At 40.1% G+C, this 271,825-nt stretch overlaps 9 protein-coding genes and 1 non-coding gene across 13 annotated transcripts; 4 read left to right on the top strand and 6 right to left on the bottom strand.

Annotated features, from left to right (window-relative positions):
* Positions 1-4,271: 4,271 nt before the first annotated feature.
* GLCCI1 (glucocorticoid induced 1) lies at positions 4,272-55,677 on the bottom strand. Of its 2 annotated transcripts, none has more exons than XM_072327237.1 (8): positions 54,974-55,677; positions 38,050-38,201; positions 28,428-28,514; positions 22,661-22,777; positions 19,167-19,319; positions 11,927-12,137; positions 6,068-6,188; positions 4,272-4,974 (listed from the first exon to the last, which is right to left on the bottom strand). In XM_072327237.1, the coding sequence occupies exons 1-8, from the start codon at positions 55,407-55,409 to the stop codon at positions 4,623-4,625; spliced, it is 1,629 nt and encodes a 542-aa protein (XP_072183338.1). In that variant the 5' UTR covers positions 55,410-55,677; the 3' UTR covers positions 4,272-4,622. The 2 variants fall into 2 exon arrangements, with proteins under 2 accessions (XP_072183338.1, XP_072183336.1); XM_072327235.1 differs by having other exon boundaries at positions 22,661-22,774; positions 54,974-55,555.
* A 27,634-nt stretch (positions 55,678-83,311) lies between these two features.
* Positions 83,312-154,021, bottom strand: UMAD1 (UBAP1-MVB12-associated (UMA) domain containing 1). The gene is made up of 4 exons (XM_072327233.1): positions 153,747-154,021; positions 147,496-147,608; positions 102,048-102,133; positions 83,312-85,474 (listed from the first exon to the last, which is right to left on the bottom strand). Exons 2-4 carry the CDS (start codon positions 147,575-147,577, stop codon positions 85,217-85,219), a joined length of 426 nt encoding a protein of 141 aa, XP_072183334.1. The 5' UTR covers positions 147,578-147,608; positions 153,747-154,021; the 3' UTR covers positions 83,312-85,216.
* On the top strand, positions 153,876-156,935 carry RPA3 (replication protein A3). The gene is made up of 4 exons (XM_072327234.1): positions 153,876-154,053; positions 154,227-154,301; positions 155,324-155,432; positions 155,921-156,935. The coding sequence occupies exons 1-4, from the start codon at positions 153,955-153,957 to the stop codon at positions 156,001-156,003; spliced, it is 366 nt and encodes a 121-aa protein (XP_072183335.1). The 5' UTR covers positions 153,876-153,954; the 3' UTR covers positions 156,004-156,935.
* Positions 156,936-158,454: 1,519 nt separating this feature from the next.
* On the bottom strand, positions 158,455-171,603 carry MIOS (meiosis regulator for oocyte development). 2 transcript variants are annotated; one of them, XM_072330172.1, is made up of 11 exons: positions 171,459-171,603; positions 169,152-170,518; positions 168,847-168,945; positions 167,660-167,917; positions 166,654-166,823; positions 164,945-165,010; positions 164,230-164,388; positions 163,349-163,501; positions 161,889-162,093; positions 160,723-160,852; positions 158,455-160,476 (listed from the first exon to the last, which is right to left on the bottom strand). In XM_072330172.1, the coding sequence occupies exons 2-11, from the start codon at positions 170,446-170,448 to the stop codon at positions 160,380-160,382; spliced, it is 2,634 nt and encodes an 877-aa protein (XP_072186273.1). In that variant the 5' UTR covers positions 170,449-170,518; positions 171,459-171,603; the 3' UTR covers positions 158,455-160,379. The 2 variants fall into 2 exon arrangements, with proteins under 2 accessions (XP_072186273.1, XP_072186274.1); XM_072330173.1 differs by lacking the exon at positions 171,459-171,603 and adding an exon at positions 170,982-171,106.
* Positions 171,604-176,388: 4,785 nt separating this feature from the next.
* COL28A1 (collagen type XXVIII alpha 1 chain) lies at positions 176,389-180,766 on the top strand. Its single transcript, XM_072328118.1, is given in 3 exon segments — positions 176,389-176,509; positions 177,036-177,622; positions 180,629-180,766. Coding segments are annotated over 3 exon segments (846 nt in total).
* A 481-nt stretch (positions 180,767-181,247) lies between these two features.
* CCR4 (C-C motif chemokine receptor 4) lies at positions 181,248-186,364 on the top strand. Of its 2 annotated transcripts, XM_072329305.1 has the most exons (3): positions 181,248-181,376; positions 183,122-183,356; positions 184,528-186,364. In XM_072329305.1, the coding sequence occupies exon 3, from the start codon at positions 184,545-184,547 to the stop codon at positions 185,619-185,621; it is 1,077 nt and encodes a 358-aa protein (XP_072185406.1). In that variant the 5' UTR covers positions 181,248-181,376; positions 183,122-183,356; positions 184,528-184,544; the 3' UTR covers positions 185,622-186,364. The 2 variants fall into 2 exon arrangements, with proteins under 2 accessions (XP_072185406.1, XP_072185405.1); XM_072329304.1 differs by lacking the exon at positions 181,248-181,376 and having other exon boundaries at positions 182,814-183,356; positions 184,283-186,259.
* A 12,762-nt stretch (positions 186,365-199,126) lies between these two features.
* GLB1 (galactosidase beta 1) lies at positions 199,127-241,549 on the bottom strand. Its single transcript, XM_072329007.1, has 16 exons — positions 241,421-241,549; positions 230,199-230,368; positions 225,035-225,185; positions 224,722-224,782; positions 223,943-224,037; positions 222,994-223,174; positions 222,105-222,163; positions 221,103-221,224; positions 220,946-220,986; positions 219,585-219,697; positions 216,239-216,313; positions 211,749-211,838; positions 209,999-210,112; positions 209,019-209,150; positions 205,356-205,595; positions 199,127-201,514 (listed from the first exon to the last, which is right to left on the bottom strand). Exons 1-16 carry the CDS (start codon positions 241,472-241,474, stop codon positions 201,254-201,256), a joined length of 1,959 nt encoding a protein of 652 aa, XP_072185108.1. The 5' UTR covers positions 241,475-241,549; the 3' UTR covers positions 199,127-201,253.
* On the bottom strand, positions 234,707-241,543 carry TMPPE (transmembrane protein with metallophosphoesterase domain). Its single transcript, XM_072329008.1, has 2 exons — positions 241,421-241,543; positions 234,707-238,808 (listed from the first exon to the last, which is right to left on the bottom strand). Exon 2 carries the CDS (start codon positions 238,722-238,724, stop codon positions 237,405-237,407), a length of 1,320 nt encoding a protein of 439 aa, XP_072185109.1. The 5' UTR covers positions 238,725-238,808; positions 241,421-241,543; the 3' UTR covers positions 234,707-237,404.
* A 219-nt stretch (positions 241,550-241,768) lies between the features above and the next one.
* LOC140249259 (5S ribosomal RNA) lies at positions 241,769-241,887 on the bottom strand. The gene has a single exon (XR_011902978.1). It is a non-coding gene; the product is annotated as a 5S ribosomal RNA (ribosomal RNA).
* A 1,439-nt stretch (positions 241,888-243,326) lies between these two features.
* CRTAP (cartilage associated protein) lies at positions 243,327-264,606 on the top strand. The gene is made up of 7 exons (XM_072329063.1): positions 243,327-243,847; positions 247,272-247,421; positions 248,012-248,183; positions 249,962-250,090; positions 251,695-251,840; positions 253,699-253,782; positions 263,878-264,606. Exons 1-7 carry the CDS (start codon positions 243,407-243,409, stop codon positions 263,935-263,937), a joined length of 1,182 nt encoding a protein of 393 aa, XP_072185164.1. The 5' UTR covers positions 243,327-243,406; the 3' UTR covers positions 263,938-264,606.
* Positions 264,607-271,825: the final 7,219 nt, after the last annotated feature.

Below are 271,825 nucleotides of genomic sequence, written 5' to 3'. Positions count from 1 at the left end.
TACAGTCTCTTGAACTGCTTTCCCTGGAGCGGTTACACTAATGCAAACAGAGAGAAGATATACATAGTTTAACTGCATGACGATCTTTGATCGCACAGCTTCCTTTAGCCAAGCACCGCATTAGGCTGTACGTGTGCAGCCCATTAACGAACATACTTTCCCAGCTTCAATCACTTTTTCCTTCTGTTTAGGTTCTGGAAGCACATGGCCGGAACTACGGTTATTTCCTCCCAATTGTGTAGCTTCAAATTTCTGTTTGCAGTGCTGTGTTTTGCAAAGTAAGCCAGACTGTTTTACAGCAGCCATCAATTTATTCTTCTACAGGCCTCCCTTCCTCTTCAGGTTGTTGGATTTTACCTCAAGTAACCGATCCGCATACCTACCCACTACCACAGTGATACTGGGAGCTCATCTGCAAACCCTCGGTGGTCTTTGCAACTGCAGCAGTGTCAGCCAGCATCTCTAATTCATTCCATTCTTATGTTTATTTTATAATATCTGAAGCCCATGGTTAAATACTGTGAAGATATTCAGGCTCTCGAGGGCAGCTATCTGGCCCTCCCCAAGAGCTCATTCATCAGGAAGCCATTAATCATTTCACTGACAACACCCAGCTTCCTAAAACATGCAGGTCGCTATCTGCTGCCCCTACCCAGCATATGTAGGCCTCCCAATCCTCCACAGCCTCTGAACGTTCTGTTTCCAGAGCTACTGGAAGAACATTGACATCAAATGAATGTGGACATGAGGCAAAATTACCTCATTACCACTCTGTTCTCAGCACTTCTTTTGACTGCTTGTCATCGTGGCTTTGAGGAGGACATGCAGTTAATTACAAAGCTGCACCGGAACCTACGGAGGTGAGGAAATGCAGTTGTTGGGATGGTGAAGATGTTACCCGTGGTTCAAGTTGTTCCACATCTCTCTAGGGTGAGCTGTGTGCTTTTGTCAAAGGTGTTCTCAAGGAGAGGATGTCCTCTCCCACCAGGACAAGCTGAAGGCACTGCAGCCAAACCACCCAGAGGGCAGAAAGGCCAGAGCTTTTCCTAGTCAGTCATGTGAGCCTACAATGAAACAACAGAAACCAAGTGTTTTTGGATTGATGCACAGCAACCACTGCCACAGCAGGGCAAGACATGACTGGATGTTGTGTTGAGCGACATGGTTCAGCAGGAGCTATTAGTGATAGGTGAACGGTTGGACTGGATGATCTTTTAGGTCTTTTCCAACCTTGGTGATTCTATGATTCTATGACACTGCAGTCTTGAAAGCTCTGGACTTTCATTGCTAAAGTTTCAAGCTAACAATTTTCACACAGTCACATGGAAACCTTGTAATCTTTGGGATGCCAAAAACCCAGATTTCTACTTCATGACAATAAGCGCTGAACCATTCTTATGGGTTACTGCCATAGTTCTCAGTAAACACCGACTGCAGAGGATTTACATGTATCTAAATATTATTCTTCCTTCCTCCCCCCTCCCCATCTGGAAAGAATTATTTTGCAAGGCAAATGACAACCATTTGACTCACACAAAACAACACGAAACCAAGACTGTCAGTAGATTTATACCACATCCTTTAGGGTTTTCGTTTAGTTTCACATAGTGAAACTTCTCATGGCTTTCATAATACTCAACAGATAACTTGAAATTGGCCGTTCCACAAACACGGCAGTGGATTCTGAGTTTCCAATAATGCTTAACTGATTTTTCTTTTCTATGCTCTGAAGAAATAAAGACCTTATTACATGCAACAATGAAATATGCTCTTTTTCACATATTTGTCTATTTTTTAAGATATTTTTCCTCCCCAGAACAGTGTGTTATGCAAAAATCAGCAGGTAAGGTGATGTAGCACAGTAATCACAAAGAGATGTGGTTGACACGAGCCGAGATGTATATCTGGATCAATATGAATCTTTAATCTCATTCTATGAGGTCACAGCTTCCCAAACAAACAAACGGACCACTGCTTTTGTGTGTCCTCACCACCTTTTTTTTTTTTAAACTATAATTTTTATTTAAATAAGACACAGGAACTTCTATACCGAAAAAAATACAAAACAAAAGCCACACATTTCCTTGTGTAAAGCAATATTGTGTGATAACTTGAATACTGTTCAGCACAGTGGCTAGAAATAACAGTACAACTATGTACAAAACTTTAAACAATATTTGACAAGTTTCTACAGCTGGATGTAGAATACAATAGAGATAAACAACTGCTGGGAAATTTACATGGCAAAGCATTTTGCTTTAACGCATTTGGTTCAAAACCTTCAAATCTGCTGAGAACAAATGTGCAATTCAATTAATATTTAGTTTCTCATGGAAAAAAAAAAAAAAAAAAAAAAGTACACAACGGTGTTGCAATTCTTGTACAGAGTTCACTGCTGATCTAAAAACAACTCATCGTATCCCCCGGTAATCCAACACCAACAACCGAGACTACGATTTCTTATCTGGACATAACCAGAGCATAAAAAGGTTATCATACTGCAATGTTCATCCAGAAGGAAAAATATCAAAAGGAACCGATACTTACATCGTGAGTATTTTCTCCCCTTTATCTTCAGTCTATAAAATATATAGTGTTTTCACCTAGGCCTGAGATTAGTAGGGTTAAAGATGGCTGTTGTGTTTGTAGCAGGTTTTTCACGTGAAAATGGTTAGAGGCGGATCTCTCTCCTCATGTTTTCTGCAGGGGAGCCAAAAACCAGTTACTGTTTTATAGGCTGCAAATTCCACCTTGTAAGGTGGTATTAACAAAACCTCGGTAATAAAAAGAAACCATGCTTTATCTCCAAAGAAAGCATGGATTTAGTGAGCAGTTATTGGCTGTTCACTCTCACTCCCCTCCATTCTCATCTCCAAAAGTAGGAAAGAAATAAAAGAATAATGGAGCAAATTTAAATGCTCAGTAGCTGCAGGCTACTAATCTCTTCAATTCCTGGAAAAAGGTGAGCTTTATTCTCTTAGGAGCAGACAGCATAAATGTAATTCCACTGAGCTGAAAGCAATGGAGCAAGAACATCAAGTTTATTTTGCCTTTGGGGTCCTCTTTGTATCACAGGAAATTACCCCTGAAAGCAATGCTCTTCATGTTCCGGTACAATAGAAGAGCACCGCTAACCCGTTCTTGCCATGCGCTATTTCGAGAAAGCATCCAGCCTGCAAAACCAGGATTATTGGTTTCTTTTTTATTACAGTTCATACTTAAGGAGGGGGGAGAACACACTTTTATACGTACAGCTTAAAGTAAGCAAAAGTTACGGGGGAAGCTTTGATTAAGGAACATGAACTTAAAAACTATTGTTTTCCCCATCCCTCTTAAAACACCCAACTTGCTACTTGCGGACTTCAATCCAAACACAATTAACTCACTACGTAAATAAAATGCTGCTCATCTAACACTGCTCGACAAAATCTGAAAACCTATTTCCAACCAGCAAATGAAAGAGCATTTCCAAAAGAGAAACTAAACATTAATTTGACTTTTAGACAGTAACAGTAGCATTTCACATCCTTAACTGCCAACAAAAACATGAGAGGAAATCCCCGTCACCCCGCCGTGAAACCTGAAAGAATTTCTGTCCTCGAACAAAAACATTCTTGTCTTTCAAAATCCTCTCACACACAACATGGAATGTTTCTCATGTACAGCCTAGTACTGAACACTTTATTTGCAACAGTTTAACAGTCATTAACCGAGCAACACCTGAAACCTTTAAATGCCACATTTTACGTATATTGAAATGACAGTAAATGCAACAGTTGTTTTTGCTTGTAAGCACATGACAAAGTGATATACATCACAGATTTGCTGGTTCTCCTCACGTTCACCCACGTCCAGGGTCACCATTCACCTGGAGCTGAATGCACTTATTCCAAGAAAGTGGAATGTAATGAGGAAATATTAATGCATAAAACAAGGAAAGGCAAAAGAGTGATGTTCCCTCTTTAGCTTTGTAGCTGTAAAGTATTTAATATCCCAATATGATATACATTCCAAGTTACCTGAGTTTACACTTCGAGAGAAGTACCTGAAGCTAGGCCATAGGGTGGGCACTGTGCAACTGTTGTGGCCATTTTTATTTTCTTTTTTTCTTTTTTTTTTTCTTTTTTTTTTTTTTCTTTTTTTTTTTTGCATTGTGTGTATTACAGAAGTTAGAAACATAAACACCTGGATCAATTGTAAACATAATCCTGAAGTACAGTATTTTCCATAGGACACAACACAGCAAGACATTTTCTATTCAGACAGGCAACTTTTTTTTCTTCTTTTTTTTTTTTTTTTTAATATATATATAGAGCTTATTTATACTGTAGAATTTGAAACAGAACACAGGACACGGTACTAATCTGGTCAAACATACTATGAAATGCATAGTCTCCACTTAAAACGCTTAATGATATATGGATTCTGCAGGCATTACTGCTTCCTCACAAAAGATGCTGAATAATGGATTCTGTCCCTGCCAAGAACAGCGTTGAGATATTTTTCAGAATGCTGCTAAGTACTCCATTTTGTTCTGAAAGGTCGCCACCTCATGCAGATGTATCTGAACCGTTACCTCCTCAATCCTTGCTTTGGGGCAGAGGCCTGCTCCACACCTTGGTCTAGATGAGCGCGTAGCTCTGAGGAGAGGAACGCTCTTCAGTCTGAATTTCTTGCAGAAGAGGCTGCTGCTGCTGCTGGGATGGTTGCTGTACCGAGACCTCTGTAGAGTCCATTGTGCTGGTGTCATCCGACAGAGATGAGAAAGAGACCCGAGACGAAAGCTGCTCAACAGTCAGGCTGCTCAAAGCTGTGCTTTGACCGGAGTTTGGAGAGTTCTTCAGTGTCAGGTCTGAAGCGGGAAGTAAGGGGCCCAGAAGTTTTACAGGACAGAAAGCTGATCCGGTTGGGATGAAATTAACCTTGTTTTTGTCAGGACATGAAAAGAGAGGGGTTGAGACAGGCTGACGAGACCTACAAGAAGAAAAAAGATTATACACTTGTCCAACTGAGATGTTCGTATGTTGTGAACTTTGTGGTTCTACGGGTTGCTAAAATGTGAATGACAAGGAATGGGATTAATTGGACAGAGGGGCAAACATCTTCCATATTGGTAGTCAGCTAACTGATCCACAGCATTAAAAACAGTGCCATCACAAAAATGACTTATCGTTACTGGATAAACATGCACCTTTCCAGCGAGAAAAATCTGCAATACATATGCACATGAAAAAATGTCATGGTAATTTAGAACGACACAAATTCTTCTTTAACGATAGCACTGCAGAAACAACACATGTAGTCACATCAAATCTTTGAGAAACTCCATGAAATTGACCTCTCCTTTCCCATATTCTGTAATCTGCTTAGAGGCTTCCTCCACAACCCAGCATTGCTCCTTCACCATACATTGGGCAATGAATGCTATTAGAGCAAGAACCATCCCCCTCCTTCATTCTTTTAATCCACAGGAGCTAAGCATGCAACCTTGACAGCACATGTTCTAATACTGCCGAGTGTATGGAAAAGACATGATGTCCAAGAGTTTAATTTCTGATTTCCTGCTCAACAGCAAAACTATTGAGCAAAGTCTATGTCATTAAGTATACTACCATCTAAAAACTCTTTATATTATATAGATTTCAAGTCATTTTATGTGTTTTAAACACGATTGTAACCATAGGTTATACGAATGCAACCTACGCTCAAAACTGATAAAAGAATTCTGGCAAGGAGAATTTTTGTGTCAAACAAGGAACACTTACAAAAGTTAATACAAGCATATGAAGTGAGGTTTATAAACGCTTAGGAAATTAAATGTACCTTATCTTTTCCACTTGGATTTTTGTTGCCTTTTATAAATGCACAAAAAGAGTTCAAGCATAAAAGACTCCATTTCCTCTTCAAACCAACATGAACACTTCAACTTCTCTTCTGTACAAACTAAGGATAGTTTGCTCCTGAAAAACTCATCAGCTGGAATAGTTTATTCATCTGCAGTCGAATGGGCTCAGTAAACAGGTTTACTGCTTTGCAGATACCAGCTGATATAAAAGGCATTACTTACGACATTTCCTCAAAGACCTTCACTCGCTCACATCCCTCTGGGGGCTCTCGTTTGAACATGTAGCTGTTGTTTGGTTTGGGAGATGAGGCATACTTGGGCAACGGTGAGCTACTCCCACTGTCTGAAAATTTAAAGCAGTTATATTACTAGAGATTGAGAGTGTTGTTTTTTTAATTAAGTTTGATTTCCAACAAGATGCCTTTTTCACAGTTCAGCCGCTATGCTGGTTTGCTTCTACCACAATGATTCCTTTATCGCAGGCAATTTCTAACACCCTTGCATAGCACATTTCTTCCGAATAAAAGCTTCAGTGCAGCAGTAATCACATAACAACACATAACAGGAGGATATTTTTATCCAGAACACCACAACTGGCATAAAGAGCTGTGATCCTGGAATCAAATTGGCTCTTAATTATGTTATTTCAAAAAATATAAATGAACACAGTAATATGCATTACACATGAGGAGAGTTATGAGTGGTAATGATAATACCTTCTCACTGTACAAGCAGTTACTGAAAACCTGTGCATACAGCATCTATCTTACTTTAAAACAATTCTTGGCAGGTATGCTGACTGCATTAGTTTCACTAATGGCTCAGAATTTGCAAAGAAACAAAGTACATTTTTAATACAGGTACTGGTATGTAGTCATTACAATGTCCCACCTCATTTGCTTTACAGTTTAGTTCTCTTAGTATCCAAAATTAAACCTCCATAACTCCACTCTCTCATCATCACTAACTATACGATCCAGGTATTCTTTATGACTGCAGCCGCTTTTGTGTTTTGCAGATCATTACTAGGCACACTTGGAACTAAAGGCACGCACATCGACAACACAGGACAGACTTCACAGCAGGCAGATTTTTGCACTTCCTGCCAAATCTCTGAGAGATAAGACTCAACTCTGGTGAAGTCACAAGAACAGAAGTTTGAAATGTTAAGACTACGACAGGGTTCGCCTTAAGCAGAAAGTGGTGAACCACCTTTTCCTTCATCTTGACAACGTCAACACTGAATGCACTAAGAAAATAAAGTAGGTAAGTAGGTACAAAAATGATTACTCACAGAAATTGACCCTTCTGCAGAGGATTCTACTTTTTCAAAGAGCCAACACAAGTGGCTCCTGTTCTATGTTTGGGCTTACAATTAAAAAAGAAACAAAAAGACAAGCTTAAGGAGAATTCACCAACTTGCAAGCAAAATCAGTGAAGAGAAATTATAGCTCCTACTTTGGCTCCTTTCAAGTGTTTCCACCAGTTTGGGTACCTTATTCTTTTTAACTCTGATACCTTTGTTTATTCTGCTGCTGCTCAGATGTGCCTTTTCAGCACCCCTGGAAAACCAACCAAAGCTTCAGGCATTACAATTTAGATTCACTGAAACATATAAGGTTTTCTTAAAGAATCTGCAAATGGTAACCACATAAACATTTGTATAAGCGTGACTCAAATACAGAGGCTAATCGTTAGAGGTTTTGAACCATCAGCACTTCCTTTACGAGACACAAATCAGCTCAAATGTCACATATCCGATTTTACTGTGAAAGGTACGAGAAAATGGTCAAAGTGGACCTCAGCAGCACAGTGATTATTCTGTTCCTTCCTGCTGCACAGTGAACACAACTTCTATTTACAGAATTTTTGCTGTTAACCGTATGAAGACAAGAAGTCTAGAGACAAGACAGATATTTGTCAAGCTGAGCACATGATGGTCTTCTGGAATCTTTCCACCGTTGGCCCTCATAGCTCATTCCGAGCACAGAAATCATTAGCAGGACCCAGACAGTTTGTTTCCCCCTTCTAATACTTAAAACTGAAGATCCAAGTTGCTATTTAAAAACTCTGGGACATGAAATGAGCTACTGTACATTCTAGCAAATACTGGAAAAGTGTGGAAGTGCATCCAAGGAAAGAATTAAACTGAATTCAAAGTTAAGTCAGCTCTTGGAAGATTCAGAGTGTTGTCTAGCCAGTGCAGTTCTCAATACATTTCGGTTTGTTTAGTCCTGTTTGGCTGAGACTTTCTACATAGGACAGCTGTTGAAGATGCAAAATAAAAATAAGAAAAAGAAGTCATGTAATTTAACCAATCTGTTTCTCCCTTTGCCTCCTTGAGCTTTTAAAGCTTATTAAATGATTAGCTTTTCATCTCGACCAAACACATACCACACTAACATTTGAAAAACACAGGAGGCTGACACACATAAACTCACTGTTAGTTCTTCACTTTCAGTGTAAGAATGGAAGGGTATTGGTAATAAACACCACCGGCTGCAGTGGTAAGAGGAAGTGTGAAGCTTAAGCCAGTCTCCAGTCATGCAGCCTATCAGCAATCAACCGTAACATCGTTACTCATCTGCAGTGTCATTTAAGGGATGGTCTCAAACAATGCTATTTATTATTCACTTGTTTATATGTTTTCTCAGAGGCTGCAATGCATGATCTGGCATCTCCACCTTCCAGACTCCCACCGGTAGGGTGTGCTCTGGCATATTTTGACAATCTAATCATATTCATTACCATTAGGATTGAATATTAACAGCTGTAACCTTTAAAGTGAGCTTTGTTACCATAACCACACTGAAGACAACAGGGAGCCCTATGACAAGGAATTTCTGAACATAAATATTTCAAACTGACATATTCTATAATCTAGAAAATGTTTAAGTTCATAATTACACACTAAACAATAATATTTTAACAAAAACATTCAACACCGCTAACTTCAGCTTGCATATATTGCAACAAAAACGGGCAGACTGAAGACAGCTTGTAAAGGACTATTTCTTTTCAGTGACATAACTTGGCCAGTGAGCCTTGGGATTTAGTTCGATACATTCAAAAGGATTTTCCAGCTCAAAAACGCCTTTGTTTTTTAAGACTACCCAAAGACTTCTCATACAATTTTCATTTTAAAAACTATGAATCAGACGCCCAGAAGTTAGAAAATGAGATCCAGACCAAAAGATAGCATCTGCACGAACACACTGCTTGTTACAGCCTGCTAGCAGCAGCAGGAATACACAGTCATACACAAAAGTACCTGAATAAAATCCCTGAAAAACAGGTTACACTGTTTTCACGTGGAAAAAAAATCATGGAATCCTTATACCTTAGGATGCCTTTGAATTTCACCTTTGTCACAGTTACTAAAGATGTTGGCCATGACAGTCTTCATGGAGAAGGATACCAAAAAACAGACCTAATGAAACCAGTAGCTTTAATGGAGCAAGGCAGCCATTTAGCTTGCAGTGATGGTATTTCAAAACTAAATCACATAAAGCCAGGTGCCATGAAAATACAGTCTCTCCCACCCTTTTCTTTCTGCTCCAATCCATACCATTCGGTATCACAGCACCATTTGGAGATGTACTGTGATCCTTTTCTGAAATTTATCTTTCACTTTCTTTTGAAAAATTCAATAGATTTAGCAGCTCCTTGCAGAAACGTCAACCAAAGTGCTGATGCAGTCCAAAGAGCAGCTGTGAAGGCCTCAGGCCAAGGCACAGCTTTGCAGAAGAAATAAAAGATGCTTTGGAAATGTAAAGCAGCGCTGTCTGTACAGAGTGCTGGCTCCTCTCACTGCTCCCGTGTCTCAGTCAAACTGCTAACCTTCATTCCCCATCCAAAAACACACTCAGGAGCATTTATAAAGCTGATAATCGTATTTTTAATGGAAAATCAAGTTAATTTACTAGAGAGAAAAATCAAATTCCAGCTTGAGACAAGTAACAGAAAAATAAAACAATCTTAAGTTTAAAATGCCTAAATTCTGGTTATACGTAGAATAGCATTTTTCAAAACTTAGCTGGTCTTGCAGCAAAGTTACATAAGTTACTGTCCAGCACAACAGAATCCTTTAAAATGAGCACACAAAAAACTTTGTTCTATAATGCAGTTAACATCAATAACAGATGTTAATAAAATCGCTCTCAAAGTCCTTTTCTTTCCTTACACTTTCTACCTGTATCACTCGCTTAGCTATAATTTAACTCTTCTAAAGCTGACATTCAGACCAACCAGCAATAACAATGATCTGAGAGAGAAAGGCACGCTTCCTAACAATCGATGCTACTTTTACAACCTCTGGACAAATTATTTGCTCCTGGAAAACCGCTGTGCATTCTTCTGGTTTCTTGCCCTTAAAGAACAAAGTGGTGATGAGGAATTCAGACTTTTGTTTTTCATAAGGAGGATATTACAAAACTTAAGCTACTTTAAAAGTATAATTATGTTGCACTCTGGAAAGCTTCCTGTTCATCACTATCACCTATATACAAACACAGACTTTCGATACAAACCTAAAGCCGGTCTTAAGATTGAAACCAGAAATACGTATTTATCTACTCATTGTGAAGTTCAGCAATGGATTTTACTCCAATGAGCAGCTCAGATTGACCCAAACGGAGGATAAAGACCTTGAAAACCACTGAGAAGGTTAGGTGCAATATTTCAAATTATCTTCACTTGCTAGTGCCAGTAAAGACCACTAAAGAACTCCAGTTACTGTCATAATCGAGTACCAATTGCAAAAGGAATTATTCATTCTTTTCTATCACCTTTTAAGATATGTATGTTTTAAGGACAAACAGGACAAATTTATTTGTCAAGGCATTTCCCTGTCTCCTTGTACTTTAGTGGATGTCTACATAGTGATGTCTACACACCCACACTGTAAGAAAGGAAAGTAGTAGAGAGGAAAATAATATCTATGGTTGGATACATGACCACCTACCATGCTAGGGTAAGACTTCAGCGGTTAACTTACAAGCACCTTCAGCGTAGGATCTAGGTGGCTGGATTTGCTTCCTACTATTTGCATTTAAATTTAATATGGGAAAGTAACGGTTCAGAACTAAAGGAAGATACAATTTCTCCTGCCCTAATCTTATTCTCTTCAGCTCATCACTTAGAATTAAGATTACTTTAAGGATGATTAAACAGCAAATAATTACAGGAAATGCTTAAATCTCAACTCGTAACCTCAAAATGTTGTTGCTTTTAGCTCATTAGTAAATCTATCCCAAATCAAAATCTTAGCTTTCATTTCATGTGAACGTACTTCTATTAGCTTGCACATCTCTCCCAAATGCACTTCTCCAAAATAAAGCTCATATTTACACTGATGAAAAGCTCAAATTTAGACAAGAAACCCAGGAATCATTTCTTTAGTAAAAAGAATTGTCCAAAATCAATCTTTCTATGCTGGTGCCTCATTTGCACACTATGTGTCTTGTCTGTAAATTAACTCTTAATTTCTGAAACACCAATTTACTCCCTCCATAAAACTGAACTACTTTTTACAAACTCAGACAAAACACTGAATACTGACATATAAACACACAAATTCACAGATTTTTTCTTTTGATAAGCAACATATGCAGACAGGTAATTATTCTCCATTAGATTTTTCCAAACTCAGATATAAATTCCTCGACAAACAGCTTCAGACGGGACTTCAGAAGCAGAGTACTTATGAAACAGTCCAAAAACTCACTGTTTTGATCAGCAAGTAACTCACCCATGATGAATACAGAGTCTATCACAAATCTTCTTGAAACCCTTTTGGAACAAACAAGTTACAGTCTGAATTCTTTGCATTAGAATCTTCATAAATGGTTAAAACTGTTTGCTGTGCTCCTCTGACGTATTTATGGAAGATGTTTGTGAAGTTTCACAAACAAGAGGGAAAAAGATATGTAAACAAACAAAACCAATTTTAAGATAAATCCTCAATCCCTCCACAACAATCAAACAAAAACAAAAACTGATGTAATGAGTAAAATGAAGGTAACTGTAAAAGCAGGACATCACATGCCTCCCATAGGTAAATGAGGGCCATTCTACTCTCACCTTTATCACGGTCATAGAGTAAGTCTTCTGTTGAGCAAGGACTCCCATCCTGAGATTCAGGAGGGCAAAAGGGAGACACACATGGTGAATGGCTGCTGCAGCTGCTGCTGCGCTCCTGGACAGACGGAGTCTGAGTGTCAATGCTTCGTGTACTACTACTACGATAGTGAGCGGGTAATGGGGCTCTTCGACCATCAGGGATATCCAAAGGCTGCAAGAGAAACAAGCAATTCAGATTACTGAGAAAAGATCCAGCTCCCAAAGTAGTACTCATAACTGAACTAAACAGGTAAAGACTAAATAGCTCATTTTTGAAACAGCTTTCGTGGAAGAAAACAATGCAATACAACATGCACAATGTACATTACTTATGCTCAACGCTGGGACAATGTGCAGATTTCCCAAGCCAACTATATGCTCTTATGCAATGGAGTTAAGTTAATAGTGGATTGCACTTCGTTGCTGATCTACACATGCCAGTATTTATTTATTTATTTATTAGCATTTTTCTGATATTTTAGAAAGCAATCTCCTCCTCAAAGGAATAGATCTAATTATACTAAAGAGAATAACTTTCAGTGCCAGTCAGTTATTACAAAGCATAAACAAGCACTCTGACAGAAGTCATATCTGGACAAAAGGAAAAGTAGTAAATGTCTAACACAGTAGCATATTATTGCCCTAACAATGAACTGAAGTACAATTACAAATGAAACCATCCAAGTTTGTCTAGTAGTTTGTAATTCTCCTGTACTTTCCAATCTGTAGCAGACCTCTGACCAGTTCAGACCTAAAGGAAAACATGTATAGGCTTATGTACGGCCCACAAGCTTTGTCTTAAACTGAAGATAATAAAAACTGCCTTCTCAGATCACTTTAGCTGGCACCATCCACAGTGATCTTGCACCCTATTCTGCAATATATGGCATAGACATGTTTCTAGCTTTGCTTCAGTAAGGACTGTATTCAAGCCACAGAGGAACAATTAAATATTTGAGATACAAAATTTCAGGCCTTCTTCCTCCTTCTTTCACGTGTAATGAAGAATTTTGTTTCGTTTTCCTCTTTTCCATATATACCAAAATTAGAGGAGCCAATTCCAGAGCTTAACATTCAACACAACATGCTTTTGCTAATGGAGAGGATACGAAACAGTGTTCCCTTCTCAGCAATAACCTATGTAGAAACCCACAAAATTATACAAAGAGGCAGAACTAGTAGAGTTGGAAAATCCTTTCCTTCTTATAAGCCTTCCAGTTAATACCATTTCACATTTCATTTCAAAGTCAAGTAACACACTATAAAGAGAACATTACAGTTGCTACATCAAATGCTCAAAAGTTTGGATAGAGCTGTTTCAACAGTTGAGTTCATGTTGCATATTAAGACAGGACCACGTGTTGCTATTCCCATTGCCCCCAACAGGCCATGACTCATCCAATGCACAAGATAGACCTGAAGCATTATATTGCTACACAGATAGAAGTAGAAAATGAGCCTGAAGCTGTAGAAAGAAAATTAGTCTCATAATTAATATAACCCCCCAAAAAACGAACTGCCATGCAGAACAGCATTTTTATCTGCTTCCGACACTAAGATTCTATGAAAGGCCAAGGTCATCTGATCCAGCTCTTTTATTATATCTTTTTGAGAAGTCCAGTCTGTATAGGACTGATTTGCAAAAGGCTTCATCATTCAGAGATGGAGAAGGAAACTATGAGAGCTGCACTCTGAAGTCCTAAAATACACGCAGTATCCTGAGTTAACTGAAGAAGCACACTATAAAAGCCCGATGGATTTGTGTTTCTCCATCCATAAAGAGCAAATAATATCATCTTTCTTCTCACACAGGTATGATAAAAATAAAACAACATTTCAGAGACACACTTGCTATATAGAAGGAAAAATCTATGAAGGAATTTCTGGTTTCAAAGCAAGGTTTAGTAGTGAACATTATGACACACGTCTAATGAGGAGAAAACAAAAACACCAAACGGCTGCTCATTAAGTGCACATAATATAATCTACATAGTAGGCAAAGCAAGAATTCCAGGGAGAGAATAAAATCAGTAAGTAATTACATAATTAAAGACTTCAGGATAGCACAGATGTTTTTCCACACCTGAAGAAACACCATATTCTTACGTAGTCAAGAAGTATATCCCAAATCACTTATTTCAGCCTCTTCTACATCAAAGTTGAAGGTGTAGAAAGTCACCTGCATTTTTAAATATGCCTCCAGAAATAAATGCAAGTATAAAAAGCTACATATTTATCACTCTTTACAAGTAAAATAACAGAAAATGCCCGAAAATACTTTAAATTACTGTGCTTCTGTATTTCTTTCCCTTAATACTGAACCCAACTTTTTGACAAGACCATAAGCCTTTGTGAAAATATCAATTTGAAATACTCAATTTTCAAACATGGTCAACATGAAAAAAGACTTCAGAACTTACTTTCCATGAGTCATGCCTAAACTGTTTTAAAAACCAAAGTCCTCATAATCTTAAAGCACAAGAAATAGGGTAACTATAATTGAATACAGCTGCTACTAGTCGTCTTAATTCTCAATGCATGGAAAATGGCTGGAAATTACAGAATTCTGTATACTGTGTTTTTTGCAGTCATGTACTAATTTTATTCCAAAGGCATTCCAACAAGACACCAATCAACCACTATGGGACAGTATGTTCTTGGACATAGTTATAAACTGCCCTCACACCTCCCTGCAAAAGTATGGAAATATTCTATTTGACAACAACATTCACTTCTTTACGCAATTAAAACTTTAATACAGATTTTTTTCAGTATCAGTCTATTTGCATGAAAAATTATAACTGCCCTTCAGAGTAGCATCAGGAATTCCACTATGACATAATATACCAATAGCAACCTAACAAATAATCTGTTTTTCACACACCTTACATCTGTTTGAGAGGAATCTTCTTCAGAATGAAGCATTCAATGCTTTTGATTTAGAACCTATTCTCTAGACTAGAGCACAAAGGCATAAACAGGAAATTGCTTCTGCCTTCTAGCATAAATGCAGTCATTAACGCATTAGACAACAAGGGATTGCAAAAATCCATCACGGATCCTGAGAGACTGATCCTTACAAGGAGCACTCAGAGGAAAAAAAAAAACACAAAACTTTTCAGATGAAGGATATGGAGATGAAGGTAAAGACCCTTAGAAAAACAATCAAAAACAATCATTACGGGACTGAATTTTCTGATAGGTACATAAAAACATTTTACTACCTATTTCCAGAAGCAAAAGAAATTAAACAAGATACGAATCACCTTCACTTTCACAGCGTGATGGTTGAAATTGTTTCATTTCTAAGTACCTCTGTACATTTGAAAGAGAGATCAGGTAGTATTTTTCTATTTCTCCTTATGTGGGACCTATAAACACATGTCCACTATTGCAGGGCATTTCTCATTGGTTTCACACAATGTTCTCTAACAGGGAGCTTCTTATTGTAGAGAGTTGGGTGTAAGTTCATCATCTTCTTGTTCAAAGTCTCCAACATTTGTGTTGCAGAAATGCAATAGGACAAAGAATAAAGGCCAGACAACTTCACAGAAAGCTGATTCTCCCATAGAATCTATAGTGGGCACAGAGACAACTACAATTTCCTGAAAGCCAGTCACCAAATTATAAATAAGGAAGGAAAATATATCCAGAATCTTTGAATAAAGGGATTTGAAGACAAAATGATATTTTTTTTAGCAAACCTAAGGACAAAGATGCTATTAAAAAGGGACTCCAGAACTAAATGCCAACTTATCCCCTGTTTTTATGAAATGGGAATGCCTTCAGCTAGCTGAGCAAGAGAGATGATCTGAAAAAATATACACACATGTGGCCAAAGCAAAAAGGAAGAAATGCTTTGACCACATATCACTAAACTTCATAGTCGATTAGGTTATTAAAAAAGAGACCTAATGACATTACTGTATCATCCATTATCTTTAAGAAGCACATAAAAATAACAAGGCTAATCTCTCCACAATTACCCTCCTATGAAGTAAAATTCCTATTATCAAAATACTGTATGTGGGGAAAAAAGAAAAGAAGGGAAGGGGAAGGGGAAGGGGAAGGGGAAGGGGAAGGGGAAGGGGAAGGGGAAGGGGAAGGGGAAGGGGAAGGGGAAGGGGAAGGGGAAGGGGAAGGGGAAGGGGAAGGGGAAGGGGAAGGGGAAGGGGAAGGGGAAGGGGAAGGGGAAGGGGAAGGGGAAGGGGAAGGGGAAGGGGAAGGGGAAGGGGAAGGGGAAGGGGAAGGGGAAGGGGAAGGGGAAGGGGAAAGGAAAGGAAAGGAAAGGAAAGGAAAGGAAAGGAAAGGAAAGGAAAGGAAAGGAAAGGAAAGGAAAGGAAAGGAAAGGAAAGGAAAGGAAAGGAAAGGAAAGGAAAGGAAAGGAAAGGAAAGGAAAGGAAAGGAAAGGAAAGGAAAGGAAAGGAAAGGAAAGGAAAGGAAAGGAAAGGAAAGGAAAGGAAAGGAAAGGAAAGGAAAGGAAAGGAAAGGAAGTTTCCAAAGAATTCATTTAGCAAAATCAGCAAAAGATAGAAAATATATTCCAAATCAATTTATACATGTTTAAGAAGTTGGGCAGCTAAAATCCAAGTCAGCAAAAGAGAAAACAAAGTATGTAGTATCCTACCTCTCAAATCAAAAAGGTATAAAAATAAATGAAATCAGTTTGTGTGTCTGAAAACTAAGGAAGAAAGCGTGAACGTGAAAGTTCCACTAGTTTCCAGTTTCAACTGGCAGCTAAATTTAAAAGGTAATTCAAACATCCATAAAACCAGAACTACTTTAACTATAAGGTTACTTCTGTCCCATGCATCGTCTATGTCAAGGTGATAAACCTAGAAACAGTTTGTTCAAAAATTCACAGGTTTATACTGAAGACGTGAAATAGTGACAAGGGAAAAGAAAAGAAAAGGTCAAGAAAACTAAACAGTAATTTTTAAGAGCTGACCAAACTAAAATGCATTTTGTTTTACTTAAGACATTCCAGATGTGCTTATTAAAAGGAAACTAGTGAAACTGGAGTGCTATTAATGTACTGCCTTAATTTGAACAAAACTTGAGATAGTAAACAACAACTCAAAAAATGAAAAAATATTCTTTTCTATGACAGATTTTATGTTTTTCCCAATATTTCCTAGCACGTCGATTCAGATTCACAATAGGCCACAAGTGCTTTCAGCAGCTGCACTGACTGATTAACATGATGTTTTAAACATGCACTTGCTGAACCTAGGAAACAAACTTGTAAACAGGTGAAAAGAAACCAGCTGAGAATTTAGATGCCCACCAATCCCAAAAGCAAGCTTGCAAAGAAATTTGTTTTTCATGTATCACCGAAGGCAACCACTGACTTTTGACTGTTACATTATTATTATTATTATTTAATATAGAATGTTACAACCAGAAAGAAAGGCAGAAAACTGAAAGAAAAACAAATTGTTTCACTAGCAGTGAAAATAATGAAGTTTGGTTTCCTATGGTTTATCTTTTGTTCAGTAATTCCTAACCTTTAACCCAGCCACCGACTCCCCCTGGCTAAAGAGAAGCTAAATTGTTGCAGTTGGAGAAAGTTCACCAGCAATAAGATTTAGTAAATCACTTTTATTATGATCTTCTATAAGTAAACCGTGAGATGTAATAAGCCTTAAGACAGTGCTAGGAGTCCCATTTTAGGTCCCACCAGAAGAGATCTGACAGAAATTAGCAGTTATATAACAGGAAACAACCCTCTGCCCACAACGATAGACCTGACTTCAAGGGCGATGTCTAATTTATGACTTTCTTTTGTGTCTGAAGGTTCTACCCAGCTAGATGTTTAGATGACGGGTTCACTATTGCCTTGGTTGTGTAAACTGCTGAGCACATCTGGCCTCAGTCCAACAATGCACTTAAGAATGTGCCTAACTGTTTGGCTGGATCAGAGCCAGTACATTCAGTAACTTATAAGACTGAGCTCTGCATCTGAAGTAATAAGCTGTTAAAGCCTAAGGATAACATTTACAAAGATGATTTGTCTGATAAATAAATTAAACTTCCTCTAACCACAAGAGACTACAACTCTGGCCATATGTACATCAATAGTGTCAATACAATACGTACCTTTTTATACTCTTCGGAGTTAGCACAACAGAGTTTATTGATTTGGACTTTTGGGGTTATTTGTTTGTTTTTCTCTTTACTCCCTTTATTACAACACAGATCCTTATATAGGGATGAGACAGCTTTGGAAAAGCCAATCTAGCATGAAACATTTACTACGGAGGTATTTCATTCAAATCAGAGCAATTTCTCTGGAGAACCCAAGAATATTCCAAAGCTTTATTATTATTATTATTATTATTATTAAAGTTTACTGTCATAATGAAGAAACGCGTAAGATTTTGAATCATATACTTCTGATTAAAGTTTTATAGCTTGATTTGTGCATTGAAGTGCTATTGCAAGACCATTCACAAGTAGAAATCCTACAGTTCAGAACAGAAAAAAACAGCAGAGTAAAGTTGTTCCCACAGCACAGAATTTTCTTTGGCTGTTTAGGAAAAGGTGGCTGCAAAGAAAGCATTTCGCATTTTATGTGTTATTTAAGCACTCCAGTACTCTTCAATGAGAATTCCAACACTCCAGATCACTCATATAACTAGGCTTCTCAGCTTGTACATACTACCCATATGGAGATCCCCGATTATAGATCAGTGATTTAAGGAAGTAAAAAAGTTCACATTCAGTTTATGGAAGAAAAGCATTAAAACCAAGAAGCTCAGCAGAGCGCAGGAAACTCAAGTCTTACCTAAGAAAAACCATGTCAAATAAAGCAAATAAAGTAAACCCTTAATTTTCTACTTACTACAGTAGGCTGAATATTTAAATATGTACATTTCTCATAAAAACATACAAGTTCTCTACAAAAAGGCCATTCTAAAAACAAAGCCCTTTAAAAACAAACAGAAACATTTTCTTTTTTATCAGCCTGAGGAAAATTATTAGTAATTTCTGCTGTGAGGGACACTCTCTATGAAGTACATGGTTTGGAGTCAGATGAGGTGGTATGACTACAGTAAGACAGCATCTTAAAACTTCAGGGACTGTGTCTGTTAGCAAAGATTATTTTGAACATCATTTTTTCTCATGTGTTTGTAAGTTTTCTCATGTGTGTGTAAGTTACAGAGAAAAAGCAACTATAGACACGTTAATATAACCTTACCTTGGATATCTCTTCTTTTCCACTATTTTCCTTAATGAACACTTTTTCCAGTTCAGGGCTTATCCCTTCTACATTACACGGCACACGTGAAACAGTTGATTTTGGCACTGAAATGTTTGACAGTGGCATAGGGACTGATCTGGAAATAGAAGCCTAGAAGGTAGAAAGCCACATGATTTGAAGTTGGAAAACAGAATTAAGCACAAGTATGAGATCAGCACTAAAGAACCTGAAGACAGTGAATTAAGAAACTCTGTATTAATTTTACCATCTAGAAGACCATCTTTACTTGGCAAATTTAACTAAAAAGAAGTGTTTGCATAAACCAAAGGCCACTAACATCACACCTCTTCTTGGCTCAAAAGAGTTCTATAATGAAAAACATTCTATCACCCCATTTATCAGTAGGTAGGCAGGTATATGCACTTTCCAGATGTACTGACTACAGAATACACACTAGAGGATGCAGTGCATGCGATGTGCTGATGTAGATGGTTTAACTGCGATCCAAAAGGCATTTCACAACATTCCTGAAGCTTAACCACTCAAACAAAATATCTACTTAATGCACTTCTAACCTCTTTTGGTTGGCTTAAGCAAAAGAAAAATAAGGCATCCATTCTAAACCTCTAATTTCATTAGCTTCTAACATTTCAGAACTTTGTCTCAAAAATCTTAAGAGAAAATATTTGGAGTTTAAGAATCAAGCACGTAAAAAATACAAATATGGTTTTCAGAAGAAAAAATGAGTGGAGCTCTGTTACTAGAAGAAACCTTCCACAAGAGTACATGTGTCTTGCACAGTCAACTCTGAATGTTTTAGCTTGGCATCAGCTGCACCTACACTGACAGTCATGAACAGCATTCACTTCCTAGTATATATTTTCCCACTCTTCAGAGAATCACAGAATAAGATAAAATGTAAAACACACCTATGGACTTCTCTGAGAGATTACTGAATGAAACTGGCTCTGAGTAACCTGATGTAGCTGTAGGTGTCCCTGTTCACTTCAGGGGAGCTGGACTAGATGACCTATAATGGTTCCACCCAACTTAAATGATTCTATCATTTCATGATTCTGTGAATTATCTTCTTGGTGGGAGAGGGCATTGTGTTTTCTGCGTTGTTGCTTTGTTTTGTTTTCTATTTTGTTTGTTGTTCTTTGTTGGTTTTGTTTTTTGTTTGGTTAGGTGTTTTTTTGACCTCATGCCAAATGAATGTTACGAAGCACTGCCTGCAGGAAATCCCAGGAAAACTGAAAACTTACTGGCCTTGCTAAACACATTCTTGAGAATCCACAACTTTGCATGAGTGAGTTCCAAGTGCTAAAGAACGTTACACCAAAGCATACATCTTAGGTGGATTGTAGTTTGTGACAGATCGCTTATAGTATAAGTACTGGCATAGATACACGCAACAGCTTACACTGAGATTGAAAGTAAAATCCTTTTCCATAATAAAAAAAAAAAAAAAATGCAGAAAAGCTTTTGTTATAGAGACAAATGTTTCAGGAAGAACATCAATTTCTTACACACCTTCATCACAACACCAGGTTTTAACCACTAGATTTTATCCAAACAGAAGAAGGAACATAGAGGGATCAGGCAACATGAACAAACAACCATCGCAGCACAACTCCTTTAAAAAACACTGTTTTTAAAAGCTGTCAATGAATACAACTACAGTGCAAACATTTCAGGAGACCAAATAGTTGCCTTTTAGCAGTATGGAGTCCAAGTTAAGGATCCACTGTAGGTGAAATTTGGTCAGGACTCAAACATCTATGCTGTCAAATGAGAAAAGATAGCTGCTTTTTACAAGTATCTTAAGAGTTCAAAAGTCACTAACAGAATTGCGCCTGAGCTTTAGAACCAGTTTCAGTTTCAGTTCCACTGGCAGTTTGTGACACAGAACAGACTCTGCGTGGCATCTTCCATTGCACCCTGCTAAGAATCAGGCTCACACTTCGGTAATTTGCCCAGGCAACAGGTCAAAGCTACTCATAGCATCAGCATCTTTCTTAATAAGAGAAAGACACTCTCAGAATACAGGCAAGTTTTTGTAACTGATGCATGGAAAGATCTGAAAATCAAAGCTGTCTTAGTCAGGCTAATGCTAAAACGATCAGCTCTATTAAGATTTGCACAAATTTTCAAATCACTTTAGATAAGTAATAACGTAACAGAAAACAGAAGATGACAGACAAGGAGTCTGAGCTTTACTTTCCAGAGAACTTAAGGGATTACAGTGTCCTGTTTCTGATTCACCGAAAGGTGTTTCCTCAGGTATACGCTGCCTGAGAGAGATCGGAGGATACATTAAAAAGAAAGAAAAAGAATAAAAAGGAAGAAAAAGGAGAGCTGGTGTAATAAACTCACTGCTGGAGAAAAATTCATCATACTGCCCACTGACTGTCATTGTATTGCTCATTGATATAAAATATGAGAATGTTCATCAACATAATCTGGACATGATGTAACATAGCAGCGTTTTTCTACCTCAAGTAAGGCACTGCTACTACAAAGTATTATCCTCATCCTAGAACACAGAATCTTTTATTGACAATAATTCTAGTCTACCATAACAACCAAAAGTTATGTCCTAGGCAAAGTCAAGGAGATGATTCATATCCTGTACTGTGAAAGACAAACAGCCCTCTCTTTTCAGAGATGGGATAACTGGTAAGCATCACCTTGATTTCAACCAGAACTAAATTTGAGGTGAATTATCATCACCTTTTTAGAAAGCAGACAGAACGGTATTATTTTTAACTTGGCAATCACAGGGAAACTGCTTCTCTGGCCACAAATTAACCAATAAGCAAATTATCAGAAAAACTTCTAAAATGGACAAGGAAATGAGATCTTACTTCAAACATTGGATGAAGCAACGCTCCATTCTCCTTCTGATGAATACATGACAAAGTAAATTATAAGCCTGTTTGCAACAAATCAGTTCATTTCAGAGAAGCAGAAAATTGGATTCTTTAATTTCAATGCAAATGCCTTCTAAGAGGTCCCATTTAAAGTTCTGTCTGCTGCTCAAAGACTTACCAACTGTTGAGTTGCCAATCCAGACTGCTTATTTTTGGTATATTGTATTTATTTACCTATAAAATGAGCTCAGACAAAATTGGATTGTGTAACCGATCAGCAAAAGCCCTCCAAAGGAGCAGAGACCTTTGAAAGTGTACCACAAAAATTAGTCTTAGAAACATGCATGTATTCCTGGAAAGACAGTCTTATCTGGCTGGAAAAATTATGTGCGTGGCATCTTAATATATTTTAGTTGATATCCTGCTACAACCCCTCTTTCTTTTATTATATGATGGTCACCAGATAAAATTCAGTGTAGATGCAATGGTATCAGGTTGCTAAGCATTCCAGTGTACCAAATAAGGAGGCAAACAGAAGAAAGATGGGAAGAGCAAGCTATCCACACAATATCAATAAAACAGGAGGCCGTTAATATAAGCAGCTATGTGTCTACTTACCTGAGTCTGACTGATTGCTATATGGTTGCCATGGAGAGGTGATTGACGTTCTTTCTCTTTACTGTGACGACTACTCTGCTTACTGCGCTGAAGCTGCTGTCTCAGTTTGGCAATCTGCTGGAAAGAAGTTCAGGTGAAGTGATTAATGAGTTATCAAAAGAATATCTGTTTATATCTTCTTTTGTGAAGCGAATCACAGACATTTTTACTGTCCTCTTCAGATAATTTTATAGAATAAGCATATTGGATTGTCTGCCTTTGGGGTATGAAAATTAAACTTTCTAACTGCCTGCTAGACGCTTTCTCCAAAGTAACTGCCCTATTCACCAACTTGCATATGCAAGCAGGCTTATTTACTAATAAAATTCCTCATTTACAACAAAGTACTGTAGTAACTGATGAAAGTACACCTAGGAACAATTTATAGCAATTTCTGGCCTATCACTAGCTTAAACGGAGGGATTGTGAAGTCTACAGTCAAACTTATTTGACCTTAAGCCAAAGCAAAGTTTTCCAATAATTCATAATTAAAATAAAAGAACCTCTACAAACGACTGTCAATCAGTATGTATTGCTTCATCTTGGAGAGCTTCATACATTTAATACTATTTCCCTGCAGGCTACATTATCACAGATTTCTTCAAGCAGACAGAGTTATCTTTTCTGCTGTCCGTAGCAAAGCTGTGTAAGCAAACAATATATATTATAAAGGTCAAATGCAACTACAACCATTACTCACTAGACCTGCTCCTTAATAGAAATCAAATCATTTAATCCGGGAATTCTTTTGCTTATTCCTCTGAACAGTTTCTACATGAAAGAGCATCTAACTCTCTAAGTATTGTCTGAGAAGCTTAGATGAAATGCAAATTCAGTCAACAGGTACAGACATTTCCTTAAACCAGAGTAATTATATTGTTTTTTCCTTCATGCTCTAATCTTACTCTCTTTCACAATCAGCATGCTGGCATAAAAGGCAATGCATGTAAGTCCCCACTTCGTTTTAAACACAGCTAGAGATACAATTTAAAAATCTAAAGGGCAAGTAAGGAGATCTGAATGCATACGGAATTCATATTTCAAAGAACTTCATCAGCTGGAAAGTATTCTCCCGCTCTGAATTGAGACTGCTTCAAGTACATTCACTCCGTGGTCAAGTCCAAGTAGTTAGATACATCTGTAATGTCCTTGCAAAAAAGCAGCACTGTGGTAGAGAAATGCTTCACTTTCCAGCATCAAGAGTTGACAGTGCTCAGTGAAGGTTTTGATGGAACTTTGCTACAAGCTTTGGAATTTTCTTGGTTTTGTTTCTAATATCACTCACACAACAGATCCACCCTAAATGTTTCACATCAAGTCTTGCCACACTTCATAATCCATATTCAAAGAACTGCTATTCAGAAATGCTTGACTACTCCTAATCTTCAATGACAGAAACAGTTCAAATTCCCAAATGGGTCTGTGTCAAATACATCAAGATAAAGCCCCAACACAACCAAGGTTTTAATGAAAACATGCTAAAGAACAATATTTACCTCTTAAAGAAAGGTGCCACTCAGGCACCATAAAACTTTGAATAAATTTGAAGAGATAACCCAACTCCACCCCCCAAAAAATAAAATAAAATAAAATGCCCCGAACTACTTGATTCTCCATGTAAAAGTTAAACAAGAAACCCAGCTCAACAGAGAGATGAAGAAACAAGAAAGCAACCAGTTTGATAAGGGAACATTAAAGTACATCTACAACAACATAGATAAGATGCTGGAGAAGTGGGTGTATAGGGAAATGATCTTCATCTCCTTTAAAAATCAGAACAAGAAGAAAAAAAATGAAGCCCAGACTAGAAAACAGACATGGATTGAAATGGGTGGCTACAAGAATACCCAAAAAGCAAGGACACTAGGCAGGGAGAATGTTGTTTTAATTTCTGTTGCCTCTTCCTGATGCTCTGGGCTTCTTCCTATTTACCCCATTTTTTTTTATTATTTAAAATTATTTAAATGAAATCTAGCTTTCTGAGTTGTCCTCAGAGAGCGTGCTACAAAAAAAGATTTAATTTCACCTCAGAGGTCTGACTCAGATTCTAGTTGCAAACTGCTTGCAAGTCTATAAGAAAACATAGCCACACTGTAAGAATTGGACAGTGAGAGCACTCCAGTGGGCTGAGACATCTTCATGCTCTCTTAAAATGTGAAGCTATGATCTTCTGAAAGGAATTATGGACACCTGGATGGGAAGTTTTCTCAGCCACTTCCAGAGTATGTGCATTTTGGCAATCGATAGGTTCCCAACAGCAACAAACAAAATGCTTCTTGGGTCATTGGGGGAAAAGAGAAAGATGAAAATTTGTTGAAGAACATGACCTTTCAGTCTGGAATCGTAATATGGACATTTAAGGCAAATACAAAATGCAGTGAAGAAACAGACATGCTTTCTCAGATCATATCCTTAGCCATGAATCTGAAGAGCCCTAATTTCCCAGGAACCCTGCCTTTCTCTGATGCAGTAGCTAATATCAGACTAAAGAATGAAGAAGTAAGAGTGAGCACATAAAAAGCAACCTGCCATTTCTTATTCATCCCCTAGACACAGGAGACAGGCTTGCCAGCACAGGCTACCTGGCTTCATAACAGCCATAGTAAGCAGTCAGCAGTGCCAAATACGTAGGCAGAAGAATCCTCCAAACCAAATGGCACTCCATCTCTTCACTGAGAGTACACAGTGAATCTACCACTTGCCAAACCTAATCTTGAAATCTGAATTGCTTTTTTTCTTCTACAAGATCATCTTTTTATTGCTAAGTATCTTCCTTCTTTACCAAACTTGAAGAAAACCACTGCTTTTAAGAGGAAGAGGTAGCTGTGCTAACTACCAAGAATCTTGATTAGCTAGAAAGCTGGAAGTTAATCTTTCTAAGCAGCAGAAAAGCATCATTAGATCATCAAACATCAATCAAAATAAACTCCAGATATGTAAGAGATACACTTATCCAAGAAAAGCAGATAAATAAATAAATAAAACCAGATATATATATGTGGTTTTTAACTCTTCAATGCTTTGGAAGAAAAAGCAAAACATTTGCCTGGGAGCCTTATCCTGAGAAAGCACCTACTTTTTGAAAAAGCCTTTTTTTGGTGAAGCTTGGGTAAATTTTGCTAATGTTTGAGATAGATGTTTGGAACTGGCAGTTTGTTGTGGTTTAACCCAGTAGGTGTCTAAGCACCACACAGTCCTTTGCTCACTTCTCCCCCTTCCCAGTGGAAGTCAGCTGTCCTAATTTGGTTCCCTGGCAGCTCCTTGGGCCCTTCACAACACTGCTTAGCAGCAATTACAAACACCAGTGTATTATCAGCATTGCTTTTCTCCGAGAACCAAATGATAACACCATTCCAGACACCCTGAAGAAAACAATTCAATTCCAGGTGAAACTAAGACACAGCTACATTTGCTAGTATCAGTATCTTACTTCAGTAGGGTACGTTGTGGTAGAACAAGAAGAAATGGTTTCAAATTAAAAGAGGGAAGATTTAGATTGCATATAAAGAAAAAGTTCTTTACAATAAGAGTAGTGAGGCACTGGAACACATTGCCCAGAGATGGACGCCCCATTCCTAGAGACATTCAAGGTCAACTAGACCAGGCTCTGAGCAACCTGATCCAGCTGTAGGTGCCCCTGCTCCCCTGCAGAAGAGTTGGACTACACGATCTTTAAAGGTCCTTACAAATCAAACAGTTCTATGATTCTCTATTGAACTTTAGATCTGAATAGAACTGTTTCAGAATTTCTGCTTCCACAAAATGCAGATTGACAAGTCACAAAGAAACTGGTATTGAACCAAAACTCTTAACACTCAGCATTCAGGCATCGAGTAGTTTGGTGTAGGGAGGTGAGACTCGAGTGTCCTTGCAAGTATCTCACACAGATAGGGAATGTCTGGACAGATAGGCTAGTATCAGGACTTATAGGTGAGGGGAAAGAAAATACAACAGGAAATGAGGAAGTACAAAAGTAAGAGAAGATAAACTAGAATTGGCTGAAAAATGTATGCAGATTGACACCGAGTCTACGAATGAACCTGTAGAAAAGGCAACAAAACAGTGTTGAAAAGCTAGAGCCAGAGAAAGGAAAGCAGAGGAAGAGAAAGAACCAGAAGCTGGAAGAGATGAGGGCAAGTTTTAGTGTGAACAATTCTTAGGAGCAGTTTATTTCCACACACCTTCTCTCCTGCCCTCCCTCCCCCCTCCCCCCCTTTTTTTTTTAACGTGTTCTATCAGAAAGGAATCATGAAACTCACCAGCTACATTTCTTGTCTTTCTCTTGTAATCAGCTCAGAGAGGATGGCAACTTTGCAAAATGGATCACTGTGATCAAATGGCAGAGACTTGCTTACACACATAAGGTTTCCCTATTACTGACAGAGCCATGTGGTAGTGAAAAGCTGCTAGCTGCAAAACTTGATACAAAAGCACCAGATGATGAAGAATGGTCTCTCAGTAGAAGTGAGAGTGTTATCCTGGAAACACAGATGTTATTCTTGCCTCTGGTTCAATTCCTTTGTGCTGGTAGCTAATGTTTAAGCCAAAACTTCTCAGACACAAGACTTCTTCTTTACTAATTCCTGGGCACTTAATTTGTGGTTCTGAATATTTGCTCATAGCTGCAAATGAAGTCACCCAAGCTTTTAGAAGGCCCATGTATTAGTGAGTCAGTTAAGATGGGTTTCATAACAGGTGCTCAGTGTGGCAGAAATAGGCAACCCTCACCTTTTTTTGGTGCTTTTGTTTAAAAACAAGGATAACGTTACTACTGAAATGCAAAATTATTCTTTATTTATTTGAGGAATCAAACCTCACTGCTTTTGACAACTATTCTTCCAAACAATAGCTGTGAGAAAAAGAACTACTGCCAGTAATAGCATCTCCTTAAACGGCCAATACCTTTTGTCCTCATTTTTGGATGTCCAATTCAAAACAAGGAACCAGAGAGAAGACTCAAAAAAACACGGAGAATTGAGAAAAAGCCACCATATGACAATATGCTGCAAAATTTATTTCTTAGAGAGAAAGATGTAGCTCTAGAAGAGAGGCTGAACCCTTCCTGATACAGACAGAAGGCTGACTGCAGACTAAGTATTTGATGCTTGCCGATGCTAGAATTGCATGAACTTGAGATAGACTGCAGTTCATTGGCACATAAGACTGAAATGGCAAACATTCAGCTGAGCTGAAAACCATTTTCCTGTACCTAATTTCTCATTATGCAAATCCAAATCTGATGGGTTCTGCCTTGTTTCTATTGCAGTTTACAATGGAATACATGTGACTGAAGAGCATTTCAGCTACTACTGTGTTAACGCTTACCCTACTGTTTCATCTGTGAAACTGACATCCTCACCTTTAAGCCTGACCAAAATTTCTAAACAAGCATATGGCAGCACAGAGACTTAAGCTTCGTGTCCTTCAGTGTCAGAGAGCATAAAACTCAATAAGGTAACGCTGAACAGAAACAACAGCAACAAGCTGGTTTCTCAGCACTCACTCTGGCCACTCTGCAGCCAACACCATGTAGTAGAAAGGGTGGAAATCCAACATGCATAAAACAACAAACAGTCATAAAACACTTCTAAGTCAGGAGGTAAAAACCTGTTTCAAGAGCAACAGAGGGGAGGGAAAGGGTGCAGTTTCCTGAACTTCAGATAGGGATTAAAAAGTATGTCTTGGCCGTATCAAGACTGCAAAGTCTGCACTGTGTAAAAATCCTCACCTCTTTTAGTTGATCAGCACTTCCCCACGATGCTGAGCGCTGATGTGATCGCTTTTCTGCTCCTTCTTCAGCCCAACAGCTAGGTGTCTGGAGGAGAAAAAAAAAATACATATATCTATAGTGAATTCCCCGCGTTACAAAAAAAAAATTGTCACAAATTATTAGTTTAATCTTTCTGTAAAGTTGGAGTCCAGGCATTATACATAAAGAATAAATCTGAGAATCTAATATGCAGCAGTAATACTATCAATGAATAAAAAATGGCATTAATAATTCAGTTTAAGGCTTCGTAAATTTATGCTTGCAAAAGGATGAGGACAATGAAGACTACTGAAGAAGAAAAAAACTGCCTGACAACTACTAAACACCCAACCTGACTATTCCTATCTTTGCTTCAGCATACATTTCTCTTTTTTAACACAATGAACAGTTAGAAAATCACAATACAAAAGATATACATTAAGAACTTGGAGACCAAAAGCCAGTATTCAGTTCTCCCACCTGTGTTCCTTAGTCACTGGGCCATATAACCAATTTCTTCCTTTTAACTCTGACTCAATAAGTCTTCCATTATTTTTGACCATGACCTAACAAGAAGAAGCTTTGTCTGCAAGCTCAGAAAGCTGCTAACATAGCCCTTGAATTTTGGAGATATAAACTTAGATCCCAACAACTGAGAAGGTGCTAGAAGCCAGTTCTGCATCTCCCAGGTCTGTTGACCACAGGAGTATTACAAAACTGTGATATCCATCACCATTTCCAAACAAAAAGAGTCACTGACAGAGGGGAAACAATGACATTTAAAATACAGAGGTCCGGGGGTAGAAGTAATGTAAAAGTCAGGGCTACACACAAAAGCAAAAAAATCACAAGAACGAGACTTCTTCAACAATTTCCACTGACATTAACTGAATTCTTGGTACCAACTGCAAGAAATAAAACCATACCACAGGAAAATACGAAAACTCAGTAAAGGTGGTTTTCAGGGCCTCAAGATCAATCAGGGTGACTTCAGGGGACCACTGCTTACACTTGCATGGAGGAGCCAGGACTCCATGCAAGCAGGTCAGACAACTTCATAGATGCATCTCTCTACAAGCCTTTCCTTTAGTCTTGCCCTATCTATGCATGGAAGCCTATATTTTCCACAGCTTTTCTCAGCTTCTTCACCAGGACCTTCTGTAGTACTCTTAAACAGAGGTTGCACTGATCTGCTCATACAGGAGACCTGACATAGCCTTGAAGAATACCAAAGTAAGCAGTGCTTAGAGCCCCTCACTCTTGCTGCTCTGGGAAGTGGCAAAAGCAACTCCCTGGTGCTCAGAAAATGGAACCACACGAGTTACAGGCTGACAGTATTAAATACTGAATTTTAGTTTCAGGTTGTAGGCTACACCGCTAGAACCAGAGAGTTGCTACAGTAATATATGGCCTACAGCCTGGCACCAGCGCCAATATTTAATATGACGACAGGCACATTGTGCACATAAGCCCACATATCCCATTTCAGTTTTCTGCCAGCCCTGATTTTTTGCTGCATGTTCTCAGGAAAGAAAACAAGTCTTCATAAGAGTCAGACTTCCGTGTATTTATTACAACTCTGCGTGGGGGTCTGAGAAAGAAGCCTTTAATGTGATTATGAAAAAACAATCAACAAGCGAAGAGATAAATCATCTATTTAAAGCTATCATGAAAATATGAATCACTCAGGCAAATCCACAGCTCAGACCACCTGATGAGACTCAATGTACACACCTATACAGGGCCAGAAAACATGTGTCCCAAGATAATGTGGGAGCTGGCTGATGTGGTCACCAGGCCACTCTCCACCATACTTGAAAAGTCACAGATGTGAGGTGGAGACCCAAGAGACTGGAAAAAGGGAAACATCACTCCCATTTTATGAAAAGGGAGAAAAGACAATTACAGTGAGCCTTACGTCTGTGTCTTGGAAGGTCACGGCACACATCCTCCTAAAAGCTACTTTAAAGCACACGTGAGAGGTGAACGTGAAGCAGCCAGCATGGATTCACTGAAGCATGACTCACTGTTCCAGTGGCCTTCTATGACAGAGTGATGGCATCAGTGGACAATGGAATGGCAACCTGATGCCATCTTCCTGGATTTGTGCAAGGCATTTGACATGGTCCCACACCACATCCTTATTTCTGAATTGGAAAGATATGGATTTGAAAGGTAGACTATTAAATGGATAAAGAATTGAAAGATCACAGCTGTTGCACTCAACAGCCCTACATCCATGTGGAGGCTGGTCAAGAGAAGTGTGCCTCAGGGGGTCCACTGTGTTATTGGTTCAACATCTTTCACAATCACACAGGCAGAAAGAATTGAGCATAAGCCCAGCAACAACATCAGATCTAAGCAGTGCAGTTGATACAGCAGAAGAAAGGGATGTTATCCACTGGGACCTGGACAAGTCTGAGAAGGAGGCACTCCCCTACTCAACGACATTCAATAAGGTCATACATGAGGTGTTGCTCTTGGGTCACAGCAATCCCAAATATGTGTACAGACTGGGAAAACTTCCTGAGAGGAGCTCTGTGGAGGACTTGAAGTTCTGATGGATGAAAAGCTTGACATGAGCCAACAGTATGCACTTACAATGCAGAAGACCAACTGTATCCTAGGCAGCACCAAAACAGGACCAGCTAGCAGAGCAAGAGAAGAAATTTTACTCTTCACCCTGAGCTCACAAGGCCACACATAGAGTACTGCATACAGATATAGCCTGATAATGACGGGATAAAAGAGAATGGCTTTAAACTAAGACAAGAGAGATATATATCAGATTTTAGGGGAAAAACTTTCACTTGGAAGGAGGTGAGGCACTAGAACAGGTTGTTCAGAGAAGCTGTGACTGCCCCATCCCTGGAGGCATTCAAAGCCAGGTTGGTTGGGGCTTTGGGAAGGTTAATCTAGCAGACAGCAACCCTACCTATGGCAGGTGAGTCCAGCTTCAAAGCTATTCTATGATGCTATAAACTTTTTCCTAGAAGTGCCCAGTTCCATGCAAATATTACTTACGTTTACCTGTTCTGCATTTTCATGGAGCCACGCTCTAACTGTGGGCTTTCAAAACGAATGTATTCAGTTTTTCAGTTTTGGGCCTCTCACTACAAGACACACATCAAAGCTCTGGAGCATACCCAAAGGGCAACAAAGCTGGCAAGAGGTTTGGAACATAAGTCTTCAGAGAAGAGGATAAGAAAACTGGAATAGTTTAGTCTGGAGAGAACTTGTTACTCTCAACTACCTGAAAGGATGTCATAGCAGGCGGGTGTGTCAGACTCTTCTCCCAGGTAACCCAGTGATAGGAGATGTATTAGCCTTTAGTTGTGCCAGGGGAGGTTCAGTTTGGGTATTAAGAAAAACTGCTTCTCAGGAAGAGTTGATGAGGCATTGGAATAGGCTGCACAGGGAGGTGGAAGAATCACCATCCCTGAAGGTTTTCAAGAAACATGTAGATGTGTCACTGACAGACATGGATTTAGTGGGCATGGTGGTGAGGGGTTGATGGTTTGACTAAATGATCTTAGAGCTCTCTTCCAGCCTTAATGATTCAAGGAAATTTACATTCCAGTGATGTTTTACGAACATCACATTACTCTGCAGTTCAACGAACAGCTCCAAGACAAAGTGGGAACAGGTGCTTAAATATTTTCCTGTAGGCCAGGGGGACGTGGGAGGCATCACTATAAGCTCATAGCCTTTCATTCAACTACAGCACCATTAAAAAGAAAAGACAATGAGTATCTAAAAAGTCTGAGTTGCTCAAACAAATAGGCAAAACATAACAACCAAGGAACATAGTGAGAACTCGATGACTTTTTTTGTTTGTTTTTTAAAGCATAGACATTGATCCAAATAGGAAAAGCAAGAACTAATTGCAGTATTGTGAAGAATTTCATCAACAGTACTGGTACTGCTAGAAGAGACAGGGATGAGTACCTGCACTACAGTTGATCTAACAAATGAAATCTGAATAACAAATATGTAGAATTCATTCACTTAACACTAGGTTTTATACCTCCTCAAACTATGCTTTGACACTCTTCCAGTTTAATAGTATCCCTGGAGTCAAGGATCACATGTATTTGCTTTCAATCTCTGGTAAATTGAGCCAAGTCACCGCCTTTCAAAATATACCTATGAGTACCATGATAGAGACAGATCGTGTCCATCACTTTTCTTTGCAGTATTACAAATACTGCATGATACTCCCTAGCACATAGTAAACTCAGGCAATATTGTACTAATGTGCTGTTTATTATCAGCTGGAAAAAAAAACAGTTAAAAATAACATAGGCTGTTGCTAGAATATCATAGCAAGCTGGATTCTTCTTTAAATGCTATACATTTCTGCTTCTAATATAAACCACACTAAATGAAGAAAAAATATGGGTTTTGTAACCCCAAATCTTTATATTCAAGCAAAACTTCTCAAAAAAAAAAAAAATCACATTCTAATACATAAAAAATAAGAACAAGTCGTACTGCACCCCTGACAATGTGACAATGCCATGTTTTGTGAAAGTTGATTTCCCATCTTAATTTACAGCTTCTATAAAACAATCTTATTCACAGAAAGTGAAATCAAAGTTAACTGCTTTACCTCAAGTCGGAAACAAAGTAACAGAGGTCACCAGTATGACCAGTGAAGCTGGCAATGCCATTTCAAAGCTGAAACAAATCTATAGTAGTAAGCATGAGACAACTAGGATTATTCCTACAATTTTATGAGCTGTAACTAAGGTTCAAAACATTTTAGGATGAGAACCTGGAAAAGGTTAAATAATGGATGTTTCAACTTCAGGAGGAGGATGGCTGATATCTTGAAATGCGAAGGTCCTGGTTTGAGCTGACACAAAGCTTAAAGCATGTGCACAGGATGGGGTGAGCTGCAAACACCACATCTGGTTGCTCTTCTCAGCTTTAACGTAAATCACAATTCCCATTGTTCTAACTCATCCAACCTTGCAGAGATTAGCATTTCTTCCAAAGCATGTGGTAATTCCGCCTTGCTTTTCCATCCATATCAGGGATATATATCTACATTCATTGTATTTCATTTAAATCAGAACAACTACATAGAGTACCAACCTACCTAAATATAAAATAAGACTGAATTGCTATAAGCATCTCAAATTTTATAGCCAGCCCTCCATTCTAATTAGTATATCAGCTTGTATCCCAGAAGGACTAGTTTTGTGGGATGGGTGTAAAGATTAAGAACAAGAGTCTGTTTTACTACGGAGCTGGTAATGTTTCTGAAGAACTTTCTCATTGGGAAAAAAATAAAATAAAATAAAATAAAATAAAATAAAATAAAATAAAATAAAATAAAATAAAATAAAATAAAATAAAATAAAAAAATGCAACAACAGCACTAGACAGTGTAATCAGCCTTTAATTGTTTCTAGAGCATTCAAATTATCTTTAGAAATTTGACAAAAATAAATGCCCTAAGGAGTTACAAATTGACTGGATTGTAGGTGACTCCTCTTAACCATGTGAGAGGTTAAGAAAAGTCAGAACGATACACCTGTAGTTGTACAGCATGTGCCTCTTCATTCTTGGTACCTTCCTCAAAAGTTTTAGAAAACATACTCCTTTTAACTAATATCCCATTAAAAAAGCTTCAGTCTCCTGGTTTACGGTGTCAGTTTTAAGCAACAGAATCTCTACCCAAAAGAGAACAAAACATCATGCAGGTGACTAAGGAGAGATAAGCCTTGATCTACATAGAAGTAGAAAACGCACTTTATCCAAGCATTCCAGCTTAATAACTCTGCATTATTCTTTAGAGAAAAGTTCAGCAGAAATTCTGAAATGCATTTTGCAAATTCTGTTCTTTGGTATTTGTGTAATACATAATTGCCATATGCAATGAAAAAAGGCATATCCAAGAATCTTGCAATCCAGTTAAAATGGAGAAAGAATCAGTGAATCCTATACCACTTGGACATTTGTTTTTGGTTTTGTTTTGTTTTTTTTTTAATATTCTCATCAAGAAAGATTAGATAGATTCATTTAAACTGGCAATATATGATGCTGATGTCATAAAATATTTTTATCCCAAATCTCTCTTTTTCATTTCATATAAAATGCTTCCAACAATTTAGCTACTGCCAAGTAATTACATTAATAAACTATGATGATTATCCAACTGTTTCTGACAATTCTGAGGTTAGGCATAACCATTTCAACATAGAATTATTGCTCAAAGCAGGCAGAAATTGTTACGTGTATAGCACAAAGAAGAAGTACACAAAATTGCTCACCCAGTGCTTCCGTCCAGACAGAAGAAGCACAGAAGGAAGCGTAGTTCAATTTTAAATGGTCTTATTTAAAAATTCAAATTTTACTGGAAAGGAGAAGGAGGTGGGAAAACAGAGGAATTTGGGAAGGGTACACAAGGATATACAAGGTATGTCAGCATGTGCAACAACATGCATAGCAGTAAGTTTATCTCCATTTCTGAAATATCTAAAACTGTACTAAAAATATTTATCTTTCATTACCCAAAATATGCAGTTCCTTGAAGATCAGCTAGCTGCTTACAAATGCACAAACACCTACAGAAATGCATGAACTGAGATGTAGAATTCGATATCACCATAGGTGAAGTCGTAGGATAATTTTCCAAAAGCAAATGAAACAGCTTCATTCCTCTTCAGTGCTTTCACTCAAAACACTTAAGGAGGTAGCAGTGTGAACTGTAGTTCTCCAAAAAGCAACAGAAATAGAAAAAGAAAGCTCTATTTCTGTTCAAATAATAAGATGTTACTGAGAACTTTTTAAAATACTCGTTTAATTTTAAAGAAAGGAGAGACGTTTTATTCATTAGCACTACGCAGGTTCAAAGAACTTATCATAAGACTCATTACAAGTTCATCTAACCAACAATGACCAGAATATCACCTTTTTATTATTACAGTTTTTAACTACAGGAACTCTAAGGAATAATCACCATCTTCACAGAACTGCACAAGATCTAGATCTAAAATTAATGTTTGATTAGGGAAAATAAGTACCCTTGAATGAGAAATCATTATTCCACCTACAACCTAAGTTGTACTGAAAGTATTCTTCCCGAGATTAGTAAAAGTAAAATGAGGTAATTTATTTTCCAATGAAAAACACATACAAAACAATTGATTTTATTGATTTTCATTATTCTTCTATTGTTTGTCATCATCCTGCACTCTGATAAACTATCAAGTGTAATTATTTTCAGCTACTGAAAACTATATGGACTCCCTTGCTCTGAACTGTTTCTTAGCCAAGAAACACAATGTGGTAAAAGTACCTGTGCTGGTACTCATGCAAAGAGCAAGGTATTAATTTGTCATGCATGCATTCTATCAAGAACTAGGAACACATCCTTGGTTCTTGAAACTAGATAGGCTTCAAACCACAATAGGGTTCAATCAAAAACAAAATCAAAACATAACTCAGTAATCTCCTTTAAAAACCTTCCTATTGAACATTTTACTTACAAAAGCTTGGAAACTGCTGTGCCAATCACACCGTGCTTATTCCATTTTGTGTGTCTGTGCAGTCCTCAGTAGTTATATAGACATTTTCCCAACCCAGATTAAAAACTGCTAATTATTTTGGTTTTATATATGCATAATTTGAATAAGACAGCTAACATTCCCTAATAGAAGACACCCATACAAATCCAAACCAAGTAAACTTTCCCATGTTAACTCCTTTGAAGTAATCCTTCACCTTGTAGAAACCATAGTACAGCCTTTCCTCTGTTACATTTAATTATGCTGAAAAGGCAAAATATTTTTGTCCCTCACTAAGCTTTGCTTCTCTGAAGGAGACCAAAGGTAGCACCCAGTAGGTCAAATAACCTCAATACTTACTTTCAGCTTGCTAGGAAAGTAATTTTACTGCCAAATGCACATAGTTCAAGTATTTTTAGAACAAGTTTATTTCTATTTTCTGTAACTAGTGAAAGGTTTGTTTGGAAATGCTTAAACATGCCAAATATTTCATTCATAAGAGTATTTGTAAAGTTTGATCTGGGTATACTAGTATGAAAGGAGATAAGAAATATACCGACTAGAAAGCATGCTATAGAATTTCTCCTGGACAAAAATTATGGTTAAAAAAAAAAAACCCTTCAAGATATAGCATAGTGAAAGTACCTTATAAGCAAACCCAGAATTAACAACTTTTTATTTAGATCCTTCATGACTGCAAACATGGCTGCTTATTCTTCTGTTAAAAATGTCTGCTTGTTTTCAAAAGGAATGAGCGGAACTTGAACAAATCATTTTCTTGAAGAGTCACACAGCACCCCCCTGTAAATACTGAACAAATTTTACTCATTTGAATCCCAAATTCATTAGACAGGACTCCTGGATCATATTAAAGCTAAGGCTAATAACTTTCCACAACCAATACAGGTAACATAACATTTAGATAATTCACACACTTTTTTCCCCCCGCCATTTTCTACTCTTATCCTTTCCCCATTGGAGGACTTCTTGCATTGCATAACAGCACATTAAAAATATGTAAAAAAACATACATTCTATCTGGTATTACATGGAAGACTAAGACCTAGAATAATTTCAAAGACATGTTGCATTTGCAACAATGAAATGTTGCAATGCGAGCAATGGAGACAGAATGAGCAACAAATGTGTTGCAAATCACTGGAAATAGAAGATAAATGAAAAACTGTATGCCTACAGGTGAAGTTATGATCTAAACAAACCTTGATACTTTGATTTTTTTATATGCATTGTTACAACATACACTTCCATGAATAAAAGTCTTAGTGGTTTAATAAGAGTTATATACTGAAGTTAAGATGATAGAAAAATATATTGATACTTCTATGCAGGACACTGCTGGTAACAATGAACCGGAATCACAGCACAGACAACTGACATAACTGTCAGTACACGGCCCCTACATTAGAAATACAATCAAAGACATAGTACCTTCTATTTTTCAACAGTTTAATTTAGAATACTGAAATTGAGAAGACTTGCTTCATACCCCAGCAATGCTATGGGAAAAAAAAAAACACATGACTTCTTCATTAGGGATTTGAGTTTTCAAAATTATTTTTAACTTGCTTGACGGTGATGAACGTTGTGGGCAACAAGCCCAATGTGACCAGAAGTTGGGCAAACAAGAATATTTAACTTATAGCCAAAGAGTGATGGAACATTATAAATGCCACAGCAGCCCAACTGCTAGCAAACCCTAGCAATGACAGAGCCCTTAGAAGGATCCAGAACTACTGGGACATACGTAGCCTCAGTTTTGCCTTCATAGTTTGTGTAAAGCTCATTCTGATGTCTGGCTTCAAGAGGTAACTTTTCCCAAGAGCACAGTCCACTAAATGCATAACAATATTAACTATCAGTTGCACAGCACGTTACTGAACTGTCATTGATCAGGACAACACTACAACCCTATTTATAGGGCTTCATAATAAAATGAAGTGAATCCACACTCCTTTGGAATTAAGTTGTACTAAGATTACAGATTAAGTGAAAAAAAAAAAAAGCATTACCAGAAAGATATCAATTACATGAAACATCTTTGCTGTGTTGCTTTATGTTTTTACCTGAGTAGATTTATCTTTCATACATGAAGGGTAGTGTACATGCGGATCACGTGGCCACTGTCCTGTGAGGTAAGGTCCTGTAATTGTGTCCAAAGAAGAAGTTCGCCTTATGGTACCAGAAGTTCTGATTTGCTGGGATTTTGGCCTGTCCACTGTGGAAAACCAGAACAAAATTAACAAAAAAAGTCAAGCCACGTTTGACATGAAATGTTAAAAGCTAGCTATGACAGACAGTGGCAAGAACATATCAGAAGCATTTGTCTAAATGCTAAGCCAAGAAGAATGGCATTACATCAGTGCAGATAACATCAGACAAAGGAGGAAAAAAAAAATACAGAAGGTAAAACTTAGTCACAAAAAACACCAAGATGTGTTTGTATTAACAAAGAATAAGGCTACCTGTGTGATACATTTTCATCAAATAAAATAAACAAACATGGTGATAATGCAACTCAGGAAAGTCAGATGTCTTGAACAAGTATAACATAGTATCAGTTCGGACCTTTATTTATTCAAGTCAGCTTGCTTAGCTGTACTAACAATAAAATACAAATCCTGACAAGAAGGATGATTCTCAGAAAACACACACCAGATTTCTTGTTTTCACATATTGCATCCCATATTGTTTACAATATCTCAAACAGGCCTAAGCAAGCTAGAAGCCTGTGTTTGTGTTTTGCCCTAACATTGCCCAGGTCAAGGCAACTAGTATCTTTGCCTTCACTCATCACAGTGCCTACGGTCTTGTATTCCTCTCCCTGTACACTTAGATCATGGAACACTTTTACATTTCATTTGTAAAGCAAAAAGTACAGTGATTCATGAGATTGTTCCTTCCCACGTCAGAATTTTATGGCAAGCTGTCTGGATCATCTTGTTTTGTCCTTTAGGCAAAATTACTTCATATACTCATTTTCTAGACTTTACATAAGCCAGTCTAAGCCATGCATTACAGCTACTGTCTATCTTGCTCGCCCCTACTGAAGGAGGTTTGCAAGTGAAATTACTTGCAACGCAGTCATGTGCCATGCAATGATCTGACCCATCAAAATCCTGCTCAAAACTTGACAGCAACACGTAGTACACTTTTTTGAGGCCAAACAAGGTCAAGGATCTCCAAATGCATTTTCTCCTGTTAAATCACCTGGGTGTCAAAAAGCAGACTCCATCACCAATGCTTTCCATAGCATTAACACAATGATTAGGCTTGCACTAATGCACTAAGTATAAGCCCCAAAACACACAGAAAACACAAAGCATTAAATAAGGTCTTGTCATGGTTTTGCAATTTTGTAATTTTGCTATCAGTATTCCACATCATAACATCATGATAAAGCATGGATAATTTTGATGAATCTGCTGCTCACAGAAGAAGACTGAATGTCCCAGAGAACATCACGGTCAGTCATATGACAAGGACTATATAGAATCTCACTTTGGTGCTGGACTCGCTCTCTTGGATCCTGCCAGCCATGGGGGAGTGTGTGGGAGCGTTCCAGCCGTTTTGCCTAGAGTTACAGTAGGCCTCTCGGTTTCGGGACTCACTCTCTCTTATTTTACTTGATTCGTTAGCCTTAATTCCAATTATATTGTATTATATTGTGTTATTCTGTATTCTGATATAGTATTTAGTAAATAAGTGTGCCTCCTTAGATCGCTGCTGCTGTATTTATTTTCCTTTTCCCTTTCTCCCTTTTTCTTTTGGGATAGACGGCCTGCAGGGGTGTCATGGGTGCAGGTAGATTTTAAGTCAACCTATGACAGGTCTGTGCCTTGTTCTACAGCCTTTCTACAGAAAGGCAACAGCAAGCCTTGCACTGGGAGCTCACAGAAATCCATTACAAAAGGAAAAGAAAGTAGCAGCACCAAAAGCTACCATATTTTTTCTCCATGGCAATCTTGGAAGTGAACTGCAAGACACTTGGTAAAGCCCTAAGGCTAAGCAAATGAAAGACCAAGTCTTTTAAGTACCTACCACTCTTCAGTATTTACTGAATCACAGGAAATATAATCGTGAGGACACAATTTCTCAGCAGCTACCGCTAATGTAATGACAACTCAACTACTGTCTGTCTGCTCCTTCCATCTACACCTTGGGATGGCACAAGCAGATGTATGAACCCATAAGACAGTGATAAACTGGGTTAAACACTAAGAAAATTAAAACCCATGCAAAAAAAAGAAGTCAGAAATACATAGTTTTCACCATTAGAGGAAGAGTTGACAGAACATATGGGGCAGAAACAACCACAGGGGAGCCAGGAGGAACAAACAAGGCTGCAGCAGTGCTGTGTTCTATTAACTGGCTTGAGCACTGAGGAAAGCTTGAGCAATATTGACAAATTTCAAAAATTACTCAAGTTTCAGACCGTACCACATCTGACAGCACACAGCGTACAAACGGATTTCACTAGAGTAGTAGAAAGTCAGAACAACTTTGTTTTCTTCTACAGTGATGTGAGATGCTTCATCACACAACGGAGCTCCACACTACCTCCAGAACAAATAATCTTAGGAACACAGTTCTTAAGTATACTATGCAAGGCATATGCTTATAGGAAGGCAAAATACCTCATGCATTATGTAAAATACGCCACAAGTTTTAATGATATGTATTTAGGGGTTTTTGCTAGACCTTTCTTGCAGTAAATGATTTCACATAAAATGACACAAGGGCTCACTTGAATACTACAGCTGGTAAAATTCCGAGTGATCATACCTCCCAGCAGGAATCAGCTAACACAAGCTGTGTGAAATTATGGTTCTGCATGCTGCATCGACAGCCAAAAGAATTCTAACTACATCACCTAGAATGACTGAAAAAAGGTTTCCACTTCTCTGCCAGCAAAATGTAATTCAGTACAAGTAATACATGACAGTTCTTTTGAAGAGGTCATAGAGTTCAAATAAAACCATCTGCTACTGCTCTAAAATGAAGAGACTGCCTCCCTACCCAACACAGAGGCAGCTAACCTGTACATAGTCTCAAGCCATGATCACAAACTGTTTTGGCTTAAATAACGTGCTCTGCCATGCATGCAATAAAGCAAATTAACTGCAGAAAAGAAGCAAGATTGAAAGCCATTATCGGTGCCATCCCAAAAACTGCTTCAGCTAAGTCCAGAACTCACTTATCAGCATCTTTTCTTCCCATGTCTCTTTCAGTATCTAGCAGACGCAGCTCAAATTTGGCCAAAGCTCTTCCACTCACATCTTGGCATGGATATATCCAGCTCCAAAATACTAAAATTATCTTCACCAACTTCTCAGATGACAGATTCCTCTCAAGTTGAGCGAAAAACATGAATTAAAAATAAAACTCATTCATCCCTAAAACCAGAAGTATTGTCATTCCATTACCAATGTCATCTGAATGCAAAAGTCTTCTACCAAAGGGCTACATAACATGGTCATTCTAATCCCCTAATCTTTTCTTCAGAGCTCATCTGCAACTTCAATGACCAGCCCAGTTATGATACCAAGAAATAACACTAAAGATTTCCAAAGTACAGGGGTTTAGTTACTGATGTTCTGCAGAACCTGCTGGTTTACCTTCAGGGCTACTAATGAAATAAGTTCCAAGCTTGAGTCTCATTGGCAAAATTTTACCTAGGAAATCAATACTAACTTCCACAGAATTTTGTCCAAATACACACAACACACGAGGCCTGCAAGATTCTTGACTCACTTAGAGTGATGTGATGCATTCCTTTCAAAAGCCCCAAAGTTCTATTACTGTGGCTAGGAGATGTTTACTCCAGAAACCATAACATGAAGAAGAAATGAGCCACATCTGGGACATTCCTACTGGAGACAAGTTTACAGCAATTTGCAATACCAGTAATTCAGAAGTGCCTGTGTAAATCCTTTTTAAATAATGAAGTATGCAGGAACACAGCTCGGGAATAGAAACTGTAACCTAGAAACAGAATAGGAATGGTGACCCACACTAACTACTGAGAATGGCAGCCTAACACTCAGGTCATGGTGATGATTGTAGCCGCTATTACTCATGACTACCCAAAACATTTCCACTCAAAATCCCCCTCTTCTGCTACACCTCTTCCAAGCGCAACGCATTTCCACACATTAGTTCTTTCTTTATTTCAAACTGATCTACTGGGTACTATTAGAAGTAGACTTTCAGATAGAAGAGGACCAATGGCCTTCAAAGAAGCTGGTTAGGTTCTTTTCAGCTTGTTTGGTTGTTTAAAGAGTGTATATACTGAAATTGTACTGACTCCTAACTCATATTCAATGGCATTTCTCATTCTGATTATGCAGGTAATGGATAAAACAATATGTATTTATTTTCAGAATTTGTATCTATGGCATTGTGAGGAGAAAAGATTGAATAACAGATTTAGAAGTTCCAAAAAATAAAAAAAATACAGCAACAAAAAACTACCACCATTCTATCTTCCTTCTCAGGAAGGCTTTTCTCCTATAACTGGAGCCAAAAATCTCTTAAGAAGAGGATTAGTGGGAGATTTGGGGTACCCAGAAATTTTACTCTACAGGACAGATCTGTAAGCTCAAAAGACATTTCCTAGTTGCCAGTGACTGACAGACTTGTCCCTGAACAAATCTGCAGACTTGCTGACCTACTGTATTAGCAGCTCAGAGAGGTACAGCACGACAATGAGCGCACTGTTTGCCGCACATGGTTCATTCAAAATAACCAAAAATAGGATTTCATATAGCAACTCAAAAAGCACCCTAGTATGCAGCTGCACACATAAAATACGTTTTTTACATTATTGTAGTATTCCTCCCATAATTTAAAATTAAACAGCTTGGTCACTTTAACAGCTTAAAACAAAGCAAATTAGTTTTTTTTCAAACATTCAAAGCACACCATAGTGTTTTGCTTCTAAGGGAATATGACAAGAGTCATTTCAAGTTATTCTGATCCATTAGAAACAATACCATAATTTCAGCTCTCTATCTGTATTACAGATGCATTGTTGGTTGTTTTTTTTTGATTTGACTGTTCTGAAGTTTCCATTTTTAGAAACTGAGCCTAGATGACTAAAAACGAGTGGAGATGACATTATGAAATCACTGCTCTAAATAGATACAATTAACTCCAATTTCTTCTCATCGCTCATAACACTATATTGACAAAAAAAAAAAAAAGAGGTACAGAACAGCATCATGACCTACCCCAGTCTCCAACAACCAAGCTGAATGCAGTGCATGGGTCTCCAACCCCATACCTGTCATTTAAAGTAGTCATTTAAAGTAATCCAGCAGCTCAAGGGCCAAGCTGACAAAGGAAGCTGTGCACATACAGAGTGCGAGTAAGCATGGCTATGCCAGACAGGAGTGTTACAGAGATTCAGGTCCATGAGCAATGTGCTTTCTACATCATGGATTTTCCAGGAAATGTAGAAATTATGGAGCCCTTCTTCCACATATAACTACTAAGCTGTGAAGTGCTAAGTCATTGTCTTTTATGTATCATGAGGCTTAGGAGAATTCAAACTGAACTGCATGAAACAGCAAGTATATCAATAGAAGAGTTAGCTTATAATGAAGAAGCAAACAAGCATGGCTTGCCCTTTCAAAGGAAGACTGTAGACAAACACCCACAGCAAGGATATTTGGAATCAACGATTTGAGCTATCTTCTACAACCATGACTAAGGAGCCTAGAAAGGCAATACATGTTCTGATCACTCACTGAATCCAACAAGTAGATCAAAGCATCTTCCCATTACAAAGGCTTTATACATGACTCCTCAAGGCCATACAGCTTCTTCTATATATTTGCACAGGAAGGCACAGCGCTCACATGTAGTCTCTACCTCATGTCCCTACTGCACTCAACTACAGATCAAACAAAACATGACTTACATGTATCTTTCCTAAGTCAGATTCTGTTCAGAGCAAAATGCCTACTTAAAAAAAAAATAAATTAATTAAAAAAAAAAAAAAATCAACATTATCCCTATAGATCAAACATAGAAAGAAAGCTCTAATCCGAGTAAGAAGAGTAAGCAAACTATAAGGAAGAAAGTTTTAGCCCTCTAAAGCCAAGTTATTCTTCTCACAAAGATTAAAGCTGGAATGTATAGGACCTGTATAAAATGACTACGCATTTAAGATCACAAGCGCCTGCTTTGTTCAACAGATGTAACCTATGCATTTGCATTCTAATAGGACACTGAAAGGTAAATTAAACCCCTCATTTTTATACGTTCTAGAATTTTTAAGGTTATAATTTCAGATGTAAATACTATGCAAAGACCTAATCCTGGTTTTATTAAATGACGCTATTTCGAACATATTCCTACTTTTAGAAGTGAAAGCAAAATTGAGTGGAGCTCAGTAGCTAAACACCAAGGAAGCATAAACCCAACCATTAGCCACTGGTCACTTCCACAGGTAAAGGGAGAATATTTTCTTCATTTTTAGTACTAAAAAATAAAGTACTGAATGAAATTATGAATATATAGCATTAATTTAGAAACTAAAGACAATACTACGTTTTTTGGATAAACAGGATTGAGGGATTTTATATGTACGTGTGTGTGTGTATATATATATATATGTATGTATACACACACACACTTTATTAATGAAAAGTTTTGGGAAGGTGAGGGTTCTGTACATGTTTAATTCCACTTTCTTTGAAAATGCAGTCAAACAACATCCTGAGTTGAAAAAAAAACAAGCACTTTAAAAAGTCAAAAGGCATGATTCACCACTGTCACAATGAAAATGCACAGAACTTATCACTGTTATCATTCTCACCACCACTGACCACAGGCAGAAAGCACTTTTCCTAGCTCAAGCTATTTATATTAAGCAAGAATAGTACTTTCTTCTGAAAAAATACTGAATATCAAAAAAGGAAAACCAGATTAATGCACGGAGCTCCAAAACATGAGCAGCATCTCAGGCAGTGTCTCAGCAGGTTGCTCACTCCACAAGACTCAACCTGTGCCCAAGTACTTCTTCAGTTGCTTCATGCTGGCAGCCAGAGATCCCACCATCATCCAACTCCACCCTCCAGCATTTTCAACCACCACAGAGGGGAATCAAATGCTACCTCACATACATAAACACATGTTTTAGACTTTCAAATATCATATTGTTTCTGTTATTTTGATTCCCAAGGTTCTTCAACTTCTGCTGCATAACCCGTGTGCTAATTAAATCTCTCAAAATTCATCTACAGTTTCATCACCCTAGCTCTGAAATTTGCCTAAACAGATTAAGATCTACTTCCTGTGCAGAATATAATTTCTCCTACAAAAAATACAGGGTGAGCACAACGCAGTTTAGAAAGCTCATTTTGTGCTTCCATGTTTCTCGCTGCTTTCCACTACGCCTTAGATTTTGCTCTGATGTTGGACATAGAGCAGAACTGGACCAGCACATCTCAATAATTTAGAGCTGGACTTCCTATTTCCCACATTTTAAAAACACAACTACCATATCTGCTCTTCTTGCACCTATACAAACAATATCACCTCCTATTCACATAAACTGCTTTAGGAAGTCACAGGTAAACGTGAAAGCCTCTAAGCAGGCTTTTCCAGAATGTTCCAAAAGAAATCACTTGATTATAGATTTTCATCAAGTCAACCTGCATCAAAACTGAGGTAATTTCTAATTCCAAATAACCCTTCCCTCTTAGCTCCAATAAGCCAACTATGGATCACCATTCCTCTTTTTTTCTTGCTACAGAATAGTTTCAACTAGTTTCCAGTGTTGGTCCTTAAGTCTGCATAGACTAACTCTGTTTGGGTTTTAACTATCATTTAAGATTTTGATCAGCAATGTGATGTGCTATCTTGAGTTCCTTGCACTGTTTCTTTCAGATTCTCCACAAACTCCTATCAGAATTTTTGAGATGAATGTCCATACAATGAGATCAGCTCCTCCAGTTTTACTGATGTTCTGAAGATTCCAATATGCTTAATATTTTTTATTAAATCAAACTCTGTCCATGTTCAGAGCAACCATGCTCAGTGAAATTTATCAAACTATTTCCTTTGGAAGCCTGAAGCTTCATTCCAGCCTTACACATCATTTACCTTTTTAGGATTTTGTTTTGCTGTACATGCATGTAAATTTGAACAACTAATGAAGGTCTAGCTGCGAAAAACATCTAACATCTACATTACATACCACACCAGCGTATCCGTTGCTTCTGTTCACCCATGTTCTGAGTTGTCAGACTCCATAATTACTATCTTAGAGGCTTTTGCTTTAATCATTTTTGCTAGAGATCTCTCCACTTCCTCCAACTCTACATAGAATATAACGTGCACAACTAAACAAAAACCACAAGACCCCACCGAATAATTGTAATAGGCTAACACCTTCCCTAGAAGTAATTGCAGTAGATGCATACAACCATGTTAAAATCAGTATTACAAACAATGCAAGGACTGCATACTTCAACACACAACTTTGTTTGAAAATACAGATTTTTCTGTTTCTATAGTAATGTCCAAATCCACTTCTTCCATGACCTGGCAGCTTCCCAGCTTCTGTGTAAACCAACGTTTTATTCTGCATTCTTAAGCAGTTAGCTGATATTTTTAGTCTCTGTTCAAAGTCTGCTACAGGACACTTAGCTTAAGTCTAGATTTCATTTTTCGTGAACAAGCCAAGCTCCCCACTGCTTGAAAAACAAAGTTATGATATCCTATATAACAGAAAGACTTCAGATGATATATGACATGCTGGATACAAAGATATACACTCAACACTGCAAAATCCAAAAGGCTACATAACATACTTCTCAGCACTTCAGTCTCCGAAAAAAGCCATCAGCTGAGCTCTGCCATGATGCCTGGAAGCAGTGAGGCTGAAACTACAGCACATACCTGCAGCTTTCGCAGAGCCACTCAGTGGCACTTCTTGTCTTGGTGTCTGAATTCTAGCAACAAAGTACAAAATGTTAAGGCAATATCCAGCAACATTTCTGAACCAGTATGGGTTATAAAATGGAAAGCAATAGTATCACTGCCCCTGGAGCCTGTATGTTCACAGACTCAGGCATTTTTATCTGCACTTACGCTACTCACAAACAGCCAATGGTATACATGTCATATTTGGAAGAAGCGAGGTTTGCAATTATGGGCAAGTTTCTGCAGATCAGCACTGAATTAACTGAGTTGACTAGCGACCACCTGCTGAGCCAAAACCACCAAGCAAGAGCACAGTGTACTCTTGTTATCCCAAGCCTCACAGGAGGAATAAAGTCCAAACTGTACTTTCTCATATCAAGTGCCATTATCATATTACCAGGAAGACTCTGTTTATCTGCACAAGAGCTACGCAACCACACACAACCTGATATACTAAAAATACCCTGTTGGTGTTACCCTGAAAATGCCTTGGTTCACGGACTAAGGTAAAAATAATTTAATCATAACCCAACCAAGTGATTACTGTGACCAAAAACAATAATAAAATAATAATAATAATAATAAAAGTTTTATACTTAAAATGTGAAATGGTTAAATGATTTTCAAGTTCATAGTATGAATGCCAGCAACTTTACAGTGATCAGTCAAGCAAGGAGTATTACTACACTCAGCAATATGCCTACAACTAGCCTCCTTGCTGAACACCTGGTGTGAGAATGTGGGAAAGAAGGATGAAGCTACCCTTGTTTAAACAGGTGACTTACATAGTTCAAGGAATGGGATGCCTGAAGCGCAGTCTAAACTGGAACCATAGCGGAAGACAGGAAGACAGTGAGAAGAGGATAATCCTATGGTAGGCTTTAGATAAGTAGAAAACCATGACAGAACTGCTAGCGTAATGTTCTTAGTCACCACTTTACTGAGCAAAATATAAAACATTCTTCCTAAAGGAGAAATAAGATGTGTAGTTTGGGTAAAACTAGTTTCAGGCTGTACAAAACAAACTGCGCATAAAAAGCAGCGCTGCAATTTATCTATTTATATTTGATTCAGAGAATAAAATCCACTTCAAATAGTTAGTCCTCAATTTAACAGTAACAGTAGTGAAAGCTAAACCCATTTAAACAATTCTGTCACTGTTTATTTTTAGGGCACATGCAACACTAAATAAGATCTAACCAACACAATATTTAGATAAAATCTGCCATTAAAGTTTCAAAACTCAAACTTGTAACCTTTTATGACCTACTAGGAAGCATTCATTGCCTCCAAAGCTACAGTATCTAATACAGAAGCCACTTCAGAGATCTACTAAACTTTTAACCATAACCATCCATCAAACCAAGACTAATAGGTTAATCCCTATTTACAAATTATTGGTGTGGAGAACAGCTTGTGCTGGAGTAAAAACACCCACGTCTAGTTTGTTTGTTTGTTTCCAGCCCAGTAAAGTTAATCTGCTTTTAAGAGGGACAATCAGTATTTTGGTAAGACTCAGTCATGGCTAATAAGAAGCGGTGTGGATACCAATTGAGTAGGGAAGGTGAAGGTGGCACACTGAGGATCCAATTTGAGAACAGGTTTCAAGATTGCCAAAAAAAAAAAAAAAGATCAACGCTTTCATATATTTCCAACTCCATTTTCACTGGACAAATACATTATCTGTGAATTTTCAAACTGGATGTATAGATTTGCAGTAAGACATTTAACTAAAAGAAAAAAAATGATTTCTTTGTTAGACTTTTATAAGACCTATATTAACAGAGAAAAAACACTCCCCACTTCATAATCACATCTTATTAATGTCATTACTAGATGTGAACAACTACTTTCAAGTATGAAGCACGGGAAGAGTACTGTTAGATCAAGAATCCCTGGTAATCACCTTGAGAACTCACTAAGAAACGCAACCACTTCCACCAAACCAGACTGTTGCATAAGCTTCACAAAAATACCAAATATCCCACTGGTTCTATGGGTCTCTTATCTTTTTATTTAATGTCGTAAAGATATTTTTAAAAGTATTCTTACTTATATACATTAGCTATGTATTTTATATACAAACCAGGACAACAACTCCTCACTCAGTCCAGCCAAAAGATTGGACTCCCACGACATAAGAGAAGAGTTCTGATCTCAAAATCGTACTTGTATAGCTGGGAGAGAAGGAACAGACTTCCAAGAGAGCACGTATTTCAGTTTCAACCATGAGTAATTCATGGATGGGATCCCAGCTTCAGAGAAGAATTGGAGACTGACTTGCTTATTCAGAAGGATTAACATTACATACTATCATGATACTTCATGTGATACCTCCCAGTACCTGTCAGCCATTTTCAAGCTTCAAAAATTAATTCCTTGATTCAAAAATAACACAATTGGTAAAATAAACCAAGCAAATGGAGAACTTCATATCAGTACACATCAGTAAGGAAAAAATAAAGCACAATTGAAGAACAGACTAATTTTTAGGGAGAAGCATATGCATATAAATTATTAAGTACATTCACGTTCCTTCACTGTAATCCCTTGTGAAAATGCTGAGAAAAAGAAGCAAAGAATAATCTTTGGTTCATGAGTTGCTGTGGATGTAGCCCTCCCAGTGATGAGATACAAACATCATTTTACTTGCCTAAAATTGCCTTGGGTCACTGCTAAGGCACTACAGGATTACACCAGAGACTGTGTTGAAAGAAAGTAAACTTGAAGCATTTAAATATGAACATTAAAACAAAAACTATCATCATTGACACAATTAACTATCTCAAGTCTAGAGGCCAAATTTCCAGTTACATATCTTCACAACAGGGCCTGTTTTTCACCAATGAAAGATTACTCAACACATTAAACTCCAGTACATTAACTTTTGTTGAATGTATGCTAAGTCCAGGGAAAACCAGCTACGGTGTCAAGAGCTGGCAATGCTTTTCTCTACATAGGATGTGGCCAACTGACTTAAACAGGATCTTTCATTTTTCACTATGAAGAAAAACTATAACCTTCTTCAGATGAAAATGATTACTCAATTGATAGAATACCACAAAAAAATGTAATAACTGACTGAAGCATCAAGAAGCATATATTTAATTTCCAATAAGTTTCACATCGTTACCACTATTTCTTTCAAGATCGAGTTGAACAAAGATTTCAATTACTGCATCAGTTAGTTTTCTCTCCCATGATTATACCTAGAGTAGCTGTATAAAACGCACTTCAGAGTAACTACCTCTTCATTATCAATTTTAGCAGTACAGCAAAGCTCAACAACTCAACTGCAAGCCCATACTTGGCAAACACCAGTGATATTTTCATGGCTCTACCATAGATTTTTTTTGATCCACACTACCCAAACTTTAAGACAGTCTCCATTTACCCCACTACCTTACTGAGGAAGAAAAGGACAAAAAAAAATGGGAACAGTGATTTTCAGAAACCAAATTGTCCTACTAGCCACAGGTTTACTATGCAATGGTAATTTCAGTTATGGGCACTAATATTTGCTTAATCCCAAAGGATAAGAATTAAGAGTCATATATACACAGGTGTGTGTATATATATTTGTGTGTGTGTGTCTCTTAAATGTTCATTTGTCTGGAGGGAGAGAAGCTTTCTTAATAACTAATGCCTTGCCTACAGTAGCATGGAAGTTCAATGAAGAAAAAGCTGCTCCATTGTCTCTTTCCTATAGTTAACTTAACCTGAAACACAAATTGCTACTCTGTCTGACGCTTAAGGACATCTAATAACTATAGTTATTTGAAGTGGTGATATTAGAACACTAAAAATAATAATAATAATAATAATAAAAAAGACTTCAACTTCAAAACAACTGGTTTGAATTTAACCGGTGTCTTCTATATCACCATCTAATATTCCAGTAAAAACTATTCTGGGAAGAGAGAGGGCCAAATCTGGAGCAAAACTGATTTGGCCATTCCATTATAGGAACAATGCTATTATTCAGGCATCAGGAAATAGGAAGCGTCACAAAAATTACTTCCTTACCTACATTTGTTAGAAATAAAAGAAAGATCATCTTGATCTCTGGTATAAATGCTTACGATGCCAAAATATTGGATGGCTTTAATCCAGGATATCAAAATAGTTCTGCCGTTTGAAGTCTGAATTGTTTTTATTTTTAAACACTGATATCCCTCACAAGTCTACAGATCAGCAATATTGCCTGCCCTTCTCCTCACTCCAACAGTCTTACCTACAAGCATAACAACAGATGCACGTATTTATTACTCAAACCTGTGTTATGCAGTTGCTCTGCATGTATTTTAGTTTTCTGAGTAATGTTGGCAACTGTTCAGGAGCTATTTTTGGTAAGTAAAAGATATTAGGAACCCATAACAGCCAAACTAATTAAAATATTTTTCACACATCCTTAAAGCTAACCTCTGCTTTAAGAATCTTCTAGGGAAAAAGAGTTAGATATAAGCTGAGTACATTAAAGTATTCTGTGTCAGTATTTTTCTCATGTATCACCATAGTTACCACTAAATAAAACAAAGCATTTGATGAAAACAATACTGAGATCAAACCATACAGAAATCGCTTATACATTCCTTGTGCGCAAAACATCACATGCCATGTAAAAGACAAACTACACAGGAAATGCACTCCCTTAGATTAACACAGACTGCTTTACATAACATCAGAATCTACAGGTTTTATCCAGGTAACACAAGACAGAATACAACTTGCAACTAGGAATACGTGTTTACAAGTAATACATTTTGTTTGATCATCTCAAAAGGGGTGGGATGTTTGTTTTTTTGCCTTGCTATTATTGAATTATCCTTTGTCATAAAACACTGCCTCACATTCTGTTGCTGTTACATTTATGCCATCAGATAAGTACATAGATTCCTTCTAAGAAAACCATATGTTGTCACACTCAACCACTTTTTAAGTTGCCAGCTCTAAAATATGAATGTAGGCTGTGTGTGTCTATAAGTAAGGAATAACAAGGTGTTGTGTTTTTCTTAAAGGGAAGGAAAAGACTCACACATTGCAGGTTTATCCTACAGTACTGTACGTTTTTTTGCCCCCTTCTTCCTGTTTCTTTAGCATCTTGAAATTAGCATACAGCATTCATAACTTCTCATCCATTCATGAGCAACACTAACCAAATAATGGCAGTGACAGCTTCCAAAGAACTACAGAATCCTGAAATTTGCTTAAAGGAAGCACCAAATAAACACAGTATTTTGCTACAGAACAAATACATCTGCGGCATCTTAAGAAGGAAGAAAAGGGAGCACGATGATAGGAGCAGAGGGCAGTGTGCTGCTTTCATTCATGTAGTAGTAGTGATGTCAGTGTCTGCAATGGAAGTTGCACTGACCTGTAGAGGCTCAAAGCTGGAGTGTTTTCATAGATCATTTGCAAAAAATAAAGAAAAAAGAACCTCTGACAAATTACCAAAATATTTACAACAAAATAGGACACAACCAGTTCAAGAAAGGCTGGAATGAGACAGGGAAGGAGCAGGTGTCTTAAGAACAGCAAAACATCTATCCATCAGAACCACGAGCGGCTTCCAGCACAAGCACGTTTGTGGAACGGTCTAAATCAGACTGCAGAGCCAAAGACAAACAGATCTCTCACAGTGATGAGAAAAACAACAGGATTATACCTACAGCCTCAGCTTACACTGTACAGCAGTGGGAAATGTTCTTTAACAAAAGAACCTTAATCAAGTCGCTTCCCCAAGACTTGAACACTGATAAGAACTATAGAATTGCTGGAATAGCACATTGTTTAATAAGCTGCAGCAAGATGGTCTGTGTTTGAAAACAGGCATTTTTTCCAAGCCCTCCATTATTACTGCAGCAATCCTTCAGTTCACCAATCAATTTCCCATATAGTACTACCACTGTACACATTACAAACATCATTTTCAGAATCGAGACATCATGCATTATGATGAAAATAAGCAGAGGAACAAAGACAAAAATCCTGGCCCACAGCATGCAATAATATTCCAAATTGTGTAAAACAGCTCTAGATCTGGTGGGGGGGGGGGGAAGGGAGCATTCTTTAATTTGCAGGACTGAAGAAACATTGTACCTCGCTGCCCCAAGCCACTAGAAAATGGTGCTTGTATTTCTGTAAAAATAAAGCTGATGACGTGTGCAACCGCGGTCATTATTAGGGCGATCACGTTGTTTTCATTCATTCATTCAGGATTTGCTGGAGGATGTCAGCTTCTGCAGCAGCAGCTGGCTAGACCTGGAGGTGGGGGGGGGGGGCAAATTCCTCACAGTGCATACAGAATGCAGGGTGGATTTCTTGATGGGCCATCTACGATTTCCTACGCCACACTCTCACTGCATCAGGTTGTGTGTTGTGTTAGCGTGGCTCACCGAGAGGCAAGCTCCAACAAGTTTAATGACGGAAAAGTCATCCAGCAGTAATTTATAGCCCAATTTATTAAGGGCAAAATAGCCCACAGACGAAGGCTAAAACCACTTTCTAAAATTAAAATTTCCCCTCAAACAACAACAACAACAAAAATCTGTGCGTAATAATGAAACACTTCACAGCTTTGCAGCATTTTTCCTTTCTTGCAGGTAACCGTCCACATTCCTCCCTCCTCAACACACACTAAGTGCAGACCTTCACACACTGCGCCACTACAATGTTTTGCACCAGGCTCTCGTAATTATTTACAGCATGCATCATCAGCTTCAGCGTTAGCAGTATCCATGTGCACTGCATTTTTTGTTTCCTGTTAGCATTTTCTAAGCATCAAAGCGGGGGGGGAGGGAAATCTACACTTAGAGCTCAAAGCAGTAGGGAAAAAAAATGATCTTGAAATTCTTAATTAGAGCTTGAATGAAGCAAAAGCACTGAAGCGCAGCTCCATATCGAAGCACGCAAAAACTTCTCGGGAAGATCAGACATTCATGAAGAAGTAACAAAGTATTTCTGTTCCAACGTTAACACTGGAAATTCCGGCCATCTGCCTAAGCACAGACACTACATTGCAGATTAACTCCGCACATAGGTGGCAGTGACATCTTGCTCCTCTGCAAAACGCTGCCCGTGCCTTAGGACCATCCCCGGTCACGTTGATCTGCCTCAGTTACAACTACTACGGATTGTAGGGATTTACTACACATTTAAGGCTGAAAGGGGGGGAGGGCTGGCAAGAAGATAACAGATCCCACTGCTACAAAACACGTCGGCAACCACTACAGACCGCAGTTCGTCACAGAAACGGCACGCAGGGAGGCTGGAGGAAGGGAGAGCAAAAGCGGGGGGTGCTGAGCCACACGGAGCGCACCCAGGAAGAGGCGATGCGTGATACCCGATAGCACAGCGGGGCTGCTCGAGTGCAGCCTTATTCAGCTGCCGGGGGGAGAGGTAAGATGGCCACTGCCACTTTAACGCGCTCAGCACATCAGCAGACAACCTGACACAGGTTAAGTCGCACTTACTAGCAGCTAATTCAACATTTTGAACTTTTACAGGCCCACTTTGGCTACAGGGCTGGAGCTCTCACAGCCTCCAAGATACGGTATTAAGTATCACGAGGAGACAGACAGACGGTACTGTTTGCTTTTAAGCGCTTCAATATGGGAATTTCCTTTTTACCGTGGAGCCTGTGTTTGAAAACATTACATAATTTTAACCCTTAGAACGCTAAATAAAATTAACACTTGGGAAACCGAGCGGTGCAGAAGGGCGCAGCGCTCCAGGTTTGGTTCCAACACACATTCGAAAACTCGTCTGGGACAGCTCGGACCCACCAGCAGCAGCAAGCAACGCTACACCTGCAGCAGGCGGTTAGCTCCGGCAGCCCCCAACCAACCCCCATCCCCACTCTAGGGGGCGGCTCCGAGGGGACACGGAGCGCCTCCCGCCCCCTCCCAGCGGGATGAGGTGCGTTCTCGCCCTCCAGCCCGGTCACGGCACCTGCCCTCTCTGCGGGGTGCGGACATTAAGGACCGTGAGGGTGAGCCGAAGGTACTCCCCCCACCCCGGGGCAAGAAGCGGGCTTTGTCCTTCTCGGTGCATTACCTCTGTACACCGGGGAGCTGGGGCTGCGTCTCTCAGGTGAGCTGCTCCTCCTGCTGCCGCCGCTGTCCGGCGAGCGCCGCTGCCGACCCTTCACCCTGCCCGCCTCGGCCGCGCCGCCTCCCGCCGACAACGGCGGCGTGGCGCTGGGGGGCGGAGGGCTGCCGCCTCGCCCCCCTCCCGGCCCGGTGTTGCTGCCCACCGAGGCGGAGGGGGAGCGGGTCGGGCTGTGCTGGTTGCCCCGCAGGAGCTGGTAGGGGACGGTGGCTCGGATGGGCTGCAGTAGGCGGCTGCTCCCCGCCGCGCCGCCCCCGTTGCTGGGGCCCCCGGCCGCGCCGCCACCGGCGGTGGGGGACCCGGCGGCGCCGCGCCTCATCCTCTGCGGCGGGGGCTGGTGGTGGGACGGGGGGGTCTGCGAGGAACTGGACGACGAGGACATGGCGGGGGGCGCGGCCCCGAGCGGCTCACGCTCTCCGGCGGGGGAAGGAGCCGAGCGCTGCCCCCGGCGCCCCGCATGCACCGGCCGCGGGGGGAGGAAGGGAGAGGGAGGAGGGCGGGACAGGAGCGGCGCTTCCCGGCCCGGGGGAGTCTCCGCGCCGCCGCCGCCCGGCTGCCCCCCTGAGCTTCTTATCGGCGGCTGCTCCCACGCCAGGCTCCGGCCATCGCTGCCCGCCCCAGCGTCGTGGGCACCGGGGGCGCTGCCGAGTCCCGCGGCCGCTCACATCGTAAGGCGCTGCCGGCTCACAGCGGAGGGCGGCGGGGCGCGACGAGACGCGGCGGGACGGGACGGGAGAGAGAGGCGTTCGCAGCCAGCTCCAGCTTCCGTCCTGCACCAGCGACCGAGAGCCGCCTCCGACACCATCCGCCGCCCGCGCCGCCCCACCGCCGAATGGCAGCGCGCAGCCCCGACGCCCGGCCGCGACGGGTAGGGGCGGGTGGCACGCACGCCCCCTGGGCAGCGCCGCCGCGCCAGCACTGGCTCTATTGCTCAGAGCTGCCGTCACTCTACGCTCTCAGCCAATCGAACGGCGGCGATGCGCGGCGGGGGGCGGGGCGTTCCGGGGCTGGGGGCGGGATGCGGGAAATGGGATGTGGCAGCGCCGAGAGAGGCGGGTCCTGTGAGGGGGCGGGGTGGGCCTGGCGGTGGGGTGGGTGGGAAGCGGCGGCCCGTGGGCGCCCTGCGGAGGGGTCGAAGGGGCTGTTGGCGGACGGAGCGGTTCTCTAAGCCCGTCTGTTCGGCTTTTCAGTCAGAGCAATGGGCACTCTTCCGCTGCGAAACCTTTTCCGTCCGTGCCGCCCCGCGAGGTGTGAGGTGGCTGTAAAGATGGCCTCCAGCACGCCCACACCAATCGCGTGTGACCATCAAGCACATTGCAAAGGTTTTCTTTTTGCCAGAAGATGTTCTTCGGATTCTAACTCTGGGATCGGCACCGCGTGTAGATTTCTATGAAAATGATAAGATCTGTATTTTTTTTAATTTATGTCAAAAAAATGCTTTCCAGAGTAAGCCGAGGGGGAAATAAAGTTTTGCCGTGGCACTAAGAGAAGTGCTCTTGTAGGAGAAAGTGCTCCCACCAGATGAATTGGTAACACAAGAGAGTGGGACAGGAAGAAAATAGAGGCGAGCAACTTAATAGTGAGGAAATCAGATGGCTACAAGATTAAGGAGATTAGCAGAATCCATCAAGAGCAGTTTGATGTGAGTAGGTTGATGTGAGAGGAATAAAGGAGCGAGTCTTCCTTCTTGGGGGAAGTCACGTCAGTGATTCAAAATGTAGGTATTAAAAACAGAAAGGGCATAGAGAAGATGTAGAAAGAGAATGAGTGGTGTTTAAGAGTCATGTTCTCACTGTTTGATACAGTAGTCTCATAGAATTAACTATATCCTTCGTATCCTTTTCAGTCATGTGATAAACAGTCCACATTATCTTCTACCGCTCTAAAGGTTCCTACCCTTACCCTACACTTCCAAAGCTGTCTGTACCTATCCTTATCCTCTGGTAGCCCAGGAACCAGTCGATAGTCCCAGTGCGAAACTGTATTCTAGGAAAATGCATCTATTCATGGGCTGTTAATGAGACTTTGTTTGCACTAGCATCATGTGATGCAGTCACCACGGTTATGTTACAAAAAGGGTAGGAATAATACACCTCACATCCACACAAACGTGTGCTCGGGCAGCAGAGCCACTTGTATAAATTAATTTTAAGAAAAGTCAGCAACCGTATATTTTTCCATTACTCCAGTCTTTTCTGCTGCGAACATGAGCCAAATTTGCTTCTATAACTGCATTGTAGAGACTTTTTTCCCCCTGAGGATTTAGCACTGTGTTTAATCACAGCTTATGAAGTCTATCTAGTTTGCTTTTTTTTTTCTACTTTGCTGCACTGGCATCAGGATGGCTGTAGGAGCCATTCTTCTGTAGAAGCAGTCTGTACACTCTAGTCCTGGAGTATTTTAAATAGTAAGCACGCTTTCCTATGTTTTTAGTTTGGCCAGATAACACTGCTGATACAGTAATGTCTTGTAGAGACTAAAAAGCATTTAGGATCTGCTGAGAAAAGTTACATCTTTGCCTGTGCAAAACAATGATTGATACACTGCACTTATTACCAGCGCTCAGAGTTACATTAGATTAAGGCAAAGATGAACTGGTGCAAGACTTTAACATTTATATGGTGTTTAGACACTATTCCACAACCCCTGCAAAACACAGAATTACAGACTCTTAATGGTTGGAAGGGACCTCTGGAGACTGTCCTACTAAAGCAGGTTCCCTACAGTAGGTAGCAGAGGAAAGTGTGGAGGTTGGTTTTGAGTATCTCCAGAGAAGCAGACCCCACTGCCTCTCTGGGCAGCCTGTGTCCTGTCACCCTCAAACAATTTCTTCCCTTGTTCAGATGGAACTTCCTGTGTTCCGGTTTTATGCCCATTGGCCATTGTCCTGTTATTTGGCACCACTGAAAGAGCCTGGTTCCATCCATCTGATATGCACCCTTTAGATATTTATAAGCATTGATAAGATCCCCTCTCAGGCTTCTCCAGGCTCAACAGTCTCAAGTCAGGCTTTCCTCATAAGGGAGATGCTCCAGGCCTCTCATCATAATTCCACTGTGTCCTTCCCCATCTAAACAAGTAGGACATGAAAGAAGAGGAGGAACTGATGCATAAAGACAAGATAAACTTATGACAATAGAAAAACCCACAAGAACTAGAACAAAAACATACCCCTTCCCACAATGATTGGACAGAGCACTGTAAAATATCAGTATCAGTTCTCCCTTTCCACACCAAGAACTACACTGTGACCTTACAGACCAAGTTAAGTGAACACAGCCTTCAAAGCAGTGGTCTGATGGGGGCATTCCCAGTCAAATTTACCAAACCCACCAACAGCTGTAGGGAGGAGACATTGTTCCCCAGAAGTTATTTTCCTTTTCGTCACCGTCTTAGCTGGAATTAGCATTCATCGTAAAACACCATCACACCTTTCTCCCAGGAAACGTTCATCACATCTAGGCCAGAGAAGATGAAGAATATGTTCTTCCTTATTTTAAAGTGTGGTGCCAAGTGCCGATGCTTTCCATTTAGTGTTTGATATAAGTTTCAGAGTACTTCCCTCAGGGAAAACCATTGCTCTGTAACATTCAGGGGAAGGTCTAACAGGGAGAGTGGAGCAAAAACTGAGATCCTACCGGAGTCTTTCAAAAATCCACATTTGCCTTAAATGCCTTGGGACAGCTTTTCAAAAGCTACATAAGAAGTGTTTCTTGCTTCACATCTCCATGTGCTTCGGGAGTTCACGTTGGAGGCAATATTAAGTTCTGAAACTTAAAGCCTTTTGGGACACACCGGCATTCTTAGCACGGTTGGAGAGGCATTCTGAATGCAGTGGAAATTATACATTAAAGCAAGAGCATGGAAGTGAGGGAGCAAACTCAAAGATCAGGGCAGCTGCAGGCAAGTATGGAACAGAGCTACACACATGTACCCTACCGTTATCAATTAATAGGTTCATCTCTCTAGGGCAGAAATAGTCTTACTGAAGTGCCATGAGCCATGGAAAGCAAAGAGGCTTGGACAGTCACCAGGCACAGTGCAATCTTAATCCTTGTTAGTTTGTTCCTACCTGAAGGTTTTAAAGAGGAAAAACTCTTCAAGTCTAAATGTATCTTTTGTTTCGAGGCACTTACCTGGGTCTGAGAACATCAATACTCTGCTGCTCTAAGTGTATCAGCCTGATAGTTTCATTGCTTTTATATCCCTTTTATCTTCCTCTGTCTACATTTTCTTTGTTGCCGTTGCCCACTCTACTTAGAAACAAGTCCTTACTGACTGCCCCTGAGGTTTTCACACAATGTCTAACGCAAAATAGCAACGAAAAAATGTGCATTTGTTTTTGCATATCTCCTGATCCATCCGCTACAAACAAATTATTTCTAGTGAGTTTACACTTGGGAGAATTGCATTTGGAAAGAGAAAAATAACAAGACGAAGCGTTTACATCCAAGTGGTAGTCTGGAGGTAAAATCAGCTGTGGCGCACTACTAGAACAAGCCAGGGTGAAGCCCTTCAGTGATGAAACTTTGTCTCCTAGAAGTTGCACTTAAGGGTTTTAGGCAGGGATGAAGCTTCTGGTGCTGCTAAGCCAGGAGCTGCAGGTTTTCCTAGACAAAGTCTATCTCAGGCTGTGGGAGCTAGTTTGTCTTTTGGCTTGTTTTGCCTTAAAACATATGGAATTTTTTTGCATGGTTTTTTTCACTGCTGAACTTTGGAGATCACCTTAGTTAAGCATGTCCCATCTCCTCACAGCTACAAAATGTTGGGTGGCACAGATCCGATCTCCTCCAACCACCTGAGCGCTCTCTGTCTGTGGGCCTTTCGGGACACGTGTTGTAGTTGTGTCCTGGAATTCTGCAGGGATGCTGATACAAAGCTTTTATCCTTGCTGCTATTTTCATTGACACTCGGCAGAGAAGAGCTTGGCTTTGACAAGTCTGGGTGAGATGGGAGGCAATGAGAAATGGGACAAGAGAGGAAGAAATAAAGAAGGAAATGTTTTGGAATGGGATAGGAGGGCCAGGCAGTTGGTGCTGCAGACATGGAGTCATGCATTCCAGAGGATCAGCAGCAGAATCTCATACTGTATTGCTCACTGTCCCGTTTAGGGCCAAATATTTGGTCAAGTTTACCTTTCCTTATAGTCTTGAATCTATCCTAATACTTATGAACTATTTATACTGAATCAAATTAGCACTTACACATACTCACAAATTAGAATATTTTAGAATTAAGTTTCACATCAGATTTCAACAGACAGGTATTACAGCGCTGTCTGTTTAGTTAAATGCTATTTGTTACTGTGTTTCATTCAGCACATTAGTGTTTTGCGGTGAGTAAGGACTGCGTAATGAAGAAGCCAATAAACAAGCAAATAAGAACCATAAGATTTTTCCTTAAGAATATCAAAAACCATTTTGGGTAATGCCTTTCCTTCCTGACTGCCAGAAGCTTTTTGTGTGTGTGTGGCAGTGGATAACTCACTTAAATGAGAACGTGCTCATTAACCATTACTTTTGTTATAACAAAATCTTATCTCATCTGGAATCAGACCTGCTGGCTGCATCCTCTTCTCATCTACAGGAAAACAGGACAACCACTGGGGAATTCTGAATTATGTATTCCTTGAGCATTTACTTTAACACAAAGGCTGACATTCAGCTTTCAGCTAAAATCACCAATCCTTCTTCCTGGTTTATTCTTAAGGCTTTCTTTCTACCCATGGGTACACATAATGCACAAGTCAAGAATGTAGGCCTGTACTGTGAGAAGCTGGGCTGCCTTCTGGATTTCTTCTACTTCTCTATTTATCCTCCCTTAATTTTCTCACTGACGAAGCCTTGTTCACCACCACCTTTCTCCATGGGCACAACAAGCAGCACAGAATTCTCTTTGGAGCCCTTTTTCATCACCATTCTCTTACAGCCAGGTGGAATGCTATGAAGTGACACAGTATACTGCAAAGCCATGGCTAGGAAATGAAGATGATGTCACTACATCTTCAAAGCAGGAAAATACCCTCTTCTCAAGTAGATGCTGCAGTCTGGTGAGTAGAGTAAGAATAAACTGTATCACATTTTTGCTTTTCCATGGGCTACGTACTCTTACTAATTATGTTCCTTTTTGAGATATTCTGTGCCTATAACAGGTTATGGGGTCAGAACAGAGACACAACACTGGGACAAAATGCTGTAAGTACTAATTCCAGGAAAGCAATGTGTTAGTCTGTGGAGCAAATACTTAATTGTAAATGTGGGTTGTTGGCGTTACAACTATAAAACAAGCTTTAACAATTAGCCTAATGCCAATTTACATACAATAAGTGCACATTTACATAACACTCAGGAACAACCTGTAAAAACAAGGAAGTGTAAGTTTAGCTTGAAAATGTGCCACTGAGGTGGCATAGTATCAGTGAAACAAATGATGTGTTTCTTTTTTGACTGCATGTTTCCTTGGGTTTATGTGTTTCTGTCACAGCCTTAACTGCTTATAAAAGCACGATTGGGTAGATGAGTTTCCCCTGTAGCTTTTACATCCCAACATAAAATAGAACGAAAAACTTTGAGATCATTAGAAGTGAGACAAAAGAAAGGGAACTGCTACTAAGTTTCAGCAGCTGGGATAATCTCCCTGGGGGAGAGGTGTAAACCATATTCCATGAGTCATTTAATACCAAATAAACAAAGCACCAGAGAAGAGATTGTAAGGCATGATTTTTCTGTTCATGCTGCTCGTTGACAGAGAGAGAGCTAATTGGCTTAGCAGAGCTTTTCTTTCTTTTCAGGGACAATATCATAGATATAGTTTTTCTTTATTTCTTGTCAATCACGCTGGTTCTTGTTGTAATGGCAATAAGGTAAAGGTATGAGTAACTTTGGCCCACATACTGTGAATTAAAACTTTATATGCAAGACAGAGCCCTCAAGAGTTGCTCAAATTCAAGATTCCTTTAGAAAGTGGCCTTTACCGATGTAATTGCATGGGGTATTAATCACAGCTCTGTAAAGTTTTGCTGGCCCAGCTACCAGGGGTCCTTGTTAATAGCTGTGCCTTAGTGACAAGGCTCTGAGGAGAGTAGCTTTGTAAGCCACGTGTGCTGACACAGCATGCTCTTGGTCTCCAGTGGAACTCAGTAGACTGATAGAAGGAAACCACTCTGCATCAGTACAATAGGATCATGCCTGCAATCAAACATAATTATGAAATCACTACCAGTCAGAGCTGTTACTCTCTTGCCTATAATCAAGAACAGCATAATTGAAGTATTTATTACTCTCAAGAGTAATCAGAGATTTTATGAGTTCTTGGAAATAAAAGCATTAATTGGTAAATCTACTTATACATGTTATTTGCCCAGAAAGAGGCTTTTTTTCCTTCGAGAAATCAGAACTGTCCCAATGACATGCATCTGGATGTTCCCTTCTTCATAACTTTAAGTGACAAAAAGCCCACATAGTACTTTCAGAAGTTCTTTCCAGAATTGTCACATGCAAACTTGGGCTGGCCAGAGAGGTAACACTTAAAACCCCTGATACTTGAGATATAAAGTAAGCACTGTTACACTGCTGGGAATGTAATCACTACATTCAGATTAGCAGTTGAAACCCCTGTCATCGTGCAGAAATGGATGTTTGATGTAATTGTTCAGTGACTGCAAGCCCAGGATGAAACATCTCAAGGGAAAGCCCTTGTCTTACACTACTGAGTTACAGCTTTGGCTCTTCCAGCAGATAAAGTGTGTCCGTTATGTGAGAGGTAGTGGTAAACAACAAATGTATCTGTATGAAGAGTAGCAAGTGACAACTGAGTGTATGAAGTGCAGAGAAAGGGAGTAAGAAATGAAACTGATTACATGAGAAGACAGAAACTATCTCTCTTAATTTGGGAAGTGAGAAGGAAAAAGACTTATTTTGCGACTCCTAGCTCCCAAAGGAATGGAGGGCAGCTCTAAATTCAGACATGGACGTGGGTGGGAAAGCAATGAAAGAAAAAAAAAACCTTGTTACCTCAAAAATAGCTACCTCAAAAGTTTTTGGAACCCAATTAATAAATCCACCTCAAAGCTCCCCAGGGAAATTGTATATTTAGTTTTGCAGGTTACGTAAATGACCTGTTAAGTTGCTTCGGAGGGCATGCAAACTGACACAGACTGCTCCCATCCCAAGCGTCTGAGGTTAAGAGTCAACTCCTCTGTTTGTGTGCATGAGGACAGCTCTGCCAAATACTTCTCAGGTACAGAAACTTTATCAATGAGAAGGATCTAGAAAGCCATGCAAAGATAACCCTGCCCATGGCATGTCAGGCCTGAGGAAGGGTGTGATTATCATTCCTATGGAGTGTGATGTGAAGCTGTCTCTTACCAGAATGTCAGCAGAGTACCAGGCAGATGGGAGTTCCCCACCTTGGGCTGCTTGCACGGCTGCTGGCTCTGATCAGCATCTCGCAGTGAGAAGCTTTGGCTGAAAACAAGGACTGATGAAACCTCTCAGCAGACTAGCTCAGCTCTGTTAGAATACTGCTGCCAGCTGCTGCCTGGTCTTCACACAGCCCTGGTCCGCATGACTCGGCAATGTGGTACTTTGCTCCTCTGCTTGAACATGTCTTAGAGATGGATGCTGCCTGCTTTGTCACTTTAAAGAAAGTGGCCCTCATCTAAGATGAGATCACGTTCCAATCCAACAGGACTCCTGAAGTCCTGTGTGTCTTCTGTTTTTCCAGTGGGAAGGATAAGCAAATCTATCAGGACAGTGATTTTTCCAACTACACCGGATTGTACTTGCTTATGCATCATAATCCAGGAAAAAAAATGTTTATTTGTTTGGGCTTTTGAGGTAGTATTTGCAATAGCAGTAATGGAGCTTAACCTGGAATCTACTACATGCACACCCACACACACACAAATAATTTAATAAAAAATAAGGACAACAAAACACAAGACTGAATAAGTAGCACCTCTATAACAACAGTAGGTTAGCTTGTTTTAAAACTGACCACTGTGCAAAAGCCTCACTTCTCACTGCTGGCTGCACGAAGGCAGGCACAGCCACAGCTGCAGCCACCTCGGTGTCAGAGTTGTGGCTGCAAGCACTCGCTCCTGCAAAAAAAAACAAAACACCTGGTCATGCCTAATGAAATTGTTTTCTGGAAGGTTCTCCGAGCTCTGCCAGCAGGGATATATGCCTTGTCAGCGTGAGCATAAAGAGGCAGTTCTCAAAAAGCTCATGGTTTGACTTCCAAAAGCTTTCCTTAAGGGAAAATTAATTATATATCATACAGGTCTATTATATATTCTGTTTATACAATTATAAAGCATTATGGCTAATTAGTTGTGGTACAGGCTCCTGACGCAGAATATGGCTAGAGAATAAACAAGACGCTCAGCCAGCTGCAGCGGTGGTTAACTACTTCCACTTTCATATCACCTTTCACACCAAACTCTCTTGAAGTGATTTATAAATTATGCAGTTCAGTGGGCTTGTGTTACTGGTTTTACACAAAATTAGAACAGGCTGATTCTGGCATGACCTGGGTGGGATTGTCGCACCTTTAAGAAACTAAATTCAAAATATCCCCCAGCCTTCTTGAATTGAAATCTTTTTCCTGTTTACTGTCATAGCAGCTGGGTGACCAAGTGATTAATCATTATAGTGTTCTGTCTGGCACTGTACACACATAGAACTTAAGTGCCCCTCCATATCCTCTTATTCTCTTGATACATAGAGCTCTAGCTGGCAGCATTGTGAATCTGTCTGTCTCGATATCCTGAGAATCAGGGTAAACGCCTGATTGGATTGATCCTGTGCAGTACTGCATACGTTTTCTTTTCTTACTATGTTTTTATATTATTTCAATGCAGTGAGATGAAGTGGCATGCCACAGTGTTAACGCCTTAAATTATCAGACATGCTCGAGTTTAATTCACTTTTTACCACTGCATCATTTGGAGCTGACTCTTGTGTGTGCTGCTACAGGTCTCTGAGAAGATTAGATGTTTTGAGGAATCTTAGTGATGTCTTATGAGTACAGCTAAATATATATAAATGTATTATTTTTATATGTTGTATTATAGGGTTTTGTGATGGTTACTTAACATACCCAAAAATGCAATTCTTAAAGCAAAGGAGGTTATAATATTTATAAGAGAAACTGAAGTTAAAAGAAGGAAGGAAGAATGAAGTTGAGTATATATTTAGTATAGACTAGATTTCTTTGGGCAAAATGTAGCACAGAATATATTTATAAAGCTACATATAAGTTAAAAAACGTATACCTCACTGAATGCTTCATAAAAATAGTAGGATTTGAGTTTGACAGCAGTTTCTGAGAGGATGCATGGCAACTGAAAAAGGCATAGCCAGCTCAGAACAAAGAACTGCACCATAGAATACAAGATAAGATTAGAAATGGGTGTCCAATGGATGGCCCTCATTTGTGTGGCTCTGATATTTATTCAGAGTCATAGGAGAGAGGAATGTCAGAAAAGGGTTGAAAAACAGGCTGATACAATCGCTGATAAAATCATAGCAGGAATTTAGGAAGGTCATCTTGACTTCAACATTTCAGTCTCAAGGGGAACCAGGTGTGTGTAAAGAAAAGCAAGGATTTGTATTGTAGAGGTGACGGTTGAGTTGATGTAATCAGAAGAAATCAGATGAGAAAATGCACAAATAGGTGAATGGAGGTAAAATAGAGCCTGGTGAGATTTTTTTGAAGGAGAATGCTTGGCTGAAGATCTATTGCAGAAGGAAAGATTAAAGAACTGGCAATGATTTGGAAAACAAGAGAAGATTCCGTTAAGACAGAACAAGATTTCAGAGTTACATTAGGATCAATAATGCTGTACGCAACAAGTCCTGAGATTTGGTCATATCATTAATAGTGATCTCAGAACACCTGAGTTGAGCATACACAGAAGAAACTGAAAAAGATTTGAGAAAAGGTGAAGCTGGCGGGAAGCCATCTGAGGTAACTGCTGCAGGCAGTGCGTTACTCTATTGTAGAAGTTAGGTTCAAGAGGAAGGCAAATCGCAAAGCAAAGTGAAGTGTTAAGGGTTTTCAAAAATATGGACGGGACGAACATCCTTCTGTGTATGTTGGGATTACCTCAGAGAAAGAAAAGCGAAGAATGAGGGAAGAAAGCAAATATAAAAATATTCTATTACTGGTAAAGAGGAGGGGTCCAATGAAAACATGTATGAACTGTCAAGACAGGGAAAAGTGGGAGAGCGGATGAAAGGAAAAAGAACACGGATTTGTTGTCTCCTTGTAAAAGGAGAACTGGTAACACGGATTAGAAGATGGCAGAGGTGTGAAGTTGATGGCAGTTGTCAAAAATGTTCCTCCATGGAATACATTAACAGGTAACACAAATATAAAAAAGGAAAAAAAGTGAGTAAGAAAACAGAATTCTTATTCCTGTGTTTTATCCATCTAGAAGTCTACTTTTGCTGTTGGAAGTCTACTTCTGCTGTTGGTGCTTTCCCAGCTCCCAGGCTTTTCTCCTATTCCTTGATATCAATGTGACATACAACCCATAGTGGGTGTTTAAATGTCATCTGTAGATCTGCCTTATTATTCCTGAATACAAATAAAATTCATGCAGCTTAATTTCTGTAGTACCAGTGATCAGACACACAGGAGCAGAAAAGATATAAAAACTCAGTTTGTCTACACCATGTTTTCAAAAGCTGGAATGTTCCATCCATGCAAGTAAATGGGTAAAATGACTTATTAACAGGTTAAAAAGTGGTTAACTTTGCAAATGAGTATTCTCATTTACTATTTCCTATGTTTATTAAATTTAGTTTTCAACATTTTATAGCCATTTTCCATATATAAAGGTTCACTAATAGAATCACAGAATTGCTCAGGTTGGAAAAAACCTAGAAGATCATCAAGCCCAACCACAACCTAATCATACTACCCTAACTCTAACAGTCCACCTCTAAATGATGTCCCTGAGCCCCACATCCAAACAGTTTTTAAACACACCCAGGGATGGTGACTCAACCAACTCCCTGGGAAGCCTATTCCGGTGCTTAACAACACTTTCTGTAAAGAAGTGTTTCCTGGTAATTGTGCTAGTAATAATAATAATGCTAAATAACAGTGAATATATCACACTTTCTCATATGCAAGTGAAGAATTTTAACTGGTGCTATCTTTGTATCAAGGACAGCAGTACAAGAGTCTTCCACACAAGCCAGTATGTAAAGAATAAATAGAAGATTGATGAGAACAAAGGTCACACCAGTTTAGCTTTTACAATAACACCTTAAGTAATTTATCCAGAAGCTGTAATGCACACTAGCACAACCATTTGGATCCTTTGATCTCAGCACCAGGATAAACAGAAAACATGGATATTCCTTCAGTAAAGAAAAAGTGGAAATTCGGCAGCTTGATCTTTGCTGGTGGCTCTTCTGCGTTACTCATCTTTGATTCTCAAAAGCCAAGTGCGGCCACAATTCATTGAAAATGGCCATCTGCAGATGAACGGCTGCTAAGCTTCCCAAAAATCTGGATCTGAAACAGATCATCTCTCCACTAGTCTTATTTCAAAACAGATAAAAGGTTTAAAGGGGAGGAGAGGACATTTAGTTCAGAAACTAGAGAGACTGTAGGTAATAATAGCATTTTAGGAATTACTTACGAAGACACACGCATTTCAAGCACTTCCCACCTGCCTCTAAATTATACCTTGTAGTGAGTGCATCATTTGCCTCAGCAGCTTGCACACTGGGTACAAAAGCTCAGGGATGAGCCTACGTATAAACTAAAATGTAACGTATTCAAAAAGAAGCATAAATTAAAGTACAGAGAAAGTAGTTAGAAGACATTTAGGCTCATCTGAAACCCACCACTGTCTCTCAGTTCTGCAGAATACTCATGAGCACACAGCAGCAGTTCCAACAAACATCATCTGCTGACATTCCAGCTTTCCTAGGTGTGCTTTAATTAAAGGATTCAGCAGAACAAGGAAACCTGAATCTGTAGAAGCAAAGCATTTATTATAAAAGTACACCGTTACAAATTCATATGTCTTCAGAGAGAATGTAGGAATTACACAAGAGAATTTTCAGAAAACCAAGGCAGTTAGTTGGTGTGCAGAATTCTACTATAGGCTGGTGGACTGGAAAGAGAAACCCTGATTTCAATTTACAGTTAGTCCTATACCAAAACAATAATGGTAATCCTATATTATTAGACCCATGACATCAGAGGCAGATGTTGGTGGTCGAGCAGTAGAGGATGAACCATCCCACCAATATGACGTGTTGTTGCTGTGTGATGGGTGGCAGCAGAGGGGCAGTTTGACACAATGACGTCTGACACGGGAGGTGAATGAAGTAAAGGTGTGACACTGAATTCCTCACTGTGGAAGAAATGGCACCCAATGACATTCGTTGACACTCTGTGAACGTTTATGGAAACCCAATAGTGGATGTGAGCACAGTGAGGCGGTGAGTGGTACATTTCAGCAGTGGCAACAGAGACAGTGGGTGACTTTCAGTGGTGCAGATTGACATGAGCATTGCATGCATGCTCTTGTTCATAGCTGGTGATGGTTCATAGTGTAGTTGATGGTGGAGGTTACGCTGAAAAAGAGTGTTTTGTAGCTGAGAATTTGCTCTAGCAAACAGTGTTGTTGTGCTCTATGTATCTGTTGACGTTTCCATGGAAATAAATAGGAAGCATTACTAAGAGAGACATACAGTCACTGATAGAATAACAACGTAGTAGGAGTCATCTGATATAATCCATAATTTATTTAAGGAAGAAAATTCTAGAATATTTTAATCAGATGATGAGAGTCAGAATTAACCAGTTAAGTCTTATATCCGCATTTCTTACATTCCTCCTGAGACAGCAGGCATATTTGATATGCACAGGGAAATATCTAACTATTTGCACCAATAGAATATGTCAATGGATATCCTATGAGATGCTTTTTCATGCTTTACCATGTCTGTCATACATTGTTCTACCTGTACATGATTTCTTAAAACACATCTTTGGTACTTTTAAACTGCATTGGCAAAGAACGCTTTCCTGAAGTAATTCTACCCTATGGATGTATTTATATTGCTGGTATTATGCAATATTTAGTTGTCCTGTTGTGTTATCCTCTATATAAACAGTTAAGTTTGTTATCATAGGACAGTTCTGAGCTGCAAATCTTGCTTTCCTCTTATAGGAATGTCACATCTGCAATGGTGCACTTGTTGCAATTACTTTACCTAGCTTGTTACAATTGAAATGGCAATTCTCTAATCACTTTCCTTACCAAGTTAGATCTCCTTTGGACAATTAAATCCCTCAGATAGGATGCACAAGTGGTAGATACCAGAGCACACAGTGGTAGATGGTATGCAACTACCTGAATGGCAAAGTGGGACCGAACAGCTCAGCTGAGCCATGGTTTTCAGGACAAACATCACAGGCACAATGCAGCAGCAGTTAGGTCTGTTTAAGGAAGGAGCACGATGGAGCACCATGCCACAAAAGAGATTCATCCTGCAAAGAGCAGAGCACGCAGACCTGTCCTCACACCCAGCAGCTCCTTGCAGCTCAGCAATGGGAATGAACCCAAAATGTCTTTCCCACGTCTGGCAGTAGCTTTGACATCAGTAAGAGGAGCTGCATGTCACCTATTATCCAAAGAGTGGTTGCTGCCCAAGAAACTCGTGTTACTCCTTTCTGGTTTTAAGATTTAATTTTTGCCTGCTGTGGAAAGGTAAAATGAATTCCAGCTCAGCCTGAAGATCCTGCCTGTGCGGGTGTGCTGCAAGAACGCTGCTGCGACATTCAGCTCAAAGCTGGGTGAATGCTTCAGATGACTGCAGTAATTATCAGAACAACTGGGTTTAGTTTCCCCCACTCTAACCTGGAGCAGATCTGCCCAAGTTTCTGCTGACCTTTTCCTTCAAACGGATAAAGCTGGAGGGGGGAAAGGCTGCAGTACTTGGAGACTGATTGATGTAGAACATGAGAGATGTGTATTCAAGACCATCCTCTTTGCGGGACTGTAGGAATTGAGAATTTTAATTTAATACCTAAATTCACCTTCTAATTGCCATGTTTATCCTGGATGGGCTCCCGAGCCCCAGTGCTGGTACTGGTTCTGGTACTGGTGTGGTGCTGTCTGTCACTGCCCAGAGCCTCACAGAGGAAGGCCGGGAGGAGCCTGAGGAGGCCACAGATCAGCACAGGGAGGAGATAGGAGCCAATGTTTATTGTTTTGTATGGAAACTGCTGGACGTGCTGTGTCCCTCCTGTCCACTGAGGCTGGGGAAGCTGTCCAAACTCTTCCAGTTCCTCCATGGGCTCTTGTATCTTGTTAAATGATGACCATGCAGCTGCTCAGCAGCAGCAACACATGACTCCAGTTTTAATTCCTCCTCTTCTTGCTGCCCCAAAGTAAGACATCTAACTTCTTGTCCAATGGAAAAACATACCCAATTGGAAAACATTTATTGTGGGCCAGCCTAAATGAGTTTTAGTTTAACTTTTCAGTTTGCAACTGATCAAAAACTCATTAGCACCGTTCTAGCTCCACTGTTATCAGTCAATGTATTCTACAAATATAGCAAGCAATTTGCACGCTAAACAAAACCAACAGAAACCACATAACTAGGACACGGAGGTACACCTGGGTTATTTCTCTGTGTGCTAGCAGTACTGCTTCAGTCAAATTAGGCCATCAGTTACATCTCTGTAATCTGCAGCTCTTAAATTCCCGTTCAGTTACACCTATGCCACTCCTTTATTTTCAGGGGCATCACATAGGATTAACAGCGAAGGAGCCTAGTCCTCAAAGCTAATGAAAATGCTGTTGGTGAAGGTCAGGAAGGCGCGTACAGAACTACAGGTGAGGAGATTTAGGTGCTCGGTGAGGGGCAGTTGTGCCCAGGCTTTTAAGATCCTTATCTACAGAAGAAAAATGGCTCTGGGTCCTGGCTGTGGTGAAGCCCCAGGCAGGCAGGGTGAGGCAGAGCCTTACTCTGGAGGCCCTGTCTTCTCAGACCAGCGCTCTTACATCTTTAATAAGATCAATAATCTTCCCCTGGTTTAGCGGCTCCATGAATTCTGATTAAGCCCCGTGACAGTGGCTGTGTATTAAGAGTAATAGGCAAGAAGAAGACTTTAGTGTCTCAATCCATGAGGCATTAAAGCTCCTTCTTTAGGTAAACTGCTATTGATTTGATCTTGTGTTGTTTTTTTTTCAGCGTGGCCTCTGTAAATAAAGCACCGGCACACCACGCACTTACTGTGCCACTCCTCATCCCTGCAGACTAATCGTCTCTGATGAAGACTTTAATTGTTCCATGACTGCTGACGTGTTTAATTAAAGGCTCACATGGCTACGTCTTTGGTGAGAAAATGTGAGGCAATCACAAGCATGAATAAGGTAAGAAATCACAAAGGTACGCTCAGAAGCAAAACATTCAAATGCTCTCTGGTACAGCATTGCAGAACACCAGTGAGTGAGTTTCCACCTGTTCTGGGGGGAGAAAAGACCAGCACCGACAGAGTAAGTCATCTGACCACAGGAAGCTGTGTTGACAAAAATTCATACAGTAGAAATTGGAAACCCACGCTCCAAAGCTTTCTTGTATTAACAGTTCAGTGTCCAACTCTGTGCTATATAATTTATGGGGAATTCTCTAATACAATCCAGCCTTGCATATTTTGCCATTTGTTATTCTTATTTAGAAAGTGGCAAAGACCAAACTATCTCTCTGATTCCCGAAGCCATATTTATTTATTTATTTAACCATTTTTAATATATACCCCTCACGGTAACTGTCCATAGACTCCACTTTTGGCAAACCTCTATTTTCAGTCCTTGTTGATGGGCCTGTTCGGGCTCACTCGTTTTTGCAGTTTTGTGGGGTGTTGTTTTTTTTTTAGAGACAGTAAAATTTAGGGGAATTAGATGTTTGCATGTGGGGTTGAGGCAGTTGAGCAGAAACCCGGACAGAATTATGTTGTTGCTTCATTGGTTTTTATGAAGGTTTCTTCTAAATACAGCTCTGGACTGACTCCTGGCCTCATCCTTTGGGATTTAATCTAGGCAAAGGCATCCATAAATCCATACTCGGAATGTTTTGCCTATAGACTCGTCTATACTTTGTGTTTTAAAAGCAGATTTCTTTGTCGCTGATGGTCCCTTCATAACTACAATAGCACCTAAGCATCTTGGTGTAATAGATTTATGAGTTTTGTGTATTGAAACCCTTTTGTTTCAGAAATTGATTGCGTGGAAAGGCATCCTGTAAAACCTCTTGGTAAGTCCCATTTTGTTTTTTAATATCTGCAAAATCAAAGTGAGTGCCCATTCCCCTGGGAGCCCTGGAGATACACTAGATGCCAAGAGCTGCATATTTGAAACTGGTCCTACAGTAGAGCAAGTAAATATTGTCAATATGCTTTATTTGGGAAGGACTCCTTGGCCAAAGAAGGGCCTTAACAACCAGAAAGAGAGGAGAGAGTCTGCAGAATATAAAGGGATTGATGAGGACGATAAGCAGCGTGTTACAGATTGGATATCCACAGGGATGAAAGGGGAAGGAGCAGTGAGTGAGCACCATGAAGGCTGCTGCAGAAAAGAGTGACCGTATCCTTCGAAGCCTCTGCATCAGATGGGAATGCAGATATCCACATCCCGGGGAACAGCAGGAGGAGTGCTCTGCAGGGATGGAGCTGGGGGAAATCAAACCCAGAAATGAGGAAATTGAACTTTGTCTGATAGGGAGAAGGAAATGAATAATTGGTGCACAGAGACCGAAAGAAGGACTTTAAAAAAGTTATTTCAAGATGCAAATGCTTCCTTTATTGTTTCCTATTTGCATTTTAAAGTACTTCATTATCAGAGTTGAGGCATCTAGAGTGGACAAACCTGCCTTGGGTCAGCTCAGAGGTCACGCAGAGGAGTATTCAAACATGTTTGTCGAAAAGGTAAGCCTCACCAAAGTTTGCTTTCAACTGGAACAGCCTGTTGCTCCAAGAGCTATTTGAGACTACTCTCAATGAAAAACAGAGGTGGAGAGAAAGGTCGATTCTTTTGGCTCTTAATTTTTCATGTGTACTTATTTTCACGTTGCGTTTTAAGAAAGAAAAAAAACCTGCCATTGATTGCCTGGGCCAACAAGGAATAAAAAGTATGGATTTAAAGAATGAACAGCACAAACCTGAGTGTTCATCACTGCTTTAAATCCCATTGGAACAGAACGACTCTCGAGCTGTGCCTGTGGGTGCCAGTATGACAGCAGGCAGTGAGCGCCCAAACCCTGCAGCAACGCTATGGCCCCAAGTGAAGACCTCGCCCAGTGACCCCCAACCTGCTCCCACATGCTCTGACCTGCAGGCAGCCTGTTCCACACGTACATACAAAAGGTCTTTGCCAGTTGTGCAACAGTGCAAAAATAAAGGAAATCTCCCTCTTTGCCCATTGTAATGATTTGTGTGTTTCCAGCTTATTCTAACTTGTGGCTCAGTGTATGGGCAACAATGCTTAATTACGTAGAGGCCAAGATGAAACTGGAGGAGCCCGGTAACCATGGAGATCAGTGATCAATAATATAATACTATTTGTTTATAAATTATCCATAGCCCCTGTATCCTTTTGTAAAAGGCAAGTGAGATCCAGGCAACACATTGAATTTATAATTATTGTCTGAAATAAAATGTGATTATGCTTTCTGTGGGTGACTACCTGCCCATTAATAACATTATTTTCAGATCGTTCAATACGATATGGATCGGTGGATATAACTGTGTTTGGAGGAGAAATATAAAGCTGCTCAATAAAGGGGAGGCCGGAAAGATACATCTGAAGGCCGGCATGAGGGAAGTACTGCTTTCAATCAGAAGTCTCAGTAGATACAACTGGGCTGTGTTACATTTGTGGTGCGATTAGGGGAACGTCCTAAAAGCTTACACACCGTGCACAAAGCACAAAGCATGTTACCAAATCCTTCTCCAGGAACAACATCCTCATTGTGAAGGTCTGAAGGTAGCAGCTGTAATGTGAAGGCCGTCTCAGACAGTGATGAAGAAGATTCTGGAGGGGCTTTCAAATCTTTTAGTTGCTTTTCCTTTTGGATAAATTAAGGCATGTTCCGAGTTTTTTATCCTCCTCCTTGCTTTTATATAAACAACTCCTTAGTTTTGCACAGTAGTTTCCATTGGAAAGCCAATAGTCATACTCCCCAGCAGTATGAAAGGCACTGCGTGGGGAAATGGAAGCCATTTCACCACCATCTACTGGAGTATTTTAGTCAATCGAGAGACTGAATGAATGCAAGGGACGGAATGATATTCCAGAATAAAGATACAGTTACGTGATCTGCACTGAGAGGATGAGAATTAACTGGTTATGACAAATCCCTCTGTTGCAATGCCTACATAATATTTATGTAATTGTCATAACAAATCCCACTTTTGTGACTCCTCACAAGCGAAGTGAAAGCAGTCCTACAGCTGCCGAGTGTGAGCTTTGGAAGGGATGCTCAGAGATGCAGGGTTCTGTTGGATGAGAGGCTGGACAAGTATGTTCTTGAAGCATGGAAGGCAAATGGTATCCCGGGCTGCATCAACAGAGGGGTGGCCAGCAGGAAGAGAGAAAGATAGTTGCGTCCATCTACTCTGCTCTTGTGAGGTCCCATCTGCAGTACTCAGCCCAGTCCTGGGGGCTCCAGGAATATCTTGTCGCAATCTTCCAGTACTTGAAAGGAGCTTACAGTCTTACACAGATCATAGTGATAGGACAAGGGGGAATGGATTTAAACTGAAAGAGGGAAGGTTTAGGTTAGCTGTTAGGAAGAAATTCTTCACTCAGAGGGTAGTGAGGAACATGAATGGACTGCTCAGAGAAATTGTGGATGCCCCATCCATGGAAGCATTCAAGGCCAAGCTTGATGGGTTCTTGGGCAGTCTGACCTAGTGGCTGGCAACTCAGCCCACAACAGGGGCACTGGAACTAGATGACCTCTTCCAACCCAAGCCATCCTATGATTTGGTGATTCTGTGATTCTGTGCCAAGATCCCCTCACATCAGCTCATACCGCTGCCCTGCTGGGGCTATCAGCACCACATGGCTTCACCATCCTCACCAGATGGATGGCTGAAACACACAGAAAAAGGCTCAGAAAACAATACGATGTCTGTCTGCTCAGCAGAGGAGAGAAAAGGTGAGAAACTGTTGCCTAAAAATAGAGATGAGCTACAGCTGTAGGGTGAGCCCTGTTGATGAGAGCACACCAGTCGCTCTCAGGCTGCTTGGCAGGCACTAGGCACACACACAGCTTGTTGTTAAGCAGCATGGAAAGCAGTCACGAATGAGTCGACTTTCTCCCTTGTCCATTTTTAGTCCTACTGCAAAGAAGAGGTCACCAGAATTCCTTTTCCCTGAGCTTCAGCCTTGGAAATAGCTGAGCTGCTTAGAATTGGAAAGAAAAAATAAAAGGAGTAGGAAAATAAGAAATGTAGATGAGTGTAGATGAAAGACAAGAGCTGTGTTTCGATGTGTCTCCTTCCCAAGAGGGATCACTGCTTCTGACCAGATTTTGTCAGTTCTTTCATTATGATGGTTTTCTCCACATTCGGCACTTAAAATCCATCACTGGGAGAGGGATGAGGATGGAGAGCAAAGAGAAGGCAGCAATGAGAACAACAAACCATTTGGTTCCTGCTGGAGAATGTACCTGTATATAACTGGTGAGAAAAATACAACAGCACGTTTTATTTTGTGTTCATGAAATCAAGGATTTTCATGCAAAATTAGTACTAGTATTCTAAAATGCACTTCAAAAGCACAGGAGGAGGTTTTGTAGTTAAGATGGTAAAACATTTCAAATTGGAAATGTGAATGCAATCCCCTCAGTTAAATACAAAACATTTCAATACTTAACCCGATTGCTGCCAACTGCAATTTTGTACAATAAGTAATTATGAGGAGTGAGAAGAGCTCTTAAAGGCACATAGTTCACATGAAGCTAGTGGAGACTCTGCTCTGGAAATTGCACCTCCATCTCTGTGTACTGTCACTTGTCATAAAATAGTTATAATATGATGATGAAAATCAGAACCCGTTCTTTTTCTTCAGATGGACTACCTGGTAATGGAGTTGTTGACAGCAGATGTGGCAAAATGACAGGATGGCAGCCAGCAGAGCCACAGGAAGCATCTGATATCTGAACTGAAGAAGAAAATTTCCATGGAAAATCTGAAGAATAATCATTTTACCATCCATCCATCCATCCATCCATCCATCCATCCATCCATCCATCCATCCATCCATCCATCCATCCATCCATCCATCCACCCACCCTTTCTGTATATATACCTTTAGTTAAAACACGCTTATGCTAAAATAAAATATCTCCATGAGGACAAGGTACAGGCGCCAGCTGGCAGCTCAGTGTCAGGAAGGATGCGTGAGCTCATGAGGACACCTTCTCACACACGTGGAGAAAGAAGCAGATTGAAAAAGACTGGGTGCTGGCCTACAACAAAGCAGAGTATTCTGAATTACAAAGAAACCCATTTCAGGAAGTGGTCATTAGGAATTAAATTCCTCTGCACATCTCTGCTTTGAAGAGCCATTCACTGCATAACTGAAACTGCTCTTACAGAATGATGTTTTCCTGGAATGCTGCATGTTCTGATCCCCACTCCTGACAACATGGCTGACAACAGAACAGCTCTCTCAGTACGTTTGGAGCAAACACTCCACTGAACCCTTCCCAGACCGTATTTTCAGGACTTAAAACACTGAACAAATCAAAATACTTACTTAAAGAATAATAGAATTCCCATTTGTAATACAGCCATCCACTCCTAATGATGGGCCTGATCTCAGCAGATGAATTCACCAGGAGAGAAGTGGGGCAACACATTTCCAAGCATGGAACTGAGGCCATGGCTGGCAGTTCAGTCACTCCTGGCTCCAGTCACCAACAGCCAAAGGGAGGCCAAGCTAGAAGGGATTTCTGACCTTAAAGTTGGCTGAAGAGCTCGTCCTTCCCTCCTGTGTGGATGGAAACAAGGATGACTGGGATTGTAATGTAGCACACCGGCATGAAGAAAGCACAGAATAGTGGTTTGTGTCAGAGAAATTTTCCTCTCAAACCTTCTGGCCTGGGTTGAGCCTGCAGACCACGAGGCACCTAAAAGTTCAGGTCAGATGCATATGGGACAAAAAGTTCAAGGGTGGAAATTCTCAGATAGGGATCTCCACTCTTCTCTGTTTACTCCATATTTCATCGTCTTCATAACATAATAAACAATGTCGAAGAGGCTGCCTCTAGGTCAGAGGAGTTTAAGATCAATAGATATGTACAGGGGGAAAGGTAAACAGAGCAACCCAAGTGTTACTGAGTTACATGGACTACTCTGTTAGAGACTGACAGATTACTGGGTTCTGATCTCCAGTCTGAAATGATGTATCAGAAGGGAATGGTATTTCAAAGAACTTTTTAAGCACTGTGTTCATAGGGTGTTTCTTTAAAGAAGAAGACTGTCTGTGTCTGAGTGAAAATAACTCCTGGAGGCAAGGTGATGCAGCGTGTCCCAGAAAGGCCTTGCTCAGTCAATTGCAATTTGCCTAAAAACACGATAATGTATTCTCAAGTTTCCAAGCAAGAGTCAATCCTTCACTTGAATTATCTCACCTGTTTAAGAAGGGTACACTGGTTGGCTTTTTTCCTAACAATTACTTCTATTCTGAGGAAAACAATCTTCATACAGGTAAGCTGCTGTTGCAGTGGACGTTAGGAACACCATTCCTATTGCATGCCATGAAGTTGAGGGTGTGTTCAACACCACCTAAGTCATCAACAAAGACGGCTTTCTTGTAGTCACTGTGCACGTACAATTACACATAGCCAGAGTCCCGTTGCTACATGAGATCCTCATGGACAAGTTCCATCTGACTTATTTTTGATGTCCACGATGAACAGATCAGTCTTGGGATGACTTCCTCTTCTAGGAGACAGACTTTCACACCTTGGCCAAAACCTGTAATACTGGAAAAGGGTTCTACTCCCAGACACTCTCCCAGATTTGTACAAATGAACAGCCAGAACAAGTGTGTGCCATGCTTTTCACAGAATCACAGAATTGTAGGGGTTGGAAGGGACCTCTAGAGATCATCGAGTCCAACCCCCCTGCCAAAGCAGGCTCCCTACACCATGTCGCACAGGTAGGCGTCTAGGCGGGTCTTCAATATCTCCAGAGAAGGAGACTCCACCACCTCCCTGGGCAGCCTGTTCCAGTGCTCCGTCACCCTCACTGTAAAGAAGTTCTTCATTTGCTTTTATTTTATGGTACAAAAATAACCACAGCATGAACAGAGGTGATTTCACCGGCTAATCTCTATGTAAAGAAAAACACATCAGCCACTTCTGGTCATTCAATCATTTTACAGCTGTCTTAAGATCTAAATCTTGCCTTCAATGTCACTAAGATTCAAGGTGAATATTAATACTGAGTTCCATTGTAAAGCATTTCAGCAATCTACAGCAGAACATTACACCTCAGTTCCTCAATCAGCAGCTTCTTATTTGATGCCACTTAAAAATCCAATGGAAACAACCAGCTTTGAAGCAGTTACCGTAACCTGCCCACTGTGAGCGGATGCGCATACTGCACACTACATGCTGTAGAGGAAGCAATTGTAAATCCCTCTGTTAATCCAATATCCATCGCCCATATGACAACTTCCCAGCTTGCCTGCCCCCGAGCCACGAGTTAAACTGAAGTATGAATTAAACTACATGAAAATGCAGAGACTATGTTAACCTTGTAGATAAAATTTTAGCTGATCTAAAATATCTGCAAGTACTGTAACGCTAATTGTAATAAAATTTGGCCGTTCTGGGATAAATTTAATGCATGTGTTCCACTCCATCCTACCAAGCAGAGGGAGAAGTGTAAATGTTTTTTATTTGAGGGATAACTGAAGGAGAACTAAGCAAACGACGGAAGACATTAAAGTCAAACAACAACAAAAAGGACCCTTGTCTCAGCGGGTAAGATAAATATCACATATTTGACAAAAAGCCCTATCTAAACATATAATGGTTAAAATCAGAGCTACGGGAATCTAAAAATGTCTTTAAGAGCAGAGTATCCAAGCAGATGCACCAGCAGTTTCTAAAAACAGATGAAAAAGGAAATTACAGCATAGTTTCCAAAGCAGCACACATTGCTCCATTTGCTTGTGCAGAACAGACAACCAGCAGATCTCTTCACAAAAGGGGGTGGCACGGTGCTCAGACTGAAGTCCCAGCATCTTTTGCGGTTCTGATCAGTATCGGTTCATTTAGACAAGCAGTTCCCTTCCCCTCATCACAGCCCATTTCACCTGAGCCTATTTTCTGAGCCCATCTGCTTCAAACTTCTTTTCGCTGTAATTTAGAAGGACGCCCAGATCCAACCCCTCGAAATGGTCAGATGAACATTTGGATACAAGTGGCAACTCTCATCGTGAAGCTGATACCCACATATGGTTGGATAAGGGATGTTTATAATTGATACACATCCTTTTTTGTTTGTTTGCTTGCTTGTGAGCAGTTTCTTTTATGTTCTGTTATTGAAGTACATGTGCTGACTGACTTAAGAGGACAGCCTTGTAAATGAGATCTTTGATCTCAAGAGTTCATTTTATCTTTGCAGAAAGGAAAAGTGAGTTGAATTGCCTGGTAGAACCAAAGCCTCTCTTTCTTCTGTTCTGCAGCTGTTCCATCCTTCTGGGGTCATCGTCACTTCCACTTCCACCACTAGATACCCTATTTTGTCCAAGAATTAAAAAGGCTTCTCCAGCATCTCACCACAGCTGGCAGCACAAGGCTGAAAGCTCTGCAGTTCCTGGTTCTTGTAGGAACTGCGCAGCATGCTCACATGGTTTTGGTTCTGTAGGAGGAATGTATTTGACAAACTGCTGAACACTGATACAGCAAAGCTCTTTGAGCTACTCTGATGCTTTGTTAGAAAGTAAACTTGAATATTCATTGCCCTTCTGTGGTGAAACACAGACTAGAAAGACCACAGCCTGGAAGGCTGCGGACTGAAAACAAGCACTGGCTCTGAGATGTTGAAAGAAGTACTCAGTCGTTACTCTACTTATTACACTACCTGTATGTGCCTGTTAACGACAGGCAGTAACGCTAGGGAGCTTTGTGCTGTCTGCTGTATGTACACAAAAAGACTCCACTGAGCACAATACCAACACCAATTTACTTCCCAGTTTGGATCACCAATACGATAGTGTTGCCGTACTGTTACCATCTGCATTTCATTTAGTTTCTGCATTTTCCTTAAAGCCAATTTTAGCTACCATGACAAAAACTCCTTCGCATATCCTTGCCATCCTTCCCCCCTTTAGTTTGATTTAATTCCACCATGTGTTCTTTGTTCCAAACAACAGAAAGAAATACAGGAAACATGAGGACTCTGCCATTTCACTGTAGGTAGATACTTGTACAAAACCAGTAGTTTCCAATTGCCTCAAAGTAATTGCATGCAGAACAGTCAGGCTTAGTCAAGCCCTTCAGCACTCCCCAGGAAAGCAGGAAAGTTTGTCACTAAAGCTTCTCAGAAAGTCTGAAACATTATTTTTGAGAGTTGTATTGACTGTTTAAACCATTTATATATGGAGGAAAACGCTTCTGCATGCAGACCTGTCTAAGGACTTCATCCACAGAGGTCAAAGCAGTGCTTTGGATCTTATTGCTTCTTGGATCTTATTCCTTCTCAGCAAGGCTATCAGCACGTGCTGAAGAATTAAAACAATCTTACTCACTGGTGTCACACAGAGCAAAGGGAATATCAAACACACAACCTAAAATCTGCTCTCCGCTAAACTAAATAGTGAGGCGCCATGCCTTGAATTTCCTTTTTACACTCACGGAGTCTGAAAATGATGAAATTCCAAATTGACAAAAATCAAAGTTGTGTTTTATGAGCAGCAATGCTTCCCAATTAGCTGCCTGTTAACGGGAACAAGGTAGTGTCTTTTCTCCCCTTCCAGTAAGGATGAATACTTACATTGCTTCTTTTGGATGGCTCTGATTCAGCCAGAAGGAAGGCTAACAAAGTGCCTATGCAAAAAGGGTCCCCTTTGCAGGATGAAGGCTGGGTCTATTTTCTGGAAACAGTCTCATCTCTGTAAGAGATATTGAAAAGAAAAAGGCAGTTCTCTAGAAGAATCAAAGGAAGGAAATATCTAAGAAAGAATATGGCCTCAGTGGATAATGGGGAGATTCACAATGCTGCTTCAAGGAATGTGACACTGATGGGAAGAAATTAGGCCTGATGTACCTATGGCTAACTTTGTGAGCTCGTTATGCTCATGGAAATTCATCACAGCAGACGGGCTGAGCAAATCCAATGTGGCTTGTTAAGCTTTCCTTTTCCTTTTGTGCCCTTTGGCGCTTAGAAGGAGTCTGCCTTTGGATTTTAAGGAGTTACTCGCCAGGCTCGGCCTCTGTTGCTGTAGCAGACGCACGTCAGCTTTGAAAGGAAATCTGGTTAATCTGGAATCGCCCTGTCACCAGTGGTACTGTTGCAGTTCCCTGAGAAGGGAAGGAGTTAGCCCCTGTTAGTTGCAGTTCTGGTTCCTCTCTGTACTCACTAGGTTGAGAAAACCCAAAGCATGATGGATGATTATGTCATAACAACAGGGCAGTGAGGAGGAGAGGAAAGCAGTTTCTCAAGCACAAGCGTCATGCTATTGTTCTGAACAGCCCGCCTGTCCCGCACAGGGAGGCCGCTTCAGCTTTTTGTGGGCATGACAGGTTCTCCAGCTAACAATGCAATAAACTGCATATTATTTTGAGCTGCTGTAACTAGCACAGTGATTACACTCTTTGCCTTTCACCCTTTTTTTTTTTGCTCTAGGGTCAAAACCTCTCATCCGTGACCACACAAGCATGCACTGCCAGCTGTGGTATCAAGGTTCAGGTCGTACTTTATAGAAAACAACAGAAAGGGGATCTGTAACCATCTCCTTGACCGACCTCCTGTGCACAGTGTTGTCTGGTTCCACTTCTGAGTTTGTCACCAGGGAGCTGTCTGCAGGGATGGGCTCACACTCAGCCTTCCGTAGAGCTGCTCTGGATGCAATTATTCTTTGATTTACCTTTGAACATGTGGGCTTTGGTCTCCTTTTTCTACATTTAAAATTAGACTGTTCCAGAGGTCTGTATTTACCACTTTTCCAGAGGAAATAAGAAGTGTCTTGTTATGTTTGATTTATTAGAAAGCTCCATAAGGAAGCCATCACATAAAGCAGAGTACATCTCTTACAAGGAAAACGTACAGAACTGCAAAGGAAACTCAGAATATCCCATGAACCAAACTCTACCCAAATAAACTATTTAATAAAAGAGCGAAGGCCGAGCAAAGTGTCCACTAATGGCAGTAACAAAGCTCCCATTTACAGCATTCCACCAGCGCAGGATCATACCTCAGGCTTTCATCATTAGCTCTGGAGTTGACAACCTGTCTTAACTCTGATGTTGCTGATATCAGCTATGAAATATCTTTCAGTTCTGTCTAAACAATTTACATACGTACCCATAATACAATGCAAACAGCTTCATTCCAGCTCTTATTTTAATATACAGAATATACAGAAAAGACTGGCTGGGGCATTTTACTACTTAGATCTCAATATTGATTATATTATAACAGTTTACACTTTCCTTCTTTAAAATCTGTGGCCTAATGTTTGAAGCATAACCATTCAGCATTTGCTGACAGTGACCGATAAGCATTTACAGCGTTATACACTTCTATATGAATTGAGACTGTTTGAAATCTTTCATTTTCTGCAGATTCTGTACCATCTTCATGTTATTAGCAGGCAAGTCCATAAATCTTACTAATTTATAACAGTCTAAGTGTCTTTTTTTCTTATCCCAGTGGGAAGAAGTTCACCTTTGTGGTCTGGATACCATTAAGCTTCAATCTACTTTTTATGGATGATGTTAAGCAAGGGAGAGCCTCAACCCTTGCTAAAGAGAGGGCAGCGAGGAGATGCACTCCAGTACCCCTGCTCGTTATGAGAACTCGTGCTATGTGCAAATGTTAACCTTTATGGAACACGGCTAAGGATGCAGGCCAAATGCTTAACCTACCGACCATATTTCTCACCATGGGTGAATGCAGCCTCCTCCTCACACTCTTTTGCATCTTCTTTTCTTTTAAAAGGACACCGTATTGGCTTGCAAGCGTAACAGAGCACGGCTCTGACAAGATATAATTATTTTAGATGGATTATCTAGCTTTAATCAAAACCGAATGCAAAAAAAAGAAGTTATGTGCTGTCAGCTGACAAAGGAAGAGCAAGTATTGTGAGTTTGTTGGCTTCTCAGCAGCATCGTGCAGTTCTGCCTCCAATCCAGCTCAGCTGGAGAAACATTTCAGGTTTGAGATGAACATCTTGAATGGAAACACATTCTGTTTGCTGAACGGTTCATTTATAAAGGAGAAATATAAAACAATCAAGGAAATTAAACCCGGTGCTTTAGGTATGTTCTAACCAGAAAACTCAGCACACAAAACAGTTAGAAGCAGCTTTGTACAATTAGTTCTTCCCTCTAAGGGGTCTGAGTACTCCCAGTTCACAGCAACAGTGTCCTCGGAGCAGGGCCATCAATACTAACCAGCCACTGCACATCACCTACACAGAGCACAAAATGCAGCAGACGAAAGTGTGACAGACTCATTGAATACCCCAATTTTAAAGTGACACTGAAAAAATTGTCTCAATTAAACAATTTCAAGCTCCCACGAAGTCTCAATGGTCACTGCTATAGAAAAGAAAACAGGTCAAGCCAAGTATTAATTGTCACATGTTATTTGACAGTTATTTATTGGTACGCAGCACACTTACTTTCCCTGAAGCAAGTATTTCGGAACATTTACGGACATAACTGTTGAACAGATACTAACAAATTCACTTATATACATACATTTAAAACGAATAAATCTTGAACACATATATATAACAACTTAAGACATATTCACAATGCAATTTCTCCATCATTTATGGCATTTACCTCAAATACGTACAGGATACAAGTCTGAAAAAATATATATTTTGAGCTACCACAGTGCTTAAAAATGTATGGAATTACCTGCTGAGGTTTGGCACAATATGAATAGCCTGGGAGAGAAAACAAGTGTAATCTTTTGTGCAACACAGAGTGTTATTCACACAAATCATGGTATTACATCAGAGAGCTGCTGCTCATACAACAGCAACTCTGGCTTCAGTTGGAAAAAACACGCTGGAAGCTTGTGAGCAAGGGACACAGCGGTCTGTGAGAAAGCATGTTTAGGTACTTAGCCATCTAATTTAGCTGGATAAGAAACAATGTAATGTTTTCCTGTTGTTAAACATTGCCATCTGTATCTCTGGCACGCAAATTAAAAAAAGGAGGGTGTGACCATTAAAAGTACGTGTCCTGAGATTTCCTTCTTTAGGGGGCAAAGAGGTTAAAATGGAAAAGCTGATCCGTATATAAATCAGGAACACATGTGGTAGTGAGAACAAACAGCAGCCAACAGGCAGCCTTATAGGACTTCCCCAGGCAACAGGAGTGGCACAAAAGGAGGGCACAAAAATACCACGGTCACCTTCAAACTGGTGATCAGTAGTATTAAGTACTCCACATTATTTCAGTACTCAGAATTGAGCCTGAGCATTAAAACTTACCGCCTGGAAAACTCTCTGTCCAGTAGTACAAAGAAGCACTGCTTTACTATTAACGCTGGCTTCTATCTGCAGAAAATCAAAGCTGATCTAAAGAAACACGTATAAGAGGATCTGTGTGTTTATTACCAGAATCAAAAGCACAACGAAACGGTTGTTCTCAAACTTCATCCTTATGAAATGTTTGTGTCTGCAGCCCACCTATGTGAAGCAGACACCGACAGCCAGCATCGGCTGAAACAGTTTTGCTTGATTTCTTTGCAGATAAACAGAACACTTAACACAGTAAGTTACAGGCCACTTAAATCTAAGGAATATAACACAGCACTGAATAACAATCCTTTTGATCCAGCGGATCTCGTATCAGTGGTCAGCATCCAAAACATTAAGCTGTTTGAAATAAATCTATCTTCACATTCAGGCTTTTTCTTTGACACACAGAAAAGATCAAGGAAACATTACAGGTCACAAAGTACAGAATTCTCAAGCGTAAAGTCGTACCAAAATCTTGATAAATTGTCACTGATGTTGTAGGTGAGCAGTCGGTCAGGAACATCATTATGGGTGCCCTGTACTGCTAACACGTGTGGTGCCAGGGCAAAGGGTACATCGCTTAGGAGATCTGACATGAAAGGGCTGCTATCCAAATTTTGGCTCCTTTCATTTCCCACCTCTGCTCTCGATACAGTCAGCTCCGATCGGTGCCCTGCATTTATCTGAAGAGAACAGAAGAACAGTAATGTAGACACTACACATCAGGCAGATGTGGCTTTCTATCACCAACTATTAATAAATGAAAAAACAACAACCAAACAAAAGTAGTTCCAAGATGAGTTCAGCTAGATGTGAAATAGCAAATCTTTGAGGCAGGCTGGTTTGAAACAAGGCTGAAAACAATTCCTTTCCTTTCCTTTTCCTTTCCTTTTCCTTTACCTTTCCTTTTCCTTTTCCTTTCCTTTTCCTTTCCTTTTCCTTTCCTTTTCCTTTTCCTTTCCTTTTCCTTTCCTTTTCCTTTTCCTTTTCCTTTTCCTTTTCCTTTTCCTTTCCTTTTCCTTTCCTTTCCTTTCCTTTCCTTTCCTTTCCTTTCCTCTTTCCTTTCCTTTCCTTTCCTTTCCTTTCCTTTCCTTTCCTTTTCCTTCCTTTCCTTTCCCTTCCTTCCTTCCTTCCTTCCTTCCTTCCTTCCTTCCTTCCTTCCTTCCTTCCTTCCTTCCTTCCTTCCTTCCTTCCTTCCTTCCTTCCTTCCTTCCTTCCTTCCTTCCTTCCTTCCTTCCTTCCTTCCTTCCTTCCTTCCTTCCTTCCTTCCTTCCTTCCTTCCTTCCTTCCTTCCTTCCTTCCTTCCTTCCTTCCTTCCTTCCTTTCTTTCTTTCTTTCTTTCTTTCTTTCTTTCTTTCTTTCTTTCTTTCTTTCTTTCTTTCTTTCTTTCTTTCTTTCTTTCTTTCTTTCTTTCTTTCTTTCTTTCTTTCTTTCTTTCTTTCTTTCTTTCTCAATTATCACAATCTTTCCTACTTAATATTACTCTACCCTTAAGAAAATCAAGGCAGGTGGGACACTGTCTTCAAGTATAGGGGAAAATACACAATTCCTTTTATAAACTGCCAAAGCTCCTATTTAGATAGAAAGTTCCATTCCTTCTACCCTTCTGCACCCTTTCAGAAGTCATCTATAAATGTAGGACTCTGTTTAAACAAATAACAACAAAAAATCAAACAACCAACTCCTCCTCCAGCTCTTTCACATTATTACTGATCACCATTTCCAGTCTGAAACAGAACTGCTTCACCAATTAGTAAGGTCTGCTAACTGTGCTTTACAGATCATTAGAAAAGCACAGTAAACAAAACTATAACAGACAATCAAAAACCAAACGTACAAAACCCATAAACCAAGGCTGACAATGAAATAAAAATACCCTGACATACAGAAGAAGTCAAGATAATTTATGGAAAATGCCATCAGATAGAACGGTAAACACAACCGTCTTAGTCTTACAGGCTTTGATACTGGCTTACCAGAACGACTTTAGTAACTGCCTATCCTCAAACTTTGGCCACTTTAAAAACAAAGAGAAGTCTATTTATTCTGCCACTGAAAGCAAATCTAACTTGCTCTACTGTTTATAGCAACAGAGTGCTATTCAAACCAAGAGTTCGCACGTAATCTTGGAGAAAACAATTACTGCCATCGGGATTTCTATTTTATATAAGTACAAGTAGAGAAATATTCCAATTTGACTCCTTCAAAAGTGCTTAACAAGTCATATAAGAGCCAAAACCATTATTCACTAATTTCTAATTGCAGTCTTGACTTCTTCCTTTCAGCCCTCCATGCTCAGCACACATCCAGAAAGATCTGTGAGTAGGGAAGAGAAAGTACTGGAAAACCATCAACTGTGAGTCAGTAAGTTCAGGAAAACTCCTATAACTTCTTGTATTGCCTCTTATAATTAGCAGAGCTACCTGCAAGTCGAAGACCAGCACCTCTCACTTTGTTGTACTCCCTCCTGAAAGAACAAAGCTGTGGAGCTTTCATTGAGGTGCTGGTATTTGCTTCTATTACAGCAGTCTCATATTCTAAAGAGAAAAGCAGAGCCAGAAAGGCCCAAATGGAAAAACAGGAAAAGGTGACATCTAGGAATCGATAACACCAGATCTTCAAAGAGCGTTCTGCCTTCCGCACTCCTGTGCTCCAGGGAAAAATGATCTCCTGCTGTCCTAGTCCCACAGTTTGGAGAATAATTTGAAATCCCTACACTCTAATGTTTATTTTGTTTGGCAAATTATACTTTTAAGAACATCTTCTACTATCTTACTTGGATGAACTCAATTTACAATGGAAATCAGAGAATCAGTTGGCAAAACTAACTTCAAAGAGAAAAAAATGGACAGAGCATAAAATATCCCAGATTTTCTTCTTTCCTTCTTTCTTTCTTTCTTTCTTTCTTTCTTTCTTTCTTTCTTTCTTTCTTTCTTTCTTTCTTTCTTTCTTTCTTTCTTTCTTTCTTTCTTTCTTTCTTTCTTTCTTTCTTTCTTTCTTTCTTTCTTTCTTTCTTTCTTTCTTTCTTTCTTTCTTTCTTTCTTTCTTTCTTTCTTTCTTATTATCACAATCTCTCCTACTTAATATTACTCTACCCTTAAGAAAATCAAGGCAGGTGGGACACTGTTTTCAAGTATTTCAATTTCCTTTCCTTTCCTTTCCTTTCCTTTCCTTTCCTTTCCTTTCCTTTCCTTTCCTTTCCTTTCCTTTCCTTTCCTTTCCTTTCCTTTCCTTTCCTTTCCTTTCCTTTCCTTTCCTTTCCTTTCCTTTCCTTTCTCTCTTTCTTTCTCTCTTTCTCTCTCTTTCTCTCCCAGAAGCCTTACAGATAGAAGGGCGCCAAATGGGAACCCCCGCAACTTAGACCCTTACTGCACACAGAAGCACTGATAACAACACGACAAGAATGAGCTTCCCTTATTCTCAGCCCCACTTCATGTCTCAATGCAAGACTGAGTGAGGAAGGATAAATTAGAAATATTTTACTCTTAAACATCATCTTACTGTACTTAATATCTACATACTGGTTGTAAAGGTCTTAGCAGCTTATAGATGCTAATACTACTTGAACAGTCAAAACAATATCATTAACAAAGCCTGAAATGGAACATAGTATATGTAAGCCAGAAACAAAGGGGATAAAAAAGGTGGTCAGTGTAACAAATGCCACAATGTCTGATTCAATAGTTTTTTGGTCTCAGTCTACCCATGCCCTCATAAGAAGGTCTTGGATCCAGTATCACAACATGAGCTTACAGCAGAAATGAGATCTCAAGATTTCCTATTTCAGTTCCACACATGAACCACTACTATTTTTCCCAAGGAAAACAAAACCAAAACCAAAAACTGCCTAAAATAGCTTAAAATGCTCACATTCACAGAAAGTCATATATTAGATTGTCTGATTGTACTGAGTTACCAACAACGTAGCTGTATTATCCCTGGTGTCTTAGAATCATAGACTCACACAAGGTTGGAAAGGACCTACAAGATCATTTAGTCCAACCGTTTACGTATCACCAACAGTTCCCACTAAACCATATATCTCAGAACAACATCTGAACATTTCTCAAATGCCCTCAGGGAATGTTCCAGCTCCTGACCAATCTTAGGAAGTTATTCCTAACACCCAACCTCAGTCAACCCTGGTGTAACTTGAGGCCATTCCCTCTCATCCTATCGCTATTTACATGGGAGAAGAGGATGACTCCCACCTCACCACAACCTCCCTTCAGACAGTTGTAGAGAGCAATGAGGTCACCCCTGAGCTTCTTCTCCAGACCAAACAATCCCAGTTCCTTCAGTCACTCCTCATAAGACTTGTGCTCCAGATTCTCACCAGCTTTGTTGCCCAAACAATGAACTTGACACTCCAGCACAGAACATCAGTCACCCACCAAGGCTAAAATCACCCAAGCTGGTTACAATGCAAACACCAGCGCAAAGCTATGCTGCACCACCAAAAGTCAAGGTTATGAAATGGTTTATGTTTTCATGCATGCATTCCTCGAGCATATATAGAACTGCAAGTCCTAGAGAATTTGATATGCCACATTAGTCACACTGGTTTCTGCTTAAATGTCTAACTTATTTATCCCAAACACAATCCATTCAGAGAGTATTCTCTGGACGTTAGCTAAATAAAGCACTGCCAAATGCTATGACACACAATCCCACTATGAGAAATATTAATTGAATGCACTTAGAATATCATCAAACAATTTACATTTCAGCAAGCACCAGGGAGTTGAAAAATCAGTTAAAATTACAGAAGGTGCACAGATTCAATTCCAATAAGCAAGGTGCTCTCTACATTCTTGGCTTGGAATCCAAATGAAGAGGGATAAAAGAAACAGTATGTAAACATATATGGTAGTTGGCTACCAGATACCAGTTGTACTCTGACAGCAATGACACTGTATGTTATTTCAAAACTAACGAAGTATAAAATTATCCTCTAAAGTAAATTCCTCATCTTATGCTCTTCTACTGTTATTTTTTATGTTCCTCAGATGCATTTAAAAACATCTAATTTGCTGTAGCTACGTGTGCTAACTACAAAGTATGCCAAGGAGTCTCGTAAGGAAGCAAAAATTTATGGTTTACAGTGCACTTGGAAACTAGCTTTACAGTGCTCTGAAGAAGAATCAAAGATCAGTGCTAGCATTATTGTCCCCCACATTATTGAATGAGCTTTTCTACCAAGAAATGATTTATCTCAAGGAATTTGTACTTTCTGTTAAAGGGGCTTGTTTTGTTGTTGTTGTTTTTACTCTGAGAAAGCAGATCCATTTCCCTTAAGAAGCCAGTCATAATAAATGAACAACATGTTCCATATGCCTGGCTGCCTAGTAAATATCCAGCAATATCATAACTCTGTGAACAACAGAGACCGACAACACTGATGTTGATATAGAAATATTATCTTGAATTCGGGCAACTTTGCAGTATTAGGGCAAAGAGTGTATCCTAACGTGTCTTAAAACTTAGGTAGCACTATGCAGTTAGCTCTGATGTATCAAGATGCAGAGACTGTTTTAGTGGGTGGTTCTTCCAATTGTGTCTGGGTGGTTCTTCCAATTGTGTCTCAATTGATGCTTTTATGACATTCATTGGGTCTTTTAAGAAAATCTGTAGGGATTCCAGAGTGGGTATCGCCACTAATGACAATGAATCACTTTGCCATTACTTTTTCCATTTGAAAAGAGGAGCAGATGATAAAACAAACACTTGTAAAGCTTGTTTGCGATTTATATTCAGAAGTATATGCTAGAAGTATAAGGCAGGAGGGGTGGAAAAAGTGACCATGGCATCATAGTTTCTAAATGTCACAAAAAAACAAACCTGAACAACCCAGTATACCAGTAAGTTCGTGGCCTATATCTTTACAGAATATACCCAGAGCAGGGAAACAAGAACACCACTGAAATGGCTCAGAAACTTCAGGTGAATCTTGAGCGCTGAATGGCTTGAAGGTTTAATGGACTGTTGTGTTGTTTCTACTCTGGGACAATAAACGTAGATGGGGGGAAAAGTGCAGGAGACCTCACAGTGGCTGTAGTACCATAATGCCTTCTGGTCAGAGTATTTCTTGAGAGGAATGTAGATGTAAACATCTTGCACACAGAGCCAGGATGGAGTCCTCTGACAGGCTTTTAGAGCAACAGCGGCTGTCAATGGAAATCAGCTTACACAGTAGCTGTGTAAGCTACCAACTTTTTCTGACTCCTATTCTGTATCACAGCAGTGAGCTGTCTGTCCTAAAGAGCTGCTGCTATCTGCACGAAGTTCTTGTTATGAGTCTGCTCCAGAATGTTCCTTGCCCTCTCCAACAGCTAGAACTGATAAACTCTGTAGAGAAAGCGCTGCGGGACTGCCATCTGAACTGGTGATGCCCTGAATGTTCCATGGTTAAGATGCATTAGTTTAATGGTGCTGGTAAATACTAGAGATGCTCGTGAGTTTTATTTATTAAATACCTGTAAAATGCAATTTCACTCTGGAAAGTATTCTTAAGTGACACAAATGACTGCAGATCTAGTGTGTAACTCCCTCATTTATTCATGCTAGAGGAAAAACACCGTTTTCTTAGTTAACAGTTTTGCAACTTCAACTGAAATAAGATAGAGTTTCTGTTTTATTCGACTCCCTAAAATGCTGACTCAACACAGGAAACAGTTGCCTTAATGTCTTAATTTCCAAACATAACTACAACAATAATCGTGTCACAGGAATTTGGACTACCTAAACTTTTAAATGAATATACCTAGATTTCTATACAGCAAAATACCACCGAACTGTATAAACCAAAAGGGCAGAAACTCAAAGGTCCCAAACAAATAACTGGTCTGAATATGAGATGACACTGCTTTGAGCTCTGCCACAGTCTTGGAGCTCTGCTACTCAGCACAGGAAAATGCCATGATAGAAGAAAAAACCTGTTCTTCAGCTGAGCATTATGAGAAGTTTGCAATATCAGGTACAAAAGCTGTAAGCCCTGCACTAGTGAGGTAAGGCCCTAATTTCTTTTTCCTTTAATAGAATTCATTTTCTTTTTCCCCTTTCCTGAAGCCAGGGGCTTTCCTGCACACAAATGATTTCGCCACCCACAATAAGACATCAGAACTCAGTCTGACTGGGAGCAGCGCAGCACTATATCATGAGATCCTTCTAAAGCAGCATGTTTTTATGATAAACTCTTTGAACAATTATAGCTGCTCTGGAAGCAGAACATTATTCCTGTCCTTATTCCTCCTTTTATCCCAGCCCATTCTAGCACGCTGTGCTACTTCAGGATGTTTACGGGCTTTTATACCCCTCAGCAGCAGGGTTCCTGCTTCTGCTGCCTCCCCGTGCCTCTCTGCAGGCCCTTGAGCTCAGGGCACTGTCCTAACAGCTGAATTTTGGACAACCTCCCCCAAAGGAGGAGGTTCATTCAACAGCATGAATGCTACGATCAGAATGATCTCAGAAGTGAGAGTGTGTTCAGCCTATGTAGTTCCCCTGTCCCCATGAAGCACCACACAAACTATTCATAGCAATGATCTCACACACCACAATAAACAACACCAACAATATCCAACACGCCGTGATTGTGCCAGTGCCAGGAAGTGCTGCTAACTGGGCCAGATCATGGCTGTATTTTTTCACTGTAGTTTACATGCTGAAAGATTAAAAAGGTCATGAAAATTACTACATTGAGTAAACGGCGAGCCAGGAGAACTGTGATTGAAAATACAGGCGGCTCTGAGCACCGGGCAGTGCATCCCACAGCCACAAATCTGAAGTGAAGGACAAGTCAATATGCTGCAAAGCGAACAGTGCAGTCTGATAAATGCTGATAATGGATTTCTTCTGCAACTTCAATGCAGAAGACACAAAATAATCAGATTTATTTTCTTATTACCTTCATTCCTGACATAACACTAACCTCATACTAACTACTAAAATGCAGTCACCTGCAGAAGCAACTGAACCATGAACGAGTACTTTGTATGAGGAGAATAATTTCTAAGTAATTGGAATGCAAATATACCTCTAGAAAATACTTTTAGCAGAGTTGAAATCAGGAGCAAAGGTTGTATTTTAACTATTTATTCCCTTGTATCTTCTCTGTCTGTATTGATTTTTCTATAAAACCGTGATTGCATATTTAAGCAAACTGTATTTAAATAATCAGCTTAAAGTTAGCAGCTACATTCAATCTCTGTGGTTAGCAACAAGATTTGAGTTTCTCCATATTGTTCTAGGCAAAAAAAGAAATATTCAGGAGACTTGTGGGGCAGCTGATGTCTGACCAGCAGGAGCAGATGGAGTCCCTGCCTCCACGTCTTTATCTCTTGTTCCCAGTCCCTGCTGTGGTGAAGCTCCAGAACAGCAAGCTAGAATTACAGGGGAAAGAAAGAAAGGAGCAGAACCTCTGAAAAGGAGGGGCAACATTGCATTCTGATACATTATGCTATGTGTATAAAGATGCAAGGACTGGAGTGGGTACAGAAGAACTCTTCCTGGAAAAAGAACTTTGAAAAGTTAATTAAAAATAAAAGGTTAGCAAGAAAATATTTAGTAAGCATGGTTTCACTAAAGAAGTCAGTAATTCTGTCAGCAAAGTGAACCAAGTGGGAAAAGCTGCCTAAATCAGTAGTTAAAATGATGTTATCATTTCAGAAGTAAATCTCTCCATGAGTCTAGACAATGACGTGCCTCCCTACAGTGTAAATATCAATGAGAGGAAAAATACAGATAGGTAACTGCCATCTAAAACAAGAGGAGAGAGAAAGGCAATGTACCTTCTATTTGGCCTCCTGAAATTAGTAACCAACTATAGTAACTACAGAAAAAAATTACTAATCTGAGCCCACGTGAAGTCTTCCCCAGTGCAACTGCAAATCATGTTCTCTGTGGTGCTTCCTCAAGTCCTGCAAGGGAGCTGATCCTCTAGGTCTTCCCAGCAGCATCTCTCCTCAGTTTTAAACAACAGAAGTGGATTTTCAGTACTTGGCACTACTGTACTAAGGGCTTTATTCTGAGGTTTTTATCCTGATGTATAAAATCAGTGTTTATGGCAAAACTTACAATCTAAAACTAAAAACTAAAAATATTCCAATGCTAAAAAAATGGTCAAGTATCTCCTAATGTAACTTTCTACCTGCTGTCCCCACAGAGATTCAAGCCAATTGAGGAAGGATGGATATTTGACTGTAAGTTATGCCATGAACAGTGTGTAGTGGTAGCACTTGTCAAGAGCACCTTCAGCACAGAGAGGGCTTACCCAGAGTCAGTGCTCATAAAACAACAAAGCTGTTCTCAGCACCTACTGCTTAGACTTTTCAGATACACGGATGAGAGCAAGATGACTTTCAGAGAGGAGGAACAAATAAGACAAAAAGAAACTCATACCGGTCACCTCTTTCAGTTCTGTTGACCTTGTGGTTCTCTGTGGAAGAAGGATGACTGGACCACTGTGTGCCTCCGGTGGCGCAGTGGTATAAGTTGCTGCTTGCAACACCAGAGGCCTGGGGTTCGAATCTCCCCTGTGGCATAAGTGGCAGAAATGCTGCTCTGCTACACAGAGGGCTCGAATCCCGGGAGTTGGACTTGATGATCTCTAAGGTCCCTTCCAACTCGCACGATACTGTGATACTGTGTGATACTGTGACCACAGTGAAAAGAAAGGGCAATTTTTAGATAGTTAAACTAGATTCATTTTTATCAAGCAGGTCTACTAATTGCATTGTGACACTAGAAAAGTATTCTTAAAATATATAATCACATGGAATCAAACATTTGCAAACAAGCCCGGTTTATCTTCATATATAAAGTACTTCAGAACAGATTTTGCAATGAGCTACCCAGAGGAGAGTCCTTAAAATCCAATACAGAAAAGTAGTGGTGAAGTTTTGAGGGAAATTCTTTAAGGTACAAATTAAAGCAAAAGCACGTTATGGTGGAAGGATCAAATCATGTTGATGGGAACTGCACAAAAACATATTCCTATCTTACCAATACTTGCATTTTGGACTGAAATAAGGCAGTTTTCACATCATTTTAGCCTTTCTATTAAAATGCACTGGTTATTGCTGTTGCTGGTTTTTGTTTTATTTATTTTTTCCCTCATAGTGGCAGAGAAACCAACCCAAGGACACTGTTACTTTCCTTACATGATGTTTAGAGTAATTACTAATAAGCTGACCTATAGTGTGGTCTTTCAGCCACAAATTTACACTAATGCATCATGTTGGAAATATCACAGTTCCATCAGGCTGTATTAGCACACTGTTTCATCAAGTGATGTATGATCTAAAATGTATTTTAGATCAATTTTAATATTTTGAAAGCCCAGAAGGGTTACTCCCAGAGGCAGGATGACTGACCAATCAATGTGTTGACAGCAGCAAAATGAACCAGCATTACTGGCTTTTAGTCCAACCGCATGTGTATGGGCAAGAGATATAGGATAAGCAGTCATTTTATCTAGGGATTAAGTTAGTCAGAAGATTCCAAAATTAGACAAAGCCTGAAAATGTGAACATCTGGGCATCCAATTTGAGCATCTCCTTTACAAATAATAATCCAACGTAACTGAATAAGTATTCAATTACAATAAGCGTACAGTGAATCTCTGCCCAAACTAAACAGCAGGGTATGCAAACTGTGTTTCTGTGTACGCATGCCTTGGTCATCATATGGAGCATGTGTGCCATTATGAGAGCCTAGCTCTCAAAAATGTAGAGGCTGCCAATCAGGACCATTTTACTGTTTAATTAACTTCTACATGTGGGTGTGTACGGTGCTAATTATAGGCACTAAACAGTGAAAATCTATCACGGCTGTGTGCCATTCTTTCCTTGCAGGAGGCAGTTTTCTCTCCTGTTGCACAAATCCCACCGATGGGCAGACCGATCCCACCCTGACTCTGAGATGAGGCATGGCAGTGTGTGGTAGGGATCCCAACCATCTCTGCTGGGGCTATGCTCCAGGTTATAACTGCATTCTAACCACACAAGAACATTCAAAGCTCCTTTTTAAAAGAATGTTAAGCATCCTCAGTTCTTGCTGCAATGAAACCTCAACATAAGTTAAACAAAGGGACTACATTACAAGTAGCACTAACTACATTACAAGTAGCACTAACTCACAAAGTACCACAGAAGCAGGTTTTGTAGTAAAGCTGCATTACTTTGTTTTGAAAAGGGGAGGAAGCTGGTGGCGACCACGTTAGTTCACGCCTCTCCATTCCCAATCCAGTTCCCTAGATCTAAAAATATAATACTTCCCTTAAAAAAAAAAAAAAAGACATTAATTAATTGACAGCATTCTTGACATTACTATAATTACTACGGATCTGAAGTAACCCCAGTTGTCTATGATGTTACACAGATGAGTTTAACTAATCACTTAAGGACTGAAAAAACCCCTGTAAGGTGGTTCCCTCCTAAGACATGACCAGCTCTTACTGGTTGACTCTAGGTCATTAGATCATGAGTTTATAAAAAACTGCTTGTGAGGCCACAGGAACTTATCATTTGTGATGTGCAGAAGCAGACCTACTTACGGATGATCACACTGCTGAAATTTTACATGCATGTATCCATAATCATAGAATCATAGAATTACCCAGGTTGGAAAAGACCTTGAAGACCATCAAGTCCAACCGCAGCCTAACCAGTACCCCATCTCTAAAAATCCTCTGCTAAATCATATCCCTGAGTACCACATCCAAACGGCTCTTAAACACATCCAGGGATGGCGATTCAACCACCTCCTTGGGGAGCCTATTCCAGTACCTAACCACCCTTTCTGTAAAGAAGTTCTTCCCAATATCCAACCTGAACTTGCCCTGGCGCAACTTGAGGCCATTTCCCCTTGTCCTGTCACTTGTCACTAGTGAGAAGAGACCTGCCCCACTCTCACTGTAAGAACCTTTCAGGAACTGGAAGAGCGCGATAAAGTCTCCCCTCAGTCTCCTTTTCCCCAGACTAAACAGCCCCAGCTTCCTTAGTCTCTCCTCATAGGGCTGATTCTCCAAGCCCTTCACGAGCCTTGTTGCCCTTCTCTGGACCTGCTCCAGTACCTCCATATCTTTCTTGTGCTGAGGTGCCCAAAACTGGACACAGTACTCGAGGTGAGGCCTCACCAATGCCGAGTACAGGGGCAGGATGACTTCCTTAGTCCTGCATATATATATGTTTATATATAACATATACACACCCACACACCTGTACCCCCCTTCTGCCCACCTGTGGATGGCAGGTAGAAGTACCCTGGTCAGTAAGTTCTGGAGATCTTCCCAGTACAAAAAGACCCCTTAGATATTTTGATTAACAAACAGGTAGCAATACAAGCAATGTAATTAAGCTTTATGAAGTACATATGCTGTTACGGTGTAATAGCTGATTTTTAGCTGACTGGGCAGTTTAACTTCCTTCTCAGTAAGATCTCAACCACGTAGTGTGACTTTCTTATCATACAGTAGCTCCACATTGTAGGGATTCTCAGTCTGTGTCTGCACAGTAAGTGCAAGTCCCCCGTACATGCATAGTATGGAGAGAGCTATGAAAGGTGATGCCCATTGCAGAGCATCAACACTGAAAACTATTAATCTCTCTTTAAAAGCAATGTAAAAACTTCACTTCCTATAGTTTAAAATCATACACAACAGCTGAGTAAAACAGATCTTTCTTCTGAAGGTACCAGCAATCAGAAAAAAGCATGTGCTTGATGACCCGATGAAGACAGTCTTATTCCAGTCCCTCCTAAGAGTGGATAATTTCATTAAGCGATTACTGCTTACAGGCCCAATTAAGAAGAAAGGAAATATGGACCAACAGGCTTTAAGGGCTTTATAGATGAAGAAGAAATGCTTGTAGTTAATATGACATATGACAAGCAATTAATCTAACCAGGACACAGCTAGAATCCCAGCTTAAGAAGGTTTTTTTTTTCCTCTCTTTTTTTTCCTTTTTCAATTCCATTTTCTATAAACATTAGCATTTGTCAAAGTGGAGCAGACTAACCACAAACACCGGCCAATAATTTCAATGATTCTGATATTCAAACCACCTTCTCTAAAGCAAATGTAGGGAATTTAAAACGATGTAGTAAAACTAACCCAGAACATTAACTCTGAGCCTTTAAAAGCAGGAACTCTGGGCTGAAAACTAAGAGCTGGGTGACTAAACAAAGGCACAATCAGTAATATCTCATTTTCTGGTAACCTGTAAAAATATTCACAACAGCCGGGCTTTAGTAAAAACTGCACAATAAAAGGTCTGGAAGAACTAATTAATATACACATATATTTAAAAGGACAAGAAGGTAACATTAGCATTATTCATATCCTGGAGTTACGATTGCCAGGTGATCTGCTCTAAAGGAGATCTCACAAGTCTATCACATTCAATAAGATTTGCTATTTCTTCAGAACAGTAAAAGTAACAATACATTCTTTTTTGTTCACTTTTATACTGTGCACTCAACCCCCGCTATCTCTTCCTTGACATTTAACATCTTCATAGCGTTTCTGTCTTCCCAGCTGACAAATACAGCCAAAGAAATTGTTATTTACATTTATGTGGAATCCTTAAATGGCAGAGCTTTAAGAAGGGTTGATGTAATGGGGATATTATCTACAAATTCTAATACAAAAGTTTGTGTGTTTTTTCTAAATTATTTGGGAACTCAGCCAAAATAGTGCACTGTGCAGTGTCTCCGTGCAAAAAACCATGGATAATTGTAAATTTACCTCAGGAAACACAGCCCTTCTATCTGCTACATTCTCAGTTTGTAGTATTAAATTATGCCAAGAAAGGTCACAAGAGCTACAACAGAACGACTACAGTTCATAACAAAGGCTATGTCCTATGATGGTAAGTATCACAGCAAGGTATATAATTAAGAGTGGCTATAACAACAACATATAAATTAGGTACTTATGGATTAAGCAGTCCCTTGGAGGATTCTCTCTTGGCCTAGAAAGCATGTAACAAGCTCCTTAGACAGAAGGCAGTAGCCATTAAGTATTTGAGGGAGAAACAGGACTATAAAATAAAACAAAAACTGACACACAGCAAGAGAAAAAAATCTTAATTCACAATCTAAAAGTGGCTCTCATTTTTGGTGGTTTATTTTAATACACTTACTGGTATGGTTTCCACCCATTAAATCTGCTGACATCTGTTTTGCTACAGAGCGTATGTCAGATAATCCAGAAGTGCAATATCAAATAAACATGAACTGCTTCTTAAGGTGACAGTAGGGAGATGCAAAGCACTGCAGCTATTATCAGGTTTTTTTAATTCCTTGCATCAATTTAATAATCCCAGGTGCCCTGCACACCAGACATACAATAATCTTCATAAATCCTAATTCACAGCCATACCATCTGTCAAAAATATTTTTCATGTCTCCTAATAGACATGCTATATAATTGCTCTCACAGTAGGACAAACATATACGGTTGCGCTAATTTGCTTTACCAATGGAACAGCTCATTGTGAGAAATAAGCCCACCACATCACTGGGGCTTATAGTACCCTGCATATACAAAACCAACCACTTCCATTTGGTTACTTTCTGTAACTGTGAATTTCCAATGAAAGCAGATAAAGACTGAATTATCTGAGATGGAAAACCCACAAGCATGAAAAAATAAATCCATAATATCTCCTTCTATTGCGATGGTGCTGCAGTTACAACTAGAAGCTTTGCGTTTCCCAGTCACAAAGAGACTAATCTAAGTTCTCAGTCCTGCACAGCACTGAGCACTTTGGCCCCCATCCAGAAAAGCACTTAAATGCATGTGCAACTTGCAGTCCACAAGCCTGAAGCAGCTTCGGTGGGATGGCACATGCTTGTGGGATGGCGCCCGCTAATTGGGATGGTGCATGTCTGTGGGATGCCGTGTGCTTGATTGTGCCTAGAGCGCTCATTACCCTGCTTGACCCCCACGTTCCCTAGGGTTAACTGGGCATCAGGACCTTGCAAGCTGGTGATGGAGAAGATACTCCATGTGGGACTCTTCACAAAAGGAGGTAGAGCCCCAACTCTGCAGCAGAGTGAAGCTGGTCAGTGAAAACACCCTTCCTCCAATGAGGCTGTAGATATCTGCAGTTCCTCTAACAGCACCACACGCAACATGGAAACCTCATAAAACAATGCAGATTGCAGGGACTGACATTGCTATCGGAGCTTTTGTTAAATGTTGCAAACTGCAGCAAAACAATCTTGTCTCAAGACTTTATTTGTGCATTAGTTTTATATGAACAAAGAGATACTGGACAAACATAAGTACTTCAATAACTGTGCAGAAAATGAGTCCAGTAGTACCCAAATGGGAAATTCCAAAGACTACAATGGTTACAAAAACATACTCCAGAAAACATGTTCTTTAAAACTCAAACGCGACCTCATTTCCCTTTCAGATAAGGAAGTGACCCATAAACAAACTACGACTTTATTCTTTAAATTGTATTTCTAAAAGAACTTCGTCATGTTCCACAAAGTCAACACCTATTAAGTTGTCAAGTGGATCATGTGTAAAAACACAAGCAAGCTTCCAGCACATTTTCTGTTCAGCTATGCATGAGAAATATCTGGTATTAATTTGCAGCTTAAGAAATATATTTTAACATACTGTACTATGTTTCTGAAGTATTTTTGATTTAATGCTAAAAAGTTTACTATTTCAATTAATGTTCTATGCCTCTGTGACATACTGAGTATATAATACAACGCTTTTCCAATTTTCTTCAATTGGTAGATTTCTCCCACAAATTTATAAGAACATACTTCTGCGCATAGAAATGCTGCTTTCCTAACAGCCAAAATTATCAGTTTCATTGCCATCATCTCTATTTAATTTGAGAAAATGAGAACTCCTCCGAGTAAACATGGAGTCCAAACACGTGAAAACCAGAGACTGGAATTAAAACGTTGTCTATCAGTTTAACTGATGTTGATTCACACATGCATTTTGGTGACACGTAAGCCTTTCCATATAAAAAATAAAATAAATATATATTTTATTTTCATGGTTACACTTGCTATTTTATTTTAAAAAGAGCTTCTGTCCTCTAACTTGTAAGCAAGTGGTTCCTATTCTGAAGCTCCACAGAATTACAGTCACTGGCAGCTTGCAACACCTACTGAGAGCACCACATTAAGGGAAACTATGTCTGTGCAGTCAGTAACCACAATACCATGGCATTTTACTGCCTCAAAATGGCAAAACACACCTTGTTCTGATATGCACGGTTTCAGAAATCAGACTAAAGTTTTGCTATTAACTCTTGCTGACTTATAATCCTACGTTATCAGAAGGCAAAGCTTTCACTGCTGATGGTGAATGAAAAATTTCCGTATGAGGCACAGTTTTTAATTAAAAATTAAAAATGAGTTTCTAGAGTGCACCCCCACAGGCATTATCTGCTCCCAGATTAGCAACAGTGACACACACACACCTCTGGTACTCCAAAGGCTTACAAGGGCTTAGCAGTAATACACATTACAATGGCACTGGGATGGTTAGTTTTGATATGAGAAAGGGACAGGGAAATAATAGGTTAAGGGGGGAAAAAAAGTGCCATAAAAGCACCAAAAAATAAAGTGAAATGTTATCTTGTAAATATCTAAGATTATGCAGCAATGGAAAACAGGTTGATACTTATTGCAAAAACACTTACAGAGGAGGTGATGAAGAAAAAAATACATCTATGCTGTATGCTGACACCTTTTGGAAAGGTAATCATAGATTAAATGTTAAATAAACAAGCTAAAGAAAAAGATATTCATATTTACAGCCTCACAGCACTGAAACAGAAAGCAAACACGCAGTAAGGAAAGTCCATTATACTCACACATTTACAACATGTAACTTAGAATGGTAGCTGTGGAAATAACTTATGTAAATGTCTGACATTTTCCATCACTGCTCATTGCACTATTACTTGTACACAGTTCATTAACACTCTAGCCACAGTTCCATTGTTGCAAATCTCAAGTATAAAAACAAGATACACAGCAATAACCACACAGTCCAGCCTCATATCTCTATCTTTTTCCATTCAATACTGGTGGTCATGATAGTATTGCCATCTAAATTTTATTAATGCTCCTTTTATGATAGATGGCAAGAAAGGCTGAGTAAGCACTTAATCAACAGATATGGGTATGCTGAAACCTTCTGCAAGACATTCACACTTCTCACTTGAGAAGCTATCACAAGTTTCTTCATGCATGAGTAAAGCAGTAGTCTCCTACCTGTGGAGGCTGGTTGTACATCGGTCTGGTCTCGGGAAATGAAGTTTTGTCCTTTGTCTCTCTATTTTGGTCATCAGCTGTGTCACCTATCAAAGTCAGAAAATACCCATTAAGTCACTAAAATCCTTCATGCTAGGGAAGAAGAAAACATTTTGAGTCTTCCTAAAATCGAATTGCATGATTTCTTTAGAAAAGGGAGAGCTCTGTTGCTAAAGTTACATTTTACATTGAACACAAGGAAACAAGCATCCAGAAGCAGTCCGCAAAAACTGGGAGTAAATTGGTCTCTAACAATTCAAGTGAAAGATACAGAGAAACAAAGAATAAGATTGAAAGGGAGCAGGGCTTCTCTTTTTGAAGACTTCAGGACCATTAAGTTCTAACAATGGCAACATGTTAAGCAGGAGGAGATGCAGCAGTGGAGGATCTGGTGTAAGGGCCACAGCTGGGCACATGTGTCAGTCATGTCTCAGGCCCAGGTCAAACTAAGAAGAAGCATGTACGGCCACTCCATTCTCATTTACAACCTAGGTTCTGCGTGGGGCATATCTGTGCATGAGTGCTGAAAAAGAGGAGTAGCATATGCAGAGAAATTCCCTTGCTTTGGCCATCCAGTAAAATCACTAGAGGACAGGCTGGCCACTGCTTTTCTCCCATGGCACGGACATGGCTACCTCTGCCCAGGATGGCACTGATGACACAGATTCCACTTTATTTGAAAAGCTGCAGGTGGTGCCAGTCTCAGATGGGCAGATCTCAGCAATAAAGCAGGGACAGAGCAATTAAACGGCATTAGAAAGAGAAGTAACATCAGCAACCTTCTTAAAAGTGTAAAGGTAGTAAAACAAATCTACCAATCAGAAACAAGAACAAAACCAAAGCCAACCCACTCAGTCTATCTTCTGTAATTGCCTTTGTCTGAGAGAGGCTGTACAAGAAATGGTGAAGATCCTGTGGTTCCTCCTTGTGCTGTTAGTGCTGCTTAGCAAATCGTTTGTAAGAGACAACTTAGAGAGATGAAAAAGACTCAGCTGCATAATTCTGGTTTTATTTTTATTTGAACTGATGGTGCTTTCTGCAGCAGATTATTTTGAAAGCCTGCATTCTTAAAAACAGTCCTGCAGCCACAGTTCTAAAGGAAATGGTTCGTGTTACTTTAGTTTTACTCCTTTGGTAAGCCTGTGCTTTTGGCTTTGCTTAGGAGTGGGGCACCTGGAAAAGCCCATTGGGACAGCAGCCAGCTTCTGCCCATGTCCATTAAGCCTGGAAGCTGGCAGCACCTGCGGCCTTGCAGCCTTGTACCAAGCTGTCACACACCCCAAAGGACCCTTGGGTACAACGCAATACCTAGCAAAATATCTTACAAAAACAAACAGAGATATTTAGTCACTGGGTATGCTTTTAACACACTGTAATAACTGTAGGTCACTAATGCCTACTACTCCATTAATGTCTAAGCTTGTCAAGACCTCCTCTGGAACTGAAAAACGCCTCTCAGTGAACTAGTAATTCTCTATATAAAATACTCCAAAGTACTCGCATTCACATCATCTATTTTAAAAAAGAAAGGGGGTGGGAGGAGTGGAAAAGAAGTGGGAAGAGAACAAAGGAGATTAGGAGTCAGTTCATCTGCATTTTCTTCCTCACAGTACTCTGAAAACACAATAGAAGATAATGACATAAGTAACAGCCACGAAAATAAACTATCTCAAACCTTTAGTTTACACATATGATGGAGAGGACTGCAACCAAACCTAACAGAGGCCTTGTAAATGCTACCTGCAATGAAATATTGCAAAAACTTGAGGAGGCATGAAAACAGTTGGCAGATGTAGGAATGGGAGAGTAAAAGATATAAGAAAATTTAGCAAGATCAGCTTCTCCAGAACTAAGGCTGTTTAAGAATCAACTACCTGAGGAAGCAGTGGAACGTCCACCTCTGAAGGATTTTTGAAAGAGGTTGAAGAAACGTCTGTTGTGAATGCTTTCAGTCCTGCCAACACAAGGAGGATGAATGACCTTTTGTACTCCCTCCCAGTCTTACATTCAATAAAAGATGCAGGAAGAAAAACACAGGATACCCCTCCCTGAGATCAGGATTTGTCAGGGGAACTCGTGCTGGCTGCATGGAACCTTGTGAAGATATGAGCAGGCTGCAGCTAGCTGGACGAAGCCTAATCAGGAGTAAAAGGGCAGAGCAGGTTAGCTGGTCAGCAGCAAAGGGACAGCTAATTGAGATCAATGAGATGACTCACATTGGGTAGAGTCGGGTGTATGCATAAGCATAGCAAAAGAGAGTTACAAAGGATTTTGTTTTCTCCTTGTTCTTACAGATTGTCATTAGAAAGCACTTGAAAGTTTTTACACTGAAAGAAACAAAAGACCAATTTGGTATGTGCTAATGCTATCTGGAATATATTCTTTTTCCTGTGATTAATTTTCCTTATGATGAAAATAAATTGTAGCCTGAAATCAGGACCCAAAGGTCAAAAATGTAAAAATGCTCACAATAAATGGAAGAACAAGAATAGCTCACTGGGAGAGAAAACAAGTATCTTTTCCCTTGGAACTCTGACATCCAGCTCCCACAGGTGGTTAAGTTCATAGTATCTATGGTGTTTCACAATTCAAGTTGACTTTGTAAACTGAACTTTAATGCAGATCTGCTTGCTAAAAAAGAAAAGTGCAAATGGGAAAACCTCAGCATCCTTCCAAATGTTCAGTTATACAGTTCGGCAAACATAACACATGAATATTTATAAAGATGAGTATTATTTGAATTAATGAAGTTATAGGCAGCTGTAGACTAAACAACCTAAGATGTCTATGAGAACAGAACAGTTTTCTGGAGAAAAAACTATTTCTGGTTTTCTTTTTTTGCCTGGTTCCGACCTCAAGTATCCAAATAGATTAATCGCCCTAATTTCTACTAGCCCAACTGATGAATTAACTTTCACATACCTCTCCAAACCCAGCCTCTCCCAGCCTCTCCAGTTCCCAGCCTTATCATGTTTGCCATAACCAACCCATCCTGTTTTGCCACCCCCAATTTTTTTGTTCAGCTTGATTTGATTTCCCATTGAACTCAGTTCTAATCTCTTCCTTAACTGCAAATCAAAGTTTCTCTTCCCTTGTCAGTCTTGCTTCTCAGATGCTTCCCTCTGATCTGGTTTTCCCCTTCTCCCTAGAATCAATTCTTGTCTCCCCAGATGTTAGGATGGTGGACGAAGGTGAACCCCAAACAGACATCCCATGAGAGCAGGCTTTTCAGCACCTTATAAATTCAAGTTTATTGTCCTTGACCAAAAGAAATAAACACTTTTATACATTCTGATATAAATAGGTATGTAATTATTATTTGGCCAAACTAAGCAATGGAGACCTGACTCTGAAAAAATCACAAACAAGATCTCAGTAGGCAGGGTTACCAGCACTCCCCATCCAGCCTTTCATCAGAAATGAATGGTAAATATGTTGATAGATAAGGCCAGAGGGACCACTGTAATCATCCAGCCTAACCTTCATATAAATACAGGCAATAAGATTTCTTGAATTAATTTGTTTGAACTGAAGCAAGTTTAAAGCTGTATTTTAATGAAGAGATAACAGGCAAAATGATTCATTTTACAAGACAATTAGATTCTGGCTCATATATCCTTTGGCTTAAAAGCATTATGCAAAGTTTTAGTCATAAAACTCATATAAAAAAACTGAAGTCATGTATTTAATACATCATGTACTATTTTGAGAATCTAAGCATTAGTAATAGAGGGATGTTGTGTGCAATTTAATATGGTTTAAGCATCAGCGGCATAATTAGTGACATACAGGAGATCACTTGGTGAATTTATAAGGGAAAAAATCATGCTTATTCCTGAAAAATATTCACTTACTGAACAATAGAAATATATTTTCAGGTTTGAAAAGAGAGCGGTAGACAATTATCCTGCTTTCCAGATATTCTCAATTCTCAGCCTTGGGAGGCTGTTTTTAGGTTGTATTTAGCCTCCTTCAGGTCCAAATGAATGACGTTGCACTCAAAAGTCAGACACAGGTTTTTCTTCCACTCTGTGCTGGATTCAAAACAACATTCCCCAAGTTGCACCAGTACCTTCTTCTTTACCACGAACTGCAGACAGGTGTTGACCAGGGAAGAAACATCCTGGTTAGTTTGCAGTATGTACAACCCCCTCAGATCTCAGAATTTGGGGCATCTTCAACATTTGGCATTTAGCTGCCTATCCAGACCTCAGAAACTCCTATATATAAAGGTTCAACCACAAGTTTGGCTTCTGCTCAACAAGGAAGTGGGGTTTCTATTAATACTCTTTCCCCTCCCAGCATTTTGTCATCCTCACACCGTGTAGTCTCTTGATCAACAGACAGCACTTAAAAGCCTATCCCACCCTCAGCCTAAAAAAGAGAAAAGAACTGTAAATACATGTTAGAGCCTTCTTTAGCTTAGACTGCCATTTGGCCTGGTGTGTTCAAGAATGCAATAAGAAAGTGAACCATGTGTAACACAGCAAGCAGTAATGAGATACCAGATACAAAAATTTCCAACTTCAGCTTCAAAGTGAAGATTGTTATTTTCCATTATACTCTAGTTAGTTGTTTAACTATTTCCTTCTTGTCACCACATTTTCTTTCCTACCTAAAAAATGGCAGAAACAAATAGCATTCTGACTTCTGGTTGGAAATAAAAAGACAAACAGCTCTAAGGGAGGATCAGTAGGATCTGAAAACAGGAGATGCTGATGGTATAGAAGCACAAAGGTATTACTGCAGTTTCTCACCCCCTTTTCCTACTCAGAAACCTTCCCCTCCTTCACTGAGATAGCCACAGCAATTTCAAGTCTCTAACAGAATGTCAAACTTCAGTTCATTGACAGATACTAACACATAACACTATTATGGTATCAATTCTGGGGAGATATTTAAGTACTGTAAATCCCTCTCTCCTCTGAACATATGACTCTTAGGTTCCCCTGCAACCTCACTTCTGTGCAAAGGGGTCTGATAGCATTGCTCTTCTCCTGCCTCATTCTGTAGCTTCCAGCTCCTTGAGCATCCATTTGCCTCCAGTCTAACTCCAAAGTGATTCATTAAAAAGTTCCCCTTCCTGCATATAGCAGATTGGCAATCAGCAATGGATGCCATGCTGCTGCTGTTCTCCTCACCACTATTTCCAGCCTCGAGCTTTGTCTCAACTGCTGTGGTCCCTTACAAGAAAAGTCTAAAGCCACATTTAGTGCCAGAGAAGAGTGCAGAGCTGCCAATCCAGAATATCAGTGAAATATCCTTTCCAGGTACATCCTGCCCAAAGAGCGAGGTGTGGAGTGTAGTGGAGTCATTCCAAGGAACACAGATGGCAATATCCAGAGCATAAAATCATGCTTATTTTTTGGGACCAGGACTGTTAACAGAAGGCAAAGGGAAGAACTTTAGAAATATTTGCCAATGATCATGTATTGTATAACAGTACAGCAAACTGTAATAAATTCTAAGTGTTTTGACACTTCCCATTACAGATTAACATATTACTCACTGATCTACTTCAGTCAAATAAGGCAGTAGCTATGTGCTGTCTTCTTCAGTGGGGAGATGGGACACAGATGGATGGGTGATTCTCTTTTCTTAAAACAGGTCTACCAGTTTGTACAGCACTTTTGCTATGCAAACTTTACATTAATTCTCGTCAGTTTCTATATGCATATGACCAAGACATAGTAGGCTCATAAGAATATATATAGTTGGCAAAACAATGAAGTCATCTTAGTTTCAGATCATCTCACCCTGGTTTCATATTAGAGCTTTTCATATCAACAGCAGTTTCATTTCAACAAGCTAATAATATCCCCTTAAAATCCAATATATCAGCAAAAAGATTCTCCACAGCTGCAACTTTCAGCAAACCAAGAGTTTAAGAGTTCATGCAGCATAAGGGTGAATGAGAAAGAAATCTGTCTAAGCCCATGCTAAGGCACGGGTCTATGTTAGACAACGCAGGCCCCCACAGTAAATGTCTGTCAGCCTTATATTGAATTTCAACAGTGCTTTTATAGTTGGGTATTAAGATACCTAGAAATAAAGCTTTTATCAGAAGTAAAACTTACCAGTATCTTCTGTAACTATTCTGATGAACCATAAGAAGATTTATATAAACACTGCAGAGGGAGAATTCTGAAAAAATAGTTTCTTCAAACTTGTGAAAAGGGAGGTGGAAAAATTTCACAAGGTAAGCATTATCACAAGTGTTTTGCATTTGCATAAGATTCAGACCTTATTAAGAGGAAAAGTAATCATGATACTTCCACACCAAGCAAAAAGAAATACTGGGGATCAATCCCATTCCATTTTTTACTGGTTTGATGCTTCCATGCAAGTATCTTCTCCATTATGTGCTCCTACCAGCCTTTCCAAATAGCCCACAAAACCAATGAATTCCTTCACCATTTTCAGCAGACCTCACTCTTCCATTCTGCTGTTTGGAAATCCTGTTCTTGAGTTCATCACTTTATACGCTGCCACACCTTCCTTATCTTAGATTATTATCAGTGTCTTGCTACTCAATACATCTTTCGTGCTGAAGCAACCAGTACAGTACAGATGCAAGGGCTTACAACACATTCAATCACTTTATAAGCAAGAGGTTGAAAACACCAGTCATGCCACGGAAGTACAGGTCCTCCAAGTCACCTGACCCAACAGTCATGCTTATCTGGACATGTGTGCCTATGCCTAAGGGAGAGCTCCCAAACTTTTCATTACCCAACCTACATTAAACTGACAGTGCTCTACAGATAATCCACAGCATATCTACGATAGGCTAACATTCTTCATGAAGGCACACACACATTCGATGCCATAGGTCAGCCTCCATATGTATTCAGCTGCAGAATCTGAAATTAATAATGAATCTTCAGTTCTCCCTGTCATTCACCTTCTCTGTCAAGAGAACCCCTCCTCGTCACAGAAAAACAAATGCAACCTTCTAAGCCCAAGTGAATCACATTTTACTGGGGAAACAAGCCATTTAATTTTTATTTTTTTTTCCCTCTTGTTCTTAAGAAAAGTTTTATAAATTAATTAGTTCTTTCTTTAGACTTCCTGTTTAAATAGTCACTAAGAGCCTACTGCCACGGTCATCTAAACCTGCTTAATCATCTCGTACAATAACTTGATTGTTTTCAGGTGAAGAATAAAGTAATAAGTCCCTTAAGTTTTTAGATGTTTGTTAAAGTTTACACCTAAACTATATTCTCGCTTTCCTTTCCACCTCACTCTCAAATCTATTTCCTGGGTAGTGACTCATTATAATCCACCTTTGTTATATGGATAGTCTGGTATGCAGCAATTGCAAAAGAAGTAATTGAAAGCTCTCTTAGGGTTACAGTCTCTTCCTGGATCCTTTTTGTTTTTCCAAGGGAGGGAGGTAGAGATAATATTCTCTGCCTTTATTTGCTCTATTTCTCTTGCCTAACTTCATCTTTACCTTTTATGAGGATATGAAAGTCATGATCTACACAATCTCTCTTGCATTCTCTTACTTTGATTGGAAGGATGATAAAAAAGTATAAACTCAGAACAATAAAGGTCTTTAGCTCCTAGCTCCTGATGAGCAAGCAGCTAAAGGCTATGTGGAAACAGTAACAACAACAAACTTAGCTCAAGACAATGGTACAGCTCACGGAGTACAGAGCTGGTGAGCAACCTTCCCTTAAAAACATTTTAACAGTCTTATTTTCGAGCTACTTGTTCAGCTAACCTAGAGAGAAACACTGATAATAACGATCACTTTTTCACAATGAAATCAAGATTTTTTTCACTGTCCACATGTCATCATGAAGCTGAGGCCTCCTCCTGTTTTATTCATGGTGTGGTTCATATTAGAAGTGACCTTGGTCAGCACAGGAGAGCTTCTCCTAGCATGTAAAAATCTGCAGTGTAGTCTGCCTGATCAGTCTCTTGGTTACACTGTAAAAGTTCCACATCACCAGATCCAGCATGCATTAAAATGACTTGTCTATCAAAAATTTTGGTGTGGATAGTCTCTTATTTGCATGGGAGAGTTGCTACGTAAATGCAAATCAACAACTATTGCAAAGTTAAGCCAGTTTCCTAAGGAATTAGATTTACATGACCAAACTCCTGTCCCTGATAAGAAGAACACTGTCAAATATGGCTGAAAGTGGCACAGAAGAATAAGATTTTTGCAAAATATAATCATCTGTAGCTGGGCAGTAAAATGAGACCAAGTACCCTTACTGAAGGAGAATCCTGTTGCTCTCTATTCTTCTTGGCCTGCTGGCAGCACAATTAGCAAATACTGCTGTGGTTGGTCACTGCAAATGATGACAAGGGAAGGGTAAGAAGCAAAAGTCACTACATAATGCAGAGAAATAGCTATGGCTATTGCAGAGGGGTAGAATGACTAGGAGATCTTCAGGGAGGTCCTGGCGAAACTGAGGGTTATATGGATTCACTGATACACAGTTTGTATGTGAACATGTGACTGACAGGCACTGATATATCTGATGACAAAAGTTAAGTCATATTATCAAAGCTTTTCTTCAACACGTTTCAGACAACAAGGCTTACAATATTCTGGCTCAAGAAATTTCCTACCCTTAATTTTTCTAAGCAATTTTCTAGAAGGCAGCCTTATGCTGGGATCAACCTGCGTATATATTGGCAGTTGTTAGGGGAAAACTTTATGTCACAACCACCATTGCTTCTGCATTTCAAACATGTGCTTGCAGTATATTTATAAGCATAGCATATTTTGTTTTCCTCTAACACGAAGCATAAATACTCTGTTTGGAGTTTCTGTAGTAGCAAATACAAGCTTATGAGTACATCTAAAGATTTTACACAACGGTTCTGAACATGAAAGAAGGAAATCCTCCATCCAAAAGCAATTATAAGACATTATTCAGGCACCTCTGCCTCTAAAACTCCTTAATACATTAGCTGTGGTTTACAAGATTAATTTCAATTTATTGCTACGTACTTCTGAACTACCTCAGCCTCAGAAAGGAGATCTAAAATCCAAAGGCAAACCAGAAAAAGGGGTTAAGAATTAGGCAGTCTCCACACAAAATAAAACCTAACCCATTCACTCTGTCCTCGGGAGAGGCAAAACCAGTACAGCAGCTAATCTTTGGGCAGATCTTTCTCATGAACAACCAGCTTCACAGATGTTTAAAAGACAACATAATTTTATGTATCGATTTAGTTATTTGGAGCATGTAGGTCAATAAGTTGGATTAATTTGGATTAAAGTGTTATTTTCCAGTTATTTCCGTGCTTTAAGCTGGTTCAGTATTTCCAGGAACTTGCCAGCTTTGTAGGAGAAACTACGCTATGGAACTTCTTGTTTACCTTTGACATAAACGTAAACAACACGGAAACATTTACTTTAACATACACTCAACTTATGGAACTTCTCTGCAGAAATTTTTCACACAATACAGGTAGAATAGAATGAGTACCTATCTCAAAACCCAATGCAACAAAAGCAAACAAGGCCACCCTACAAAAACTGCACTCCTCTAGCGACTCCCTCCTGGCTACTGTTTGAAGAAGTGCCATGTTGTCAGCAGAGTGAACACCACTACCCCAGGGTGAGTTTTCACAATGTGGCTGAGTCAGGCTCACAGCTCTGTGTGCCAACAGAAGCAGCCAAGCCTCTCCCCTAGGTGGTACATCAACAAATATGTACAGAAGGTTTGCAATTTTGATGCATTTTGTTTAAGATGCATTGAAATGAACCCTGAAGATCAAGAATTTTACAAAGATGAGTCCAGAACTATCACAATATTGTTTCTTATTTCTAGCCATGTTCCTAACCATATCCATTCTGAATTCGCTACTCACAAAAGCACAGACCAACAATATCATTGTGCTGTCTTTGTATACGACAAGCCCAGAAACTAACCCGGCCCACACACAAAGGGCTGCATTACTGGATCCTATTCAACCAGCTTAAGGCTAGCAGATGAAATTCTAGGTCATAAAGACCTGAACGCTTGTATATGATTGGCAGCTGCTATGGTGGATTAATGATTTCCACAGAACAATACCAAATCTGGTTTCCATGATGCACTTACTGCGTAACACATACTCTACTCAGGAACATATGCTGTATTTGGAACACAGAATTCTTATGCCATAACCTGCCCACAACTATTATACAGGCAGGTATGCAATGAGAACTAGAAGGAAAAAAGAAATACAGGACCACGAGCACAAAATGACACTCCTTTCTCCCCCAAAGAACACAGCTTCTGCTCAGAAGACAGCTATTTCCAGTCTCCTTCTAGGAAGAGGTGGGGAATACAGGCTGGGTGCCTGCAAGTCCAGCAGGAGGACAGATCCCACACACGGATGTGGTCAGACCAACTTGGCTGACTCAACAGGTAGGCCCCTTCTTCCACTCCACTTTGGGCTGTTTGCCTTTGCTTTCATCCATTCTGGAGCCAGTGATGTTCCCCAGGGCATCGGTTCAGCTCTCTAGCCCAGAAGGACTTCTGGCTGAATCTGATGTGATTCTAGTGAGCAGTCCCAGCTATCAGATACCTTAGCAGTGCCACCTGATGAGAAATTAGGAGGCTATCCAGCAGCTCACTATCCAGCTTTCCCTTTTCTATCACTCAACCCCTTTGAGCCAATTCTCTCTACCAGGAGGGCACAACACTAACACAGAAGACTCACAAAACTGCAGAAAGCCAAACAGCAAGACTATATGTTTGCAGCAGGACAAAGGACCTGGACCCCCCTCTGGAGGCCAAAACATCAGACCAGATAACCTAAGACGGGGAGATTTTCCAGAGGGAATATTTCTGTGCAAAATGCAATCATTTGCTTTTATTTATTTATCTTGCCTGTATAAGGGGGTCAGCCTGGGATGTGATGCGAGGCCATCTGCTTCCTCTGAGGTGACTTCCTCTTCCCTCTCCCTGGAAGGCCCTGCCTTTGCTGTGTCCTAACCCAACAGAAATCCAGACACCTTTTTTTGTCTGAAACTGAGCTGGTTCGCTAAGAAGTCCAGGGGACACTGGATGTGGGGCAAAGGAAAATCCACTGGAGTGAAAGTTGCACCTTTGCTTTGGGAGGCAGCAATCTCATAAAATCAGATCGTCCTCCCTCAGAATCACTCCTGGCTAAACAACTCTAAAATGAGTAAGGTCAGACATGGGAGAAGGTAGCATACAGGATTTTGTCTTTGAGATATCCCACTGTAGTTAACATTAAAGCTTTTGTGGTTAGACAAAATTCTGTTGCTTTACTGTCCGGCCCCAAAGGGATTAATAAGAGACTAAGGACTAAAACCAGTTTCCATTTTCTAAGCAACCTGGAGGTTAGAAGACAATGATGGTTTGGAACTTGCTGAAATGGAGGTGTGTACAAAAGCACAGACTGTTTGGGGGCTCATTTATTGGAAAGAAGGGCAGCTGTAATGCAGGCACTGAAGCGAGGAAACCAGGCTCCCCATGCTGCCACCACCCACAGACTTCCCCCAAAAGGTGGTAACTGTACACCTGCTTCATATGCAGGGATGCATCTTTCCATCCTGTGACTAAATTGGAAGAACTGCTATCAGATGAAGGCACCTGAAGTCAAACACTCCTGTAAGCAATTCTCTCCATCTGTATGCTTCCCTGTGCAGCCTGCTGCAGAGGGCCTGCTTTGCATGGGGGTTGGATTCGATGATCTCTGGAGGTCCCTTCCAGCCCCCTATAATTCTGTGATTCTGCAGCACAAAGGGCAGACCTAACCTAGGCAGCTCTCCTAAAAGGCTGCAATCAGATGAAAAGCTCTGCGATGCTGACAACAAGTTCATATGAGGGTTGCGAGCATGTTTCTACAGCCCTCGGCCACTAAAGTGATTTGGGAAGAAGAAAATGCTAAAGAGCACAAGAGATGTCCCACCCAGATCCAGGTACCTAAGGTCCATCCCAAATTGCTGCCACCCAGCATCAGTGCAGGTGAAACAAGGTCTTCAGTGAAAAAGTGAACTGCAAACAGGGATCTCTGCCTAAATCACAGGAAGATCCAACAAACAGCAGATGCATGTCTGGACTTACACCTTCTTCCAATTTTATGCATAAAAGAGGGATTCTGCATTTGCCTTGCTTGAAATTATTTCTAAATTAATAAAACGCACTGTAAAAAGTAACTACAAAAGTATTCAGAGTAATGACTTCATTCTCTGCATCTGATGTTTCCTCACTTTCCTCAGTTGCAATCAAAAGTAATGAAAATGTGCTACATCTGGGAGTTAACTTTAACTTAAAATCTCAGGACAGGTTATAGGAACATTTCCTCTGTGTTAATACGTCACAAGAGATGTCAGATTCAAAGAAGGAGCTGCCAGTTGCACAGACCCTGCACAGAGTTGCCCAGCTATGCAAATAATGTCTCTTTTATCACTTTACTTCTAACGCATGGCACCAGGTGAGTGCGAGCCACAGCCTGAACCCCAGCAGCACAACAGAAAACTGAGTTCACAAAACAACCCGACCACCCTTCCACGTGCCAGCTAAAAATATCACCGCTCTACCAACACTCTCAGCGTTCCCAGGGGTCCAGCAGGAAAACAGGATTATTTTCTTATCTCAGCCCACATGGCATGAATATATTTACCTGCATTAACCCAAGACCAAGCTGCTCTCATCTGAGAGCCTTACCTACCATCCTCCCAGCTTGCTCCCCATGAAACCAAGTGTCATTTGTGATAATTGGTGCTAAGTGAACCAGAAATGAGAGAATGGTAGGGATTCAGCTGACTCATTAATACCAGTGTAACGGATTAACCCTTTTACATTGTCTTCCCTGCCCCCCCCCAATTAGTCAGCATCAAAGAGGCTTGAGACTGCACTCATCAGAACCATAAAATGGGACAAAGTGTTTGAAAACAAAGGAGGACATCGAGGAGCAACATAATATTCTGCCACAAAGACTGATATCTTCACGGATCCCCTCATACAGTTGGGAGAAGTATTTAATAAAAGGAAGTTAGGCTACATGTTATGGAAAGGGCAGCGAGAGAATGACACAGCTGGTCTGGAAAGAGTGAAATGCTCTGTCTGTACAATTACCCACAGCTCCATAGCAAACCGGTCACGTATATGAGGAATGTATGGTGCAGCACGAAACACACAACTGGCCAGCTCCAAGTACGAGCTACTTATTAACTGTCGCCATGAAATTTCTTCACAAAATGCTAAAACTCAACCTTTTCTTTTCTTTCCCCCTTTCATTACTTTTATCATTTAAACACGTGGGTGGCACTTTCTGATTTGTGATGCAAAGCAAGATATTTCTGGTTTAGTCAAACATGGCTATTTAGAAAAGTCTCTTCTATAGCAAACTGTCAGTCTGAGGTTTGACATCAGATGAGATGGAACGCTTATTTCCCCATGCCGACTTGCTTTACAAAAAAATGCTTCTAAATGCATAACTGCCGTAACTGCCACTACAGATTAATGGCTGCCCTCGGTGCCTCTATTGGCTTCTATTTCATCCCATAAAATACAACCGCTTTTATTTGTCGAAATAAGTGCATGTAGAAAACAGTGACACATGCACTGCCATTCACACAAACGTCCCAGACAATCTGAGATAAAGACCTCTGCCAAATCTGTAGCAGTGTTTTGGAAGAGCGCAGCATTTCTGCTGTGCAGTTATGCACACATGCACCATCACCAAAACCCAGATTACTGCACGCGGAAACCTGTGTGCCAATGCCCAAGACTTCAGCTCTGTTTTATGCAATATTTGTGAGAGCATCACGGAGTAAATTCCTGCCTGTGTAAGTGCTTCTCATCCTTTTAAATATTCAGTTACAGTTTAGTGAGTACTTTGCTCTTAAGACATCCATTGGGCATTTACATTTGTTTCACATAGTCTGTCTCAATTATACTGCAGCTGTCTCCCAGGGCAGAGCTGGCCATCTCCATCACCAACAGCCACCACAGAATCTGAAGTTCTTGATTAAAAAGCGAACGGTTTTGTGAGCAGAGCTCAAACTACCGCAGCTGCTCCATTTCACAAACCCAGCACCATTCAGGAGGGAATAATGGCACCGACTTGGAATTGTTCTTCCTGAGAGTTTTCACAATAAAAACAAACCGTGCTACTTCCAAATTGTCAAAGACTTAAAAAAGAAAAAGAAAGAAAAGAAAGAAAAGAAAAAAAGAATGATGGAAAGAAAAGGAAAGGAAAAAAAAAAAAAAGTCTCTACTATTCTGGAAACAAGTGTTTTCTTTTTACTCCAGGCTTTTGATTTCTACGTCAGTGTTCCTCTATGAATTAAAAACCAAAACTGAACACAGCCCCTCCCCCAGGCATGCACACACACACCACGCGGGTTCCTGCAGGCTCTCTTAATAACTGCTTACAGCAAGTTTGCAGATTTATTAAATAAGAACTGCAACGCTCCAACCTAAACAACCCCCCCTCTGCAAATACGACTCTGTTAGACCATCAGCTAATTGTTGCTCATGCTGGTACGTATCAAATTCAGTGGCAGGATAACTCATGGGAGATATATGATGATAATGATTATTATTTGTTTACATTAATGCTATGATAGACTGTAATTCCCTTCATAAAGGCAAAATATGGCTCCTGATTCCCTGCACTCCAATGACTTATGTCCTTTTTTTACAACCTAAGAAACAAAACAATGTGAGAACAGAAAAGAGCATCCAAGTAAGCCAGAATATGCATTTAAGAAAGAAAATACTTATAACTGATACAACTTGGCGCACAATTTTTGTACACCAACTCCTTTTCTTTTAGGTAACCGCAACAAAATGTAACTATTCACAATAACAAAAAGAATAAGCCAACCAAAACATACCAACCAAAAAGGTGAAGCAGAATTTTTCAGGTTTGTTGAAATGATTTAATGGAAATATCAAAACCAAAACCCTTTCATAGGTTTCATACCATATCCTAACACCACTGGTATTAGGTATTAGGTAAGGTAAGCTATCACATGTCCAGGAAACACAGCTAAATTTCATGCAGTGTTTCCAAAATAGGGCATGGCCAGTTGGATTTTTTGAGTTCTCAGTTATCTGGCTACATGAAATCCATTTGTTGTCTTTGTCAAAAATAAGCAGTACGCAGCTGAAAGCACTTTCTATTTGATTCAAATGAAACAATTCAGGAATTTTCCTGAAGTTAATGCTGACTGATGCAAAAATCAGAACCCTTTCATGGCATTAAAATTCCCTCATTTCCCAGTAATGAGAAAGAAAAGCTGTGCTCAGTTGAAGAATATTCTTTAAAATATTGCCTATAGCTTCCCTGTCACCATTTTATTCATTACCCCTTAATCCCTTAGAAGTTTCTGGTTAAATACAGACTCGACACTATAAAATGCTTCAGAACATTGTCTTTTTAGCATAGAAAAAGAGGAAAAAATCAGAAACAGACTACTTCACTTTTCTTGGAGCTGAAGATGGGTTGGTTCTGTACGGCCAATTAACAAGGACAGTTTTTAGGCTACAGATTCTTAGCACCATTTTTAGCAAAATTAATATCCTTGTTGCTTTTTAAGTTCAGCCTGAGAGCAGTAAGTGAGGATGACAAACTGGGTATCTTCTGACCATTGCTTTTAAAAGAAATCTCACTGTTTGGAAAAGAAACCAGGTGGGTGGATTTGGCTTCACAAATCAACACAACGCATCCGAAAAGGTTATCAGATTTAGAACTCGTTTGTGAAGTTTGTTGAGCTTTTTTGTCTCTACTGTAAACAAAAAAAGACATTGTGAAAGACGAAGAGAAACGGAATGCTTATCTGCAAGCAAACAATAATTTCAGATTTCAATGGAAAGACTACTTTAATTCTGGAAACCTTATACACCACGGCACACAACTGATATGTTTGAGGCTCTTTTGTTTATTTGTTTTCGATGTAAATGTTCTGCACCTATGAAAAATAAGGATTTCAATGGTCTAACTGTAGCTGCCGTCACAAAGTTATTCTGCTACTTTCATTTTTGAAATGCCTTCTAGGTAGTTAAACTCAGCACGAATTCTGAACTTCTTTAAGCGAAGCTACTTTTTTAACTTTATTTTTAAAGCTACTCCTTAATAGCTGTCAAACAATATTTCTACCTTAGCAGGACTGTGTGCAAAAATAGAAATACGATTTCTCAATACTGACACTAAGAACAAAGACTTACAGTTTGAATCTATGTTCGATTTTTACTCCAGGATACATATTTATCCCAAGACAAAGAAGAAGCCTGCTGTGCATTTGACTTTCACCACTGCTACTTCAGAAGACAAGGAGAACACAGGCTCTGTGGAGCCCAAGTGCCAGGGAGAAGACTTTAGCTTACAACGGCAGCATGGAGTCCAGCCCCACTGACCCAACATGCTGATGTTCCCCAACCCTTCCCATACAAAAGTATTGCTGTAGTTCTGGTATTTACAGAATTATACACACCTCCTTACACACTATCAGTCAATAAAGAGACAAAGAATTTAACTTTTTCCCCAGAGCAGAGCTTGCAGCGATCTCTGTACCAGATTCAGATTGAAAGAACCAAACCAAACCACGTACAATGCAATCATCAGCCTCTACTTCAAGGTGGTCTTCTAAGAGGAACAACTCATTTCAACCAAGTGGCACAAGGATTTAAGTCTCAAAAATAAGTACATCATCTTCCCAAGTTTCATGAAGAAAACAGATGGACAGACAGAAATGAATCCTCTGACTGCAGAAAAACCTTCAGACAGATCTTTCAAGAAATGATGAGACAAATCCAGAGGGGTCAGGACAGCAACGATTCACGCTCTCCCAAAAAACCACCACGGTAAATCCAACTCTCAACTTTATTATTATCATTTTTATTATTATTATTAATTTTTAATTTATTTTTGCATTTTCAGGTCATACACAAGGAGCAGAGGGCAAGAAAGCAGGACTGCCACAACTTACATGCTGAACCTATACTCCCTTTTGAATATTCACATCCTTATCTCTTCCAACTCCTCTAAGGTATTTAGGAAGCAACCAGTGTACATTGCTGTTCTCCCATTTCAGAGCTCAGGTGAGAGCAGGGAAGTTGTCTCAATTGAATTCATCAAGTGTGTGTGTGTGGGGGGGGGGGGAATGGGGAGAGACAAGTATTACAAGTTTGTAGTGAGAAACCCATTTGATGTCTGTAATGTTATGCACCCTCCATGGCAACATTTTTATATTCTATGGATTATTCTTATAAAAAACTTACTATTTCAGAACGGGGAGACTGAGAAAGTTAAGAGTCTAATCTCTTAACAGTGTAATAAGTGCTTCATCAAGAAGATTATGTAATCAGGAGGTTTGGAACCAAACAAAATGCAGAATCATCAGTGGGATTCAAACTAAATAAACTCTTTTTTAACCATAGCAGAGCATTACAAAACTACTACTGTAGTTTTTACTTTTGGAGATACTCTCCAATTCACTCAGATGGAAGACCTGCAACTACAGCAGTGCTAGTAAGATAAATCAGGTGACATTCCTCAAGGGCTCAAGAGAAAGCTTGTCTGGAGCACGTAAACTGAGGTCAAAAATGAGTCAGCCTCAAACAAATCTTGAGATGTACATTTACAAACACATTCTTCATAAACAACTACTTCAAAAGGAAGCTAAAATTGGCCAAACATTTAGAAAAAAAAATAAAAATGAAATGTGATCAGTATACCTTTATGAATACAAAAATGTGCTGCACTTCCACAGCAGTCATTGTGTTAGATATTTAGCAGGTGAGAAAGTTCGTACAGGGTATTACAAGACCCATCTCAGCTAGTTAAGATTGACAAGGATTTTGCGACCAAACAGAAGGTACAACCCGCAAAGTCTAGCTGAAAAATAGTATCAGAATAAGAAATAAGTAGACCTAACAGAATTCAAGGGGCAAGAGGGAGAGTTTGGATTCAGTTCTTGCTCTGTTAAAATACCCTGGGAGTAATGGAATCAACTGGATAAGCTCTGTTAGGAAGTAAACCTTGATAAATGTTTTGAACAAGATACATACATTGTCACCTACTATGTAAAGCAGTGAAATACCAGGCATTTTCTTCCCACTCTGTATGTTCTAAGGTTGAATTCTGACTAAAATAATCCTGGATTAAAACTATTCAAATCACATGAACCCTTTGTTCTCAATCATCTGCACTTCCTTCAATTTGAAAGAGGCAGAGCTAATACTGATGTTTGGAAGAGTGTAACACCATCGGACTCAAACTCTACAACAAATTTTTTTCCATTACAAAACCCCCGATAAAAGTCCTTTCCAGTATGGACAACTGAAAGACAATATCAAGAGCCAATGGATTAATTTCAGCACTACAATACAAACATTAAATATTACATGACAAAACAACACTAATGTCTCTTTACTGTGAAGGAACATATCCCACAATGCTTACCCTTATTATTACCTTATTCCCCTACTCTTCTACTACAACATTCAAGATGGGGGAGCAATGTAGAGCAATGGCTGCGTAGGATATAGTTTATAGCTTGTATTAGTTTCTTACTGATTATGATAGGTGACAGAATTTTTATTTCTTCACATAGCATTTATTGACACAAGTTTGTCCTGAAAAGGCAAGTCAGTCCTGAAGCAGGCAGTGAGCCTGGCAAAGCCGTAAAGCTGGAAGAAGAGTTGGAGAGGCTGAAGTCAATGACACACAGAGCAGCTGAAGAAAGCAAAAGCACACAGTCTCAGCCCATGCTAGAGAAATCAATGTAAATATGAAGTTACTGGCTATGGAAGGGTTAAATCTTTAAAAATGAATTTAGTTATGGTACAGCAGAAAAATATGCTGTAACACTGCCTGGGTCCATTTACAAGTCAAGGCAAATGGGAATCACCATTTGGGAGGACCATGCTCCTCTGGGCTAGGTGATACTCCCCTCAGCTTAGATCAGCTGCTCTTCATGGCAGTATTCATCTACCAGGGCTTTTGGTAGCTAAACAAAAAAGTCATCCCTTGGTTCAACACCTTCTGTTTGACTTAATGAGGCCCTTCTATGCATTTTTATCTCCCCGTTATGCCACTTCCTTTCTACACTCTCATTACTGCTTTCTACTTTGTTCATCAGCAGCACAGCATCTCTGTATTTTTACTGCAGCTCCAAACATGAGCCCTCTGAATGGTATCTCAAGCTGATTTCACTAAGGCATTTACCTGAAGTAACCTGATTTTGTTCTCTACAGATGAGGCACCATGCAGCCATCCCCAGGGCTGGGCCAGCTGAAGGCCTAAGAGCTGGCTGCAGTGCTGCTGCTTTACCCGACACTCTGCTGAGAGCTCAGTTTGTTTGGCAGGCAGGAAACGCCAACACGTGTGTGTGTGATGTGGGGGGGGTGGAGGGGGGTGACTTGTTTTGCACCAGCTTAGTGAAATGAATCAAATCGACAAAAAAGCAGACACTAGACTGGTGCTAGGTGCAGGAAGAACAGGCCTACAACCACTCTAACTCATCAGCCCCATCTGCACCTGAAGCAGAGGTTGCTTGAGTGAAGAAGATCCATGAGCTTGGCCTCCACTGGTCCCTTATCTTACCTCTATCTTTTTTTTTTTAAACAGAAGAATGTTGTAAGAACAGTTCTTGAAGCTAGAGCTGGGCTGTGCCTTGGGACTGTGTGGGTACTGAAAGACAATATTACAAATGGTATCACTATTTCAAATAATAATAATAATAAAAAAAAACAGTACTGCATTAAGCTCAAATATTTTATCACCTATCACACATTAGATGTGGAACACTTCATTGCACAAAGTCTTATTATGCAAATAGATCAGTCAAAAAGCACCGTATCTTTGGTGCCATTTTATGTTACGTATTTGTGATGGGTTTCTCCAGAGGTAGGCACTACTTTCAAATTCTTCATTTTACTTTGAAATTATCCAGAATTAGGATATTCCTTTTAAAAAAACCACAGAGGAAAAAAAAATATATATTAAAGCTCAGCTGAAAATGAATTGGGGTGATTTAAAAAAAAAAAAAAAGAAAAGAAAATCATCTTATGTTTATCCAGTGGAATCTAAATGTCTTCTTTAAGTTGCAGCCTGGGATTTAGTTCAGAATGCTGTGTTGCACATGCCCTAAATTTCATTTGCTCTTGTAATTCCTCAGGATATCAGCACGTTTTCAAACAACTATTTTAGGACATTCACAGTTCCCAGGATGTTGCCGCTGTTCCCCAGAATTTCACTTAAATTACCTCCCTGGTGGACAAAGGTCTTAAAACATTGCAGAAGGAAAAAAGAAAACAAAAAACCAAAACCAGTTCTAAGTATGCAAACCTGAGACAAAACATTGGTGTTAAACATTAACTTCTGGACAAGGTTGGCATGCTCTTACCTGATGGCAGTGGGTTGTGCTCTGCTCACTGGGCCAGACTGCCCTGCCAAAAAACTACCTGTACATAGCTGCATTGGCTCAGAAACAGATAGAAAATACATCCCAAACCTCTGCAAACCAGACATGTTTATTTGACTCCTTTTTATGCCTAATTTCCAACAAGATTGTGTTCTTGTGGGCAACATTCCTTTCTGGGTAAAAGAGACGATGCAGATCCAGTTGTTTTCCCCACACTCTGTTCCCTCTCTGTCCATGGTTTCTGGAGTTGATTTACATTAGAATTACATTTGCATCTTTCTATTTTTAAATCTGGCCCATTATTTCCTTCCTTTTAATTTTTTATGGTGGCTGAGGAAAGAGGAAGGATTTATTTTTCTTTTTTTCCTCCTCAAATAACTAGAAGAGTACCACCAAGTAATGTATGCTTTGTAATAGACAATTTAAAATCACCAATTAAACAGAGTAAAGAGCAGCAGCATCAAACTCCCTGGTATCATTAGAAAACTTATCACATCCATCAAAACTCTAATGAACATCTATTTGGCATTAGTCTTCCTGAAAGCAACTCCAGTACAAAAAACCTGCCATGTGATTTGGGTACTAAATGGAAATGCGTACCTTTCCCAAAAGCCTTCACATGTGATGCTTGGAAAAGCTGCAAAGAAGCCAGAAATTCCAGATAACAGAGCTCTTCCACATAATGTTACTGCTTCCCTTCATTGTGTTTCCCTTAAAATACCTTTGTATCCTCTCATGGGGTTTGATACTGGTCCTATGAAAAGCAGTTAGCTTTAGCAATGAAAGATCAAGCCTACTATAAGGAAAGCTCTACTACCCATATGCTGCAAACAAGCTTGACACAAATAACGATACGATGCAATATAAGGAATTCAATGAAGGTACCTAAATTAGAGCCTAGTGACTTTATATGGTTACCAAAACTATCTGGGGGGCAATTCAAGGTATCGAAGCAGAAACACAAAATGTTTTATATCAAGATTTGACTTTGTTACAAGAGCTCTTGATTTGTTTATAACTGCTTTCTCTCTGAATGTAACAAAACAATGCTTCTTTGCTTCCCTGTTTATCCAACTTAGATTGTTGCCATTATTCTGGCATGGAGGAAAAGGAAGGGAAGAAACATTAATCATATCCTTACTCACCAACTCTGAACTGATAGTTTGAAATTTTTGTAGTTTGAATAAGGATAGCTGTACCCAGATCTTCAAGCCTATGATTACGCTGTCCGTGCTATTTACCACAACACACACACAGATACGTATGCACTCGTTTTATACAAAACAGCACCACTCATCTGTTTTGTTGTTGTTTTAATCTATCAGTTATTAGAACATACAGAACAGATCTCCTTGCATATGATGACGTCTCCTCCCTTCAGCCCCCTTTTTTTAGTTTGACTTCACGACTTCTGATCTACTGTCTCAGTTTTGTGATTCTTTGTACAGCCTTTATGCTGCAGAGACAGATGATGTTTCTTTGTTAAATGCTTTGCTGTTTCCTGTTGTGAGAAATTAATTGACTGTTACTATTCAAGTCCTAACAAACAGCATTTCTACTGTCCTTTGCTAATTACGCCATGCCTGTGTTTTACATAACATTTCACACTCCATTTGTTTTTCTACTTTATATTTTAAGGAAGCTTACTTGTAAGAACGTGCATTTGTGTTCATATTATCTTGACCTAACAGACCAGATCTGATTGCTTTTTAAACGTATGCTAATAATTGCCTTGGAAACAACAGACAGATACAAGTGCTGCATTCAGCGTGACTGCAAGAAAAGTTAAATTGGGCTGCCACTTTAAATAAGCTCAACTTGCCATTTTGAAATATGTACTTTGCTATGGTCCCAGTGATTATATAATGGATCTATCTCTGTGGTAGTAATGTCTGCTGATCTCACTAAAAAAAACAAGCCTAGCCTCTTGGAGAACTCAAACAGTAGATTATGGCAACCATAAAATGGCTGGTCAAGAAAGAGTGAAGGGTAAAATAGCTAAGATGTCCTCTCTGCGTTACCATGCATGCTACTCAGACAGCTAGCAGTAGTTTGTAGAAAAGGTACAGGATCTTTCTAATATTTTGACAACAATTAACACACACGTTCAAAATAAAAGTGCTAATATACATAACTGCTAGAAGATCTAGTCGTAAAACAGTAATTGATCTGGTTTTCAGCCAAAAGTGTTACACTACAGATACCTTTTTTCTGTTTTGAAGGTTAGACCAAGAATCAGCAAAGATTTTGACTTGATGAAAAAACTGATTCAATGCTGTAACACAGGTCTATAATTATATACAGTCTTATCTAAGACATATCTTGTCACAGTACATCTTTTAGACCAGGATTTTCCGGTTTGTTTTCTCAATTTTAGCATGGGAAAAAATCAGTGGGCCTAAAGGCTCACTGAAGTACAGAGGACAAAAAATTTTGGTAGCTACCAGAATACAGTAAATCTTTGTCAGAGTATGGACAACTAACAAGTGACTTAAAAATAATTGCTGCAGTGGTTAGTTGTAGCTGTAAAGATCTAAGAACTCGAGAAAGACAAAGTCTACATGCAAAGGTAGGGTAGCCAACTAGAGCAGGCAGAAATATTGGGCTTTGGGTCATGAAGCCCTTTGATACTAAAACTGGAAGCAGTAACTTTGAAAATGAGTGACAAGTGCTAAATTATTGTTTGGAGCTCACTATGGATTTGCACATGGTTTGCAAGAGGTATCTGTTATATTATGATAGACATTAAAAACCACAGCTTCAGGAAAAACCTTTGTTTTACAGCAATTACAAATGCCTACCTCCTCCCTACAAGAAAATGAATCCTCGTCATCCCTCCTCCCACCACATCTCTCCTTTAAAAACATCAACCATCTGTGGGTTTTTTTTGTCCCAGAATGGTTCAATTTACCTACATTTTGAGATACTGCCTCAGCTCCTATACGGATGCAGAGCAGCAGCTTTTATTTCCACACCTGAGGAGGGGCTCATCTCTCCAAAAAGCTGCTCCAGTTTTCTGTAGAGATTAGTGGTCAATAGAAGATGTTACCTCTGCCTGCGACAGCTGTCCTGCATAAAGGTTTTCTATCAAGCAAGCCTATGAAGTAAGTAAAATAAAACCTAAATGAATAGGAAATAATTCTGAAAGACAAACTCTATGTCAGTTGCAGAGAGATCACGTTACCTCAGAGTTACAACTGTTCAACATCTCATTTCTGACGCAGAGCAGAAATACAGAAGCTTTCAATACATTTAAGTATGTTTTCATACACTGCAGTTTAGTGAGAGAAAATCAGAAGTAAAAATTCAAAGACTAATCCGCTTTTGAAACACGAAGCAAATTCAGTTAGATGTCTACAATTGTAAGTTCAAAGATGTTAGAGCAAATAGTCCATAACATAAGGCAAAGATCATTTTTAAGGACAGAAAGCGATTAGAGCCGTTATTGTGATGTTTACAGACAAACAGTTAACACAGTGTAATCAAGCCTTAACTTCTCCATTTCCTCAGTTAAAGTTCTCAGTTCCATAACTGACACCATCTGGCCCAAGCTTCGCATATCGTTGCACGCCATGTCACAGGACAGTAAGCTGACCTCCTTCCAAGATAAAGTCGCCTGCTCAATGACCGCTGCATCAGTTAATATGCTAATTCTGTCATCAGAAAGTCTCCATGTAATGCACAAAAGTTTTCAGCTGTCACCGATCCCTACAAGCTGTCTGTGTGCGTGGCTTGAACATCATTTCAGCTAAGACCACGGCAATTTGCTTTAGATAACTCAATGACTAATGCCAAAGTCATTCAGAACTCCTTTTCTCACTACACCTCAAAGCTGCCCCTTCCACATTAGCTCCTTACTTCGACTAAGCCCTCACCATCTTTATTGCTGCTATTTTTCTTTTCACATTTGTTGATGAAGGTAACACGGTCAGGTTTCTCTGTGATGAACTTCCTGATGAGTGGGAAAAACTGTACAATAAGATTCAGAAGAGTTTTCAAGACAGTTCCGAAAATTCTGCTCACTGGAACATATACACCAAATTGCCACTTGGCAACAAATATCAAGCAAGTAAACAACAAAAAACATTCATATTTTTCTTTATTTATGCAACTCATCTATCTTTCAGATGACAAATTCTTGGGACTGGGCCTTTTTGTGATATGTACACATCTTTCGTAACATACCATAATGAAGTTAGCTCCCAGACAAAACTAAGCTATTACCAAACAGGAATTAGCACCACACACTAGTATTGTTTAAGTACGAACTGAAACACAGCTTTTATTACAAAAACTAATGGGATGGGATGAAAAAAAAAAGAATAAATAACTGCAGCTGTAATTTTCTGGAAGCTAGGTGCAACCTTTTTTATTGCAACCCTGAAGTGAAATTGTCTGGCTTTAGCCTTTAACACATCCACATCCAGTAGAGAAATTAAGCTAGTTTAGCACCTTGTATTTTGCCCTAACAGACTGTTTCTTCTCAAGCTATAGCCTCTGCACCAACACAACAAGACTGTCAAAATCAACAACAAACAATGACAAAAAAAAGGAAAACATGTAGAAAAAAGAGTTTTGTTTCAGCAAAGACTTCAGAATAAGATTATCAGAAAATAATCTGATGTCTGTTCCTCTAATGACTAGCCAGACAGCAGGAATATTCAGGCACAGTGTAATCACTCCTCCACCATACCCAACACTACTGCATTGAACTATAATTCAGTTCATCTGCTGCTGAGAGTCACTTATTACATTTGAGTTCTGTGGATGGTGATAGTGCACTAAATGAAGCTACAAAAACAATGAAAATGCTCTTACTAACTGGGCATATATATCCATTACATAAATGTTTGATAAATATGAAGATTACCTGAGCAGTGTTCTATGAGAACGCTGTCTATGCAGGAAAGTGGAGGTTATTTTTCTTTCTCATTCTGTACTTTCATTCACTGGATGCTTGCACTTTGTCTGAAAATTGAACTAGTTACAGATTTTTAAAGTACGTGTGCACATCAAAGGAGATTTAATTACTGGCAAACTACAACATTTTTTTTAATATTATGTCTGCTAAATACTATTATATATATTTATTATATATATATATTTTGGTGCCAGTATCTGAATGGCGTCTTTAGGTTAGTGAGCAGTGACAGTACAAGTAATTGCTCTGAACTGCCATGCACTTAGTGGTGTGTTCTTTGTACAGGGCTCTGTGAAGGCCAAAGTTTTATATTGATCAACTAAAGCTGCATGCTCTGTAGGTGTCAAATAAAATCAGCTTTTTTCAGTTTTAAGGAAAATCTTACTTTAAGATCCACAGGTTTTATGAGGGGTTTTTTCTTAATATTCTTATTTCATGTGGTAATTGACTGATGGTATTCTCACAGGCATGAGGAAAGGAACAAATTATTCTCCACTCCAGCATGTTGTTTGCTTCATTTGAAATTAATTAGCTGAAGCCTAGATTCTAGATGTCTTCTAATAAAGCACCAAAAGTGTCTTTAATTGGTACAATTCATTGTTTACTGCAATACAGAGTCCGTACTAAGTCACCAAAACCACTTGTGTTATTACCAGTGTTAGGTGTTGAGCCTTTACTGCACAAAAAGCTCACTCCAGCTGAGTCCTGATTTACACAGCCAACAGACAGCTTCGAAGTTTAATACCATGCAGAGATTTAAACTTCAATAAATTGATAAGACAGAAATCAGAATTTTCAACATTATAATAATTGTTTTCAAGAGTACACTGCAAGGATGTATGATTAAAAGCCAAAATAGATCTTAATCCTGTAGTAACAAAACAGTGACGTACTGAATACAAAAGTCAACCAGAGATCTCAGTGAAGACCATTTATTTTTAATACATTATTTGGGACCAGCTGAGCACAGAAATGAAAGAAAAGATCATAGATGAGGTTCTTTGCTAGCTAAACATGCTTATCACAGGATGTAGTAGGAAATTAACTTGGTTCACCATACAAATTTGCAATTAAAAGACACAAACAAAAATAAAACCACCTACACTCACAAATTGGAATGCACTTCTGAAAGGAAAACAGTTAGTGGTACAAGTATGGATTTCTCTGTACCTTCCAAGATGGTAAATGCAGTCCTTAATGTCAAACAAATAGAAAGGAATCAGACAAGCTCTTTAGTAAACGTTTAGATTGAACTATTACAGATTAACAGTACAACCTTTCACTGCAGCAGACTTCTGATATTTCGTGAGCAAACAAAGAAAAAAATGAAAACCAAAAGAGAGTCATTCAAAATATTCCAGACATGCAATTTAAGGGGCTCTCCTAAAATCAGCAGCTGGCCAGAAATACCATGGCAAAAATCAAATGTAAATATATCTGACAACAACTTATGACATGCTTTACACAAGTTTACCTATTTTAGCTTTTAAGTTGACATCTACAGGACTTCCTAGTTAATGGAAAACTTCTCATACGACTTCTAACATCCAGCTCTACCAACCTGGTTAATCTTGCTGTGTTTTATTAAATACAACGGGGGACAAAAAATTGCCATCCCTCCAACTTCTTTGTGTGTGTGTCAGCTGCTATTATGAAACACTTTCAGACCACTGTAAAATGGAAATGACAGTGGTCTTAATGCTGACAGTGTTAAAATAAATCTTTACAGACTGTGAGAGCACCTATAGCTAAATAAATACTGCTAAGCATCCCCATTCAGCTCAGGTTTTGAGTGATATACATACATCTGTAAAAACTAAGCAATCATATGTTGCTATCACAATCACAAAGCAGGCCTTTTTGAATTCTCTCAATCAAGAAAGTATTCAGATTCAGTATATTCAGCTGTAAAAATCAGTGACTTTTCATTTGGTTAAACATTTCCTCAAGAAGTCAACAAATCATTTTATTGGCAAGTCCCCAGATCCTCAAATGTTTGTTTCCATCCTGATCTGGACAGTCTCTTTATCTGAATAGTGGGACAGAACTGTGGAAGCCATTACTATAAGAACAGTAAATTCCAAGTAAGCATAATATGAAGAATAGGAAAAGATATTCAGATACCCTGCCATAGAAGATGCTCCAGAGTGCCTTGATAATATACAAGATCTGTTAATGAAGATCTACAATCTAGGTAGAATCTACATATATCTTTTTTCTTTTTTTTCCCATATCTTCTGTTTATGTATAAGTAGGAAAGGAGATGGTATGTTCTAAAAATCAAATCATCTGTCTCTGATCACTCATCAGTGATAAACTGCAATATAAAACCAGTTAAAAAAACACAACTGTTTCTGTTTCTAAAGTGGGACTTGAAAACATAACTCAAGGAAGAAAGTCTATCACAGCATATGCTTTTTAAGGATGACAAACTTATAACAGTTTGAGTTAAATACTAAGCATTAAGGAAAGCTTCCAATTTCAATCAGAATGATTCACTAAAAATAATCTCTACTGGGAAAATGATAATTGTAGACAAGAGATTTAAGTGATCATGTTACTAAACCATCAGGTTTGGATTGAGGGCTTGATGTCCAAAAAAGGCATTTAATATGAGTTCCTTTCTTTGAACATGCTCAAATGATTGTAAGACCTGCAATTCAAATACAGCCTCCCTGCGCTGTATCTTACTGGACTGACACTGTAAAGGAAGGTACAGTACAAATTTTGTAGCAGTTACTAGACATAAATCAAGGTTTTTTAAAGTTCTACTGGTCTTAATGAACCCGAAGAACCCTGTCATCTCAAAAGTCTTTGAAACCACATGGTTTCCAGATACAAATGAGTTACACATTGGCCCTCGAGTCTGAGGATGTGCTGATATAGTTACGTGCTGACAGACAAGCTCCTTTGCAAACCTTTCTACACAGGCAGGAGTCAAGGCATCCCCCACTTGGACCAGGTTAACTCCACTACTGTGTCACTGTAACATGGTAATCCAAACCTTGCTCTCAGCAGGACAGCACCTCAAGGACAATTCCAACACTGTCGCATTTTAATAAGTATGGAAGTCTCACGTACAGAAAACCTGCCTCCAAAATGAACTCAAATCTACCTAGAATTACCACATAGATAACTTAGAGGTTAGTTAAATTGACTGCAAAAAGCCACAGGCCATTCAAGAAGAAACACTTAAGAAAATCCACAGCAGTATCACTGTTACTCTCTTTCCTATGAGATTCTACTAGGCCAAATGCGTAGCAATAAAAAGCTGAAAAACATGGCCATCCACACACAATCCACAGCTTCACATCTTGGTTCTGACAGGTACGAGTAGCAACAAGGTATTGTACTCAAGAAGTAAAACGGCTGGCCTGGCCTAGCCTGCAAATACAGTCTTCTTGCAAATTTTGGTGTTCATCTCCCCCTGGTGGACTACGTACAGAGAAGAGGATCTGCTCCACCAGGGGAGTCCTCTTCTAGAGCAGTCCTCTAGAATCGACCTGACTCCACTCATCCTCCAGTTATTACAAAATCTTTGCCCTCATTTCACCAACTGGCAAAACCAACAAGACCACCTGAATTAAGAAGGTTCTGAGACATCAGCATGGTCAGCACGTTGCCAAGAGGAATGGGGTAGCTCTCTTTCTGCAACCCACGTGTGTGCTGAACATGCAGAACAATTATTTTAACAAGAACATAGATTTTTTCAAACTTACCTGCTGTGGCACTGCAAGACTGAGTTCAGTTTATGTATGGATGGGACCGAATTGAACAAGATATAAAATAATGTCCACAATTAGAGCAGACGTGAGATTTGGATACATAACACAGGAGAGTAAATAGAACCAGAATTCCTAACAGACTTACTCATATATTCTCTGAACGATGCCAAAATACTGTGCTTCTAGTATTGTGCAAATGCTACAGGATACTCATCAACTGAAGCATGTAAGGACAATGAAGGAGAAGTCAATCAATCTTCCTCAGCTGATAACAGCATTAAGCTTTTGTCAGCACAGCCAACAGATGCTGTCTATACCAGACCTATACTCAATTTTTAGATCTACTCAAGACAATCAATCTCATGAATTTTAGCAGTTCCCTCGCTTTTATACATACTTTCTTAGCATTACTTTTCCTCCATACTCCCTGCATTCCCTCAGTGCTTCGGGTGAAGGAGCTAGAAGAGAACATGTGGCTAAACGCTAGAATCAAAATCTTTGGAAGAAAACAAAATAAGAAATCATTTTTCTATTCTGAATTTTCATGTTTGGAAAAGTGAGGTTCAACTTATCCATCTTTTTACATAATAGGTCCAGCAAGACTTTATCGAGGTTCTTCTTGCTTTGAACCTATTAATAATATGAAGATTTCAGACAACGGGTAATAGTTTTTGGCATTTGCTCTGCCCTTACTCAGCTATTTCCAAAAATCTACTTTCAAAGTGTAGGTGGCACACCTGAGAGCAAGTCTCAACTACAGTCACATTTGAACTTACAGCAGAAAGTGCTTCACATTTCTATTCTGTATTTTTAAGGCCCTCAAAATTAAATGATATTTACTTACTAGAAGGGCTAAAAAGCAATCTAGACAATGCAGGTGGATTAACTACTTCAGTACCAAACCAGGTTTACCAACTACACTGAGTTATCCTCTCAAGTCACCATAGTGAGCAGACAGTAGACGTCCCCCGTCTGAGTTAGCACAAGCTAAGTCTTGCCACTGCAAACTTTCGAGGTGACAACTGCTCTCTCTAGTCAGCCCTTGTGAATTCCTAAGTACTTACATTTTATTAAAAATAAATTTGAAGTCACTATCTGTAGGCAATATAGAACACCTTATCTCAATGAGTCAAGTATACAAAACTGTTTAACTTCCTGCCAACTGCTATTAATCATATCAAGCCTTTGCAGTTCTTAGTGAAAGTTAACCTGGTAAACATGGAGAAACCATAAAAATGGAAGTCTGTATATGAAGACTAGAAATATGGATGACTTCATTTTTCCAGGAGATTTACAGATTTTTTTTGCAGCCTGATGAAAGGTTCTAACTTCACCTGAGCCTGCTGACCATCAGTTGTCTTTAATACCAGAACCGGAATAAGTCTTCCAACCTTCTTCAATCTGAATTCACTGTGGGACACAGCATATGTACTTAATTCCAGTGAAAAAGCCTGCTTTCACTCCATTTGTGAGAAAGTTCTGATTTTAAAAACATGCTCTTTTTTTAATGTATTATGGTGTCGCAGTAAGCACTTCAGGCATACCAGTAAAACCACTACACCTTCAGCTGAAAACACCCTGAAAATCACCAGCTTGAACATCAAATCTGTAATGGCAAGAGATGCTTCTGTATACATGCAAACAAGATGTCAGTATTTTTGTCAACATCAATATACATATACATATACATAGTTAGGGATCTGCTTGCTTTGGACATTTGTCTCTTAGGTGGTTCTGAAGCTATCAAACAATTCAGCTGCCTGCTTTTCTTCTACTATGTATCATAGAATGACAGAATCGTTTGGGTTGGAAGGGACCTTTAAGATCATCTAGCCCCTACCCCGTGCTATAGACCAGGTTGCTCAAAGCCCCATCCAACCTGACATGAATGCTTTCAGGGTGAGGGCATCCACAGCCTCTCTGGGCAACCTGTTCCAGTGTCTCACCACCCTCACAGTGAACAACTTCTTCCTAATATCTAGTCTAAGATAATAAAATAATAAAATAATTAAAAAATAAAACCACAAATTCCCCTCCAAATATACTCAATCACAACAAAAGACGGGGTTTCAGTGCACTGTAACAAGACTTCAGTTGTGCTTGTGAGATAAGCTTAGCTACAGCTACTTGAGATTTTGTAAGCACAACAAACGGATCTACCAAATCTACCAAGTAATATACACAAAGAAAAATAGCATAAGCTCGTCATGAAGATTTTTTTATGTTTTAATGAAGTTTTATGTAAGGGCTACAATGAATGAAAAGGTTTTGACAAGTAGAAGGCTGCTCCTAAGAGAAAAACTTAGTTTTGGAATAACAATACCCTTTCACAGGTACAAAAAACCATAGGTTTTCACAGTTGTGTGGCTTGTGTGCTTTTCTTTGTTACTTATTAATAATTTTATGATCGCTGTACCAATTAAGCTTCAGGAAAGCCTCAAGAATAGAGCTGCCAACCCAGCTTAACACAAGGAAGGGTTACATGCAGCCTCTCAAGCTGCTGTCGCCCACCAGCAGCCCAAAGCCAAGCGCTTTGCTGGGCTTATTGGAGAGCAGCTCCTGAGCTGCATTTGGTAACTACATGATTTCAGACTAGCCTATCCCCAGCGTGACACCTCTCAATAAGCTGTAAGACCAAATTTAAAGGAGCAGTATGAAGGGGGAATAAAAGGGCTGAAGTGAGAAAAAAGAAAGAGAGAAATGAGCTAAGGCTAGTGAGGAACAAAGCCAGAGAAGACCAGGCTTTATCAGTTTTGCTTGTAATGCAACTACCCACTATTGTTGAAGGGGTTTTTCCTTTCAGAGCCATTATGCATTGCTTAATACTGTAGACTGCACTTGCGTGACTGTCAAAATACATGATTTTCATACCTAGATAAAAGCAGGCAAGCTAATGATTTACTAAATGATGATACATTCAGAAAGCATAACTGTTCTGTTTAGGATTTCAACTTTTTCACTTAGAAATGAATACTAAGATAGAAATGCTGTAAAAAATGTATGTTTTTAATTTTGTCTAATTAGTTTTCACTGGAAATAAAAACAAATATGAAATGTATCATTCTTCCTATCAACAAAGAAACGTACTATTTAGTTTCCAAAATCACTCACGTTTTTAGCCCAAGAATGTATCACGCTCCTTTGTGACTGAAACAATTATTTTCCTCCTTAAAAGCCAATGAGCAAGATACCCAACTCTTTTGGATGAGATATACTTCCTTTTGGTACCAAAAGGACTGCCCTGAAAGTAACTGTTTTATTATGTGGGTGTCAGTGGTATGGCAGTAAGGCTGCGACAGATGGCAGCAGAGGGGCAGTCTGACAAAATGGCGTCTGACAGGTGTACGAAGCAAAGGTGTGGAACTGAATTTCTCCACGTAGAAAAAATGGCACCCACTGGCATTCATCCATGCTTGCTGAATGTTGATGGAGACCAAACAGTGGATGTGGGCACAGCGAGGTGGTGAGTGGTGCTTTTCAGCAGTGGAGACAGCAAGAGCAGGTCACTTCTGCTGGTACAGATGTTCATGAGTGCAGCATGAAGGCTCTTGTTCACTGCTGTGTATTTCATAGAGAGAATTAGCTCTGTCAAATAGCGTTGTTCTGCTCTTTGTATCTACTGTTGTCTCCATGAAAATAAAGAGGAAAGTAATGCCTGCTGTGTATTTTACTCAAGCACGGGCACCACTCAGTGTCATAACTTAAATTTTTTTAAATAAATACGTAACACTCAGCTTTCATTACATCATGCTGATGTTTAGAGAGCAAGGCATATGACATGAACGTGAAAGGTATGAAGGTATTTCCTAGAACTATTTATGGTAATCCAGTCACGCTGAACTGATGGTATTTCCTCCTATACTGAAAATGCAGACAGCTGCGTACAAAATAGACGGCAGCAACTTTCAACTTACATCTAATGTAGAAAATATGACTGAATAATACCGGTATGTAAACTTAATATTGCTTTCAATTTACACCGTGAAAGAAAACTTCACTGTGACCAAATCTTGCAGGTAACAATTTGTATGGATAATCACATATTTCTATGGAACACATTCACGTATACGAACTACAAGCGATTACACTCATTTTCTTAAGAATTCAATTTTAACATTGGAAGAACATTTAGATACAAGATAAACTGTTGGCAGAATGAAGTTGTGTTGCATTTTTGAATTAAAAGAAGCTGTAAAGCAGAGTTTGTATAACACATCGTATCCCCCGAACGTCTGGAATCCAGCCAACACCTATTGGTTTCCCTAAGATTTAAGTCTTCTGAACAACAGAAGCTGAATTCTGAACAGGGATAGGTAATAGTTTGCATCATGTCTTTGGTAAGTTATGCTTTTCCTACCTGTCTACCTATTCATTTTAAAATTTGTTAGCTTTAGGGTCAAAAGGGCACTCTAATTTACATGGACAAACTAATCTAGTGACAGGCCACCTGAAACTGGTTAGTTCAAGAGTAAATTAAAGCCATACTTGGCCCCTTTCACATTTCTTCTCATGTTCCAAAGCATTTACAAAGAATTCAATTCCAGTGGTTCCATCATATAAAATATTTAATATTCTGACATTCCCCTTTGTCAAGAAGGCATGATTGTGGAAGACACTTACACACCTCACTACATCCCAGTATGCCTATTGGGAACACCAGAAAGAAATGGTGTTGTGACATCTTTTTCAGTCTTTTGCTCCTCTGCTTACAAATTACTTCACCGTTTGAGGATCTCCCCTGAAAGATCTGACAGCAGCAAGTCTGAACTGTGGAAGTCTATTTTGCTTCTTTACTTTTGATTTACCTTTAAATCTTTTCAGCTCTTAATACCGTATTGAATCCACCTCCAGTGCACATGCATATTTTAATTTAGACTATTTCTTCAATTCACTGTTATGAAAATAGTTCATTAAACTCAGATTGGCAACTGAAAATCATATACATATGGCTCGCTAGAAATACTCTGTTGAGAAGCAGGTGGTACACATGCAGCAAAATCTTCATAATGTTCCATAAGAATCAATTCCACAGTGTAGTATTTCCTCTGAATTTTATAAAACAGGAAAATAAAGGCAAGAGTTATCCCTCCCATGCTAAAATACAGCCAGAATTTAGGGGAAAAAAACATAACCAAATAGTCAGTTTACTATAATCTAAACAAAACAAAATCTCTCCCATCCAGAATGCTGTTTATTCAAATTGTGTTTACCCAAGCAATAGTTATTCAATACATCTGTGTTAAAATTAACATAAAGATCCAGAACATCCAAAAGTTTCAACCACGACTGTATTGTGGATTGTTGTCACCACTGAGAACGCTAAGAGCCCTACCAAATAAAATAACTGCATATAAGGCCAAAGACACAACCCTCAACATGCACATCTTTAACATTTCAAGGAAATCCACAAACTGTATGTAAGCTTCTTAACAAATCTCTCAGTAAAAAGTCCATCGTGCTTAGCTTTGAGCCCCACGGTAAGTACAAATAAGACATCAACACGTGACTCCATTTAAGAAGGAAAAGGAGTTTGTATTAACTAGAATGCCAGTAGAGTATTAGAAGTGTAATTTATATATATATAGATATATAGATAGATCATATACTGTCCTTTGGATAGGTTTTTGTCTTCAAGTATAAAAATCTAAGACTCTTTTAGACGTCTATCATAAAGATATCAGAAGCTAGAAATATGTAGAAGTAGACAGGGTTTAAACAACTGGCACTTTGGGACATTTCTGCCTCTGCTTGACTAGCATTTAGCATGTTTCTAAAGCACTGAGGGTCACGTTACTTATTCTGAATACTTGCCCTTCGTACTACACTAGTAGGTTTCCTACAGGTGATTCAACTTATAATTCAGAATACAGCATCCCAGTTAGTGCTGAGTGTTGTGGAGAGAAGAAAGGCGGACAAGATCCATGTTATGGTCTATTCTGGCTTGCAGATTATTTCCAGATGCACTTTACATTATGTTGACCTGTTTAATTACCTTGAAGTATACGCAACCTTAAAAGACTGTCTTTCTGTTTATTTCAACACCGGTTTTGTTCTTCTGAGTGGTTTAACAGCAACAAAAACAAAAATCAAGAGTTAAACAACAATTCAACAGTACACCAGCTTTCATTTGCTTGCAGCATGTTGGTACAGTGCGTGGCTCAATTCTTTCAAAAGGGGCAGAAGACACAGGACTACTGTTGGACACATTAGATTAGAAAAGAGATGCTTTAAAGAAAGAGGCCCTAAAAGCATGTTCTTCCTATCTCACTTTAAGCTTAATCTTCAGAGCCTAGATCAAAAGCTCTGGGACACATTCTCACCAGAAAGGTCTTAACTTCATAATTCATTCTCTGCTCATTAAGTTCATTGACTTTAGGTACAGAACATAAGAAAACAGATGTCTTATGCTGCCAGGAATGTGCTGATGACTTAGAAAAATATAAACCCCCAGGGAGCAGATGATTCAGAAGTTCCACTGGAACCAAAGGAGGGTGCGGGAGAAGAAAGATAGAATCATAGAATCACAAGGTTGGAAAGGACCTATCAGATCATCTAGTCCAACTGTCCTCCCTTTACCATACCTACAGAAAACCCCTAAACCATATCTCATAGCTCCCTATCCAGACACTTCTTGAACACTGCCAGAGATGGCAGACAACCCTTAACACATACTAAACCTTCTGAAATCAGAACACAAAAGAACAGGGAGAACATCTCTAGCTTTAAGTTGATTCACCAAATCTAGAGGCTAGAAAGGAAGTCTTTCTTTGTCAAGAGTAGCTGCTAGGAAGGTAAACGCATAAGATGGGGAGCTCAGAGATATTTGTGCTTAATGTACCTGCTGCTTAATGTGAGCTTGTGTTTCTTAGCCAGTAAAAAGTACCAGAATATCTGGCAGGCATAGTGAAGGTCTTTTATTAATGGAAGGAAGCCTGATTCTATTTAAAAACAACTTCCACAGCAGTACTGCGTGCTCCAAGTTTCAAAAAGCAATATGTAGAAGAATAATGTTTATTGAACATCTTATATTCTGGGGTTCTCGATTTCTTCAGAACAAACACAGAATCAGAATGTGCTAGACAGCTTTTATTTCTTATTTAAACACTAAAGATGACCCCTCTTGTTTACAAGCCAGTGCTGTCAGCTCCAGTGCCCACAGAGAGGAAGAAGGTCCATGCTGCAACCATGCTGCTCTGATCACAGAGCCAGTGGCAGAGGGAGCTCAGAGGGACTCTTCTGCTTGGAAGCAGTGCCTGCTACACATCTCCCAGCAATAGAGTAAAGCTTGTTTTAACTAAGCTTTGATGGATAATAAATGTGTTCACAGCTGTGACAAGTTGAGGATCATACTTCTGGGTGATATGCAATTATTTTGCTTAAAGTTCTCCCCCTTCTCTCTCCTAAAATTTTCTTAATATTTCTAAAATGTTAATTTAATCTAATAGCAAAGATCTGTGAGTATAGAATTTGACTGCAGTTTAATACTATTTAAAATGAAAAGCATATTAAAACAAACCGTGGCTCATTATCTTCACAAAGTACACATATTTTGCTATCAACAAGAAGATTAGAATGAGTATGATGTCTGGAAAGGCATATCCAAAACAATAATCTAAAGAAGCAGCTGTCTCAGAAGCCACAAAATGCATTAGGGATCTAAATTCATTAGCTGTAGCTTCTGCACATGAAAACAAGCATCCCAGATCTGAGTGGAAAGCAGCTTAACTCCTGCCTTCCCATGTAGCACGCTCCAAGCAGAAAAGACACCTTTTCTTGAAAAGAAAAATGGGAAACCAGAGCAAATCCCACCTTCTCCCCTTCATCTTCTACCTAACCAGCTCATTCAAGATGCAGTGAACATGAGCCTCTGGCTCCGCAGCCTGAAGGTATTCCAGCTCCTGTCCATCACAGGAGCCCTCCCAGTCAGCTATGCTCACACTTGCTTGGGACACCTTAATCTTCCATTTGAAGCTGGATCCAGTATTCACACAGAAAGGAAAACATGCCCAGAACAGAGTTAAACCATCAGATGTAATGTTTGCAAGCTGGCAGTAAGCAGATGTTTCTTTGTGCTATTTATGTTGATTTAAAATCATCTCCATTAAAGAAAACAAAAATCTAGAAGCACAATAGGCACAGGGTAGGGAGTAGACACTGGTATTCCAGTTTCCTCACTCCAAGGTCAATGCAGTTCAATGATTAATGCAGTATAACAGAAGTTCATATATCTTACGCTATTGGAGTAGAATCACTGTGCAGCCAAAGTAAACAGCAGCGGTCCTTCCAACTGGACTGTTTCACACTTCAGTGCTAGAAGATGTGCTAAGCCTATGCAGAACTAGATTTTGAGGTCTTCTACTTCTTGGATGAACGCTCCAATAAGCACAAGCTTGCATTTCAAGAAGAACATTCTGTAACTTTGAGTTTTGGTTTTGAATCAAGTAGACAGATGTGTTTGACATACAGTGCTTTAACAATTCAGCTCCAGAGCATACCAAGAATACAAGCTTTCTCTTTTGCTAGCGGGTCATCTTAGGCAAATATGCTCAAAACATTTTGAGAGCTGGATTTCAGAAATGCTGAATTCAATGTCTTGGATTGTCCTTCCCTAATTTTGTGTAATGTAGTGCACAAGTTGGAAACTGCATACAATTTGTTCCTGGTTCTTAGCTCTAGTTTACAGAGCGGTCAAGTAGGAGTAAATTTTTATAGGTTCATAGCCAGTACATGCAGCTGAAATTTATATTCAGTTCCCCATCCAAACTAAGAGTGCACTGGTATGTGTATTTAATATCCACGTTTTAAAATATAGTACTGACTGATCTCTACAATGGCTGTGCTACTGCTTTTATAAAGCAGGTCGTCCTTAGACACAGCTTTCTACCACTGAAAGACTTAAAGTTGAAATTATTTAGAAGAAATTCAGGCAGGTTCCCTTAAAAAAATAAATAAAATAACTGAATTCCCTCTCAAAAAAAGGGAAAAAATCATGTAAACTGAAAGAAAAATAACAATTAATCCTACAGGTTCTAAGTTGTTCCCCTCTTTTACTCACCCTGAAATAGTAAACCTATGAGCTTGAGCTCCTGAACAACTGCATGTCTGTAGAGGTCTCAGTAAAGTAAGCTTTAGAATGATGTGGTCTAACAGACTAAATCCTCTTCCTGCTCCCCCCAAGGAAAAGCTCTGGCATTCTGAATCATTTTAAGTAAGTTTGCCTGCTTTCAACTGAAAAAGAAGTGAGTTTGTTGTACATATTTAATGGTAGTCAGATGCTTAAAGACTCTGTCATTAATCTGGAGGCAACTGGAAGAATAAAAAAAGAAACAAAGAACCCCCCCATCAAAGCAAACCAAAAGACATCCTCACAATTGATAGTACTACTTTGTGCTCCCTCTCCTGTTCGTACACATCCTCATAAACAAAATGAAAAGAATAGAGTGAAGTGATCGTGGTCACCCATCTACCATAAAAAAAAAAGGAAATAATAACAGCAGAACTGACATCATACACCCCTAATTTACTGGGGGGAAGCAGCATGGAAAACTTGAAGATCATTCAGCAACTTGAGCAGCAATCAGAAAGCACGCTGTATTTTTGGCAAACACCAAAGATGCGTTGTGGTAAATGCAGAAGACATTAAATTCAAGTGCAAAGGGAGGGATGTGTGTAAAATCAGCTCGATGTAACATTTCCTTTGCAGAAAATTAACGGTGATTAACATCTGTGACAGGCTGAATGACTTCCACCAGATAGACGGCAACTACAGACACTAATGACAAGGGCTCCATTTGGAAAGAAAGATGTTCTAACTATGCTGTAAATTTCTAAAAGACAGACTTTGACCTGAATTTATCATTTGCCAGGATAACAACCTTGTCTCCTGGAAGACATTTTCCACTACTCTGTTTCTTGGTTAGCTCTGGCTGTAAGTTCATCTTACAGCTTTTTTAGCACAAGTCTGATTTTCCTATCTATCTTCAACAATTCCCTTTGCATCATAAAGCAAATAACTTTTTACTCCTAGAAGAGATTTAATGACCAGTATAAGTCGGGAAACAAAGTTTACTGTCAACAGTTGAACATCCCTACTTTTACATTACAGAATCACAGAATGGCCCAAGCTGGAAAGGACCTCAAGGATCATGAATCTCCAACCCCACTGCCACAGACAGGGCCAACCAACCTCCCCATTTAATACTAGACCAGGCTGCCCAGGGCCCCAACCAACCTGGCCTCGAACACCTCCAGGGATGGGGCACCCACAACCTCTCTGGGCAGCCTGTTCAAGGACCTCACCACTCTCCTAGTAAAGAACTTCCCCCTAACATCCAACCTAAATCTTCCCTCCTTTAACTTAAAACCATTTCCCCTTGCCCTGCTGTTATCTACCTTTTCAAAGAGTTAACTCCCCTCCTGTTTATAGTCTCCTTCATTACATTTTGCTGTTCTAAGCAGCCATTATTCTTATTTCTTATATTCCAAGCACAGTTTGCTTTAAGAATGCATTACAGACCAACTGACCGAGGCACTGCGTATGGGAGTAAAGCTGTCAGAACTCAGGTGTCAACAACAGTCAGAATACTATAAACAAAGGTTAAAGAATACTGTGGTGTCTATGCAAATACATCACTGCAGAACAATCAGGTCCAAGGAATGCCTTGATCTTTCCAGAGGGGAAGTTTCTAGTGGGGGAGAAGGGAATTAAGAAAAATAAATAAATCAGAAAGAAAAAAAGAAAGAAAAAAGAAAAAAAAGGATTTTCTTCATCAGTGTTTCTACGTCCATCGCTATTTACAAAAGCTTTCAAATCAGTAGGATGAAACCTTTCAGGAGCATTTTGAAGATGGGTACCCATAGAACGTGACTATTATACATCAGCTTGGAAGGCAGTTAGTATGAAAAACAGGAATGCAGCTCCAACCAATATTTTCTTAGAGGGCTGGCAGCAAACTGTCAGACGCATGTGTGACCTCAAAACAACCTTTTGCCAGATGCCTCTTTAACCTCTTACAATTACATCAATTTCTACAGAGATTGGTACGTTTTGCTGTTTTCCTCCTTTGGTTATACAACCTAAAATGCTTCGTTCCATGCATTTTTTTTATCTACCTTAAAGCTCCAAATGAACAATCTCTAATACACAGGCAAATGTTTAAACATTCCCCCCCCCATCCCCCACACAGAAATAAAACTGCTGTAAAAGCTGAACAAAAAAAGTCTTCAGCATTTTGGGACCAGGACAGTACGTAGCCTAACCATCAATTAAAATAAAAACCACTGTTTTAACATCACTTTCAATAAATGTTTATCATTAAAAAGTAGGATAAATAACCTAGATTTAAATCAGTGGAAACCAACACAACGATTCAGAATTTTGCCTGCACAGAAATATGTAAGAAAGGCATTTTTTGCAAATTTAAGTCACTTACAGAAAAACCTTTTTTTTCAAATTCAAGTTTTAACAAAATAAAAGACATATCATGAATGTGCTTTCTGGGGCTCGGGCCTTAGAAAGCATAAAGACAGATGTAATGAAATGAAAAATAGGTCATGTATACTAAAGTGCTAAAAACTTCTAACATCTGACTTGTGGCTGAGATAACTGTCTTAAAATCTGGGGGTACGTAATTAAGTAAGCAATTAAAAATACTCTGACAAAGGAAATCCACACTTTGATGAAACAGTAAAAAAAAAAAAAAAGGAAGATTTCCAGTACTGTACAAAACCTAGGAAAAAAAAAAAATAAAATATATATATATATATATTTATTTCCTTTGAGAAATATACCTACTTATACAGCCAAACAATGAATTTCAGTTGTTCTGTAACCCAGTTCCTTTAATCTGCATAAGAGATGCTGACTGAGTTCACTCAACCAAATCACTACTGGCTTTCAGAATACAATCAACACATGCTTTTCAACAGTATTAATATAGCATGAAGCTTGTGCTTCTAATTATTCATGTTTTTGCATTCTGTTTTTCCCCCTGCTGTAAAATATGCAAATTTACCTCTTTGTGTTATTTAGGTCCCACATGGGCCTCAACAGATCAGCTTGGAAGGAATTACAAGCCAACATCGAGATACATGCTGTCAACATTTCAAGCTTCATTATTTTTATTAGACTGGAATGCCATTATAAATTTGATATTAGGCTTTAAAAAGCTTTTTGTACATCTGATGAAAACCTACAGTCTAATAAAATGGTGCACTGATAATTACTATTACTTGACGTTCTGTGTATGTGTGGGCATATGAAGGAGACAGAGAAAAGCACTACAACTACCAGATACAAGAGAAATCACCATCTAGCGGTACTACTGAAAAATGCAGTTTGTTTTTGTTTAAAATTAGTACCCAAGAGGATTAGTTTGACTTCATTACTGAATGAAGGGTAGCCATTACCTCCTTATGCAACTAAAGATCAGTAACAGGAGAGGCCCGTTTCTTCTCTGTCTGCATTCTCCCCCTCCCTTTTCAGTCAACTCTGACTGAAAAACTCAGTGCCCAGATGAGGTACTACCTCTTTTTTTCCAGTATAGAATCCAGAAAGTAGTGATTCGAGAAACAGGTCACTCAACACGGGCTTCTCAGTAGCAGTATTAATATAGCATGGCATGCACCATAACATTTACTTAGATTGGCATAGTCTAATGCATATATTTAGACCAAGTGTGTGTGTGTGTGTGTGTGTGTGTCTATATATATATATATATAAAAAAATAAATATATGAAGATATATATATGATATATAATATATATAATAATATATATATACACACATATATACATATACATATAATATATAATATATATAATAATATATATATATATACACACACATACACACATGTTAGATTTCCCCAAAATCTCAGTTTGTCACAAAGTTAGCATTAAATATGTTTAAACCTCCACAAGAAAACAAAACAGCAGTTTGGTTATTGGAAAACTACAGGGTTGGAAATAGCTACACAAACACTAACTCTAAATGCAAAAAAAAAAAGTAACTTAAACCTGCTGATGCAGAAAATAAAAGGACACCGAAACCTTTCCTCCAATGGGCACAAAGCCTTGTGAATTTCTTCAATATAGCAGCAAGTTATTTGAAAATACTGCAGCGTTCCAGTCTTCCTTACTAGCACCACTAAAAGCTCCTTAAATATTAATAACAAAACAGTCTAAAGATTCACAGGATTTGAGTCATAGAAAAAAACAGCAGCAGCAACGCTGAGATCTTACAGATCTCTTGGTGCATTTCCCCTTTAAGGTACATGCACGCAAGAGAAAAACCAACAAGCTATTTCAATTGCACTAATAAAGCAGTAGGGATGTAGTCCTATGATTTGGAAGGGCCAGTATATTATATTTCCTTTTCATAACATTCTTAGTTCTTGAAGACTTAAAATCTACGGATTTATCTCAGAAGCAAACATGTTAAAAGATCTTCAAAATATACATAGAGACCTATATTACTGAGATTAACATATAAATACATCTTAAAATAAAATACTATTTACATGTCAGGAAATAACTAGGTGTCCCTGACTTCACGATTCAATTTATCCAGTTCTTCCACAACAAAAAGTGCCCCCAAAAATATCTGTATGTATGATACACTAATGGAAACACAGAAATGGAGGGTGGGGGCATTGGTACATGTACTGCTCTTTAGAAAAGCAGAGCAAGAACTAAAGACTGATTGGTGTTGATCACTTTTTCATATCTTCATCACCGAAGACTTCCTGATTATGCCTGTTAAGGTTGGGCTTGGTCATCGCCACCAGACCTGTTCGGCTCTCCTTCCTCACGCAGCATAGGACTGTGCCTCTGAGTTCTGACTTGCTTGCCAAACACACATGAAAACAGCACTGCTGCCTCAATTTTTCCATTACTAATTTTGGAAAGAGATAAGAAATACAGATTGCATGCATCTTCCTTCACTGATGGAAGATTTTTAGCTGTGTGCAAAACCAACCCACTAGCATTAACATGTATTCTTCCACATAGCTATAATCACAGAATCACAGAATTGTAGGGGTTGGAAGGGACCTCTAGAGATCATCGTGTCCAACCCCCCTGCCAAAGCAGGCTCCCTACACCACATCACACAGGTAGGCGTCCAGGCGGGTCTTGAACATCTCCAGAGAAGGAGACTCCACCACCTCCCTGGGCAGCCTGTTCCAGTGCTCCGTCACCCTCACCGTAAAGAAGTTCTTGTGCACATTCGTGCGGAACTTCCTATGCTGGAGTTTCAGCCCATTGCCCCTAGTCCTGTCCCCACGCACTACTGAAAAGAGACCAGCCTCGCCACTATAGCTCCCACACCTCAGGTATTTATAAACCTGGATCAAGTCCCCTCTCAGCCTTCTTTTCTCAAGGCTAAACAGACCCAGTTCCCTAAGTCTCTCCTCGTAGGGGAGATGCTCCAGGCCCTTCACCATCTTTGTGGCCCTCCGCTGGACTCTTTCCAAGAGATCCCTGTCTTTTTTGTACTGGGGAGCCCAGAACTGGACACAGTATTCCAGATGAGGCCTCACCAGGGCAGAGTAGAGGGGGAGGATCACCTCCATCAACCTGCTGGACACACTCTAATACGCTATAATAATCTAAATAATCTAATACGCTATAATAATCTACACTATAATAATCCAAATGGATGGTAGAAGGGAATTCATTTTGCAGATAAACTGTAATTTGATTATTTCTTGACAGGTATTCACACTTACAACCTGAAGATGCAGTCCTAAGAACAGCTGTCATATAGTTACTACTAAGATTTGCTAATGACTTTAGTACTGGTGTTCCAGAATGCTTTACATCTCATTTTGAAAACTGGCAATACCTCCCACCCAAGCAATAAAAAACAAAGTAGGAGAATAACTATTCCTAGACAAAACTTCTACATCAGTATCTACTTAGGTGCTGACTTATAATTCTGCAACTGCTTCTGACCAGCAAGACACTGATGTGCTCCACTGACGAGACTGGCAGCAGTTCTTCTGCCAAGTAAAAGTTTGGATGAAAAAACAATATTATGTCTCATCACAGCCTGCAAAATTAACTGCTAACCAAGGAAAAAAAAATAGTAAGTAGAAATAACAGAAGATTCAAGCATACTTGATAGTTCTTTGGTTCGTGTTTAAGAAATTACTTTAATACAGATTTATAGGAATAAAGTTTAAATAGTTACAGCATTTCAAGAAAAAGGAATGAAGCTAAATTAAATACAGAATCAGGGTGAACAGATAAGCAACCTTTATGTGCAGAGCTCTCTTTCTGTTGCAGAATTGGAGACTCTGGTCTCCAAGCTTTTGGGGGATGATGGTGCTGCCCTCCCCTTCAATTCCTCCACAGTGCAAGTGCTGGAATTATTTAATGTAGTCATCAAAACCAAGGTGAGTAGACAAGTTCATATGAAGAAAATCCAGGGGAAGACAACCGTTTAATATGACAACACAGTCACATATGTGAAAGTGGAGCTATTTTAATAATTGGTAGCTAGTTGTGGATATTTGTTTTAAGAACACGAGTAAGTTACCCTAAGAATGAGCTCCAGTAGTCTCTCATAGGTAGATTCTGATAATTCAGAGGCTTTCCTCACTTCAGAATGCTCAAATACCACTGAAATAGATTCCTATAAGATTCCTGAAAAGAACTCACCTAACCAGAGGAACAGAAATTGAATACTGATGATGACAGTTTTACAAGGAGAAAAAAAACAAATTTTCAGAAGAGGAAAAAGGATCAGTTACAGCACTACAGCAATAAATTCTGTTCCTCCTGTGTGCTTGAGCCATCCTATAGAACTGTGACAGAACTTACTTAAAGGTGTAGATTTAGCCTGACCACAGGCAAGTACACTTCAGATGGAGTTTTGAATAACAGACTTGGAAAATCCTAAACTGCTTAGTTTTCATCAAACTAATCAGAAGTCACATTCTGAATCAGAACATCTACATCCACTGTGTGACTAGCAATACTCAGGCACATCTCGCCTTCTAGCATAAAAAGACTTTAGAGATTACATTAGAAGTAGGGAAACTAACAACTGTAATAAGATATTCTCTCTGCAACTAACCATAAAGTTAGAAGCCACAATTCTGAGGTTTCTTGTTCTGAAAAGAAAGAACGTTTCATTGTTGAAAACATGAGGGGAAAATAAGAAATTGTATTTTCCATGATCTTGAAGAAGTCTGTACCTATTCAAAACAGAATGGGAAGAAATAAAGCTTTAGCTGTTTAGCCTGTGCTCCAGTAGGCTTACTTGTGGAAAAGCAAAAATTCCGAGTTATTTTTGTCATGGCTTCTTTTAACTCTTTTCTCTTGGTCTAAGCAACTCAAAGACCTTTCTGCGTTTCAAAGATGACAAGAATTATTACATACAGAAGCATCACTTACCCACAATAACAAATCCATCTGCTTCTCTCTCTTGCACTGTAATTTTCTTTGAATCTTGACCTTTTCGGAAGAAGCTGAACATAGTCTCTTTTTCTCTTCCTCTAGCTTGTTACCTAAAATGAAGATAATTTATGTTAAATAAATATAAAATAGTAGTATTTAGCATAAAAAAAAATTCATACCACCCCAAACACCAAATACATGATGTTACAGATAGATCTTTATTACCAGATTTGAAATATCAAGCATTCGCACATAAGACAGAGTTTCATGTTGGTATAGGGATTGACTTCAATAGGCAAAAAGTATAATTTACAAAAGGGTTTTTTGTGAAGTTAAGACTGGAATAAATCCATTTAAAAAACAAACAAACAACTTATCTTTCTAATGGAAAATGAAAGAAGAAAACTCTCTTTAGCATTTATTAAGCGCCTTTCCATATTCTTTTGTGGATCTGAATTGTTGTTACACAAATTAAATACACAAAAGTATTTAAACCCCAAAGCCCAAAACATGATCCTACAGGAAATGCAGTTTTATAATGCAGCAGTATTTGAGTGAAGCAAATTACACCATATTAAGTATCTGTGCATCAGTTACAAAGGCACTAATAAAAAAATAAAAACATATGCAATCATAGCATAGCATTCATCTTCATTTTTCCAGTTCATAGTCTTACATACAGCTTAACGCTTGGGAATATTCCTTTAAAAGAAACCACAGTACAATCAAGCAGCTTTTTCATAACAATAAGCTATTCTATGATTAAGAACCTCCCAAACAGACTGCAACTATGACTTAACATTAGCTGGAACAAAACAGGTAAACCATAACATTAATGGGATAAGGCGTCAGCTGAAAATGATTGTCCTCAGTATCTCTCTCAGGAAAGAAAGATTCGAAGCGATTTTAGCAGCTTGAAGAAGACAAACTCATCTGGAAAAGCCTCCCAAGCATTAGCCAAAAGACAGCCAGATGGGCCAGCTATGAAGCACACCATGTATTTGGATAAACCAAAAAACATCCTACACAAATCATCTAATTATTCTGAACTCTTAAGATGTAGAATCAAGGAAGGGCCATTCCTTAAAATAAATAGAACAAAAAGTTGTAAGGACAGTTTCATTAGCAAACCCCACTCTAGCCAAAACTAAACACAGAACCACATGAAGTACGTATTTACAGGTTCGGCTTACTTAGAGGACTACCAGTACAGCACCACTTTCTATTTTCTACATTATGTGCTCTACCAACTGCAGCAACCAACTCTCACTGCCTCCTCCAGCAACAGCAGCTCCCTTCTATAGGACTGTGACAATGGAAGAGGAAAGCAGCACTGCCCAGCAGCCACCAGCCTGACATCCGCTCACCTCCAGTTCCGTGGCAGAGAAATGCCTGAGTGCCAGAGCAGGACGTACATAGCAGTGTGCGGACTGACTGGCTAAGAAGTGCTGCATTATATAGAAGTGAAGGTAAAGAGAAGCGAATAAAGCTTTTCTCTACTGAAATACTGAAATAGGTGAAGTAAAATAATGCAATTTTGAGCCTGAAGCAGAGTTTGAAGAACTGAAACCTGACTTATTTTGAAGATACGCATAGAGAAGGGGCTGACAATCCAAAAGCAATGTATAAATCCTAATATATACAACCAGGAAGAGTCAAATCTAAAGAAAAGAGGTATACTCTAGTGATAATATTATTTTACACTAAATGTAAATAAAAAAGGAATCATTATGCGTGAAATATAGAAAACTACAATGCTAACCTTTATATTGAAAAATAATAATAAAAAGGATTAAATAATTCACCCAAATTCCTCCCTTCCCACCCAAGTATCTGTGATCCCATAAGCAAGACTCGTGCCCTGCCCAGTGACCTGCAGTAATTTACTTCACAACCAGCCCTGACTATTCACCACGTATGAACTGCCTCCCACTCTGCAGTTACAAGCATATCAAATCCTTCCACAGAGCACAGCACACAGAGACCTTTATGAAGTGTAAACATTGGCTTTCAAGAATGGTATATAAATAGAATGTGGTGAAAACCAGCAATGATTCAAAGTGCAGAGTGATACCTCCAAATGAAATGCAGAGCAGCCCAGGGGCTGGCCAGCTGCTGCTGGCTTATGCTGACGCAGTGGAATTTCTATCAGTCAAATAAACCACACTGATGTATGCAAGAACACACCAAGCCAACCAGCCTCAGGTACGCAGTCATACAAAAGGAATGAATGTTACTTACGTGCACTTTATTCTTTTGTGCACGTTTCCTTACCTCAGCGCATGAAATACCGCTATTCCAGTCCCATGGAGATTACACAGCAGAAACCCCCTAATTGCCTCCTTTATTCCTTACCTTCCCCCCACACCCAGGCTCAACACATGGCGCCAGCAGCATATTCCATTTTTCAGCCCTTAGGGAATAAGTCTTCTCCTGCTACCAATTAAGGCTGTCAGTCCCATAGCTCAAGCGGTAAAAACCTGTGCTGCTATGTTCAAGAGTCAGGTTTCCGCTCCAGTGATGTATGAAGGAGAGGCAGCCGTGGAACAGTTTTAAATGCAACTTTACCTTCTTCCCAAGCACACAACAACAAGAAGTGAAATCAACTCGAAGTATAAAATCTCACAGGTAGCTTTGGTAGAGTCTCCAATTGCAGGGAGCCACTCCAAGGTGCCAGAGCTGCAGCCGCTCCAATCAGTTCTTCTTCCTCACTGAGATCTGCATTATTTTACAGTTTTCACCTCTCATAAACAGTGACCTCCCTTTTCTATCACTTGCACAAAGTAAAGCATCATACTAAGTGCATACGTAATGTCTATACAATACAGTTGTGCAGGAAAATATTAGTTTATCGGCTTTTAAATCCTGCACACATAAACATCAGTTCTTTAAAACAAACAAGACAGGAGGTATTTCAATCCACAAAAATCATAGAATGGCCTGGATTGAAAAGGTCCACAATGATCATCCAGTTTCAACCCCCTGCTATGTGCAGGGTCACCAACCACCAGAACAGGCTGCCCAGAGCCACATCCAGCCTGGCCTTGAATGCCTGCAGGGATGGGGCATCCACAGTCTCCTTGGGCAACATGCTCCAGTGTATCACAACTTCCTCCTACTGGAAGGCCACGTTGAGGTCTCCCCAGAGCCTTCTCTTCTCCAAGCTAAACAAGCCCCGTCCCCTCAGCCTTCCTTCACAGGAGAGGTGTTCCAGCTCTCTGACCATCATAATGGCCCTAAGTGGCTCCATCTTTGAAGAAGATGAGCAGTAGGTATAATTTGATACAGCCAACTTAGCTTTACAAGCACTTTCAAAGCCTGGATTTTAGCCCGTCACTGACAGAAAATAAGCTTTTTTTGAGTATCCCATTTTTTTCCCCTGTAAACCTGTAGTGCCCTTGGGTCTGCCCCAACAACTTCCCTTTTTTCAGTATCCATCCTCAACACAATGATTAAATAAGAGCTTAAAAAAATAAAGAGACAAAAAGCAGAATCATATAAAGCGTGGCATATACATAGCAAAAGGATGGGCAGCACCGCGATATCTGCAATCTTTGCTCTCTTCTTTACCAGCTGTGGTACTTCAGAAGCGAACACAGATCTCTCCAGCAATATGAAATGCAGACGTTAGGTTTCCTGAATTACATGTTAAAAACAGAACAAAGAAACACAGAACTGAATGAAAACACACGCGCTCTTGAAGATAAGAGCGCAGTTTAAGCGCTTGCAGAGCCAGGCTAAGTCTTACTACTTGTAGATAAGATGAGGCTTCGTTTCACAAAAGCTGAGAACAACCAACTTTGGCACAAATTTACTTTAAAGTGAAGTTTGATGTTGGGGAATTTGGATGCGTGGTCACATAAATTAGAGAGGAAAAAAAACCACGTGACATCTTTGCTTTTAAAAAGCTGTCGGCACGAAACCAGAGAAAACACACCCACTATTCAGAGAGTACCACATTCCTTGCAGTAATGCCTCCTATACAGCACACCACTTTCCTCTTTCCAGATGGGTTTAATTTTATTTCTATAGGAGACCTGAAAATTGAATTCACTGCCTAGAGATAAAAATCTCCCTTGGAAGGAATATACAATTCCCTTCTCCTCATGTTTCCCCCTCAACACAAAAGGGGACATATTTTTTTTCCTTCCTCCAGTTTCAATTGCTGGTAGTTAAAAATAACGCTTTTGGCACCGCTTCCGTCATTAGCGGGTAATAAACTGTGAGCTGTAGCAATGCTGTGAGATGGTAAGAAATATTTTGCCTTTATGTGAGGCTCGGAGAACATACATGGCACTGGGCAGTGATGAGTTACAGAGCTGCACACAGGGGTTAATGTATTCCTGGTGCGCTTTGTCAATCTCCTTTGACAAGAGGTATGGGAGACCTTTGAGCCAAACCAATACATTACATCCAATAAGTTTCCTGTATGTACAAGGATTTTGACCTATTTAGCACTGTGTTTTTTAGCATTTTCCAGCATGTTCGCAAGTAACATGAGAAGATAATTTAACATTAAACAAAAACTAAATGCTCAGGAATACAGCAAAGCAGAACTGCAGTGAAAACAACGATACTTAAATAAATGGTGAAATGAGGGCAGAAAAGACACAAAGACTGATTTCAAAGAAAGAAGCAGAATAATTTCAAACCAGCTGTCTAAGCTGTAGGACCCGTGGAAAGAGGAAACATGGCATCAGGGCAATTCTCTCAGCTCTATCAGCTTTTGCTGTGACTGATGACTAAATTAGCAACAAGAAAACAAGCAACGTTCACAGCCCTGTATGGCCCACTTATAACGTGAAACCAACTAATTCAGAGTCAAGAACGTGCATGTCAAAAAGACTTCCCCGTGACATCAAAAGAATTGAAAAGCTTCTGGCCTAATAAAGGTTCGTGCAAAGAGAGAAAAAGGAAGAAAACCCGTGACAAATCTTTTATTTACTGCCACTAACTCCAGTCACACTCTTCTAGTTTATGGATTTCATGAAGACAAGTGTCAAGAGAAACACAAGTACAGAAATGGGGTATCCATTTCCTAACATGCTAATAAAGTCACTAGAATGGATATACATATATTTATTGGCAAAGCTCTAATGGAGGACCTGAATTACTCAGTTCCACTGCAACCTCAGCTACTTTTATAAAGAAACACACAAGGATGTGAAATCACAGAACAACAACCACGATTAAAGTGACAAATAGAAAGGCAGGGGTGAACCAGGCCTGGTCAGACTGCTAGCAGCTATCAAAATGCTCAAGAAACCAGCAGATAAAATAGAAAGCCAGCTTTTCACCGGCTGCAATACCTAATTGCCTGAAAGCCCACTTCTTTCTCTGCAAACCCTATCAGCGAACCTCTAGCAGCAACCAAGCGTGACAGAGATGTAATGCTACTGACAGCAGGGCACAGCATCATACTGATGCTCCAACCAGACACAACAGCCTCGGGAGCAGCACTTTTGCAGCAGGCTGTTGCACACTGCGCTACCTTTACGAGACGTTTCCTTTGCAGCTCTGAAGAGATGCTGACGTGACAAAGATTTCTGGCAAATTAACCACCGAGAGACGAGCAGCAGAGCGACCCCGAGGGGATGACAGCGCTGGGGACAGCCTCCCCTTAAGGACAGCGGTATGGGAAAGGAAATTAGGAGGACGCTCCGCACAGCGATGACATTCACAGAGCACACCCCGCCGCGGCAGCGGTGCACAGGGGAAGCCCTGAAGCCAAGTCTGTCTCGCGTCAGTCAGTCAGTCAGTCAGTCAGCCGTTCAGTCACTCAGTCGGCGCCGCTCAGCACGCAGGATTGCAGTTCCCCGGGGCAAGGAAAAGCGGCGGGATTGCGCAGCACTCGGGCGGAGCAGCAGGACAGGAGCAGCAGGACAGGAGCAGCAGGACAGGAGCAGCAGGACAGGAGCAGCAGGACAGGAGCAGCAGGACAGGAGCAGCAGGACAGGAGCAGCAGGACAGGAGCAGCAGGACAGGAGCAGCAGGACAGGAGCAGCAGGACAGGAGCAGCAGGCGGCCCGCACGCTCCCTGCAAAGCGAGTGGAGAGCTGCCGGCGGGGGAGAGGGGGATCAGGAGACAGCGCGGACATCACCGAGAACTGGAAGGGCTCGGGCCGCGGCGGGCAGGCCAGGGGGAAGAGGAGGAGCCCCAGAGCTTCCCTGGCAGCTTTCCCAGGGCTCGGCCATCTCCCACCGGCCTCTCCGCAACCGCCTCCCTCCCTCAGCCCTCAGTTACCCACCGGCCACCGCCGCTCGCCGCTTCCGGCTCCGTGAGACGACACCGCCGCCAGCCCGGGCTTCAAGAGAGGACCGCGGCGCGCTCCCATGACGTCATAGGAAAGCGCCGAGCTGATTGGCTAGCGGCGAGTAAGCCCCGCCCCGCAGCCGTCCCGTTGCCAAGGATAACGGGAGGCGACTCCGGCGCAGCGCGGGAAGGAGGCGGCCGCCATGGGCGATGTGCACGAGGCGCCGCGGCCGCGCATTGCCGCCGCTCAGCTGGCGCAGCACATCGGGCGGCCCGTCTGCTTTGTGGGACGCGTCGAGAAGGTCCGTATCCAGCCCCGCCCCTCCCCCTACCGGGCGGCTCTCTGGGAGCCGCTGCTCCTCCGCCGCCGCTGCGGCCTTGCCCGAGGCTGGCTGCTGCCTCCCTGCGGGCCGAGGCCCGTCCTCCCGCTCGCCTTTCGGCCGCTGCTGAGCGCACGGCGTCGTTTCTTTTGTAGATTCACCCGACGGGGAAACTTATAGTTCTGTCGGACGGAGAAGGCTGCAACGCGACGGTGGAGCTGAGCGAACCCGTAAGTAACCCAGGGCGTTGTTGGCAATGTGTGGCTGCAGTGCGGGCACATTTCGTTCCCCCCCACCAGACACATCTCTGCTTGGATATACTTCGGCTTGCCCCATTCATTGCTTGTAGCGTGGTATGTTTCGCTACATGTCTTACTTTCCCTTTCACTTTTTTCCTTCATCTCTTTACTGACCATTTTCCCGCCCCTAACAGAATGCTTCACAGAATCCTACAATGGCCTGTGTTGAAAAGGACCACAATGATCATCTAATTTCAACCCCCTGCTATGTGCAGGGTCACCAACCACCAGCCCAGGCTGCCCAGAGCCACATCCAGCCTGGCCTTGAATGCCTGCAGGGATGGGGCATCCACAACCTCCGTGGGCAACCTGTTGCAGTGCGTCACCACCCTAACCATCCTGTACTTTCTGAGAATAAGCAAAAAACCCCTCAAGAATACGTTGTTTTTAAGAGTCTTGAATTGATATTTCAGTGCAGCGATACTGCTTCCTTTGTAACCAAGTACCAGTAAAGTTTCAGGGTAAGATAAAAAATTTAGCTTTTTTTTCCGAGAAGTGATTCTGGATGGTACCTCCTGAATCCAAAATTACTGACATTGCTCTCTGGCACAGATGATAATTCCTTAGCGTTTATAGAGTTCTTTAATTGACTTAAGTTGTGAATGCAGTTCATTCAGATCTGGATTTTTAACTGTCTCTGTTACCCTAGATCAATCTGTCCAGTGTTTGAATGGCATGGTTCATATACCTGCAAAGTTCTACCTTCCCTCTGCTGCTGCTTCATACCTTTTCTGTGTAGGTACTGAATCGCCTATTACCAAAAACTGCAAATCTGTAAGAGGTGCAAAGCTTTTTCTTTTCCCCTCCACCCTTCCCCCCCTCAGTACTAATGTATGGCTTGACACAGAACAGCACCTGTTGTAATAAACCTTCAGAGCGTTCCTAGTTGGAGTTTGCGGTGGAAACAGCAGCTCATTTGCTGATGCTAATTTCATTTCTGGTGTGTCTTGCAGCTAGATGAAGAGATCTCAGGAATTCTGGAAGTGGTGGGAAGAGTAACAAATCAGGCAACCATCATGTGCATGTCATACGTCCAATTCAGGGAAGATAAAAGTCCATTTGGTAAGTAAGAATATATGTTATGGCAAATTAATCTTGTGTTCTGAACGTTTATTCGGTAAATAAGGAGAGCATTATCCCTTCCTGTGGACACGATCATTCTTCAAGCTGCCTGATACAGCGTGGAATATATAAAGAGACAGTGGCATCAGGAAAAATTACATACTCAATACACTGTTTTACTGCCAAACTGGCTGATTCAAGACCTTAGCTGATCTAGATCACTGCCATAAGTCTGATTGTTGTCCCAGTTACGCAGTTCTTTGTCCTCCCTGTCTGGTGCTGGACTTTGTGTGACTGGCCAGTTAGCAGGCCTAAAAATAATCAGTCAGAAAGAAAGCAGTGAGAATATGACAGGCTTGTTAAACTGGGGAGCATGAAGGGGACGGAGAACACTCATCTGTACTGCTTTAAAATTGACTGTGCTTTAATGCTGCAATTTACTAGTAGAAGATTTAAGTTAAGCTTCTTCTATTTTTGTCCTCTTTCAGATCTGGAACTCTACAATGAAGCACTGAAAATTATTCATGAATTCCCTGAGTATTTCCCCTTTGGTACTGGGAGGAACAATTGATTCTTCTTAGAGCTTCAGTTGTGCAGTATTACCATGGCTGTCTCGCCTGACAGCATGGTAAGAGTTCCAACAAATATACTAAGAAGATGCTATTACACGTGCCACGTGTGGCCAGTGAAATATCTTTCCTTAGTAACTTCGCTTTGAATTAGCTTAGCAAGAAGCAGAGCATTTCTGTGGCTATCTTACTGTCTGTATATATTTAACCCTTCTGCATTCATGAGGAATGCTCTCTTGCAGGATTTGACTTGCTAGAAATTTAAGTTTTATAGGCGTCTTTTCCATTGTCCACAGAGGTCCCAGGACACTTGAGCAAAATTCATATTAAAGATATTTGGTGGGGTTTTAATGTAAAGATATTTTAAAATTTCTTTTGCTTTGATATAAATTTATTGAATGTGGGGGGGGAAGATTTGTTTTGATAATGGTCACTTCTCCAATAAAGAAAAAGTTATGACTACGTTCAACTCCTTGTGGTAGTATTATATCTACCGGGTGCTATTGATAATGGTTTATGATTATTTCTGTTCCATTTTACTTAAGTAATTTAATTTTAACAAAGTGGAGCACAAGGTACTTGCCTTTTGCACTGATGTTAAACAGCTGAGAGATGTGTCTGATTAGGCTTGGTAACTCAATCACATAAAATCCCCATCACAATCTTCGTTCTTGGTGGATGTCAAGGCAGAAGTACCAGGACGAGAAGGTCCCTATGGCATGATAGCATATTCTGTTCTATAGTACTATCGCTGCTGTGTTTCTGTGTCACTGCCAACAACTATGTGTTTGTTTTACTGGAATTTAACTCTTGAGAATTACTCTACCATAGCAAAAAAACTATTCTGTGCACGTATATACATTCTGTAAAACATTCTATGCAAATAGTTCTTATTAAGGTTATCTGAGCCCAATAAAATGGATTCTACCACTAGATGGCTGTAGCGCTTCACCCTGACACAGAGACCATCCTTGGATATAGGATCTTGTGTGTAAATATTTGATTACATCAAAGTGGTAAATGCCAGTTTTCCTTTGTCTGTCAAGACTTCTATCCCAGAGCAATGATACACATACAAGCAGTATCAAACTGACTGTGTGGCTTATACTAATAAGGAACTGTTAGATATTCTTGCTACGAAAGGAAAAATAGTGCTCAGGTTCTTTATGTACTTGAGACGGCAACAACTAGGGAAATTGCAAGACATGTCACATATCAAAAAGAATAACCACGGGAACTGCATTGCTTCCCCCCCTCATTTGGGATTTCACTCATCTGTAAGTGTGTGAGAAACTGCTGGGGCTTAGAAACATGAAAGAGAAACACTGGCTTAGTTCTAACTCATGGAAGGGGAATCATAAGGGCAACCAAACCATAAACACTGAGGGAGAATATCAGGTCAGTAAAACGGGCATGTTTTCCCTGCTGTGGCTAAGAAGCATTTGAAATATTCTTCCTCATTTCAGCCAAGGGCTACACTATCCCACCACCTTTTCCTCCTGAAACATCTGGTGTAGTTGGTAGGATTGTGGTCTGAGTAAGCATATTTGGAAAAAATGGATTTGAGTATAGAAGAGATGCCTGCTGAGCACACTGGGAGACACACATTGGACAAGAGAGCTGTTGGAAATGCAGAGCAGCGGGACAGAGCAGATCCCTTTGGGTACAGCAGAGAAGTGAGGTGAATCATGGAACTGAGTTGGAAGGGGCCCTTACAGGTCATCTGCAGTGAACAGGGACACGGCACAGCTTGATAACTTTGTTCAGAGCCCTGTCCAGCCTGACCCTGAATGACTACAGGGCACCACCTCTCTGGGCAACCTGTGCCAGCACCTTACCACTGTTTTTTCTTTACATCCAAGCCTTGTCAGAGGTGTCTCCCTCCTTGCCTTGCTGGACACTTGGATGGTATTATCTCTGTTGCCAGGCCTGCTCCACCCTCCTTGCTCAGACAGCATGGGGCTGTGACCCTTGTAGGTGACAGACACCATAAAATACTCAAGTCAGTTTGTGCTCATTATGTGCATAAGATGAGAAAGTGCTTGTGCTTAATTAAGTCTGGGAGGCAAGGACATACTATGAAATGAAACACATGAAATGTTGTCAGCATGAGCCCTACGTTCAAAAAGGAGTTTTGGCATGCAAACTTCAACAATTTAAACAGCAGAGTTGAGAAGATAACAGAAAATAGCAGATGTAAATGTTATCTGCAGATTATGGAATGTCTGCAGCTGTACTTACAAATCACCTCCCCAGATCACAGCTTTACCAATTAAGAAGCAAAACAACAAAAATAAAGGAATGCTTAAGTACACCTCTGGTAAGTTTTTAGAAACAGTGTCATTATTGGTCTGAAAGCTTGAGTACCGATTACTACAGCAAAAGTTGGTACTTACGCTGGACCAGAATACGTACGTATTCATAACCTAAAACATTTCAAAGACATGCCAAACACTGAAGTAGGCAACTTATTTAATGAAGTGATAGAAACTGAAACAAACAGGGAGAGTCGAGTCAAAAAAGTTGAGACTTCTTTTCTTACATGAGAGACATTTTTAAGCAGTTGCATTCCTGGATATGGAATTTATCATGAAAATTTACTGGTCAATGGTACTACAGAGGAATAAAAATACATCCTTTGCACTTAGAAATCCTGACTTCCATAAGCAGAAGTGTTATTGCCCGTGTTTATATAAATAGGGTATCATACATCAAACTGGGGTTTATATTTATTAATGGAGAACATTTTACATAGCACTTCAACAGCAACATAAAGTGTGCAAAAAAACCTAGAAAGAGAAATAAATATTCCAACAAGAAAAGAAACATTAACTGCTTCCCCACAATAGCCTGACTGCAAATATTAAGTACCTCTTAGATTTTAACTTGATATCTATCTTTGTCAATTAGGCAAGAATTTTAGATCAGAGTAAGCGTAGCAGATGTAGTACAGCATTGATCAGAAAATATGACCGGAATCCCAAATGTAGTCATGTACATCCACAGACAACGTTTCTACTTTCTATCCCGTTACAACTACATTAGAGCACTTAGAACCCGTGGTATGTTACAATATATTCTTCTTTAAAACAACAAATTTCACAGTCCTGGCAATACGGTACCAGTTTATTGCTAGCATTCCATTTAGTATTTCATAGCACGCAAGTATTAAGTAACTCATATACTGTTCCTAATAGCAAATAAACACACACCAAGTAAACTGATGTTATTTTCACATACCTTAAAACAGGTGTTTGTTTTTTTTTTTCCCCTAATTTTGTTGCCTACAAAATCAAGGACAACGATACAGATTAGCTCCTAGCACAATATTAGCAAAATATCATTGACTCTCAAGTTAATAAATATACTTAAATCCAGCAGGTAACATATAATTTACCACTTGTAGTCAATGACATAAAACTATGCAGTCTCTAGGAGCAGACTGGTGTCCAGCAGTGACCTGAAGCAGGATTTAAATAGGTTCACTTCACACTTCCCAGTGTATTTCAGAAGTGCCGGAAAATCCCGATTATCCAGAAGTCCCAAATATTCAAAATGCTTGTAGTCAAAACTCAGTATGTAGTTCAAACCTGAAATATTTACAAGTCTCCAGTCCTTGACACTTCAGATCTTCACAGTATTATGTTAAAAATAAAACAGTCGTATCGCTCTTCTAATTGTCTGCACTCTGCAGTGAAACTGACACACAACCTTTCAGGGAACTCCTCTTGTCTAAGATAATCTCCCCAGACTCTTTAGCATTATAATTCACATCAGCTGGGTCACACAAAGTATGTTAAATAAGCACTCAAATTGCAAAGGTATTGCTTTACTGTCAACAAAATTTGGGAAAAGAAATAGATTTTCCTGTAAAATAAAATTATTTAGAATATAATTAACAGCGACACTCTTAATTGACTCACAGAAGTGACTGCATTCAAAGAACTGTGATCAACCAGTGAAAGGACACCACAGCATCACTGTGCTATCCTCTGAAGAACACTTTTTTTAGCCATTCCCCTTGAGGGTTTACTTTCACTGAGCACAACAAACAAACAAACATTGCTTTATTTGGAAAACTGATAAAAGGGCCCATAAGCATCACCCGGAACAATCTGTTAAAATTCCTTGAATTTCAACAAAGCCTCCTGGCCTCTGGAACTGCTTAAATCCTCTGAACAAGGCCCACACGATACATCCAGAGGCTTATTTCCAGATTATCAATTTCTGCCACGCACAGTCTTACACACATCACCTTACCAATCTGATAGCAATTTATTGTTTCACAGTCAGTAAGTCACAACATGACCTCTGTCTAAAATGTATGCTTGGACTATAATGGGCATCCATTAGAGATCCTCATATTTTCAAAGGATATTTACGCCTGAACAGTCTCTGCTGGAATGAGATTCCCTGTTGTATCCAGCTGCATACACTTACATGAACAGGCAGACACAGGACACTCAGTATGGTCCCTAGATAGCAATAGTAAAAAAAAGAAAAAGCAGGTAAGGCAAAGCTAACAAGAATTTTGCAATCTATAAATCTAAGTATGTGCACAAACACAGCATCTCACAGAAAACTTTGTGGCACAGTAAGCTTAGTCTGTGTTTAAACAAATAAACAAACAGACACTTTAATTGTAGCAACAACAAAGGAGACACATCCTACTTCATGCAGCATACACAAGTGAAATGGAAAAGATCTTAATGGCAACTTACCTGAACCAACTGAGCATATGCCCAGCATGTCCACCATGTCTACAGTTATGACACCAAGTAAACCAGTTGTTGAACTGGGCTAGCTTCTTGTCTTTGCTAAGATCCACTTTTTCATCTGACTTGGATCCTCCTGCATAGAAGCAAGCCCAGCACAACAGACAAATGAAACATAACAGCTTGTATTTCAGTCTCACTAACACTATTAGAGTGAATTTGGAATTAGGAACTTCAGGTGAAGTAGAAGCCTGACATCTCTTTTAAAATCAACACAATTATTGTAGATGTAAGAACTGGTGGAGAATCAAGAATGTATTGCTTGGCTAATGTTTCACACCTTACGGACGTGCTAATCTTGCCTATTAAATTTTGCAGACAGAATCTCTTCCAGTGGTGATTTATGTTTTGGTGATTGTGTTCCAGTGAATTATGCACCTGTTCATGGAACGTTCTGCTTTAAAATATGTAAGATTAGCAAAATCTCAGTTATGAATTGGAATAATTCAGTAACAAGTCATAACACTGACCAGTGAAAGAATGAGAGATATATAAATGGATGACAACTGTACAGCTGCTCATAGCTCTTTAACAAGACTGACCTAAAAGTATGGAAAAAATTAATTTTACTTAGACCTTGGATAAAAATGAGTCCAAGACATTCAGAACCAAGAGATTCTAGGGATAGTATCTCTTCGCTGTGCCAGCAGGACCATACATTCTTTCATATTTAGTCACAGAGAGTATATATACTACACTACATTTATTTCCTCTTCCAGTTAAGGAGCAATTGATTTACATTACAAGATTTCTGCAGCCTTCCAACAGTTCATTCCAAGAAAACACATCTCTCAGTTCTTAGAATGTCAAAGCTCATAATAAACACCACAATATCCAAATCTTTTTTTCTGTTTTAAGTTACGGCATTCTACTAACAATCTCACTGGAAAAAATGGCCAGAATGAGGTAACTGTGCATACAATCTGACACAAAAAAAAGACATAGGTTTAATCAAAATATTGGCTGGAATGTAAATGTGTTCTCTACTACAGTCTATTTAAGTATTAATATTTACAGTACGAGTACAAATAGGAGGAAAAGGTACAACAGATCATGTTCTTTAGCTTCTAATGAGGACCCCAGCTGAACAACTTAAAACAAGTATGCAGTACCTGGACAACTGGAAACTGGAGTTCCCATATTTATCAAGCAAAGTGCACAGCGAGGAAGTGGCTTACGACAACCAGGGCAGCTGGTAACTTTGGACTTAGTTGGTGAGCCGCTAACCCCATACTGGCTGAAACCTCGTCCCTGATGAGGAATGGCTGAACAGCTGTAAGAGATCGATTTTCCACAGAAATTGCAACTCACAAACACCTAAAGAGAACAAAAGCCCATTAATTTTTCAGTTTGTTTCCATTTCTTCTATAATTACAAGTAAATTTGCTCCAGCTAGCAAAGACTTGATTTATGAGATATTCTGAACACTACACTGGACAGTCTTGTGAAGGTGCTGTGAATGTCTTGGCTTATAGACTTGATATGCTCTTCTGAGAAGTAGGCCTCAATGATGCCTATGTACTTCATAAAACCATGTGAAACTATTACTGCTGGGAGAGGTATTATTCCAGAACATAAGAAGTTATATGTCAGGCAATTAAAGAAATAAAGTTTACTCAGTTTACAGGCCTTTCCCTGTTACTACCCAAGTGACTCTAGAGCCCCCAACATGAGGATATGCCGACTAATCTTTGCCTGAATACCTTATGCCGCAAGTTGAGGCATAATACAGAGAAAAGCAATACTTTCAGCTCTTCAGGAATTATTTATGTTGCTCATGTAAGGCAGTAAATTCAACTCCTTCTCACTTGGAGCAGTACACATGGAGTTCTCTTAAAAAAGCTGTGAAGAATACGTGAATCAAAACACAGCCTTCCTTAGAAATCCTTGCATCCCCAAGGCTTGTAATGCACATGTTAGCAGGCATGAGCAAGTAGGAGTTGCTGTGGGTGGAACACTTTGAGTAAGAACAGTACCAGATAATGTTTGGATAGCATGTCAGTTTTCAGTTTAGCTTATGCTCTAACTGATAAGGAAAATTTCTGTTCACTTCAGACTCAAAGGCTTCAAAGGCTCAGTTAAACTAAAAGCTGATATGAACCGGTTCTTGGTTCCATCTCCTAGTTTCAGCACCATCCTCATCATAATGAAGAATTCACAAGGGTAAGTTTCTGATTTTGTTTTTCAACACTGGAAGGAAAAAAAACCTCACAGATACACCAGAAAAAGTGTGGAAACATTACAGATTGTGGAGGATGAGTTTTTGTTAGAAGGAAAGGCTTAGGAAAAATAATGATTGAATGAAATGGCACTTCCTAGATCAGAATTCATGTACATTTGTTCACTTTCTTACCCCCTACCAAAACAGTTAAGTCCTTTTTCTGAGTAATAATTTTGAATATATTAATAACAAAAACAACCAAGCAACAACAACAACAAATAAAGCAACAAAACACTGATTTGAAATCTTGCTTTTCCTCACAAAAGCCAAGATGCAGCCAGCAGTTTTATTTATTTATTTCTATTTAAGCACTACGTTGCCTTCCTTTCTGGATGTAAGAATGATACTTACCTGAGCTAAAGGTTTTGAACTGGGATCCAGCTTACTTCTGTGGATATCAAATTCCGCACGTTTATGCCAAAACCTCCAAGCATCTAAAAGATTCCTATAGTTCTCAATCCAGTACTGAACCCTCTCATCCTTAAGTACTTCTGATGGAGAACCCTAATGAGAAAGGAAAAAAATGCCAGACATACACTGAACACGCACAACACAAGTTATTCACGTTTTCAAAAGGCTTTACTACTACGTAATATGAAATATGATAAACAATAGCATAATCTGCATAGAGAAAGATGATATTTGGAAATACTTAACACAAGACTGATAACAATTTTCTTCAGTCTGCCCTTCAGGTTGGGAATGTTTGTGCTGCTGATCTCCTAAGAACTGGGATTATGCATTTCTGTAGCACATTTGAGTTCATATCATTACTGTGGTTACATCCACAGTCAAACACAGCACTGGTAGTAACTCCAACTGTTCCATTAAGGACCAGGATAAGATAAGCTCAAAACAATAAATAAAAGCAACATCCACCCAAAGACAAAAAAAACTTCCACCTTACAGCAGTTCTCTAACAAAACCCTGGAAGCAAAAATGCCTATTTTGAACCTATCAGAAAACACAGAAGCAGTTCAACTATTCAACTGTTCGGCTATTTTTTTTTTGTTTTCCCCTTGTCTTCACTTTCTCTGACTGAGACAGCTTGAATATAGAAGTTTGTGGTTATCACAAAGTGCTTCAGATGATCGCACAAAACAGGCAGGCTATATATTGTCAAAGTTTACTACCAAATATACTTCTTAGTTCACAAGAATCAATGCTATACCACTAAACAAACTATGTTTAGCTCTCTTATGTAAAGATTCATTGTTGAGTGAGAAACTAACCTGTAACATGCAATAGCTTGCTGTCTGGACATCGCCAGTTCTGTCAACATAACTTTCCATCAAGTCCACACCATCTTTTGTCAGCCCTGTCAACAATATTCCTTCCAAATTCCCAGCATCTTTCATTTCATTCGTCAGCTTCTCAATAAATCTGTTCAGCTATAAAAATAAATAATAAAAATAGTTCAGCTGTTTGTACATCCCCATGTAATTCATTTCATGCATACAGCAAAGCTTTCTTAAATTTTCCTTAAGGGCGTCCTTTGCTAACAGCATACACTGCTTGCTGCACATCACACAGTTAAACATCTATTATATACCAAGAATTTAAACATTAATGTACTTTAAACCTCCTGATGCAAAGAGCAGAAAGAAGGAGGTCAACAGTTTTTCCACATGCTTCTGTGAATTTGAAGGAATCCTACTGTAAAACAAAGGCTTCTTTAAAGAGAAGGTAAATGTCTGGCCATAAATACCAAATACAAATACTGTCCAGTAAAACATTTAGCTCATGTGATATGATTTTTAAAACTAGCAAGTATAGAATATTATTTACTTTAAATACAAAGAGAGAGGGAGAGAAATTATATCATAGCTTATATCCTACTGTGAGGAAAAAACAAATCCCTTATGATACCCCTCCCACCCCGAACTTTCATCTCACTAAATAAACCCCAGCTTAACAGTTTGCTTGAATGTGTAACCATAGACTTACCTGAGCATCATTGAGGAACTTGCAAGCAAATGCCACCCTGTCTCGTACTGCCACATTATTTTCATACTTTGGAGAAAAAAATGGGAATGTCACCATCACATGCCTATTTTCCAAGTTTTCAATACACTGCTTCTAAAAGTCAGATCATTTACCTCATTGTATAGCTAACATTATGAATTTGATTACGTACAAAGAATGCACCAGAAGAAAACTAACACCAAATATTAGCTGAACTTTTTATACTCAGATATAGGCATCAGATTGAGACTGAGGCGACCTGGAACAATCTGCTCCTGTGGTAGAAAATCCTGGTACAACACACTGAACATGGTTTTTGAAACTACAGTAAACAGAAGTTTTACAAATCACGTAAGACTAGGCTATAGCGTTTCTAGCACATCTAGCCAAGAGTCTCAAGAAGTCACAAAAGGTAGAACCAAACAACCCTTCTTCTTCCATATTTATAAAAGGCCTAGCCGTACTACTTCATTTTTTCCTAAAACCACAACTGAAGAAAATAGTAATAATAAAATGACAATATCCAAAACATCAGTTTCTCAAAAGTATATTGGCACCCATGATGCAGCATGCAACAATATCTACTTGCTGCTTTTTAATCCTTTTGCCACATCTGATACTGAAAGAAAAAACACCTTGATTACATTCACACTGGTACGTAGCTGTGCCCATATAGAATCATTACTGAACACCCAGAGAACAAGATTGTTCTCTCTTGCTCAGAGAAAATGTTTTCTCCTCTGGGATTCTTAGCTTATTCTTATTTTATAGCCCAAATACATCATATTATGTCATCCTTGTCTTCAACATGTATAGGCCAATTACTCTTCTACAAACAGCTACTCTTCTACTTACAGCTCTGTTCCCATTGGTGCCTTTTCTGGATACTTTCATGAACCTTAACATCATTGTCATATTGCGGAGCCTAGAAATGCACACAATATTCAAGCTGAAGCTGTACTAATGCTAAATGCAGTGGGACAATCACCTCTCTTGACCAGTTGGCTGTGCTGTGTTTAATGCCACTCAAAATAGTTTTCCCATTGGCTGCCAGGGCACATTACTGGCTTGTTCTGAATTGCTGTCACCAGTACCCCCAAGTCGTTTCCTGCAGAGCTCCTCTCCAGCCACTCATCCCCCAGCTTCTGTTTTTATCCAGCACTGCTCCATCCCAGGTGCAGACCTGGCATTTTCCTTCATTAAGCTCCTAGCAAATACTGATGGCCCAGTGCTCCCATCTATCTGGATTCCCTTTCTAAGGTCTGTCATCCCTCAAGACAGTACCAAACTGAGAGTTGCTGCTGACTATCAGCAAACTTGCTGAGGATGTACTTCACTCCTGCATCCAGATCATTATCCTCACTCCTGCTTTTTTCCTACCAGCTTATATTATTTTGATAACATATTTCTAATGGCATAAGAATTCCACGCTAAAAAAGATAAACAAAAATCCCATAAGAACAGCGTCAGTTGTGTTGGATGTTTTGACTGCCTCGGCATATTTTATATAGCCTTCACATTGACACAACACTCACTAAAGCAAGAACTCTGTTTAGAAGATAAAGATGTTAAGTGAGACAAAAACATAAATTCTAAGCTGATTAATTCATGGAATTTGCAACGCTTTACCAACACCTGTGCGTATATGTGCGTGCCTATTATTTAAAGAAATTTAACATAAATTTACTCACCAAAACACCATCGTATGAACCAGACTCACTTGTCAGAAAAGCAAACATAGCACACAGGTAGGGATTGTTCAACTGCAGTCTTAGAGTACTGCACATTTCTCTCCAAAGTGAGTTCTTCTCATCTGTGTAGCCTGACAGAGCCATTGCTACTACATTAAGATTCAGATCACCTGGTTTATTGAAAAAAAATAAATGAACAAATATTTTAAGTTCAAGATTCAAAAGAAAAAGGACATACAAGAGTTTGAAGTTAATATGTTTCCTAATATCATCATATTTATTTCATCTAAATATTCTTCTGTCAAAAAGAAAATGTTTCCTTTTTCCTAATTCAAACACAACCAGTTCTTGTTCCGAACCTTCCTCTCACCCCAAAAATGCACACACCTCCCCCAGCCCCCAAAAGTGCAGTATTAAAAACAACAGAGCCATAACAGTTTTCTTCCTGTCACACCAATACACGTTGTTGCAAAGACACTATATTAAATTTAATAAGAGAACACAGATGCAAATCAGAGTCCAATGAGGAATACTAGCTAGGAAATACCAGCACTTCCTAGCTCTAAGATCAGTAACTCTACCTTCATACAGTGTTGCTTTCCCAAACAAAATTTTGGAACCAATGCTTTCTATAAGCTGAATATTGTATTTCAAGCCACTGCACTGGCAGAAAGCTGCGTACAGCCCAACTGAAGCAGACATATTTGATATCTGACCCAGCTGCAGTTCCATTAAAAAAGAAAAAATCCCACCACTTTTGAGTGTAACACTTCCTGTGGTACGCATCAATACATGCAACATGTTGTAATTACACAGTAAGGCATACTACAGTCTGAGGAGTGAAAAGATTAGGATCTGTCAAATTCGGAGGCTCCAATACAGCCAATTCAAGGACTGTGAAAGACAGTGGGAATATTTTCCATGCCACCTTCCAAAATCCTGTTTACAAAAGCATCTACTCAGGTGATGCACCTCCAAAAGAAAAGACACAAAACACGATACAAACCTTTTCCTGAGGAAGCACCTTTGTTTAGAATTTGTATTGCCCGCCGTATGTCCAAATTGAATAGTGCTACAGCAGCAGCTCGCTCCCAGTCTCCTTCCTGTTCCAGTGAATTTAAAAAAGGTTCCACATCTAAGTCTGTTCCCTTCTTTATCCAGCCACAGAGCTGCAAAGCCAAAGATCTCTCCTCGCTCAGATACTGAATAATATCTGCCTGTCTATCAGATCCACTCCTGCTGTGCCTGAGGTTCTCTGTTGTTCCTAAAATGGGAACAATACGTTAAATTACACTTAAACCACAGTCTAAATTGCAACTGCAACGTTTGATTTCAACCATAGAATAGAACAAAAAAGCCAAGTATCTTACTTTACTACTAAATTAACATCACTAATAACTACATGGTGAGGAGCAGCAGACAGAAAATGATTTTATTCTGATCTCCTAAAAGTCAAGCAACTAAACTTGACACTTACTCCCAAAGTCTGTCTTTCTTTCCTCTTGATCCTAAGATTTTGTAAGTTCCTGTTGCCACGACAGGGCCGAACAGTGTGTTCAGCTTGAGCATACAGTCAAGCACCTGCTCTACCAGTTCTCCTCAGCAAGCATCAATGTGATAGAAACTTTCCCAACACTCAAGAGTTGCTTTTGTTCTGTGTTTTTTTTCCACCTCGAGCAGATCAAATATTAATAAGACCCTTACTGAATGGAGAGGACAAGATTCAAATAAGAAACCCCTAAAATACACCTCAGCGAGTGTAAGAGGCATAATGGGATACACAATGAATGACCGCCACTTCAAATTAAGGTAGCTTCTTTAAACATACAAATGTACTTTGGCTACAGTAAAGTCAGCTTTCTACAACTACACTCCCATGTAAAACTTCGAAAAACACAACAGTTATGCAGGGAGTAACACTTTTGGTGCCACAGTCAACAAGTAAATGTTTGAAACAGGTCAGTTGAAGTTCTGCCTCTGAGGTTATTTTGTTCTGATGATCATCAAAGAAAACAAAAAATTCAGGAAATTACTATATAAACTGTAATATAAAATGTTCACTTACATTTCTGTACTTACAACATACATTAAAACACAGACTGATATACTTCATGTATTTCTACAACAAACTCAAGAGTGCTTCATTTGGTAAATATATTATAATATAACTTAGCAAAGTTGCAACATTCTTACCCAAAGATGACTTCACAATTGACTTAATGCCAGCATAAACTAGGGGACCTTTGTTTCCTGTAAGTTTTTGATCCATATCTTCAGTGTACTGCTTCATAAGTATTAACACGTATAGGAAGCTTATTTTTTTTTTCCAGAGAATTTGAAAAAACACTTCTTTAAAGTTAAAACTCATATTCTGTTAATGTAGGCCTTTTACAGGACATTACACTGTATTTAGACCTTCACGCATTTCACACAACTGGTTTACACATAAAGGGTGAATTACTTCTTTAAAATATAAACCACGGTAAAATAAAGGATATAGTGCAGAGTGTACCAAAGTGATTTCAGCTGAGGATCTTCATTTCCAGCTAGGAGATGATTCCTCCAAACTTGTTCAGTATCAAGACCATACCTCGATAAAGCTCGGAGCCGCATTTTGGTGGCTATATCCTTTTCCAAGGAGCTGGCCTTTCCTTCTTCTGTACACTCATATAAATGTCGTCCACAAGCCCACATTAAGGATGTCACTGGACTCCATGCAAGAGAAATTCTCTCAAAAACCGTGAAGTCGGACATAGTTCTATTGGGAGTCACAACCACCATTCGATTTTGACTTGTGGGATGCCAGGCAAATGAGGCAATGTAGTTTTCACACGGTTGGACACTTCTTTCAATTATTGTAGGCTCGGTTTCATCTCCAATAGGCGTGGGAGTATGCTGCATGTCATACAGCCTAATGATATTACTGTCCCTTGTTAAAGTAGCTAACAGCCCCGTTCTTGTTGGACACCATGCGACTTTCGTTAAAGGTTTTGGTTGCTCTGTCAAGGTCAGAACAGGCTTTTCAAACTTTCTTAAATCCCATATGGCAACTTGGCCTTCATAGAAGGAAGCCACACGATCATGGAAATATGGATCGACAGTCACTCCTTGGACAGCCTTGGTATTTACAAATATTTTTTGGCTCGTATTCCTCAGATCAAAGATAGCCAGATTGCGATGCATGCCAGCTAAAAGAAGCTTCTGATCCCGTGGAAGCCAGCAAAGGGAGAGACAAGCATCGTTCTGCCCTAATTCATACAGTGGCTTTGTTACCACCAGTCCTGCTTCCGGATCTCCTGTTGAAAGTCTTACTTTCTCTGTAGCAACTGCAGTCTCTGGAGCATATTTGCTACTGATATCCCAGATCAATACTGAAAAGTCAGCCCGATGTTTATCTAATCCAGCAGCAAGCCAATTACTATCTAGCGGGTTCCACGCTAGGGTGTTGCATTGTCGTGCATGCTTGGGAACAAACTCTTTCCCTATCAAATCTTTAGATTTTGAGTTGTGATCTTGACCAAGGCTGGTAAGCACCACTCGACCATTGGCCTGTCCAACAGCAAGAAGACATTCAGGATCATACTTGGGATACCAAGCCACACATTTCATATATGGTGTATCTGAATTTATTGACAACAGCGTGGCTGTAGTTTCCTCTGATAAACGCAAGGACCCCGCCTTGAGTTCTGAACTTACAGCAGATTCAATGTGATAAAGGCTCAATTCTGAGTCACACACAACAAAACGGTCGACATGGTGCGGGGCCCAAAGAATATCAGGTTTGGAGCCACTCATGTTTAGGGTGAGTTCATAAACAACTTAAACTCCTGTAAGAAGATTCTGGCGACATCCATTCATACGAGAACTGTTGAAAAAACGATTTTTAGGAATGTCATAAAGACACAAATTTCTTTTTCATCATTAAAAAAAACAACAAGAAGAATATTGTTCTACATTGCTTTTAGCCCAAGCTTATAGCGTGCACACATTCAAGGCCAAAACTTTAAGCATTTCTCACATGAAGCCACTTTTCCCATGACATCCCCTGTTCTTGCTACAATACACTGACAGATGCAGAAATCACACAGCCATCTACAAACCGACAGCAGTGTGTTTACAACCCCCATACCAGTACTGGCTTCTTATTATGGAACAGAGCATTAACCCAAATGTGATGCAGCATGATGCGTGGGTGTGCCGCCAGTAAAGGGCCACTCCCTAAAACAGGTAGTAGAAAACCTCTCTGCCTAATTGAAATGCACTCATTTACAGATCCTAGAGTCTGTCTGCCTTGTTTAAAGCCTCATCCATAACCTACAAAGTCTTACCCTACTTGAAGATGGCTATAAAGCTTTACATGGTTCATCTCATTCTGCTGCTCCCAGTTCCACCTTCTGCCCCGATGCCTCTAAGCCTTCACATGCGGCCTAGCAGCACACAGAAACTCGTTGTTCCGCTGATAGCTGCGGGAGCCACACGGCCAGAATCCTCACACGTTACTACATACAAAGGAAACGACCTTGTGATTCCAACAAGCTTTTCATAAGGCTGGGAACAAGACTGGGAAAGGACAGAAGCATCAATTGCTGCCTCCGGGCATCCCCTCCACCCCCGCCGTCTGCTCTCAGCTCTCCCCTCCTCCTGCCTCTACCCGGTCCGGAGCCCGGCCCGCCTCACCGCTGCCCCGCTCTGCGGGAACGAGGAGGCCGCTGGGGCCCGTGGAGACACCGCGGCAGCAGGGCCAGCCCGAAGCGAGAGCAGCAGCCAACCCCCACCGTCCCCGGGTGCGGCGGCTGCTCACCCACCCGCCAACGCTGCGACACCGTCGCGGCGCGACCCACGGGCAGCCGGAGCCTCCGGCCGCGGGGACAAGCGACAGTCGGGCTGCGCTTCCGGCTGCGGGGCGGTGGGGAAGTGATAACAGCCGCACTTCCGGCGCGCGATGAGCTCCTTCCGGTGGTCGGGAACGCGCTCTCACTTCCGGGTTAGGAGCGTTGTTTGTGGTTGGTGTGGTGACGTCACGCAGCGGCTCCACAGCGCCCCGCCCCTGCTGGTGTTCGTTCCGAGTAGAACATCACGAGGTTCATCAAACCCCAGTGCAAGCCTTACAGCTGTATCATGGCAACCGGCACTACCAGTACGATCTGGGGGATGTAAGGATAGAGCAGAGCCCTACCACAAATGAATGGGGACGTGAGCCAGCAGTGTACCCTTGGAGCTGTGAAAGTTGCAATAGCGGAGGTTTAGTGTCAAACAGATGTGCATAGAATCATAGAATCATAGAATTACTCAGGTTGGAAAAGACCTTGAAGATCATCAAGTCCAACCGCAGCCTAACCAGTAGCCTATCTCTTAAAAAAACAACCACAAAACAACACCACAACAACAAACCTCTGCTAAATCATATCCCTGAGTACCACATCCAAACGGCTCTTAAACACATCCAGGGATGGCGATTCAACCACCTCCTTGGGGAGCCCATTCCAGTACCTAACCACCCTTTCTGTAAAGAAGTTCTTTCTAATATCCAACCTGAACTTGCCCTGGCGCAACTTGAGGCCATTTCCCCTCATCCTGTCACATGTCACTAGTGAGAAGAGACCTGCCCCACTCTCACTGTAAGAACCTTTCAGGAACTGGAAGAGGGAGATAAGGTCTCCCCTCAGCCTCCTTTTCCCCAGACTAAACAGCCCCAGCTTCCTTAGCCTCTCCTCGTAGGGCTGATTCTCCAAGTCCTTCACGAGCCTCGTTGCCCTTCTCTGGACCTGCTCCAGTACTTCCATATCTTTCTTGTGCTGAGGTGCCCAAAACTGGACACAGTACTCGAGGTGAGGCCTCACCAATGCCGAGTACAGGGGCAGGATGACTTCCTTAGTCCTGCTCACCACACCATTCCTGATACAAGCCAGGATGCCGTTGGCCTTCTTGGCCACCCGGGCACACTGTCGGCTCATGTTCAGCCGAGCATCAATCAGTACCCCCAGGTCAATTTCCTCCACACAGTCCTCCAGCCACTCCGTCCCAAGCCTATAGCGCTGCCTGGGGTTGTTGTGGCCAAAGTGCAGGACCCGGCATTTGGTCTTGTTAAACCTCATCCCATTGGCTTCGGCCCAGCTCTCCAGCCTGTCTAGATCCCTCTGTAGGGCCTCGCTACCCCCAGGCAGATCCACGCTCCCTGCCAATTTAGTGTCATCTGCGAACTTACTGAGGGCGCACTCAATGCCCTCATCCAGGTCATCAATAAAGATATTGAAGAGGACAGGCCCCAGCACCGACCCCTGGGGAACACCACTCGTGACCGGTCGCCAGCTGGATTTAACTCCATTTACCACCACTCTCTGGGCCCGGCCCTCCAGCCAGCTCCTTACCCAGCCGAGAGTGTACCCATCCAAGCCACGGGCTGCCAGCTTCTGCAGGAGAATACCATGGGAGACAGTGTCAAAGGCTTTGGTGAAGTCTAGGTAGACCACATCAACAGCCTTTCCCTCATCCAGCAGATGGGTCACTAGATCATAGTTTAGAGCCAGACCATGAAAGTTTGAAAAAAGGGAGAAGGTATAGGCACAGAAATCCATACACAGACCTGGTAGCTTCAAGTACAGACCAAGGTAAGAGAATTTTGGCCAGAATACTGGTCTGACAAGGACTGGGTATGTCAGACTTTGAATTCATATGTAAACAATAGAACTCCTTTCTCTGAAACAGAATCGGTATTAGTCTCTCTAACTTCCCACTTTCCAAGTCACTTTCTCCATTCCAATCCGAGTTGTTTATGACAGGGTTACATTAATCAAGGCTTTATAGTTTGACCAAGAGACCCGAAATAAGTATTTAGTTTATCAGGATCAGACAGGAACAGAAGAGTGGAAACAGTTATTCCAGGAAATATTCTCTCTCATGAAGCCTACCGTCTCAGTCTTTTACTATCTTAGTCTTTAGCTTTCACTTTCTGTTACAAAGGGATGTGTGTTATACTCTTATGTTGTAGGCTTATGTTATTTTATACATATGGCCCTTATGTTTTACAGTAGCTTTGTTTACTAATTGTGTTCTGATTAAAGGCTGAATACGATGCCCATACTTATCATGGTGTATAATCATGTAGATACACCAGAGGGCAGAATTTAGACAGCATAAATGATATCTCTTGATGTTATGTTGTACACACATTTAATTTAATTGAACTCAGCGGCTGAGCGATCATTTGCTTGGTATACAGCAGTCTTATTTTTGACGACTATATGTTGCATAAAGCATGAATAAGAACGTCACTGAATTAATATAGCTCAGGCATTCGAAAAGCTGTTTCTTAAGTTTTTTATAAAAACTGTTCGAAGTGTGTACTTCAAATAGCTGCATTTCCTAACAGGATAAAAAATCCGCAATGTATTCCAGTGAATGTTGTCATTCTTGTTGTGTGAAGAACATACTGGGGGGAAAAAATGTAAACTTAAGGCATTCAAATCTGGTTAGTCCCACTGATCAAGCAGAACCAAAACATCTTCTGACACATTATATTCTTGTACCATACAGTAGTCACCTTCTTTCTTGGTTTTATAGATCTGTATCATGTTCACAATCAGTTGTGACTATCCAAGTGAAAGAACTGTATCCTTCTTGTCTCCCTTCATCCAGAAGCTCTCTCATCTTCATCGCCTATCTGTTTCTTCTTATTTCTTCCATGCCATTTGAGTTGCTGTAACTCAAATATCAGACAGTATCCACATTCTCTCCGATCATGAAAGATAATGTAAAACTTATTGACCAATGTCTTATTATCCCCTGTTTCAATCTGGTAGGGTTATCTACCCTGGTAATGGAGTTCTGAGAGGTGGAGTATGAAAGGTCACTAGCTACAGTGGATACAGTGAGCTGCTATGGCACACTAGGGATAAAGTGCCTATGCTGTCAAAGAGGTTAAAGCTGTATTGCGTGAAAGATATACCCAAAGGGATTTACAACTTGCCATCTGTAAATTCATTTGCCAATTTAAAATGAACAAGGGCAGCTCTGAAGGTAATGCCTCCCATTTGGGCCTGCTAGGTATTTATATACATTCATATTGCGGAATTTGAAGGTAATCTGAATTTTCAAATTCTCTGGAATTTATTACTTCTTTCCCTCACCTGCTCATAACAGTTTTAATTTCTTCCAAGAAGAATAGAACGTTGTATCTGGATTTAAATGTGCCTTGCAAGTAATCTGTGAAACAATGAAATTGATGCTAGTTTTCTTTGGGTTGTACTTCCTCTTTAGTCCCAGACACTCAGTGGCAACCTCAGTCCTCCCACCATCTCTCTTTATTGCAGTGCACCCAGGTATTACTCTTCAAGCCTAAGCTCAGGCTGTAAGGGATGCTATGCTAATGTCACATCTCTGGTGTAGCCACTGCTGCTTGGAGAAGCTAAAGAGGTGTGACTGACAAAGGTGATAGGTAAAGATATGAACTGTTTAGAAGCAAGTATTTTAGTGTGAAATTTCAGCCATGTAAAAGGGAAAGTGCTTGTGCTCCTGGGCTGACTGTCCCTTTAACAGAGCAGCTTGGTCTCCCACTCAGCACTGGCAAAATGCCTGACTGTTTCCATTTAAATTTTGGCCAACTGAGCAGGAATAATGCACCATAAAAGATCTTGAGGGAAGATAGAGACATTTACAAGTGGATAAACTATTTATTTGCAGTTTGTTTTCCCATGCTGTGTAACCTACTGGACATGCTTTCTATGCTGACAGCTCATTCAATCCACAATTTGCCCTTTGAATACCTTTGAAGGTAGGAGACTTAAAAGTTATTTCAATATACTTTTAGAGGATTGCACTGTTAGATTCTACAGATGTAACTGCTTGATGGAGTTGGAGATAGAATTTAGGAAGGATAGCTAAATTTGAGATATTATTGGTTATCATTGTTAGTGATATTTCAAACAACTGTAAATTAAAGGCTTTTTAAAAATATTTTTTAATGAATTTCTAGTTTTCTGTAGAAATACATTGAATTGCTGGCTTAAATATTGCAATATTCACCTTATTAGTGTATGTTGTCATAGTATTCTACCATCTTTACAACCAATATTGCACACATTCTGTTATAATACTGTACATTAATGGTACACTCATGTACTGAATTTCACGGCTAAGCCATTGTTTATCTGTAAGAAGTTGTACATGCTGATTCTCCAGCTGTAGGTAGTATATTTGTATCACTAAGCACTCAGATCTATCTATTCTTAACAACTAAGAATTTCTAGAAATTAATTATATTTTTAATTTCCGGCAATATCTCTATTTTAATATAAATAGGTTAATAGCAAAATATCTTGAGAGCAACATGAATTAATTTCAATTTCTTTTACCCTACTTTATTGTATGTTCAACTGAAAGTTAAAGATAGCACTGATGTTTCTAAGACTGAGAAGTGGGCACTGTGTTCTACCCATAAATCTTCTCTAATGAAGCACATTCTAATATAAATGGGAGCTCCAGTTGGGATTGCACTGCCTGCAATGCTTAAACCACCTACATGAATTGCACTGCCTGCTATGCTTAAACCACCTACATGATTATTTTTAATAACTGTTTTCACTAGGTTGCCTCCAGATTTGTGCTTCACACAAATGTGTTTTCTGTCTGTAAATATGTGTAATTATTTATTTGTATTTATTCACGGAGTGTTCACAGATTTTATTCTTTTTCTTTTAACAGGAAGCAAAAGTCATCTAATCTGGGATACATGTCATTATGAAGAAAAAACTTTCTTTCTTTTGCTTTCTATTCCTGGCTGTGGCAACAAACCAGAGAGCAGATGGACAATATAAAAAGAAAGGAAAAAAGTCTTATTCTGTTGTGCAAAGTGATGAAGGTAAAACCATTTTCTTAAATATCTGAGTCAACCATATTGTGTATCTTCTCATGTTTAAGAATAAATACGAATGCATTTATAAATGCCACTTATTTTGATTATTGATAATAAAAATACTGAGTTGTAGCCTGCATTTTTCTTGGCTAGGAATGACAATTTGACCTATTATTATAAGTGACACCTTTCTCTTTTAAATACTAAGGTGCCTCTTTTTCATTTTGAATTTGCATGTGGAAAATTTGTATGCAAAACCAATTAAATTCTGAACCAATCCCATGAAGAACTTAATTTGAAAGTGTTTGTCTGCAGATCGTCTTTAATAATACTGACATGAATTAAAGTAAATTCGATTTAATTACTTGACTTTAATAGAATTTATTGGCATTTGCAATGAAATTCTCTTCAGAACATTACTCAAAAGACAGGAATTTGGGGGCAAATGGTTTGAAGATTGGGATTGTTGTGGAGATTCTGTAATGCTGGTGTGCCCATTACTCATAGATTTAACTTCCTTGTTCCACTGCAGGTGATTTGTGTCTCATTGATATAGTCTTTATCATGGACAGTTCTGAAAGTGCCAAAAATCAGTTTTTTGATTTACAGAAGAATTTTGTTTTGAGCTTAACTGACAACATTTTCCAGATGAAGCCAGTTAAATCTCAGAAGTACAATGTCAAACTGGCAGGCATGCAGTTCAGCAGCACAGTCAGCATTGATCATGCTTTTACAGCATGGAAAAATGTGCAGAATTTTAAACAGAAAATCAGGGCTCTGGTCTACATTGGCCAAGGGACCTACTCCTATTATGCAATTTCCAATGCCACTCAGCTGTTCAAAACTGAAGGTCATGAGAGAAGTATCAAAGTGGCTTTCTTGATGACTGATGGTGTGGATCATCCAAACAGCCCTAGTGTCCAGGGTATAGCCACAGGCTATATATAGGTATATATAGGTATAGCAGCAAGGAGTCTTGGAATACACTTTTTTACCATCAGCCTTTCCAAGAAAAATGTTAAGGAAGAAAAACTGTGCTTGATATCTGGTGATTCATTCTCCAAAAACATCTTATGCCTGGATGACCAGAACCTGATAGTTGATGTAGCGCTGGAATTGGTAAGTAATGCTGATGTAATATGGTCCCACATCTGTCCACGGTGAATTTCCTTTAACTTTGTCATGTTAGTCCTGTAGGCAGTGCAGAGATTTGCAGTGAGGTACATGACACTTCTAAAATATTTCTCCTGTTACAAGTATATATTTTACCCCTACGAATTCATATATTTGCAAAACAAAAATTCATCAAAGAGATCTAAGGGAACGGTTATGTTGGAAGAAGTATTTTTGTAGATCGTGTCTCTGTGTTAAACCAAGAGTCAGGATAGAGTTGGCTTCTTTCCTGACACTTTCCAAGAAGATGTGTGCTTGAGCAATGATAGCACAGCAATGAAGGGACTGGGTATTCCCCAGCACTAGAAGTGTGTTTCTGAGCATATGGTAAAACCTTAGCAGTTTACTGGTGCTGTCATGCATAACACAAAGTGTGTTTGTCATCGAACACTGAAAAGAAGAAAAACACCACAGATAACTTATAATACCTCTTTATTTATTTGCTTATTTATGCATGCTAAGTGGAGGTTGTGTCACGTGTGCCATGCCTGATTCAGTGTGAGTTTATCCCTTAGCTTATTCCAGACTAATTTTGCCAGCACCAGTCTGCAAGGAATTGGAAATTTCATCCTTACCACCTAATATCTAGTCTAAATCTCCCCTCAGGCACATCAACACCCCCTCCCAGTTTGGTGTCATCTGCAAACTCACTGAGGGTGCACTCAATCCCCTCATCAAGATCATTAATAAAGATGTTAAATAGAAGCAGCTCCAGTACCGAGCCCTGGGGAACACCACTTGTGACTAGCTGCCATCTGGATTTAACTCCATTGACCACAACTCTCTGGGCCTGGCCATCCAGCCAGTGTTTCACCCAGCAGAGCGTACCCCCATCCAAACCATGGGCAGCCAGCTTTTCCATGAGGATGTTGTGGGGGACAGTGTCAAATGCCTTACTGAAGTCCAAGTAGACCACATTGACAGTCTTACCTTCATCCGCTAACCATGTCACCTTGTTATAGAATGAAATCAGGTTTGTCAAACAGGATCTACGATCTACCATTCATAAACCCATGCTGACTGGGCCTGATCCTCTGGTTGACCTTTAACTGGTCCATCATGGCTCCCAACATCATCCATTCCATAACTTTCCTGGGCACTGAGGGAGCACTGATAGGTCTGTAGCTATCAGGATCGTCTTTCTGTCCCTTTTTGAACATGGGTGTCATATTTGCCAGCCTCCAGTCTGTCAGGACATCCCTGGTTAGCCACAAGTCCAAAGGCATTCTCCAGGGTCACCATAATCTCTTGTTATCCTTGTAATCACTGTTGCTTGCCCTGTAGGACCCTCTGCCCCGAGCTTGCTTCATCATTTCTTTTGCCCGTCTCAAGTGGCAGTGCAGTCTTTTCATATCCACCTCAGGGTGGCACTATGAAACTCCATCTACTTCAAAATCATTAGTGATCTAGCAGGACACCACAGTCTAGCAACTAGAGTCACTGATGAACAAGTACAAAGCAGGAAAAACATATTTGAGAGAAGTAAGAATAAAAACAGTTACGAAACCTTGATGCAGGAAGAAACATCAATTTCTCCCAGCTTTTTAATGTGCATGTTGTCACCAAGCAAATCGAAGCTTGTGGATGTTAAATTAACCACAAAGCACACCAGAATATCTCGTTAAATCACGAAGACTTAAGATAAACTCAAGCGAAAACTGATAACAGCCATCCAGACCATTTTTTTGCTCCCATCACTTTTCTTTCTGCAGTCTGAGTGGTTTTCACTTCTATGAAAAGCAAAATGAGTATTGCATAATTTGTTGGTACAGCTTGCCAGTGAAGCAGCTTCCCCCTTGTGATACCACAGTGCCTGGATCTTACCAACACAGAAAGGTGACTGTTGTAGTAACTGGCAAAACAAAGTTTTGGTTCTTAGCCTTGATACTCCATAAATACTTCTCTTTTTTTTCCTAACCAACTTAATTTATGTTACCAATGCCATTCTGTGTCAGGGTACCAGTTGTGTCCGTGTTTAGGGTAGTCTTTTGGCAAGCTTTTGAAGATCAACAACAACTACAGTATTTGAGACTTGGAAGCGTTACTCCAAAGCAAACAGAGAACAAAGCCTTTATTCCAGAATACCATCATTTTTTTTTTTTTGTATATAAACTCACTACAATCAACACTAAACAAACTGGCCTGAAGACACCTCTGCTGTTCCCTGTTGCCTCGGCCTTTTCTTCCCTTGGGACACCACCTTTTAACCAGCACCTCATGCTGATGGTTAGCTGACGGCTGGGAATCTTACGGAAAAATCATCTCAGGTATCAACTGCTCTTCAGACTTGGGAACGGGGTAAATTTGTCATCTTCTTGTAGGACGAGCTTAGGAACATTTGCTAGATGGCTAAAAGCGACGAAGAAAGCTCCTTGTAGCATCATTTCACTTTTAATGAGAAAACAACTCATGTTTTTTTGCATCAGTGATTTTCATGTGAAGAAAAATTCACAATGACTGTTTTGTCGTGCTTAAGGTTTAAAGTTTCAGTTCTCTTTTTTCTTTTTTTTTTTCTTTTTTTTTTTTTTTTTTTTAAATGAGGAGTTCTGAATATAGCAGCTATGCTTGCACAGGACAGGAAAAGAGGACAAATTTGGCTGAGGATAAAAAACAGTGGATACAAACAGCAAAATGCAAAGGACCAGATCACCAAAAGGAAGGAAAGATGTAGGGAAATGGAACTTAAACTTGTTGAGCAACCTGGCCTAGTGGGAGGTGTCCTTGTCTACAGCAAAGGGGTTAGAACCAAGCGATCTTAAAGGTCCCTTCCAACCCAAACCATTCTATGATTCTATAAGACCTAAATCTTTTGCATGCCAGCACAAGCAGCTGTCTTAGCTACAAAGAATTCTTGCGTTCAGAGTGTTCAAGGTAAATATGAATGAACTACCTGGGAAAAAAAGTGTTGATGGTACCTATCTCTAAAACTAGGAAAACACTTTCCACTTCTAGTTCTCTTATCGGATTGCTTCTGGTGCATTAAGGTTGGACTATGCTGAAAATCAGCAGGCAGATACCTACACAGTGAACAGGCGACACAAGCCCTCTGCTAATGAGAAAGGCTTGGCACTACAGATAAGCAAACCATGACTCCAATTCACTTCAACTTGCAGAGAGTGGCCTAGGACCTGATGGGGAGAATGGGCTTTGTGAGGGAGACATTTGGCCGCCAAAAAAGGCCTCTCGCTGCCTGTGTGGCAGTTGCTCTGGTAGTTTGGATCAAAAGAGTGGTTTAACTTCAGTTTATCTCTAGTCACTGTCACCTGCCTCTCTCCTAAGGTTCTCCTGTACAGGAGTTTCTCTAGTGCAGACGTCTGAATTTCCTGTCTGTGGCCAATGCTGAATCACTGGCAAAGGTAAGCACCTCTCAGTGACAGCATCTAGCTCTTGGAACAGATAAGCATCTATCTCCAGTCCTTCCTTTGGTGAGACCTGCACGCAGCCTGCAAGACGGCAGGTTAAAGATGAGGCTTTCCATAAACAGGGGTGGAGCTGAAATCCCTTGGCAAGAAGCAAGGTTTTCTTGGCTCGTGTTGTTCTGCTTTTAGTTTTTATTAAGTTCCGCTCTGTTGTCTTTAATGCACGCTCATGTTAAAGGGTTGGTTCCTCTCAGTCAGACTGATCAAGGTTTGGACCCCTTCTCTGTGCTGCTATGATTTCTTTGGCTGGCACCATAGACCTCATACCATCTAGCAAAGAGGTAAGACCTCTTTTTAATTTCTTTCCCCCTGCCAACCTGTTAGTTCTACAGCAGCATCCTCTAAGCGTCATGGAGATCCCTTCTTCCTTTCCTGCTAACCTCATGGTCTCCTGACACCCCCTGCCAGGTCAGTGTCTGCCAGGTTCTCTGAGGAAGAGAAGAAAAAAGGCACCCTGACACATTAGTCAGGACCTCAGAGTTCCCCTGGTAGATATGCAGGTGCTCAGTGGTTTATTGAGGCAAAAGCACTGCAGCCAATACTAATGAAAGGCAATGCCTACAGAGTAAGGAGATGTTTGCCTTTTTTTATTATTTTTTCCATAAAAACAGATGCTAAAGTCACTGAATAACTGAGGCCTTATGTCACCGTTACCATGGGAAACAACACATGAAAGAAGAGGCCCTTTCAGGGAGCAAGAGGAACAGCCTCTACCTTCTGAGAATAGAGCTGATGAAACTGGTGCCACAGTGCTGCCCACTCATCTGATAGCCACATCTTCAAAGGACTGTTAGCACACAGAAGAGAAGACATGTATGACCTGCAGAGCAGTGCCCTGCACCAGTGATCTCTCAGTGATAAATGCAAAACTCCACAGACACTGCTTATGAAAGATGACTGAGCAGCTACTTTCTCTATGAGTGTTTTCTTCTGGAGAACAATAAAAAAGTTCTTGTATGGAAGAAACAGTTCACCCAAAATATAAGTTACTGGACAGAGTAACAGCGTCATAAGCAGACAGGGTGGCAGCAAATACAATAACCCAACATAAAGCTGCATCCGGAACAATACGGTTTGTCATAGAAGACATCAGCTCTTTTAGGATCTATGAGTCTTTCTCCTTTCCCAGACAACTTCTGCAGCTGTCTTGTTTCTGCTTCTCACTGCGACTCTCCAGCTTCTCTTGCCATCAAGCAGGCAGCCTTCCCTGTTGAGAAACCGCTTTTACTTTTGCTTGGTTGGCCTTTAATAGAACACATTGGAGAGCAGCATTTGCAGGCTGCCGGCACAGCTGCTCTGCCAGAGGGATTCAGAGCCATCCTACTTTCGCCAGCACGTGCCCTGAGCATTCTTCTCCTTCCCAGGCTTCCCCAAAATAGAGCTGGGGGATTTATAGAGAAATTAGTAGAAATAGCTGGGCTTCCTGCCACGATAAGAACCATAGGAAACCTCAGCTCCACCTGCCCTTACACCACACACACCCTACTTCTCGTTTGATATTTTGACCATTATCAGCATTTGTGTGATCAGCCGTAGCTTCGCTATATATAAAACCTGCTGTGGGAGACATCAAGCAAAAAGGCGTGAATTGGCATGCCTTTGTTTCTTTCCATAACAAGATGAGCAGGCATTAGGAAAAGCAAAGCACAGTGAATAGAGAGATTTCCTTACACTAAGTCTACTAAGTCTAGACAGCTCTTCTACAACTACATGGTATGACTTAGAAAACCGGTTATCCTACAGAGCGGGACTAGAAACACCTCCCACACAACCACTGAGTGCCTTACTGAGTGCCTTCCTCCTCTCTGCTCAGTACAAATGATCCTTTCGTTACTTCTTCTAAGTTTGGGGTACATTTTACAACCCGTAAAAAAGAACAAAAGTTCTGCTGAACAAGAGCTCCTCACCGGCACCTGCTTTTAATAATTATTGAGTAAGATGATGTGGCGTCAGTTAATTCTCACTGGAAACTTTGTAATGCCTTACACGCTATAAGATGCGTTTTATTTCTGTTCTGCATTCAAAGGACCATCTCTTGTGAGCATCGAGGAGAGAAGCACTTGTGATACTATCTGCAAGGAAATACAGAGTTTCCGCCGACAGACGCAGCTACCTATTGACATCTGCTTTTTGCAGCTGCTGGGTATCACAGCGTAGGCAGCACTTCACTGGCAGAGATACCTGGCCAGAAACAAGCAATTCTGCTCCACCAGAACTGAGGAGCTTCTTTGCATCATTTGAAAAGAAAGAGGGGAGAAAAGGTAATATTTACAAGACATAGTGGCAGAAGCAGTCGTCTGTCGTACCTGCTTATAATGTATATGACTGTAATACCTTTACCTTGTGTTGCTGCTTAGTAATTTTAAAAGCAATTTTCAGCAATCCCGCATAATTGGAGTTATGTGTATGTGCATTATGTGAGCATATGTTTTGGGTTTAAAATAGCGAAGTAGAATAGCTATTCTGAAGGTATGTTAGATTCAGATGTGTTTAGCTGTTGTTACTGCATCTCTAGACTAGCGTTGCCAAACAGTTTTGTAGCCGTGATTTGTAATTCAGATTATATCCTTTGTGTATAACAGAACGGAGCTCTAGACTGGAAAGGTGTCACAACAGCAACTATGCATGGAAGGGGTCAGGTTAATGGCAGTCAGTGTTTGCTGCTTATCAGCAACAGTATACAGTGTGAAGTCAAATAGATGATACTCACTTTTCCTCTGATTCCCATTCACAAAACAAAGAGGAAAGACATAATTCCGACTTGCAAAAATTCTGGCGTGTGAGGCTAAGAAATGAAGCTTGCTGTGATGTGATGACACACATCCACAACATATTTGCACTGTGCCCACTATGTGATCTAGTCAACCTCGAAGTAACGTCACTTAAATCTCTATTAGGAAAGAATTTACACATGAAAATGACAAATTCCTGTTATTCAACTTTGCTACTGCAGAGCGCACTTACTGAGAACTGATGTCACCTTTCAGTAAGCATCATTTCATTAGGAGGGTCAGAAGTATTTTATTTCTGTCTGCTTTCAGTGATGTCTGTCTGACTGGAAAGATGGGTAAAATCTCAAACTGCTATTAACAGCGGCTTCGCTTTTTACTCCACACAGAATTTCTCTCTCTCTGATTTGATATCTCTGGTCTGTATTTTTCATTCCTGTTTGCTTTCTTCTTTGCAGCTTCAATGGCATTCAGTGTTCTTGACACATCTGACCTGCAGTTTTGGAAGGACACGCATGCTAAGGACAGTACTTTTGCAAGCATTGCATAAGAATCCCATGATACTTAAATACTGTTTGAAAATCTGTAATGAGAAATGCATTAGAACTGCAAGCTAGTCATCGAGCGTTGCGGACTTCCCGACACGATTCAGAGCAGCCACGTGCAGAGATTGACTGACCTTTTTATATTCTTTCATTCTCAGGAACTGGGGAAAAAAACATGAGTCCTTCAAGTACGGAGCCCCTTGAAGATGACACCTCAACCTCTTATGACTTTTATGATAATTATAATGATGCTCCACAACCTTGCAGTAAGGAAACCGTCAAGAGGTTTGCAGCCTCTTTCCTCCCTGTTCTGTATACCCTGGTATTCCTGGTTGGGCTAATAGGAAACACTTTGGTCATTGTGGTCCTCTTTAAATACAAGAGACTGAAGAGCATGACTGATGTGTACCTGTTAAACCTCGCCATCTCAGATTTGCTCTTTGTTTTATCCCTGCCGTTCTGGTCTTATTTTATGATAGACCAATGGGTTTTTGGAACTGCCTTGTGTAAAATTATTTCCTGGATCTATCTGGTTGGGTTCTACAGCGGGATATTTTTTATTATGCTTATGAGCATAGACAGATACCTGGCAATCGTTCGTGCAGTGTTTTCCATGAAAGCAAGAACTGCCTTCTATGGCCTGATTGCCAGTCTTATTGTATGGCTGGTAGCTCTTTTAGCCTCAGTTCCAGAACTTGTATTTAGAGAATCTTCTGTTGAGCAAAATTATACTACTTGCAAGCTGAGATATCCAAGCAACTACATGACGTGGAAACTCTTTTACACTTTGGAAATCAACATTCTTGGGCTCCTACTCCCTTCTATAGTTATGGCATTTTGTTACTCCATGATTATTAAAACTTTACTTCACTGTAGAAATGAGAAAAAGAACAAGGCCGTGAGGATGATCTTTGCTGTCATGGTTGTGTTTTTCTTCTTCTGGACCCCTTACAATATCGTAATTTTATTACAACTGCTGGAAGCTACTGGAGTCATTGGAAACTGTCAAATAAGTAAGAACCTGGACTACGCATTTCAAATAACTGAAACCCTTGGCCTTTTTCACTGTTGCCTCAATCCAGTCATCTATTTCTTCATGGGGGAAAAATTTAAGAAGTACCTGAAGATGCTCTTTAAGAACTGGCAGTTACCTGGAGATATTTGTAAGTGGTGTGGACTTCACATCACTTATCACACCGAGTCTACTGGATCGTTCCACACACAGTCCACTGTGGACCAAGAAGCTCTGTAATGTGTTCCCTACCAACTGACCAAAATAAACTGACAGAAGCAGGAACTTCAAAAGGCTCAGAAGATGCATAAGCATTTAAGTCAGCCAGTCTTTGATGATAACTTCACCTTTGATTTCAGATTTTCTGAATACTATGACAGAAGCTGTCCTAGATGTGAGATCTGGCAGGCGGACACGTATGGTTTATGTGCCGCAATTAGAAATCACTGCTCAGATGTAACAGCAGCCTCGACTCACCACAAGTACTACACTCTGTTGCTTGCTTTCCACCTGCATCAAGAAACGATTGGACACAATGGAGGGCAGAGGAGAAACAACTTGCTATCTCAAAGTGCATTTAAAAAGTATCTTTGTTTATTCAAAGAGAAGGTGGTTATTACCATATTTTTTATTCCTCAGCTCATCTGCGTAGGCTTTGTTCGCTCAGACATTTAGCAATCTATTAACAACAGCAGCTGCTGTTAAGTTTCATCTCATGAAAGGCATCACCTTCTGCCATTAAGAAAAAAAGGACACAAAACACACTCAATGTGCACAAAGATGTGAAGCCAATGCATTACATTGTGCTATAAATCTAGCTTTTTCTTTCAGGTATCCAGATTGTCTACGCATAGGTATATATAGGTATTTTTGAATGACTTAATCACCATAATTCAGGATGGCAATTCTTTCTTTTTTTTAATTAACATTGAAAATGTGGTGGGTTTTTTGTTTTTGCTGTTGTTGTTTTTAAATAAATCTTTAAAAAGATTTTTATTTTTTTTTCCAGTATGAGTTAATACATTTGAAGCATCTTTTAACAGGTATCTTTTAAAATGAATAACGTTCTTTGTTCCAAAAATACCCATTTTCATTAATGGTATAAACATCTGGCAAAGCAAAAAGAAAGCAAAGAGAGAGATTATGTAGGGAAGGTCTGCCATAATTTAGAAACCACACAAAGAATGGTAGCATTTGATTACGGAGCAGAAGGCAAAGAAAGATGCCACAGTAGCTGCTTGCAGATCTACACGTTATTAATCGGGTCTGAAAGAGGAAGGGAAGCCTCAAAGCAACATTCAGATTTTGACATAAAAAAAAGTGTAAAGGCAAAAAATCAGCAATGTAGTAGCTGCCAAAGTACGAGTTGAAAAACCTGCACTGGAAAATATTCCTGGTGGCTCTTCTTTGCTACACGACAACCACTCAGCAGACTTTCATCTTTCTTAGGCTGTTGGTGGTGAAACCAACACACAGCATTCAACTGTGGCTACAAATAGCGGACAAAACTTAAAAATACCTAAGGGCAACCATGAGAAGAAGTGGTAAAATGTAGCAGTGCTGTTGTCATGATCACTCTGTATTAGAAACCTAAGTAGAAGCTCACCTCCACCTAACATCCCTTATGATACAACAGACTGAAAGTAAAAAACCAGCACTCTTAAATGCTCAAGCACACAGGTATCCTCCACAGTTCATTGTGGGGAATGCCACCACTAGCACTTTGCTGATGCTGACAACTTCAGGCATGGAACGGCAATAATGCAGACAATGAGAATAGCTCTGGAACGCATTACTGCGCTAAGAAAATTTCTTCCTTGCTACAAAAAGAGTTTAAATTCTTGCTATTCATTACAACTCACTAAATATATATATATATATATATATATATATATATATATATATATATATATATATATATATATATAGTAGCCCACTGCCCCAAGGAATGGAATGGGTTAGCCCATCTATTACCCGTTTTCAAAAGGAAGACCAAGACGAATTGCAACTATCGGGCAGGAAAGTCTCACAGATGTCACTGAACTCAATGACACATCACTTGCAAGCTGGCATGACATATCAACCTCACTCACTAGTTGCATACACACCATGATCTGCTGAGCTAATCATCAGTCAAGAGCCTAGACTAATTTGGAAGCAATACAGTGCGGCACAGTAGCTTGTTTTCCTTGGCTCCACTCTGTGACCCTTCTAGTCAGTACAATCAAGCAGGTCCTTTAGACAGACCTGAGACCTTGCTTTACAGACAAGGGCAAAGGCTGCCTTGTGCTGGACTGGCAAAAGTGAAGGTCAGCAAGCAAAAAGCAACCCATAAGAGGCTCCTGGTGACAGCAAGATAAGAAAGGAACCCAGAGGGTGCTGAGGAACAGCACCAAGATGGCAGCAGCCCGCATGCTTCACCCTGCCCTGGGCACACACCCTGATGTGGGGGAGGACATGAGCCCATTCATGTGTGGAATAATAGGCCGCACCCAGCAGCTGCCCAGCACCTCTCTAAATGGAGACAGCAAGAAGTCCTTTTTCTGCACAAAACTCAGAGGTGCTTCTAGTCACTGTGAGGCTTTCTGCCCCACATCCTGTGCATGTGTGTGCACAGGGCAGTGCTTGGCTCAGGCCAAGCTCCTTCCTGGTGAACACTGACCTCAGTTTTCTTTCCACTGAGCCTCTCCCAGCCTCCCCAGTAATGCTCACAGCTACCTGAAAGGTATATGTAGGATGAGCCAGCAGGATGGAAGCTGTGCTCTGAGTAGGCTTCCTGAATCAGGTGCTCACTATTAGCGACGGGCTCAGGAACCCACAGCCTGGGACTGGGGCCCACCAAAGTTGTATGGTTTCCTCTGTCACCTGGAACAAACCCCCTGCTCCCTCCAGGCACCAAGCTGCCGTGGATAACTCCACTCCTCTTTTGAAAGAAGGCTTTGAAATCTGCTGATGAGAAAGGATGAGATAATACTATCAACAGACAAAAATAAAGCAGGGATTTTCAAAATGTCAGATGATCAAAGATGTAATTTTAGCTGAACAAGAGTTTCCAAGTGATGAACGAGGTAGAGAGAGACTATTGAACTATGAAAGAAAATAGACAGGTATTTGAGTGAAGCAAAGCTGACTCATTCCTAAACCCACATTTTTACATCGAGGTTCCTTGGAAGGCCATTCAGAGCAACTGAGAAGACGCAAAGCTGCCACAGAAGTACAGACCAAGAAAGAGAAGAAAAAATCAGCATAATGACATTAAATATAAATAATGATGGAAAGGTTTAAAATGTTGGTAGTTTTGTTTTCATACAACACGTAGGTCAGTGGTTATTCTCTAAGCATAAGGCTGAATTACACACATACGCTGGAGTGACAGACTAGTCAACCTTTAAAGGTTCCTTCCAAGTCAAACAATCCTACTATCTTTTTACTCTAGAGCGTGGCTTTTTCCCCTTTGTGCAGAGGAGGCATCATAGTAGGCCACCTTCTCCCAGACCACTCCTCTTGGTACTAGAATCAGCCTTGGAAAGAAAATGAGGACTTGTCATTCTTCTTCCTGTTGCTCATTCATTTCTGATCCTGTCCCAGCAACAGGTCTGGACTCCAGATGTGATGGACAATGCAATTCAGCAGGTCCGACAGTGCTCCTCAGCTACCAGGATGCTTCCAGTGGTCACCACTCACGTACCTTGTTCCAGGAGCTCACAATGATTTCCTGTTTTATCTAGCATTTCATAACACAACTAGAGACCAGTCTCATCAGCTCCCATCTCTTACTCAAATATATTCATTTGACTTTATTTACAGTTCTAAATCAAGAGTTGTTCAGTAACATCAGTCAAAATGATCGTTAAAATACTTTTCAAAGCATTGCCAGCAGAAAGCTCGACAAGACTCCATTACTCCAGCCATTAATAAAGTTTTTAAATAGAAGACTGGAAATTAATAGGAAATACAGTTGTAATGCGAATTCCAGTATTCATATGGCTGACAAAAGCACTGATGCTGTACTGGTCAAGTACTGGTCAAGTAAACTTACTGTAACACAGCAACGATGTATGCCAGTACCACCGGCAGTCACAGAGAAGTCAACTCTTTGTATTGCAGGCAATACAAAGCAAGAAGACACCGAGCTGGATGCTTCCAGGAAGGTTTTTTTCCATGATCGCTTAGCAGCATCAGCCATCAGAAAACAAAACAAAACAAAACAACAACAAAAAAACCCCACAAAGTAGCAAACAAAAATCTGGTTTTATGGGAAAGTCAGAGATAACTCCTGCAGAAATGAAGCTCACAAATGATAAAGTCACCCATCTGTTCCAGACTGGCAAAATCCAAGCCTTCTCCAAACTCCCTGACAGAGACAGGCACAACTGCCAAATGCTGCAAATACTCTTTCCCTTGGATGTACATATCCCTCCAAATATCCCTCACATGACCAGCACAAAAGAGATCTGCTTGCAGGCCATTGCTCAGTGTCTCAGTTCAAAGGCTTCTCATTCATTTCTGATCTTCTTTTGAACTCCCAGAAATAGCAGCATGCACATAATACCTCTACTGAAAACAGTAAACATCTCTTATGCATCACTGACCCCTCGACCATTTTTTGTTGTTTGGTTTTAGAAAAGTAAAGCAGCCTTCAGATTAGAGCTGCCCTGGCTGTACCCCTTCTGATAGTCCAACCTGAGATGCCACAGCCAGGAAACTCTAAGTCTGAATCCAGGCTGCATGAGAAAGAGCACAGGTTAACATGCAGAGTATTTGGGTGTAAATGGATGAAGTTAATGAGCTAATGCCATGGGGTTCAGATTAGATGTTAGGAAGAGATCCTTCACCAAAAGAGTGGTCAAGCATTGGCACAGGCTGCCCGGGGAAGCAGTGGAGTCACTGTTCCTGGGGGTGATCAAGAAATGTGTTGATGTGGCACCGAGGGATGTGGTTAGGGGGCATGGTGGGGATGGATTAGCTTCTAATGATCTAAAATTAGATCATTTTAGAGGTCTTTTCCAGCCTTAATAATTCTATGTTCTTAACTGGATTCTACGTTCTTAACTGATGTAGAGGCTGTTATCTGTCTTAAAATAGACAAGAACAAGGATTAATGTTTGCAAATGACTGAAAGGGGGGGGGGGAAAATCGCATCCTCTGTAAACACAGCTCAAGTACATGATGACTGATCAGTGTATCATACTGCTTTAGCTTTTCTGCTGGTGTTTTTGTTTCAGGTCATTGTGGAAGGGCTTAAGATTCTCTGGATTTGAGGTTGTTCCTGAGTAACAGCATGCATTCAGTATTCAGAGCTCAGTAACAGTATGCTGCAAGCTTCTCATAGCTTCAAGTGTTGCAAAGCAAGCAAGCAAACTTTTTCCTTGCTTTTGCAAGGAAAGTAAGTAATCAAGAATCTGATATGTTTCCGCAGATAAGAAACTCTCATAAAAGGCACTTTCAATGCTACTAGCATCCTGTAAGACAACAAAGACATTACCAGATCCTCTCCTTTTCTCAAAGAGGCCAGCAGCATTTGATCAGCATTTTACAAGAAGCTCTGAGCAGCCAAATTCAGGATGAGATTTATGTACCTGGGACAGCTGATGGGAGCAGCAGCCGCACAGTCCTGTGTGAAAAGCATATTTGTCTCTTCTGCACCGGGACTTCACACTCCTCCGAAGTTCTCCAGAGAAGTATTCTGGTTTCAGACAGGTAGGAGAGGAGAAGGTCCATCTCTCACTTTAAGCCAGTTTCCATCACACACAAATAGAATGCCTAGTACCACCTACCTGTAGCACGAAAGTATCTTAATCAATGCAAAGACCACAATAGATCTTTGTGTTTACTCATAACTGGTAAACTGAAATTTGACCACAAGTAAGACCATGACCGCAGACAGAGTGACTTGTCTTTTCCGCTACTAAAGTATGTGGGAAAGGTGCAAAGAACATGAAGAGAAGAGAGAAGGATGGCTTTTCTAGCTGCTTATGCACTTCATTTACCTGGTGCACATTTACAAGGACCAAAGTGGAAAGAAAACAAGGCTGCGAGGACCAGCTGTGCTGTCTGTAGGTCCTGCAGACAAGCAGCGCTGAGAAGTTGCACAGCGCAGGTCTACCCTTGCTTTCAGAAGTCTTATTTACAATACTAGAGATCTGAAACTCAGTGCAAAGTGTTAGACAAACTTGCCATGCTACAGAGATGGGGCTGAAGAGCTTTCAAAAGGAAAGAATATAAAGAAGTTTGGATGTAGGATGTTTCCTCCTCAGCTCTGCTTCACTGACTTACCCGCACATGATTCAGGTCAGTACCTGATTCTTTGCATCAGAAATACTAAGGAACCACCAAAATCCCCATGGGGAAGCCAGTTCCCACTTGCTCATGCTCTTGCTTTTCACATGAATGCATCTGCCACATCCCTCCTCACCACAGTCACACAGAGGTCAGATTAAATCCATTCACCTCACCAGCTAATGCTCAAGTTCTCCCTGCGCAGTGCTCACACAGGCAGGATGTTTGTGTTGTGTGCACTACCTGTATGTTTTGCATACAAACAGCAACGAAAACCTGAGCACTGGAAAGAATGGATCTGCAGCAAATGGATCTGCACTGGTGAATGACCACCACTTTTTAATCTTACTATGCTTCTGTTTTGATCTTGCTTCATCATCAAACTAATACGGTTGGACTGGATGATCTTTTAGGTCTTTTCCAACCTTGGTGGTTCTATGATTCTATTCTAGAAGCAGCACAGCTAATTTTTCCAACATATTTGCTCCAAATTCTTATCAAAATTTCCTTCAGATGGAGGGAAACAAATTCAAAGTTCCTTATGAAACTCACATTAAAAAAAACCCTCTATCATAACAGGTACATGCGAATAAAACCAAACTTCAAGTTAACATTTCTTTTTCTTAAAGTTGACTGGTTTTGTGCAGATTCAGGACAACTATCAATCGTGTCAGTAGGTTTTCTGTAAGGTGATTCATAATAAAGGCTGATTAATATTTGGTATGACTGAAGGCGTCTTCACAATATAATATTAAATCGTAACATATGATATGACTAAATACAGCCTGGATTTTCTGAAGGGTACATGCCTTTATCTATGCTCAATTCATTATCTGTCTTGCCAGTATAAAATGCTGGCTTCCCAGTTCCTGGGGGGGAAAAAAATGGTAAAAACAGCTCCAGAAATGTCAAGTATTTGTACCTAATTAGCTGTTGAAAAGTTGATAGCCTCTAGTAATAGAAAAAACAAGTATCTTGTTAAGTATCTATTTTAGTGATGCCTCCTAGCAAAATCTGTCACGTCTTCTAGACCTGCAGCTGCACGACCCCACAACTACCGCTTTGGCAAAAACAAAACAGCTTTAAAAAGCAGTCTGCGAGATCCCTCACAGAGTCACATCTCCCTAGTGGATGCATAGGACAAGCTAGATGTATTTGCTCCAAAAAGGGCAGCTGCCAAGGCATCAATAGGTAGAATAGCTGGAAGCGCTGCCTGGATGGAGGGCTTAGCAGTGCTCCGCTGTGACACCAAGCACAGAGTACCACACATACAGGCTGTGGTGAGTGGGGCAGAACTAGCCCTTGATATTTTCATATAGACAGTGCTTATTGCTTAGGGAAAACACACTTTTTACTACCTGCTGCTTACTGGACAGCTTCCACTGCCTTCAGTGCCTTAGTGTATTGAGCTGCAGGCTTAAACCGGACGTCAGTAGCCTAACCAGGTCTGTTGCTGCCTGTCAGAGTCAGTATGCTCAAAACAGACTACAGCACCCTTATCCCTTCCATCTCCCTTAAAAAGAGCTTAAGAGCTCTTAAAAGGAGCTTTTAAGGTTCTATTTGCAGGCTTGCCATGGGTCCCAGACAACTCAGATCTTACAGATGCCGTATAGAAAAAAAGACTATGCCCTCCCCTTTGTAAAACAAGGGCATTTTGCAGATGAATGCTATTGTAAAACAATTCTTACTGCAGAGACAAAAATTGGCGTGTTCACAGCTATGTGTCTTGCCTTGTACCAGCACTTCAAGAACCACACACAAAATTTGACCTTCTTCCACAGAAGATAAAAATAACTGCATAAGGGATGGTTCTAAAATAAAAGCCCTTGGTTCTGAGCAGTTTCTTCCTTAATTTTCTCCATCAATAGGTGGTTGAATCACTGAGGTTTGCATACAAAAACCCTACCCCTTCTTAACTCGCTTGCCCAATTTACTGCGCATTTTGACATTTGCAATCATAAGGGGGTTTCAGCAATTTGCATGAATGCACTAAAACAGGTAACAGAATAGGAACATTATTTCCATGTAAAAGCAGCAAATTTTCACATCAAAAGATATCCAGGCTGACAACGAGCAAGTCCATAAAAAGAAAATATACAACAGAGCACAGACCAAGGTGTTTAGAAGAGCTAATACTCTTAAATAATCTCGACTATTGAATGCCAGTATGTGTCGCACAGTGTGAGCTTTAGGGTTTGGGGGACTTTTTGCAAACTGAGTCATGGCAACTGAGCATGTCACAGCTGAATCAGCAGTCAAAGCTGTGTCCCTTCCACTGAAAAGAGTATAAAAGTACTCAAATGACAGCTTGACTTCATAGGAAAGGGAAAAAGAAAAAGAGAGAGAGAGACTTCACCTGAAAGTTTCAGGTGCATAAGCTTAGAGAGAAATTAATTGCTAAGCTCACCTTCAAAGCAAGTTCAGAGCTAGAAATTCATCACACTAAGTACCATCGTCCCTATATGAAAAAACAAACTGCTATTAAATCAGGAGAAAACAAAGATGACAAGTGATGTGAGCTGAGCAATGTGCGCTTCATTTATGGCAGAAGTCCTCAGCTTCCAAGACAAAAGCATATAGGCCACACTTATAGGCCACACTGATGGGGCAAGCCCTTGAACTGAGGACACAGAGAGAAGTGGTGGGAACTCCTGAATATTCTCTCACCCACTTTGCAGGACAAATACAATATGGTTGTATTTCTGCAGACAACACTTGCTCACCAGAAAATAGAGTGAAACCAGTTTAGGCACCATTGTGCCTTATTATTTTGAGATAACTGAAAACAGGTGATGCATATTGAGAATTGCATGAAAAATCATGTTTCCTGCCTTGAATTCCCAAGGTAAAATGTAAGGAAAAATAACAATCACCTGGGCAGTAAGCACTACTAGAACTGAATGTTCATAACCTTAACGCTTTAGCAATTTTTTGATAGGAATTGGATATATTCCCCATCCTTTACATCCAGTCAGGAAGGTTCAGTCTTCACTGCAGCTCATGTAAAATTTCCCCCCTGCAGCTATGAAAATCTGAAAACTACAGAGCTCAGCATCACTCCCCTTCTATGTTTCAGCAAGATGCAAAGCCACAACTTGTGGTGGTGGTTGGAGGCAACAGAAAATAAATTGTTTTCTTTCCCCTCACAACCTGCTTGGGTTTGGAAAAACAAAACAACGTAAAAACCGCTACTATCTATGTGACACACTATCATGGTTTCCCTCTGTCTACACCAGGCTTCTCATACATACTGTGTTTTGAAATTCTGACTATTCTTGTTTGCTTGCATCTCTGTAGTGTTTTAAACATCCCCCTCCTGTCCTTCTAGTACTGTTTGCATAAGTACAGTACAAACTGGAAACAAACTGCATTGAAGTCAGGTATGCTAGCACAGTAATCTTGTTTTGATATCTTTATGCAGAATGTGTTCTTCAGAATTAAAAACAACTGCCTTTTGGGTGATTTCAGCATAGCTAGATTCTATACATTTGCATTTCAATTAATAGCACTTTCTATCCAAGTTCTCTTCACTCCTTAGGTCTGATGATCAAGCTTTGTTTCTTTAGTTGCTTTTCCTTTTTCCTCCTTCAGTAAAAGAAGAGCAGTCCAAAATGTGGCTAATAGAGCATCTTCTATTGATGCCAGCTGAAATAAGGAACTGCAGAGGCTTTCTTCAATGCCTTTGATACTTTTGAGTCACGCCAAACAGATCAGAGAGGTTAGAAGTGGATAAATGAAAGAACTGCTGCAGCAAGTACCAACCAACAACACTTCCCTTCTACAACTTCAGCATGAGCTAATGGGCTCAGCGCTTTAAATAACGCAGTGCCTGAACATACCTATGTTTGGCTGTAGTCAAAAGACTCGCATAACTTTAAGCTTTTGAGGTCGATACCGCTCTGGATCAAAGGACCAAAAAGCAACATAGGAATGCAATGTGGCAGGAGTCACCGCTTAAAGACAATTTTGCAGGAAATCGTGCAAACCTCGTATGAGTTCAATGCTAGGTTCTCAGGTTTTTCAGAGTACCGGATCTACCTGTTCATGATTAATACAAACCACATCCTAAAACTGAGTAGAAGAAAAAAAAAAATCAAAGCTTGAAAGAAGGTGTACAGAGTATGTAGAGGAGCTATTTGTCAAAGCCTAAAGTCTTCCAGAAAACCTAAGGAAGAAACTATCAGTTTCTTTGTACTCTTCTCCTCAACAATTCTGCCAACACTTGACCTGTAGCGCTGAACTACGTGTAGATCCCTCTACAGTCACCACACACAACACAGCCACTCACCATCTCCAGTAAATGTGCTCTGGAGAGTGCTATTGCAGAACTTCTGGATTTTGGCTAAATCTTGGCTAGAGATCCAGACAGCATTCATCATGTGCGTCTAAATAAGGTATGTGGGCCTTGGAAAACAGAACCTCTGAATGGGATTTGGACCAAACTAGAAGCAAAGGCATCTTTGTCCAACTTGCAGTGATGGTAGGGTGGGGAATCACACTTCAGACATGTGATGACACACTGAAAGATATTCTTGGGGTTCCTCTAAAGAAAAGACTTCTGCAGGATAAAGGGCAGAAACAGTAAGATGCAAGAAGAACGAAACAGGAAATATACAGCAATCATTTCTTCTGAAGCATTGGAGAGGTGACCCACAATCACTATGCATTTCTCCACACAAGGCTCAGAACTGAACTCTGGCCCACAGCCACAGACTATACTGAAAACGTCCAGCCAACAGTAATGTAAAAGTGTGAACCCTAAAGAAACCTAACCCCAACCCTAAAGTAACACAAAGTTTAAAAATACATACACTGTGCATACGCTTCAATGACTATATAGAAACCTGACAAAAAATTATTTCAAATGACAGAAACTGACTGTTTTTCCTACATTATTCACACCAGTATTCAACAGATCCACCCTATTTAATGACCCCTTCTGTTGGAGAGCTTCAAACTCAATTCACAACCCCACTTCAGAGTTAACTAGCCTACTCCCCCCATTCCAACGCAACACAGTTACAAGTGAGCCCTACCCAAGGACTCTGATTTTGAGCGCTGCACACGTCTGAACTTCGGGAGTTGAGTCTGCATAATAAGGACAAGGATAGGAATTTTAGAACACATCCCCTTGATTCCTTGGTCACCCAAATCATATATCCTACCAAAAGGGGCTTGCACTACCAAGTGAAACTAGCACCAGCTCTATGAAGCCCCTGTTGGTAACACACACCTTCCAGATTTCCCTCAAGGTTGGGGAACTCTTGTTCACTATTCCCATTTTTGATAACATAATAAGCAACATAAAATCCCTTCTAAAAAGGGATTTTTAGACACACATATGTCATTCGGAAAAGGTAAGACAAAGATCCCAGTGATATCTTTCCAATGCTTATCCAATTCAGCCCTTTGTATCAAATCCCAGGATCATCTCCTCCTACCCAGTTTTGCCCACTCACTGAGAGGGAACCTTTAAGACAGACCCCCATCTTCCGTATCTTCCAATTCCTTTAGTCACACAGTCTTTCTGCCAGCACCTTGGAGCTGGGCTTGACTACCATGCTTTTTAAGTGTTGGCTTCCAAAGTAACACTCTTGGCAACTCTTTTTTCTTTGAGAAAAAATTGCTGTAGTACCCAGACTAGGTCACTGAGAGGAATCTCTGTTGCCTCTTCACATCCTTATTCAGTCTTCTCTATGTCACTCTGCACTTGTTTATATTTTTGTCTATCCAGTCCACCCTGACAGCAACATAAAAGAGATGGCACAGAACAGCCATCAAACCAAGCTGATGTTAGGTTAGGATTTGTCATCACCTAAGATATTCGATCGGATATGGATGGATGTTCTGACAAGAAGTGTCACAATATCAGTCTTAGACATTCAGATGCTGTTGTTTTCAGTGATTTCAATCTGTCCAAAATTAGAATACTGGGAGACTGTAATAGCCTTCATAGTCATCCATTTACAGAAAACTGACCAAACTCACCCAGAGAGAGTAGATTCTTTCCCTTTGCAGTCAATAGTCACTGTTTTGCTCATAGAGCACCTTCTCAATCTGGATAATGCAACACCACGTCCTTCAGATCACACTGTTAAAGACAGGGTTATTTTTCTGTAATAGCCATTTCTTAACACCTGGTGCATATTTGTCAGGTGGGTAGTGTTTGCTGTCCAGTAAAGTGGATTTTCCAGACTCGTACTCAAGTTAACATTCAAATTGTCCAAAACTCATCCAAAAACTACAAAGGGAAGCTGCGAGGCTGTGGAACAAATAGGAGATCTGCCTGCAAAGTAGAACGACAAAGGGTACGTAGGGGCTGGCTGAAGGGATGTGGAAAAAGCCAATACTCAATCCTGTGACTGTGAAATTCTGGTTAACTTCAGTGTAGATCATAACTATGTTGTTAACATAAGGGAAAGGGTAGCCTAGTCCACATGTTAACAAAGAATACAACCAAGCTGTGCACACTGTTGACCAGTTTACATTTACCTGCTCGTTCATTCATTCACAGGCAGCACTACAGTTTAAGCTTAGAAATCTCAATCCATGTCTGGGAAAATACCTGTGCTTAGTCCTGACAGCTGCAATTTGCAGGCAGATTTCTGACAGCATAGGAATTCCAGCACATAAGTCCCAGGAATCACAGAAACGTTTGAGTTAGAAGGGACCTTTAAATGTCACCTAGTTCAACTCTCCTGCAATGAATAAGGACATGTGCAGCTAGATCAAGTTACTCATAGCCCCATCTGGCCTGACCTTGAATGTTTCCAAGGATGGGCATCTACCACACCTCTGGGCAACCCGCTCCAGAGCTACATTACTCTCACCCTACAAAACTTTTGTGTTATATCCAGTCTAAATCTTCTCTCTTTTAATTTGAAACCATTTCCCCTTGTCCCATCACAACAAACCCTGCTAAAGAGTCTGTCCCCTTCTTTCTTACAACCCCTTTTTAGATACTGAAAGGCTACTATAAGGTTTCCCCAGAGCCTTCTCCAGGTTGAACAGCCCCAGCTCTCTCAGCTTGTTCTCACAGAGGAGCCATTCCATCCCTTGGATAATTTTTGCAGCCCTACTCTGAAGGCACTTCAAGATTGCACACTAAGGCTAGGAAATCTAGGATAGGCCCCAGCCATGCAGTAGCAGTAAAAACAGAGCCTTAGGTACCCAGTGCATTACGTGGTCTGAGAACACAAACTCACAGCATACACAGACAAAGCCACAAATGAAGAAATAACAAGTGGCAACAGGCTCCACATGGTAGATAATTGCTCTGAATGCTACTAATCAGAGAGAACTCCCTTCATGTTCTCACACAAACACCACACCACTTAGCAAACTCTGTTTTTAATTGCAGGCAGATCAGGATCAGGAATCAAGGCCTCACCTTTCAGTAGACAACAAATCACTTTCCAGAAAGCAACAAACAAGCAGGTGCATTATTGAAGCTACCTGGAGACCTAGTTGAAAAACACTGAGTTTGTTTTATCGTTTTGTTCTTGACTGTCTTACAGAATCACAGAATCATAGAATCACATAGGCACATCAACATCCCCTCCCAACTTGTTATCATCTGCAAACTTACTGAGGATGCACTCAATCCCCTCATCAAGATCATCAAGATAAGAATGTTAAATAGAAGCAGCTCCAGTACTGAGCACCGAGGGATATTAAGAGCTACAGGATGAACAACTTATCCAGTCTCTTCACAGCACTAATTGACAGAAAAATGACAATACTCCTTCCTTTTAAAGCACTAACTGTTGTAGGAATTGTATCTAAATAGTACCATTAATCTGCACACTGCACGCCACAAAACCCACAACCAGTATGAAACTAATTCCGTTCCATTCCTTACTTTCAAAGCCCAGCTTCATAATAAATGACTTTAAGAGCATGTTCCAAGGTCTGCATATGGATGATGCAAAGAACAAACAATTCTGGAGTCAGCACAGAGAATGAAGTGTTTTGGGCACCGTACACAAATCTCACAGTCATAAAACCTTGCATTAGTGTAAGAACTTAAGACTCAAAGTTCTCTAGCTCAAATGAACTGGTCTGGAAGCTCCTACAACAGTCAGCCCATCAAACACATTCCAGAGGTGTCAATAAGGGAGTGGTGCTCCTTTTCATTCTCTTCTCAATTGAGGGTAGCAGTCTGCAATAGCTGAGAAGAAATAGCCATGTTTTTGCATTGGCAGTCTCTGGAGAGAGTGGCACCCTGGGAGACCTCACAGCCCATTACAACCACTTTCATTGCCTTTACTTTACACTAATCTTCATAACGAAACAAACCAGACATGAAGAATTTTTTGTTCATAGTGACTTTAGCACTTCATTTCTTCCACAACTCTTTAAAATCAATCTTCCACCTCTCCCTTTTTCACTCCGGAGTAATCACAGGAAGGATTTCATCTTTAAAGAACCATTTTAATAATGTCAGACAAAAAACCAAAAGGAGCAACCTCAGATCATGAAAATATTCAACATTATTATCTTAATCTTTTGTTATTTAAATCTCACAAAGAAGTTCGCATGATTGGTAACAACACTCTAAGAATTAAAGAGATGATTCAGTGTGCTGTGGAATGTCAGCTTTTCTGACATCAACTGCATATCTTTGCAAATAACAGGCACTTACAAAGATTATTGGTTTACTGGAACAAAACAGAAGACATGAATTAATGAATAAAAGAGTTCAAATTCTTTAACTTAAAACCTTCTGCTTCCAAGGTTCTAGCCTATGAAAAAGAATCGTCCCATGTCAATTAGGAAAAAAAGAAAAAGAAGGAAAGAAAAAAAAAGAGAGGCTCATTTAACAACTACATTCTGCAGATAAGTTAACTAGAGACTATGGTCCAACCAAAACAACCTATATTTCATGTATGTCATAGTACTTGTCAACTTAATTAGACTCTTTGGAGAGAGCAGAAGGAAAGCAGTTGATCAGCTCTACAGAAGGGACAGAAACAGAATGCAAGTCTCTCTCCACAGTCTGCATTGCTGCTATACAGATCAGCTTGCATGAGTGCTCTCTTCCACAAGTTGTTCTCATTGCCCCCGTAAGAAACCAATTTGCGTGGAGGTGAAAAATGGAGGCCCACTCAATGCTGGCTTTTAGCATGGACTAAAATGATTTTGATACTAAATAGATAAAAATAATTAAAAAAAAAAAAAAGAGCCGCAATTGCTAGTCTACTGGCAGCACTGACCTACCAGGCCACATGAGCAAGCAGAGGGCTTGTGGGATTGTTCAGCCCTTTTGTAGGCTTCTCTCCAGTTTCATAAGAGGGTTCCTGTAATGCAGTCTACAGAAGTATGTTTTTAGTAGACTTTGATGCTGCAATTATCTTCTAGATGAGCTCAGTTTCATGGTTCATGGCAAACTCCGAAGTTAAAACTTTCCTTTTTGAAGAGAATTTGAGTATTTAACTCTAGCCAGCTTAAAAAAAAAAAGTCTTTGAAGAATTTAAAAAGCTGTCTCAGATAGACAATGTACTGATTGACATTGACTCTCTTGAAAAAAGGGGAACTGTGTTTAAAGGAAACGGGAAGCAAAATAGGGGGAAGGTAAAGAACAACTCAAATCATTATAGATGGCTCAGCCACATGTCTCTAACAAACAGGGGGGGTGTATCATTTACATACTGTGTGGTTGCATTAATAATAGGTTCGTCTACAAATTCTATCTCACACAGCAAGGTGCTGCAAGGAGAATGCTCCAGTTCCAACACTGTTATGTTGTTAGGCACTGATGAAACAAGTATATTGCTTGGAACATAAAGGGTCAACTGAGGGCCACGGGCTGGCCAGTAGCGACCGAGATTAAAGCCATTGATCCAAATTTGCCCCTGTTAAAAGAGAAAGAAAACATAATGAAGTTTTAATAATTTGACAATGACCAAATAACTAAACTTTTTAAAGCATAACATGCTTCACATTGTAACTGAATTTTCTCCATCATTCAGTTTGATAGGACACCAGGATAGAAAATCTGCTCAAGAAAATGCTAGAAATAATTGAAAGAATCTAAATTCCCTGATGTTCTGCTGCTGTTTTAAAATGAAGTGGTCAAATACTGCAGACTTCAGATATGACAGTCCTTCGGTAAATAGATCTGTTGGTTTCTAGCAATGAATTCTGTAACTAGTCTCAGACCAAAGCAAGCCCTGAAAACTGTACTTGCTTGAAGCTGATTACTGAAGAGAGGAAGAACTTGCAAAAGAAGAAATCAGATTCTAATTCTTCAGTTGCAGCCTATAAAATGCAATATTTTATTATCTTTGTACGCCTTTCCTTTGCATGATTTCACAAAATAAGATGTAGAGCTTGCCCAGACACATTAAATTCCAATGTTTATTATACTTCTAGTTGTTTAGTTAACTAAGGAAATTGTGAAATTACAGTACAAAGGTACTGTGTTCTACATTAGTTGAAACAAAATTGTTGAGGTTTTGCTAGCAGTAATATAAATTCAACAACATTGTGGTTAACTCAGCATACAAGCTCTTTAAATACTTTTTACAATGGAAGTGGCCTTAACAGTTTAAAATACTGTTTTAACATCACAAGCATCCCAAACGAAAAAACAGAAAACAAGAAAATAATGTAAAAATGAAAACAGTCGTTCATACACTAGAAAGTGCACATGCTGCAGGGAAACAAGTATAGGTTTTTCCAGATGCTTTGAAATTGAAGAGATGGCAAACGTTCAGTAAAATTGCAAATGGATTCCTGAGGTGAACTGCACTGTTCATTAGAAAAGATATAAGCTGATCTGGGCAAACCACCTGCTTTTATTCTGCTTAATTGTCCTTTTCAACACGTCAGACAATTTACAAAGGGTTCAGAAGCCAAGGAAGAGGATGGGGATAGATAATTTCACCTGTGTTCTCCTGCTTTAGCCTTTAGTAATCTGAATGCAGGGGAAATGCAGTCATGGAGCTGATGTACATGGATAAAAATTAAAAATAACCTGAAACTAGGATTGCTAAAATTCAGATAATACTTCAAAGAGCTACAGAAGCACAAACATAGTACACTGAGCCTTCCTGTTCCAAGTGTTCTGGAGGCATTTTTCTTCTGCTTCCTTTTTTCTAGTATTTATTAAAACAAGTTTATGTGGAACTTGCAAGATAATTTTTTAAGGATCTGCTACATTTGTCAATACTGATGAATTATTTTATCACTCTATATCACAATTTAAGATCCTAAATCTTACCATGCCAAGGGGTTAATAAACTCTGACCTCAAACATTTTTCATATTTAAATCAAGTTCATCTTGGTTCATTTTTGCTTCTGATGTATTTTAATACATCAGAAATAATACACCTTGCCCCTTAGGACAAGAGCTTTTTAAATCAAGCTTATTATTTTACTTCTATACTAGTTTTAGCATAAAACATGACATTGACGCAAGCTACCCACCCAACACACAAAATGAATTTGCAAGTGCACTTAATATACGGTAGACTAACTACCAGACAGGGTGACCGTAACTCCTCTGGGAAGTGGGAGTTTAGTGTAGGAATCAACTGCATTAGAGTTCTAGTGCAGCAGGTACACTCGTACAGGTCTTGGTTTCTGATCTCGATCTCATCTTTCCAGTAAAACCACGAACTTCATTTCTCGTTTCCAAACTGACATTTAAAACATGAACAGCACAGGCAAGGAGTGGATGTCTATCTTCAGAAACAAGATTTCCTCTATCAAGGTCAGCAGCTACAACCCATGATACCACAGAAATGAAGAACAGTCATGACTGCAAATCCTCTTTTCTGTTCAAATTAAAATAATAATAATAATAATAATCTGATAAATCTAACCGCATATTCAGTAATATATACTGTTGGAATACCATGCTTCTTGAAGTGAGGATGAAGGAAGTTTTGTTAATAGGAAAGGTTTTCAAAGGTGAGTGAGCTTTAACACAGGTCATGACTGCCAGTGCTGCATCCTTCTGGGCTATCCAGCATGTCATATCCTTTGCCTTAGGGCAAAGGCAGGATACTTCTTAGAACTGCATGTTTTCTTAAGCATTGTTTGTGTGGATTCTGAAGTACTCAAACACCTGGGTTTTTGCTCCTATTAAGAGTTCCTCTCCATACCTCGCCATTAGCAAATTATGCAGTGTCACTCAAGGAATTAAGACCCGTATCCAGTAGGACTTGAGTAGAATTTAATCTCTTACAGCCTTCTGCCTTAATAGGCATTTGCTCATTGGTAGAGTTATCTGCAAGTCCAAGATTCTGTCTTTCTTCTCCCCAAACTTGGTTTCACCTCAATCTTATTACTCCTGGGTGCCTTATTTTAAAAGTTAGTCTAACCCATACAAAGCTTGAAGGATCCATCCAATAACCATATTTACATTTTGTCTGGGATCTCTTCTCCTTGACCACTTCAGAGGGTATACCAACTACATAAAGCATAAGTTTACGTGCAGTAAATCAGATGAAAAGATTCCCATTGACACCTAAGAATTCCTGGACATGTTTGCCTTTTCAAAGACAGGAAGATGGTTTGTGATTCATCACAGAATTTACTGCAAAAGTCCCAGATTCCAGCTCCTGTGCAAATAACTATGTTTTTATTTTATTCTGTGATTGTGCAAGATCTGTACATGTATAGAAACAGAGACTATGAGACTTCCTCATCCAAGCTCAGTGCAAGCAGCACTAAAAGCCTGCAATGAATCAGTCTTCTGCATACTGGAAAGTTTGTTAACCACTAAAATGCTGTACACGGATCACCAGCAACTTCTCCTACTCTGCCTTAACAGCAATAAGTAAACTATTTCAAAAGGAATAACTTTTCTACATCATCACTCTAATGTCTGGAGTTAACTCCAGAGGCCTCTAAGGGGAGTGATGCTTCAGTTTATACATTCTTGCCCTATGTGTCTCCCACTAACAACATGAATAGGTCCTTAATCATTCTGCAGGCTGTCTCAAGCATGGCACCCTGAAAACATACTCTTTTCTGTTTTAGCTATACTCCAAACCTGTCAGAAGTCCCTATTAACAGACACCTGCTCACAAGCTTCTCGTGGCATTGCTCTCTGACCCATTCAGTCCAGCCATAAGCAAGCACCAGAAGACAGGCAGTAACATTTTCTGGATCCATACTGACAGGCACACCACTAGCAGTGCCCAACTCTCTCTATGCTTCCTAACAGGATCCGTAGTTTCTCACACAGTTCCACAAATACAGTTACTTTTAATTAAACAACACAACCAGAGAAGTATCCTCTAGCATCTCACTTGCTCCAAAAAAGAATATATACTTTTATAGTTTTATCTCCACGCCCATACACACTCCCTCATTCCAAAAAGCTGTTTCTATTCCACGCTGAGACAAGACAAACAAGATAAACCCACAACTACTAAATGCAGCATTTCTAAGTAGTCTGTTAGCTCAGCTTTCTTGCTCTTGGTTGTTTTTATGTTTGTTGTGGTTTTTTTTTAAGTCCCCCTTTTCTAGACCAGTACTCTGCACCTTTAGAGTATGTTTCCCTCCTCTTAGTGGTTTATCTCCAGATTCACTTGAACCAAGTTTCCTAGGCATTCAAATATATTTGACATGTCTCACCACAACATACTTCTACCAAGCCACAGAAAGGTGGACTTTGACCTTCCATAGAAGTTTCAGTAGCTGTCTGAGTAGACTTCAAGTTTTAACAGCAAAAGTTGTACCTTTGTCCAGTCAGGAAATTTGACATAGGTGTCTTGAGGCAAGTCTGGAATCCCTCCTGGAATTGAAAGTGTACCAGTGTAGAAGGCAGGTGCTTCATAACTCTGTGGATTGCCACCAGATCTCTTTGGATGGCCAGGGTAGCCAGGAATGAAATGGTTCACTGCTCCATCTATATTCAGGGGATAGATTTCCCAATCAACAAGTATATCTTGATCAAGAGTTAAATTTGAAACCAGACCCTAAGGATGAGAAAAAACACACATCATTAGCTTCATGCTATTGAAGTTATTCAGATGCAATTATAAACCAGGAATAAAAACTTTTCAGAATCAAAGATGGAAAGACAAGCATCTGGGCTTCAACAAGTTATAAGTTCTGCTTAAGAATAAAGGGTTTAATTTGTTCACTGTGAAGGTGCTGTTTCTTTTCAAAGTTTTGGGCTTTCTCTGATGCCCAAGTCTCTTTTTCAACCTTTTTTTTCCCCCCATTAACTGAAAATTTCTACTTTTGTTTAATATGAGCATGATTCAAAAAACACAGGACTTAATAAAAAGCAGAAAAAGGGTCACGTAGCTTAAGTTTTGAGATAGCATCTAGCGATTTGGTAACACTGAGTCACGAACTCAAGATATTAACCTGCACAATAGCAGAGAAAGCAGTATTTACTTCCTACAAGCCTTATTCAGCTAGCATTCAGTATCACAAAATCAGTGCACATGCTTCATGACCCCAATTCAGTAAGATGCTTTACATTTACAGTCAGCTTCAAGCCCACATAGTCCTGATTCATTTCCATGGAACTGTGCACTCTTGAAGTGTACCAGGGTAGTCACACAATGAATGCAAAAGGCAAGGCAAAGTCATGGTTTAAGAGGAGTAAAAGGAACATTAAGTTTCTCCTGAATGCTCTTCTTAGTTGTGTTACGTTAATGATCTCTAAAGCTGCAAAATGAGGAATTAATTTTAAGCCAATTCTGCTACATCCATCTAATCCCCTGAACAGACCCTGCATAGACGCTGTTTTTCAGTACAACTGAAGTTCTGCGGCTACCACCATAAGACAAACAGGAACAAGAAGTTATATGAATAAAGGCGCAAGCAAAAACACTTTGTATTATCATGGAGGGCTGACAATACATAGCGTGTCTGTTCTGATGCCTAATAAACATTGCACTGACATCGCAAGCCTAGTCATCAGTGTAAGCAGAACAGGAACTTATTTTTCTTACTTGAAAATAAAGTATCTGCACAGAGTTAAATGGCAGAACTCTTCTCTACAACCTCAACTTTACTCTATCTGGCAATCAGCTGAAGTAATGCAACAAAGCTTTGGCCAAAACTTTCTAATCTGTCTCCCACCCAACTTCAGATATTAAGAATGGCGTGGTTTTCAAATGAATTGAGGTGCCTAAAAATCACTCTTCCTTTGGTCAGCATAAGAATGCACACGCAATAGGTCAGACAGGGACACGAATTTTCCAAGTAAAATAAAGATGTAAGTGGCAGTGAGCATGTAAAAAATAAAAATTTAAAAAAAAAAAAAAAAAAACCAAAAAAAAACCAGAAACCACACTCTTCCTTCCTGCATTTCCTTTCAGCAACAGGCCTAGACCAGCAGGATGTCTTAAAACCAATAACTGCTTAAGATTCTTTCCCAAAAGACAGATGCCAAGTTCCACTTCAAACTCAAAAAAGTGAGAAAAAAGCAGCTGAACAAAATTCAGAAAAGCTACCCTACTGTCTTGAAAGTCCAAGGCTTAACAAGATGGAAATCTCTTCCCCTAATGTCATTTCTGAAGCCATAGAATATCTAAAACAAGGCAAAATTATTCCCCATTTTCAAAAATCAACACCAGGAATATCTGCCTTAAGATATTATTGGAATCTATGGGAATAAACAACACACATTCTCCAAAGTTACATGGACAGTGTCTCCTTTTTCTGCGTGAAAGGACTGTGCTTTCAGAGGTGTATTCTCACAGTGGACATACACTATATTTGCTTTCATTTTATCTTTGACAAGCTGAAACCCTGGTCTAAGTGTGAATTTCAGCTTAACCACAGCAGCACTGAGCACCTCCCTACTCCAGTCTCCAACCCTTTATGCTATTACTGCAGGTTAGCAACAAGTACATAAATTTCCTTATCACCTGTTCTGTTCCTAAGTAAATCAAGACAACACTTCTCCTGCCTCTAGATGAAAATGGAACACTGGGGAACTCTTGCCACTCAGAAAAAAAGTAAGGAGCCTTGAAATGACAGTTTAAGTAAGCACTAATTCTACCCTCTGGAGTATTATGTAACAAGCACAGAAAACACTCAGATGCTTATACTTCAATTCAGAGACTTTTATAAATCCTAAAATCCAGATTGCTTTGCCTCGACTTGAGTCTTGGAATAACTGGAGACAGACCTAGAAATCCACATCATAACACACTTGATAAGATAACCAGCCAACTAGCCTCCTTTAAATCAAACCTTCTGTGCTGCTTAACCATAACCAATACAAACTTCTTTACCAATGCAAAGAGGCCCATCCTCCTCATGACAGCAAAACACAAGTGTGAGAACAGGCGAATCTGACTGCTGGTGATCTCACAAGATTATTCCCAATCTATGTTTTACTATTAAACTGGATTTTGTAACAGTCCCAAACTCAATTCAAATTTGAATCTCATCAGAAAGCAAGGCAAGATTTATACACTCTTCCTGCTTCCTCACAGCATATGTACCTTTGGTTAATAACGCAATGGTACAGTTGAGCATTTGTCTTTATTCTCATGACATTTATGTTTATCTTTCTCCTCCTATTGCATCCAACCTAAGCAAGATAAACTTTGGACAAGTCTCAGTTCTGCTCACAGACAGAATTTAGACTTAGCAGAAACATGGGCTTCCACCGATGGTGTTGCCCACAGTACCAAAGGGAACCCACAGTCACCAGACAGTTATTAATCTGTATGGTCAAACATTTGACCAACTTTCTGGGAAAACACTGCCAAATCAATTTAGGCCAAGTCTAGTGGCAGTTTACAATAGATTCATGCAGTTTGGGACCTGTAATTCTCAACTTAGCTGTAAAGCTTTCTTTTATCATTGCCATGATACTATTTGCAATCTACTAACATCAAAAACTGAAAAAGAAAATAAGATAGCATGCCATAAACACTGCAGAAACATACCTGACTAGACTCTAAAACACTTTTCTCCCTTCTTTACAAAATGTCACTCAGCACTGGGAACCCTCTTAAGTCTAAAACCAGATAACTTTCCTTTTTGCTCCCTGCCTTTCTCAGGGTTTCTTATGTGGTATTGCTGCTAGTGGCAGGAGGTGACAGCTCCAAAGAGTAGTGTGGCTTTAAGAGTGTTTGGAAGCTTTCTGAAGATTATCTCTACAAGATGAGTCCAAATCTGAACTGGCAGTGTGGCATGGTGAAGTGCTCGCAAGACAGCCTCACGTGCACTAAAAATGTAGGAGTACACTACTGATAAATTAAATGGGACACAAAAAGATACACAGAAGTATGTGTGTACACACAAATACACACAGGAATACAACCTCCCGATTCACAAGCCACTAAGCATGACCAAGGCTAGATAGATTTCCAACTTATTTTTGAGTTTATCCAAACAGTTTTGCACATCTTAAAATTTCTCCTTACCTTGAAGTCATTATTGTATTTTCCAAAGTTGACTCGGCCCATATTCTCTACTAAGATGTCCAGATTTGCTCCAGCATTTCCAGTTATTTTTATCATTAATGACTTGCCCCTTTCAAGGACTCCTTGCTGAACCTATATGAATTACATCAAAAAGAAAACCATGATCATCGAACAAAAAAATCTCTGCCATCTTTCTCCTCAATTTACAAAAATAAAAGAAAGGGGTAAAGGTAAGAAATACATATATGTATTTTCTTTTCCTTCCTTTACACACCAGCACACACACAAACAAACACTCCAAAACCTGGTATGTCAGTATTCTCATCTCAGTACATCAGCTTGATGTACAAGTTGCATTGGTTACATTCATCCAACTGAAGTCATCTCTTTCAGTAGTTTAATTCAACTAAATCAATTTTCAAGTTCTAGTGGCTTTTGCTGCACTTGATTCACAAAACATTAATCTAGTAACTGAAAAAAATTTATAAGTGTCAGAGATTAAGAGACGATTAATGTCTTGGTTAAGCTTACATCAATATTTAGCTTTATTTATTCCCGTTTTCACGTCAGGAAAGAAGAGCTTGACATGGCAACATCAGTGAACACACTGCAGACAGCCATCAAGTGTACATGTGTGTATCCACAGATGTGTGTGTGTGTATGTATGTGTATCAAAAAACTTCAAGTAAGCAGTTATTTTTCTAATTATTTTTCACTGAAGTCGTGAATGTGTATCAACATTCAAGTACCTCAAAAACTGAAATAGTGTTTTATAATTTCTAAAACATTACTACAAACATTTAGTACAAATCAACTGTATACTCATCAACTGTATACTTTCTTCATCTTATTAAGTGATATCTAATAAATTTGTTCTGGTAAGCTGCAGAAAGAAAAAAAAAAAAAAAAAAGCAGATTGTGCTCATATCTTTCATGAAGGCCACTCATTTTAGTAATGGACAACAGGAAATAATGGTTACCCCATCCACAGATACATAGGCACGATCATGGACTCCATTTAAAGGTGAGCTCAGTTGTGTTGGCTCTGTGCAGTTTTTTGGAAGCTTCGTTCTGTACAGCACAAACCCAAAATACTAAGAACAGAAAAGGAAAGAAAAAAATCCCCAGATTAATCAACTAACTTATTCTCTAGCTTCAGTTGTGGTCATATAGTAAAATATCTCACATTCCTGCTCACATACTCACATTGAAACGAAAAAAACTTTCATTTGCTTCAGAAAGCATCTACCAGAGATACCAGCTTCAGATTAGAGTTCACTTTGACTCTTAGGTGATGTGTGTAAATTCCAGTTTCCATGTTTAAATTTACATAACTATAAACATAAGTAGTAAATTTACATAACTATAAAAGACACAAGTCTTGGCTACAAACGTATTTCCTCAATAAAACTAAGCCATTAATGTCTAATAGTATAATTTCTTCATAATGATCAATTAAAATCTCTTCATAACTTTTCATGTAGCAAAGTGCACTTTGTCAACCAACACATTCATCAGGTCAACATTACCTATTTTACAAACTATCAGGAACATTACAGGATAATTATCACTATGTTCTCCAGCAGTAAATAAACAAAGCCGTAGTCATTTGATCTTTTTTTCTCATCACAAAGCGAAACACAAATTAAAAACGAGATAAAAGATGTATTGTCAGCAGACACAAAACCATTTATCTTTAAGACTTGGACTAGAAGACGCCAGGAAGAAAAAAGCGTAAACCATTTCCAGCCCGCTATCATTATGACATTTACCTTACATTTGTAACAGGGTGCCCAGAAAAATGAAAAGAAAATGTGGGAAGATATTATGCAACTCCACTGAACGCCCTCTCAGGAGCTTTCCTAAACAAGAGTTCAAAGGTGGGAAGAACAAAGGATGAAATAAAAACCAAGTAGATAATACATTCTGCTACAATGTGCTACTTACTGTAGCTTCTCCCACACCTCTCTATTAAAGTCTTGGAAAGGAAAAAATTGAACTTTGAATCCTTACTTGATTAGAAAATATCCCAGGCACCTGCTGAAATGCATCTGCAGGCAATTAGCACCCATGTTCCAGTCTCTGTGTAATTCAGCACAGAAGGGAGCCGTATATTGCTAATATACATCATCACTCAGCAGCAAGAGAAAGATCTTCCACTGTGAGGGAAGCTATGGAAGTCACCACAATTAACAGGGAAACTGATGCAGTGAAACAGGGGTAAAAAAAAAATAGAGGGGAGAGTGGGAGTCAGCAGAAGCTGTAGCAAAACACAAAGTAATGTATTTTTCTTAGCCAGTGAGGTGAATGCCCTGAGCACTGAGTTGCAACACAAGACATCTCTCCTCCGCCACATCTTCTCTTGAACCAGAATTTAGTAAAAGAAAAGGACAAAAAATAGGTAAAAGGCCCATAAAAAAGCATCAGATGGATTGCATTCCCCAACTCCAGGCTCCCTGATCTTCATGAAAAAGCAGTGTTTCATCCATTGCTCTCACTCTGACAGCAGGTGAGGAAATAAATACATATTGCATATACATCTACACTCATGAAAAGAAAAAAACTTGGGTGCAAAACAGTAGGGCTGTCAAATACAGAAAGGTCTCCTATCCAAAAAATCCTGAACACCTTTCCAGCACAATTACTTCCTGTGCTGAAATAAGGTGTAATACACTGGAAATAAGAGCAGTGGCAAAATGGCAGCAAAATGCCTACCAGGGGAATCCTTACCTGCTTGAGCTGAACAAAGGTTAATGGGTAAGTGCTTTTCACTGGTCCAGCAGGTGACAGCCTGTCAAGAACCTCCAACACAGTGCCCACCTGCAGCACAGAAAAAGCAGTAAAATTCAGTCTAAAGGTAACATGGTTTTAGAAACTTTAAGGCTGTAACTTAGTGTCACGTATAAATAGGTGGACTGATTTTAATGAGACTAGTAGCAAAGTACAGGCCAGTCACATGCTTAACTACCTTGTTGATTAAGAAAGGTACATATGTACAACTAAATTGCTTTTTGTTGCCATCTGCAGCTTAAATTTGTGCTTAGAAAGTTTTTCTGCTCATCTACAACCCTGTCTGAAAATCAACTATGAATCTGATGTTCTTCAAGATGTACCAATATGCACAATGTTTAACAAGCTCAAAAAGTCAATAGCATTTATACTGTTCATGTAAGATCTCAGACTGTTTCTCTGAAAGCTCTGGTAATTATACACCATGCATCCCAGTTCTTCTCAAATGTAGATTTGCTTTCAAATACTCACAAAAAGAACAGTAAAAATAATTAAAATTAATTAAAACAAACAAACAAACAAAAAACCCCACATATTTACAATAAAGAGAAAACTCTCTACATGCATCCACAGCAATATAAACTTCTTAGGCTAGCTACATAATGGAGATATTAAATTTTTGCACAGCATATATGAAAAGAAATCTGCTGAAATAATATACAGTAATATACACTGTTTGGTTTAAAATCTTTCTATATGTGACAGAAGTAGACATGAATCATCTGTGCATCTGCAAGTATTTCTTCAGTATGTACACATAGATGTAAATGAACTTAGCTCTAACTAGGAATAAGAGAGCAAGAGGAGACCACAAGCACACAAAGGGCAACACCTTCACTACCTGAAGGTTGGCTCTTCCTCAGTAGTCCACAGCTAAATACCTTCATTGAGGCAAAAAGCTGTTTGTCAAATGATGGCTCCCAAATTTCTAATGACAGTAGCTCGCTCCCACATTTGCTGCTCTGTGCTGCTTTGGGCCTTCACAAACTGAGAATCAGCCTGTAGATGTGTCTGTCTAATGTTGTTCTAAGCTTATGCTATCAAGGGGGCTTCTGTTCTGCATGTGAGTTGTGTGTTTGACTTATGTACTAGGTTGGTAAAAACTCATTTCTTTGCAATCTTCTATTAAGCTTATCACTCTTAAGTGGTGTGCACAAAACAAAGTCAAGGTCTGCTTTTGCTGCAGGTTCCCACTGATTCTGTTTCACAAAAAGCCAGTAAATTTAAAAAACTACCAACTTGGAACTTGGTCAAGAATTTCTAAGAATAAGAAGAAACAAACAAACAAACCCAACCAACAGATGACTAACAAATAAAAGCAACACTTTTTGATCCTCCAGGGCAAATTTTCAAAACCAAAGTGAAAGATCAAAAGTGAAAGAAAGAAAACAGATGCAACAGGAATAGTATGAACTATTGGCAGCACCAGTCTGCTTGAATTATTTGTACCTCAAATTCTGTCCCCAACTCAGACCTCTCAGGTTGCCTGCTACTATACTCATAGCTGTTACTTAAGCTCTTCACAGCCTAAGAAGCAAGCACAACTACAGGATCTACAAGCCTGCAGGCCACAGTGCTGGGGCAGGCATTTCCTTGAGACCAAGCACTCCTCAGGGCCCTCTGAATGGTGTCCAGAAACTACCACCTGTTCTCAAGCCTTCAAGGCCACCAGATACATTGTGGACAGGAAAACACCTTCATTTGCATCTGCAGAGGACATTTCCCATGTTCTGGGACTTAAACTCTGACTTCTTGCACAAAGTTCTCAAGCCCATCTGCTGATTTTCTACCTAGAATCATAGAATTGCTGAGGTGGGAAAAGATCTTAAAGGAGATCAAGTCCAATTGCAACCTAACCATACTACCCTAACTCTAACAACTCTCTGCTAAATCATGTCCCTGAGCTTCACATCCAAATGGATTTTAAACACATTCAGGGATGGTGGCCCCCCACCTCCCTGGGGAGCCTGTCCCAGTGCTTGAACCTCTGCCTGTCCTCATTCCCTACCACCAACACTTTTTTCTATTGCTGCAACAAGCTATTTCCTCATTGCCTGCATTTCTGTCCTCTCCCATAGCAATGGGAGCATCCCTAGGTCTATTTTTTAAACAGATCCTCTCTTTCTTCCCCCTCTGGATGGGTGAGGATGTTTCACTGTTTTATTTCCTTACAGTTACGCTGAGTTCACAAATCAGTTTGAGCTAGGGAAACCTATCTGCAAACATCTAAAAAGTAGTAGTAGCACAAAGACCTCTCCTCCTCAAGTAGAGGTAATGAGCTGCTGATCAAGTACTGAATTGTCCCCGAATATCTTGTGGAAATATTAGAAAGTAACCTGCTCTCTAAATTACACGAGCCTCTGTAAGGCATGCCATGCACCAGAAGGGTCACAAGAGTTGGTTCACAGAAGTGGATTTGATGCTTGGAATAAACAACTAACTGCTGAAACCCAACTGCACAGTGAAGCTTTCATATAGTACATGTTACAGCACTGTCAGTGCAAATTGATACAGCTGAGAAGACTACTATTGTAGAATCATAAAATATCCTGCGTGGGAAGGGACCTCCAAGGATCATTTAGTCCAATTCCTTGATTATCAAATCAAAGTTACATTATTGCCAACGTTTCCTCTCTGACAAGTCACCCAAATACATTCAGGTTTCTCTAGACAAGGAGCACTGAACCATGTCACAGCAGGACTGGACAGTTTTGGTAGGAACAGTACAAACACTCTGTGATTTGTGACTTGTCCTGTGTTGCACTTTAATCAAGCAGAGGAGTAAACAGTGGCTGAAGTTAAACAGTGAGTTTGCAGAGAACAAACAACTTTCTTACCAGAAGCAATTCTAGAGGCTTTCAGTACAGATGGCAATAAATATGCAGACAATGACTGGAATCTCACACCTGGCAGTTTAGGAATGCCATCTTGCTTTCTAGAACTGCTGGGTACAGAAGAAAACATACCTCCTCAAAGAAGCGGGAAGTGGTGGAGGTAGAAGGTAAAGGAACAGGGTTTCCAGTGTAATGGTCAGGTCAAAGCTGTGATACTTGAGCCAGTTTAGTCATTTGCCCTGACCACACATCTATAAGACAGGTTTCTGGCCCAGATGCTTTGCAGCTTTTATTTCTTGGAGACAGGAAATAGAAAATATATAATTCCCACGAAACTGGACTGCCCTACCTGAAAGGCATAAACCGTGATAAAGAGCAGAGGCAAAATCTGATTACAAGGTTCCCGAATGCCTGCAACCCACTATAGCAGCAGAAGTGGGTAGGTGTACAGATAACAGTATAAAATTAGTCACTAACAAATGTAACCGTTTCAGTGAAACCTCATGTGGCAACCCTGACCTAAAAGGTTTGAAGATACACAGAGATTGATGAAAATGATATAAATTTGTAAGAAATTCAAAAGTTGTGTCACTTGTACAAAGAATTGATTCCTGCCCACCACCTGAGTGGGATGACTTGAAAAACATCTGCAAAGCCTTATCACCGCCAAATTTTCCAACACTTCAGCTGCAGTGCATAACAGATCAGATAAATTACTGACTGGAACAGTGGCTGCCAAATTAAGCACACAAAATAAAAACTGAACTGTTATGAATTGCAGTATTTACTTACAGCAATCACAGTAATCTTCCACCTCCAAACAATAAGACTGCGAGCAGCAAACTGAATAGAGACAAGTTCATACCTGTTTGTCTCTTTAATCCCCCAAGTCATATTCTACACTCAGTGCAGGAAACAAGTTATCAACCACACTTCACAAAATCATCACTGACCATGAAAGATAGTGCTATGGACGAGTCCTAGCTACTCATGTGCTGATCAGTCACGTCTGTTTTCAAAGATGCTTTTCCTTCAGCAAGAAGTTAATTGAATTTCTTTCATTAGTTACAGATTTTCACGGTTCTTGCAAGAAACTATACTGACAAGAGATCCCAATTCATTAAAAGTATTTCATTTTTGAAATTTACAAGAACTCAAAGTATTTACCTAAAAGATACCACCTGTTCCTTCACCATCAGAGGCATCACCAACTACAGAAAAATATTTCTTATGCTAGTATTTCTCCTGCTACATTACTTACACAGCAGTTCTCAGACAACTAAGACTCTATTGTGCTAAGAATGTATTGCTCCTAGTTTAGTAAACTTTCCTGAACAAATGGCATGTAGTAAAAATCATTTTTTTTTTTAATGTCTAGATAACATACATCTATCATTTTCCAGCAAGGGCATGGTTTCTAATTCCCAAGCTCTGTCCTACCCTTCCTGAAAAATTGCTTTTGAGGTTTACCTTCCTATTTTGTATGATATCTAGAGACTGCCACGACACTTTCAAACACATGTTAAAAAACAAAACAAAACCTAACAGGCAGCATTACAGAAAGATACAGTTAGCATATTACAGATGTCAATTTACCTTCTGCAAGCGAACCTTCCCATAGGCGAATTTGGACGTTGTTGGAGGGATCAGACCTTCTGGTAACTTGTTATACTAGGAAGAGAAGGGAGGGAAAAAAAGGACATTAAACTTAAATACAAACACGTCTTGAACAAACTCCTGCTTTTCATTTTACAACTTATGGAAGTAGAACTATAGCTGAGAGTATATAGCCCCACTGTGCTAGTGGATTACACTGGCACCCAGTTTCAGAGGGAGGCTTATAAAAAAACAAACAAAAATCTGATTGGATCGCTTGCAGTAAACATAGTTTTTTTTGCAAGTCTTGAACTTGAGGTAACAATATAAAAAATAAAAACAGCAAAACCCCTCAAAATAAAGTGACAGAAAACTAAAAGCTGTCAAAGAATTGTTGGAGCCCTCCTGTGGCTATAGCAAGCATTACCATCTCTGTCAGACCTGGAGTCATCCACAAGTCAGTGGAGTTGGAGTTAACCTTTCTCCAAGTCTGTAGGGCAGTATTCCCATCTGTTTCTCCCACTTTTCTTCAGCAGAACTTCCATACAGGAATTATTACCCTCTTACGTTTTTCTTTTCAGTGTTATTATACTCCACATGCATGTGTACACATGCCTGCTAGTCTATTACCTCCTGGGCAGGTTTCATTTAGAAATACTTGTGAAAACCTCACAGTCAGTGGAAAATAATGTTGTTAGCTGCTACTAGGCTGCTGGGCACCAGTGGTATCCCTAGTGGCTCACAGAGAAAGAGGAGGCTGTAGAAAAACTTAGATAAAGAGAGTCTTAATAGCTTAATGTTGCACTTCTCACAAACAAAATAAGTCATAGCCAGTTCATCACAATTCCACCATTCTACATGCTGTGGGCACTCAGGGGACACAGTGAACTGCGACAGCCTCCAACCCAAGCAGAGCATGCCCTTTGTGCTGCTAGAGTCCTGGCACTGATTCACACACAGGTGAACCTCAGCTCCCGGAGTTTACCATCTCTCCCCCCACCTGCACACATCCATCTGATATGTGCACCAGGCCTGGGCCCTGCTCTCCTCTTCTAATCTCTGGTTCTGGTATCCTCATCAGCCTTCCAACCTGCAGAGCTTCACAGCAACCTAGGCAGCATCCATGGTCCACCTTCCTTTGTCCGGTATTCCTACTACACACATTGTCAGGCACTTACTGAGCTGTTTTCAGCATGACAACCCAGCAGGAAGCTAACGTAGAAACAAATGTGGAAGTGATTAAAAAAATAAATAAAAAAAGTCCAAGGAGACCTGAAGCTTGCAAACCCACAGCCACAGAAACCATAAGCCTCCCCAACAGCTCTATAAACAGCAACCCTCACATCCTTCCCTCTGCTCCTGGTCTACATAGCTGCCTATCCATCACAGAGAAACCTGTCATGGAAGCACCCTCCCAAGTGATTACTGCTTACTTGCCCCACAACTCTAGCAATAATCACTTACAGCATTCCTAGAAAGGGGCCTATCATTTTCTTGGACACCTTTCAAAAGAGTTGAATCTAGAAAACGACTCTGCCACATGCCTTTTTAGCCTACAATCTTCTTCCCTTCTTCCCATACCACCTCCCTCTCTTTCTTCCCATTCTTTGTTCCTTGGTTTATGTCTGCTTTTCCTACCTATTCTTTCACTTAAAGAGCATTCTCCTTTGGGATTTTGATTTTAACTTTGAAGGTTTTGCACAAAACATGATTTGTTGGCCTTAATATGGCATATAAAGCATAAAACTAATGCTCAAAAGCTTTTCTCCACACCAAGACAATCTATTGTTTGTTTAATTGGTCTGACAGCTTTCTAAACAAATAGCAGTATAATTCTTAGCATCTCCATGTCAAACTCAACTAACAACTAATTAAAACACATTGTTATTACAGATAACTGTTTTATGTCTTCCTCTTTATATTTGAAAATAATCAAAAGCCTTAAAAACAAAGAAAAAAAATGACAACAAAATCACACCAAAACAAAACAAAAACTATGTTCGTCCCAAAAAAGAAATAAGAAGTAGAAAAATTTAGCCCAAATGGTAAAAATGCTGCCAGCTTTTGAAAGAAAGGGAAGAGTTTCAGTCAAAAAATTATTACATTTCTTAACTGAAACCAACTTTTTAAGACTAACGATTAAAATGAGTTGGCCTTGTAGCACAGATAATGTTTTGAATGCAGTTGTTAGTTATCGTCAGCTTCACTTTCTTTCATCAACGTTAGCTCAACCTGCACTGAGTAGACATATTATCACAGGGTGAGAAGACATAGCAGAGACAGGAAGCCTTCACCAAGATCCCATGGATATGGAAAAGAGAAACACCACACCAAAAGAAATGTACAGTGACCTTACTCTGAAGATCTTATCAAGACTACCTCACTGCATTAGAACACTGCTAACATTTCTGATGGAGATTTTGCCTTGAAGAAAATAACTCAATAACAGGAAGCATCGGAATTTTTCTCTTGAGAAAAAGCTGTATCCAGCCTAGAGGATACCCTCAAAAGACTATCAAACATTATCCCATCAATGTAAAGCTTAGGAATAATGGAGAAAAGTAAGAAAACACTTCTTACCAGGCCTTCTACAGGTGGGGAGATAAAGGCATGCTTTACCCTAAAGATAATATAAGTTCAGAAATCCTACTCTCACCAAAAGAGTGCCTCCTAATGAATAGGGAATGCCTTGACATCCAGCAGGGAGAGAAGAGAGTATAAACTTCAGGATTCCCAAGGACTTCGTCTTTAAGCCTTCTCTGAATGGCCTCCAATACAAGTCCATTCAAAATCCAGATGAAGGTTCCATATTTCACTTCAGACTTCAGTTTGTAGAGATACTATTCACTTTTTATAGCACAGGAAAAGTTGGTCCCACGCACAATCTACAGTTTGTGGCACCTCTAAAGCAAGATGCATTCTCTTGGATAATCATACTCCTACTAACAAGACCCAAAAGAACAACATGAAGTACAGGAGACAGACATCCAAAGCATAAAGCAGCAGTGCTATCGTCTGACATCAAGTGACCAGCTTGAGCCAACTAAGAACCTGGTCAGCGCAGCAAGGAAAAATCCCTATTAATTTGTCCTCCATCTCTACTCACAGACAACACTTCAACACTGCAACTGTATCTCCTTTGAAAGTAAGGAGGGAATCTTTGGAACAGCAGGAAAAATCAGAGAGGTGCAACTCCTTTTTCACAAGGGTTTGAGCTGGCCTAGTGACCTTGTTCTAATTCACTGCTTTTTTCCTGCAGAAAACAGTAACCAACACAAGAGCAAGAAAGTTTGCAGACCTGGGATATTTCAGAGAACCATTCTACACATGTACTAGGGAGACTCACCATACCAATGACTTCCCTCAAGGCAAAATATTTTTCAGTCAGATCCCCTGCTTCGCTTAGCGGAGCATCATAGTCATAACTAGTGGGTTGTGACATATAAGGCATATTAGCACCTGAAAGAAGTCAGGAAAATATGATTAATAATAATGGTGAAAGAGTTCTGTTTTTCTCTCCCTATGGGATCAACTTTCAGAATTTCTCTCTAAACACAGCCAGTCTGTGTACTTTTAGATTCAATGTAGACTTTGGTGTTTGGAATTCAGCACTGATAATATATTCTCTATGGAGAACAGCATCCTTCTGACCTCACAGTGCTGTGATAATATCTTCAGAAATATTCAGAAGAGAAGCAAATTTAGTCATGTTTCATTTACTTCACAGTATTGAATAAATCAAAAGTACCCTTTGCAAAGGTAAATAACATGTGTTTAGCAGAAAATACTGGCAATAGCCAGAGAACTGCTAACGCAATCATCTTTTGCCATGTGAAGGCAGGCATAGCTTACGCTTCTACATAACATTACTAGAAGTGGGTCCATATGAACCTAATGAGATTCAAATGCAAGGTGTTGCACTTGGGCCAGGCAATCCCAGTTATTTATACAAACTGGGAGAAGAACCCCTTGAGAGCAGCCCTGTGGAGAAGGACTTGGGGGTCCTGGTAGACAAGAAGCTGGACATGAGTCAGCAGTGTGCGCTTGCAGCCCAGAAGGCCAGCTGTGTTCTGGGCTGCATTAAAAAGGGGTGGCCAGCAGGGAGAGGGAGGTGATTGTGCCACTCTACTCAGCTCTTGTGAGGCCCCATCTGGAGTACTGCGTCCAGGCTTGGGGCCCACAGCACAGGACGGATGTGGAGCTCTTGGAATCAGTCCAGAGGAGGACCACTATGATGATCAGAGGGCTGGAGCACCTCTCCTGTGAGAAAAGGTTGAGGGAACTGGGCTTGTTTAGCTTGGAGAAGGCTCCGGGAAGACCTCATTGTGGCCTTCCAATAGTTGAAGGGAGCATATAAACAGGAGGGGAATGGCTGTTTACGTGGGTGGGCAATGACAGGACAAGGGGGAATGGTTTTAAACTGAGACAAGGGAGATTCAGGTGAAATATCAGGGGGAAGTTTTTCACTCAGAGGGTGGTGACGCACTGGAACATGTTGCCCAAGGAGGATGTGGATGCCCTATCCCTGATGGCATTCAAGATAAGGCTGGATGTGGCTCTGGGCAGCCTGGTCTGGTGGATGGTGACATGGCAGGGGTGTTGAAACTAGATGACCTTTGAGGTCCTTTTCACCCAGGCCATTCTATGATTCTAATTAACACTTACACAGCTCCACCCCATCATAGATTAATTCAAATAATTTCTTACCATTCCAATAGGCGAAGTTAGTTCCACCTATAAACATGTACCTAAAACAAATCAAAACAAAACAAAACAAAACAAAAAAGCCATTACATTAACCAGGTTTTAATGAAATGGGAAAAAAAAAATCTCTGCAGTTACCCTTCACTGAATGCACACTTACAGGTTGACGTTAGCACCGCGTGCCAGGATTTCATTAAGTGTTTTTGCTATAGTTTGTGAGGGTACAACAGCATGAGGGTGCCCCCAGTGATCCAGCCATCCCGTATAAAACTCAGAATTAACCTGAAAGAAGGAAGGGAAAAAGAGGAAGGGAAAAACATAAAGAGAGTGCAAGAACAGAGCGCAATGTGACTTGGGTTACTGTCTGCAAGAGATAAAAAGGTACCTTGAATCGTTTTAACTGTTTTTAAACTTTTATAAATACAGCAGAGTGTACATTTAAATCAGTCCTTTTTAGTAGATGACTCAAAGAGACTAAATTATCTTGTCGATAATTTTACACATGCACTTTGAAAATCACTGCTTAAGTACTAAAGAACAGAGATATCCTCAGAACCGTTAAACTTCATGTTTCAAATAGTGGGCATAAAAATAAATGATGGAACAAACATATTCTCTGCAGAGCAATGTTTGTAGATTATATTAGATGCAATGCAATGAGTAATAAATCTTTCAAACACTGAAGTAACATCTCAAATGACTTTACAGCACAGAAACAGTCCCCTTAAAGGGCTTTCTCTCTTTGTCAAAATGGCTTCCAATAATCTCACATCCCATTACAGGTTGAGTAGAAACCCTAGAGTAACCAAAAACAGGAAGCAACATTTAACCTGCCCTTTTAATTTTGCTTTTAACTTCCACCCCACCCACATACATGACTAATGCATCTAATCATACTAACTGTTTCCGCTGCTTTGTAAACATTTGTCTTAATAAGGAAAAATACTGAAAATCGGTATCTCCTGGGACCAAAAGAATATCTGCAGAACACTTAATGTGGATTTGACAAACACACACAGAAACTCCTCTTTTCAGCTTTTCCGAGTGACTTAGAAATGACATCTTTGTAAATATTCCTAAGAAACTGTCCACTGTTGTCAACTCCTGTATTGTTAACCACTAAGATTAGGAATTATATAAGAATGTAAATTAAAAAATATACCAAAGGGCCTGAAGGTTCACTGCTCCTTTGAGCTAGGAATGCTGCTGTGACGTTTCCACCTATAAACAGATAGAAACAAGACTGAGTTGCAATATCCCTCACTTTTTCAGTTCCTCTTTTACTGGAATAAGTGTCATACCTCCCTTTTAACATCTAGTAAAAATATAAACAAGAAATGTACTTTGGAAATGTAGGAATCAATATACTTCATTCTAGTGCTTAAGTTGCAGAAGTTATGTAAAATGCACACATGAATTCATGCAAGCATGCATATCTCTTTTTTTGAGGTATGTTCCCTGAAAACCCAGCTCTTCTCAGGAATGACATCCTGGCGCCAAAAGCCCTGAGATGTGTCAGAATTACTACACAGTCATTGTAACACATTGGCCTGAGGTTGTGGTAGCAAGAGGATGGGGAAGAACTGTCTTCCTGTTAGGCAGTTTGTAAAGAGGAGTTTCACTTCTGGGCAACCCTAGTGGCTCAAGACACAGGAAACAGAAATAACTACTCCCAAGGGTAGCTCATTGTCACATGAATGATACACATGAAGGCATTCTTAATTTCAATCTATGTATAAAAAACGAATTTCTGCTAGGAGTATATGTTTGACTGTAAAGATAATAACACTTATAAGAAGTCACAAATACAGAAGAAAAAAAAAAAAGAAAAAAAAAAAGAAAAAAAAAAAGGAAAGATCTATCTTTGAATGTGCTTCTTGTAGCCTATTTTGCCAAATCTGTGCAGTATCTAAATGTTCACAATATCAACTTTCCTCTTCCATCAAATGGAACACACTATGGTTGCTTGATCCTTCTTCAGGCCTATGTCACAGCAAATGTGGCAGTGTACACATTTTACTTTATTTTTGTAACAAACAGCTGTCTCCAACCTGCGGCAAAGTCTACTGTCGCATAAAGACCCTGAAGAGCTCCACATTTCAAATGAAACTGGCTTGCACCATCAGTTGTGAACAGCACCACCTCATCCCCAAGATGCTGGCGAAAGATCTTCAGAAGGGAACGCAGATAGTCATAGTCACAAGCAAAGTAGCTTCCATACTCATTCTCCACCTGCACAATAAAAGAAAGTCAACAGAGCAGCAGCCAATTCCAGTTTGCATCTAACACCAAAAACTGGAAGTTTTAATCCAACTCTTTTTCCTTTGACAGTAATGCTGAAAATTCCATTTAAAATTCCAGATACGAAGAATAACAGAAGGGAACACTTATAGGCACTCCTCCATCTCACTTGTATCTCATGCTGCAGCAGTCACTGTGAGGAGATTAAAATAAGCAACTCACAGCTTTTGCTACAGTCAAATACTAAGAAAATTGAGCAAGTACTTCTACATATCTAGTAGTTTAAGAGAAAATACATATCAGGAATGTACAGCACTGTACCCCGAAACATTTACAGCTCCAATCAGGTGCTAAGAACAAAAAAGTCTAAATTCTAAAGCTCTTCTGGATAATAGTTTGAGGCTTATTTCATACTGCTCTTGCTCCTATCTGCAGCAAACCCTCCCATCAGAAGAGTTCAGATAACCATAATGTATTTTGGCTTTATGTGAGAATTGGCATCAGCATCGGATCTAAAAAACCTCCATTAAGTTTGCTCTATTGTTTTCCATAATTTTGGGGAACAACTTTGATGGAGCAATCTGAATTCTGCGTACAGTACCTTCATTTCCTTAGAATAAGAGACTCCAATGAATCCTCCACCTACCTTAAACAGCTAAGAACCTTCTTTGTACACTACTAACCAACACTTATGGAGCATCCACAACAGCAATAGAAATATTCACACTACTTGCTTTCATTTGTTTTTCAGAAAGTTACCTGCACCATGATGATTGGACCTCCATTTTGATATAGATGATGCTTCATCTTTGGCAAAAGGACCCCCATCCATTTCTCCACTGCTGTCAGGTAATCTGTAATACATAATGTATAAATGGTTCACAACTTCTCTGCTTTTTTTACCCATGTCTTTTTTGTTTCTTTGTTTTACTGTATGTGTAGATTTTACTATGTGAAACGGATAGATATAAATAAGTATAAACCTATAAATACATGAAGTATATCAGAACAGCATCTAATGAACTGATTTGTTCTTACATTCATTCAAAAATGTCAGCTTCTACTACAGTTTACTAAATAATAAAACATTAAATAATGATGAACTCTGAAAATTACCAGAGATTTCAACGCGTTTCACACAAGTTGTCCTAATGCATGTCAACAAGTGTTTCTATCTATACCTCTTTTTTTTTTTTCTCACAACAAGCAGAACTAAAGTCAGGTATGATATGGATCTACATCTTTGTCCCCAGATTCCTCTCCAACATCCTGTCTCACCACATGTCTATATATCCTGTCCATGACATTTTAGCTCTGGAATTTCATGCATGCTGATCAGCTAGGAAGAATTCCCAAAATGAGTGGCCAGTTGACAGAAGGAATATGGTTTTCGAATCTGCTTTGTTTGTTATATACATTTATAGAGTGCATAGTCTTTAACTGAAATATTTGAATATGAATTACCTGGAAATAACCTCAAACAGTAAGCCAGCTTGTTGCTGAAGAATACTTTTGCCAGTCATTTCTGATGCCCCTACCTGAATCAGAAGACCTCAGAACAATAGATTCCTTCTCCAACAGCCATGCAGGAAGACCACCCTGGGAAAAGAATTGGAACCATTTCAGTGACAACTTTCAGGAAATAAGAGGAGGTTAGTCTATCATCAAAATATATACTGAACTTGTAGATTTATTTTTATATAAGCAAAGCAACTACTAATTAAGATTGCACTGTAAGAATTCAGCCAGAATACAATAAAGGATAGATCAAGTACACTTGTCTACTTTAAGACAGAAATCTTTGCATTATATTTACCCTATAAACAAGGTAACTGTTACAAAAGGCTGTACCATGTCCCATTCTGCACAGATGTAAGGTCCAGCTCTTAGGATCACCAGCAAGCCAACTTCACTAGCAAGCTGCAGGAAATACTCCAGATCTCTGTCACCAGAAAAATCATACACGCCCATCTGGGGTTCATGGTAGTTCCATGGTACATACCTATAAAGAGAAAAGAGAATCTTAAGTTAGGAAAACAATAGAGCCTTTTTGTAACGCAGTAATAAAACTGCCAAACAAGCAGATCAACATTTGAGACAATACTTCTTTCCTACTTCCACGACGTAGGAAACCGCCACCCCAACACAATTTCTCCCAGAAGACTAAATGAAAAAAAAACAAACAAAAAAACTCTTGGTTGCAGAGTAAAGAAGATACTTGTTATCTACCAACTATGAGAGATACTGTTGCAGCTTAAGGCCCGTACAAAACAACCAGGAGTTATCCCTTGGCCCAGCACTAAGTGGCAGCTGTAGCAGAGGCAGATGTTAAAATTAGAGATGAATGCAGCCTAGATAAGGATTTGGGAGAACAGGAAAACTCATTCTCCATGCATTTACTTTTTGCCCATAGGTTTGTGATTTCTGTAATAGAAACGTTGCCACTGTCCATTGTACAGATTTGAGAAAACGTGTAAAACCAAAACTGTGGTTAGTCAAGCAAAGAGCCTCGCCAGCAACACTTTTCTTATTGTTTGGGTTTGTTTTTAAGTTCCATCATTAACCTGGCAAGAACTGCCCCAACAGGAAAAGGAAATGTAGAAAACACTGCTTTCAATAATAAAGAAAAAACAGGAACCTTCACATGAATACATTTATTTAAATCACCTATAATCATACTGGAATCAGAAATACATGCAAATGAACAAATCCAGAATATATACACACATAGAATCATAGAATCATAGAATGGTTGGAAGGGACCTCAAGGATCATGTAGTTCCAACCCCCCTGCCTAGCAGGGCCACCAAACATACACCTACACTAGATCAGGTTGCCCAGGGCCCCGTCCAACCTGGCCTTAAACACCTCCAAGGACGGGGCATCCACAACCTCCCTGGGCAGCCTGTTCCAGGGCCTAACCACTCTCCTAGTAAAGAACTTCCCCCTAACATCCAACCTAAATCTTCCCTCCTTCAACTTGGATCCATTTCCCCTAGTCCTGCTATTGTCAGCCCTTTCAAAGAGTTTACTCCCCTCCTGGGTGTAGGTTCCCTTCAGGTATTGAAAGGCTGCAATGAGGTCACCCCGCAGCCTTCTCTTCTCCAGGCTGAACAAGCCTAACTCCTTCAACCTGTCCTCATAGGGGAGGTGCTCCAGGCCCCTGATCATCTTTGTGGCCCTCCTCTGGACCCTTTCCAAAATCTCTATGCCCTTCTTGTACTGCTTCAGAAATGTTAATTAATATTAGTTCCTCACAAATGCCAAACTGCAAATCCCTTTTTGAAAAGCAAAAGCTTAAAATCTATATGCCAGGATAGTGTCTAACCAACATATTCAGACACCAAAACGCAGATTTTCCTCTACTATAATGTAGTTATAGTTCTTTGTCAAGCTGATATAATTGCTTCCAAAGTATTCAACAACAAAGCAAATGCGCATTTGGTAAAGACGTGAACCACACTAAAATATACTCACTGTTAATTTGGTTTTGTGCATTTTGCCTGTGTTTAAAGCAGAGAAGCAAGCTGATCAGCAATATTTAAAATCAAAGTAGATAAAGTAGATAACATAAACAACAACAGCAACAAAAAAAAACCAACATACCTCAAAAAGGCCAATAGAGTATCATATTTCCCTTTTCAATATGCCTTTATCTAGATCATCACTGCAGAAGTAACTTTAGTTTGCCTTATGTGCTAACAGCTATGTTATTTTCAGAACCATTCATCTATAATACATATATGTGGCTCAAGGTGATACCTTTCTTGCTAAAAAGAAAAGGAATAATGGCAAAAAATACTGTAGAAAATTATATGCCAACTTAACTCCAGGCCTTGGAAAGATACTAGAAAGGCTATGGCTAGATTTGCCAAGAACAGATATATCCAGTTCCATTCTTTCAAAGGAAAACTGGCCTAAAGAGCTAGGAGAAAAGAAAAAAGGGTGATGTCTCTTGAGCTAGCAAAGCTTTTGCTAGTCAGCTGCATGACATTCCTAAAAGCAAACAAGTTAAAACAAACGAAGAAACAAAAACCAACAAGTTAGTTGGTATAACATTAACAATAAAGATTAACTGAAGCATAAGATCCAAGAATTCTCTGAGAAGGCAGCAGGATATTTTGTATGCCAAATTTCTTTGCTAAGTCAAGCTATAATCTAAAGCTTTTGTTCCCATCTGGCTGGCAAAGGTGAAGCAGCTTCCATCATAATTATGAACATCTTGAACATCACCCATCATGTTCAAGATGTTCGTAATTAATCAGCAACATGGCCTGATATCCACATGAGATTAAGAGTTACCACTTTCTTCTTCTCTCTTGCAAAGGAAAAGGCAAAGATAAAAATATAAAATGGAAAGGAAGACATATGACAATGGCATTAATAGAAGAAAAAAGGTATGTAGGTTCTACTGTAAATTACCATCTGACTATAAGCCATCAACACTGCAAAAGAGACAACTCTATCTGGGCTAAATTAACAGGCATGTTTATGAAGCAACTCATTCCCTGAAAATGGTGGTAATTTTCCCTGCTGCATACAATGAAGGACAGAGAACCTCCTTGGTTCTTTTTTAATGTGCAGATATTCCAAACAGTAGTTTTCTTACATGGAGTTTCTATAGGTTATTTTCTTTTTCCTAATAAATACAGTTTTTTGAACTTTTAAATACCTGCTAATTCTTCCAGGAAATTTCTCAGTTTCTACAGTGTAAATCTTTAGCTCCATCTAGTGGCTAATTGCTGGTTAATCTCCTCCACAATAAAACCTTCAGCTTTTAGTTCTACCCAGATATTTATGACTGTACCCATTTCTAGTTTGCACATCATAACTGAAAACAAGGAAAATTACAGTTGGGTGCCCAGAGGTCCCTGCAAGTAGCATGCAGAGAGTCACATACACTCCAGGAAAAACAGCTGTATTGCATATTTTGTACCTGAACATAAACAGTCCTGAAGACCCTAATATCAACAGAGGCCAGTCCTTCCTGTACACCAGAAGTACACTTTGAATAAAGAACAGGAATAAAAGACCTCAACAGGAAAAAAAACAAAAAAGGGAGAGGAGGAAGAGAGGAGAGGAGGAAGAGAGGAGGAAGAGAGGAGGAAGAGAGGAGGAAGAGAGGAGGAAGAGAGGAGGAAGAGAGGAGGAAGAGAGGAGGAAGAGAGGAGGAAGAGAGGAGGAAGAGAGGAGGAAGAGAGGAGGAAGAGAGGAGGAAGAGAGGAGGAAGAGAGGAGGAAGAGAGGAGGAAGAGAGGAGGAAGAGAGGAGGAAGAGAGGAGGAAGAGAGGAGGAAGAGAGGAGGAAGAGAGGAGGAAGAGAGGAGGAAGAGAGGAGGAAGAGAGGAGGAAGAGAGGAGGAAGAGAGGAGGAAGAGAGGAGGAAGAGAGGAGGAAGAGAGGAGGAAGAGAGGAGGAAGAGAGGAGGAAGAGAGGAGGAAGAGAGGAGGAAGAGAGGAGGAAGAGAGGAGGAAGAGAGGAGGAAGAGAGGAGGAAGAGAGGAGGAAGAGAGGAGGAAGAGAGGAGGAAGAGAGGAGGAAGAGAGGAGGAAGAGAGGAGGAAGAGAGGAGGAAGAGAGGAGGAAGAGAGGAGGAAGAGAGGAGGAAGAGAGGAGGAAGAGAGGAGGAAGAGAGGAGGAAGAGAGGAGGAAGAGAGGAGGAAGAGAGGAGGAAGAGAGGAGGAAGAGAGGAGGAAGAGAGGAGGAAGAGAGGAGGAAGAGAGGAGGAAGAGAGGAGGAAGAGAGGAGGAAGAGAGGAGGAAGAGAGGAGGAAGAGAGGAGGAAGAGAGGAGGAAGAGAGGAGGAAGAGAGGAGGAAGAGAGGAGGAAGAGAGGAGGAAGAGAGGAGGAAGAGAGGAGGAAGAGAGGAGGAAGAGAGGAGGAAGAGAGGAGGAAGAGAGGAGGAAGAGAGGAGGAAGAGAGGAGGAAGAGAGGAGGAAGAGAGGAGGAAGAGAGGAGGAAGAGAGGAGGAAGAGAGGAGGAAGAGAGGAGGAAGAGAGGAGGAAGAGAGGAGGAAGAGAGGAGGAAGAGAGGAGGAAGAGAGGAGGAAGAGAGGAGGAAGAGAGGAGGAAGAGAGGAGGAAGAGAGGAGGAAGAGAGGAGGAAGAGAGGAGGAAGAGAGGAGGAAGAGAGGAGGAAGAGAGGAGGAAGAGAGGAGGAAGAGAGGAGGAAGAGAGGAGGAAGAGAGGAGGAAGAGAGGAGGAAGAGAGGAGGAAGAGAGGAGGAAGAGAGGAGGAAGAGAGGAGGAAGAGAGGAGGAAGAGAGGAGGAAGAGAGGAGGAAGAGAGGAGGAAGAGAGGAGGAAGAACACCCTGTAATAGTTAACAAAGGAAAACCATACATGGTAATTGCAACCATAACTTGAAAAGACTGTGCATATTCACTTTCTGCAAATCAGCTTCTCTTGTCATGAAAGTTGGAGTGAATGTTTAGTAGACACAACTGACTGTTGAGTTTTTTTAATGTTTGTTTTTGCTGTTCTTCCTGTTTGTTTGGGTTTTTTGTCTGTTTTTTAAGTTCAATTCTTACTTCACAGTTATTTCCCTAAATTCAAACACTCCTGGTGAAAAAGCTATACATATTTCGACAGCTTCTGCCTAAATTCTGAAGGCTTCGGGGAAACACAATCTAAACTGTCTTTAAGACTTTACTGTCACCTCTCACCTAGCCTGTCTCTCAACAAGAGGTTATGATGCCCTTTGGCAGAGGACAGGATTATCTGTTTCTTTGTTGCCAAAGTTCACAGACCAATTATTTGTTTCAGGTCACATTTACAGCCTGGATTATAAAGTAGTAAGCATTGCCTAACAGCAAGGAAGCAGACTATTAGCTGCTATCATCCCAGTCTATGCAGAAGGTGGTCATTATGTTCCAATTTTAATTTCAAGAGCTTTCTCACTCACCTACTACTTAAAAAAACCCAACAGTTTAATTTAAAAATTAACAATGGCAGCATTCCCCCTTAACTACTTTAGCTGGGTCTCCCAGGACTGCAAATAACTTTGAAACTCAGCAGCTACTTACGTTTGAATTGCATCCAGCCCAGCCATCTTCATCTTCAAGAGGCGGTCTTTCCAGTAATACCGAGGCACCCGGGAATAGTGAATACTACCAGAGATGTAACGGAAAGGGCGCCCATCCTTGACAAAGCAGTTGCGGTCATAATCAATCCCAAAAGTCCTCTGGGGTATATTCTGTGTACAAAAATAAATAAATAAATAAATAAATGTCATGAGAAACATGAAGAACAGTCTACCATTACACAAAACATATTCCACATGTATTCTCCACTTTCAGCAATAGTGTATAGTGTTATCTTTCTACACTAACACATTTTGCAGTGCAAGCGATGACTCATTTGATAGGGAAGATTTACCAGTTTGTGCAGGTTTTAGAAAACACAACTGATTTCTAGCTCAATGTTACACAAGAAACAAAAGCCAGCTGGGAACTTTGAAGGAAAAAATACCATGTCCTGAATGCTCCATGGCACTGGTAGGAGCAGACTGAAAGCTTATGTACTTGTAAATATGAAATTGTGATAAATCAGTCTAAAGGATTTACGCATTGATGTAAACCAATGAAGATTAGTCATTTCTAGAGACAATCCTCCTTTCAACACTTTTCCAGCTAAGCACACCTAAAACATTTACCCAACAGTGAATTTAAAAGAAGCAGGAAAATTCAGCAGTAGAATCTGCAACTCTTGAGACAAATGCCTTAATTTCAAGATTACTGGGATTATCCCTCAAGAGCCTAAATTCATTAGTAATCAAACTACTGGGAGCAACAGCAGTACTTTCTTTATTTCAAGTAATTTGCAAAAAAAAAAGAAGACAGGAAGACGGGTTTTTATTAACTGTGTGGTCCTGTGCCTTTAAGAACCTTTAATTTATATTTTTATAAACACTACCATCTTGAATCTTACACCTTTAACACATATCTTTTACAGTTCTGTCTCCAGTACTATTTCTGTCCTTTCAGTGAAAGGTCAGTAGGGATTTATGAAGTGAAAATTAAGGCTAACAACTGCTAATCCATTAGTTCTGGGCCTATCAGAAATGCCAAGTCAAGCCAACATAGCTCATATTTCATTGGACAATGCACCACTTATAAATAAAACACACCTTTCAATAGCGTAAATTAAAACCTTTTGAAGGGCTCTGACATGTTTTAATCTAGAACAGGTGAACCTTGGCCTACCCTCACACTAAGAACAGAGCTTAACAATTAGCAAACTGACTAAATCATTGAATTGCTCAGTTGGAAAAGACCCTCAAGGTCATCAAGTCTTCCCCAGACTAAACAGCCCCAGTTCCTTCAGTCTCTCCTCGTAGGGTGCATTCTCCAAGACCTTCCCAAACTCATTGCCCTTCTCTGGACCTGTTCCAGCACCTCCGTGTCCTTTCTGTACTGAGATGCCCAAAACTGAACACAGTACTCAAGGTGAGGCCTCACCAATGCCAAGTACAGAGGCTGGATGACTTCCCTAGTCCTGCTCACCACACCATTCCTGATACAAGCCAGGACGCCACTGGCCTTCTTGTCCACCTGGGCACACTGCTGGCTCACATTCAGCCGACTGTCCATGAGTACACCAATGTCCCTTTCAATCAGGCAGCTTTCCAGCCCCTCCTCCCCAAGCGTGTAGGGTTGACTGGGGTTGTTGTGACAAAAATGCAGGACCTGACACTTGGCTTTATTGAACCTCATACTGTTTGCCTTGGCCCATCAATCCGGTCTATCGAGGTTCCTCTGTAGTGCCTTCCACCCCTCAGGCAGGTGAACACCCTCTCCCAGTTTGGTGTCATCTACAAACTTACTGAGGGTGCACTCAATCCCTCATCAAAATCATTAATAAAGATGTTAACTAGAAGCGGCCCCCATACCAAGCCCCAGGGGACACCACTCGTGACTGGCCTCCAACTGGATTTAACTCCATTCAATTGGCCATTCAGCCAGTGTTTTACCCAGCAGAGCGTAAGTCCATCCAAACCGTGGGCAGTCAGCTTCTGCATGAAGATGTTGTGGGGGACAGTGTCAAATGCCTACTGAAGTCCAGGTAGACCACATCAATAGCCTTACCTCCATCTGCTAAGCAGGTCACCTTGTTATAGAATGAAATCGGTTTTGTCAAACAGGAGCTACCATTCATGAACAGATGCTGACTGGGCCTGATCCCTTGGTTGACTTTTAATTGATCCATGATTGCATGAAGCCAAAGTGATGAAATCTGAAAGGCAACAGAGGTGTAGACCACCATACAACTCCAGGTCTCTCCCAACTGCACAAGAGCCATCCACTATCACAGGAAATCTGCCCAAAGGCAAGTAGGGACCAACAGACTACAGTTTTGAAGATCTTTCCTATGAAGCCATTTTTTTTCCTGGTACCTGGTGAACAATTTCATTGTAAATGTGTATAACTACAGAAAAAGTGAAGTGAAAGGAACGGAAAAAGTGACTTTCAGTATGCAGGTGTAAGTGCAAGGGTGCAAATATCAAGACTCCTGACCAATAGCTGGACAACACTGCCAATCAAGAGCATATTCATAATGCAACCAGACAGAATAAGGGAGTCAGTTTAATGTGTCACAGACCAAAAGGACAAGAGTACAGATAGAGTACAAAGTAAAAACAAACAAAAGAAACCACCCACAGTGCTAAAAACGGGAGGAAGAAATTACTGAGTAAACCTGCCTAACCCTATAAAAGGAGCAACTCAGTGCGATAACGCAACAAACATTGGAGGACTACAGACTCCAGGGAGGAGATAACTACATTGTGTTGCAACTGTGGTAAAGTCACAGTCCTCACTGTAAACCTGAGATGAAGTCATAGAAATCATCTTACATGCACATAGTAATCTAAAACATTCTGGAAACAGCAAACAAATGAACAGTGTTTGTTTCACATATAACAACAGAAAACATATAGTTCCAGGCTGGCAGGGCAATAAGAATTGGAAGACTGAAGGGATTGTAAAGCATTCCACATGGTGACGACATTTGATTTTTTAACTATATACAGTGGTTTTAGTTTCACCTTCCAAATACAACTAGCTGAGTCCTGGAAGTAAAGAAGGATGGTCCAAGGTGCTGTTGTTCCCCTATGAGAGAGGATTCTAATGCCCTTACTCAGACTAACCATGACAGGGGCCTATGGCAAAGACACCTTGTGCTGAGACACTGCACACTGAACGTACTGCTCACACAGCTCCATTTTCAGGGTGCAGACATCTCCATCAGCAAAAGAGTGATTTCTTAAAACAATGAAAATAAAGTATTCATTATGAAAGTAGTCACTGATCCAGTTACCATTTAAAGCTGCAAACGTAACTGTAATTCAACTTACTTATGCGCACAACTCATTATGTGATGGGAGCAGGGGGGGATACTTCCAGAGTTCTTACTCTGATTTAACCCATTTATTGTCCACAATAATCAGACTTCCTTTCATAATCGTGCAACACTTCTTTATTGTCAGCGCATGACTCTAGCTCTTCCTTACAGCACAGTGTAGGGCTCATGATGAAAACAAGTTATCACGAACTTCTGACTCGGTCAATACTCATGGTTGTGGATATACAGAAGAAATGAGTTCCCTGTCCATCCATAGCAGACAGAATGGTGGAGCTCCCACTTTGGTAAGCAAACTAACTGCCAACTGTTTTGGATGCCAGCTTGTTCATACCAAACCACAATAACAGCCGGACAAGAATTCAAGCCCTCAGAGGCAATGATATAAGACTGCATCTTAAACACTCAGGACATACTCATGTGCAAGACAGAGGAACTAGAGCATTTGTCCTTGCTTAAATCAAGTACTCACTTTTGTAACCTTAGCGCTCTTCCCATGTTTTCTAATGTGTACTTCTCTCAACTTAGGAAAACAAAATAAATCACAGTTCTGGCATTACAATCTATCAGCCATTTAACAGATTCTAGAATCTCCCATTATTCAAATTGACAAAACAGTGGGGGCTTTTCCTCCTTATTTGGAAAAGGCACTAACATGAAATATAAATCTTTGGCGAACCCCTCCACACATGACTACTTCTAGCATCTCTTACCAAGACCATTCAAAACCAGAACAGCCCTTCCAGGGCTTTTTCTCCACCCCACAAGTGCAAGCATCAAAACGGAACCACAAACTACTCCTGCTGTTCCCTGACCATGACAACCCACCACAACACACCCTTCCCCCTAAAGCCCCCCCCCAAAACAAAGACCAAACCCAACAACTCTATTCTTTTTCTATCATTATAGCGGTTCTTTTCTCTGCCCCTTGTCCTTCAGCGCATACACCTCCATAAAAGCAGGCACTGGGCACACGTAACAGTGGCTTTACTTTTACCACTTTCATCCATGCCTCATTTAGCAGCGAGGGTATCAGATTTTCCAAAACTACAGTCACATTTACAGTCAGTTGTTTTTTGCTGGCAAAAACAGAATTAGAGCGTTAAAACTCTTCAGTGTGAACTGCTACAAGAAATACTGGTACGAAATAAATGGTCATCAAGGCATCCTTCTTGCTAAGTAAATAAAGTTTTATTAAATTCCAACATTCAAAGCATTTATTATACAACAATTTACATATTTCCAAATCCTCTCTCCACTGATTATATACCGTAATAAATATTACTCTGGTACTGCTCCAGCAGTGATTAACTCTGCCCACATCCAATGCCCCAAATGAACTGGCCTTCTCTAGGATGAAATACATATTCATTTAATTAAGTTCTACAAATCAAATACATTCCACACACACACATACACCCCAAAAAAATTACAAAAGAATTTAAAAATACAAAATAAGCAGCAAAGATTTGGGTTTGCGTGGTTTTTTTTCCCCCCATCTGAATACTGAACACAGGTCGAAATCGCACGCACCCAAGTCAAACTGGAACATGCATAGAGAAATCCTTTGAGGGCAATTAGGGATTTCTGTCTGTGAGAGATATCAGAAAGGGTTAAATCCTGATGCTGTCAAAAAAGACAATTGATCTAGGATTCTTCTCATATGTATCTGAAAATAAAAAGACAAAAAGAATAGGAGTAGGCTTTGAAGTGCTTTTGGCACAGAAAGAAACATTTTAAATGGTACTTATCATCAAGCAACCAAGCTTTCAGAAGCAATTAAAGAAAACCAGATAAGAACTAAACTATAGTGAAAGAACTCAATACATTTATGAAATGATAATATGACCAATATCTGTTCCTGGGAGGATACATAGAGGAGCGCACACACACACTAAAGTTATCTGTGCACCTTGGTGACAGCAGGACTAGTGCAGGACTAGGGCAGGTAGGTTTCTGCATGCATTTAGACAGAACGAGGAATGGAATAAAAAGCAGGGCAAACAAAGTAAAAATCAGACTAGCAACTCATTGGGAAAATAACAGCACCTAAAGACAGTCCTACAAAAGCCTCCTGTTAAGGAAACTAGAAATTAGTCTTCTTAACACAGTAACTCAAGTGAAAACCTGTACACCAGGACTGCTGGTCTAGAGGGAACATCCTACATTACTGAATCCACAGCTGAGCTTGTAAATGAAGGCATTTAGATAAACAGACAGAGGGTTACAGGCTATCAAGATTCTCTCTACTTCTGACCATTTCACAATGTCACTGATGGGAAAGAATCCTGAAAGAACAGAGCATGGGTGGTGGGAGGTATCAAATACGTGTGAAAGCTTCTACAAACTTAAACAGATATTGTTGTGTTAAGAAGAAAACTACAGTTACAGGTGCTGGGAAACAGAATGATCTGATTCAACAAGTAGAAGAGCCTGGCAGGCTGGGCATTCTACTTTCAGACTAAAGAGGACTGACTTCCCAGCTTTTCCATCAAGCTTCCAGTGCACAATACATCTGCTAGCCTGCCCTTAACAGTGTTTCTCAACATTCTTATAAGTAAAAGTGCAAGACCTTTATAGGAAAGAAGGGGACACAAAAATGGCTCAGTAGTTAGAAACTCCATCTCGGAGGACTCAAGGGATGAAGTGAGACTTCAAAATTTCACCCAGAACTCCTCTTGTTTACAAAGCCTGTGACACTTCCCAAATATACCTCAGAGTGATTTTAGTTTGTGTTAAGCTTATCTAGGAAAGGTGGAGAGAAAATTGCTCAATATCCTGTAGCAGCTGGTTATTCTGCTATATGCTTATCAGACAACCAGGCCACAGATAAGCAAACATCAAAGAAATGACCCGCAGAAGCCTTTAGTCTTCTTAAGGAAGACAGCACTTAACTTGACATATTAAAACCTTACACAAAGTTCAAGCTTTAACTCATTGAATCTTATCTGCATGTTTTCTAAGTAACATTCCCATACTCTCGTAGAAGAAAAATCACAGAAGGTAAATTAAGTATAAACAAACAAACCGACAAACTGAATTAGGAGGGAAAAAAAAAAGACTGAATACTTCAGCTTTGACTTTGTGCTTTACAACAGGGAGTAGCGAATGCTCAGATAGCAAAAATAAATGATGCCAATTAAGAGATTAGTTTTCATTTGCTTTTATTACAGCTGCTTTCAGAAAGTAATTACTAAATGCCCGGTTATTCTAAGGAAAATGCCTGCAGAAAGACAGCTACTTTCATCTTAAATATCAGTCTCTCTCAATTTCTCAAGTGGAAGAAAACCTGAATTTCAGGAAATAATGTTGGCACCTCCCTGCATTGGTGAGCAGCGCAGACTGGTAGACCCTCAGCATGCTTTAAAGTGGGATAAAGACAATCAAGTGAAAATAGAACCATTCCTTTCCCAGAACTTTTGTTAGCGTAAGACTTCTGGAATTTAGATATTCAGAGGACATTCTGTGGCCCTCCTGCAAAAGCATGCATGTGCAATTTCACTGCAAAAGATCAATCTCACCAGTCTGAGATTGGATAAGGCAACTGCCTAATGCAGACAATCATGAAGTAGCTGGAGGACACGCAATAAACATGCACAGAACATGCATCATCTCTGTGACCGTGTTATCTTTAAATGTAGAATATCAGTAATAATGAACTCCAAGAAGGAATTTCTTGAGTATATTTACACACCCTCTGATTTGTTTCATAGGCCGAAGATAGAGCGTTTTCTCCTCAGACTTAACAGAACCTGCTCAAGTCCATCCCAATACATTTCTATCACCTTCCTGAAGAAGCATTTTCTTTCAGAGTGAAAAAGCCAACATACTGACTAAAAAGGATGGCAAAAATCCATAAAATGGGAAACTCCTCAAGGAGAACGTAGAATTATCTCTGTTATTTCAGCTCTGCTGCCCAATCTCATGGGTATTCCAAAGTACATTGTCCCTGGGCTGACGTAGACAAAGGTGTTCTGCCCAACTTTGTACAAGCCAACAAAGAAAGGATTCAGAAAATAAGCCCCAGCGTTTAGTGGGAACATCTGCCCTCCATGAGTATGACCAGAGAGAATTAAATTTATTTCTGGTCTCTCCTGAAGGGCCCACTTTGCAGCCATTGGCTGATGAGCTAACAGCACTATTGCATGCTCACTGCTACAACCTCTGAGAGCTTTTTTTAAGTCCATGCCATGCCCTGAGTAGCGCAATACATCTGCCTCAATATCATCAACACCAGCCAGGCAGAACCAGTCATCAGTGCTTTCCGGTGAAACAATCTTCACGTTTTCATTATGGAGAGGCTGAATGTTAAAAGATTTTAACAGCTCAAACCAGTTGCTAACATCTGATGTGTAGTATTCATGGTTTCCCGTGACAAAGTATGTTCCCAGAGGAGAATTAAGCTCTCCAAGAGGCTCAACAGCAGGCCTTATGATCTCCGCCTCAGAGTCAGTTAGGTCCCCAACAATCACTGTGATATCTGGTTTCAAAGCCTTAACCATTCGCACGATCATGGCAAGCTTGGTCTTCCCAACCGTAGGGCCCAAATGGATATCTGAAAGCAAGACCACTTTTAAGTTGTTCATTGTTGAGGGCAGCTTGTGAACTGGAATCTCCACTCTATTCACAGTAGGAGGCTGGGAAGCATTTAGCAGCCCCATGACAGTCAGTACAGCAGTCAGAATGACTGCCAAAACCGGCTTCATTGCTGTTCTGCTGCTTTTACCACTGCTGTTTGCCTTAACACTTCTCCCAGCAAAGAACCTGTAAGCCTGTTCTACCGAGCCTAGAGCAAACAGGAAGAAGATAAGAATAATATAGGCCCCCAGGCAAGTGTAGGCAGCTAAAGAAAAGAAATAGGGCTCTTCTGCAACAAGAAACAGCAACGTAAAGAAACTCGAGTGAGCCAAAGCTAAAAACATGAACACAGCTATTTTCCACGGCACAAAAAAGAAGGAGCTGGCAGCTGAAGACCTGGAGAACATGGTGACTGTGCTTTTCCAAACATGAAGAGATCCTATCAACATCAGCATGTTAGCAAACAGTGCCATCTGCAGCCTCAGAAGCCAATGCCGCATCCTGGGCTCCAGTTGTTCTGCCAGATAACTCCGTGATAACATCATGGAGAAGAAAACCACTCCTGCAGCCACTGCAGCCTTTGCTTCAAGGGGCAGTTGCTTGAAGGAGATCATCTTTGCTTCCTGTCCGTTCTGTTCTGCAGGAGTCTCCAGCAGGCAAGAATGTGGTTATGAAGGGATGCCTTGGGCCAATGAAGCCTGCAACCAGGAACCAGTATCAGCCGTTTTAAAATATTACACATATTCCCTTTTTCCCAGATTGCAACAAGGGCCTGTAATTCTGCACATGCTACCCAGGATACTGGGTCATACAGAATCACTACCATAACATCGGGGAGGAAATTTTCTCATGCTGGATAAATAATAAACTGAAAACACTCGATCCTGATAGTCTGCTTACAAGTTCTCTGCCTGCTTCCCTCAATGATTCTTCCCCTTTTCTTTCCTTGAGCTTTTCTTTCCTAGGCAATAGATCACAGCACTGATGCAATAACCCCTGGAAACAATCATTAACTTATTTGCAAACAATCATTATAGTATTCTACAACCACAACTAAGATGTTTCTACTATTAGTGTATGCTTTTTCTGGTTTGTTTTTTTTTTCCCTCAAGCAGTTGGCTCCACCCCAAAAACAGGTATCACAATATATCCTTCTCACTGAACACAAAACTATATAAAGCTAATATAAAGCTTATCGGCAAATGGCTACCAAATGCAGCTGTGATCCTAGAAACCGTACACTATGGATGCGGAAGCACCCTTGCCTCCATTTGTGAATAAGAGCTCCCCATAACCCTCAAGCTTGTTAAGGCCAGTGAAGCTCACATTGTGTTTTGCTGCTCACTTCCTGCTCACTCCCATAACATGCAGAGTTCCTAAGACTTGACACCTATTTCAGTATACCCTGGTTTAACAGGATGCAATTAAAGAAATGTGATTTAAACATCACATACTGTGTCCCTTTAATAGAAGGTATTAAAATAACACAGTTCTGCTACCAGACTGAAAACAGCTACGCAGCCATTCTGTATGAATTCTACTGCAATTCCCCACTTTATATACACTGGACAAAATACAGATTAATGTTTCTACCACTGCATGGTTCACATATTTCTATTTCAAATAAACACACTGTTTTATTTTAACCATAGATGAAAGATGTTTGGATGGTCTTTTGCATTATCCAATAGTGACCACGTCTGAGATAACAGAAAAACCCAATTTAAAGTCACACAGGAACACACAATTTCAAAACACTTCCTGTATTTTGGTCTCTGTTTAACTGGAGAAAAATAAAGCAATCACTATCACCAAAAATACCTCAGAACTAGGGCAGGAGACCAGCCTTGTAGGATTACACAGAGAGCTAGAGACCAGATGCTTATAAACCCGAGTTTGCCTCGATGCTTATTTGTAGCACATACCTTCCTTAACTGAATGGATGTTAGCATCTCTGTTTTGACAGGTGCCTGCTATGTTTTGAGGACTAAACCAAGCTTTACAAAGACCCCGTCTCTCATTGGTTGGTCACTGAAATACAGGTTAAGAAAGAAAACGTGCAGCAACTCTCAATTCCTCCAGGCCTCTCAGCTGTAACAACACTGTCCTTAAAAAATAATGCTGAAGGTAAAGCTAGGGAGATAAGAAATGTCCAACTAGTTCAAGTCTACAGTCCTCTAGACTCCAGGCCATATTCAGACTGGACAACAGCAACAAGAAAGGTCTGTAGGAAGAATGCTACTCTGGCCACTGTGTGCTGTTCTTCTCCTACTTCCCCAGCAGACAGAGCTGTTACTTGAGGGATGTTCCAAAGCACACCTCAACCTTGTCTTTTTTGTACATTTATGAACCTGATGTATATTGTCTAATCCTTCTCATTGGAATATGTTTGCTTCTACAACCTCTTGTAGCAACAGATTACAAAAATTCACTGCATATTTTTACAGTACTTTATCTACTTTAAACTAATCTACTTAATTCATCAAGCGCTCCTTTTCTCCTCCTGCTGAATTTGGTGCCAGCTCCCCCTTATCCATTGCCTTCACAACCTCATAACTTTCAGTCACAAACCCACCCCTCTCAGTGACCATAATTACTGCCACTGAATCCTCTTGGATAAATATCTCACCATGCTGCTTTAACCATCTGCACATCACTCAATTAACAAAAACTAAGAAAAAAAAATAAAAATTAAGATGATATTTTGCTTCAAGCTCAAGGAGTAAGTGACAAAGCACAGCTCTCACAGTGGATTTTCCCAGGCCTTCGATAGGCAGCTGTGCGACCCTACAGAGAGACACGGAGGGAGTCAGTGTCACAACAGGGCAGGACGGGCAACACACAGCTCCCTCACACAGCACGCACAGGAACAGCCAGTTTTTCCATGTCAGGCAGCAGCTCCTTTTCCGCTTCCCCTCCGCCCCCTCCCCCTCGAGGCTGCTTAATGTGCAATTCCTCATAAAATGGATCTAAAAGGCGGGTGGGGTAAAGCCAGCAAATATGCGTGAGGCTGAGGGCCGCGAACCGTGCAGAGGGGCTGGCAGAGCTGTCAGCGGCCGCCTCACTTCCTCACACACACGAGTGCTGCCGAGACGAAAGGCAAGGAGGGAAGGAAGAAGCCGGCCTGGCCCGCACCCCCAGCCTTAAAGCACTTATTGATAGCGACTCAGAGGTCGCTATTATTAAAGAGTAACGAAGGCCGTGCAGCATCCTCCTTCCTGAGGGCAGTCTCCTGGGGCGCCATTCACCTCCCCCCCCGATCCCGGGCACTCTCAACGGACACGCTGTGGGAGAAAGCGAAGGAACTCACCGCCGCACGGAGGAGCTCTGCTAGGCCGGTCAGCAGGAGCAGCAGCCGCAGCATGACAGCAGCGAGCGGGCGGCAAAGCAGCCACAGCACTCGGCGTTGTTCTGCCCCAGCGCACAGCGCTGTCAGCTGACTGAGCCCGCTCCCCGCTTGCCCCGCCCCGTGGCCAAAAGGGGCCGACGCGAGAAGGGAAGTGGGGCCGCAATCCTCTGAGCCTGAGTGGGGAAGTGGGGCTGGGGGCCACGGGCGGGTGGGAGCTGGGGAATTCGCAGCTGAAAACATGAAAAAAAAGTAAGAAAATACAGAGCCTCCGCGCGCCTTTGGAGATAGCAACGCCAATGCAAAAAGAATTGCCTACGACACTCGGTATTCCCAGGCAGTCTCCCATCCAAGTACTAACCGAGCCCGACCCTGCTTAGCTTCCGAGATCAGACGAGATCGGGCGTTTCCAGGGTGGTATGGCCGTAGGCACTAAAGGCAGTTCTCCAGCTGGTTTTAAGGCATACACTGATACGTTACAGTAACCAAGGCTTGTCTGTCTTTTCTGTTCTGCCGCAGCCACCCTCCTGATCATCACGCCTGCCTCCATCTTGGTCCACCCACATCTTACAGACTCCACCTGCCTTGGACAGCACAAGCAACTCTTTAAGCAGCAATATGATAAGTGTACCTAATTTCATTTCCCTCAGCTTCCCCTTCAACACAGCTGCCAAATCACCCAAAAGATAGTTTAAGCCTATTCCTATGCTTCAACAGCCCCAAACCCTCTGCAGGTCTCATGAGCATGAGTGAGCACAACATATTGTCCAGCTGACCAGGCATCTTCTTACCACAATCTATGAAATCATTAAGACTGTAAAAGATCTCTACCTAGTCCAACCATCAGCCCATCACCACCATGACTCATAACCATGGCCCTCACTGACACATCCACACCGTTCTTCAACATCTCCAGGGACGGTGACTCCAACACCTCCCTGGGCATCCTGTCCCAATACCTCAACACCACTTCCGAGAAGAAATGTTTTCTAATATCCAGCTTCAATCTCCCCTGACATGACCTGACGCCATTCTCTCCCATCCTATCACTGGTACCTGGGAGAAGAGGCTGACCCCCACCTCAACACAACATGCTTTTGGGTGGTTGTAGACACCAATAAGGTCTCCTCTGAGCCAGCTCATCTCCAGACTGAACAATCCCTGTTCCCTCAGCTGCTGACTTGTGCTCCAGACCCTTCGTGGCATTGTTGCCCTTCTGTGTGCATGCTCCATGGCCTCTGTGTAGTGAGTGGTCCCAAACTGAATACTCTCCAGGGCTGAGTATAGGGGCATCAGCATACCCACGATGCTGGTGGGGCCAAACAGAGATGGCCCTACATCTGTTGGCACCATGCAGCCAATTTCCACACTGTATGTCAAAATTTATATGGATGTCCCTGAATTCCGGTGTGAGAGATGGACAAGAGGGAATGGCCTTAATTTGAACCAGGATATTAGGATTAATTTGCGTTGGATATTAGGATAAAATCTCCGAAAGAGCAGTGAGGCGCTGGGACAGGGTGCCCAAGGAGGTGGAAGGAGTTACTGTCCCTAGAGGTCTTCAAGAAGCATGTGGATGTGGCACTCAAGGACACAGTGGTCATGGTGGTGGTGGGTTGATGGTTGGACTCGACGATATTATTTCTAATCATTTCTAATATCATATATCATAATTCTAATATCATTTCTATATCATTTCTAATTTTAAATGAGGGAAAACAGAAAAGTCCTCAGGCAAGCTGCCTCAGATTCCTAACAGCTTCCCATCCATGTGCTAACCGGGTCTACCCCTACTTAGCTTCCGCGATCGGGATCCGTTCCTCCCTCCCACAAGCGGTCCCGCCCGGCCGCGCAGCCCCCCGCCCCCGTCCCGCCCCGCCCGGTCCCGTCGCTCCCCTCTGTCTCTCCCCGCCGCGGCGACGTGGTGCCGGCCGGGCCCGAGGCGCAGCGATGTGGCGGGCGCTGCTAGCGGCGCTTCTGGCGACGGCGGGCGCGCAGTACGAGCGGTACAGCTTCCGCAGCTTCCCGCGGGACGAGCTGATGCCGCTGGAATCCGCCTACCGCTACGGCCTGGACCAGTACAGCACGGAGAACTGGCCCGAAAGCGTCAGCTACCTGGAGGTGAGCATGCGGCTGTATCGCCTGCTGCGAGACAGCGAGGCCTTCTGCCACCACAACTGCAGCTCCGCCGGGTCGCCCGCCGCCCCGCCGCTCGCCGATGGGGAGCTGGCCGAGCTGACCCTGCTGGCCGGGGTGCTGCGGCGGGCGCAGTGCCTCAGGCGCTGCAAGCAGGGGCTGCCCGCCTTCCGCCAGGCCCAGCCCGGCCGCGAGCTGCTCGAGGAGTTCCAGCGCCGAGAGCCCTACAAGTACCTGCAGTTCGCCTACTTCAAGGTGAGGCCAGTCCCTGTCCCTACCCGGCCTCCTCACACCTGCCTCCTGTCACCGCTGTCACACGAGCCTGCTTGCCCACCTAGTGCTGCCTGGCTCCTTCCTCATAACTCATCCAGCACAGCCCTGCATTAGCTTCCAGTTCTCAAGAAGTGGCCACTGGACTCTTGCCTCCTTATCCCAATGCCATGCTGTTCCTACCCCCAGCCATCCTATCTTCCCACCTGCATTACTTTCTTCTAACTTAGTTTAAAAACTACCTCAGACCCTTTCAGTCTCCACTGTGCTATTGCAAGCACTCATCTCTGCTTCCTCCCCTCCAGCATGTTCATCTTCCTCACTCATTGCTTACCGGTCTCATTCTTACAAGCACAACAGCCCCCAGCATGCAGCTTGCATGGTGTCTGCACCGCTTTGGCGTTGTTACATCCACAGGAAGGCACAAAGCAAAACTGCTGAAATGTCTGGAGCACAAGCCTTATGAGAAGCATCTGAGGGAACTGGAATTGTTCAGTCTGAAGATGAGTTGGCTCAGAGGAGACCTTATTGGTGTCTACAACCATCTGAAAGCATGTTGTGTTGAGGTGGGGGTCAGCCTCTTCTCCCAGGTACCAGTGATAGGATGGGAGAGAATGGCGTCAGGTCATGGCAGGGGAGGTTGAAGCTGGATCTTAGGAAACATTTCTTCTCAGAAGTGGTGTTGAGGTACTTGGAAAGACTGCACAGGGAGGTGATGGAGTCACCATCCCTGGAGATGTTGAAGAACGGTGTGGATGTGTCAGTGAGGGCCATGGTTATCAGTCATGGTGGTGATGGGCTGATGGTTGGACTAGATGATGGTAGAGATCTTTTCCAACATTAATGATTCTATAGATTTTACAGAACTGGCTGATGGAGTGTAGCGCTAATGCCAGCCCTGGAATGATATTTGCCTTTTGCTCTTGGGCCACCCAGGACTGGGAACACCACTTCCACCATATTCGCTCTTGTTCCTCTAGCTTCTTGTCATCCTCCTGACCAGGATCTGTTGCACAATTTTCCCACTCCACATCTTCATTTTTTGTTCTCTAAACCAGGGTCATCATTCCATTCCCTCAGATTTGCAGTCACTTGCATTCCAAATAAATGCAGTGTCTTTGCGGAAAGAAAACAAGCTGACCTCTTTTGTTTGTATGGGTAGTCGTTTCTTTAAGGGATTTAGTCCTGGTGTAACCCAGGACTATGCTTGTGCATTCCTTCTGCAACTGCTGCTTAAACATACATATCTTAGTAACTGTTCCTATGTCATATTAGTAGGAATGTCTTTTCCATGTGGAAATTTAGAATTATTTTCACAAGTTGCATAAACCAAACCAGGGAAACATGTTCTCATAGAACACCAATGAGCAGTATCCACGCATTCTATATCACACCAGTGTAGTTCTGAGTGTTTAAAGCCACCCCAAGGGCTGTACAGAAGAACTTGCCTTAGTACGTTTTAGTTTCTTCTTGTGGAGAGTAGAAGGTACCAAATAAGTAAGACATTTCTTTTCAATGGCAGGCACTTCTTACTCTTGCAGCCATATACAAATACCAAAATGACATCACCACAGATGTTTCTATTTATTGACTCTCTGTATTTGTTCCCCCTGTGATACATGCAAAGATGGCTATGATTGTACCACATCAGGAACGATTCTGGAGCAAAAGTCATTCCTATGTATTGTTTCTGATATGTGAATGATTTTAATGTGAATATGCCTTTAAGCTGTTTTCCAGGCCCATTTGCAGTAGGTTTGTGAACTGTAGTTTGGTGTTTCTCTGGTCAGTGCTGTTGTTTATATTGTCTTTGTTATTATACTGTAGTCCAGCTTTGAGCTTTTATCCCTCACTTGCAGAGCTCTGAATGGGCCTTCTTAAAGTATAAACTTCTGCACACAAATGACTTTTTCCTGGCTGGTGGTTTTCAGCAAAAGAGTGTGTCACTTTTTTTCCTTCTCCTTCCGTAATATCACATATAATACAGAAAGAAGGCATAAGGGAACACTGTGGATTTTTTTAGAGTGACCACGTATTTATTCAGGTGGGTTCAAGAGTGAAATTTTGCCACGTCTTAGACGATCCCAGGAGCAGATGTTCCCATGCTGCTGTTTGCTCCTCTGGAGGGAGCTGCCTGGTAGCCACTCAGTTTACATAGGAATGTGTTTCTACACAACTTTCTTTCTTCTCACTCACTTTTTTTAGCATGAAAGTTACAATCAAGAATAAATTCCATACCAAGCAAAACCGAGGGATTTGCCAGCTTCCCAGCAAATAGGGTTAAAGCATTAAGCACGGGAGAACTCAGGCGTTTGACGGAAGTGCTTTCCCTCTGCATTCAGCAGCGTGTGGGCTGGCTGGAAGTACATTTAGGGACGGCAGGAAATGCAGCTGGCATGATCCCATTGCATTGGCACTTAGAGCAGCACAGCAGTGAGAGCTCGTCTTAGGGTCGAAGTGTTTCTTTTGGTGTGATAGACTCTCAGGTTGCCTCTGAAATGAAAGGCTGCCTTTTATGGATGCAAATGGATGAGTGTGTGTGCATACATGCTTGTGATTCTTGCTCGTGGTTTTATATGTGCACTGCCATAAGTTATTTCAGATGTTTAATGGAACTCAATAACACCTACGCATCAGTGAGCTGGATGGACTGATCTGGATCTTGGCTTACAAGAGAGAAGTGCTTAACATTTCAGAAGTACTTAGGGCTTTTACTTTCACTGTTGCACTCTATATAAATAGGTATATATGTGATATATATAAAATATCATACATGTAAAATAAAAATAATCATAGAAATGTAGATGTAAATATGTATATGAGTAAGATATACTTCTGATACAGGGGTTAAACTTAGTTTAAGATTTGGTACAAAAATCATGTAGTATATTAGAACAGTTATTGAACAAGTACCTTCTGTTTACTCTAACTTTGTAACACCACCAGGGTAGTATATTATCGTAGCATTGTTTTCCATGCTGCTAATATGCAAATATGCTACATAAACACCACGGGGAGGGGGTCAGTGATGATTCCCGCTCAGTATCCATAGCTGGGCATCAGTAATTGTTGTGTGATTAATCCTGCACATGAGTAACAGTATAATTTTATGCTTTGTCAGCTTTATGAACAGAGGAGTGAGAAGGGCAAAAAGTGTTCTTTTTGACTTGCAATCATTTATGCTATTTTCAACAACAACAGACTTAAAAAAAAAATGAAATGTTCATAGTGGTGAATCTAGTAGTAAAACTGAGCAGGATTGTATCAGTTTCGCTGTAGCATTGTGTCTGCTGAGAATGTGGTTTTAGCAGTGGTAAGCTTAGAAATGCAGATTGTGCAGGAGTCTGATATTTTTTTCCCAATTAACCTTTTTTTCCCTCTCCCTTCTCTCCCCCATTTCCATGTTTAGGCTAACAACCTTCCAAAAGCTATTGCAGCAGCTCACACATTTCTTCTGAAGCATCCAGATGATGAAATGATGCAAAGAAATATGGCCTACTATAAGAGCATACCTGATGCTGAGGAGCACATTAAAGACTTGGAGACAAAGCCTTACGAGGTGTGTTTATTCCCAATACAGTGTTTTGGAACCATTGTGTTACTGTGTGAGATTTGAAGATCTCATTTACTTAGATGTTCTCAGCTCCTACCTCTCTTTTTCATCTTATTATCTACCTTAGACATCTCTGTTCCTCTTTTTTAATGCCTGCAATAATTCTCACATCATTTGCTTTTCACTGTTCCATAAGTCAAAGCAAATGACGTGGTGTACTTGAAAGCTACTACGTGCAGATAGTTAACAGAAGTAAGCAAGTACATGGAGTTATTCAAATGCTGTGAGTACTGTAGAGGTACAGCTTAAAATTGTTTTTTGGTGTTAAGACCCTACCGAAAATCTCTATCTCAAAATATGGTCTTTGGAATCACACTACCTTTTTCCAGCAGGCTTTCTGGTTTATCTGAAATGGAGCTACGTACTCAACTATGTAGGAAATATCTGATAAAATCTGTTCATCATCTGATTTATACTAACTGGACAGCAGCTTACCTGGTAATTCAGAATTGCTGAGACAGTACTTACTGTATTTAAATTTACCTACAGCTTTCCACAGGCCTCTTACTGGTAGTTCATTCCTGCCGATTTTTCAGAATCTCTTTGTCAGGGCTGTGAGAGCATACAATGGTGACAACTGGAGAACATCCATCTCAGACATGGAACTGGCTCTTCCTGATTTCTTCAAAGCCTACGATGACTGCATAGCAGCCTGTGAAGGCTCCCGAGAAATTAAAGATTTTAAAGACTTCTATCTCTCCATTGCAGGTGAGTACTTAGGAAACAGTCAAGAAAGAAGTCTTGAAAGTATATTCTGTTTCATCTATAGAATCAGCTACTTAAGTCCTCCTTCCGTAGTTTGCAATGGGAATTGCTCATGGTGTCCCCTGTTTAGTTTGAGCCAATATGAGTTCATTAGATTCACTGAAAAGTGCTTGAATTCTGGTTTACTTTTCTGCTTAGTAACATGAGCAAGTGTTGCCAGAAAATTGAAACAGAGTTCTTACGTTTACTTGCAAATCAAGAGTGTCAGGATAACACACACATGTAAATAATAACTATTCCATCCAGCTAGCAACTGTTAACCAGGCAGACCTCTTGACTATATTTTCAGTATCAATTTATCTGTCTTTGATGCTCAGCAATTAGTCTGCCTTCAAAATCTGCTCTGTGGTTTGAGTTGAGACACTGTTGTCGTATTTATGAAAAAAGAAATACGCATCAAGCTTCTATTAGTTATTTTTCATCTTTCCTTCAGTAGAAGGAAAGTTTTCTAGCAAATGAGATTTCTTAAGTGTATAGCTTAAAAAAACATTATATTTCAATGAAAAAGCGGTGCCACCTCTTTTGAATGTCAGAATGGCACGTGTATATTTCTCATGCTCTTCCGTAGTGAAAGAAGCCATTTCTCCAGTGCACTGAGCTGAGTGCTGCTGACAGTGTATGTGTGGAGAATGCCTGCATGTTTTGTAAAGAAATTTAAAGAAAGGGCAGCTCCGCAGTATCTCACAGTAGTGAATTAATATCTACCTGTACTGTTGTTATGGAATAGCTACTGCTGACTCTTCCTCAAGCCTTACTTCAGCAAAGGTGGCAAGTGCCTAGAATAGTAGATAAGGAGTGGAGGAAAATTAATAGACAGTAAACCATGAAACACCGCTTTCTTCCCCAATGAGCCAGAGCCCCCATGGGCTGTAACTCATTCACTCTGTCAGTGCTCATTTATGACTAGTACTTGCTGTCAATCCTCTTTCTCCATGGAAGGAAAAGACTGTTCCAGCCGTAGTGGTGAGACAGAAGGCTAGAAGTACGACATGATATCATCCCAGGTGTGGACAGTACATTTCAAATACTGTACGCATGTCCTGAAAAGGCTTGGAATTCTTTGATGGAAGACTTTCTTGGAACATATTTTCTTGAAGAAAAAATCATTTCTAGTCCCACCCCATTGTACCTAGTTTTTCAGACTGGGAAAGTGTGTGAACTTAAACCTTTTTTGGATTAAAGTTTTTTTGTAGTGTGCAACATATCTGTGTTTTTTAGACTAGGATAGTACATCATGTCTTTTAGAACATCCAAACACCTGGCATAAAATGCAGCCATCTCTAGAGATTTATTTTGCAATTGCCCAATGCCTTTCTCTGTGATACCACTGTGCTAAGGTAGACCTTAACTATGCAATAATTCAATTTAATTACAAAGACTTTCAGAAATACCATTGCTCATTTCACAGTTTGGATATAACTCTGTCCTCCATGATGCTTTGTATAAAAACTACCACCACAGACTGCCTGTAGGTGTCAGTGAAACCTAACTGCTCAGTTCTCTGGAATTGTAGCTTTAATATCCTCGAAACCTTGATGCTACTGATTCTACCAGAGGGGCTGAGTGCCAGCACTGGAGATGTACTTCAGTAATTCCAAGCAGCAAGCTCCAGATGCACAGGACTTAAACATTACAAGGCCAAATTTTGATGGGTAGCTACTGGGAAGGGTTATAACAGTGCGTTCTGCTTATATCCTGTGTTACTGTTTTCTTCCTTCTAGATCATTATATTGAAGTCCTTGCATGCAAAGTGCAGTGTGAAAGTAATCTGACACCCATTATAGGAGGCTTTGTTGTTGAGAAATTTGTGGCCACCATGTACCATTACTTACAATTCGCGTATTATAAATGTAAGTAGTGATTTAATGGACTTAAATAAAATTGGGGTGATGTGGGAGTGTTTCCATTCCTTGCGTTTTTCCACACTGGAAATAAATAGTGACCTTCAGAAACTGCATTTTTGCCCGTGCAGGGGCTGTAAGTCTGAGATGTTCCCTATCTTTTTCTCAGTATATAACTGTAGACACAGGAGATGAACATGATGGATCCCTATCTCATAAAATTGTTCATAACAAAGTGAATTTCTAAACATAGAGGTTGAATTCTGCCCAGGCAAGCCCCTTTGTTTTAAGATACTATTGCTAGTAACTTATCTCCACTTGAGTGCTGGAAAATTGTGACAGTTACAGAGCAAGCGTGATCTGACACATCACCACCCCTCATTCTATACAATACCAGCCAGCACAATTTACTTGCACTTTTCAGAATTTCATATAAAGATTATGTGTTCATCGTATGTATTTTATGATAAAATATGTAATACAATGAAGTGACTCATAGGTGAATAGTGTCAGCCACTTCCTATACACTAGAACACATGCAGTGGCACTGATGCATTCTACACACCTATGTACAAATTGAGAAGAGGTGACCAAGCTTTTGGACCCATATGGCTAAGCAGCTGAATGCATACTAATAACAAGAACTGTATTCTTATATTTCTTACTTATTCATTAATAGAGAAGAAAGATTATGACCTTAAGGCAACACATTTAACATAACAGTACCTACTGAATGAATACTAAATTCTCAATTTATTATTCAGAATTTCTTCCAGAAGCAAACCTGCTGAGTATTCCATACTATCCTCTTTTTCCTAGTGGTTTACTCATAGTCCCATTAGAATAGATCACATGAGGCTATGTACATTTTAAAGAAAAGGAGGACCACAGAACAAGCAGAAATTATAGTGTTCTGATGCTCAGTGCTTACACATTTTGATAGATAAGTCATTCAGTGAATGTTGTGGCTTCTTGAGGAGCTTCCTGTACTGTTAAGAGCTTATTTAACCCTTAGTGCTGCTCTTTCAGGCTCCAACACCAAAGAAAAGGCATAGGCAGCCATATACAGCTAAGCCATTAGTGACTTTTGTGTATGTTTTTTGCCTGTACATATTGACTCTTCCATCTTCATCAAATCAAGTAAAATGAAGTGGATGGGTTTTTAAAATTTTTTTTTTTGTTTTATAACAAAAGCCACATTAAGCATCCCCAAGTTGTGGGTTGATGCCTCACTGATTCTGTAGCTGGGAGAGACATTTGGTTAGAATTATCCTAGAAAACCACCATGAGAAAATGATGTCATAGGAAAACTATCATCTTCTGTGTTGATGGTGAGTTATCCCCATTTTCCCTGCAAAGAAGAAGGTAGTTCTTAGGGAAGCCAAGTAACTTGTATTGCTCTTGTTCATGACCTGACTCTTTTAGCCATAAGTTTGTGTTAGGTAAGTCTCAGTTTCTGAATCACGACCTTACCTGTTTCAGAACACCAAAATAGCATATTCTTCCTTGGAAACGTTGTTTTTTTAATGTATGTTTAATGCAGATGGTGGAAAGGTGGCAATAGATTTTGTTTATTGACCTTGTGTGGATTTGTTTCTTTGTTTATTAATCAGTGAATGACATGAAGAATGCAGCCTCTTGTGCTGCTAGTTACCTTCTATTCGACCAGAAAGATGAAGTAATGAAACAGAACATGGTCTATTATCAGTATCACAAAGACAAATGGGGACTTCAAGAAGAGGATTTTCAGCCCAGATCGGTAAGTGAATACAGATCAATACAAACGTTCAGTGATTATGCTCTGGCTTTGAAAAATAACTCTAAAAATGGATTTCTCCACTGTTTTTAAATTTCCAAGTCCAGGGTTCTCTGTTAACATTTGAAGACATCTTGTAGTCCAGCAGCCTGGAATGTGACGATCAAGTCCGATTTTCTCGGTACCAGGATTTATGTCATGCAGCTGAATTAGCTGCTTTATGGCACTTGTGTGACTCCTTAAGCATCAGTGGTATACACTGTACAAGTAATTAGTCATTAGCAATGCATGTTCCACAAATTTAGTGCCTTTTCTTTTTCTTAGGGCGTGACTTCCCCATGTAAGTGTCATTTAAGTTATCCCAGCTGAATCAACAGCAGGCACCCCTCAGGCTGATGTTCAAGTTGTCCTTCCCATGTTGCTTCTTCAGACACCTCAGTCACTGAGACCAGTGCTGGCCCAAAGGCACATCCCTCAGTTCTTAGAGTGGCATTAAGTTCAATATATCTGTGCAGTGCTTAGGTGACTTGCTTTATCCATAGCAACACTGCAGAGCAGTTCATACTTATAATAATTGGATAATGAATATAATAATGAATGAAATAATTTGATAATGCTTTCCTTCCCCTCGGGCCAGTCAGCTTAAGTAAAAAATACCACTCCATCTGTTACGCATTTTTTGTTTGTGAGCAGCTCTCAGGTTATGTGCAGCACACCTTATTCACGTGGTGGAAACCAAGGCTGTCCTTAAGGCCTGCAGAGACAGAATACAGAGAAGATGCATTTGCTTCTTTCAGGCAGCAGCTGTGAGTCTGAGTTCGTGCAGGAAAGAGACCATTCTTCTGCTGCTGTTGTTGGGAACAAAACTGTGCTTTGTAACCATGCTGGAGACAATATTTGACGTTGGTGGGAGTGAGGGGTAGCAGCAGTTTAAAACTACAGACCACAAACAGATTTGGCATCCATGTGCAGAAAGGACAGAACAAGGGCCCTACACATTAACTGTGAATGTTTCATTGATAACTTCTCAGGAGTTGGGGCTACAGATAATTTAATTTTTAAATATTAAATATCAAATGTATATAGCTGTATTTTCTTGTACTTTGATCTGTCTTGCTATAAAAAGAAGCTGCTTTCTGTCCCAATCACTTGCTATGAAAACCATAATGTCTCTGGTTTATTTTCACAAAGTGGTACCAGAGTGACAGCAGCATTTAACTTTAAGCTTTAGATAGAAAGGGAAATCTCCTGTTTTCCTCACTGAAAAGAATTCAATGGAATAGTCAAAGTATATTACTGGTGGTATTCACAGTTCTGAGAGTGACAGCTACCCTGTGCTGTCCAGGCAAACACGCAGGGAACTGAGGGACAGGTTGGTAGATGACCATACAGAATTTCCCACTCCTAGACGGGCTGGGTTGGTGAGTCATTACAATGCAAAATACCTCAGTGTCTCTTTTTCCCAGAACTGCCTGCCGCCTTATGCCAGCACATGGGGAGATGGAAGATTTCTCATATCCAAAGCCCACTGGAATGCAGGCACAGGCTGCTTGCTGCTTGGCTCTGGCAGTCTCATTCCTTATCCTCAGACTCGCCAGTGCTTTGAAACATGAGAAATAGGAGAGTGCTTTGTTCTTCTCACACTGATGGAGCTTACGCTTAGTAGGATCCACAGAAGACATTGGATATGCTGTATGCTGTTCTGCTGTTTCCTTTCTCAAACATTTTAAACCCTCTGAGACCTACATTCTGTTAAATGTGGGTCTAGCTTCACTTGAATAGTTTTGGGTGACATGTGATGACATTCCTCTGTCTTACCACCCTCAAGTAACATAGCAATTTAAATTTTTATTTTCTATAGGATGCAGTTCGATATCACAACATAACCACGCTTCAGTTGGAAATGTATGAATTTGCAAAGGAACATCTAATGGACGATGATGAGGTGAGTTTTCTAGGTAGAAAATCATGGTTTGAAAAAACCAAACCTGAAAAACACACATTACAATGTTAAGTAATTAGAAACACAGGATTTCTGTACTGTGGAGAAATGTTCTGATAATTGTGACCGCTTTACCTTAAATTTTGTTTTTGTAAATGGAATACAGGAAACAAACCCAAAGAGCAATAGACCACTCACATCGCATTTTAAAACAGGGGTAGGTATAATGCACCCAGCCCCCAAAAGAAAATTAATTTTGCAAGCTGTAACACCAGGGGGCAGAGAAGTTGTATATATATTTAAACCAAATACTTTTCCTTTTCTTCCTGAAACATTGTTTAAGTCACATTTTAAAACCCTCTTAATTTTGTCCAGGAGTCCCTACCTAAACTATAATTTTACCCAAGGTAAGTCCCATTAACCACTTGCTTTCTTCTGCACGGTAACATTTTAGTCACCCAGTCTAGCATCTGTAATGGTTAGAATTCATAGCCAAGTAACATATAATGACTAATATTAGGCTTGAAATTTGTAAAGTGGTTTTCTTGTGTGGGAAAAGTAGTTAAACTGTTGAAAGATCATTTCTTTGTCTGCCACAGTTCAGGTATGTTACGAGGGTTTGAGTTGCATTTTGTTTTCGGTACTTTTCATCTTAAAGATTTAAAAAAAATCTTCAAATGATGAAATACTTCATTGCTGGCACTATCAAAGCACAGTATGCAGTCATGGCATGGGGCAGTATACTTGAGGTGAATAGTACTACCGCGTTTTTTTATTATAACTAGAAAGAAAAGAAATGGTTTATGTTATAAAATTTTACCGCATTTTCACTTTGTATTTTATCTAGCACGTAGGTAGAGATAATATTTATATTTCACTGGGGATAAGTAATAATATGTCTGTACTGCCTTCAGTATGCTGGTGACCTGAAAACACGTCTCTACTTAGAATTCCATTACAAGGTTACTAGACAATAGGAAGACTGCTAAATCTTTCCATTGTAATAAATGTCTCTGAAGGACAGTTTAATATTCTCATTATAAGGTTAAGCTTAGATGAGAATTAGTCTATATGATTTTCCAGTCAGGGTGTGTAAATTCTTGTGTGCTTTTTTATGTTCCCTTTTTGATTTGGGCAAACACTCTGCTTTGTCCATTATGTTGTCTTATGTTAGACATAAACTTCACTTGTAATTTTTTCCTTCTTTCACATCTGTTGCTCCAAAACAAAGGGATGAGTAATTAAGGAAGGAGGAATACAGTCTATTTTGAAGACTTTCCCTATGTGTTGTTAGAAGGAATTATAAACACAGTCTTCAATCTCAAGCATTTCATACGGGGGAAAAAAAACCACAACATTCGTTAGTTGGCATTAGTTCCTGTAGCCCATTTCATGGGTGCAGTGATAAATGACCTTGCAGTCTACAGAAGGGCTGAACAGTGGAAACATCAATTAAACTTCTGTGGAAGTGTCAAGGAAGTGTCTTTATGTGGGCTATATTTGGGTTAAACAACCAAAATTACTGGGCCTGGCCATGCCACCTACATCCCTACCTCACACTCTTCATATTAGAAAAATTGTCATTCTCATTTCCTGGGGAAAAGCAAAAGGGCTTCTGTGCTTTCCCTTAATAGGACTGAAGAACCTAGGAGAGATGGAGAGATGGAGGCTGTCCATGCCTCTGGCTTGGCTCTGCATTTTGGTAGTGAACTCATAAATCCCTGGCTACCAGAGCTTCTTCTTGGCTGCAGGAGTCTTCCAGGGAGTCCAGACAGAGCAGGAATAGCACAGAGATAAAATCGCTGCCTTGTAGTTTTTGCTGTATGTGCAGGACATGGTATTATAAATGGAATATTTTTTAATATTTCTCCTGGCACAGATAGAAAAGTTTATTTGATGGGAATGCGGAAAACTGATGAAAAACTCAGATAAAATGTTACAGTAAAAGCTTTATTAAAAATTGTTGAGGGAGGCAACCTCTCTTTCTAGTACACACAGTTCGTTGAAACCACTTGATCCACAGACCATGCCTTTTGTGAGTTTTTGTGCTCCATCTTTGCTTTCTGTGGGCTCTATGTTGCTGGTAAGCCAACGAACCTATAAAATAATCTAAGGGAAAACAAACATTCTCTTTCTTTGAGTGAAGCTAAAGGATCTCTTCATGTATGTCTTTATTCTCAAAAGGAGAATCTTGCTTTTTTCAAACTTTACAGTGCTCCTATATTCCAGATCATCCATGGGCCTTTTAAAATCCCATTAGCAAAGCAAGAGAGAACTTGTGGCTTCTTCCAATAATACATTGCAGTAATGGCAGAGGCTGGAACACATAGTAATGATTTTTGCATATGGTACAAGAAATACTGTCCTGTTCACGTTACTTTGTTAACGTTTTTCCTCGAGGAAATGAAAAACTTTAGTTCAAACGTTTAACACAGTAGAGGTGACAGAGAATATTAGCACCAACTTGCTACAAATAACTTTTTCTTAAAAGTAATTATTAAGTATCCTTAAAGACTTTTCCACAGTGTAGCTAACAGAGCATTACACAGCGTTGTCATCTTAGTTGCCCGTGGATAATCAAGCTTCTTGATTTCTTTTCAGCTGTGTAGCACATAAAAGCTCTAATAGTTTTAACTCCCAGTACTGCACAAATTTAAATAACAAAATGAAATGCCATTAAAAGCCAGCTATTCAGCTAGTGCAAATGTAACTTTGACACTACACTAATTACCGGAGACAAGTTTCTGGTGCATAAATTCAGTGTTCTTGAGGACTCTTTTTTTTTGGTGTTAGCTACTTAGCTATTCAGAATTACATGGGAACCACAAGTATTTGGCTGAGATGGACTACCTGATCTAGTAAATGTGGAAGTTTGGTGGCCCTGCCAGGCAGGTGGGTTGGAACTTCATGATCCTTGAGGTCCCTTCCAACCTGGGTCATTCTGTGATTCTGTGAGATGATCCAATAGTGTCATTTTTCTTTCAGTACTTAATCAATAGGTGAAAAACTGTTGGCAGCCTTGGTCCATTGGTTGTTTTTTTTTCTTTCTTTTTGCCATGCTGCTCTTCATTGTCAATCGTGTCCCCTTCCATTTGTACAACATTTGAGACTTAGTTGCCCCATGCCTAGGTATGATGAAAAAGAGATTGAATGTTGAACTAATGAGTGGTGGAAAGATATGGAATAGCATCAAGGCAGGAGAGCCCAGTGGACTACATTGTAATCTGAATTCAGCCTGTTTTTCTGTTCAGAAATCACTAACAATATATTCTTGGCTTTATTAATTCACATTTTACATACTTTCAAATGATTTATACAGTGTGTTCATAACAGCAAGTTGTAAATGCAGACATATAAACCCTACCCTGACCTCAGACCTACACAGCCACAACAGCATGGCTCCACTGATTAAAGCTGGTGGCAGCTGTTTAAGAGAGAAGTTGTAGTTAACTGACATTGTTATGGTCCCTGTATAATAGCAGCTTTTTTAAAGAAAAGAAAAAGGTTATTTTTCATCATTGTTCCTTACTGGAGATCCTGCCTATATATCTGTCTCTCTTCAGAAGTATCTTTTCTCTCTTGCTATTTTACCATTGAACTTACAGTGTAGTCTAAGTTGTTTCTCCTTCCATTTAAGCCACCTACAGTGGGAAGCATAGTAGGGCTTAAGTGGTGGGATTAGATAAGAAGTTAAGAAGAACTTTTACCTACACCAATTTCCTTAAGGCTCTGTGTACATCAGAAAGTGGCAAAAACAGCATAAGCAGAGTTTAGAAACAAAGCCACTAGAAGACTTCTGTTTTCAGTGCAGGGGGAGCAGTGTTTTGTCGTTGCTTTGAAATTGAATTGACTCATGTTTTATAGGCATTACAAAAATGTTAAGAGGAAAGCACACTTATTAGATTACTGTAAAATATTGTAATCAGTGCAGAGTACTACAGTCTCCTACAGTATACGGAGAGAGAACAATTTATGTTCAGAATATGCAATTAAATAAACAAAATGGAAAAATATTTGAAAAAAGCAGTTAAGCTGGATATAGGGAATAACTAAGCTCTTTTAAAATTAAAAGAAGAATCGCTAAAAGCAGATGACAGTGGGTCATACTGTTGACTGAACATCTGAAATATAAACAAGTGAGGAGCCAAATTATTTTTCTGCGCAAATAATTGAGGAGGTTTTTTTCCTGCTAGAATGCAAGGAATGTCAAGTCTGGCCTCCAGTGTTCATAGAGAACCTGGAAGGTGGTTACACCAAATTCTCATATTTTAACTGAACGTTAGATCAAGGAACTTCTTGATTGAAGGCTGAATAAACCTTTTGGGCACCATGGCTGAGCCACTTATTGACACATGCATTACTGTTATCCTGAAATAATGCTCTCCCCAAAATACCACAAGTTGGTTGGCTGCATGCTACAAGTTTGCAGTCTCTCTCTCTCAGGCCTGCAAAGCACATCTTCCACAGTCTACCATGTCAAACCTCTGTCTTATCCCATGCAAAATGGTTATTAGTCCTTGAAAACTTGAGAAAAATGGACAAAATCCGCTGTTCTTTTGTGAGTCTAACTGTGCTGCTGTTCTCACTAATTACTCAAATTAGGTAGGGAGTTTTAGGATACCTTAGGACTTCCAGGGCAGCCCCTGGCCTCTAGTCACAGAGGCCACCCCTGACACTTTCCCACTACCAAAGCATAGCCACCTACGTTTTGTGGGATAGATAATAAGGAAACAAAGATCTGGGCAGTTCTTCTTTCTCTTTGCATTGTCTCTTAAGTCTGAGTTTCTTAGATTAGTGAGAATGCAGGCTTTTCCTTACTCATTCACTGATCTCAGTCAGGCACGAGTTTATGTCCACAACAGTATTTTTCTGTACATTTTAATTCATTCTAGGAAATTATTAAGCTAATATTTGTTACTTCCCTGAGTGACAGGCTATTGCACTGTACTGCATATGGAATCCCTGTACAAAATGCCATCGGCTAATCTGCACGGAAAGTGTGCATTGTCAAATGAAAGCTGTTTTTCCCAGAACTTTTCCAGTCCACGCTGAGAAAGGACAGAACAGATTGCAGTTAGAGGCAAGGACCTATGAATGATTAATATTTGCTATGCAGAAAGCAAGGCTTACTTAGTCTTAGCAACCAAAAGCAAAGCATCTGGGCCTGTCAGTGATCAGTACAGACGCTGGTACAACAACTGGTTGCTTCTATTTTTAAATGCAGCTGGCAAAAGGAAAGTTGGTGCTTGACCACCAGTCTCAATTGAACTACAACTAAGCCATGTATTGGGAGCTTTTTGTCTTTGCTGTTTATTTTAATAGCTGGAAAGTAATCTCCAAAATGCAGATGTTTCTTCTAAAAGGTTGTTTTTTGTATGTGAGTGCAGCACTTAATATTGCCTAAGAAAGGGTCAGTAACAATCCCTGGTCCAAATGCATGCCTTGGTCTTGGACACTCAACTTGTGGTGGTAAGTGAAAAGTTCTGCATTTTTCCTCCTTTTTAGGACTTACTTTTTCAAATGCTCTAGCTTTTCTTAGAATAGCTAGTGTACCAGCCTTGATAGCCTGGCTTAGCTTATATAGCATTAACCAACAATTCTATTTTAAAATCATTATTTATTATTATCCACCTATTCATTTGCCCCCTCTAAGACCTTGAATTACTGTAGTGCAAAATTTGTTCTTTCTGTTTGAGTGTCTGTCCAGTTGTTACTCTAAGCCAAGGGTACTCAATCTGCTTATCTTACAGCTAACTGGAGGCTCCAGTTGATCACCTTCTGTGATTCTTCCTACCACTCACACCTGTCTGGTAACATTTCCCTGCTGCTACTTAATATCCTCCCATATTTCAAGCTATATCTGTCTATCTTTTTCCATGCACTCCTCTTGTCATTCCCACTTTGCTGATAGACCCTGAATGGAGAGAGGGAAGAAGTTTGTTATACAAGTTGGTAGCTCATGGAGTGCTGACAGAGTTGCAGGCCGGCTTTTGGTCATCAGATCAAACCAAAAGACAGAGACTGGACGACGGGGCAACTTGCAATTAAGGTATGCTTCTCAGGAATGGACCAAGCAGTCTGCATGTGTGCTCTCATGTCAGCTGCCTGATGATCAGCTAAGTACTTGTACGCAGCAAAATTTGCCCTTCCCCAAGCTTAATTAGTATTTACATATTGACCTACTAGATATCAGCCAGACAGCTACATCACACTGTGGGCAGAACCTTGATTTACATCAGCACTGTCTGAGCAGCATGTTTACATAACCTGCATTAGACCTGGGTGGCTGGTGTTCCCTGTAGTAGCTGTCAGCAGGAAGAATTATAGTTTTGCATCCATCTTCAAATGTGGAATTTGTTGTGATTCTTATTTAGGTAGGTAACAAGAAAAAGTTGCACTGAATGCTTAAATTATACCTGAGAATCGTTTTCTGATTCAAGGTCTGAAAGCTAGCATGAAGTTATCAGATACAAGTAGGCTGGAGGCTTTTCTTAGAGTCATAGACTCATAGAATGGCTTGGGTTGGAAGGGACCTCAAGGACTATGAAGTTCCAGCCCCTCTGCCACAGGCAGTGCTGCTAACCCAGATCCCCCTCTAGTCTGGTATTAAACACCTTCAGTGATGAGCATCCACAGTCTCTCTGGGCAACCTGTTCTAGCGCCTCACCATTCTCTCAGTAAAGAACTTATCCCTGACATCCAATCTAGATCTCCCTTCCTTTAGTTTAACACTGTTCCCCTTTGTCCTATCACTATCCACCCTTGTAAAAAGTTGATTTCCCTCATGTTTATAAACTTCCTTTAAATACTGCAATGAGGTCTCCCCACAGTCTTCTCTTATCCAGGCTGAACAAGCCCAGTTCCTTCATTCTGTCTTCAAAGGAGAGGTGCTCCAGCTCTTGGATCATATTCATGGTCCTTCTCTGGACCCTCTCCTAAAGCTCCACATACTTCTGTGTAGGGGGCCCCAGGCATGGACACAGTACTCCAGATGGGGCCTCACAAGGGCAGAATAGAAGGAGACCATCACATCTCTCACCCTGCTGGTTTCCCCTCTCTGTTGGAACCCACGATACCATTGACCTTTTCTCCTTGAATTAACATCTAGGAAGTATTTGCTGACATCAGGCATGCAAAATGCTTGATGCAGTGTCAAGGGAGTGCTAATGGAACAAAAACAGTGATGAATCTGGTTACAGCTGTTAGTGTGACAATGTGATAAACTCTTCTGATGTAGTATTATCACTTTTCATCAGGTTGCCAAATACAGTATGGTCAGTGACTGGATGTTTTACATTCTTACTGTGAAGTGCAGGCAAAAATATTTCAACTACACCTTTTGACTTTAACTATGATGATTCGGCTTCTTAAAAATAATCAACATCCAGGCAATTATTAAATTGCATTACAGCATATTTTCTGGATGTTTATTGCTTAAGCAACTATTTTCATCCTCTAGCTGTTTCAAATGCTTTTACTCCTCAGAAATTCTCATTAGACCAGAAAGGACTTATCAGAACCTCTTTTAAAGATCACTTTCAGGCTCTGGACATTTCAGGCAAGTTTATTTCAAATACTGTTTTGTTGCTTTTTTTTTTCAGCATCCTTTCACATTTAAGACTTTGGGCTCTTACATGTTTCTTGGTTTGAAAACATGCTGAAGAAAATAAATAAATAAAATTAGATGTCTGGATAGAATCATAGAATGGTTTGGATTAGAAAAAATCTTAAAGACCACCTAGTTCTGACACCTCTCCAACTAGAACGGGCTGCCCAAAGCTCCATCCAGTATGGCCTTGTGAACACTTGCAGGGATGTAGCTTCAACAGCTTCTCTGGGTAGCCCATGCCAGTGCCTCACCACTCACTGAGTTAAGAATTCATTCCTAATGTCTAATCTGAATCTACTCTTTAATTTAAAACTCTTTCCCCTTGTCTTACCGCTACGCACACCATTAAAGAGTCTCTCCTGATGTTTCCTGGACATTCCCTTTATGCACTGAAAGAATGCAGTAAGGTCTCCACAGAGCCTTCTCTTGTCTAGGTGACTCAAGCTCCTGTGTTTTCTGGAACATCCCACCTTACTGATGAGTGTGACAGTATCTCAAATTAAGCTCCCACGTGTCTGAGTTACTAAAGTCACAGTATTGAAATCTCAGTGTCTTCATACTTTATTCTAGGTCATACAGTCAGATGTTTACACCCTTTTTGAGATTTGTCTTTGCAGGCAGACTAAAAAGAGAATTCATTTTTAGTATCTGTTATCCTTTCATTAAATGATGATTCTGAGGTGTAAGAGTATCAGTCTGAATTAGTTTTGAGAGCCTTTGTAGGAGATACCTGCGTTCCTCATCATATAACAAAGTTTATAGTTAATGGGGGCTGCATCTCTGTAGTCCTTCAAGAGGCACCTGAATGTTTATGCCCGCTATTTTAGAAGCTGTGCAAGAAAACCTGTCCATAAGTCTTCTGGACCTTTGTTTAAAAGGTTTCCTTAGTGACTGTTGGACTATGTGGCTATTTTCTTCGTATGCATTTGTGAAGCGGTGTTAAGTTCCTCATGTGATTGGGCTCCTTAGGCAATCAAAATATTTCTAACAAAAGAAAACGTGCAGAAATGTTGAATTCCTGTTTTCCAGTTGCCAGACTTCCTGCAAGCAGGAAGACAAGCAGAGAATATGAAAGTGCTGGCATTTTTTCTCGTGTTTTTGTTGAACTGGAAATTTAGATGTTTTGAATAAATTCAAAGCAAAAATAAATTGCCATCCTTCAGGATTTTCTAAAACCACAGCTGGGAAAACTCAACAGTCTTTTAAGAACAGTCTTTTAAGATGGAACTGTGAAATGGGGAACAAAAGCAGCAGTTACTTAAGCTGGATTTCCTCTCACTTCTTTTTGTTGTTGTTGTTTGTTTGCTTGGTTCTTATTGATTCTCTCCTAGCTAATCACAGGTCTTAAAAATGTGATGTTAGTATTTTTAATCACTGTGTCTGTAATACAATTGTTCGTCAAAACACTCTATTTCTTCCTGTTATTTTCACTGTCCTCAGACAGAACGCTCTTTCCTGATCACAAAACAGAACAGTGAACTTTTGAGTCTGAAACTGCATGTATCTTGAAGGTGTTGTCCTCCTAATGAATACCTTCCAAGATAAAAACGTGCTTAAAATTTAATTAAGGTTACAAATCACTGTTTGCAGCCTCCATTAACCAGAAACCTGGTTGAGTTGACAAAGACTTAGATTTGAGGGGTGAAGGAAATATGAAAGTGAGCATCCAAACGAGGGTGACTTTCTTTGAACACAACTCTGGTTGGCAAGGCAGTAAATTCCAGCTGAGGGGACAGTATCATCTCAAAGTACTTTGGCCTGGCTGCAGGAAGACAAATTTGTGATATATGACTGTGCCAAGAGCAGTTTAAAGAATGTAAGTTTGATTGTTATGTTGCGTTGGTACGTTGTACTGGAAGGTTGGAAGTTGTAAGTACAATATTATGGATCTGAATTTAAAAGCGAATGATTTGTTTCTAATATGGAAAACATTCTAGTATCTGTGGTTCTTTATATTTTTGCTGCTCTGAAGTATAATGTGAATATTCATGGGTGAACATGGAGAAAGCGTATTTTGAAGGGTGTACCAAAGGACATTAACTGCTAGAGGAGACAGATGCGAAGTCACACGTATGGTTTACAAAACACTTTTGCTTTGAATTTTGAAGCGTCAATTTTTTTATGGTATTTCAACAGTTTCCTAATTAACAGGCGCTTTAAACATTTATATGTCTACTTTCTAAATTTGAGGATTTCATTGTCTATTTAAATACCTGAAGAAGTACAAGATTTAATGTGGAGTGCAGCATTTTCTTCTTTTTAAGGTCTGTACGTCCTTGCAAGTACGTGAATATGTGTGGTATAGCCATGTGTGGTATACCATGTATATGTATGGGCCATTTATTTGCATTTTATAGGCTTGTTGTGCTAGTCTGTATAGGAAAGTGTTAAAAACAGTTAATGTGGCACCGGTTATTACAGTTTGTTTTATTGATAAACTCTACTCATTTTGGAGTACACAGTTAACCTATTTCTTAATTTTTTTCTAGGGTGAAGTTGTGGAATTCCTTGATGAGTTGTTAGAAGTGGAGGAAAAGAATGAATCCTGATGAGTGAGATCACCACAAAGTACACTATAAAAGTGAACACTCACCATTGTGCCTTATTATTGTTTTTGGTCACTTGTAGTTCCAGATAGATATACCTCAAAACTGTTCCTTTAAGCTCCAGAACACATCACAAGAACCACCCCCTAAGGATCACCTCCGTGCTGCACTGACTCTTTCATGAGCATGGGTTTTCACTGTGCCTTTACAGAATTGGTGCTTATGGGTTTTCCTCCTGTGCTTTCTTTTCTTTACACAAACACGACAAAAACTGACAGTTCTTATTTTCTGGACTGACACTAAGATTTCTTGTTTCGGTGGTGTGCCATATGTTTTAACAGTGCAGATAAATTTGGAAGCACTTCTGTCAGATTGTGAACCAGGGATGATATAACAGTTCTTCTACACATCCTAAGCTATGTAATTGTATTATTTATATATGACTGTGATGATTAATAAAGTGATACTGAATCCCAGTGCATCTGAAAGATGTTAAGGTAACAAACAAGGGCTTTAAATAGCTTGAAAGGATTAATGAAGCACAACTGGTGAGCTTCCAAACACTGCTTTATTCTATAAACACTTTTGATCTCTCTTAAAACTGAATGACAATCCGTGTGAAAGTAAGGTCACTTAGAATTGAATAAATAATTCCTACTTCCTAGCAATTTTTACTCATTGTGTTGAAAAAAAATTGTGGTTCCTGCGTAAGGTGGGGCCAATCTTGTGTAAGGTAATTATAAGTTATGCATTTAGTATTTTCTGAGGAAGAAAGTTTGCTGGGCTTTTTGTTTATTCTGCTGGGACTAGTTTTCATTCATAAGTAAGTACCAGTGGAGACTGAGTCAATTTTAGGTGTAATCCTGACATTCTCACACATGACAGAGTACCCTGCTGAAGTACTTTTAGGCCCCAGAGATGTGTTGAAGATGATTAGTGAGTTAGTGTGCAAGAGTACTTGAACAGAAATCCCACTGGCCTCACCTTCCTCTTATATTTTTAAATTAACGAGTCCTACAAGTTGTTTCAATCTGCTTTACATCAAGGGGAGGTGGACATTCATTGCCTTTGTGGCTGAATCCAAATTCAATAGGATGGACATGAATTGCAAAAAGAGCATCTGCTTTATGTTTTTGAAAAGGTAAGCATGAACCATCTTGCTGATTTGTTGCTTCTGCAGCTTACATATGGTGTGTGAGCATAGTGTCTGCTCTGCTGAGCATCTACAGAGTGCAAGAAGGAAAATCAGGTTAAGGTGTCCTCTAGCTTGTGACAGCAGTAATTGAATCATATAATGCTTTGGATTGGAAGGGATTATAAAGACCATCTAGTTTCAGTCTCCCTGTCATGGCTGGGGAAACATTTGTGTGCCCTGTGATCATCACTTTGGCCTCCTCTGAACCCACTGCAGCAGTTCCATGTAGTTGTGCTGGGGACCCGGAGTTGAATGCAGTAGCGCAGGAGGGGCCTCACAAGAGCAGAGCAGAGGGAGACAATCATCTCCTCACCCTGCCAGTCGCACTACTTTTCATCCAGCCCAGGATATAGTTGGCTTTCTGGGCTGCATGTGCACACTGCCAGCTCACGTTGAGCTCATCAACCAACACCTCCAGGTCCTTCTCAGGACTGTTCTCAGGCCATTCTCCCAGCCAGTATTTGTGTGGGAATACCCCAAACCAGCTGCAGGGCCCTGCACTTAATGCAACTTGGCCTTGCTGAACTTGATGAGGTTAGTACAGGCCCACCTCTGAGGAATGTTTAAAGTCATTCTGGTTGGCACCTTCCCCCTCCTGTGCTGACCTTCAGCAATTAATTTGTTGAAGTCAGCTTGCAGTGCCTATGCTAACATGGTACCAAGTGATCCCAATGTACCCCATTTTTTTCTGTGTGCCTTGGTGTTCTACTGTAGTACTTGTAGTGCACTGACTTGCATTCTGTCAGCAGTGCAATACCAAGGTACTCTAAAGACTTTCAAGAGGAGTACCTGTATTTCACATTGCTAGGCATGAGGGTCTGAGGTCTTCCATGACTGTGTACCTTGTATGGAAATAGCATGTTTTCAGAAAGCTTCTAAACTGATTTTACTTGTTAATGAAGCAAGGAGAATACACAGTAGGTCTGAGACAACAGGACAGTTACCTTTGCTTTGCGGTGCACTTCCAGTTAAACAAATCCTTTCCCCTCTCCAACACTAACTGACAGTAACAGAGTTTAACATTAAATATATATACATATATATATATGCATCACACATGGTAAATTATTGTAATATTTTTGTTCTAACAGTAAAACACTGAGCATTAGAGTGTACCTGTTCAGTGATTCACTTCCCTGCTATGGTTTACACTGGGGATACATTTAGTGCCTATGAGCCCTAGCTTTTCCTTTTTGTCAAACCATTATTTAACCATTGCAAGTCCCTCAGGTGTTATCAATTTTCTTGTAAGCTTGTGATTCCGTATTTAGGGCTTCCTTAGATGATCTCTTTTCATGTTCTTTCATTTCCTCAGCTCTCAAACTTCCAGCTGAAATCCCTTGCCATTGAGCATTCTCAGGTGGGAATATCATGATTTACTAGAATGTCCATGAGGCGATGATTTATTTTTCTTAAGCCTACGTTAAGTCTGATATGCTTTCCCATTCTGTTTAACTTGAGGAGGCAAGTAATATTCTAGCAGCCTTCTAAAAGGGCACTTTTTTGCATTGTTCGAGTGTCTGTGGATTTTTTCTGGCTTTCTTAATTTCCACTCCATATGGTCCCAAGCCAGTTCAGTCTTAATAAGTACAAGTAGTTCTCAAACTCTTGTTCTTTTCTAACAAGAAATAGCTCCTCTTCCAGTTATTCGGTATTTATTGTGGCTTTTTTCAGCATTCTCAGGTTCTTTCAACTGATTTTTCTTTTGCTGCTGCTATTGTTAAATGCCAGCATTTACATGTGACTGCAAAATCTAGTGTCTTTTCCTCCACTTCTCTGATCCCGCCAGCTCTTCTTGTGAAGCTGTGGGAAAATGGTTCTTTCCTCCCTTCTGCCACCCCAGATTCTTGCAGTTGTGAGTTGCCTGCCTCCAATGTTAGCAGCTTCTGCATAACCGGGAAGGATATTTACATTCCATCACCTTTTCTTATTTTGACAAGCTCTACAATATAACAATAAAGCCATCATTCTGCTGAAGCCACCGTGTTTTTGTGACTGGATGCAGCACTGGTACCGTGCGTCTGGTGACCCTGGAGATGAAACTCATATCAACTTCACCGGTAGTATTGCTCGTTGTGGAGCAGTAGCCTAACTCTTTTTGATAATTCCTCACATTTGTGATAACAAAGTTAGCTGTTTCTATAGCTGCTTTTGGCCTCTGATCCCCCTTTGCTGCCTACAGTCAAGTCCATAGTAACTTGGCCATGTATCGAGCATGTGGTCATGTAATTTGGACAGCAGAAATAGATGACTGGTGGATCAAGTGTACCTGCCGGCAGACAGCTGGCATAAGGGCCTATTCTCGGACCTGCATCTTCTGCTGAGTGGGGTCCTGCATGATGGGGAAAATCTTGAAAGTTTGAAATTCATTCAAGTCACACATATTGGTGCTCTGAAGAAGATATCTGGTTATGCAATGAACTAGTTTGCTGGCTCTCAGGACAACTTTTGTGGAGAAAAACAAAAGCTTGGGCAAGGGAAGAAAATTGCATATTGAAAGTCCACGTATCCAACAGGCTGTGCTACTATGTAATATTTTTCAAATTAATATCTGATTTAACTGATACTAATCCTGTATATCCTACTGGATTCTTCCTAGTTCATCATCATAAATATTAATATTAAAATGAAAGACATTAGTGGTGATTTTACTCAAGTCTAGCTCAGTTGTATTCCCAGAAGACAGCATCGCAGATTCCATACCTGCTGTGTCTTGGTGGCTTCCATATCCAATAAGCCAGTGTCAAATAACAAAATACCCTTAGGATGTTCAATTTTGACGAATTCCTGTGGAATTCAAATACAGTGCTGGACTCTTTCATTCGCAGTAATGATTCTGCAAGCAGAACTTCATTAATTCTGTTGACAATGCATGTGCCAAAAGAGAATTCAAACTGCCTCATTTTCCAGAGCTTCACCACTTCGGAATACTAAAATATAAACTTAAAAGTCAGTCAGATGCTGTCCTCATCTCAAGCGAAAAACCCATCTTATCCAACCAAGGATTTCCATTTTTTGTCACACATACCAGAAAAAGTACTAGATCTCATTAAAGGTTTGTCTCTAAAAAACAACCTATTCCTCTGAAAATCAATTAGCCTGGCCTGCTTTACAAAGGTTTTTCTCTATATATTGTTGCAGTGTATACCTATCCTATCTCACCGCGTTCTTTACTGTTAATTATTGGTCTGTACAGACAGTGAAGGCAGACTGAGAAAATCTTTCGTTTTCTAAAGAGTCTTCCTTAAGAACAGTTTAAATAGCACGCAAATTTTACGGCTCTGAAAACGAAGTTGTGATTAGACAAAGATTTGTTGGATTATAAAAGTACAAGTGTTTATTATGGCTGGTACTGAGAATAAACAGTTGCCTGCATATGCCAGCTACTATGGAAATATGTTTTTAAGTTCTAATGTGAGCTGTAAACCAAAGCTACTTCAGTGAAAAAAAAAAAATAAAATCAATACTTAAACTGTGGGGAGAAGTAGCCGGTGCCAGAGAAAACATTCCCATTTAATAATGTTTGAACATAGAGCTGTGATGCAGTTTGTAGCAAGGCAGTGAGAAAAACCCACAACTAATCCTTCATTGCAGCTGTCTGAACTTTTGGTTGTCTGCCATACTTTAAACAGCAACTTCTTTTTTCTGGTGACTCAAGACTTGAATGACCCAGTGTGGAGAGTTTAAGCTATACCAAAAAAAAAAGAAGTTGAGTAAGAAATAGCCAAAGTAAGTTGGGTTGCACACCCCAGCGAACCAACGTTTTGTATCTTAAGTCCTCTTCAGAGCGTGGGGGGAGGTGAGGGGGGAAATGTATTAAAATAAATAGATGGCTTTTTATTTATTTATTTTTGGCAAGGAAATATTCTGTGGCTTAGGCACCCATCTCTCCTCCCAGCTCTCTTCTCCCTCCTTATGGTACTGATGATACATGGAAACTGAATTCTGTGGAGACTTCTGCCTTTTTTTTTTTTTCTTTTTCTTTTTTTTTTTTTTAAGTTTATAAATGCTCACTTTTTTTGTTGGTAGAAAAAAAAAACACTGAGTTTTCTTTGATTATTTTTAACCTTTTCTCCCCTTTGATGTAGCTTCTGGGCAGACCTTTTAAGCAGCGTGAAGTAACGAATATGCTCTTTTACTGATTACCTCTGCAAAGTAATGGAACTTTGTTGCTTCCAAATGGAAATACAGCAGTTAGAGCTGCAGCATTATGTGACTACTAACTTTACAGAGGAAAATGGGGCTTTCTGCCTTGATCCCATTCTTATTATTGCTTAACTGAAAAGGCATTAAGCATTTGTGTATCATCCTGAACTGATGACAGCGCTGTAGTCTGGTGTGTCTTACAACTACCAAAACATTTCTTGCTATGACTCATTTTAAGACGGTCATTCATGGCTATATGTGATGATATTTCACAGTTAGTATTGTGTTATGTGTCCGGTAATTTGTAGTGTTAAGATATAAAAAAAAAATACCCTACAAATTCTTTTCACTGAAGAAAAAATCAGTCTGTGCTGCCTTTATGCCAGTGGCACCAAATCTTCAACATAATAACTTCTAAAGTACAACATGCAATAAACCATATCTTATCACCTAGATGGCAAATGCAATCACAGCCACGGAGATAAAGAAAAGGGTTTCATGTTGAAATACTGAACATCAATAAGTTGTGATTCCGATGTTTCTGTATAATGGGGAGCAAATATCTGTTGGCTTCAAGGGCTTGAACTCCAAAGTGCTACCTGAGAAAGGTAGGAAATAATAGTCTTGATGCCTGAGAGTTGACTCTGGATGGTGTGTTGTAACGTGGCTTCCCTGCGAGAGGATAATACATACTTTTCATTACAGGACAACACATTGATTTCTTAACAAGCAGATATCTTCAGAAAAATTACATCTGGTGTTTCTCCCTGCGATTTTTCTTTTCCTAACTTCAACCAACACCCAGCACTTTTAGCTCTGACTACCTGTACAGGGCAATTTACCCCTGTATTTTGGCATTGCCACCTCCTGAATTTGTATTTACTGTGCTGTATTGGTCTTTTCTTCATCTCTTCTGTCTTTGATAAGCCAAGTTACACACACAAAAATCTAATGATGTGTCATTCACGGACTGTTCATCCCTCTTTTTGTTCGTTTTCCCAAACTCCATGCATCATTCTGGTCAAATAAAAACTGTGAGTACAAGCAGATGCTGCTGGACAGGAATAGATGCTTTTCTGAGCAGAACTGGGCTGGCAGTCGAAGCTGAATGCTTTTCAGATCATCTTTTAATATCAGAATGTCTTCTACAAGATTTACCCAAATGACAGACTTATCTTTTCTTCAGAAACTTGTGGGTAAACGGGGTGATTCGCACAAGAACACACACAGCCATTTTCTTTCCCTTTTCTGTAACTTGACTTTTATTTAAATACCTCCTATGTTAACGTACACTTTCTTCTGGTTCATGAACAACAAGTGATTTCTGTGACTCACATAATATCCCTGTGCAGTTTATGTTTGTAATTATATTTTGAGTCTCATTTTTACAGTCTGGTTCCTGAGCCAAATGGTATTGACTTTTCATTCTGAATGATGCTTCACAGAACTGCAACACGCACTTGTACCATTCAGTTAAACAATATTTTAATGGATGTTCCCATGTTTTTTTTTCAGCATATTTCCACAAGATTACACATGGCACGTTTTAGTCGAATTAAGTCTCCACAGAGTTCCTTAGTGCTAAATCCGTTGTCTTTTAAAAACACTGCTGCATAAAAGGAATAGTTTACAACAGAAATTCTAGGTTATTTCGTATTCTAGAATGCATTAAAAGCACGAAGTCATGCATATGTCAGAGAACACAGTATTTACAAATCTGTACAGTGTCTGCTGTTCTTTGTTTACTGTGGCTTTTGCCAGGCAATTCGATTCTTACCACTCTGAGGTCAAATTCTCCAAGATAACTTCTATCTGTTCTTTGTTTTCCTTACCAGCATTGGGACTGATGGCTGTATTTGTGACAGGCCAAATGCCGCACTCCATTTCACAAAGTCTACCTTCCATGGAGTTAGAGATGGTTACTACCGTGACTCAAAACAGATCATGAATGTGAATGAACTCTGCCAAGTCACCTTTCCTTACTCCAGCACTTTGCTGTGTTCAGCTTCTTGGGCGTTTTGGCTAAGGCTGTGCAGTAGAGCAGCAGATGCATTCACTTAGGACCTGGAGATTATTCACATTTGCTAGTCCTGTTCATTCAGAAAGGTAAGGGAGTACTTCATAGTAAACACATTAGAACTATTTTAAGGGGTTCTAGAAAACATATTCCTCTCCTTCCATGGTCATTTTCAAAACCATTTGAAACCAAACATGCTGTTGAAAAGACCTCTGTGTTTGTATGCTAACATACAGTTTAAGAGTCAAGTTTCTGCATTTTATCAAGTGGATGTAAATTCCTCCTTCCCTAAGTTCACTTTAAGACCACAAAACGCAGCATTCTATATGGATACCCATCTCCCATTGCCAGCCTTTGTCCCCCCCAGACACCTTTTCAGCTGATGAAAAAGCAGAATGGTGAAAATCAGTCATTGCACAGAGTTCATACGGCAGAATTATGAGACATGGCTTCAACTGCCAGTGGTACCGCTGGCTTTGAATTAAAATTCAGTATCTTGGTCAGTCACTACCGTTCTCAGGAAAGTGACTGAC

The sequence above is a fragment of the Excalfactoria chinensis genome, chromosome 2 (assembly GCF_039878825.1).
Source record: "Excalfactoria chinensis isolate bCotChi1 chromosome 2, bCotChi1.hap2, whole genome shotgun sequence".
Lineage (NCBI taxonomy): Eukaryota > Metazoa > Chordata > Aves > Galliformes > Phasianidae > Excalfactoria > Excalfactoria chinensis.
Note: the sequence above shows the minus strand (reverse complement) of the source record. Positions and strands in the feature narration are given on the sequence as shown.

Coding starts and splice junctions, on each gene's coding strand:
- RPA3 (XM_072327234.1), top strand. CDS start 153,955: ATGGGCGATGTGCACGAGGCGCCGCGGCCGCGCATTGCCGCCGCTCAG. Junction 154,054..154,226: donor TTGTGGGACGCGTCGAGAAG/GTCCGTATCCAG, acceptor TTTCTTTTGTAG/ATTCACCCGACGGGGAAACT. Junction 155,433..155,920: donor GGAAGATAAAAGTCCATTTG/GTAAGTAAGAAT, acceptor GTCCTCTTTCAG/ATCTGGAACTCTACAATGAA.
- CCR4 (XM_072329305.1), top strand. CDS start 184,545: ATGAGTCCTTCAAGTACGGAGCCCCTTGAAGATGACACCTCAACCTCT.
- TMPPE (XM_072329008.1), bottom strand. CDS start 238,724: ATGATCTCCTTCAAGCAACTGCCCCTTGAAGCAAAGGCTGCAGTGGCT.
- MIOS (XM_072330172.1), bottom strand. CDS start 170,448: ATGAGTGGCTCCAAACCTGATATTCTTTGGGCCCCGCACCATGTCGAC. Junction 168,946..169,151: donor ACTTTGGTACACTCTGCACT/ATATCCTTTATT, acceptor ACGTGTTAATAC/TTATGAAGCAGTACACTGAA. Junction 165,011..166,653: donor GTTCATACGATGGTGTTTTG/GTGAGTAAATTT, acceptor TTTTCTCCAAAG/TATGAAAATAATGTGGCAGT.
- GLCCI1 (XM_072327237.1), bottom strand. CDS start 55,409: ATGTCCTCGTCGTCCAGTTCCTCGCAGACCCCCCCGTCCCACCACCAG. Junction 22,778..28,427: donor GTGCTGATCAACTAAAAGAG/GTGAGGATTTTT, acceptor ACTTCTTTCCAG/CAGATTGCCAAACTGAGACA. Junction 4,975..6,067: donor AAGGTCTTTGAGGAAATGTC/GTAAGTAATGCC, acceptor TTCTTCTTGTAG/GTCTCGTCAGCCTGTCTCAA.
- GLB1 (XM_072329007.1), bottom strand. CDS start 241,474: ATGCTGCGGCTGCTGCTCCTGCTGACCGGCCTAGCAGAGCTCCTCCGT. Junction 225,186..230,198: donor GGGCTGGATGCAATTCAAAC/GTAAGTAGCTGC, acceptor TTCTCTTTATAG/GTATGTACCATGGAACTACC. Junction 205,596..209,018: donor AATACAATAATGACTTCAAG/GTAAGGAGAAAT, acceptor TCTCATCCTTAG/GGTCTGGTTTCAAATTTAAC.
- UMAD1 (XM_072327233.1), bottom strand. CDS start 147,577: ATGTTCAGCTTCTTCCGAAAAGGTCAAGATTCAAAGAAAATTACAGTG. Junction 102,134..147,495: donor AGATGGATTTGTTATTGTGG/GTAAGTGATGCT, acceptor TGACTTTGATAG/GTGACACAGCTGATGACCAA. Junction 85,475..102,047: donor TGTACAACCAGCCTCCACAG/GTAGGAGACTAC, acceptor TGTTCTCTTCAG/ATAAATGCAGGGCACCGATC.
- CRTAP (XM_072329063.1), top strand. CDS start 243,407: ATGTGGCGGGCGCTGCTAGCGGCGCTTCTGGCGACGGCGGGCGCGCAG. Junction 248,184..249,961: donor CTTCTATCTCTCCATTGCAG/GTGAGTACTTAG, acceptor TCTTCCTTCTAG/ATCATTATATTGAAGTCCTT. Junction 250,091..251,694: donor ACAATTCGCGTATTATAAAT/GTAAGTAGTGAT, acceptor TTTATTAATCAG/TGAATGACATGAAGAATGCA.